The sequence below is a fragment of the Archocentrus centrarchus genome, chromosome 1 (assembly GCF_007364275.1).
Source record: "Archocentrus centrarchus isolate MPI-CPG fArcCen1 chromosome 1, fArcCen1, whole genome shotgun sequence".
Classification (NCBI taxonomy): Eukaryota; Metazoa; Chordata; class Actinopteri; order Cichliformes; family Cichlidae; genus Archocentrus; species Archocentrus centrarchus.
In genome coordinates, this window is record NC_044346.1 from 22,748,900 (window position 1) to 23,002,907 (window position 254,008).

At 40.0% G+C, this 254,008-nt stretch overlaps 17 protein-coding genes across 32 annotated transcripts; 8 read left to right on the plus strand and 9 right to left on the minus strand.

Annotated features, from left to right (window-relative positions):
* Positions 1 to 2,943: 2,943 nt before the first annotated feature.
* Positions 2,944 to 40,607, minus strand: kdm4c (lysine (K)-specific demethylase 4C). Of its 4 annotated transcripts, none has more exons than XM_030728000.1 (22): positions 40,484 to 40,607; positions 37,895 to 38,061; positions 37,561 to 37,736; positions 36,714 to 36,828; positions 34,276 to 34,469; positions 30,300 to 30,349; positions 28,115 to 28,218; positions 27,712 to 27,849; positions 27,135 to 27,328; positions 26,219 to 26,445; positions 23,994 to 26,026; positions 23,746 to 23,857; positions 22,407 to 22,588; positions 20,859 to 21,102; positions 19,328 to 19,404; positions 18,911 to 18,966; positions 18,554 to 18,662; positions 9,704 to 9,898; positions 6,564 to 6,734; positions 5,423 to 5,542; positions 4,188 to 4,280; positions 2,944 to 4,051 (listed from the first exon to the last, which is right to left on the minus strand). In XM_030728000.1, the coding sequence occupies exons 2-22, from the start codon at positions 38,036 to 38,038 to the stop codon at positions 3,884 to 3,886; spliced, it is 4,902 nt and encodes a 1,633-aa protein (XP_030583860.1). In that variant the 5' UTR covers positions 38,039 to 38,061; positions 40,484 to 40,607; the 3' UTR covers positions 2,944 to 3,883. The 4 variants fall into 4 exon arrangements, with proteins under 4 accessions (XP_030583860.1, XP_030583869.1, XP_030583852.1 ...); XM_030728009.1 differs by having other exon boundaries at positions 24,003 to 26,026; positions 26,219 to 26,448; XM_030727992.1 differs by having other exon boundaries at positions 26,219 to 26,448.
* A 2,965-nt stretch (positions 40,608 to 43,572) lies between these two features.
* On the plus strand, positions 43,573 to 61,245 carry ecpas (Ecm29 proteasome adaptor and scaffold). The gene is made up of 49 exons (XM_030729104.1): positions 43,573 to 43,594; positions 44,297 to 44,427; positions 44,698 to 44,814; positions 45,111 to 45,229; positions 45,387 to 45,536; positions 45,651 to 45,828; positions 46,680 to 46,819; positions 47,063 to 47,141; positions 47,240 to 47,359; positions 47,573 to 47,658; positions 47,747 to 47,822; positions 47,930 to 47,979; positions 48,080 to 48,146; positions 48,296 to 48,418; positions 48,517 to 48,620; positions 48,810 to 48,933; positions 49,024 to 49,104; positions 49,241 to 49,457; positions 49,823 to 49,914; positions 50,101 to 50,235; positions 50,325 to 50,496; positions 50,695 to 50,867; positions 51,001 to 51,102; positions 51,286 to 51,409; positions 51,771 to 51,916; positions 52,185 to 52,239; positions 52,350 to 52,464; positions 53,211 to 53,279; positions 53,454 to 53,571; positions 53,657 to 53,824; positions 55,059 to 55,138; positions 55,350 to 55,455; positions 55,700 to 55,747; positions 55,840 to 55,958; positions 56,395 to 56,545; positions 56,634 to 56,699; positions 56,836 to 56,925; positions 57,078 to 57,144; positions 57,246 to 57,337; positions 57,449 to 57,515; positions 57,655 to 57,852; positions 58,037 to 58,248; positions 58,347 to 58,390; positions 58,473 to 58,665; positions 58,772 to 58,925; positions 59,606 to 59,711; positions 59,829 to 59,917; positions 60,003 to 60,074; positions 60,394 to 61,245. Exons 1-49 carry the CDS (start codon positions 43,573 to 43,575, stop codon positions 60,531 to 60,533), a joined length of 5,547 nt encoding a protein of 1,848 aa, XP_030584964.1. The 3' UTR covers positions 60,534 to 61,245.
* Positions 61,246 to 61,372: 127 nt separating this feature from the next.
* smc2 (structural maintenance of chromosomes 2) lies at positions 61,373 to 70,880 on the minus strand. Its single transcript, XM_030729116.1, has 25 exons — positions 70,554 to 70,880; positions 69,884 to 70,033; positions 69,664 to 69,786; positions 69,518 to 69,556; positions 69,314 to 69,424; positions 69,178 to 69,222; positions 68,852 to 69,085; positions 68,465 to 68,614; positions 68,137 to 68,370; positions 67,796 to 67,955; positions 67,565 to 67,682; positions 66,503 to 66,641; positions 66,294 to 66,413; positions 65,957 to 66,161; positions 65,630 to 65,765; positions 65,082 to 65,206; positions 64,761 to 64,954; positions 64,399 to 64,542; positions 63,981 to 64,055; positions 63,549 to 63,668; positions 63,230 to 63,430; positions 63,020 to 63,136; positions 62,100 to 62,260; positions 61,867 to 62,014; positions 61,373 to 61,709 (listed from the first exon to the last, which is right to left on the minus strand). Exons 1-25 carry the CDS (start codon positions 70,719 to 70,721, stop codon positions 61,566 to 61,568), a joined length of 3,561 nt encoding a protein of 1,186 aa, XP_030584976.1. The 5' UTR covers positions 70,722 to 70,880; the 3' UTR covers positions 61,373 to 61,565.
* Positions 70,881 to 73,122: 2,242 nt separating this feature from the next.
* Positions 73,123 to 87,757, minus strand: exoc1l (exocyst complex component 1 like). Of its 3 annotated transcripts, none has more exons than XM_030727562.1 (4): positions 87,707 to 87,757; positions 75,391 to 75,513; positions 74,987 to 75,162; positions 73,123 to 73,650 (listed from the first exon to the last, which is right to left on the minus strand). In XM_030727562.1, the coding sequence occupies exons 2-4, from the start codon at positions 75,509 to 75,511 to the stop codon at positions 73,384 to 73,386; spliced, it is 564 nt and encodes a 187-aa protein (XP_030583422.1). In that variant the 5' UTR covers positions 75,512 to 75,513; positions 87,707 to 87,757; the 3' UTR covers positions 73,123 to 73,383. The 3 variants fall into 3 exon arrangements, with proteins under 3 accessions (XP_030583422.1, XP_030583404.1, XP_030583413.1); XM_030727544.1 differs by lacking the exon at positions 87,707 to 87,757 and adding an exon at positions 83,559 to 83,691; XM_030727553.1 differs by lacking the exon at positions 87,707 to 87,757 and adding an exon at positions 83,288 to 83,408.
* On the plus strand, positions 82,855 to 101,602 carry clockb (clock circadian regulator b). Of its 9 annotated transcripts, none has more exons than XM_030727464.1 (24): positions 82,855 to 82,993; positions 84,573 to 84,664; positions 85,276 to 85,419; positions 86,009 to 86,097; positions 86,686 to 86,745; positions 87,011 to 87,159; positions 87,793 to 87,884; positions 88,148 to 88,237; positions 88,440 to 88,560; positions 88,917 to 89,030; positions 89,289 to 89,407; positions 89,516 to 89,598; positions 90,304 to 90,410; positions 90,531 to 90,678; positions 90,838 to 90,913; positions 91,335 to 91,479; positions 91,659 to 91,762; positions 93,295 to 93,381; positions 93,697 to 93,855; positions 95,611 to 95,811; positions 96,486 to 96,679; positions 96,803 to 96,935; positions 97,880 to 98,014; positions 98,255 to 101,602. In XM_030727464.1, the coding sequence occupies exons 4-24, from the start codon at positions 86,081 to 86,083 to the stop codon at positions 98,510 to 98,512; spliced, it is 2,592 nt and encodes an 863-aa protein (XP_030583324.1). In that variant the 5' UTR covers positions 82,855 to 82,993; positions 84,573 to 84,664; positions 85,276 to 85,419; positions 86,009 to 86,080; the 3' UTR covers positions 98,513 to 101,602. The 9 variants fall into 9 exon arrangements, with proteins under 9 accessions (XP_030583324.1, XP_030583368.1, XP_030583333.1 ...); XM_030727508.1 differs by having other exon boundaries at positions 97,883 to 98,014; XM_030727473.1 differs by having other exon boundaries at positions 85,279 to 85,419.
* A 3,018-nt stretch (positions 101,603 to 104,620) lies between these two features.
* Positions 104,621 to 124,878, minus strand: kitb (KIT proto-oncogene, receptor tyrosine kinase b). 2 transcript variants are annotated; one of them, XM_030732542.1, is made up of 21 exons: positions 124,768 to 124,878; positions 121,621 to 121,896; positions 121,242 to 121,526; positions 119,342 to 119,481; positions 118,056 to 118,224; positions 117,718 to 117,907; positions 117,519 to 117,634; positions 116,142 to 116,256; positions 114,541 to 114,728; positions 113,937 to 114,043; positions 113,094 to 113,220; positions 112,875 to 112,979; positions 111,913 to 112,023; positions 111,115 to 111,253; positions 110,940 to 111,004; positions 110,524 to 110,615; positions 107,770 to 107,892; positions 107,244 to 107,355; positions 106,926 to 107,025; positions 105,855 to 105,960; positions 104,621 to 105,706 (listed from the first exon to the last, which is right to left on the minus strand). In XM_030732542.1, exons 1-21 carry the CDS (start codon positions 124,820 to 124,822, stop codon positions 105,563 to 105,565), a joined length of 2,865 nt encoding a protein of 954 aa, XP_030588402.1. In that variant the 5' UTR covers positions 124,823 to 124,878; the 3' UTR covers positions 104,621 to 105,562. The 2 variants fall into 2 exon arrangements, with proteins under 2 accessions (XP_030588402.1, XP_030588391.1); XM_030732531.1 differs by having other exon boundaries at positions 110,940 to 111,007.
* A 12,713-nt stretch (positions 124,879 to 137,591) lies between these two features.
* Positions 137,592 to 156,688, plus strand: fip1l1b (FIP1 like 1b (S. cerevisiae)). 2 transcript variants are annotated; one of them, XM_030735771.1, is made up of 16 exons: positions 137,592 to 137,856; positions 138,245 to 138,299; positions 139,909 to 139,975; positions 140,080 to 140,192; positions 140,891 to 140,955; positions 141,068 to 141,178; positions 142,284 to 142,414; positions 144,672 to 144,790; positions 145,239 to 145,292; positions 147,438 to 147,537; positions 148,070 to 148,226; positions 148,328 to 148,409; positions 148,922 to 148,977; positions 149,082 to 149,271; positions 153,632 to 153,778; positions 156,076 to 156,688. In XM_030735771.1, the coding sequence occupies exons 1-16, from the start codon at positions 137,778 to 137,780 to the stop codon at positions 156,218 to 156,220; spliced, it is 1,671 nt and encodes a 556-aa protein (XP_030591631.1). In that variant the 5' UTR covers positions 137,592 to 137,777; the 3' UTR covers positions 156,221 to 156,688. The 2 variants fall into 2 exon arrangements, with proteins under 2 accessions (XP_030591631.1, XP_030591639.1); XM_030735779.1 differs by having other exon boundaries at positions 156,079 to 156,688.
* Positions 156,689 to 160,156: 3,468 nt separating this feature from the next.
* LOC115787874 (uncharacterized) lies at positions 160,157 to 164,260 on the plus strand. The gene is made up of 6 exons (XM_030740645.1): positions 160,157 to 160,317; positions 160,437 to 160,582; positions 160,671 to 160,732; positions 160,851 to 160,964; positions 161,211 to 161,309; positions 163,988 to 164,260. The coding sequence occupies exons 1-6, from the start codon at positions 160,201 to 160,203 to the stop codon at positions 164,170 to 164,172; spliced, it is 723 nt and encodes a 240-aa protein (XP_030596505.1). The 5' UTR covers positions 160,157 to 160,200; the 3' UTR covers positions 164,173 to 164,260.
* A 7,625-nt stretch (positions 164,261 to 171,885) lies between these two features.
* On the plus strand, positions 171,886 to 175,249 carry LOC115789148 (uncharacterized). Its single transcript, XM_030742397.1, has 6 exons — positions 171,886 to 172,115; positions 173,796 to 173,938; positions 174,293 to 174,354; positions 174,465 to 174,578; positions 174,695 to 174,793; positions 174,883 to 175,249. The coding sequence occupies exons 1-6, from the start codon at positions 172,011 to 172,013 to the stop codon at positions 175,005 to 175,007; spliced, it is 648 nt and encodes a 215-aa protein (XP_030598257.1). The 5' UTR covers positions 171,886 to 172,010; the 3' UTR covers positions 175,008 to 175,249.
* A 4,889-nt stretch (positions 175,250 to 180,138) lies between these two features.
* On the minus strand, positions 180,139 to 187,247 carry chic2 (cysteine-rich hydrophobic domain 2). Its single transcript, XM_030735244.1, has 6 exons — positions 186,902 to 187,247; positions 185,444 to 185,498; positions 185,110 to 185,265; positions 184,905 to 184,961; positions 184,760 to 184,819; positions 180,139 to 183,214 (listed from the first exon to the last, which is right to left on the minus strand). Exons 1-6 carry the CDS (start codon positions 187,033 to 187,035, stop codon positions 183,164 to 183,166), a joined length of 513 nt encoding a protein of 170 aa, XP_030591104.1. The 5' UTR covers positions 187,036 to 187,247; the 3' UTR covers positions 180,139 to 183,163.
* A 2,338-nt stretch (positions 187,248 to 189,585) lies between these two features.
* rhbdd2 (rhomboid domain containing 2) lies at positions 189,586 to 191,101 on the plus strand. The gene has a single exon (XM_030738901.1). It carries the CDS (start codon positions 189,882 to 189,884, stop codon positions 190,866 to 190,868), a length of 987 nt encoding a protein of 328 aa, XP_030594761.1. The 5' UTR covers positions 189,586 to 189,881; the 3' UTR covers positions 190,869 to 191,101.
* Positions 191,102 to 191,844: 743 nt separating this feature from the next.
* Positions 191,845 to 195,432, minus strand: LOC115784060 (OCIA domain-containing protein 1). The gene is made up of 8 exons (XM_030735126.1): positions 195,262 to 195,432; positions 194,959 to 195,043; positions 194,795 to 194,848; positions 194,638 to 194,685; positions 194,228 to 194,357; positions 193,960 to 194,132; positions 192,494 to 192,655; positions 191,845 to 192,016 (listed from the first exon to the last, which is right to left on the minus strand). Exons 1-8 carry the CDS (start codon positions 195,313 to 195,315, stop codon positions 191,982 to 191,984), a joined length of 741 nt encoding a protein of 246 aa, XP_030590986.1. The 5' UTR covers positions 195,316 to 195,432; the 3' UTR covers positions 191,845 to 191,981.
* A 5,476-nt stretch (positions 195,433 to 200,908) lies between these two features.
* On the plus strand, positions 200,909 to 208,950 carry slc34a2a (solute carrier family 34 member 2a). Its single transcript, XM_030734966.1, has 14 exons — positions 200,909 to 201,017; positions 201,160 to 201,231; positions 202,330 to 202,393; positions 202,490 to 202,600; positions 203,557 to 203,685; positions 203,953 to 204,096; positions 204,201 to 204,312; positions 204,965 to 205,157; positions 205,502 to 205,597; positions 205,687 to 205,807; positions 207,261 to 207,428; positions 207,535 to 207,651; positions 207,740 to 207,864; positions 208,384 to 208,950. The coding sequence occupies exons 2-14, from the start codon at positions 201,208 to 201,210 to the stop codon at positions 208,948 to 208,950; spliced, it is 1,971 nt and encodes a 656-aa protein (XP_030590826.1). The 5' UTR covers positions 200,909 to 201,017; positions 201,160 to 201,207.
* Positions 208,951 to 216,110: 7,160 nt separating this feature from the next.
* bglapl (bone gamma-carboxyglutamate (gla) protein, like) lies at positions 216,111 to 217,671 on the minus strand. The gene is made up of 4 exons (XM_030740118.1): positions 217,538 to 217,671; positions 217,104 to 217,424; positions 216,886 to 216,982; positions 216,111 to 216,757 (listed from the first exon to the last, which is right to left on the minus strand). The coding sequence occupies exons 1-4, from the start codon at positions 217,596 to 217,598 to the stop codon at positions 216,655 to 216,657; spliced, it is 582 nt and encodes a 193-aa protein (XP_030595978.1). The 5' UTR covers positions 217,599 to 217,671; the 3' UTR covers positions 216,111 to 216,654.
* A 7,967-nt stretch (positions 217,672 to 225,638) lies between these two features.
* Positions 225,639 to 232,543, minus strand: erp27 (endoplasmic reticulum protein 27). Its single transcript, XM_030741672.1, has 7 exons — positions 232,328 to 232,543; positions 230,368 to 230,453; positions 229,352 to 229,489; positions 229,149 to 229,265; positions 228,772 to 228,897; positions 226,994 to 227,191; positions 225,639 to 225,736 (listed from the first exon to the last, which is right to left on the minus strand). The coding sequence occupies exons 1-7, from the start codon at positions 232,383 to 232,385 to the stop codon at positions 225,695 to 225,697; spliced, it is 765 nt and encodes a 254-aa protein (XP_030597532.1). The 5' UTR covers positions 232,386 to 232,543; the 3' UTR covers positions 225,639 to 225,694.
* An 11,595-nt stretch (positions 232,544 to 244,138) lies between these two features.
* LOC115786529 (retinal cone rhodopsin-sensitive cGMP 3',5'-cyclic phosphodiesterase subunit gamma-like) lies at positions 244,139 to 245,850 on the minus strand. Its single transcript, XM_030738718.1, has 3 exons — positions 245,718 to 245,850; positions 244,891 to 245,006; positions 244,139 to 244,775 (listed from the first exon to the last, which is right to left on the minus strand). The coding sequence occupies exons 2-3, from the start codon at positions 244,992 to 244,994 to the stop codon at positions 244,658 to 244,660; spliced, it is 222 nt and encodes a 73-aa protein (XP_030594578.1). The 5' UTR covers positions 244,995 to 245,006; positions 245,718 to 245,850; the 3' UTR covers positions 244,139 to 244,657.
* A 1,888-nt stretch (positions 245,851 to 247,738) lies between these two features.
* Positions 247,739 to 250,623, plus strand: LOC115788489 (retinal cone rhodopsin-sensitive cGMP 3',5'-cyclic phosphodiesterase subunit gamma-like). The gene is made up of 3 exons (XM_030741524.1): positions 247,739 to 247,859; positions 249,176 to 249,289; positions 249,929 to 250,623. The coding sequence occupies exons 2-3, from the start codon at positions 249,186 to 249,188 to the stop codon at positions 250,044 to 250,046; spliced, it is 222 nt and encodes a 73-aa protein (XP_030597384.1). The 5' UTR covers positions 247,739 to 247,859; positions 249,176 to 249,185; the 3' UTR covers positions 250,047 to 250,623.
* The last annotated feature ends 3,385 nt before the right edge of the window (positions 250,624 to 254,008 follow it).

Below are 254,008 nucleotides of genomic sequence, written 5' to 3' on the forward strand. Positions count from 1 at the left end.
AGTGAGGCTAACTGGCAAAAAAGGCTAGGGAGCATAAAGATTGGACTCTGGAGCAATGGAAGAAGGTCATGTGGTCTGATGAGTCCAGATTTACCCTGTTCCAGAGTGATGGGCGCATCAGGGTAAGAAGAGAGGCAGGTGAAGTGATGGGGGGGCAGTGCTATGATCTGCGGTTGCTGCAGTTGGTCAGGTCTAGGTTCAGCAACATTATATGCTCAAAGAATGAGGTCAGCTGACTACCTGAATATGACCAGGTTATTCCATCAATGGATTTTTTCTTCCCTGATGGCACGGGCATATTCCAAGATGATGCCAGGATGCCAGGATTCATCGGGTTCGAATTGTGAAAGAGTGGTTCTGAGAGCATGAGACATCATTTTCACACATGGATTGGCCACCACAGAGTCCAGACCTCAACCTCATTGAGAATCTTTGGGATGTGTTGGAGAAGGCTTTGCGCAGTGGTCAAAATCTGCCATCATCACTGCAAGATCTTGGTGAAAAATTAATGCAACACTGGATGGAAGTAAATCTTGTGACATTGCAGAAGCTTATCGAAACAATGCCACAGCGAATGCATGCCGTAATCAAAGCTAAAGGCGGTCCAACAAAATATTAGTGTGTGACCTTTTTTTTTGGTGGCGACTTTTTTTTTAGCCAGGCAGTGTGTGTGTGTGTGTATACATACTTTGTGGAAACAAAACAAGGATAACTGAAGTTGTTATGCAGTGGATACCTCAATATATGCACATAAGAAATACATATTTGATTTATATTTGTCTGTTCAAACCTTCAGTTAAATTTTTCCTCTTTACTCTCAAGAAGCATGGAAAATATCTAATATCAGTGCCAAAACATTTGATGTCTAACAGAGTTTGCCCTGGTAAAAGGAGTAAACCTGTTCAATAGCACAGCACCCAGTGCATAACTTTGAATATTTACCAGCCACTAAAAGGCCTGCATGGGTATGTTTCTGTCAAAGGTTTTTTTTTTTTGTTTTTTTTTTTTAAACCTTCAGGACTTGAAAGAACAGCAGGGGTAGCGTGATTGGGTATTATGGCTGCACAAAAGAATGGTGTTAAAAGGATGTTTAGCTCCCTCTTTTTTGGCATTTTTCATCAAAGCTGACTTGTCTTCTTGCTTTGGCTTAAGTATCACAAAAAGCCATCTGAAGCTGGCTGTGACGTGGTTTCCATGGGAGTACAAAGCTTTTTGATGCCAGTTAAGATACCGCCTGGATTTCACTTCTCGTTTGTTCTGCCAAGCTGCTGGGAACACTCTGCTCCTTATCGTTCAGCATGAGGCGGCCTTATACAGTATGTACCTGCAAGGGTTGGACCCATAGTTCACAGTATCACTGATTAAAACTGTCTAACCAGTACTTTTGTCTTGCATTTGAAGGAGATGTTTCGGTTTCTAAAAAAACATTTATGAAAACTTGAACATATCAGAAAAGTCTAATCTTTGTCTTTGAAAACCTAACAAATTTAAACCACTATGCAAAGAGGGTGTGAGCACATGAAAAAATACTTTCAATAGTTAAAAATCAGTTCAGTGATATCACTGAAGACAATACTCATTCAAAGACCATATGTTGTCAACTTCTTTTCATACCCTGTGCAGTCACGTGAAAAAGGTTGCACATGGTTCTATACAGTTATGTAGTTCCACAGGAATTAAGAGGTTAAGTAGCAGCCAGCTGCTGCTAATCCACTGCACTTGATTAATTGATCATCAGCAAGTGTGAGCACCTCTATAAAAGCTGAAGTTTGCAGGTCTGGAGAATTCAAGTATGTGTTAACACAATGTCAAGAAGGAAAGACATGAGAAAGGAACTTAGAGAAGCAATCATTGCTGCAGATCAATCTGGGAAGGGTTATAAGGCCACTTCCAAACAATTTCAAGTCCATCATTTTACAGTGAGAAAGATTATTCACAAGTGGAAAACATTCAAGACACTTGCCAGGCTTCACAGGAATGGGCCCCAAGGTCAGATTGTGCAATGCTCAGGAAAATTGCAAAAAAAAAAAAAAACAAGAGCTACATCTCAGACTCTACAGGCCTCAGTTAGCATGTTAAAGTTCACAACAGTACAAAAGTGGTTGCCTGGAAGGGTTGCCAGAAAAAAGCTTCTTTTCTCTGAAAAGAACATGATAGCATGGCTTAAGTTTGCAAAGTTGCATCTGAACAAACCGCAAGAATTCCAGAGGAATGGCCTTTGCATAGATGAGATCAAAGTGCAAACGGCGGTGGAGTGGTGACGATTTAAGCTTGGCCACAGGACCTGGCCACCTTGCAGTCATTGTGTCGACCATGAACTCCTCTGTATACCAAAGTACTCTAGAATCAAATGTGAGGCCATCTGTCTGACAGCTAAAGCTTGGCCAAAATTGGGTTGTGCAACAGGACAATGATACTCAAGCACAGCAGCAAATCTACAACAGAATGACTGAAAAAGAAAAGAATCAAGGTGCTGCAAGGGCCCAAAGTCCAGACCTTCACCCAACTGAAATGCTGTGGTGGGACCTTAAAAAAGAGTTGTGCATAAAGAAATGCCTGCAATCCTCAATGAACTGAAGCAACGTGTAAAGAAGAGTGGGTCAAAATTTCTCTACAACGAGACTAAAAGTCATTCAGAAAACAATTACTGCAAGTAATTGCTGCTAAAGGTGGTTCTACAAGCTACTGAATCATGGGGTCCACTTACACAACTGTAGATGATTTACTGTCAGTACCTACAGGCAATGTCCTATCATGTCACTCTCACAAGGCAAGAAACAATCCTTTTCTTTATTACAAAGTTGAAATATATATAGTCATAAACACCCAGGTATTGTTTCAGTATTTGTGTTCACATACCCATAACACCTTAAAGCTTTTCAGTGGCTCCTAAATAATACTTTTTGGGGGGGGCATTAAAATAACTGAAAACTGAATAGAAAAACATATGTAATGTTTTATTGTTTTCCTTACAGCAGTTAGCAATAGCTTAACTATAGCAAGCCAAAAATAAATACAAATTTTAAATAATTTCAACAATGTGTTTCATTCAAGAGGGCAACAGTAGCATTTCACGTTAATTGGACACATAATCCAACACAAAGCTATGGCTTCCTGTCTGTCTTTTCCCCTACAGGAAGTTATCCGTATGTGGTCGGTCATTTTTCTTAATGCTTTTAAACTTCAAATTACAGAATTCACATATTTTTGTCCATAAGGGAATTTAAAAAAAAAAAAAACAGGCAGAGAGGAAGCCATTATTGTGTAACTGGACTCGGCCCTGCAGAAGCAGTTAGGAGACGATGCTGAACATGCGAGGAGAAAACAGTAAGACATGAGGAAAAAATACTACAGGCAAAGAACATAAACATTCAAAATCAAAACTTAAAGATCACCCAAAAGGCTACTGTAGGTGGGCTAATTAGAAAAATCGCTTTTGAATTATTCATGTACAAAGAAAAAAAATGTTATTTCAAAAAGGGTGACGTGACCATTATAAGTCACATTAAATTTCCCTGACCGTTGTGAGAGCATTAGGCAACCGAGGCAACAATGCCCTCTGTTAACCCATTCTGTAAGAGTCCAATCAGAATTCCTCCCCTGCCTGTTACACCATCCAGTCACTGATGTAAAATGTAGAAGCACACGCAAGTCAACATCCATCTAATCCACATCACCACATTCACTGCCCTCATGTAATTTCCTTAGAACGTTTCACAGGAAACTTGTGTGGGCAACAGTTAAGATGTAAATAGCAATCCCCAAATCCCCGAAACTTGCAAACATACTCACACACACGCACGCACACACACACAGACAACCTCCCCTCTACGTCCACTGTTAACTCAGTGCATTCATTTGTCATTGATGCTTCTCCATGACTTCATTTCCCTTTGTGGCTGCGTTGCTCCCATGTGCTTTTGGCAGTTGTACGGAGGCCTGGCAGGGCCACATAGTCTTTCTGAAAGCGTGAATTTGGCGTTCTCTGTCGTTTTCTCTCCCCCTGCGTGGTGAAGAAAGCATCCTGGAAACGCATGCTCGAGGCCGTTGACTGGAAAACAAGGCATGAGAAAGCACCAATGAGTAATAGGAAAATGTTCCACATGGCAAGAGAATATTCTGTTTGTTTATTCCAGTGAAGTTTAAAACTTATGCTTTTAAAGTTTATGAGTAAATCTAATACTTACAAGTCTGCGCTTCACCTTGTTGGGCAGGTCTTCGTCTAAGGTATAGACATCTTCCCTTTTTGCCAGCACCTGAGACCCATCTTCAAACTCCACCTGAGATAAGGTGAAAATAGTTTTAAATAAATGTGCTGCTTTTATACAGTTTAGATACTACCATTTGCACATGCACACTCGAGAGCCACTGGGTGGCCAAGGACAGATGAGAGCTGATCTTGCTTTAGATGCTACTAACATGTGAAAAGTACCATCAAATTAGCTGCACATAAAAAAAAATACATAAATAAATAAAATCTTATTTACATTCTTCTACATTTTTTTATTGATCATCTCTGATCATCTCTGGCAGTTAGATATGGTGGTATTTGTAGGTCTGCTGCATTAATAATATAGAGGTTTATATAACTTTTTTTTAGGCTACCATTATTACAGATCATAAGAGACCAGAAAGACTTTTTTTCTCACTGTAACAACATTTTTACCAAAGTGCACAAGTGTACAACAGCTCTAACCATTAAGTATAATAAAACAGATAAAATAAGGACCATCTTCATCGTGTTACCTCTCCTCTTAAAACATTAACGTTGGAGTTCTTGGGGGAAAAAAAAGCACAGGCTTCATCTCTAGAACACACCTTGACAATGGAAAGTTCTTGTTCAGCCATTTTTTTTTCTTAATCTGACCTATATTAAACTGCGTTTGCGTCACAGGTGCATTTGTGCATAACTAATGGTTAACGCCCAGCTCGACTAAATAAAGCTTAAATGGAAGCCGCATGACTCTTAGCTTAGTGAATATTTCAGTGAGTTTGAATAATGCAGATTGTCACCTCCTTCTCTTCCTCCTCCTCCTTCTCACTTTCTCACTCTCCATCTTTTTTTTTTCCTCAACCCATTTTCTAGCACTCTGTGTCCGAACAGCTTTTGCTTCCTACATCTGTCTTTTATCCTCCCATCATCTTCAATCTCCTCTTGAGTCATCGTGACTTCAGCGCTCCCCTCAATCTCCCTGTCTTCCTGTCCACACACAGACCAGGGGACCTTGACAACGTCAGAGGAGTCATGTTGAGGGAGTTCAACAAGTTTACTGCTGTGCCGCTTTGACCAACAACTATGCCAACACACACACACGCAGATTATACCTGCACAACTTGGTAGTTTGTCTCTCCCACACACACACACACACACTGACTGCTGTCGTGACTGAGTATTTTGCAGATGCAAAGCATGTGTGTGTACCTGATACATGTAGGAGACATTGGATCCCAGGTATTTGGCACTGTAGAACAGCCCATCAGGCCATTTCACTTGAACAGCTTCCCCCACTTCAGGTGGGCCCAAATTCACACAATCTCGGCTCTGAAATACAGGAGAGTAATGGTTGGTCTAAGTGCCCGAGTGTTTCAAAATGTTTTCAAAGAGAAATAGAAGAAGTCATTCAAAGTAAGTGTAGTGTTAAAATAAGCTTTTTTACATTGAGGATAACTGCTGAAAAGAGTAATTCACTTTGATAGGTTTACCTGTCAAATAACTTAAGTGGACCGAGGACAACTTTTGGTGCAATACAGAATTTGATAGTTGAGTGCTGTTGAGTTCTAAACTCACTACAGTTGTGGTGAGAGGGTTATATACACACTCATCACAGGCATGAATGCCATGGTATTTTGGGGCTTTTAATGATTTATTTGGACTGTTCTTTTTCCAGGGTGCAATGATTGTACAGCATGCATCTTTAATGACTTTAAAAAACAGGAATTGGATGCAAAGGTTTGAATTTATTTTGGATTTTCTCTAATCCACACAACAGCATTAAGTATACATACAGGCTTAAGTATGCTGTTTCTATTAACAGAATCTGTGAACCTTATAAAAGTGATCAACGTGCTTGTTTGTTGTATGACTGAAGCCTAACCTCTCAGACTGTGTAAAGTGCTTCAACACCAGACAATCAACAAGCTTTTTCTTTTTTTTTGTTAACAAAACAACCATTTAAAATGGATTTTTACAATTATTTTGTTATAATATACAATATCTTAAGTAGTTAGTCGATGCTCAGGACTGAATGCAGTTTAGTACAATGCCTTCTTAAATATAGTAACACGCACATGAGTTTGGCTGTTTACAATTCATCCCCAAAAAATTTCTTGCCAGTTACTATACTCCCATGGTAACCCATGGTCTTTGATACTGTATATTTTCTCTGAAAGGCCTTTTCAGAAACCCACTTTGTTAAAAAAGATTTATAATGAGAGACACAGAGCATTTTCGAATGAGAAAAAAGAAGGTCCTTTCTAATGAGGGGGGTTTAAAACAACTGGTTTGACCTCACACAACTACGCAGTGACTTCTTGAGTGTGTGTCTAATTAAACATATCCTCACCACTATGTCCTCGGGGTATGTATCATTAGAAAAAGAGCCATCATCAAACATGACCTCGTAGAACATCTGGGAGGTGATCTCGGTGACCTTGGAGCTATAGTAGCGCAGGTTCTTGTGTTTGGAGATCACTGTCTGGCCAAGTGAGATGGAAGCTTGGCTTGCTTGCTGCTTCTAATGTAGACAGAGAGTAGCAATTAGACTAATGTATGACAATATAGAGCCAAGTCAGACTAAATTCCACTGAGATATGACATTGTTATATAGCTAAGTGACAACTGAAATACTGTTAGGTTTAGTTGCATTATAAAGGCTCTGGTTTTAATGTGTTCTGGCTTATAGCTCTGTCTCTGATGGCATATGGAGGAAAATGGAATTCAGCTTGAAAGCTTGTTGTACTCAGTTACAGCTGTTACTTTTAATTAAGCTGAGTTGGAAGAGAGTATGGCTGTTATCCTAAAATTTAGTAGGAAAACGTTGCACCATAGAAGTTGTAGCATAGTGAAGATAAACCTTAAGTTAGTCTAAGTGGAAGTTTGGCATCAGCTCTAACAAGAGCTCAAAGAAAACTTTTCTTCAATACCACCACAAAAAAAACACATTTGTGAAATTACATTCTTGACATTTAAGATACTGGCATTCACTCACACCATTGTACTCTTATGTGACCGGCACGGTGTTAATGTATGTGCTGCTCTCACTTAAACTGGGGGGGGGCATTTAGTCTTCTAAAAGCAGGAGTTAATATTGTACTGCACAGCTGTTTCAGCTAAATAATTGTTAAATAATTGAAATCAGTAACGAGGCAACAAAACTCTTCTGTCTTGAGCTAGTTTATCCATGAAAAAAAATACTGACTTCGTACGCACGTTCTCCCCTTTCTGGGTCTTCTTTCTCATTTTTTCATAATGTCCCACATATCTTCAGCTGGTAAAAGGTCTGGACTGCTGAAATGTGTAAGGCGTTCTCTGAAAAGGACGCCATCCAGATGGGAGCATGTGTTTCTCTAAAATCAGTATATACCTTTCAGCATTCAGCCAATTCCATAGGCACTAATGTACCCCGACACCACCAGAGATGCAGGCTTTTGAACTGAGCACTGATAACAAGCCGACGGGCCCTCTTTAGCCTGGAGGATGTGGTATCCAGCTTTTTAGAGACATATTGCTGTCATCAAATTTGAAAAGAGCAAATACTTTTCAGGAAATATTACAATATCAACACTGTATATGTTTTCTATATTTTACTGTGAATAAAATATTAATTTATGAGATTTATAAATCACTGTATTCTGGTTTGATTCACGTTTCCCAACTTTTTCGGGTTTGTAGATTCTACAAGCTCATGATTTTATTTGCGGGTGAACTAGAATGAGCTTGTGCACTTACATGTTTCTAACTTTGTTTCTGAGTGACAATTCTACATGTAAATCCCATCACAGCTTTAGTCTTTAACCTGTTGATTGACATTTTAACCAGACATCACAACTTAAGCAGTGCAGAGCAGCAGTTTGTAGAATGGCTTCAAAGTCCTGATGGGTTGCATTTGTGTCACTATTTTATGCTTGATCTGTTGTGTGACAACTGAAACAAAATATGTAAGGACTTTATTAAGACTTTATTGGCTGTTTTAAAATATAGTCCATGTGAGCAAAGGAGGAGGAAACCAATGATGGCATTGGTCATATTAGCCATGTACCGTGCTAAAACAGTATAAAATGTCAGAATTTTCCTGGTTTTGGGGGGACATTCACATCAGAAATAAAGGTAATCCATTGGATCTTCAGCTCCTCAGATGCCAAGAGTACATGAGCATAGTTGTGTTCACCCTTGCAGCCAACAACAGAACATTTGGTGTGCTTCATTAAAAGAATATACAGTTAGAGTTGGCAGAAGAGGCTTTAGCAAGGAAATAGTAGTTGTTCATTCTTTGTTTGAGGGAATGTAAACAAGCCACTGTGTTAGTGTGTTGTTACATAGTGGTTTATGTAAGTCATGGAAGAAAGACTGGACTACAAACAAGGCAATTCAGGCAGTTCGGCCGCAGTGTATATATACACTATATTGCCAAAAGTACTTGTTCATCTGCCTTAACATGCATATGAATTTGAGTGATATCCCATTCTTAATCCAGAGGGTTTAATATGACGTCGGCCCACCCTTTGCAGCTATAACAGCTTCAATTGGTCTGGGAAGACTTTCCACAAGGTTTAGGAATGTTTTTATGGGAATTTCTGACCATTCTTCCAGAAGCGCATTTGTGAGGTCGGACACTATTAGACGAGAAGGCCTGGATCCCAGTGTCCACTCTGTTAGGCCCACCCTAAATTTTTCCCATAAATTTGGGAGCATGAAATTGTCCAAAATGTCTTGGTATACTGAAGCATTAAGAGTTCCCTTCACTGGAACTAAGGGGCTGAGCTAAGCTGGAACTGAGCTGTAAAACAACCCCACACCATAATTCACCCTCCACCAAACTTTACACTTGGCACAGTGCAGACAAGTACCGTTCTTGGTGGTCCAGTGGTGGCGTGCTTTACACCACTGCATCCGACACTTTGCATTGCGATTAGGGGCGTAAGGCTTGGATGCAGCTACTCGGTCACGGAAACCCATTCCACGAAGCTCTCTACACACTGTTCTTGAGCTAATCTGAAGGCCACATGAAGTTTGGAGGTCTGTAGTGATTCACAGTCGCTAACAGTTGACTGTGGAATATTTAGTAATTAGTTGCACAGGTGGCATCCCACCACGATTCCGTGCTGAAATTCACTGAGCTCCTGAGAGCGCCACATTCTTTCACAAATGTTTATAGAAGCACTCTGCATGAGAGGTGCTTGGCTTTATACGCCTGTGGCCATGGAAGTGATTGGAACAGTGATTGGAACACCTGAATTGATTTGGATGAGTGAGTGAATACTTTTGGCAATACAGTGTATCAGGCAAAGCACAGCGACTCTGAAAAGTTATTTTCAATTATGTGGCTGCTAGTTATGTGTATTACTTTTCAATTGCATTAACACAAATCATCAGGTGGTTATAACTGAGTCAGTTGTTTCTATCCTTTCAAATACAGTAGCATGTCCATTGTTATTGGGCACTTGGTTCAGATCAGCTGTAGCAAACACCTGTCCTATAACTTACAGCTGACGAACTCCGCGACTGGTGTCTATGGCAGGTGATTGACACAACATACGGCCAATCATCGGGCTCCATGATAACACCGGCAGCATGGGCACAGGTCACATGAAAGGAGGTGGGACACCGGCCACATGAGCACTGGATACAAGCCCCTGAGTGCCGCTTTCCCGCACAGCGTTTACGACAATAGATGCACTTCTGTAAACACATACAGACCAGACCAAACTGTCAATGGCCAAACTTGACTGCTGGCCTGAATTAACTTAGGTTGCACACGAAAAACTGGGAAAATGTTAATACTGCAAAGGAATTATAAAAACAATTTAGTAAAAGCAAATTTAATTTTAACTTAAGTGAGAGATGCTGAGATCCAAAAATAGCCAACGGTCTACAACAATCAGCTGCTGCTTTTAGAAAAACAAGACTGTATGCAAAATGGATAAATGGATGGATTTAAAATGCTGTCAAAGTGTTCTTTAAAGTATTTTTCCATAAACAAAGTAGAGAAACAAAATGAAAACATAGTAGAAATACAAATAGGAATACACAAGATCTTACTTACACTCAATGATGAATGAGAGCAAAGTAGTTGCTGTGACTTACTAGTTGCCCATAGGGTCAAGCATGCAACACCCTCAACCTCTGGGCGACTACTTTTGATTACAAAGCGACTGCACGGATCACCTGGTGGGAGGCGACAATCACAATACAACTCGGACTGACTGCAATCACTCTCAGACAGACTGGCAAAGGGTTGCAAACAAGTGCCATTTAATTTATAAATGCAGATAGGAGATTCACCTCAACTGGCAACCAGCTGATTTAATTCTGGTTATATCCCTATATAAAAGCAAGACCACTGAGTGCCTGCAGCAACTACGTCACTAACAGACTGCATGTAACTGCCAATTTGACCCCATTCTATTGCAGACTGATATCAAACAGACTCCTTCCTACTGACATTTTATCGCCATACTGACGCACAAAAGTCGCTTTCAAGATGGCAACTGACCGCGAGCGGCCGAAGACCTGGTCACCATCTTTGAAGCAACCATTTCAAGGGCAATGAGACTGCAAGTTCATTGCGCAAGGTCTCAATAATTTTGGTCGTGCCTCGGTTTCAAATCACTGTTTTCTGTAGTGTGACTGTAGCATAAGCAAATGAAAGGACCAGAACGGCTTCACGTTGCTTTATATTAAGAAAGGTTGGTACATAAAACAGGATCTAATTTCCTCATCTATAAGCTAGTAATGTGACAGCCTTGCTCAGTACCCAAGACAAATGACTGTTACTTAACCAGCATATGGCACACCTCCAGGAGCAGCATATCATTGGCCACTTTTGGATCTTGGCACTGCTGACATCAGTTTTACAACAATAAATACTGGTCATACCTTTTCATTAATTAATAAATGAGTTTTCTTTTTTAGAAAAGCAAATACACACTAATAGAAAACATGAAATGCTCAGCTTTCAGAGAGGAAAGGAGTAACTTCTGCTTAAATGATAGATAGTAATATCATACACACAAGAGTGGCTGATTTGCTGTGCATATACATAAAGGGCAGACTGAGGATGTGATTTTTTTTTAAATCCTAAATGTTCTCCTTTTACACTTTCAAAGGAAAACTACTGCACAATACACCTACACCTCTCAGTGACTGTATTGCTGTGGAGGAAACTTGACCTTATTCACTAAAGCCTGTCTGAGGTAGAACATGAGCAATTTAACATTTGCATGTCCACTCCAGACATTAAATGTTGGCTAAGAAAAACAGCAAATTAGTGACAAAAGACTGCTAAGTGAATCACCGCTCAGCTACACTGTCAACCTCTAACATAATTTAAAAGCCATTATATGCTCTAAAAAAGAATATCTGGGAAATCTGCTGAATGTACTGTTATTGGACACAGTAGCGTAAACAAATCATTGATAGGAGAAAATAAAATGAGACCCCAGTTTAATAGTCAACAGAAACATGTTATTGGACTGTTCCAATACAAAGAAACCTTCAAATAAAGCCAATCAGATGACATCATTTAAGCTTTCCACAAATCTGTATGTTGTGGTATTTTTCTCCTCGTTTGAGCTCTGTGAGGAGTACAAAGCTGCACACTGGAGAGCATAATACACATACACATCCTACACACAAACACTGCCATGCATCCACGCACAAACACATTTGCACCTAAATTTTCGAAAAGAGTATCCCTTGGGTTTCTGCACTAAATAGCCCATCAAGTCAGTTCCCTCTCTACTGTAGCATCTCCCTTGTCCTTCTTCTCCCACTAAAGGGAAAATATGACGACATGCTCCCATTATAACCCTGCTCGCTTCCTATTCCTCTTTCACCCCCTGTGCATGTCTTCTATCTTGCTCCATTTTCTCTAGTCTGCTCTTAATAAAACACCCATCTACACTCTCATCTTCGCTTCACTTCCCTGGCTTCTGTCTTTGCAGTGTGGTTTCATATCTTACTGAAGGTAATTTATTCATTCATCTAATTCCCTGGAAATCCATGCTATAAAATCAACGTGAAATACGTCTCTATGTAGATACATTCCAGTGTCTCAGCGAGTCTAAGTGGGGAATTAGCTGGTTTTTAAATATCTATTTCAATAAAAGTTTCTAAATTGCCATATCACTGTTAAATCATGTGCATAGCAGTACATGATGTGCTGGAGTATTCGAGAAACTAGAATATTAAAAGCACCTTATAACTGTTTAATTCCCTTGCGTACATGCTGTATAATAGGAGGTGCCGATGAGCCCAGAAATCAACGAATGACATTTGAAAGGTGAATAAGGCGGTGACGCTGCGTGAGAACAAAACTTTTCTTAAATTTTCTGTCCTTATCAGCTAAAGCCACTGAAATGAATGCCTTTTGTTCATTTATTTGAATAAATCAATAACTGATATAATTAGTTAGCTCAGCATTAATTAAATTTGACCTCTCCGGCAGGGCTGGCTTCGTCTTTACAGTTATCAGCTTATCCATCTTAATCCAGATATCAGTTGGGGATCAGGAGGTATTGTGTATAGAGAGACTATCATCTTTTCTCCTTGTAAGGAAAATCAAAAGGCAATGTAAACGCTGAATTTAAAAAGGGAAAAATGAAAATCCTAACGTATCCTTTTTTCCTATTAATGAAGGTTCTTGGCTCCTCTGTTGCTGAGCTGTGGGAGACACAGTCAGTGCTTTTCTTGGTGACTAACTTGGCCTACATTTCATAAAGCCTTTTCCCATACCTCCTACATTATGGACAACACTGCACAGATGAACTGGCCCAACTGTCTAGTCCACTTATTGAGGCCAGCATAACAAGATGCCAACTGGCATGCACTGCACACTGTGTGCAAAATCTGTGTCTGTGTGTGTGTCTGTGTTTGTGTAAATAAGGATGTATGTACATATACTGGCTGAAAAGAGCACAAAAAAAAAAACAATTCCCATTAGATCACAAAGTAATGTAAACATGTCAACATAATTTTATGTTTTAATGTGTGTGTGAACTTAAACGATTCTACCCTCATAACTTCTGCAGGGTGTATTCGGGTCCCTGTGTTGAGCCATGCGTTAAGAACATTCCCATGGTAAATTATAAATGTGTATGTGTGCGCACCAGTGTGCGTGTGTTGTATGATAGTAAATTATGAATGTATTGAGCTGCTGGAGGGGCAATGGGTCCAAGGCGAACTTCAGAACACGTGGCTCGGGGAGTGGCTCTACAAATGATAAAGCTGACAAAACAGAAAGGTACTCTATACACTATCCTAAAAAACTTTAAGAGGAAGTCAGTTAAGAGAAAGTCTGCATCATGAAGAGGACACTTTTACTGATATATGTTTGAAGGGCGTATTATTGATCCAAACATACTCTGCAATTTTTCATGTTTACCCTATTTATAACTCAAAGAACTTGCTGTAAAAGTAGCCCATCTGTTTTGTCATCAAATAAAGCATGGGTACTTGTGTGACTACATTAATAAGTGGAAACTTGAAAACAAAAACTAAAGATTTTGTGTCATTGTGTTAAGTAGGAAATGCTCTAACATAACAGATTCTCAAAGAATCCACTTTAAGCATTACAGCTACAAAGACCCATGGGGGATATCAAACACTGATTGGCACTGTGACAAACAAAGCACTTAACATCTAAAGCCAGGAAGTACCGCTTTCTCTTAAAGGAATTTATGTCCTTCCCATCCTTACATTTTGGCCACCACATAGGTCATGTCAGAGGCTTTTATGAGAACCCTGCCTCTTCCCGTCTGGACTATAATTTTCATTTTGCTCAGATTTCAGCCCATGGACATGGAAACTGACTTTGTGGTTTGTGCTTTCATATCCAAATGAGCTTAATTTCAATGTGGTGTGAGAAGATATGAACCATATCCCTGTAAATACCCTATGGGTAATGTCACTGTGTCCACAGAGTTAGCATCCCGTTCAGTGTCAGTACAGCAATATTCCGTGCACTATTTTTGGGTAAGCATTCATGTATGAACCTAAATTGGCTGGTTCCCTGTGGTGAAGTATGACATTTTAGTTGTAACTGAAGTCTCTATTCACTCAGATGCCATTTGCTCAGCGACTGATAACTAAACTCAAACTTGATATCACTGTGTTACACGAAAAATTCTTCTTACTATTCCTTTTATTTGGAAAGAAAGAAAGAGCAGATGACAAGAGCTGAAGGACTTCATCTGAAATTTAGCTGCAGAAGTTACAGTTGAGTCTTGGCTAATTAGCCCCTGGGCCACCAGGGTTTCTGATGAGGGTAAGGCCTCAGTTACACAGGCCTGGTGAGTGACCCCCTGGCAACCTCCGGTCGTTAGGGGAAAATGTGTATTCCCCAGCCAGTTGGTAAGTGGTTGCTGGCTGTTTCAAGGTAAAACTAGTTACAAAGAGGGTGCTGCGCTGAAAAGCCCCTTGTGATTCCTTTGGTAGCTAGCAGATTCCCGTGGTCACCCAGGGTTTGCATGAAAGACAACGACTTGTCCACAACCATTCACCATTTACTTTCCAAGCAATGCAAAGATTTCACTGCCAATGCAAAGTAGAATTCTACAGATGCAAACTGGAATCCTTTAAGTAAAAGCGGCACCTTACCACTACAACCAAGACATTTCAAAAGGTGCAACATTTACTTTGAAGGTGATGTTCTTCGTTTCCAGCTTGCGTTGCACTTTTTATAGTTTAATTAAGGCTTAGCAAGTAGCTTGCAAGTGTTTGCAGGCAAGTCAGCATTTTCCATCCAAACTACGGGCAACCATGGCAACCTTCTAGCACCCAAAGCAATCACAAAGCAGTTTTCAATGCAGCACTGTATACCTCTTTATGACCAACAACTGCCAGAAAGTTCCAGCAGACACACATCAGCTGGTTGTGGAATACACACTTTTCCCTAGAACTTGTCCCTGGTGGTCAGGCAGGGGGCCACTAACCAGTCTCTAGACCTGCATGACTTGTGCTTTAGGAATTGATTTCACAGTGACTCCCAGCAAACACTTGCAACCTGTCAGAGAATACATATTTTTCCCTCATGACTGGACATTCCCAGATGGTCGCCGGCGTGTATCTAGACCTGTGTGACTGAGCCCTAAACTAAATTATAGAAATAACTTTTGGATTTAAGCAATTAAGTTGAATAACACAAACTAAAGCCTCTAAAATGCAACATTAACATGTTGTTAAAGGGGACCTAATAGACTGAAATATCTTTAACATATCTGTAAAAAAAATAATAATAAAATATTTGATTTCAGTTTCAATTTAGCCAGTCTCCCCTTCAAGGATGTCTCCTTGTGCACCTCTGAACTGCTTCCAGCAAGGCTGCCTTTTTTACAACCCTTCCTAGAAGTCCAGTTCATCTGTGCATTTGCAATTTCACCAAGCACATCCTGAGGCAGTGTACAAGAAGAGGCAAAGCAGATTATACTTCCTGAGAAGGCTAAAATCCTTCAATATCTGCAGACCTCTCCTGCTTACCTTCTACCAGACTGTGGTGGCGAGTGCACTGTTCTTTGGTGTGGTGTGCGGGGGGGAAGGGGCTCGTTCTAGAGACAGGAACAGAGTGGATAAGCTCATGAAGAGAGCGAGCTCCACAATCGGGGCTGAACTGGACTCTGTTCTGCAGATGGCTGGAGTGAGGATATTAAGGAAACTGAACAACATACTGAACAACAGCTCACACCCACTGCATGACCTGGAGGTGCTTCAGGAAAGCACCTTCAGCCACAGACTGATAACACCACAGCGCAGAACGCAGCAGGAAGTCCTTCCTACCAGCAGCAATCAGACTCTTTAACACAAACCACTAACCTCAACGCACAGTTGTACATCCATCCATCCTCTTCCCCTTATCCGGGGCCGGGTCACAGGGGCAGGAGCCTAAGCAGAGAAGCCCAGGCTTCCCTCTCCACAGCCACCTCTTCCAGCTCATCCGGAGGGACCCCAAGGCATTCCCAGGCCAGCCGAGAGATATAATCTCCCCAGCGTGTCCTGGGTCTAACCACGGGGCCTCCTCCCGGTGGGACATGCCTGGAACACCTCACCCAAGAGGCAGCCAGGAGGCATCCTAATCAGATGCCCGAGCCACCTCAACTGGCTCCTTTCGATGTGGAGGAGCAGCGGCTCTACTCTGAGCCCCTCCCGGATGGCCGCACTCCTCACCTTATCTCTAAGGGAGAGGCCAGCCACCCTTCGAAGGAAACTAATTTCTGCCGCTTGTATTCACAATCTTATTCTTTCGGTCACTACCAAAAGCTCGTGACCATAGGTGAGGGTAGGAACGTAGATCAACCGGTAAATCGAGAGCTTCGCTTTTACACTAAGCTCCCTCTTGACCACGACAGACCAGTGCAGCATCCGCATCACTGCAGAAACAGCCCCGATCCGTCTGTCGATCTCCCGCTCCCTTCTCCCGTCACTCATGAACAAGACCCTGAGATACTTGAACTCGTCCACTTGGGGCAAGAACTCGTCCCTGAGCCGGAGAGGGCACTCCACCCTTTTCCGGCTGAGGACCATGGCCTCAGACTTAGAGGTGCTGATTCTCATGCCAGCCGCTTCACACTCGGTTGCGAACTGTTCCACTGCGAGCTGGAGGCCACCCCCCGATGAAGCCAACAGAACCGCATCATCTGCAAAGAGCAGAGATGAGACTCTGACGCCACCAGGGAAGAAGCCTTCCGCCATCTGGCTACGCCTAGAAATTCTGTCTATAAAAATTATGAACAGAATCGGTGACAAAGGGCAGCCCTGACGGAGTCCAACACCCATAGGAAACAAATCCGACTTATTACCGGCTATACGGACCAAGCTCTCTCTGCTTTTGTACAGAGACTGAATGGCCCGCAACAGGCCAGACACCCCATACTCCCACAGGACCTCCTACAGGATACCCTGAGGGACACGGTCGAATGCCTTCTCCAAGTCCACAAAGCACATGTACACTGGTTGGGCAAACTCCCACACCCACTCAAATATCCTTGAGAGGATAAAGAGCTGGTCCAGCGTTCCACGACCAGGACGAAAACCGCACAGTTGTATATAGTATTTATATATATATTGTGTATATAGCATTTATATTGTGTTCTTATAGCATTGTATTTTTTTTTATTAGTGTTAACTGCTACTGCTGCTGTAACAAAGCAGTTTCCTGCAAGGGATCAATAAAGTTCTATTCTATTAACTACTTTTTATGTTTAGAGACATCAAAGGTAACGACAGCTGGTTTTCTGGCTATGAGCCACAGACCCAGAAATCTGCCAGGTTTTTTTTAAACATCATGGGGTTGTGCACCATATTTTCCAACCTCTTTGACTGTCCAGACATAGACTTTTACTGTAACATCCTGAGGACCCTGAAGGAAAATATTTGCCACCAAACAACCTGTTCCACTGTGCATCACAGCACTGCAGTTGCACACTGCAGAAACAAGTACAAGTGCTCAAAACAAGACTTCCAAGGAGCATTCTAAAAATGGCAGCAGGGCTGGAGGTGGTGCATCGTGCCATACAAAGACAACTTTGAAAGGGACAATGGCCAAAGTTAAATTGGGCACAGCTTTTTATTTTTTGTTGTATAACTTTGTCATTAGCTCATATATATTAATGATATATTTATGTCATTTTTCTGCTCAACCTATGTAATCCATTTTGAACTTTAAACTGATTTACTAATGTAACTTTTGTCATAATGCGTTTTAAGGACTCCTAAACTGTAATTACCACATATGCTTCTAAGAAAAATAGAACTTATCACATCTCTGTGATCCATTTTGTGTTAGGATGTGCTTCTCCAACACTTTGCTTTCTGCTGAGTTATCATGGTGCCTGCAGCAGGGAGCTAACTATAGTGGCAGCATGTCAGGTCTGCTGAGACACGCTGCAGCTCCCTCATTAAGCAAACACACACACGCACTTACTAAATGCATGCACATGCACTCAGGGAGGCAGACATACACCTGCACACATATAGACAAACATCAGCACACAGGCAGTCTTAGACACAGAAACCCTCCATTCCCACCCACCAGTGGTTAATTATCTAGCTTTGATTGCGGGCATGTTCGTCTCACATTGTTAATTAGAACTGTGAACACTTCATTAATTAGACCAGGACAGTCCTCAAGGAGTCTGTGTGTGTGTGTGTGTGTGTGTATGTGGGGGGGGGGTGCGAGTGAGTGTGTGTGTGTATGTGGGGGGGGTGCGAGTGAGTGTGTGTGTGTATGTGGGGGGGGTGCGAGTGAGTGTGTGTGTGTGTGTGTGTGTGTATGTGGGGGGGGTGCGAGTGAGTGTGTGTGTGTGTGTGTGTGTGTGTGTGCGCGCGCACGTGTGTTCTCACCAGTTTATATCGCTGCATGGGGATCCTGCTGGTGTCAATGGGACTCCTCTTGGCTTCATTGCTGAACTTTGCTTCTGGCAGTGCTACTGCACACATCACGTGAGCCCATCTATCGACACGCGCGCGCGCACACACACACACACACACACACGCACACACGCACACACGCACACACGCACACACGCGCACACACACACACGCGCACACACACACACACACACACACACACACACACACACACACACACGCAAATTAATACATTATGATGATTAAAATACACAGACAATTCCTTTGGCTGAGCTCTGGAGATCGGGGATAAGTATGCAGAGCTAATCGCAGAACAAAAGCTTGTCTCACTTGTCGTTTTGGGTTTTCTTTAGAGCTCCACCTCTGAGGTTACAGAGACAGCATTCCTAAGAAAATAGAAAATGAGTGAGAAAGAAAAAACACACACATTCTTCGAGTCATCAAAATCCTTGCTCATGTCACAGACAGTATAATTAGTGCATAGTGTGTAGCACAGGGTGAGACTTGTGGAATACTATATGTGCATTGTAGTCAACTCCCAAATTTGAATTTTGAGCCAGGTAAAACCCCAGAATAGTCCAGTCAGATTGGGGTCAGATCTTTAGAAGATCAACTTCATCGAGTTATAAAACCTGATTATTTCAATATTTTTTCACAGTCATTTTCCAGGATAGCATTGCACTTCAAAGCAAATCCCTTCTTCTGATCCACGAGTCACACTTGAATCAAAGGTGTAAATTGTCTTACTGCCGTAAAGCTTTCCTCCATACAGCGATCACATGTCCAACGTTCACTGATGTCATCTGCAGCAACACCGTAGCAACCTAAAGTAGGAAGGGAAGGATCAAAAATTTGTGGCAAAAATACTCACTTGCTGCTAAAATGCTAATAAACTGCTGCAGGCCTACAGATAATAGCAGACTTGACAGTCAATGGTGAGACTATTCTACGTTACAAAGAAAAAAATGTCACAACAAAAGGAAGAATTTGTTTCCATTTATTCATCATGGTTTATAAAAGCATCTGTCTGTGTGGGTTTCCCTCATATTAACGTGTGTCTTAGCACGCTGTCATTTCAGACATTTCTCAACAGCCACTCAGTGTAAATATTGTTGCAATCCCAATTGCTTTCTGGTCTGCGTCCTCGGTGCAGCAGAACAGCACAAATGTTTAAAAAAAAAAGATGGCCTTGAACAGAAAAACGTTGGAATTTCATTCAGTAAGACAAATGTGATCCTATTCAAAACTGGCAGCTGATTACAATCAACGAGCTAAAGGCTTCAGACACAAAGGTTAAGAGGAATTTTTATTTAAAAAAAAAATTTAAAAAAACATGAAGTCTGTATATGTGTGCATGTCACTATTCTTTTCCTCCTTTATCCATCAGAAAAACCAAAAATAAAATCTAAGCCCACCTCTGTTTCCTTTCCAGAGTTCAAATAACAGTACAGAGAGAAAACTACATCGTGTACTTAATGTTGGACCTCAAAACCAAACTTGTGGCTTTTTCATCAGTGTCAAATAGCATACACTTCATCTCTAACTCCCACCCCACCAGACACACACACACACACACACACACACACACACACACACACACACACACACACACACACACACACACACACACACACACAGTAAATACATAACATACAAGACCTAGCAGACTCAAAATGTAGTGAAGTGAACATTGGTAAGAGTGACTGAAACTGACTGAAAGCTGTGGATACTGCTAAGTCTTTTAAAAGTAGACGTCTATGTGTGTTTAAGGCTGGCTGGAGGCTTAAGATATCGAAATGTGCATGATTCGGATGGAGATCCGTGTGAATGAGGGATTACGACAATGCACAATGTATCGTGTCTGAGTAGACTGGAAAAGAAAGGCTCCAGAGATATTTTTTTAAAGAGAATGTGTGAGGGCTTGTTCCTGACTTGGGGATTTTGAACAGGAACTGTGTGTGGCAAAAACAGAGGATTCACCCTCATTCTGACGAGGGAAATAAAACACTCCAAACCACAAAGAGTAGGGGAGAAAGCGAAGCAGAGAGAGGGCGGAACATAGAGAAGAAATGAGTCAGGATTTAAACCCATTGACCCTCTAACAATGACATCAGTAACACAAGCATAACATGTGGAAACAAAGAATGTTGCCCGATCGGAGGTGGTAAACAGATGCCATGAAGTTTAAAAATTATAAGTATCAGTTTTATTTTATAACCCTCTCTCTCTCATACACAAACTCAAATGTACGTGCTACTGTTGCCTTGTGCATACGTACTTGCGTGGACTTGCAAGCAACAGCCCTGGCAGTAGAGCAGAGGGGAGGTGCCGTCTTCCTGCAGCAGAGGGTTAGTGGGAGTTGGGGGGCAATTCTCCTCTCGAAAAGAAAAGCAGATCTCTGGGATCAGGGGCTTGGTTCTCCTAAACCCTCCACCATGAGGCGAGGGACCCTCCATTGGAGATGAAGATTGGGAGGGGTCTTTAGCAATCACAGGTTTATTGTCTTCTGCTTTGTCTTCCGCCTAGGGGAGGAATAGACTCATTTCATGTATAAAAACTTTGGCATCCTTAATAGAGCAAAGTTGTGATACATATACACATATACAACACACAAGCCTGTCTCAAATGGCACAATTTATACAGATGTTTGAAAGGTGCCTTCTCCAGACTGCATGCTTCCGCTCCTTCCATATATATTAATAGGATTTAGATGGGGGCTCATTGAAGGCCACTTCAGAATAGTCCAAAGTTTTGTTCTTAGCCATTCCTGGGTGTTTCTAGCTGTGTGTTTTGGGTCATTATCCTTTTTCAAGGAGCCATAACCTGCGACTGAGACAAAGCTTTCTGACACTGAGCAGCCCATTTCGATCCAGAATCCTTTGATAGTCTTTAGATTTCATTGTACCCTACACAGATTCAAGACATCCTGTGCCAGATGCAGCAAAGCAGCCCCAGAACATAACTGAGCCTCCTCCGTGTTTCACAGAAGGTACAGTGTTCTTTTTTTTGTATGCTTCATTTGTGAGTCTGTGAACACAGAGCTGATGTGACTTGCCAAAAAGCTCCCGTTATGTCTCATCTGTCCAAAGGACATTCTCCCAGCAGCTTTGTGGCTTGTCAATACACATCTTGGCAAATTCCAGTCTCGCTTTTTTTGTGGTTTGTTTTCGTCTTCCATTAGTGCACTTTGGTTCAAACAGCAATGGATGGTACAATCTGATACTGATGTAACTTGACCTTGGAGTTCACCTCTAATCTCTTTGGAAGTTGTTCTGGCCTCTTTGGTTACCATTCGTATTATCAGTCTCTTCAATTTGTCATCAATTTTCCTCTTGCAGCCACATCCAGGGAGGCTGGCTATAGTCCCGTGGACCTTAAACATCTGAACAATATGTGCAACTGTAGTCACAGGAACATCAAACTGCTTGGAGATGTTCTTGTACCCTTCACCTTTAACATGCTTGTCAATAATTGTCTCTCCCATCTCCTGAGACAGCTCTCTCCTTCAGTGTGGTACACACCATGATACCAAACAGCAGTAAACTGCTTTTCACCCTTTAAATACATAAATTGACTGATTACAAGTTAGAAGACACCTGTTAAGCTAATAACAGGACACAACTTAGTTTAACGTCCCTATGGTCAACTTATTTTCGATCTTTTCTAGTGGTACCGTCATATTTGTCCAGGCCACTTTCATTAATTTGTTTTTTAAATTAATTCCGTTGAACCACAATTCAAAAGCAATGTCTGATTTTCATTAACAGAAGGGTACCAACAATTTTGTCCATATCTGTACATGCACTTGTGTTGACCTCCCCTTTACCTGATAATAGGGCATGAAGAGTGTGCACACTGCACAGTACGGCTGCATGGTGGCTGCATGAGCATTGTATTCCCTCTCTGCTGAGAAGCAGCTCTTTTTGTTCTGCCACAGGTAGACGAGCGGCTTTGCCCATGCTTCCATTTCCTGCCCCTCTTCTTCTGCCAAGCTTGCTTCAGGTGGCTCTAAACGGAGAAAAATAAACTCTTACAACATTGCAATCACTTATCTATTGAAACAGTGCTTGTTTCATCGTGGCGCAGATGATGATTCATGCAATTCAAAGTGGAAATCTCATGCCTGGTAGTTTGTTAATTAAGCTTATTCTGAATCTGAAATAATCATGTGGCCAGAGTATCAAAAAACACAGCATCACTCTCACAAGTGACTTCTGCAACATTTAATGCATTTTTCTGCACAGAATTGCTGCAAAGTCAGATATAATCCAGCCGCTGTGGTGACAATTTCCTCCAGTGACTTGAAAAAACATTTTTACTGAATAGACGCCTGTCAGTTTGCAAAATTGCTCGAAAATAATTAAGCGCTCTCATCATCATAAAACAGGCTTCTCACAGCTATGGTCATTTCTTACTTGGGGATAAACAACTACAATGGCTGCTGAATTATTCATCCTTTTTTTTTGCAACTGTGGAGATGATGAATGTGATCGTGTGTGTATATGCACATTAGTGGTTGTTAATGGAGCCCCCCACCGCACCCCACCCCACCCTGTTAAAACCATGAAAGCAAATGGAGTATCTATCACTAGATCATTTTACTGTGGTAGGCCTGAGAATTAAATGTGTTTGGTTTATGTGTGCATTGACGTCAAAAGAGTCATTTGGGGGGTGGGGGGGTGGGGGGATAAAATTTGAAAAATGAGGAGGGGAAGTGTGAACCACAGGGTGGAATGGTTCACTGTGGGAAAACACAAATGTTACCTGAGTGTGCTTAATGACTGTTGTTAATGGTCTTAAATAGAGTCAGTTCTATTACCTCTGAGTATATTATGTTATGTATACAAACTTTTTCAAAGAATATGTTTTGGTTTTTTTTTAGTCTACAAACCGGATTCATCGTTAAATGTGGTGATTGCATTCTGGTTCGCTCCAATGCAACCCAAAGAAGTCAAACGATCATGGTTCCTGGCCTGGTGCCACCCACCATGCAGTACTAACCACAACAGGAAATGTCCCTGGGTTTTTACTGAAATGAGCTTGACTCTTGGCTTACACTATGTGTATGTGTCACTGTCTAAATGTCTTTTTAAGGCTAAACCATAGCAATACCTTTCAATGAATTGTGTGAACTGTGTGTATGTGTCTTTTTTCAGTGCGCCCACCATCGTCACTGGTGACCTGTTGTTTGACAGCAGTTGGTACAGCCCTTGCAGTGGGTTTCCTGAGTGGGTGACGCCAGCTCTTAGTGGTCCTCCTCATTGACACCGCAGGGTACTGGCATAGACAGGCATTGATTGAAGGTGTTAAAAGTTTAAATTATTTGTATTTGTATAAACATTTAAAGTGTGAACAACAATATTGGACTGTAAAAAAACAAAAAAAACAAACAAAAAAAAAAAACAACACTCACAGCACACACCTCCCCAGGTTCCAGGCCTGATTCATTGCACTCATAATTACTTGTATCATTTAGCTCTTCTTCTTCATCATCATCATCATCATCATCATCAGATGACTCACTACTGCTCTCTCCCTTGGCACTTTGCTGATCTGCTTCTTCACCATCGGATCCTCCTTCTTCCATATCAGACAACCTATCCCGTTCTCCACCTCCTGTCCTGAGAGGTGAAACAGCAGTATCCGAGTGGAGGCTCTCCTCAGCTTCCCTTTGTCTCCCCAGCTCCCTGCACAAGGACAGAGCATCAGCCCCATCTGCTTCGTCTCTTTGCAACTCATATTCTCCACAAAGCCCCAGAGGCTCAATAGCACCGACTGAAACTAGAGAAGTAGGCTCGAGTTGAGCCCAGGTGAGAGGCCCACTTTCTTCTTCCTGGTTTTCTGACTCACGTAGGTCTTGCTCAGGGTTTTCCAGGTCTGTGACCTCTTTGCACTGAGGTTCAGTCCACATGGTATAAGGTAGAGGGTCATGGGTAAAGTCAGAGGGCAGCTCAGGGTGTAAACTTTGGATAAGGACTGCAGGATTCTGGGAATTGAAGCTTTTCCAGATGCTACTGGAGAACGTTTTAGGCTCCATGTATGGCTGCTGGGGTGTACAATAGGAAGAGGAATATGTAGTGTGATGCTGTAGTTGTAATGCTGAGTGGCTGACAGTTTGAGTGCATAATGGAGGAGCAGGGGTTGGGATATTTTTGTTCGAGGTACTGAATCCACCATCTCTTTGAACTGGGTCTTTGGAGTTATCTTTATTAGCAAACTCTGGTAAGTTGAGTTTTTGCTCTCTTTGAGGTGCAGTGCTCTGAACAAGCTGCCCAGGGGAGACATCGGTCAGTCCAGTAAGATTTTCCAGCTTTGCGTGATCCTTGTCAGCAGCAACTGGAGGCATTAGCATCATTTCATGGACACCACCAGATGTTATTTTGTGCATACCACTGGCAGCCAAATGAGCCGTTTTTCCTTCTAAACCAGACACTGCTGCCCCTTCACAATTATATGGGGAATTTAAATGCCAGTTGTTGGCATGATCTCCTGTATGAAGTTCTGTTGACATCATCAAATCAGTCCCTTTCTCTTCCTGTCTTGTTCCATCTGAGGATAAAGAGCCAGTTGGTGTCTCCCTCTGAAGCACAGGTGCAATCTGGTGACTACATGATCTAGATTTTGAAAAGTCAGTCAGGCCATCATCAGCAGGAGTAAGAGAGGGCATCTCTTGGGTCAGTACAGGTGGCAAAGGGCAAATTCCAACCTTATCATCTGGCTCTGGAGTGAGTTGTGGCATATCCACTGCATTCCTCTGCAGAAGAGGGGGGAAAAGATTTTCCTCACTGCTGCTTTTTAAACTGCGATTGTGTTTAGAAGGGGAGCTACATGATGTGTAACTACCCCCCTCTACTGGCTCACTTTTCAGATCATAAAGTGCTTCTGTAGTGGAGTGTGAATTGATGTGTTTCGGATCAACAACTACGTCCATTCCCTCTGATTTAACACTGTTGTTAGAGTAATTCTCTGTACCTGTGTCCATGCTGCAGTCAGTGTTGAATATTAAAGTGTCTTCTCTACATAGGGAACCAGACGTGTGAGCTTTAGAGTCAGGGGTGCACAAGCTCGCCACAGTCTCATCAGAAGTACTTGTGTGGGAAGGTGAGTTGTGTTCACAGGCTTCCACAGGAGGCATCCTGATTGAGCAGTCTTTACAAGATGAGAGGTCTCGTGGTTCAGAAGAGAGATGCCTTGACTCATTAATTGCTGGATCCACCTGAGTAGCCTCAGGCCTTTGTCTGAGACTTTTTGGAGTCCTGCTTGTGAGACCTGGCTCTGAGAGGTATTGCGGGTCAATATGAGTGTCTGTTTCTGCCTTTAGGTCATTCTTCAAAGGTGAAGCAGGAGGGCAGTCGTGAGAGTTATGAGACTGCTCTTTATCAGAAACCCCCAAACTTTTACTCTCTACACGATTGACCTTGACCACACACATCTGTCTGCAAGGACCTGTTGAGAATAAAAGGATGGATAAGATATGAAACCTACATAAAAACAAGCACTGCCAAAAGTTTTTTTACAGACCTCGCATGAAGGAGTTTAAAATATAAGAAAGCAGGCACACAGACAGCTGTCTAGATCAAAGATCAAAGTAATGTGTTAAGTTTCAAATATCTTCTTTATCATCAGTCATTTTCTTACCAGAGAGCTGAACAGAGTTTTGACTCTGGTTGTGCTTTGACTCGACTTCCTTTTTCTTCTCTTTCTGTTCTCTTTTGCTGGTTGTCCCAGCTACAGACCTTCGCACCTTCGGCCCAGGGGGACCTCCCGAACTTTTCCTCTTGCTGCTTTTAAGCGCTGAGGTGCCATCCAGGCCAACGGGCTCTTCTGTAGTCCTGAGGCGCTTGGAGCGCATACGAGAGTGGCTACTGCTGTCAGAAGTTAGAGATAAAAGAAGATTAAAACTCAAAACCCTGATTGAAACTGAAAGCAAAGAAAGCATTGAAAGCAAATGCAGAATTATGTGAGTTAGGAGGACAAGGGTATTTGGATTTTGCTGTCAAATACTTCGGGCCACATACGTTAGGTCACCAGTGACTGTACCAAAGCCTCCAGTCATCAAATGATCACAATCTGATGCATATACACATTTTGCTTTTCTTTCACCCACTGTTCAGCGGCACTCCTACTCCAAATTAAATGCCCACTGGTGCGATTAACAGCAGCACAATACCCTATGTAATAATATGGCATAAGCTGTTTTCACAGCTCAGGACAATGTTGGGAGAAGCAAGTTGGGACATTGTCTGAAGTTGTCAGACACATTCTCACTACTGGAAATAGTCTATTTGATTAAGGCAAGGGTGGTGCCTGAATAGCATTTGCAGCATGCATGACACATGCCACTGACTTTCTCACTGTGAACGCTATTTGAGATTGGTGAAATCAGACATTACACAGACTTTCTACCAGGGAGCTGGAAGGTTCTGATCTAACTCATTTGTATTTTCACATGTACCTCCTTTGGTTCATGTCTAGAAAGGTTTGTGGCTGTAGTAAAGGTGTGAAAATGACTAAAGAAAACAGAAGAAACATTGTGTGAATATAAACAAAGTACCCTTTATTTGCAGAATCGGTCTTGCGGCGCCTCTGCAACCAGCTCTGCAGCTCTGGTGTTGTACTGGGAGTTGCAAGTGTGTGGTCAATATATGTCGAATCTTTGCCCAGCATCCAGTTAGCATATCTGTCAGGTTGAAAACGCTTCACGAAAGGTTCCATGGATATCTTTACCATGTCTTTGCTACACGTGCACTAAAGGAGGAGAAAAAAAAAAAGATCTCTACTTAACAACAACATTAAGAGACCTTGCTTTCAGCATGAGACTCCACAATAATGTGTTCAAGTCTAAATTACAATAATCTTCATTTAATGCTCTTTGACCCAAAAATCTTTGAACTGGCCTGCCTGCAGTCCAGACTTTTCACCAAATATTTGAACTGCTGAGCACCTAGAATCCTATATCAGACAAGAATGGGACAACATCCCTCTCCCAAAAGTCCAGCAGTATCCCAATTTTTCTGGAATTGAGGTTGTACCTTAAATTAATTTCTTCCTTGTCAGCCATTATCAAATATGCATACTGGTGTACTACTTTAATAGAAATTCTCATTAGCTTGAGCTAAGTGCAATGTTACCTGTGTAGCCACCTTTCCATAGTCTATCCAACGCAAAGTGGCAAAGTTGGTGGACTCTGCACAGTTGAAGCCATGATTGAATCCAGCATGGTAACCATAAGGGAAGGTGATCATAAACTCTCCAGCTTCCTGAGTAATCTGGCAATTTATCATACAAGAAGTAAAGAAAGGGATGCAAAGATGGCTTTATAAGTGTGTTATGTCAGTGAATAAACTTTAAATTTGTGGTTTTTAAAAATAATACCAACAAGAAGAGACACATTTAAAATAAACCACTTAAAATTTCTGCAGCCAATAAAAATTAACACTGCCTATTTTAGAGGCAGGAAAAGCTGTTTCCACACAGGTGGTAAATAAAGGAAGTAAGAGTGAGAGTAATTCTTCAAAGGGCTTGAGAACCTACCTTATCAAAGGGAATACCATACTTCTTCAGTACGGAAGGGGAGATTAGAGTCATCTTATGACGAAGAAAAGCTTCACACCCCTTGATGCTACTGGGGAAAAAACCTGACAGAAACACACACACACACACACACACACACACACACACACACACACACACACACACACACACACACACACACACACACACAAAGAAATACACCCCCCATTAGAAAGACTTAATCTGTCAGAGAAATTGAGAAAAAAAAAACTGATGAGTAAAAAACCTAACCGAAGAGCTATGTGGCCTATTACCAATTGCTATATTTGTAATATTTATAAAGTAGAGTGACATTTTTCCCATTATGGCAACTAATGATTATTTTAATTGTTAGTTTATCTTAAACATAATTACTTCATCTGATAAATGCTAAAGGAAATCCAGCTGTATTCAGTTCATAATTAATGCGAGTATAACCAGGAAAAACATTGTACATAACAACTTAGCAGTCAGCAATTCATTTTATATCTGTCAATTTTTTGAATAATTATGCAATCACGTCAGTATTATCTATCCTACAGAAAGAACTGTAATTATTATTATTTTTTTTTTTTTTTATAATTCAGCTTAGTGGAACTAGATAGATGAGAAATTATTTATCTCGCATTTGAGAAATTGGAAATAGCTGTCTGTAACAAAATTCTTTTGTGTCAGAAACCACTTTTGGATTTGCAGCATCATGTGCAAGCAATGTAGAAATACTAACTGACAGTTTCTCTGAGTAAAGCTGTTCCACCTGCAAACCAATCAAATGCCCCGAGAGTTTCAGTTCCTAAAAGATGCAATGTTTAGCACCAGTTTTACTAAAGTCCACTGCAATGTTATAAGGAAGTTTCTTGGTGATACCAGAATCAAATAGAACAAGCTAAAAAAAAACACAAAAAAGTACCTCTCTCTGTTTCCTCAGTTAAAGAGGACAGCCATTGTGACAACCAATGCGTTGTTTAATTCTCTTCATCTATGGCAAGATGGTAAAGTAGACAATGACCTCAAGTTTATTGACTCACTAACTATTCCATTAAGAGAAAAAAATACTGTTGGCCACCAGCACTGCCCCTCAGCCACCAGTATAATAGAATAGAATAGAAGTAGAATATTTAGGTGGCACAAATCCCCTGGAAGCACAAGTTCTAAAAAACATAATTACCAGTAGATCTTAATGGGGTGCATATGAGCCTTAGTGGCTTTATTCACCATATCAATTCACAAGCAAATGGCTAACTAAGAACCAGGAATGAGAAATGCTAAAATCACAATAAATATAAGGCACTGAGAATGCTGTCACTTTCTGTGATTGGCATTATTGTGCTAAGAACTAACTTGTCTGAGATTTTTAGCAGCTGCATCTATGGTATGAATTTGAAAATCCCAGGTGACATCGTCCTCGAGTTATCATGCTCACAAAATTGAAAGCTGGCCGCCCGCCTGCCTGGCAGGATGAGAGTGGATACAACTCCAGCTCACACCTCACTGATGACCCCAAGCCGCACAAGTCATGTGAATGATTTGTGAAGTAGGTAATGTGTTACACGCTCGATATGTGCACAAAGAAAAAGTAATAAAGCAAATAATAAGGATTAATTTAAGTGCCATGCTGAAACAAACGTATAGAAACAGACATACAACTAAACCCAATGTGGAAGGCTTTGGAGTGCTGATATCTGATTTAACTGTTAGGCAAAAAAATACGCTTAGTCGGCTGGATTGGTTCAGAGATTAGTTTCAGTGTCTTGATATGAAATATGAAGACATGCAAAAATAAATGTAAGACATGAGTATCTGTCAGCAGCTTTGTAATATAGCGTTCAGTTGAAAAGCAGTTGGAGATCCCTGATCTATATGTATTTGACTTATTTCTCAAATTAGTTGTTTTTCCCTTGCTGAGAGAAGCAATCGACATTTCAAGTTTAAACCGAATAACTGCATTTTACGTTTAATTTACATGGGCTTATGTATTTATGGATTCGTCAGGTTACATCTCTTTGCAGCCAGAGTTCATTAGCATGCTGCGCCTAGGGTTTTCTCAAGCGCACTCAGATTAATTATGAGCTGGATCTTGTTGTTTAATGCAGACCTGCCTCTGTATACTGCGATCACGATTCAATATTTGTTAAATTACCTAACCCAACTCCTTTTAATCTTTTACCTGTAGCCAGGCGCTCCAGTCTCTTCCCATGCTCGGGGGGGATGGCATACCTGTTAAAGACAGAGATATGGAGCAGAGAGTTATTTTTGACTGTGTATGTGAAATTCTGAACATGCTCTGTTAATTATGCCTACGGGGCAGCATGTGCTGACAGTTGCAAACAAACTTTCAACGAGCTTGTTACAGTTTCAAGACTGCCATCAAGTGGTGGATAAGTGAAAAACTTCAGGAAGGCAGATCAACCTTTTAATACACTGCAGTGTTAATTTATACTTGATCTTAACATACACCAAAATGCCATCATTAATCCCCTAGATGTGCTCATATTTCTTTCCCATAACCTATATTTTTCAGGAAGATGCTGACCATTTAAAATTTAGACTTCCTACTGTATTAAATGTTAGCCACTAAAATATCTCAAGATTTAAGCCTAGTTGCATCTCTGATAAGGACAAAGTAACCATCCCTGATTGCTTTTGAGTTATGAGTTCACAGAATTTTAAGTTGACCTTATTCTATCTTCTTGCGCATGCCGCTGATGCAACCTGAATAAATAATCTTCCCAAACTTCCCAGAAAGAAACCCATGGAGCGTGACAGGATTCCCTCAAGGTTTGACTAGGCATTCCATTTGACTAGTACCATCCACCCTCAGGTGTGTGGAATTTCTATCATCATACCACCTGTCAGTTTAACAGAGCAGTGAGAGACAGGGTGAGAAGAGGAGGCAACCTCAGGTAGAGGTGACACAGGGAGTTGGGGCAACGGGGTGTATGGGATTGAGAAGAGGTGAGAGAAGTGCATCTTTTAAGCTGCTCCCCTCCAGGGACGAGATGTCAACACATCAGCAAGATGAAAGTGAGTGTGTGTGAGTGTGTGTGTGTGTACTAGATGATAAGAGTATGCATGTGTGTGGGTATTTGGTACACCAGGATGCTCTTTGTGAGTGTGTATGGCTGTTTCTGTGTGTCTGGCTGTCTGGCTGTGACACTGATCCCTGTGGGGTTGCAGGGCTCACTGCTCTAATGAGCAGAACTCCCTCCAGGGCAAGAGAGAGAAATGGAACAACCAAGCTGATAAAGAAATAAAAAGCAAACTTCCTTTTGATCTACCTGCATTTTCACTTCTTCTTTACCTTTATTACATTCAGTCCTAACCTCCTAATGACTAAGTGTCGATAATTCCTTTGAGGGCAGCACAGTGGCGTGGTGGTTAGCACTGGTGCCTCACAGCAAGAAGGGCCTGGGTTTGAATCTGGCCAGGTCCTTTTTGTGTGGAGTTTGCATGTGCTCTCCATGTCTGCGTGGGCTCTCTTCAGGTACTCCAACTTCCTCCCACATTCCAAATACATGCAGTTAGTGGGGTTCAGTTAATTGGTGATTCTAAATTGCCCATAGCTTTGAATGTAAGTGTGAATGGTTGTCTGTCTCTCTGTGTTAGCCCTGTGACTGACTGGCAACCTGTCCAGGGTGTACCCCACCTCTCACCCTAAAGCGGCTGGGATAGGCTCCAGCCACCACCACCACCACCACCCTGAATTGGATAAACGGAAGAAAATGGATGGATGGAAATACCAATTAAAGATTTTTTTTTTTGTCCTTTTTTGATAGTTTGACAGTGGAGATAGACAGGAAAGCAGGGAGGAGAAACGGGGGAAGACACACAGCAAAAGGCAACAGGCTGGGACTCGAACTTGCGCCGGCCGCATAGCCAAGCAGCATACATGGTCGCCCACTCACACCCTGAGCCATCCTGGCGCCCGGAAATACCAATTACACCTGTGCAATAGGCATTCCGTGATTGATCAGGATACCATGCACTGTAGTCAATAAAGTAAGTTCTATAAAATGCAAGAAGATAGTTTAACGAATTGAAAAAAGAAAAATCTGGACAATTAAGCTGTTGTCATCCTGGCTCAGTGAAAGAGTAACAACAGAAAAAATTCCAGTAATTATGTCCCCAGACCCCAATTAATCTGTAAGAAAGAAATCAATGATGTTTTCTAGGATGCCGCACTTTCAGCGTATGAGACAACCCCGCACCCCCACCACATGATCAGTGTGGACAATTTGGAGCTCTAATTGCCCATACTAATTCAGTTCCATTCAATTCAAAGACAAGGAGAAGGCTCAGATTTAACAAACTACTACTACTAAGAGTTTATGGTTTTGATCGGTGTTAAGTGTTTGTGCTAGCTGTGCACAATATTGACTGACTTCCTGAAATACTGAATTTCTCCTTGTTCCATTGTATATATAAGAAAGACAACTTCCAAGAAGTCAATTTAAATGCTTGCACCCGTGGAGAATAGCACAGCTGCCGTACACTCACTGCCTGAACATGTAGCCTAATTGCTTCATCTGTTGTGCCTTTACAGCTCTCACCACTACTTAGAGACTCCTAACAGTCATTTATTTTTCTGTGTGCCAAAAACCACCACAGGAAGAAGACTCTGGGGGTTATATGCATTTGAATTGGCATGCGAATCAAATTAAACCTGTAACATTGTAAATACTCACTATTTAAAACCACTTTAGTCGCAAAAAAAAATAAGTTTTTTGCATCCCTAATACAAATATAAAAAATGTGTATCTCCACTGAACTTTCCCACTGTATATATACTGTACACTACGCCCTGTATTTTCCTAACATGTCACATGAGATTGTATTTGTGATTAATTCATGATTTTAGTTTAATGATCCCACAAATACAAGTTAAATCGTTACCTTGCAATGAAAAAAAAAAACATTTATAAAATTATCTGCAAACACAGCCACCTTCTCCGGGCCCAAGCTCATTTAAAATGAATTAAGGCTAAGAGGAAAACTGTCTTATTTTTTGTGAATAGTAGACACTGTGTCCTGTAGGCTAGAAGAGTGAAGAAAATCCATTTTGTTAACAAAACAATGCCTTTGTAAAAACCATTGTCTCAAATTCTGTTGTAAAATAAAATTACTGCAGTGTTTACTGTGTGGTATTATTACACTGCAAAATGATTTCTTCTCTGTGCATTTACTTCCTCTACCTAAAATTAGGGATGGGTTTTCAAGCCATCCAGCAATCCATCTTCTGCCACTTATCCAGGTTCAGGTCATGGGGGCAACAGTCTAAGCAGAGAAGCCCAGGTCTCCCTCTCGAGCTCATCCAGTGGGACACCAAGGTGCCCCTAAGCCAGTTGAGAGATGTAGTCTCTCCAACCTGCCATGGGTCTGCCCAAGAGGCATCCTTCCTGTAGGATACGACCAAAACACCTCTTCTTCCTTCTTCCAATTTTTATCCCGCCAACAACTAATTGATGATTAGGGAAAAAGGCCAGGTCATGTTTGTAAATGAGAACTGGTTCTCAAACATTTTACCTGGTAAAATAAAGGTTAAAAAAATAAAAAATAAAAAATAAATCTCAGGAGGCATCCAAGAGGTATCCTGGTGAGATGCACGAACCACCTCCTTTTGGATGTGGAAGAGTAGAGGCTCTATTCTTCTATGAGTTCCTTCTGAATGACCAATGGTCCTCATCCTATCTCAAAAGCAGAGCCAAGCCACCCCTCAAAGGAAGCTCACTGTCACCACTTGTAACTGTTATCTCATTGTTTTGGTCACTACCCACAGCTTGTGGCCATAGGTGAGGGTAGGAAGGCCTAGAAAAACTGCTTTTCAAACAAAAATAGGAACAATTCAACTATACTTCAAAAGATCACCCCGTTCTGATCTGGACCTTGTTTCCATTTGTTATTTAAAGGACTTCCGTATAAAACTTTTTGAGGGCTGTAGTCCTCTTACGCTCACATGTTTCTCCTCTCTGCAGAGTTCCATCTAATCTGTCTGACAGTTAGTAGAAAACAGAAGCAGAATGACCGATAAAATGTGTGAAATCGAGTTAGATTACATCTTCTTGCTGCAGGACCAATTATGACTCAATGACTAGAATATTCAAAAGTCATGTCCATCCCTACCCAAAACACTGTCCCACACTCACCAAGATTTGGGCTCTCCAAAATGAAGGTAGTTGATGCTATAAAGGTCCATATCCTCAGTGTGCCAGGAGAAGGTGGTCTTCCACATACCAAAGTATAGATATGGAGTGTTGACACCCTGTATGGACACACCACAGTCCTCCTCAATAACATCCAGGATGGAGTTCAGGTGGGCAATATTCCACTCGTCCACATCCTAGGAAATGAGAAATAGGGTTTAGACCTGGGTTACAGATTGGATTTAAAATACCATTGTCAACTGCAATACCAATCACGATTAGTTCAGCTCTATAAAAAGACAAGCACGCCGTGCCTCTAAGGTGTTGCTCGACATGTTTTGACCTTCAGTTGTTCAAGCCAGGAAAGAAGAAATGTTACTCAGGCTTCCAACTACTCTATATGAACAGAAACGGTACAATTTACTGATTTTACCGTGAGTCAACTATGCAGTGTAAAACTAGGACTTTATGACTATTTAAGTCCCCATGTATACATTTTTTATGATTATTTTAATTATTCTGGTGTATTGTTTGCAGAAATGTTATAATATTGATATACAGGTTATGGACCGTGACATTTTTTTGTAATTTTGCCTTTGTACACTAACACAATGAAGTTTAAATCAAATCATCATGATCTGATTAAAGTGCAGACTTTCAGCTCTAACTTAACAAAATTAATTGCAATAACTGTTTAGAGGCTCAAAAGTAATTGAGGGAAAGAAAAAAAATTCTTTTTCAATTTTTTTAGCACTTGACCAAAAAGCTTTTGCAGTCAATGACTTCCTAAGTCTAGAACCCATGGACATGACAAAATGCTGCACTTGCTGTGCCAGGCCTTTACTGCAACCAACTTCAGTTGCAGCTTGCTTGTGAGTATTTCTGCATTCAGTTGTGTATTTAATAACTGAAAAACTGCTCTATTGCATTGGGATCAGGTGACTGTCTTGGGGATTGAATAACATCCCATTTCTTTGCACTGCGTTTGCTTTGGGTCATTTTCCATTTGCACTGTGAAGCGCTGTCGGATTAGGTTTGCTGAATCTGAGCACAGAGCACGGACCTGTACACTTCACAATTCATCCTGCTCCTTCTATCAGCAGTCACACGATCAATAAATACTAGTGACCTGGTTTCACTGGTAGCCATACATGCCGTAACACTGTTTATTTGTCAGCTAATGTGGTAGCCTTCAGATCATGGGTCATTTCTCTCTTCCATACACTTCTCTTCCCATCATTCTGGAACAAGTTAATCTTCTCATGTGTCCAAAGAATTTTTTCCAGGATTGTGCAGGCTATTTTAGAGGTTTTCTGGAAAAGTTGAATCTGGGCTTCTTGTTCTTGAGTGTAGTTTTCACCTTGTTATAAATCCTCTGTATTTCCATTCATGAAGGCAGCTCTTGATTGTAGACTCTGAGAATGACACACTGACCTCCTTGATGGTGTTTTTTATTTTTTGCATTTTTGGCCACAGCGGCTTTTTTCAGCAGTGGAGAGAGACAGGAAATGGGGGAAAGATACAGGGGAAGACACGCAGGCAAATTGGCAATGGGCCGGGACTCGAACCTGCACCGCCCACACCGCAACGCGGCATATGTATGTGGTCGCCGGCTTCACCACTAAGCCACCCAGGCGTCCCTCGATGGTGTTCTTGACAAGTGTTGTGAAGTTGTTTTTCCTCAACCATAGTTTTCCAGCCCTTTTGGTGCTGCTGAGCTGGGCAGCGCATTCATTATTTTTAAGAATGTATCAGATTGTTGATCTGGACGCAAAGTTTTTTCCTGTCTCTGGTTTATTTGGGGTTTTCAGTCTAAAGATGGGCTCTTTCACTTGCATCAAAACATCTGTGAACCACATACTGACACTTCCAGTGAAAGTTCAACACTTGGAATCAACTCCAAATATTTTACTCACTTCATTTGCCATGAAATAAAGGAACAGGCTTCACCTAGCCATGGAAATGCTTGTCAGTCAACTGTCCAATTACCTTGAGCCTCTGAAAATGGGGACTATGTATAAAATGTCTGTAATTCCTAAACCGTTAATACGATACATTTGGTGAACCTCTTGATTTAAAGCTGAAAGTCTGCAATTCAATCACATCTTGACTGTTTGATTTAAAATCCACAGTATGAAGAGCAAAATTACAAAAGTTGTATCACTGTCCAAAAATCTATGGACCTAACTACAGTCTCTCTTGTTTCCAGCCTATTTCATCTCATTGTTCCCATATTTAATGGTTTAAGATGGTGTTAGGGTTTGAGCCAATGCAAAATACCAACCTAAAGCTAACTGGCAAGCTCCAAGTGAAATAAATGTGTGCAAAGTCATTCAAATTATTATTTTATGAAAGACAAAACCAACTGCAAAAATGGAACCAGTAATGTAATAAGAGAAAGCTAAACTAGAAAGGTTGCCTATAGCATGCTATGCATTTACCTCATCGTAGAGGCTGCCACTGACATCAGCACCATATATGGGCGAGACAAAAGTGAGGTTCTTCCAATATTTCCTCTCTAGGTCTTCATAATTCAGGTAGCGAGGTGTACAGTACCTGTGAAAGAAGAAAGAAATTTAATTTAACATTAGACAACAATCCCTGAATTTGTACAAGTACTTTGCTATGGTCTGCTCTCACCAAAATTATTTATTTCAACTCTGCACTACACTTTACACTCTGGTCATTTTATTGCCATCTGATATTTGCTGTGCTTGTCTTTTTTTTTTTTTTTTTAACCCTTTTTATTAAACTCTGCTTGCGTTTTTTTTTTTTTTTTTTTTAATATTTTTATTTACTGAGCTGGTTTTGTTTTATACTGAGCTTTTTACATCACTTTTTTATGGTATTTATTTAGCCTTTTACATACTGAGCTCCTTTATTTAATTCATATTTATTTAGTTTAATCTTTGTTTACTTGAGCTCCATTTTTTTTAGCTATTCTGTAAAACAAAATATTGTTTTAGGTCATGTTTAATGCTGTTGCTGCTGTAGCCCAGCAACTTTGCAACTTTTGGAATAAATAAATAAAGCATGTCCTCTCTTTATTATCTTATAATACAATGTTTTCTATTAAAAATACACATATTGCTGCTGGTGGTTAGTTTCTCTTTATTACTGAGACAAGCCTTTTATAAAGTTTTGTAAATACTCGTAAACCCATAAAGAAAATCATAACTGGATTCTTGCTCTGGCAACACCAGAGTGTAACATTTACATGAATTTAAGAACTTTCCCTCCTCGTTATTAGAATCAACAAAGCACACAAACCAATTTGTTAAAACTCACATGTCACTGTTGGCTAATCGTCTGAACTCCTGCACTGTCAGAGGCTTCTTCTGGATGTTGTACTGAATGAAGAGCCCTGATTGGCCGGCCACCATCTGCTGAATTGGCGCATCGATCACCAAATCATCTATGTCATCATAGGTACGACGGGGCTTCCAGCCTTTAGGAGGAATTACCTGAAGGACAAAGAAAGAAGAAACAAATAAATAATAATGCGTATAATAATGCATCATCAGCCATTGCAACACTCATTCAAATGTACACTCACGCAGGCAAACTAATTATATGATGGTTAAAAAAAATTGTCCAAGGCACAATTCAAATCACTTTTTACCTTAGCCAGGCCTGCCCGATGTGCACCCTGAGACTCCATATAAACCAAGTACTTGTTGAAGTCCTTGAACTCTTCCATAGTGGGCCTGAAGGTCATAATCTTGCAGGTGGGGTTTGCAGGGGTATGCACCTCTGCCCCCGCCATCCTGCCACTTTACCAGCTATAACCTGGGGAGAAAGAAAAGCATCAAATATTGACAATGTTCCAATATCATCTTCAATTTTGTAGGAATTTTAAAATTTACATAAAAGTATCTGTATGTGTCAAGATATATTACCCATATGCTGTCTGTGGTTAGTGAAAACGCTGACTATTGTCAGTTACTTTGGGTGAACATCAGGAGTGAAGCAACCAAGATGACAGAGGGGGTAGCTCCCCCCCCGAGCACCCTCTTTTAATAGGGGCTACTGAGCTACTGTTTAGCTGAATCACTGAATATAAAGTAACACACCAGTGGCCAGCCAAGTGGCGTGTAATGCAAGGTCAAAGTTAACTGGTGTTTTGTGCTGTCTCTTCCCTAAGCATGTTCTCCTCTTGCTCGTCCTTTTTGATTACAGCAAGCTGCAGTCACCCAGAATGTTACAAATCTTCTTAACTATGTCGCTGCTTGCACTGCATATAAACCAGCCTTCTGGTGTTTTACCCAGAAGTTGTCTATCAATGTACAGCTGTGTCTACTCGATGATGTTTTGCTCTTGTGAGAAAGACTGCGACACACCTTTGGCACATGCCTGTAACCGTCTTGACACATGTAGAGCGCTGCATGTTTTCCTCATTGTGGAAAGAGTTGAAGTTGACTGAAAGCTTGTTTTGTTTTTCATTCTTCCTGATCATATTTACCTGACAAAAGTGCCTGGCTCAATAACTGATGGTTTCTGTTTATGGGTAGAATAAGAAAGGTGGCATCAATGGTGCAATGTAACCAAGCAACCTACTTAAATTTTGCACCAAATGACAAAACTGGGGTATTTATTTACTTGAGTGTGAGAGTTCTACTTTATTCCACAGGCATCCAGCTTCATCTGTTACAAGAACCAAATGATGTTATATTAATGCATGAGCAAAAATAATATAATGATATGACTCACAGGTGCCATTTATACGCAGTGAGTACTGTAGTACTTTTGGTTTTCTGTTTATATTTTCTACATTTATACATACTTTTACTTAACTTTAATCCAGCAAAGAATCGTGACACTGTAACATAAAAATAACAACTTTCCACAGTATTTAAATAATATATCATTTGAGTTTATTTGAATTTTTATTGCATTTGAAACCATCTTCCACATCCACAAGTACCTGCCTTTTTCTTCTTTTGATTTTTGTACAATGTCTAACATAATTATTTTCATTTGCGCACTTTTCACTGTTTTAACCAGGTTCAGCAGGTCCAGCAGCTACACGCCACGGGGCAACTGACTTCTGTGTAACTGGCAGGTTCGCCACTAGATGGCGGTACAGAGTCGACAAGTGTGGATGTGATCTATTGATCCTTGCTCATGCCAACAACCCTTTTCAGATTTTTGTCCCATCCACCCATCCCACTCCCAACTCTGAGTTTCCTGTGTATACAGACAAAGGATGAACGGGTGAAGCTGTTGTGTTTGTGGACCTCATAGTTTTTTTATAAGGCTACTTCACTGCAATCTACATTATATGCGACCCAATTAGTGACTTGCGACCTGATTATGCAATGGGCAATCACAAGCTGGAACTAGTTTTTTTAGGGGGGGAGGGGGGAAACAAACAAACAAAACTGCTTAAACATAATGTGTTTACATCCTTTGTCCTTTGTCCAAAGGTTAGAGCAATCCTTTCAAAAACGTGGATAACCTCTGTCTGGCATAATGTTCATTGGAATAAATAAATACCTCCATTAAGCAGAATTGCACTTACGCGTAGCTAATACTGCGTGAATGCCTGTGGCTTTGCTGATCTTTGTTGTCTGTCAACAAGCTAACTAGCCAACTAGCCTACGTTTTGTTAGGATGCCAAATAATGGCTGAACAAACAGCGCAGCTTGCTAGCTCCGCTGACTAGCTCACTTATATTTAGATAGTGGGCACCCGGTGAGCCTACCGACTTAATTTAATGCGTGTCCGTGGGGCTTTACGGCTCTACAGTATTTGGTGTTAACAGTTAGAGAGAGTTGAGCATTTCTAACTATTCAGTTAAGCCACCTATCACGTTAGCTAACTTCTTACTGCACGAGTCAATGGGATTTAAATGCCCCTCGCAAGGTGGCTTCACACAGGCCTATAGCTACCCCTTTCACCACTTTGTGTAGTGCAAAGTATTTCATATAGCACTTCTATAATGTTATTTTTTTACTAGTTTAGCAACAGACCAACAAACAAAGACAAAGCATACAGCGTGAGATGACCAGTAGCATGAGAGTGTGCCAACTTATGGTTGTGGCAGTGCTAACGCTTAGCTGTTGATAGCTCGGCTAATTCTGCACAGGAGTCACGAAAATGCACCCCGCTTCCACATAAACTAGCGCAAACCTAGCTTCCTGTGCATAGTTTTCGCCGGTATATCGCACGTTGTTCGCACTAAGGTATACAGGATATTTATTATTTTTACCTTGATTTAGAAAGACGGGGTCGTGTTGTTGTTTATCCCCTTCCTTGTTCGCACAGCTGATTCACATGACAGCTGCTGGTGATTCGTGCCGTGAAGCACGGCTGCGCTCCACACCGCCTCTACAGGCACAGCCGTGGTGCCGTGACCTATCCAGGCGCTGTGAGATCTGCGAATTGGCTGGCGACTCGACAAACTGAAACGCTGACAGATATGTTGATAGAAAGCGTACATGCATTTCCATCATTAATCGCGTCAAAAGTGCTGGACTAATATTTTGTCACTTCTTTAGCTGAACAAAAGATCCAAAAGTGAAAGTTTTTAAAGATATAAATAAATGTAAAAAATCCGTGGAGTTTACTGTGCAGTTTACTGACTAAAAGAGCCAAACGGATCTGCTTCAATAATATCAAGGACTAAAACAAAACCTTAAATCCCCAAAGGATTTGTTTAATAGTAGCTTAACATTGCTAAATCTTTTGTAGGTCTGATGAGAACAACTTTTGGGTTGTGAGATTGTGAAGTCTCTTAATACTTCAGATTATCAGAAGAAGATTATTATTATTTGATTTTCTTTCTCAAATTTAAAGCTCTACAACGTCCCATTAATCATATTGTGGGACTGTTTTATTTCAGTGTCCTGTTAAGTCATAATGAGTGAGCACTGAATCAGTTACATTGAAGTATTAATTTGTGTATAATTGTTTAAAGGTTTTTAGTGTATCCTCTGAACAACGGAAAGAAAACTGGAGACTAAAGTAGTTGGCAAAGAAAAAGGGGGAAAGTCAGGGAGATGAAAAAAGTTGACAGGAGTACTAAGTCAGTGGCAAAGGCAAGGCTTATAGTGAGTTATATGTGAGGCTGGACACTAAGGAAGGAGAAGATGATTTGTATCAACTGGCTAGACAGAGATTTTTACCTGGAAAGGATGTGTAACAGGTTAGTAATTAAGGATAGAGATGGAAATGTACTAATAATAAGTGAAGAGAGGGTGCCAAGAAGATGGAAGGAGTACTTTGAGGAACTGATAAGTGAAGAAAATGAGAAGAGAGGCAGACGAATGGAGGAAAGTTAGCAAATCGGGAATTGCAGAGGATTAGTAAGGAGGAAGTGAAGGCAAGTAGGAAGAGGATGATTCCAGATGACATACCTGTGGAGGTATGGAGATGTCTAGGAGAGATGGCAGTGGACTTTTTAACCAGATTGTTTAACACAATGTTGGAGAGTAAGAGGATGCCTGAAGAATGGAGAAGAAGTGCATTGGTACCAATATTCAAAAAGGGTAGAGCTGTATTAACTTAAGAGGGCTAAAACTGATGAGTCATACCATGAGATGTGGGAAAGAGTTGTTGAAGCTAGGTTAAGAGAATTGATGTTGCAGTAGGACTTCATGCCAAGGAAGAGCACTGCATATGTGATATTTGCTTTGAGCATGTTAATGGAGAAGTACAGAGAGGGTCAGAAGGAGCTGCATTGTGCCTTTGTGGATCTAGAGATAGTAAATGATAGAGTACCAGGAGAGGAACTGTGATACTGAATGAGAAAGCCAGGAGTGGCCAAGAAGCATGTGAGGATGGTGTAGGACATGTATGAGGACTGCTAGTTTGTGTGTTTTTACTTCTAGGCTGGACTATTATGATTCATTAGTATCAGGTTGTCCTAAGAATTCCCTGAAAATCCTTTAGTTGATCCAAAATGTTGCAGTACTGACAGGGACTAGAAAGAGAGAGCCTATTTCTCCCATTCTGGCTTTACTTCATTGGGTCCCTGTTAAATCCAGAGTCACATTTAAAATCCTTCACATCACGTACTGAATAGTCAGGCACCATCTTATATTGAAGACCTAATAGTCACCCTGTAGTTACCCCATCAGAGCATTTTCTTTACAGACTGCTGGCTTACTTGAAGTTCCTAGGGTATTTAAATGTAGAATGGGAGGCAGAGTCTTCAGCTTTCAGATGCCTCTTTTGTGGAATCAGCTCCCAGTTTGGATTTGAGAGACAGACACCCTCTCTACTTTTAAGATTAGGCTTAAAACTTTCCTTTTTGATCAAGCTTATAGTTAGGGCTGGATCAGGTGACCCTGAACCCTCCCTTAGTTACGCTGCAATAGGCCTAGGCTGCTAGGGGCTTCCCATGAATGACTCTCCAACGTGCCCTTCTTCACTCACCTATTTTCACTCCCTGTGTGTTTATACACCCCTGAGTCTCCATGGACTTTGATGTTTGCAGATGACATTGTGATCTGTAGGAACAGGTTGAAGAGAGCCAAGGTATGCTTTGGAGAGAAGATGAATTTAAGTTAGCAGAAGCAAGACTGAGCACGTGGTTGAATGAGAGGGAGACAGGTGGAAAGGTTAAGCTGCAAGGAGCAGAGATAATGCAGATGGATAAGTTTAAATACCTGGGGTCAACCATCTAAAGTGGTGCATAGTGCATACAAGAAGTGACAAAGAGAGTCCAGATAGGGTGGAGTGGGAGTATTGGGGTGAGTTGTGACAGAAGGATAGCAGCAAGAGTGAAAGGAAAGATTTACAAAATGGTAGGGAGAACTGCAATTATGTATGGTGTGGAGAAGGTAGCACTGACAAAAAGAAATGAGGTGGCACTGGAGGTGACAGAAGAGGATGCTAGGGGTAGGGTGAGATGGTGGCAGATGATCTGCTGTGTTGACCCCTAAAGGGAGCATCCAAAAGAAGAAGATTCAGGTGCTACCTGTCCATATGCATAATAAATCTAATCAATCAAAGCTGGGAAATTTATACACATATAGCTTGAATAATACATGTAAGTCTCATATTAATATAGACATGAAAATATTGCAGATAACCATATGTGTCAATGCATAGTTTTAAAACGATTCTATCTATCTATCTATCCACTTGTCGTGAAGAGCGGTACATATCAGTTGTAAGCATGCAGAAATGGACTCTGTAGTGCATAATTTATATGTACAAAACATAATTGTGACTTGTGGTGTTTTATGTAATCATTTGTGATGTCTGGGTAATGAAGCAGCAGCTTAGGAGTGGCACCGGTGAATGCAGTAACACTGTCTGAACTGGGAGGGTCGCTGATGACTTTCTGCAAACATGGCTGCCCAGGATGAACTCAGTAAGTTTCTTTTTGGGTTATTGGCGATTAATATCTTGTCAAATGTCGCGCTCGTGGTTTCCAAAAACGCATCTAGGAACATGCCTTATCCGTCCTAACAGTCGGGATGTTTTTGGTGTAACGCTAAAGCGTCTTTTAGTTAAAAACCAGGGGCAGGAGCGATAGTTAGCTACTAAGCTAACTAGAATGCTACCGTCAGGAGGCCGTTTGCCCAGTCATGGTCAAAATGAAACCATCACGCAGGCTATTAATATATATCCATTTATCAAACTTTGAAAGTGTAGAGTTATATCTAGAATATTTGGGACATTGAGGATGTGATGTGCAGGATGTCACTTGAAGTGAAAAGCTATTTGTATAATAGAGAAAGGATCAAATGCGTGGATAGTCTTGGCAGTTGTTGTAGCTAGCTGGTTGGTTGGCTGGTGAGCCATGCCAGGAGAAGCAAAGCAGGGTTGGGTGATGGTTGCACCAACACAGCAGCTGACGGGACGAACGGATCAGCCGAACCGGAGCAACAAGCCTGCGAGACCGTTTTAAGCTTGCATGTTGCTCTCCCTCTGTATTAAACTGAAGGGCGCACTGTCTGCGTTGGAGACACCTTATTATAGAAAGATATTTTAAAATTAATAATGAATGGTGTCGGTGTGACAAATACCGCCCAGAAAATGAGTTAATCAGGGTGTTATGTGTTTTTGACAGATCAACTGGAACGTGTGTTCCTTCGCCTGGGCCATGCAGAGACAGATGAACAGCTACAGGACATTATCTCCAAGTTCCTGCCCCCTGTTCTCCTCAAGCTCTCCAGCGTTCAGGAAGGGGTGCGAAAGAAAGTAAGAAGGGTGTTGGCCGTCTCTGTTACTAAAGAGATTATTATGACTGTGTTGTAACGGCTAGACTTTGAGAAGTGTTTATAAACTGCAGTATCATCACCTCAAATATCAGTCTAGAAAAAGCAATTTAAAGGTATAACATTGATACAGACTCACTTCTTCTTGATGCAGAAATTCTTGAAAGGAATTTATTTTCCCCCTCATCGTTGTTTATGTGTCTGTTTCATGTAACTACACTATAAAATGTGTAAACTGTGCATCTTCTGCTAGGTAATGGAGTTGTTGGTCCACCTGAACAAGAGGATAAAAAGCCGACCGAAGATTCAGCTGCCCGTAGAAACTTTGCTGGTGCAGTACCAAGACCCTGCAGCTGCCTCTTTCGTTACGGTAAGAATCTCATATTATGATGTCTGCCTTATGGTGGAGGATACGATGTTTGCCTTATGGGTGTGATCTTTTGCCAATGTGAGGAATCACACCCAAATATCAGACAGTAACAACCTAGCATTAGTCATATCAGTGTTTTTGTCTTTATTTTGTTTTGTTTTTTTAAATGCCATATAATATACATGATTGCTTTGAAGTTGACATGGTCATTTAATCATGTTAGTGATCGACTTAGGTTGACTTGGCATTTTAAAAATTGGGCTGTTAATTGAAAGCATCATCACTTTCATGTGCAGAATTTCACCATCATCTACATTAAAATGGGCTACCCTCGTCTGGAGGTCATAAAACAGTGTGAGCTTGCCCCTACCCTTCTCACTGCCATGGAAGGAAAGCCACAGCCACAGCAAGACAGGTGAGGGGGACGCATCCACACATACATTTTAGATATGCTTGAGTGACTTGTGTTAAGCTATACAGAGATGTCAGCTTATTACTGTGTATTTGACCTCACCTTATTGTTTTTTTAATTATTATTTTTCCTCCTCTCCATGCTCTATTTTGTCTGTTAGCCTGATGCACCTACTGATCCCTACTCTTTACCATATAAAGTATCCTACTGACTCCACCAAGAATGCTTCTCTATTTAACCTAACTGAGCGGCCAAAGACAGTGCACCTGCTGCTGGAGTTTATGTTAGATGTTTTGCTGATGCCTTATGGGTGAGTTCCTAATGATTAAATGAGTAAGCATTGCAGAATGACCAACTGCCAGTGAAATTAGCTGCTCTTGAAGTTTTTCAACACAAATTTTGACCTGTAGCGTTCTTCTCTTAGGTTTGTGCTGAATGAATCTCCAACTCGTCCTGCTCCCTCCTCCTCCCAGAGTGCTTCTGGAGATGGGACAGTGGGTGGAAGTAGTCAGGGTCTCCCACAGCCTCCCCCAGGGATGAGTGTGTATGCTGCCAAGAGGGTGATTGGAGAAGCCCAGTGGAACGCTGAGCAGCTGGAGCAGGTATAAAAACTGAACTGGGAGGATGAGTACTGGCTGTATGTCTATGTCTGTTTGGGCAGATAATATGGTCAGGATTTCCCACACACTGACTGTTTTGGGATGTCAGCCAGGTATATTTATGCCCATCCACATATATGTGGTGACATGTTTTTGCATTTAAACTTTTTTTTTGTCTTTTTTTTTTTTTTTGAGAAAATACCTTGATCCCCAGTTGATTTGGTAGACAACCCCCCTCGCCCTTATTGTGAAAGTTCAGTTGTTTACCAGCTAACGTAGACCATTCTTGTCTTCTGTTTTTGGCTGGCTTGCTAGTCAGGTCGCTGTAGTGGCATTCCTGTATCATTTGCCTGCCTCACTGGTGTGTTTTCTCCCATTTGACTGGAGTCCAACTGTACCATTGTGAGCTGCAGTCGGCAAAGATAGTCCCTCTTCTCCTCTGGAGAGCCGGTGCAAACTGGAGTTCACTCTAACCAGAATCTGCAGCAGGCGCACTTGTTCACGTGCCATTATGCTGAGATCACAGATACACATGACAAGAACTACCAGCTGCAGGTCAAAACAGTCCATCCACAGGCCTGAAGAATCACTGAAGAGGCAGATGATTATTTCTATGTTATTTATCTGAATGAAAAAAAAAAGCACTGGCCTATTAAAACAGCTTCAGAGGATTGTAAATTATAAGCTTAATCCATAGTTTGACCGTTAAGTATAATTTATTCATTACAATTTAAAATGTATCTCATAGCTCCTCTGTAATGTGTCATTTTGGAATATAAATGTGGAAGAAGAAGTACAATGTGTTATGTTTACTATGAGTAAATGGTTCCTTGTTGTGTACTTGGTTTTAACAGTGTAAGCTGGGCATAGTGAAGTTCATTGAGGCAAAGCAAGTCCCAGAAGTGGAAACGGTGGTGCACCTGGTGGTGGCGTCAAGCGACACTAGACACAGTGTGGCCACTGCAGCTGATCTGGAGCTGAAGAGCAAACAAAGGTAGGCAGTGAAGCTTGATTTAGCTTTTGTTTGTATCTGCATCACTAAGTCATCCATTCTGAAGTGCTCTTTTTGCCTGGTAATTCATACAACTTAACAGTTCATTAGGTACACCTCTGATGCTTACTTTGTTTTAAAAAAAAAAAAAAATCAACTTTTTCAAAGTATATCAGGCTGAGGAGCTGGATCTGCAGATATCAGAATATATATCATTTGTAATGCACTTATTTTCTTATATTGCAGCATCATTGACTGGAACAATCCTCTAATTATCAACAAGATGTTCAAAGTGTATTTGGGGGATGTTCCTCTTAAAACAAAGGTTTGTAAACTCTTTTTTTTTTTTTAAAACATAACCTGTGCATGTAAGGATTTTCTCTACATGTAGAAATGTAAAATACCATTATGTGTTTCCTATAGGGGGGCAGTGTGAAGCAAGAGTTGAAACATGAGCCAGTAAGCACAAGAGTTAAGCTGAAGATCCTGCCACATCTTCTACGCTCGCGTCTGGCTGCAGAGTGCTTTCCAGCTAATATCCAGGTACGATCTGTGGGGCTTCTGGGTACATTTTCATATTCTCCGTTTACACGATGGGTTACAGCAATTCTTGTTGCAGTAAATGCTTCCTGTACTAAGTTTGTTTTAGTTCATCCATATAACTCAGACATATAGATATTTTTGTGATACTACTGTGCAACACCTTTCGAGTAAGTTTTGCAGTTTTTTTTCTCAATAGTTTGCTGTCCTCTTTAGGTTGTGTACGATGGTCTGTTTGGGGCCAACACAAACAACAAACTGCTGTCTCTCACCTTACAGTTTGTCCATCACATCTGCATGGTGTAAGTTTTGTCTTTCTATCCCTACAGATAGATCTGTCTTCATAAATGTGTAATTAAAATATTTTTTCTACGCCTGATTTTTGATCAGATGCCCTGACACTAATAAGCCTTTGGGACTAATGTTGCTTAATGGTCTTACCAAGCTCATCAACGAATACAAGGAGGTAAACTGCAAATGGCACCAGAAATATATAATGTGAACTTCATACAGTTTTGTACAGTTAAGATTGATTTATACTTACTGAAGACTTTATACTTACTGTCTTTGCAGGATCCTAAGTTACTATGTGTTGCTTACTCTGCTGTTGGAAAGCTGTCAAGGTATAAGGAAATAATAACTTAAAAAAAACATTGCCAGTTTTGCATGGTATTTTAAAAATATGTAGTACAAAGCATAAAATATTTGTAATCTCTGTTCTAGCCGTATGCCACAGCTCTTCACAAAGGATATTGCGCTTGTGCAGCAGTTCTTTGAGTCCATGTGTAAGGTAGGTGAAAGATGTGTGGGAGAAATCTCGTTGCTTGCACTGAAAACTAAGGTATTACACAGTATTAGTAATCACAGTTGACATATCATTTTTGCCTTAAGTTTTATTCTTGTGCATCTGGTATTGATATTTCTAAAATTCCTCTTCAGGAGGAACCTGATGTCCGTCTTGCCATTCAGGAGGCTTTGTCTATGATGGTTGGAGCTTATGCTAACCTCCAAGGAGCGCTGCTCAACCTAATGGAGGCACTGGTGGCCGCATACATTGGAAAGGTGAGAGACAGAATGGGTACAATAAACATTCATTTTGGTTGGTTTAGTTATAAAAAATCAAATCGAGTACTGTTATTTTTTTTGTCTTTTTGCAACAGCCGGAGGTGCAGGTTCGCCAGGTCGCCATGAAGTTTGCCAGCACGGTCTTTGCTCCTGATCATGTGCCATCAAGATACCTACTGCTGCTGGCAGCTGGAGACCCGTAAGTTTGAAAAACAGTGGAATCTTCTACATGGTGGTAAATAAATGGCAAGAAGACACAGTCAGCATTTTACTGGGTCATGAAATTGACAGTTTAAACAAGAAGAGTGGTGGTTAAACTAAAAAGAATGTGTCAAAGGTGTACTTACCTGCAGAAAAAGATGAAGTGTCTTGTTTTTCTGTGTTGTAGAAGAGAAGAGGTGTCTGGGGAGGCCCAGAGGGTCCTGAGGACATTTCATACCAAGAGATCAGAGAAGGAAGGACCAAAATCTATGCCCTCCTTTCCTGACATGGTGGCTTATGTCCAGGAGAAAGTGAGGCTCTGAGCATGTTCTCCAAGTTTCAGATGTTGTTGCTAAAAATTTTTAATCTCAAATCTTGGTACTTTTTAAAATTTTTATTAGGCCACACAGAGAATCAAGACTCCAGCTAAGTACATTGTGGGAACTTCCACAATTCCTTTCAACCCATCTGCATTTGGCGAGGTAAATATGAATTGATTATGACCTCACTGCATCTATTAATCCCGACATTGGTCCATTATTCAAATTCATCCTGTCTCCCATCTGTGCTAAATGCTTGTCTCAGAATCCACCTCATTTCCTTTTCCTGTTGTCACAGATCATGCTCTACCTGAGGATGTGTTTAGCCCACAGTGCTGGGGCCATGTCCATGTCCACACGCTTGTCAGACATGCAGGATGATGCCCCTGCCATTGGCCGCTATGTCCACACACTGCTTTCTTCTGACCCTCAGCCCTCGGGGTCAAAGGGTTCTGAAGCAAATCCTGTACATGTCTACATGGATCTTCTGCAGCAGCTGCTTTCTGCTGTAGGAGGTGAGGGAAGTTAGCCTGCTTTTCTGGAGGATGTCCTTATTGTTATTACATGTTAAGCACTGAAGTGATTTTTGGAAACATATTTTTATTGCTCTGTAGCAGTGCAGTGCAGTGCAGTGAGTATTTTAAGTGACAAAAAGTATTTTTGAACTGACAAAAAATGCCAAGAACATACCTAGAAAGGTAAAATCCTAGACACAGAGATTATCTTAGACTGACTCTGTGATAAAGGACTGTGAAATGGAATTTGTACTTGATGTGAATAAGTTTTGCTAGAAGAAATGTTCCTTTAACAATCAACGTGTGCCTTTCCAGGTATTTGTCTATGTCAGGAAGTTGTACTTAATGTCACAATCTCTTAATAGGAATCCCTGTTATGTACTGTTTACTGGAAGTTGTGTCTGTATGCCCGGAGAAACTGGCTCCCAGATTTGCTGATAAAATCGACTGGATTAAAGTGAGTATCATAAACATGTGGGATGACAGTGCCCATATTGACATTTACGCTTTTACAAGTGAGACAAATACCAGTTAATCCAGCTGCTCAGCTGCGCTGTGATATTGTAAAACCATGAGCCTAATGTACGTTTTACAGTTATCATTGCTGTCAAAGCTGGCTGTAATAGCTGATGTCTTCCTCCAGAGTCTGATGAACACAAACAAGGAGGACATGAGGGAACTGGCAGCTCAACTGTATGCTGTTGTGGTTTCCACTATGACTGGCAACGAGTTGCAGAAGGCCGTGCAGAACCTCGTCAAAATCACCAAAGACAACCATGTATGCCACTTTGTCTCTGTGCAGCTGTTCATTTTATGGATGTACATATTTAGCCTGCAAAAATGTTTATTGACTTTATTGAATCATAGAGCCCTGAAACTCAGCATGGTGCCATCTTGGCTCTTGGCTATATGGTGGGAAGGAACATGAGCAGGAAGAAAGCTGCCACAGCTATTGATTCTACAGAAAACATGGGGCAGCAGATGAACATCACTTCCCAGGAAGATGATGAACTTGCTTCCATGGCCACAAAGACAATTGGTATGTAATTATTTTACATTAGTTTCATTCATTTTAGACTTCATATATTGACCTAGTAACTGTTGGCCTACCATAAATTGATGTTAAGTTGTATTTATTTGCCTAGATTATGATAGTTATATGTTTTTTTTTTTGATCTCCTTGTTTTTAGTTGGCTGTTTTAAACTGTTTGACCCATTTCTGTTCATCTTCATCAAGGTTCCTTCCTGGATAACAGCAGTGCAATGCTGGCCATAGCAGCCTGTACAGCTCTGGGGGAAATTGGGCGTAATGGCCTCCTGCTGATCCCTGCAGAGGGTGAGGGCTTGACTAAACTCTCTGTTGTAGAAAACCTGCTGGCCCGCATCCCCTCTGGCAAGGAGAGTACAAAGGTAACCTAGACATTTAGTCGAAGAAATTGCTGCTGAGAGACTCTATTCAGTGATCGTTACTGACGCCTCCTTCTTGCCTCCTTTTTTTATCTTGATTATCATGTTTGTGTCTTTTTTCGTGTATTTGTTCCAGATGAAAGAACGAGCCATCGTGACCTTGGGTTACCTGCCAGTGGGAGATGAAGACTTCCCTCATCAGAAGAAGCTACTGCAGGGACTTATGGATTCTGTAGAGGTATGAAACATACTGATGGGCAGTACCTTTTTAAAAGACTAGGTTGAAATGAACAGATATAATTAGAAGCTTAAGTTTTTTTTTTGGTGTTTTTTGACTTGACATTGTGTGATTTAGATAAGCATGCATATGAACCTATTGCTGACATCAGGAGTCACTTTCTTGCTGGTTAATCTTTCCAAGGCCAAGCAGGTGGAGCTGCAATTCACAGTAGGAGAGGCCATAACAAGTGCTGCAATAGGGACCAGTTCTGGAGCTGCCAGAGACCCATGGACCTGCACTGAGGACCATTACACTCCACCACAGAGTACGTGATTAAAAATGTAGTCCCGGTTTGTGTTCTGCTTTTAGTTTTTCTGCACCCCAGAAACAAAGCTGAACTAACTGAAGTACATACAAATATTTGGTTCTCCACTATAATGTCAGGCTAACTGCCCACACTGCTTTTTTAAATAATTTGTCAGACCATGTTTAGCTGTGTGCCAGCAGTGAAATGCATGGTGATCCTTTCTGTCTAGTAGCTCTGAAGTGATCAGGATCAACATTAAAAATATTATTTTGATTATTCTGAGCATACATTCACACACAACAGTCCAGTCAAGTTGAACGCTTCCTCTACAAAATTAAAAATAGTCATTTTATTTTCCACTTTCTTTCATTGCTGTCAGATGTAAAAAACAATGATGTGGTTCCTTGGGTCCTCAACGCCATCCTGACCAAGTATATAACCAGCCAAAACCCCCACGTCAGGCAGGCAGCCTGCATCTGGCTGCTCTCCCTTGTTAAGAAACTCAATCAGCACAAGGAAATTACGGTGTGTATTTATAACCCCAATTCTGGAAAAGTTGGGATGCTGTGTAAGATATAAATGAAAACACAATGATTTGCAAATCTCACAAGCCTGTATTTTATTCAGAATAGAACACAGAAAAAATATCAAATGTTTAACTGAGAAAATGTAGCTTTTTAGGAAAAATATTAGTGTGCAAATTTCTTCAGTGCACATTTCTGTATGCTCATATGTTATATGCCAAATCATTGTAAATGCCTATAATTTTTTTCCCCTTCCTTTACTCTTACAGTCACATTTGAAAGAGATTCAGGGGGCATTTATCTCTGTTCTCTCAGACCCTGACGGTAAGATTAGAGTCCAATCTAACTGGACTGTTTGATCCGCTCATTACTTAGACCAGCTTGTGCTCGTCAAATGTACCGGTGCACTTCTTCACTCTTTTTCTCTCACGTAGAGCTGAGTCAGGATGTGGCATCTAAAGGTCTTGGTCTAGTCTATGAGATGGGGGGAGAGGGTGACCAGCAGGAACTGGTGTCCACCCTTGTAGAAACGCTCATGACTGGTAAAAGGTGAGTGCATGGTTGAGTTGAGTCACAAACTTCAAGCTTGTGCATGGAAGAGGGAAAAAGTCTGAAGAGTTCAAAACTCCAGAAACATGTTTGGTATTTTAGAACAAATGTATTGTTAGATCATAGCACATGTTGGCCGGGGTCCTCCACACACCCTGTTGAAAGCCATAAGCTAAAACATGTTATTCTAAAAACACAGTTGTTCTTTATACTGCAGCTCTGGAGTAAAGGAAAAGGAAATTAAATGAGACAGAATTTAAAAAACAAAAAAGAGAGAAGAAATGAAAATTGAATGTTTTGGACTTATGAAGATACTTTTCAGTTTCTTGGCTCAAAACCTCTGAATGTATCCATTCCACAGAGCTGACTGACTCAGCTGGCCTCATAAAGCAGTGGATTTGTAAAATAATAAAAAAAAAGGGGAAAAAAGAAAATAAATTAAGTGGTCCAATAAGCACCACAGGAGGACTAATGATCGGCATCATGGTTTGGATGAACACATGTATCGAGCTGTTGTCAAATTGTGCCACTTCACTGTACTTTTGAAAATACAGCAAAAGCAGGATGTTGGTATTGCTGTCTTTCAATGTCTGCTTGAAGTTGTGTTAGAGCCGGGCAGATATGTTGGTCTCAAGTGGCTTGTCAGGAAAAATTTAATGGAAATTGATTTGTGATTTAAGCCCATGTTAATCCATCATGATAATTGTATGCAGCTAATTGTTAAATCATTATTTTTTTGCAAACAGAGTGAAACATGCAGTCTCAGGGGATACAGAGGTGTTCCAAGGAGAAGGTTTGGGGAAAACACCTGAGGGGTAAGACGTGTCATCTCTACTGGCCTTTTGTGTTCTTATTTTAGTGAAAGTGTAATTTAATATATTAGAATTTTTTTTTCTTTAATTCTGTGAATATATTTTTGTGCTTAGTTTGCATGCATTACCCTTCTTGTCCTACTGCTATACATAATATATGTTCATGGTTCCTGGCAGTCATGGTTTGTCCACATACAAGGAGCTCTGTTCATTGGCCAGTGACCTGAACCAACCAGATCTTGTGTACAAATTTATGAACCTAGCCAATCATCATGCCATGTGGAACTCGCGCAAGGTATCGTGTTTGTATTCACCACTTTTTGTTTTACATCCATGAAATCCATGCCGCTTCCACCTGACTATACCTATCCTCCTTTCAGGGAGCAGCTTTTGGTTTCCACATTATTGCAGCTAAGGCCGGAGAACAGCTGGCTCCATTCCTGCCCCAGATAATTCCTCGTCTGTACCGCTACCAGTTTGATCCCAACCTGAGCATTCGCCAGGCCATGACGAGCATCTGGGATGCCTTGGTCACTGATAAGACCCTGGTAAGAGCTGATTCTTGTACATATGCATCCATAAAAAACATGTGCATGTCGAAATAAATGGCTGTAGACATAAATTTTAAAAAATTATATACGGTATATTGCCATGAATATTCACTCACCTATCCAAATCATTGAATTCAGATGTTCCAATCACTTCCATGGCAACAGGTGTATAAAACTAAGCACCTAGGCATGCAGACTGCTTCTACAAACATTTCTGAAAGAGTGAGTCGCTCTCAGGAGCTCAGTGAATTCTAGCGTGGTACCGTGATAGGACACCACCTGTGCAACAAATCCAGTCATGAAATTTCCTCACTACTAAATATTCCAGTCAGCAGTTAGTGATATTATAACAAAGTGGGAGCGATTGGGAATGACAGTGACTCAGCTGCAAAGTGGTAGACCACATAAAATGACAGAGTGAGGTCAGTGGATGCTGGGGCACGTAGTGTGCAGAGGTCTTTCTGCAGAGTCAATTGCTACAGACCTCCAAACTTCATGTGGCCTTCAGATTAGCTCAAGAACAGTGTATAGAGAGCTTCATGGAATGGGTTTCCATGGCTGAGCAGCTGCATCCAAGCCTTACATCACCAAGTGCAAAGTGTCGAATGCAGTGGTGCAAAGCACACCGCCACAGGACTCTAGAGCAGTGGACGTGTTCTCTGCTGTGAAGAATCACACATCTCTATCTGGCAATTTGATGGGTGGCTGGGTTTATGGTTGCCAGGAGAACGGTACTTGTCTGACTGTATTGTGCCAAGTGTAAAGTTTGGTGAGGGGGGGGGTTATGGTGTGGGGTTGTTTTTCAGGAGTTGGGCTCGGCCCCTTTGTTCCAGTGAAAGGAACTCTTAATGCTTCAGCATACCAAGACATTTTGGACTTTGTGGGAACAGTTTGGGGATAGTCCAATGATGGCCCAACAGAGCAGAGACTGTGAGCCAGGCCTACTCAATTCAACTTCAGTGTCTGACCTCACAAATGGACTTCTGGACGAATGGTCAAAATTTCCCATAAATAGACTTCTAAACCTTGTGGAAAGCCTTCCCAGAAGAGTTGAAGCTGTTAAAGCTGCAAAGTGTGGACTGATATTATATTAAACCCTGTGGACTAAGAATGGGATGTAACTGAAATTCATATCCGTATGAAGGCAGATGAGCGAATACTTCTGGCAATATAGCGCACATCATCATTAGAAGTAAGTGTGTGTATGTTTGCTGGTTGTGATTCATTCCAGGTGGACAAGTATCTTAAGGAGATCCTGCAGGATGTAATTTCTAATTTGACCAATAACACCTGGAGAGTGAGAGAGTCCAGGTACAGTAACAGTATGCACACTTAAATTAAAAATGATTAATAATAAAATTATCTGGTCTGATCATTCACTTTGTGAGAGGCTACTTCAGTTAGTACAGATATGTTAATTAAACGAATACTCTGATAATATGTCTGCCGTTTATTTAGAATAACAGTTTGAGCTAAAGGCTTACATTGTAATGTAAAAGTAAAAAATAGATTTTTCTTTCAGCTGCCTGGCCTTAAATGACCTGATTCGAGGCCGTCAGGCCGATGACCTTATTGATCACCTTGCAGAAATGTGGGAGACCCTGTTTAGAGTCCTTGATGACATCAAGGTAGGAAGGAAATGATCAGAACTCAGTGCTGCTTTCATTCACATGGCATAAAAGTTTGACTTGGTTTACTGTGACTGTTACTCTGACACATTAACAAAGACGTATTTAAAAAACAAAACAAACGTAGATTACATGCAGTTGAGTTTTTATAGTAGAATCACTATACATTTGTTACAACCAGGTGTTATCCCCAAGATTTTTTAGTATGAGTTGGACTTTTTTTGTTTTGTTTTGTTTGTTTTAGGAGTCTGTGAGGAAGGCTGCAGACCTAACACTGAAAACACTCAGTAAGGTAAAGCTGTTTCCCACAACTCTGGCCTTTGTGTATATGTTTGTGTGCTTGTCGTAAGTACTTGTTCTAAAGCACAGTCTCTCTCTGTCCAGGTGTGCACTCGTATGTGCGAGTCTACAGGCTCTGGAGCCCAGAAAACTGTGGCAGTGATTTTGCCTACCCTGCTGGAAAAAGGAATCGTTAGCAATGTTGCAGAGGTTCGCTCTCTCAGGTATGATCTCCTTCTGCAACTTAGTATTTTTCTTCTGTGGTAGTTACTCTTGAAGCAGCTTATGCTTTAATTCTAGTTAAAAGCAAAATATTTTAGTAGTAAGAGATTTATTGCATAACACTTTTCATAGCTTATGTTTGAATTAAACCAGAAATTAAGCAGCTTGCAGCATACCAATATAAGATCCTGCAAAGATTACACATAGGTTATAGGTCAGTATTAGTGGTTAGCTACTAGTTTGTTTTTCTTTTTTCTTGCTCATTAAACCTCTTACTCATAAAAATCACTAAACCAACATAAATTTATCTTTGCAGCTGTCTAACATGACATGATGTTGACTCTTGTTCATTATTCGGTTATTACATTACCAGGTTGGAATTTTTTGCTGTATAATTGTCTGCCCTGCTCTCGCAAAACTCTCCTTTTCCCCCACTAGTATCCAGACTCTGGTAAAGATCAGTAAGACTGCCGGTGCCAGACTAAAGCCCCATGCTTCCCGGTTAATCCCAGCTCTTTTGGAGGCTCTCAGCACCCTGGAGCCTCAGGTCCTCAACTACCTCAGTCTCCGTGCCACAGAGCAGGAAAAGGTAATCAAAGTGCTCATCTGTATCCAAACTGAACCCTATAAGTTTTTTAAAAGGTTCACATTGTCATGAGTTATTACTCTCTGTCTAGAGTGCCATGGATGCTGCCAGGCTGAGTGCTGCCAAGTCCTCTCCAATGATGGAGACTGTTAACATGGTAAAAAAAAAAAATTACTAATTTATTTATTACTTATTAGGTGTTTGTGTCACAAAAAAGGGTATTATTTTTATAAAGTGTTATAAAAGCATATGACATCTATTTCATAAGGATGTGTTGCCATCTTTGTGTTCAGTGTCTGCAGCACCTGGATGTTGCTGTTCTGGGAGAACTGGTTCCTAGACTCTGTGAGCTGCTTAAGAGTGGAGTAGGTTTGGGCACCAAGGTAAAACACCGTTCTTTAGCTTTCTTTGTATTGTCATACCAGTCTTTCCATTTACCTTGTGGCTCTTTCCTTTCTAATTGTTTTGGGTTTTTTTGTTTTTTTTTAACCAAGGTGTGCCAAGTCAGCCTGCTAATCTTTGACTCTCTTTACAGGGTGGCTGTGCTAGTGTAATTGTTTCCCTCACAGTGCAGTGTCCCCAGGATCTGACCCCACACTCAGGTACATCATATGTTTGAATCTGTTCTATTTAGTTTTTTTGTCCCCGCATGGTGCAAGTGGGATAATAATCATAATGATATATATATTTTTTGTATCTCCAGGTAAACTGATGATTGCCCTGCTAAATGGCATCCATGACAGAAGCACTGTAGTACAGAAGGCTTATGCCTTTGCTTTGGGACACCTAGTCAGGGTGAGCAGCAATTGTGATCAATAATCTTCTAGCAGTAAATCCATCACCATGAAAAAAAATGGTTTGTTAACGTCTTCAGGAATCATAAGGGCATTTGTTTTCCCCCTTCAGACAGCAAAAGACAGCAGTGTAGAAAAACTACTACTGAAACTCAACACCTGGTACTTGGAGAAAGAGGGTGAGAACGTGTAAAATATTCCTGTATTTCTTCCAGCCCAACCCTAGATTTAAAATAGTTTGTCATCTAAACTAAATGCTAACTTTCAGAGTTAACTTAAGTCCCTCTGCTCTTTGTTTTCTCTCTCTCTGTCTCCCAGAGCCTGTGTACAAGTCATCGTGTGCACTGACAGTACATGCCATCAGCCACTACAGTCCAGATGTGCTGAAAGGCCATGCGGGAGTGGCCCTGCCACTGGCCTTCCTGGGAATGCATCAGGCACCAGGTCCCGATGAGGAGAAAGGAGAGAGCCATGATGCCACACTGTGGAGTGAAGTGTGGCAGGAGAACGTTCCAGGTGAGGAGAACCAACACAGCAATGATGCATTACTGATTAATCTGCTGCAATATACTTACAATATGTGGGACAAAATCCTTATATTTGACAAGGTGGAATCAGCAAGTTTTTTAAATATGTTATTACTGTCTTATAGCATAAAGATTTATTTCTGTTCCAAATTCTTTAAACTTTTTTTAATCAGGAAGCTTTGGAGGCATCAGACTCTATATGACCGAGCTGATCGCCATCACACAGAAAGCGCTGCAGTCCCAGTCCTGGAAGATGAAGGCTCAGGGTGCAGCTGCTATGGCAACTGTTGCCAAAGAACAGACAGGCTCACTGGTGGCACCACACCTTGGCTTGGTGCTGACAGCTTTAATGCAGGGTCTGTCTGGACGCACATGGGCTGGCAAGGTAATATAACTGAAGCCCCGTTCCCCACCCCAAAAACATGTTATAAAAAAAAAAAAAGAAGATTTAATTTCATACCATTATATTTCTGTTTGTTCTAGGAGGAGCTTTTGAAAGCCATTGGATCTGTAGTGTCTAAATGCAGGTAGAAGGTCTTTCACAGCCTTTTCCTTTTGGGTTTTCTGGAAAGTGCAGCATGACATTTCTTTCTACGCCTTCCTTTTCAGCGCGGAGCTACAGAAGCCTTGCAGCGGCCAACCAACCATCTCTGAGGTGTTGGAGGTTGTGATGAAGGAATGCCGCAAGGAGAGTCTTGTGTACAAAATGGCTGCTCTGCGTTGTGCTGGAGACGTACTCCACAGCAGCCAGGAGGACCATTTCACCAACATGGCAGGGATCCTTTTCCCTCTAATCAAGAAGGTTAAAACCTGCCTGTTGCCTCTCAAATATGAATATGAAAATATGAATGCCGTATTTTCAAAAGTCTTTTAATGGCACTCAACCCATCTTCCTAATTTCATAACAGAGCAGTCCAGAGAGTGGTGCTGCATCCCCAAGGTCACTGGAGGAAGATGATGATGATGATAAAGATGTGAAGGAGAAAGCGCTGCAGACCGAAGCTCTTATTTGTGCTTTTGAGACTCTGGGAAAGAGTTGGCCCACAAAGCCCGAGACTCAGAGTAAGTTTATTCTCAGATACTGAGAAATACTGACCCAGTGAACAAATATCCAAATATTTGGGTGCGGCCTTTTCTCGGACACTAATTAACATTCTCATTCACACGTTATGCACAAAGGTGTAAGTTAGGAAGTCATTTCAAGTTCAAGTTGAACAACCTCTGCTCGACTCTGTTCCAGTTGCTGCTTGTGTGGCAGACCAGACGTATTCCTTTGAAGCTGCACTGAAAAGCTTTGTCAGCACTCAGTATTGATGGTGGAGCCAGTGATGAAATATAAATGGGCTTTTAAAATTTGCATTCAGAGCTAGTGTGCATTTTGCATATTTAACCTGTAGACAGTATAAATCGGTTATCACACGGGCTCTGGACAGTTTCAGGAGAACGAGGTTAGGATGCAGTTGCAGTCTCACATACATTTCTGTCAGGTAATGTCAGGAAAAGGTGCTGCTGTGCATACGTGAAAGTGGGAGAAGTATTTGGTAGTTAAATGTTGGTGGTTTGTCAGAAAGCCCATCTTGGTTCCCGTTTGTCTCCTTTTTTAGATGTGTTTTAAACTTCTACTTGTTGCTTGAATGTTAAGTTCTCAGGCAGAACTATCACCAAATTCATCTGTGCTCACCGCAGGATGGGCTCTTAGAACGATTATCAAGTAATGTTCTCAACATTGTGTGCATCTATAGCACGTTTCCAGATGGAGGTGTGCAGCCTAATGTGCGAGAAGCTCAAACTGAGCACTTGGAAAGTGCAGCTGGCTGTTCTACATTCTATGAAGGCATACTTCCAGGGGTAAGGAGCAAATAAAGGACAGCCTTTGTAACATGTTGATTGTAATGAATTCTTTGTGATTCACTCAGAGGGGTTCAACTGATTTGTTAAAGGTTATTGAGCTGTTTTTCCTTGCAGGTTACTGCTGCTAGAGAAGGGTAATGAGGACCTGAATTCATTGTCACAGATCCTCACAGAGACCTGTGCTGCTCTCACATACCCTTTAGGTAAGCCCGTCACTGTCTCGGAGTACTTTGCTCAATAGTTAATATGTACGCATTTCATCCCCAACTGTGCTGCTTTTCTATCCAGAAAATAAGAGTTACTCCTCTGTGAGGACGGAGGCCTTATCAGTTGTGGATCTGATCGTTAAGAGAACTGGAGGTAAATATTCTTCTTCTAGCATCTCCATTTGATCATAAAGGTTTACAGTAGTGATGTTTGCTCTGAATTAAGATTCAGAGTTGAACAACCACTATAAACGTACACTTAGGAACGACACAGAGACACAAAAAACAACTCCGTTTTCCTCATCTTGTTCCTACCCTTCCTTTTTTTTTTCCTTTTGAACCCCTCTTGAATTGAAATACAATAGTTAGTTTTATTTCATAGCGTGTTGGTGAATACATGTATATTTGTGCTTTACACGCACACATTATCCATGACTATGTTACTGATATCTTTGTGCATGTCCTGATAACAGAGAGTGAACAGTGGGATTGTGTGTCTGTGAAGAGCCGGGAGCAGCTGCAGCGTTCCCTGTCGACGCTGCAGTCCGACAGCAGACCTGACCTGCGGGATAAAGCCCAGGAGCTGCGCAGACACATCCAAAGCCAACCTTGAGCGCACAGCAAGAAAATACAGCATCGACATCTCATTTTTCCTCCTTTATCAGCAACACCAACCATACATTAATGCACATCTCCGACCTCTTTGATACTTGGAGATTCACAATTTCTGTCATTACATTAAGTATCCATATTACCTGTGAGCTGTGGTGCTGGCTTGTGCAAGACTCCCCTCCCCAATTTATGCAGACTGATTCATATCTGTGGCTGGCAAAGCTTGAAGAGACTAACAAAACTTGCTCTACATCTGCACTCAGCGATGCGTTGAAGGGCGAGGCCGTCATCATAACGTGCTGAGATTTATTTGGTACGTTTAAATGGACAGTGAGCTGATAACAAATGCTATATAAACCAGTGTGTTGGGTTTGTGGACGCTATTCTTTTAGCCTCAATTTGGGGAGTTTTACCACTGTTGGGGGCTTGTCTAAAATTGGAAACTACAGCAGGCAGCACACTTTAGCCAACAGAGGGGTGATTTCAGGGGTGTGGACACCCCATCGCTGCTGAGTAGTGGTGAAAGGATGGGATTATTGGAGAACTGCTGTGACCTAAAAAAAAAATTAAGGCGTTATTTGCCTGATAAGTGAGTAAAAAGATGTAAGGCTATTTTGTTAAGTCTTGGAGAGAAGAAAAACCTGCTGTTAACTTCAAAGATGCTATAGTTGTTTGAATTTGTCCCCAAATAAATAAAATTCCCTTGATTTGGACCAGTGGCTTTTTTTTTTTTTTTTACTTAATATGCAATAAGTTGTACATTTAAACTACACATACAAGTACTTTAAGCCCCAGTGGAAAGCAACAGGAAATAATGAGACCAAACAATACATTTATATCACTTTATTTACTAAACAATAAACCGCACATAAAACTGGTGATGACACAAACTTAGACCACAAAAAGAGTCAGGATAAATAAGGAGTAAAGCTTGTTATTGTTTGAAATGCAAAGATGTAAACAAAGAAAGAACACGTGGGATGAAAGACAACGCTCCAACAACTTATTAACTGATACCACCTCAGGTATCTTTCTAAGACGGTTTATCCTGGGCTTTCTTGGGATCACTCTGGCTGAGCGCAGTCCGCGTCACTGTGGACATGCCGTCGACAAACTTTGTCTTGAACAGGACGTTGGCGTTTGTAAACATGCCATCCTTTAATGACACGACCACAAACTGCGAATAAAAAAAAAAAAAAAAAAAAGGAATTTATAAGTTGTGGTAAAACTTTACAAATTCATATAAAATGCACACAAGGATCAAAAATACGTTTATTTCATGGCAGGAAGTGACTTCTGCATAATAAAGTGAATACCCTCATGCTTTAACTCACCTGAGAGTGTCTAAAATGTGTCCGCAGCATCTGTCCGATATTCTGTGTGTGAGACAAATCCAGAGCAGCATCCACCTCATCTAAGATGTAGATGGGAGCAGGTTTGAAAAGCAGCATGGCCAGGATAAGAGACAAGGCCACCAGTGATCTGAAAACACACACAAAACATATTTACATTATTGTTTAGGTACAATTTAAGTGACACTAGAGAGGTCATACTGAATGTTACTCACCTTTGACCACCACTAAGCTCAGTGAGGTTCTCCTTCCAGGTGTTACCCAAGGCCACTTTGAACTCAAGGCCCTCCAGGACACCACAGCCCTGTGGAGGAGCCAGCTTTGCTGTGGCTCCCGGCAGCAGGGTGGAGAAAATCGAGCCAAAGTCCTTGTTTACCTACAGAGAGAGTTAAAGGTCAATAAATTAATGGTAATATTTGCAGGATGCCATGAGTTCAACAACGCAGAGAGAATTAAAGATTTAAATAGATGCCACAGCTCAACAACAGCAGCAATATGTTGGTTATTTTGTTTAAATCAATTATCCTAAAGTAAGAATAAGGAATACAATCAACATCAAGCATCTGACATAGAACTTAAGCATAGGTACTTAAAAAAAAACCCCCAAAAAACAGGGAGGAGGTGTGATTCATATATCATATGGAGGCCAGAAAAGAGAAACTAATAAGCACATGTGGGACTACTCTATCATAACCATAGGCAGTATAAAAAAATAGACCTAGCTTCCAGGTCTGAAAAGTAAAGCAAACACAGGTGTTGAACCTACTTTCTTCTTAATGGCCACCAGGGGGCGAAACCTGAGGTTTCAAACAGTTTTTCCTACAGAAGCCTCCAAGAAAACGGCCATTGGATAAGTCTGTAGCTCAGTCACCAGTTTTGGATCATACTAAATAAAAGGTTAAGTACAATTTGCAAATTTTAGTCATCCTAAGTTTAAGAACAGAGGATTATCTGGCATATGCACACGTTTAATGATTTACTGTCTACTGATGTTACAGTGCAGCTAGCCTTGTGTAAATGTATGGGAAATCCTGTTTACATCGTCCCAAAGCACACATTTCCATGGTGCCCAGTGAAAGATGACAGTAAAATAAATAAGAGTGGGTGGGGTGGGGGTAGGTGCTCAGCTGCATACCTTCTGCCATGCCAAGTTAAGAGCTTCATTTTTCTTCTGGTCCAGCTCCTCAATGGTCTGCAAGATTTTTGCTTTGTCGTTCTCCACAATCCTCTTCTTCTTCATCAGGTCATTGTACTGCAGAAAGGATTGAAATGGGAATGAAGGGAATGAAAGGAAAAGATAGTAACTGGGGAATCTGAGTTAAAAATGTAGTTTTTCCCTCCTCACCCTTTCCTCTGCCTCATTCAACATGTTCATGGCCCTCTTGTTAACATTCCTCTCCAGCTTACTGGTGGTCTCCTCCAGCTTCTTCAGCCGCTGGCCGGCTTCACGCGGATTGTTGGTCTTGAAATCATAAGAAGTGTTTGCCTGACCAAACAAGTGGCGCTCTGAATTGATCCAGTCATGTTCCTCCAGCATCCGAGTCACCTGACAGATGGAAGCAAGTCATACCGGATAAGATGAAACGCGCACCAACTTTGTGGATTAAGAAAACACTGTGTTGCTACAGTGGGAGGAGTGGAGGCCAATGGATGCATGTGTGTACCTTGTCAGCAGTGTCCTGGCTGTCTTTGCGGTGTTTATTGATGTTATGTTCCAGCTCCTTGATCTTCAGCTGGACCTCATTGTTCTGTTCCCTGAGTTTATTGGCGTCTGTGTTCTTCGTCTGGCGCGTTCAGATATTTTAATTAGTCAATCAATCTTATTTTTAAATTGTTAGCAGTGAAGATATTAAGCTCTCAGTATTGACGACTGTGAAATGCTCTAAAATGTTACAGTTAAACTGAAACTGTTGCAGGTACAGATCAGCTACACGTCAAGGAGCCTCCTGGGCATGCTTTGTAACATTATTACAACTTAAAAAGTCAAGTCTAATAACACTCAAATTAACTACTCCCCCTTCTCAAGAGACTGTTTAAAAAAAAAAAAAAAAAAAAAAAAAAAAGCTATAAAGGCAAAACTGTACAAAAGCGTTTACCCTGAGCTCTTTGTCTTGTGCCATGATCACTTCCTTCTGTTTGGCGAGCTCCTCCTGGGCTTTGCGCACTGCCTCCTACATTACAACAGAAAAAAATGAGGAAAGTATTTGGACACTTAAATTTATAAACATCATTACATTAGATGGCAAAATGTATATTAATTTTTAAAAGAAAGACGGCACAAGCACATATCAAAAATAATCCACAAGAAAAGTGAACAATAATATTCACAAGGAGGACCATACAGAAAAGAAAAGATTCCACTGGGATCAATCGTAACACATTTTAAGTTCCACCCCGTTTTCCAAACAGGACCTGTTCAAACGTATTTTGCCATTTAGGGCCTTTTTAACTCATCCAAATTTATTTGTCTAAATACTTCTGGAGGACACTGTACATTCAAAATGGCCCAAATACCTTGTTTTGGGATACAGTGCAGGCCACGCTGTCTATCTGCTCCTGGATGGCCTTCATCGCCTCGTCTACAGCCTGAATCTGCTGCTCGTAGCCGGCCTGCTCCCTCTGCAGCTCCTCCAGCTCCAGGGCCACAGCATCAGCCTCCTGCAAACATGAACGAGGACCAAAAAAGGGAAAGAGTTAAAAAATAAATACGTCAAAAGATTCTGATAATTTAAAAAAAAAAACAAACAAAAAGCTAAAAACTAAAAATATACAACATGAAGGATAAGCAGAAGAAAATGGATAGATGAACAAACACATTATTAAATAGTATTCAGAGCAGTCTGTTACAACATTTCAACTACAAAAGTTCAATTGACCTGCTGCTTCTGCTTTAACTTCTTATTGAAGGCATCAGTTTTGGCCTTGGCTGTATTGAGTTTCTGCTGGGCAGCTTTCAGCTCCTTCTCCCTCTCAGCTTCAGCATTCTTCATCTTGTTCTCCAGCACCTTGTATTTCTCTTCAGCTCGCTTTTGCACCTCCTTAGTAACACGCAACGTCTCCTCACTCTCCTCTGGTTTAACAAACACGGCACATTTAAATCAAGTTAGAAAACAAAGAAGAAGAAGAAAAAAAAAAAAAGCAAACTGGGGAGTTTTTTCTGGGGATTTTAAGAATTTAGGTCTTTTAATCGTTCTGACCAATTGCCTTGCGCAGCCTCTCCAGCTCCTCTTGCTGTTGGTGGAAGGAGCTCTGCTGCACCTTGGCCTGCAGAATCTGTTCTTCCTCCACTTTCAGTTCATACTGCTGCTTCAGCTGACGGTACCTGTGAGGGGTTAAAAGAAGAAGGAAATGTACCAGGGCAGATGGGAAAAGGTGCGAGACAATGAAAGCTAGAATATGGATAAAAAATGTGAAAGTAAGTTGTGAGTTTCTGATGACACTGGTGGGATTCAAACAATCTCTAAATGACATCATCTCCAATTACAGCACATAATGCTGCAATTTCAGGTCATAAAACAGCCTCCACGGCATATTTTACAGTTGTTGGCACTAATAAATGTTTATACACACTGGCAGCTATGTTACAGTGCATTTCAGTTCAATGTTTATATACTGCTTTTAAATACTAAAGGGGGTTGGAGTGTATTAAGTCTTAAAGACAAGGCATTTAAGAGTTTTACTGTAAATATACACGTGAATCATTAAAATTTGTGCAGGGATTTTGTGTGCGTTTGCATCTGCGTACTTCTCGGCGGTTCCTTTCAGGCCGGCCAGCTGTCGTTCAGTATCCTGAAGTTGGGCCTCCTTTTCATTCAGGTTGCCCTGAACTTCCTTTACCTCCTTCAGGCTGGACAGAACTGATGCTGACTGGGAGCGGGCACCTGAGACGGAAAAAGCAGGGTGGTTTTTTTTGTGCTTTTGAGTTCAAATAAGACCATCGCTGCAGGTATAATGTTCAAAATCAACATAAAACAGTGACAACAAAATCTAATAAGTAAAATTTTTCACTCTCCTCACAAATGTTGATGCATTGATCAGCACATAACAGAGCACGTGTCCTCCTCGCTCTCACCTCCACTCAGAGTTCCCTGTGGGTCAAAGATGTCCCCACCTAGAGTGACTGTCTTGGTCATGACTTGCTTATCAAAAGCCACTTTTTTGGCATTGTCCAGGGTGTCACACACTAGTGTGGCGCCGAACACATACTCCATGGCTTTACGCACGTCAGACTCATAGCCAACCAAAGACAGAGCTGTGTGAACATTGTCCTTTCCAACCTGAATGAAGTTAAGACAGAAATAAGACACACAATTGTCAACAGTGAGTTTCAGCAAGGGGGTGGACTTTTATAACTTTTCTCCAAACAAGGATTTTAAAGCCAAACCACTCAGAAGACGACGTTCTCTCACCAAGCTCTTAGCAGCATTGATCACTTTGTCACTAAGCATCTTGGCAGAAATCTTGTTCAGGGGAATGATGGTGTACCTTCGCTGCAGCTCTCCCTTCTCCAACAACTTTTTCCCTGTCACCTAGAAAAAAGAACAAAATCAGTAACTCAGGTTATGCTGCCCCACTGGTCTGCAAATGAAATAAAAAAATAAATAAATAGCGCACCTACCTCTGTGTCAACAACAATGTTATAAAGCCGGCCTCCTGCCACGACCTCCAGTGCTGTCGAGTAGGAGATATCACTGACTGTGATCAGGTTAGCTAGAAGCCCCTTCACTTTGCTGTGGTCCCATCCTCGCTCAGGGTCCCTAAAAAAAAAAAAAAAAAACACATGTTAAACACCTGAGTTTATTACAAGTTCATTAACTGCTATTCACTCCCTCTGAAAGTGCATAAAGCCTGTCAATAGTGGGATTACCAATTAAACAAAGAAAGCACTGGTCATACAAAATATAACAACATCAAAAGCTTTAAGACAAGTTTTACAATGAATTCTGATGAGGAAATAATCAATTAACAGGGATGACTCTTGGATTAATTAAAAATTACAATTACCAAAGACTGCAGCCAATCACAGGCTACTGACAGATTATTGAAACACACATTTCTTATCATTTTTGATTTGCCAAAAAAAATTTGTTTTTCAAAAAAAAAAATTAAAAAAAGGATGTGATTGATTTGTTTGTTCATGCTCGTAAATGGAATAATGCTGGGCTTTGGACTGTGGCTCTACTAAAACAAGCTGTCTGAATCCGGCGAAAATCATAAGCGGCATTTTTACTACTTCCTTACATACTGCAGTATATTTAAAAATAACTGAGAAAAGAAATAATTAACTTCATATAAAATAAGAAAATTGTCATTTCTGACATTATACCAATACACTGACAAATAGCCAATATCAGCAGATACTCTGGTTGGGCTCTAAACAGGTACAACAAAACTAACAAAGCTAAGAACGAGGGACCTGTCAGTCAAGCAAAGCAAAGCAATACAAACGTGGTGTTTGTGGGCTTATTTGTGCTCTTGGAAACAGAGCAGGTCATGTTTTATTTGTGTGGTCATCATATTCACATTAATTTCTACACATTAGTGTAGAAACTCGCAGTGCTTCCTTTTGTTTTATACATGTAGGTGTTATCAGACAGAAGCATTATAAAAAATAGGAAAACAAAGAAATATTTAAATGTCTAACATTATACATGTAATGTGATTAGATCAAAATTCTTACTTGTAATCAAAGCGCAGGTTGGGGAACCGTGACATGAGACGCTCATAGGTCTCTTTAAGTTTAGCGACCTCTCTGGAAAGCTGCGTTCTTTTTTCCAGCAGACTTTCTTCCTTCCCGTCTGCAGGAGGACATAAAACAACCCTCCTGTTAGTACGCAGGTCTACGCAGACAAGACATCTCACATGTGAGTGCAAGTCACTGCCATTTAAATAAACAAACATATATTAGTACCTTCGTAGTTGAGCTTGGCTAGCTCGGCCTCTAGTTTCTCCCTGCTGTTTTTGACAGCTTTCAGAGTGTCTTGGTCTTTCTTGTAGCCACTGTCCATCTTTTTCACCTCTGCTTGTTTGGTCTTCAGCTCGGCCTGGGCATGCTTAAGAGTCATTTGGGCCTGAACAGAAACAAGGAAGAAAAAAAAAATCTGTTGGAAATGTGTGACAAAATATTGACCAAGGAAATAATGTTAAAAAACAAACCACAGGGAAATATGCCATTAACCTATAACCAACATTCTACATGAATTTTCATTCTTCTTCTGATTCTAAGGACATCTGTTTAAGTGCTTTCATCACCTGCTTGGCCTCTGTATCTGCCTTGCTCATGTCATTCTTGCAGGCCATCATCTGCCCAGCAAGTGTGGCTTCTTCTCCATCCTCATTGGTAGAAAGACCTGCAGACACAGCTTTAAAATGCTGCTCAGCAGCCTCGAGGGCAGCGTTGTCATTCTTTCCCTCCTCCTGTAGAGCCTGAAGCTGCTCAGTCAATTTGGAAACTTCTTTTTCCTTTACCACAAGCATTTTCTTGTCCTATGGATGAAGGAAAACAACAGTTTTAATAAATGATTCAGATGTGCAGATTGCACATCTTTTACAAGAATAGCAAGATTTATTGACCCATTACCTCCTCCATGTTCTTTACGAGCTCCTTCCTCTTCTTGGTTTCATCTTTGAGATTCTGTTTTTTTAAGTCGAGTGCACTCTGAGCTTTGGCATCCACACGCTGAACATCAGCTAGAGCCTCCTCTAGGGACTTTAATACTCCATTCACCTCCTACAGAGGAGCAGATTGATATGGATTACTTTGCTGTCATTTGATTAAAACATACACAATGTGAACCTACAGTCTGCTAATTATTTTAAAGATTTACTGCAAAACCTGATTATTACGTAACAATTAAAATTCAAAAAAAAAAAAAATCACTCTTATCCCTCTCTTGTTTTCTTTTTTCCTGGAGGATTCTCACACCTGTCAGGTGAGATTAAACAAAGAGCGATACAAGTACAGCACCTGGTCTTTTTTCTTTTGCAGCTCCTGAATCTGGGCTGTGAGCTCCTGGACTTTGCTCTCATTCTCTGCCATGCTGGCTTGCATCTTGGCGATGTTATCTTGCATCACCTTTAGATTCTCTGCTGACTTCAGCTTGGTCTCCTCTGCGCACACAAACAGCCAGGCCACATACAGCCGAGACAAGTGCTGGATCTCACGCATCAGCTTCTGGTACTCCAGGTATGATGATCGTTCCTGTGAATAGAGGAAGGTTCAGAAAAAAATATTAACATAATACAGGAAGAGCCATCACAGCTTGAACCTATTCAATTTTAATGTCAACCTACCTCCTGCAGTTTCTGCATGGTTGGAGTGATTTCCTCATCCAAAATCTGAAAGAGCAAACAAATTAAATGGCTTGCTTCTGCAACGGTTCACCGAAGAACAAGTATAGATACAGATAGTCAAAATGATTTAACGTACGGTCTGAATCTCCTTCAGCTTGGCTTCTTTCTTCTCTATGGTCTTCTGAGCACTAATCTTTTTACATTCATACATCCTGGTCCCCGCTGCCTCCTCAATCATGGCAAGTATCTGAAAGAAGAGAGGTCAATACTAGAAGACCTAAAAAGCAATGAAAATAAACATTCTGCTATTGAGATACTGGACAACACGTTTACGTCGTACCTCTGGTGGTTTCATATTCAGAACCTTGGTGATCCTCCCCTAATGTATTGAAAAGAAAAGTACAAAGAAAAAAAAATTATCTAAGAATGGAGCGACAGATCATATTCATTTACAGCAACATACACCGCTGAAGACACAAGACTGACCTGCATGATGAGGAAATGTGGGTTGTTGACATTAAGACCAACAGAGCAGAATAAGTCCTGCACCCGGGTGTTGTTGGCATTGACTCCATTGATGAGATACTTGTTCCTGCCACCAATTACCACCTTAAAGGAAAAAAAGAGGTATATATATATATATGTTTTCATACAAGGACTGAATAATAACCCTAAATCAAGTTTCTTCCTTTATTTCTCTCCCCACCTGTCTGGTGACAGTGATCTCATCATGTGTTTCAAACCCCAGAGGACTCTGGCTTTTGTTGGAGTTGTCAAAGGTAATGGACACAGTGGCCTTTGTGATTCCACCCTGTCCGTTCTTGTACACCAAATCCTGGAGGTTGGAGGCTCGCACCTGTCAGGTGAGATGAAACAAAAGGGGACACAAGTTTCACTTATAGGTGCTTCTTATTTATTTAATCCAATTCAGTTACTATAGTTTTGTAATTTTCAACAGCTTTTGTTCATATTTTATTCCTCACTTATGTTTAGTCTGAGACAGTTTCTATGTGTTTATTTTTACTTTATTTTTCCCAACTTAACACGGGGAATTTTATTTAATACAATAACAACTAAAAACAATATGTGAAGGCAATTTACTCCCAGCCATGATGAGCTCCCAGTCTCAAAGCATCAGTGTTGACAAATTTCACAAAACTAAAACTAAATACATTTCTTGTATAACGTCATTTTCTTTACATTAGTTTTGCCAGCACACAATATCGTTTTAAGTACTATAATATTCTGTTTTTTAAATCAATTTTTCTAGTTACGGACAGAAAAACACTGCCGCCATCATCAAAGGTAAACAACTGGGTAACGTAACACTGAAATTAATAGTTTTTAAGCGACCTTATAAACAATAACGCACTTACGTGGCTGAGATTTGAAATTCCCAAAAGGAAACATATCGAGTCCAAAATATTGGACTTTCCGCTGCCGTTCAGTCCCGTGATGGCGTTGAAGAGTGGGTCAAAGCCGTTAATCTCCGTCCTCTGCGCGTAGGACTTGAATCCTTCGATAATAATTGACGTGATATACATTTTTAGGCTGTCTTCTCTCCGCTGATTCCGGAGGCAAGATTTGTGACACCCAAGTGACAAACCAGCAACTTACATAGGAAGCACCAGCCACTTGTTTACAACCGACAACTGAGAAATCGCTTTTTCTCTCCTCTAACTTGAATTTTGGCGGCATGCATGCAGACATGGAGCCGAGAGTGCGTCCGTTGGGTGCCGGAAACAAAACAAAGAAAATTTGGTGATATTAAAAATACACAGACACATAATTAGCATATCATGAATAATTACATTTAAGAAATGTTAAACTCAAATCTAAAATCTATTTTTCTATAAATCTATATTATATATTTATTGCCACAAAGATTTATTTTCGTCAGGCAACTATTGAAGCGACTAAAAGTAAGACTTCTCGCTTCTACATGTCTTGGCGCCACCTGTGGATACAATGCCTAACTACAGGTGTATTAAAAAAACTGGTCCCGAGTATCCCTGGGAAGTGGGAACATACCGGATATTAATAATGAAGGGTCCTGAGAAGCTGTTATTAAGTAACAACGATGATTGATAAACTTAAAAATAGTTATAAGTACTACAGATATTTTAATAATAGCCCATATTAAGCATTTCTTTATATGAAATATTAAATAAGATGGAAAAAATATGAGGCCATTCTTCATGCCAGGAACCACAGAAATCACTGGATAATAGCTGCTCCTCCTAAAAGCTTTGTCTAGAAGTTATAAGAACTTTTTATGCAAAGACTACTTATACGCACACTGTGTTAGTATTCAATTATGCCATTATTGTAAGGGTTACAGTGCTGTGCAAAATTCTTGAGCCACCCCTAGTTTATTTGTATTTTGATTCCAAGGAGCCAGACTTTTTTGTATTTTTTAATGATCTTGATTATTAGCTCTCCAGCATTTCTGAAGGTCTTTCAAAGTTTTTATTAGGACATTGGTTGCTTTTTCACTCATTTTAAGTCCAGTCCTTGTAACTTGCCATATTCAGGGGAACATTTTGTTAAACCACTTAACACTGACCTATGAATCATTCAAACATAAAGTCTGACAGTTTGACAGGCATAAAATTATATTTTTATACCAACAAGGGGATTCCCAAAGAGTTATTAGCTGAAAACTTGGCATATCTTGCCATGGTGCATCCTTAGAAAAACTGAGGAAACTGGACAAATGGAGGACAAAAGAGGCCTAAAAAAAAAAAAAAAAACCTATCTACAGCAGATGAACAGTATCTGAAAGCATTTCCTTAAGAAAAGCAAAGACAGTCCAGCAAAGACCTGATACAGGACCTGAGAAATGCATCTGGCTCTTCAGTTGATCCATCTACTGTTCATTGAAGCCTCATCAGAAATGGTCTCAGTTTAAGGGTGGCTGTCAAAGCCATTCTTAAGGAAGGGAAACAGGAAGAAAAGGCTGAGGCATCCAAAATTGCACAAGACCTGGACTGAAAATCAGTGGCAACAGGTCTTATGGTGTGATGACTCCAAATTTGAAAATTTTGGTTCAAATCATTGTCAACATGTACAGAGGAGGTCAGCAGAGAGGTGCAATAATGAATGTCTACAGCCGTCTTTAAAACACAGTGAAGCCTCCGTCATGATTTTGGGCTGCTTTTCAGTTGGGAATTTTGTCAAAATTTCTCAGCATGACAATGATCCCAAACACACTGCCAAAGCAGTAAAAGCTGCCTGGATAGAAAAAAAACACCCAATGGAACGCTATCAGTAATGGATTGGCCTCCCCAGAGCCCGGACATCAACATTATTGAAGAAGTGTGGGATCATCTTGCAACTAAAGAAAGGCAGCAAACTTCCAAAGAAGAGTTTTGAATGTCTTTCAAGAAGCCTGGAGAACTATTCCTGAAGACTACTTTAAGAAATGGCAAGAAAGTTGCCTAAGGGAGTTCAGGCTGTGTTGAAAAATAAAGCCATTCATACCAAATGTTGACTTTCAAGCTTGCTAGAATTGTACAATCTCTGTTTTTACCTTTTGCACAGTTTCAATAAATCGGTGCACCTATTTCCCATTTTCCAAACAAAATATAAAGAAATGAGGGGTAGCTGCACGTATGTAAATGTTGCTTCTCATCATTGGAGTAATAAATCTGGTGAGGAAATACCTAATCATTTATTTATCTAGAAATGATCTGAAGTATACTGGAAATATCCACCAAATGGATTTTAAGTTTCATTAAAATTAATGAAGCTGCGCCCCTGCTCACTATGACATACATAGTTAACAGTGCAGTGCATACAAAGATAGGAATGCATTATTCCTAGCCTATGTATAAGAGGGTAAAGGGAGAAAGAGGGGCAAAGAATTTGCATTTGCTTTATTTGTTTTCTTACACTTATTTTGAAATTCACAGTAGCACACAGACTATAATATTTTCATGGATATGTAATTAAAAGATCACAAAATTAGATGGCAGTTATGGCAAATAGTGAGCATTTGCCATGAAGATACATTCAGCACAGCATTAATGCAAAACACTTTGTGAATAGTACTTCATCTAAGCCCAACTAACCTAAGCTATAACCTTACATTTGCTTCATACCTTCTAACTGACATAAGCAATATGCGCGTACAGTATTTGCTACAACTTCTTAACATAAACACACCTTAACTGGCACACTCATAACAACTGTGTAATTTTATTATCAATCCAGAGGCACATGACACATGGACAGACAAAGCAAATTGACCGCATAGAAGCATATCTGTGACAGAACAGCACAGTCCCCTTTGTTTGAGTAGAAAGCGGTGGGTGTGATGTAAGCCCAGTCAAAGTTCCTCAGATTCAGTGACCTCTGACAGTACCGCTCGCTGAGAGTAACCAGGGCACGCACGATAGCGTATTTGGCCGAGCAGCTGATCGCTGTCACTGCACGCACCTGGTCAAAGTGGAGCAGGAAACAGGGGTCATCCTGAAACCAAAGAAATGTATATTTGTGGAGCACCTTTAAGAATCAAAGTTTATTAAGGTTTTCCAGCAGTGCTGGGGTTTTAGAAAGTTTACATTATTCTAGGGCACCTAAAGCTAAGTGATCTGCTTTGACCTGCTGTGATTTTAATCGTTTTCCTTTACACTGTCCCTTGTCAAGCCACCATCCATTTGATGAATTAAAATTTGAAAAATAAATAGTACTGTCAGTTATTTTGCTGACAAGTCACGAGAGGTGGCTAGAGCAGGAATTAAGTTTTTCTACCTATGAAACAGACATTAAAAACAGATTGGCTAATAAGAATTAAATTAATTAACCTTAATTCATCAGACATCAAATGTTCAAAGTAGCTTCTGAGATTGGCTGGCTGACACAGTGATGATAACTGATCATAGAAAAACATTGGTATTTGTTTTGTTTTTTTATGTAATTGCATTCCTGTGTGTATATAGGATAAATACGGTGCTTAACAAATGTATTAGATCACCTGTCATAAAAACAAATATTTTAGAAATCGGTCAAAAACTTGTGATATTATTATTTATTAAGCAAATAACAAACTGAATTCACATCTGTATTGTACTGACACTGGACTGTTGAGCGAAATCAGAAATTAATCAAGCATAAAATTCAACCATTAAAACTATTTTTTTCTGTTCAGAAATACAAGGAAATAACTGTAATTTGGCATCTTAATCACAAAAACAACAAAGTGCTTTACTATTTTTTCTGCTTTTTGTAAAAAAAAAAAAAAAAATCACGAATAACAACAATAATTATATTTTAGCATGAAAAATATAATTTTGATCAAAGTGCTTGTACATGCTGGTGGATTATCCATTACAGAAACATAAAAAATGATTTTGGTAATTACCAGTACTGTTAATTTAGGGTAGCTGTGGCATAAACCTTGGTGGTGGGCTAATAGATTTATTAAGCACTGTACTCTGGTCAGTGAAATATGTGTTTAAATATGCTTTATTAATACATTTTTCTTATTTGCATACTTACTAGAGCATACTTACTAGTTATTTTGCTGTTTTAATAACTAGTAAGTATGCTTTATTAATACATTTTTCTTATTTGCATACTTACTAGTTATTAAAACAGCAAAATGTTTTTTTTCTATTACATGTTCTATGTAGTGATCAAGAATGCCATCCACATGAACTAAATAACAGACATTACTTGATTTGATGTTTCACATTAAAGATGACACAAACATTTTAAGTGTGACTCATACAGACACAGATTTTCTCTATTTGTTGCAAATGTCAGTGAAGAACAATGGAAGTTGCAGAAGAATTTGGTTAATTACCACATCAGGATCTCTTCCATCAATAAGAGTCAGGTCTTTCAGGGACCAGATCTCTGCCTTCTGGTAGCATTCCTGTATGCTGGAGCGTTTGGTGTAGGATCTCTTGGATGCAGTCTTTAGGGACAGAGACATCTGACATTGCACTATACATATCTGGACTTCTTTGTTTTTTGCAACTGCAGAAAAATGGGAAGCAACATCACAAACAGGTGTACTGCAGCACCAGACATTTCATCTGCAAATGAGCCTTATAGATTTAACACGTCCTGTAGTGTCGGTACGTGCAGCTTTTATAGGAGTGAGTTATTGAAAACATTGAAAATGTTAGTCTCAAAGAAGAACATGCAGATTTGCTCCTGTACGAATGAAACGTGTATTTCTCGGCCAACAATAAAGCTGCTTACCTGAAGCACAGAGAAAATGTCTTCCATGCGATGGCTCTTCAATTTCAATAAACTCCACTAGTCTCTGCTTTGCAGGTCGAAACAAAACTCTCTGCATCTCCTCCCTCAGAAGAGACGACATCACTGGAGAGAGGGGGAGAGGAATCAAAGCTTCCCAAAAACCAGCAACGGCAAGAAAGGAGAACAAAGAGAGCGAGAGAAACTCAAAGGAATGAGATATCAAAAAATACTGTGACACTGGAGAAACCCTGAAATCTGGCAGTGGTGGGAGGGGAGGGAGGTGGTGATGTTTTCCCCTGCTCAGACCTTATGAAAGCATGTGGGGTTTGTGGGTTGGTTCTGTGTGAAATAAGCGCTTACTCTACTGGCAAATACACTCAAGCACACATACACAGACACACACAGTCCACTTTGTATTGGTGTGGTTTGATGATGTATGTTAATCTTTGATTGAAGTGCTGTGTTGATACCAACATGTCCAGGAGTGAGAGAGCAGCAAGGGGGCAATAAAAGGCCAAACTCTAAATCATTTGTGTTTTTATTGCTTCAATTAAGATCCATTATGTTATGAAGGTTTCCTGCAAATATGGATTTCACTCTTGCATTTGTAGCTGACAAAAATATCTTAGACACTATTTGTATTTCATAGTTGGATTTGCATTTGAATTTAATATTTATTATTATTGTCTATCTGCCCAGCGTAGAGGCAGTAACTACTGAAAAAAAAAAAGGCACGAAGTAGCTCTTCTCATATGAAGATTACAGTTTTTGTGTGCGTTCCCTGGCAGGTGAAATATTAAACTAAAAGCTAAATTAACTGTGGTTCCGTGTGGTCGTATGTTCCATTACGCCACGAATCTAACAGACAGTCTCGCTTTTTTCTTTTTGTGGTCTTTCGGCCTCTCCTCCACTCACTCGCATATAGACACTGATTGTGGCAAAGAGCCCAGTGTTTGTCCGTGATTAAACGGTTGTTGTGTGGGAAACGGATGTCCCACAGCACTCTGCATGGTTTCCATTACCGTGTAGTAATTCAATCTCTGACAATATGTACAAGTACAGTGAAGCACTTATATGGAGAGATGGGTGGAGGGGGGTGACTTTTATAAACATACAAAGGAAGCTGCTCTAGTGATCATGGCTCCACAAGATAATTTGCTAGACATGCTGGTGGGGTGCAGAGAACATCATTTTTACACCTATGAACATGTTTCTCTCCTCTCTTAGAGAGGGGAGCTGTTGATAGATTTTTCAAAACATTGTGGGAAGACTTGTCTATGGGCAAAACCACCCCAGGATGAACCAGACTGAAGAGCTGATTCGATTTGTTAGCAGGAAAAAGTGTGGCTCCATTGGATTTGTCACATTTGTGAAAACAAAAATGGGTCACTCCTCTGCTAAGTGCTTTATTGTTGTTGTTGTTGATGGTTTTTGTGGGTGTTCGCTTGAAAGGCTTTTTGCCTCTGAGATGGAAAAATGAGCGGAGAGGCAGGAAGTATAGGGAGGAAAGGAAATATATATATGCAAGTGTTGAATCTTATGAATAACACATGAGGTTTGTTGTACTTACTTATCATTGATTTCTCCCAGTATATGTGAGACATGCATTGAAAATTCATATTTGCACATTTATTGGGGTAATCCAAGAATTTCGAGTTTTTTTTTTTGTTAGTTTGTTTTTTTTGTGGTGTATGCTGGAATGCACAAGCACAAAGACTGCAGTGATTTCCTATTTTTGTTTAATAGAAATACAATGTTATTGTTTTCTGCATTTAAAACATGCAGGTAAGTAATGGAAATCATTAGGATTAAACAAATACTGTTAAAAGGCAAGATGGGAGGTGTTTGGAAATGCAGGGATGGCTAATTGAAGAGGACAAATAGATAATGAATAGAGTGGAGCATGCAGCAGCAAGGATGAGGAGATCAATTATGTGGTGCTAGAAACCTAAATAATGATTGTTAGGGAAAATGAAAAGGAGAAGGAGGGTGCTGAAGGAGAAAGGAATGATTTGTAATAAAGTTACGGAAAGAGAGTGACATGAATGGTGCAGAACAAGTGGGAAAATGGAACGATGGAGAAAGCAGGAAGCAAGGGGGAAGAAAGCAAAGAAAGAAAGAAGCAACAGAACATCTCATGTAAAGGAAGCCCTGAATGTGATATGACAAAAAGAGATTAATTACAGAATGACTCAACGGTACATATGCAGGGGTGCTCTGAAAATAATAGGTAGGAAAATGGGGATAATCCTTTAAAAAACAGATAAGGACTCATTTGAACATACTGCAAGAAAACTGAAAGTGATGACAGAGAGGAAAGTGGAGGAGAAAATGGAGTTCACACAGAGGAAGGAGGCTGACAATGGGAATAAGAAGCTGAAAGACTGAGAAAAAAGCCCAGACAGGAGGAATGAATTAATGAGATACAGTATATTGCCAAAAGTATTCCCCCATCTACCGTCACACGCATATGAACTTGATGAAATACCATTCTTAATCCATAGGGTTTAATATGATATTGACCCTTTGCAGCTATAACAGCTTCAACTCTTCTGGGAAGGCTTTCCACAAGGTTTAGGAGTGTGATTATGGGAATTTTTGACCATTCTTTCAGAAGTGCATTTGTGAGGTCAGACACTGATGTTGGATGAGAAGGCCTGGCTCACAGTCTCTACTCTAATTCATCCTAAAGGTGTTCTATCAGGTGCAGGCCAGTCAAGTTCTGCCCCACCAAACTCGCTCATCAATGTCATAATGGACCTTGTTTTGTGCACTGATCCATAGTTATGTTGGAACAGGAAGTGATCATTCCCAAACTGTTTCCACAAAGTTGGGAGCATAAAAATGTCTTGGTATGCTGAAGCATTGCGAGTTCCTTTCACTGGAACTAAGGGGCTGAGCCCAACTCCCGAAAAACAACCCCATAACAAAATCCCCCCTTCACCAAACTTTACACTTGGCGCAGTGCAGTCAGACTAGTAGTGTTCTACTGGTAGCTGCCAAACACAGACACATCCATCGGCTTGCCAGATGGAGAAGCGTGACTCATCACTCCAGAGAACACGTCTCCACTGCTCTAGAGCCCAGTGGCGGTGTGCTTTACACCAATGCATCTGATGGTTTGCTTTATGCTTGGTGATGTCAGGCTTGGATTCAGCAGCTTGGCTATAGAAATCCATTCAATGAAGCTCTCTACGCACTGTTCTTGACCTAATAGAGTGACCTAATGGAGTTCTTGACCTTGTAGAGTATATATTGTATAGTAATACATAGTATATTGTTATTTCCTGTAGTTATAATGCTGTACAGTATATATTATTTTATTATTATTAGTAGTAGTATTGTTAATATTGTCCTGTTGTGTTTTGACATTTTTGCTGCTGTTACACCTAAATTTCCCCTTTGCGGGACAATAAAGGCTGCTTCTTCTTCTTCTTCTTCTTCTTCTTCTTCTTCTTCTTCTTCTTCTTCTTCTTCTTCTTCTAATCTGAATGCCACATGACATTTGGTGGTTTTCAGTGATTGATTCTGCAGAAAGTTGGTGACCTTTGCACACTTTGCACCTCAGCATCCGTTCTGTCATTTTACATGGCCTACTACTTCGTGGCTGAGTTACTGATGTTTCCAATTGCTTCCACTTTGTTATAATGCCACTAACATTTGACTGTGGAATATTTAGTAGTGAGGAAATTTCACAACTGGACTTGTTGCATAGGTGGCATGCTATCACGGTACCATGCTGGAATTCACTGAGCTCCTGAGAGTGACCCATTCTTTCAGAAATGTTTGTAAAAGCAGTCTCCTTACCTCGGTGCTTGGTTTAATACACTGCTCAAAAAAATAAAGGGAACACTCAAATAACACATCCTAGATCTGAATGAATGAAATATTCTCATTGAATACTTTGTTCTGTACAAAGTTGAATGTGCTGACAACAAAATCACACAAAAATCATCAATGGAAATCCAATTTATTAACCAATGGAGGCCTGGATTTGGAGTCACACACAAAATTAAAGTGGAAAAACACACTACAGGCTGATCCAACTTTGATGTAATGTCCTTAAAACAAGTCAAAATGAGGTTCAGTATTGTGTGTGGCCTCCACGTGCCTGTATGACCTCCCTACAATGCCTGGGCATGCTCCTGATGAGGTGGCGGATGGTCTCCTGAGGGATCTCCTCCCAGACCTGGACTAAAGCATCCGCCAACTCCTGGACAGTCTGTGGTGCAACATGACGTTCGTGGATGGAGCAAGACATGATGTCCCAGATGTGCACAATCGGGATTTAGGTCTGGGAAACGGGCGGGCCAGTCCATAGCTTCAATGCCTTCATCTTGCAGGAACTGCTGACACACTCCAGCCACATGAGGTCTAGCCTTGTCCTGCATTAGGAGGACCCCAGGGCCAACCGCACCAGCATATGGTCTCACAAGGGGTCTGAGGATCTCATCTCTGTACCTAATGGCAGTCATGCTACCTCTGGCGAGCGCATGGAGGGCTGTGCGGTCCTCCAAAGAAATGCCACCCCACACCATTTCTGACCCACTGCCAAACTGGTCATGCTGAAGGATGTTGCAGGCAGCAGATCGCTCTCCAGGGCGTCTCCAGACTCTGTCACGTCTGTCACGTGTGCTCAGTGTGAAGCTGCTTTCATCTGTGAAGAGCACAGGGTGCCAGTGGCGAATTTGCCAATCCTGGTGTTCTCTGGCAAATGCCAAGTGTCCTGCACGGTGTTGGGCTGTGAGCACAACCCCCATCTGTGGACGTCGGGCCCTCATACCATCCTCATGGAGTCGTTTTCTAACCGTTTGTACAGACACATGCACATTTGTGGCTTGCTGGAGGGCATTTTGCAGGGCTCTGGCAGTGCTCCTCCTGTTCCTCCTTGCACAAAGGCGGAGGTAGCGGTCCTGCTGCTGGGTTGCTGCCCTCCTACGGCCTCCTCCACATCTCCTGGTGTACTGGCCTGTCTCCTGGTAGCGCCTCCAGCATCTGGACACTACGCTGACAGACACAGCAAACCTTCTTGCCACAGCTTGCATTGATGTGCCATCCTGGATGAGCTGCACTACCTAAGCCACTTGTGTGGGTTGTAGAGTCTGTCTCATGCTACCACGAGTGTGAAAGCACATTCAAAAGTGACCAACACATCAGCCAGAAAGCATAGGTACTGAGAAGTGGTCTGTGGTCCCCACCTGCAGAACCACTCCTTTATTGAGTGTGTCTTGCTAATTGCCAATAATTTCCACCTGTTGTCTATTTCATTTCCACAACAGCATGTGAAACTGATTGTCAATCAGTGTTGCTTCCTAAGTGGACAGTTTGATTTCACAGAAGTTTGATTTACTTGGAGTTATATTGTGTTGTTTAAGTGTTCCCTTTATTTTTTTGAGCAGTGTACAACCGTGGCCATGGAAGTGATTGGAACACATATATTCAATTATTTGAATGGGTGAGTGAATACTTTTGACAATATAGTGTGTATGCTGTATAAGAGAGCTAAAGAAATAGTACAATATAACAAAAATTAAATTATTATTATTATTGTTATTATTACTCTTTTAACTGTTGTAACAAAATAATTTCCCAGTATCCATCTGTTCAATTTCACATCATCATTGTCAAATGTGAAATTGATTTTATGATTGTTTGCACTGTGAAAACCATTACTGGATGATTGTTTTGATGTTATGTCTTATTATACCATGTTATTTTCACCCAGAGACATTAGTGAGGAATGAGTAATGGACACAGGCAGTTATACAAAATGAAGTCAGCGTGATCAAGAGACTATTAAGCTGGTGGAAGAACAGGGCAGATGTTTTAACAGAGACTTGCAGTAAGGAAAACAAGGCTAATTCATGGGAAACTTTTTTATGACATAACACAAAAAAAGAAGTCATTTTGTCTCAGACATGTAAAATTAAAACATTATAATAAAAAGTTTATTATATATTTAAAACCTACCAGGATTTTCACAAGTCTACTTAAAAAATTATTTTGTGTTTGTTTTTTTTTAGCTTTAAAATAGCAGTGTGTGTTTTATAGGTGGCATGGTGATGGAGTGGTTAGCACTGTCACCTCAGCCAGGTTCAAACCCTGGGTGGGGCCTTTCTGTGTGGAATTTGCATGCTCTCCCTGCGTCTGTGTGGGCTTCCTCTGGGCACTCCTCTGACTTCTTGCCACAGTCCAAAGACATGCATGTTAGGCTAATTGGGGATAAAGTGCTTGTAGAGGTAGTGAAGGTGGATGAGTTTAAATACCTGGGGTCAACCATCCAAAGCAACGGACAGTGCACAAGAGAGGCAAGGCTGAGATGGTTTGGACATGCGCAGAGGAGGGATAGTGCATGTAAAATACAGAGCTGTCACACAGGAGGAAAAGAGAAAGACCACAGAGAAGGTTTATGGATGTAGTAAGGAGGACATGCAGAGAGTTCATGTGACAGAGGAGGGTGCTTTTGGCTGAGATGATTTGCTGTGGTGACCCCTAAAGAGAGCAGCCGAAAGAAGAAGAAGTGTATGGAATAAAGCACTGTATGAAAGTATGGTTAAATGTGAGTGCATTCCATTATAAAATCAGTAATTATCTGGAGTAGATATGATCAGCATGTATCCCTGAATGATTTTAACTAATAGCTCTAATAGCTTGTTAATAAGCTGCGGCTTGTGATATTGTTGGATTAATGGTGTAACACTTTATCTGACCAAAGATACTTTGATATGATTTGAAGTATGTCTTGATAGCATCTTGTTCCTAAAGACCAGATATCTATCATTGCAAACACATAAAACGGATACAGAACTCCAGATTATGCGTCATAAAAATGTTTCAAACGCCAAAAAGCAACTCAATAAAAAGTTAGGGGAACCTCGACACAAAATACGAACAACGTCATGGCCTTTAGAGCCTGCGATTGGATGTCGATAAAAGGGGAAACCCCATGTCATGAGGAGGGTCATCCCTGCCCTGCTCTGCACCCCTCTGGCGGTCATCCAATGTCACATTCACAGTCCATACCCTGCAACCCAAACTAGATTTTCACGAACATAATAGTGACATTATTAGATTATGTAAATATATTATTTAAATAGATTTAAATGGGGTCACGCTTATGGAGCTCAGTGTTATCGAAGTGCTTTTAAAACACAACTCAGTGTGTGTGTGTGTGTGTGTGTGTGTGTGTGTGTGTGTGTGTGTGTGTGTATATATATATATATATATATATATATATATATATATATATATATATATAAAATCCTGGACGGTGTCCGTCATTTTTTATTTTAACTACATTCATTTTTATTTTTCATTTCGCTACCTCGGTCGCTCGGACACTGGAGTAGTTTGTCTGCAAAAACCACAAAAACGCGGAGTCATTTCCCCTTCGAAGATCACTCAGCGATTCCCTCAGTTTTCCTTCGGCTACTGTACTTGCAAAATAGTGCGCCCTGCTGTCTCTATTGCGCATGACTGTACGTCGTAATATGAAGTAGGCCTCCTGTTTTTCTCCCCAACCCGAAGTCCTCCTGGCCCCCACCACCTCGCTGCAACGCTCAAGTAAGCAAAACACGGAGGCTGCTCTCGATTATTCGTGAAGGTAAGGGTTTTTTTTAATGCATACGCGAAGCTGGCGGTGGTTACCGATTATGAAATAACACGGCAGCCGTGGGTTGTAGACGGTGTTTTCGGCGTGCGGAAGCGGTCAGACTACAGAGCAGGCTTCGGGACTGTTTCCGCACGCTTGAGGGAGAGCAAGGCCCAGTGACCCACATTTGGAGCAGCCAGTGTCTATGTGTACGAGTGGGCGAGCGCGCGCGCGTATCCTTGCCAGTGTGTGTGTACGCGTGTGCCCGGGCACCGTGTATGTGTATGTGTGTGTGTGTGTACGTACATCTGCCGCGAAAATGTTTCCACCGTCGTTGGTTTTAGATGAGTCTCCGCCAAGGATAAGCATGTTTTTGTCGGCTTAAACGAGGACCTTGCCCCGCGCGGATGTTTAGGCTCAGCTTTCTTGCGGCGTTTGAGGACCCGACGGTAATATTTTAGAGATTATTTCGTCTTCAATGTCAGTTGTTGCGTGACAGCTTCGGGCTCGGCGCCAGCTTGGTATAATAGATTTTTTCCCCCGCTCTTGTTTATTTTACAAACGTGAAATGCTTTACCTGTGAGTGTCATTCAATGTTTTCCGTGTGTGAGCAGGAGGAAAAGGGCAGTTAGAGCATTACGTCTGAGTTAAATTTGTCAGTTTTCGGTAGAAAGCTTACTTAGCCTGCTAGCTAGCTATATGGGTTGCTCTCTTTTGGTTGTATAACTAACACCTGTAGCATTAAAAGGTATATTAATAATAAACGCTAGCTTGTCTTATCTTATGGTTCATTGCTGCTTTGCGAGACGGAACAACATTCGGCCATGTTGCTTATATGAGAGTTAATTCATTGGGAACGGTGTACAGCGTCTTCGTCCAATGAAGAAGCTCAGTTTAACGAGGCTTCACTTATTGGCCATCAGGAAAACACCAACTGTAGGTCAGCATCCCAAACTACAGGGACCAGCAGTGCGATCTGCTTATGATGGTTTCATGCACTTACAATGATAAGAGAGCATGTCGCTGAATGGTATGCTATCCATAGGTGTTAGTGCAGTCTCTATGACCTCCCTGCCTACGCTCATATACAGCAAAATCCTCTTAGATGGCGCTGATTGAGTGGTGGTCTGTTGTCCCTGTGATGGTGGGACTACTTGACGAGTTTAAGGGCAACTCCTTCAGACTAATCTCTTAAGAGATTACAAATGCTGAAATGAATATTAGATTCATGTGCACGATTTTGCTTGCAAAAAAAGTACCATTTACTAGTTATTGCTCTTCAATTGTAATGATTGGCTGGTTTTAATGTAAAGAGTACATTTTATTCTGTATTCTATAAAACCAACAAAAAGACTATAATAAATTGGTAATAATAATGGTTTGGTTCCTGGAAAGTCTGAATGAGGTTTTTTTCAGCATTTTGTAGTGGTATGACAAATATATTAATACAAAAATGGTTAATTGTAGCCCAGATTTCCTGTTTTGTACCTTGGAGCAACTAACATTTGTATTCCTGGGTCGCCTTTAGAATTTGAATGCATGGTAAACAGTGAGTGCATGTCTGTGAATAAGTGTACACTTTTTGTTGCAGGTGATCCGTGGCTTACACATACAAGGTTTGCCAGCAGCTCCAAGGCTACAATCTCAGACAGTTAATTATACCCACAAGAGACATTCCGGAAAGTAAGTTAGATGATGTAAAAATATCGTAAGCACAAATGTATTTCATTAGAGGGTATTCTTTCTGTATTGGCGTACAATGTTCACACTTAAAAGATGTTGTTCCATATTAAACTGGAATTTAAGGACCTTAAGTCATAACATGTATTTTTTTTAAATCTGCAACTTATGTAGAATTAATATTGTACCAAAAATTAAAAGTATTAAAAGGAAGAAACTGCAATTTAAAAAAAAAAAAATCAAGGTTCAAGAAATGACAGGTAATACCCTAGGAGATTATTAAAAATGAAACTGAAATACAAAATAAATGTTCATAATAGTTTTTATCAATCACAAGGGGTGATTGCTATACTGACTGGTGAAAAAAATAGCTATTATATATATTGCTTTGTTACTAAGGTCTGTGTCTCATTGCAAAATACAGACATGTAAGAAAATATTTCATTTTTTGAGAATAATAATTTGTATGATCCAGTTGCAAGTAGTTTTTTTTCAAATAGCATATTGTCCCCTATCCCTATGGCAGCGCTGAAGATGTAAAATTACTAAAAGATGTTTCCAAACTGACTGGTTGATCCCCTCATGACCCTTAATTTGTGCTCTGATTTATCCAGCAGGTTTGCTTGACCACCATGACTTTCCTGTGGTCTAGTGGCCTTTCGTGACCTCAATGACCTCAACACCTCTTTTGACCCCAAACCCCTTCTACAACCCCTGAGAAAATACGTTAACTGAGCACGTGCATAAGCTGCAGTGAGGTGAGAAGTGATTACAGAGGTTCAGTGTGATACACTTATTCTGGTTCATTAAAAAAAAATTAAAGGTTTGCCAGTGCAGACTGTTCTCTTTAACTGAGTACATTTTGTTACTGAGTACATTTCTGTATATTCTCCAGGATTATTTACAATGTATGTAACATGTTCAGGCTTGCAGATGTTACATACATTGTAAATAATACTGGAGAATAAACAGAAACACATCCTCAAATGCGGAGACGAATGCTTCTTTCTTTTCTTCTTTTTTTTAAAGAAATGTCAACTTTCAAATTAAGTTTTATAATTGCATAGAAGTGTCCTATTTAGATTTGAGACATTATTATTCATTAATGTGTTTGTCCAAATAAGTGTGGGGTTTGTGTTTGCATGTATACAACTGTAAATGTGTTTAAAAAGAAAGGAACTAATTGAGGATGGGAAGCTTGAAAGGACAATGATCTGCAAATTAAATGGATACAAAAGGGACACCCTTTAAAGGTTCTTATTTAAAGCTCTTTTTAGTGCCCTGAAAAGCAATATGAAATATAACTGCAAGGGAAGCTACTACAGTACCTGTTCATTGTCTCAACAGGTGGACTTCCAAATGCCTACCTCACGCCTAAAGAACAAATCACTGCAGCCACAGCCCTGATCAGCAGCCACCATGACATCAAGCATAGGGTATAATGCCACACACAATACCTCAATATGTTGGGCATGCTGTATACTATATATATGTACAAAATCTCAAGATATGTCTGTAAACATTAGGCTAGTAATACTGTTTAATTAATTAAAAGTTGAAAATATATTTTTTAAAATTTCTTTTAAATTAACATCTTACTTCAGTAAATTTATTTTAGTTCTTTTGCAGGAATTTTTTTCCCCCCGATTTAAAAAAAAAAAAAAAAAAAAAAAAAAAAAAAGTTATTGATAGCATCTATGAGTCCTCATCAAAGTAATTTGACCCACATTAATTGAAACGTAGGCAAGAAGCAGACCCTATTACACAAATGTGCTTAATCTTCTTGGCAAGCAAAACACATTCCTTCTACCTCTCTCGCTGTCTCACTCACTTTCTGCGTGACCCAAAAATAAACCTGCTGCTGGCATGTACAGTAGGAATTCACTCATTAGCCAACATCCGTCACTAACAATGCATACCTGCTTTCAAAGGGCCAACGCACATGCCCATGCAGGAAAATATAAACAAATGAGTCTGAAAAACTGTGACTGTCTGTAAATATGTTTTCCTTCTTCCTTCATTAGGGATGATTGTAGCATCTTTGATGGGTTGATGGAAGAAGATGAAAAGGACAAAGCAAAACGGTACGATAGACAAACATACATATCATATTAATTAAACATGCATACGAGTATATTTTTTGCTCCTCTGGAGAATACACAGTGTCAAAATTGACCTTGTCTTAATGCCATTCACACAACAGCCATGCCGCCTTGACTTTAACATGTCCAGGGTCACGCACATTAATTATTCTTTTTTTTTTTTTGTTTTTTTTTTTAACTTGTGGTGAAAACGTGAAACATATGAAATGTCTTAAACTATCTAATTCAAATCTGGTTTGGTTTACAGCGTGTCCCGTAACAAGTCTGAGAAGAGACGAAGAGACCAGTTCAATGTCCTCATCAAGGAACTCGGCACAATGTTGCCTGGCAACACTAGGAAGATGGACAAGTCCACCATCCTGCAGAAAAGCATCGACTTCCTGTGTAAACACAAAGGTCAGGGCTTTCTACCATGCTTGTCTCACTTCCTGTGTTTTTGCTGAACACCTCACAGGGTGGGTGTTATTTAATTTTTAGGTTGATCATTCAGTTTTGTGTACACTGATCAGGGTTTGTTTCCCCTCATCATTAGAGCTTGGTGAAAACATGTTTTTATTGCATTTTTTATGGTTTTATGACATTGGTACTATAATTATACAGTATCAAATGTTATTTTAACAAACTGTGTATTGTTGACCTAATTATTTCCATATTTGAATTCTGCCTTTAAAATATTTTAATACTTTTACCTTTTTATTAAGATTCTGTTTCTGCTGAAATATTTAATCACTGTATATAGGTCAATTATTTTTTTGTTTTTAATCTGGTATTGTTGCCTTGCAAGATAATGAATATCAACTTCCGCTTCACTGGTGCTCTCTTATCTAGTTTCTGTTTAACTGCCTTGTTTTCATTGTGGACATAGTGGTCTAAAAATATTTTTCCAGCCAGGTGTTTACTGTTAACTTTATGCTGTTTTTGTTGTCTTTTCACGTGCGCTCACCTCACGTGCTCTTAGTCCTCCTCGATGTTTTCCATGAAGTCCTTTCATTTCTTGAAATTCTAACCAAAGTGTCTCTCCTTCTCCAGAAATCGCAGCTCAGTCTGAGTCAAGCGAGATCAGGCAGGACTGGAAGCCTCCATTTCTTAGCAATGAGGAATTCACCCAGCTCATGCTGGAGGTCAGAAATCTTAGAATTTGTTCTGTAATCCTGCCTGTTGTGTAAAAACACAGGCTCTTTATTCATAGTTATTTTAATGCTGTGGTCAAAGTCACCTCAACTTATGCAGTAAAGGTATATTTTAAATAAAACTTTGTGATAAAGATGCGGTCATAAAATTAGACCTTTTTTCCTTGTTAAATTACGAGTTTAAGTATTTTCTCATTGAGGCCAATTCATGGGATTTCACACTGTTCTATCTACCCATTTTTTTTTTTTATCAGGCTCTGGATGGGTTCTTTATAGCAATAATGACTGATGGCAACATCCTTTACGTGTCCGAGAGTGTCACCTCACTATTAGAACACCTCCCGGTAAATAACGCTTTTTTTTTTTTTCTTTCCACTCGTCTGTATTAGTCACACATTAGTTACACTTAATTATAACAGAGGCTTTAATAGAATCTTTTGTGTGGTTCAGATTAAACATGTCACGGTGACCAGTGTGTACTGAAAAGGGTTTGTCTTCATTTGTGTGTGTGTGTGTGTGTGTATGTGTGTGTGTTTGTTTTATTAGGCGGACTTGGTGGACCAGAACCTGTTAAACTTCCTGCCAGTTGGGGAACACTCCGAAGTGTACAAGGCTCTGTCCACACACCCCCCTGACCCAGAGAGCCTTAGCACTGATTACCTGAAGAGTGAGTAACACCCCCCATCCTGTACCATAGATCCTGCTTGTTTCAAATGATTCAGTCTACATTTTTGTATGTCTGGTAGTTAAAACAGGATTGTAGTTATTGTCGGATTTAAAAATCAGACAAGCAGAACTCGGATTTCTCAGTGAATAAATACATCATTTTAAAAAGTAAATACCTCTCTGGGAGGAATTCACATTTTCAAAATCTTTACCATAGCGTGAAGGAGCAGTTTGTCAGACTGGAGCAGCTAGACTGGACTGGACAGGACATGAATGTTGTGGAACACATGAACAACACAGTTGTAATTGTTTTTCCCCCTAGGTAATGATAATTTTTATTTATTTTTTTGTCTCCAGCTAAAAATCACATGGAGTTCTGCTGTCATATGCTGCGAGGGGCCATTGACCCCAAAGAATCCCGTGTTTACGAATATGTTAAGTTCATCGGCAATTTCAAGTCTCTCAATAACGGTATGTGCCTTTCATTGCATGTTGCATTTAAACAAGTGTTTCTTTTTTAATTTACTATTTTGCATAACAAGCTTGCCCATTCAGCTACAAATGTAAAACTTTGTGCTTTAAGCCCATTATGTGTAGAAGTCATAAAGTGAAAATGAACATGTTTTTGAGCCGTCAATCATTTACTAGTCTAGAAAGATATTGTTCTGTGTACTGCTTTGAGAACCACACTTCACATTCTTTGACGTGCTGAGTAATTCTGTTGCGCAGTTCCCAACGTGACGAGGAATGGTCTGGCAGGGGTGTTACAGCGGTCACTACAACCTGCCTTCGATGACCAGGTGTGCTTTGTAGCCACGGTCCGGCTGGCAAAGCCTCAGTTTATCAAGGTATTATCCAGACATTAACTTACTTGATTCATTAATTTGTCATTTATTTATTAGTTATTTACCTCTCAAAACATCTTTTTAAAAATTTTTTTATTTAAATTTCCATAGGAAATGTGTACAGTAGAGGAGCCCAATGAAGAATTCACATCCAGGCACAGTCTAGAATGGAAATTCCTCTTCTTAGACCATCGGTAAGCACACAGATACACACATCTAGTTCTCCTTACTGCAGGGATACACTATCAGAGTGGGTTGTTGGGTGGTTAAGTTGCTCAGACACACACATTGCTGATAAGGATAGTTGAAACACACATTCACACACACTTTATGATGTGAAGGGATCCAGGGATCTAAGCTAGTAGAGTGTTTGCCTCCCTTCCGTGCTATATAAAAAATAAAATACAATCATGTGGAATAAGATGATTTACACTTAAAATATAAATCCTATTCTTGAGTCTGTGGTCTGGGATCTCTTCAGGTTTGAGACTTCTACAGAGGGGATTCTGTCAATCACGTTTCACATATTTCCAAACATTTGTTATTTTACTGCATTTTAGAACACAGTGGCATAATAATCATGCTCTGTATAGGTGTCTGGTATATTATTGTAAAAATATTATTTTAGTGGTGCCAGTAGAGCCAGTTATATTTCAGTTCTTCAGTCCTTGAATTTATTTCCTCATTCAGACCTTCCTCCATGCTTCTAGTTTCACTTTTCAGGACACCAGAAGTTAAGAAATCATAGAAAAATCACAGAAAATAAAATAAATGTGTATGAAAATTTGTTGAATTCTTGACTTTAAGCCTGAGACTATAAAGCATCTTTCTACCAGAAGTATCTGTTCAGCAGTCTCACATCAGCAGCAGAGTGAGGATATGCTTTTTACTCTTTACAGAGCTCCACCAATTATAGGCTACCTGCCTTTTGAGGTTTTGGGGACATCAGGGTATGACTATTACCATGTGGACGACCTGGAGACGCTAGCCAAATGTCATGAACACTGTGAGCACTTGCTTTTAGTCAAATTCTCTCAAGAGTTTTTGTAAAAGCCTTTCTCGTTTGACTGGTTGTGTGTGTGTTATTAGTAACGTATTTGGCTGCTTCTGCCCCTCTCCTGTTCAGTAATGCAGTATGGTAAAGGAAAGTCATGTTACTACCGTTTCCTGACGAAAGGTCAACAGTGGATCTGGCTGCAGACACACTACTACATCACCTACCATCAGTGGAACTCTCGACCTGAGTTTATTGTCTGCACGCACACAGTAGTCAGGTACAACTAGTTTTTTACTTGAAAATGTTACTGAAGATTTTTGAACATTGGTCTTTTTCCAGAACATGTGATAAGAAAAGGCTTTTCATGTATCTATTTTATTTAAATAATGTATTTTTCAGTGAAACAGAGTCTCACTCTTTTTTGTCTAAAATGCAGCTATGCAGAGGTGAGAGCAGAACAGCGCAGAGAGTTGGGCATTGAGGAGGCTAATCCAGAAGTCACTGCAGATAAGGTGAGAAATAAGCCACATAGATGCACAGTTACTATAATTAAAAATATGTCAAACATAGGAGTGAAATTATTCAGGCGAAACACCATCATAGAAGTTGTTGCTTAAGACAAAGTCAAACTGAATTTGGATGAACTGAAAACAATCACAAGACCAAAAATACTTTACTTGCAGGGTCTTAATCTAACTCATGGCCACCAATATATATATATATATATACACAGAGAAATACAATTTTCAGCCCCTGGAGCCTTTATATTATTGGATACGATGTGTGAAAGCATGTATATTTACTGTCAGATTTATGTGCTCAAAGCTCCTTTGCCCGATTACCTTTCAGGCCTGTAATTTTCTCTTGTATGCACTCTGTTACAATGGAAAGACTAGCTATTTTTACTTTTTTGAATAAACATATTTTTTTCAGAGTCAGGACTCCGGCTCAGAGTCACAGCTCAATACGTCCAGCCTGAAGGAGGCACTGGAGCGATTTGACCACAGCCGAACACCTTCAACATCCTCGCGGAGTTCCCGCAAGTCCTCATCGCATGTCTCTGACAACACCTGCACTTGTAAGGACACAGACAGTTGCATGAATACTGTAACATTATACACTGACCTACTGTAAAGAGGAGGCAGTGACACATCCTTACTGTAGTTAAATACGACGACTAATCCCTGTAGCAAGATGAAATGATATGGTGTGCAGGGTTTGAATATAACTGTTGGCCACAAATAACTTTCTCTGCAGCAACAGCTCCTAAGTTACACATGGACACGGCCACACCCCCTCGACAGTCGCTGGCATCCACCATAGAGATGGCATCACAGCGTCGGTCATCCATCAGCAGCCAGGTGAGATGATACTTGCCAAAAACAGATGCATAGAAAATCCAATAACTTAGAAAAACTATTTCTGGCTATGACTAACACAGAAATACTTGGAATTCAAATCATGGAAAGTTCAACAAAGTTGGAACAAAATCACCCTCTGTTACTGTCACTCAAAGTTCATCTGTAAAGTGAACTTGGGGGGGGGGGGGGGGCTTTTTTTTTTTCTTTGAGCATGTGTGGTTCTCAGTGGAATTCTCAGATTTGTATTTATTAACTTTTTCACTGGGGCAGCACGGTGGTGCAGTGGTTAGCACTGCTGCCTCACAGTTAGAATACCATCTGGAAGGCCTGGGTTCGATTCCACCTTGGCCCAGGCCTCTCCCTCTCTCTGTGTGGAGTTTGCATGTTCTCCCCGTGCTTGCGTGGGTTTCCTCTGGGTACTCCGGTTTCCTCCCACATTCCAAAGACATGCACTTACTGGGGTTAGGTTCATTGGCTACACTAAATTGCCCATAGGTATGAATGTGTGAAAGGTTGTCTGTCTCTCTGTGTTGGCCCTGCGACAGGCTGGTGACCTGTTCAGGGTGTGCCCTGCCTCTCGCCCTATGACAGGGATAGGCTCCAGCCCCCCCCCCCCCCCCCCCCGTGACCCTGAATAGGATGAGCGGAAGCGAATGGATAGATGGATGGATGGAACTTTTTCACTGCTGATGGGAGAAACAGGATGAAAACAGACACATACAGGAACATGTGTTGCACAATCTGACCAGCAGGTTTAGACAAAGAAATCTCGGTTTAAGACATAGAGCTAAACCTGGGTTACAGTGAAGGGCTTATAGAACGTCACTGGGAAAGTTACAAAGCATCTGTTCAGCTGCTTAAAGTCTGGGCTGGCTGTACATAAAATTGTATGAGTTTATATTCCCAGTTGCCTGTGACATAATTTTACCACCTAAAAACATGCAATAAAATCAGTAGGCTGTATTCTTGATTTCAAACTTTATTTCAACAGGCAAGATTGATATGCTGACAAGGTTTCAGTAGGCCAGAGGTTAACATCAGGACAGCACTGCAGTGTCAGTGTCAGGGATGGTGACAGGTTCACTGTCGAAGTGAAGATATACAAAGATCTATATGTTTTGCCAAATAACACTAAAAATGCATAATTACCATGAAATCTGTGTGTTTTTCAACTGATTAAAGATTCTCCTCTTTGAGTAGGCATTAAATTAAAGGTGAAATGCTTAGCACTGTTGCCTCACGGCAGGAAGTTTCCTTGTTTGAATCTCAGTTGGGGACTTTTTGCATATTTTCTCTGTTCCTGTGTGGGTTTCCTCCGGGTACTCTAGTTTCTTATCACAGTCCAAAGACATGCATACTAGGTTAACTGGTGATTCTGAATTGCTTTGTGTAAATGTATGGCTTGTGGTCTAAAGTGCTTTAAGTGATCTGGGTAATTAGAAAACACTATATAAATGCATGTGAAGTGGTGTAGGAGTGAAGAAAATTCATGCACGTAATCATAGTTTTGTTTATTTTGTATATATTCACAGTCTCTGAGCTCTCAGACCACAGGACAGAGTGTAGCTCCAGGCATGATCAATCAGCAGCAACCACAGCAGCTTCAGACAAATGTACAGGTGAGAATGTGGTCATTTCACCACATAATAATAAGGAGAAGAACGCAAATGATTTGTTGACAATAGATTAATCAGATTTGCAAAAGGTTTTCAAATGTTTATGTAATGTGTGCTCTAAGGTCTTGGATCTTGTGGTATTTAATTAACTAAATGATGAAACTATTACCGAAAAATACCAAACCCATTAAAACTATGAGCTCTGCAGCCTAACTATGGAGTTAGATGTGTATGTGCCAGTGTGTTCTAATTATATACACATTGCACTACTTGTTTTTTTTTTGTGTGTTTTTTTTTTTTCCCCCCCTCCTTCTGCAGCCGGTGATGGAGTTCTCAGCGCAGGTGAATGCCATGCAGCACCTAAAGGAGCAGCTGGAGCAGAGGACCAGAATGATCCAGGCTAACATTCAGCGGCAACAGGAGGAGCTCAGACACATCCAAGAGCAGCTGCAGAGAGTCCAGGGACAGGGTATACAGGTAAGCTGTAGATCAGGGGTCCTCAACTACATTTGTCCAACGGCCAGAATTTTTCTTGGCAGACGCTGTGAGGGCCAGATGCGCTCATAAAGTAAAATAAAATGAATGTTGTATCCTAAGTAATGTAGGAGTATATTAATTTTCCTTTCAAATTTATACTATGTTTAAGATGAGATGTGCAAATTTTGCGCTTACATGTTCTTCTGTTATGTTGACAGTTGTTATGAGACATCGCAATTGTTCTCATTATGGATATAATGAGAACAGAAACAATAAAATGTTACATGGGAGCAACAAGTTTATCTATGCACAGTCTACTTTTCACAAGTTATTTTTGTTGTAGATTTTTTTTTTAAATGAATATAGAAACATGAAGAGTTCAGATGCAAAAGCTTATAAATCTGCCTGGACACTTTTCTTTTAAAAGAGCTTCTTTTTCCTATGGTAAATTTTAGAAACTTTATTTCACAGGTAATGGAGTGATGCCTTTTTTTTTTTTTTTTTTTAATGTAAATATAGTAATTTACCTACTTTTTAACAAATAATATTTTGTTTTGAGGCAAAACCCGTAAAACCTTCAGTTCATCCTCTGCCCAGTGTGAATGAAGGCAAAAGATGCAAATATCAGACTATGATAAAAAAAGATTTCTACATAGATTCACACAGTACAGCTGCACAAAATGGCAGCACATTTATTTTAACAATAACAGAATAGTAGATACTAAGCCGCAGGGTTTGTGACAACCGAGGGACGGATGCATACAGGGGCTGTGACCGCATGCAGGTACACACCGAGCCACCTACCTGTCCGGTCCACCTGCAAGCAGACCGTGAGAGACCCTTACAGGAAAGGAGACTCACCTTCCACTGTGTTCACAATCTGATCGCCACCAGCAAAAGCCGGCTCCTCAGTGCAGCCAAAAAAATGCTTGAAGTCACAGGGTCTGATCTTGCATTCTGATTGCTTGTAGGTACACGGAGGCATTTACGGGCAGTGGGAAGAGGTGTTTGACTAGTCAGAGACGAGTATTTAACGGGTTATGATGCGACATGATTGAATGGCATAATACCTGTGGCAGTACTATTCAGGGGGCTGGATGGAACGCTCTGGTCCAAGGGGCGCCCGGGGAGCAACCTGGGGGGGTGGGCTTGCTCAGGGACCCACAGTGATGCCAGCCCGGGGATTTGAACCAGGGTCCTCTCAGTGATGAACCCTCTTCTTCTCCCCTAGGCCACCACTCCCCCTTTAACATAAAATCTAACTTTTTCTTACAATAGGTGTTTAAATCAAGTTTGCTTAATGTGTCTTTGTTAATCCTCTATTCTTTTGTTTTATTTCTCTCTATTCATAACTCTTCCTCTGTCTTGATATTCAAAGTTAATGTCTGTGTTTGACAAACTGGTGTATACAACTGCAGCTAGTGTTTACAGCTAAATAAAATTAATTACATCAATAATAATAAGATTTTCCAAATCTGAAAAAAATCACTTAATTAAACAAACAAACAAAAAAAATGCAACGTCTATTCTTTTTCAAAGCCCAGTAGGTGGATTGTGCTTTCCCTGCTGTGCTGTACCTGGTTTTGCATGACCTAGACTGTCATCTCCTGCTTGTCCTGATTGTATAAAGATAATTTCTCTGTGTAGATTATTCTGTTACACATATTACAGATTGGGTAAAAGTAATTGCACGCATTGTAAATCTAGATACCCAGACCACTGTGGCCTGACATTTAATGTCGCCCATCCTAACAGATGTTGCTGCAGCAGCAGGGTGGACCGATGAATGTACAGCTTCCTCAAGTGGGATCAGTCCAGCAAACAGCTACTTTGACCAGTCAAGTCCAGCAAACAACACTTAACCCCATCCATTCGGGAACTCAGCAGCTCACCATCCAGCAGCAAGCTCCTCCCCCTCAGCAGAACTTACAACAGCAGACCAACACCCTTACACAGGTGTGGACACGCACGCACACAGCCAGACTATGGAAATGCTATGAAAATGTTTAATGGGTGTGAAAGTTCAGATCAGGTGAAAATGTGTGCCTATTGCCTTGCATGTCCATGACTTTGTCATTTCTTTTTAATCTTAGAGAAATTACCTGTGTGTGTATGTACTCTACATTTATCTTAGTCTTATGTAAATTTATGACACTATTAGTCCCATTTATGTGGCGAATTTCAGTGCTACACTGTGAGGATAAAATGTTTAAATCTCATGCAGTTTGAATTTTTAATAATATGAAACTTTAGAGGTTCGACAGTGATAGTGGAGTCTCGTTAAACGCCGTCTTTCCTTTAGTTAGAGACAGTATAAATGTCCGTATTGTGAATTGTTATCTTATGTAACTTTAAAGTCCATTCAAAACAGCAAGGGTAACAAAAGCAAGACACTTTGCTTTCTGTTTTCTTTTTTATGTCTCAAATGTAAAGCAGACAGAAAGCTTGGAGTTGCTTACAGACAACTATTTTTCACATACATGCTGATGCATTTTGTATTATGTTTAAATTTGACAAAAACATTGAGAGAAAGTGGAAGAAACTGGAGCAATAATCCACAGAAAAAGAGATCTCATGAACACTAATTAAAAGTACTTAATGTCATTCCCTTTCCCATTGCTCCTTTGTAGCCCCAACGTCAGACCCAGCAACCTTCCCAGGCTCAGCCCCAGACCCAGGGCTCTGTATCCGCTCCACTATACAACACAATGATGATTTCCCAGCCAGGACAGCCAAATGTGCTGCAGATCAGCACCAGCCTGCCACAGAACAACGCACAGCAAGGCACAGCTGTGGCAACTTTCACACAGGACCGACAGATCCGGTTAGTACATGACAATTAAACCTGATTCTTATTATAATTACCATCTGACCTTATTAAGCACGTTTGAAAAACACATACTTACTCTGATAGATAATTTTTTTTTTCTTGCCTTACTCTGTCCAGATTCCCAGCAGGGCAGCAGCTTGTGACCAAGCTTGTGACTGCTCCAATGCATGCATGTGGTGCAGTCATGGTTCCCACCTCTATGTTCATGGGGCAGGTGGTTACTGCATACAACCCCTTTGGGAGCCAGCAGGTAAACACAATTTCATTTAAGTCAAGGAGGAAAACAAAAGAACCACTCTAAGATCCAGACTATTTGGTGTAGAGCTCATTTATAAGTGATTATGTCTGACCATTCAGGGCTGACAAACTGCTCCTGGGAGGGCGTGTTAAAGAACACACATTTTACTGTTTGGTGTATAGTCGTCCCTCGCTATATTGCGGTTCACTTATTGTGGCTTCACTGTATCGCATTAAAAAAAAAAAAAATCTAATTCTGTTTTGCGGCGTTCTCACTATATTGCGGGATTTTGCAGTATATAGGTATTTATGTAACTATGTTCATCACTTGGAGGAAGAGACAATTTACGCCTTTAGCGGAAAAAGAAGTTACGGCTGAGGCAAAGATACTGCAGCAACTTCATCCCCATCAGTACTGCACAGCTACATAATTCACCATCTTCATCATTCAAGTTGTAGTAAGAGAGTGGGAAAGGTTTATAAAGCCTTGAAATGTATATAAATAATAAAATAAATATATAATAAATATAATGCCCCTACTTTGCGGATTTGCACCTATCTTGGGGGTCTGTGGAACATAATCCCTGCGATAGGTGAGGGGGATCACTGTAATGTTTCTGGCATAATAGCCTTGTAAATGCACCTTCCAAATAATTTTCTAGATATTAATAATTGGAGGAAAAAATGCTAGTTAACACTACAACAATCTGGATCTGGAAATGGTTAAGAGATAATTCAGGTTGATAGCAAAATTATTTAGGATAAAAAAAAAAAGAAAGCTTAACCCTTTTAATAATTAATTATTTGTTATTAAAGATATAACTAAGAGTAACTACTCATTCACTCTGAAAGCAGTGAATGAGTTTTATGAGAAAACCCTGTGTTGAAAAAAGCTTATTTCCTTTTTATTCCTTTACCTGACCATATTCTCTTTGTTGACCCTTTGTACCACTTCAGCAGGGGGGGCAGACCCAGACCCTGACACTGCAACCAGCCCAACCACCCCAAGGACAGCCTGATGGCCAAAACCAGACAGCTGTAGTGGCACAGAGCAACCAGCAGGGGCAGCAGCAACAACAGCAATTCCTACAGGTATCAGTAGAGGGCGGAAGATGTCACTGATTTAGAAGGGGGACTTGGTATATGTTTTACTATACAGATTTTTCTTCATCTTTACGATATTGTGAATAGTTATGAAATTATATAACTACAGTTAACAGTGTGTCTTATCAGTATCATTTACACTTTAAGATGTTCAGTGACACTAGAGAATAAGCAGGACGAGCGCTAACACCTTCATTGTCTAATATCAGTGCATTCTTTTGCTGCCAGGGCCCTCGTCTTCTCCACAGTAACCAGTCTACGCAGCTGATCCTGCAGGCAGCTTTCCCACTCCAACAACAGGGAACCTTCACCCAGGCAACACATCCACAGCAGCAGCAACAACAGCAGCAGCAGCAACAACAGCAACAGCAGCAACCACAATCTCACCACCAGAGGCACCAGCAGCAGCTTAAACCGCAGCCCCAGAAACAGCAGAAAGCCCCGTCATCGCACAGGACTGACAGTGTCAGCAGCCAACAGCAGTGAAGTGAGGAGGAGTGCGTGTACAGTGAGAACATCTGGGTAATTGAAAATCTTAAGGGATGGCTGCGTACGTTTGCTCCCAACCCCCCAAATCATTGCCCGCCCTTCCTCCATCTGAAAGGAACAAATCATAGGAAAGAGGAAAGTGAGTCCACGAGGGACTCGCCAAAGACTGTCACCATGGCAACAGGATGGATTCAAATCCCCATTTCCCCTCACGAGAAGCGGCGTTGTGTGGGGAGCTCCAGCCTCTGTGAAAATCTGAATAATTACTTTATGGCCACGGTAATGACAGATGCTTTTTTTTTTTTTTTTTTTTTTTTAAAGGCGTGTCAAAGTGGACTGACCTTGTACAGATTTGCTGTATGATAAAAACAAAAACTTGTAAATATCCACCATAGCCTAACAAAACAGAAATGTAGTATTTTATATGATTGCATGGAAAAAAAATAACAGTGTAAGCTTTTATTAGTTGCTTTAAAAAAAACAAAAAACTTTTTACTTTGTTCAAGTGTGGTCAAAAACGGAGCACTGACTGCTCTCTTAGACGCCCCACCCCCACCCCTCCCAGGAAAAAAAAACAAGTACAGAACAAGGTTCTGTCTGAGTGTTGAAAAAAATTGGTTGGGCTTGGGTGTGTTTTGTGGAAGTTGTTTTTTTTTTTTTTTTTTTTGATCACTGTGTCTCTGAGACAAAAATGGCTCTCTTAACTTTCTAATTACAAATCATATTTGGCAAGAAACTAGATTGCAGTTTAACTGTATTATTTACAGGATAATTACTGTATATATGACGGGTTTAGTGATTCCAAGTGCCAATAACATAGTCAAATTTTTTTTTTATTTTGAATTTCAAGCAGACTATTCAAAGGCATATATTTTCCCACAAGATATTACCCCTATTAAAGTTCATGCGTGTGTATATAGTAGGGATTATTTTTTAAAAATAAAAGAGCCCTATACGTAACAAACAGTATATCCTCAAGCTCCTCAACTTTAGCACTTAACGTGGTTGTGTACGATAAATCACTGTCGACCCTGTTGTTTGTAATCTGTGGTGTGATTCTGTGAGCTAATGAGTGTTTCTGAGAAAACAATCCTTGTGTCCATGAGGTGAGCATGAGTGTCTGACTGGTGTGTGTGTGTGTGTGTGCGCGCGTGTTGCCCCTTGTGTCTTACAATAATTGACTTAGTAAAGGGTTTGAAGTTGCTGGATGGTACTTGTATTCTCAGGAATGTGGAAAGTTTTTGCTTCTGCCTCAGTCTGAAACCAGACCAGGAAGGATTAGACAGTGATGCTGCAAAGACCATAGGAAGAAGATTTTTAAAGGATGTGGTGATTGAATCAAATTTGACCCAGATTTCTTAGCGCCTTCGTTGTTTATTTATCAAAGCAGAAATGGTGGGGTAAGTCTCCAAAGAGAGGTAACAAAATATATGCTTTTTGTTCTTTTCTTTTTCTTTTTTTAAAAATTTGTTTGATTTGATTTTGATTTTTTTTTTTCTTTTTTGGGTAGTTGTTGAGATACAGTTAAGAATTATAAAGAAACCCTTCAGTTGTCACTTATTGGAATAGGCTGACTCCATTCTACCTGAATATCTGGATTTCAGCTGTCTTAAGGTCTCCTGTATCATCAGTGTTTCATCCTTCTTTATCTTCCTAGGCCTCAGAAAACCTCATGCAGTTCAGTTCACTTGACTTTCGGTTCTCAAATAGCAGTCAAAAGCCAGGACTGGGTCCTGCTCCATTTTAAATGGATTTGGGCTCAGCCTGTGTACTTCAGTGATAAGCCATATCAAACAGAAAAGCCTTGGATGGGAGGAAGTGAAATGTTGGCAAAGGAGCATTTAGAATGTGTTGTTTTGTCTCAAAGTGTAGTAAAGTGTGCGCGTGTGTTTGTGTGACTATAACATCTCCCTTCCTTAATCCTACTTCTTGTATCACTTTGGGGTCAGTATTGGTGTCCCCTGGCGATAGCCAATCAGTTCTTGCGTTGCAGTATAAAGGAATTGTAATTTTCAAGGAACGTCCGCTCTCGTTGGGCCCAGTATTGCGTGAGCCCGTGTGTGGGACAGCTCAACTTGAATATGTTTGTGTGAGTGAGTCTGTATGCATGTTAACTGTTGCTGTAACCCAGTTTATTTTCATACAGAAAGAGATGTATGATTAGAAAATGATTCATATTAGGCAATGCAGAGCATTGGTCACCTGTCAGGCTATAAAGAACATGTGTACTGTTATTGTTTTGCAGTGACAGACTAACCCTTGGAGATAAGCTTAATTTAGAATAAACTGCAGATTAGCAGTGACAAATCCTCGACTTTTTTTAATCCCACAAATAAGGGATAGAGAAATTTCAGAGTGAGGGTTTTAATATTTGAATCAGGTCTTCCACTCGTCACAGATTAAATGTTGGTCCTGTGTGTGTGTGCATGCATGTTAAGGCATCTCTAAAAGGTAATATTGAAATGTTTATAGTTTGTGTCACTGATACCCAGCCCAAAGAATGTAAAGGTGTTTTAAAGAGACTAATGTATGTTGTAACTGTGTGCTTGTTTGACAGGCTTTATGATGAAGGAAAAGGAGGGGTGTGATTATTACTGCAAGAATCCACATTTTAGAATCTGGAATTAAGTCTTTTGGAAAAGAACCTCTGAATGTTTCACCATTACAGACTTTATTGGTTTGCAACAATATGTTTCTGACAACATCTGGTTGGGAAAAGGGTTCAAAAGCTCTTGAAAGCTAAGGTCTAGGATATTTTATACAGGACACCAAGATGGTGAGGTCCCCCTTCCACACAGATACACAGGCCACCTTTCCACTACACCGTTTGGTTCTGAAGAGTTCTAGATCTAGTATAATACTGTACACATACACAAAGCTAAAAACACCAGTATTCAGTGTAAAACGGTGCTATGCTTACCTGTACTGTATGTATTTCTACCCCTTCTTCTGCTCTTGAACTGTGCTCCTTTATCTACCCCAAAGTCAGATGTAATAATCAATATTTTGAAGCAAAATGTTTGCTAATATTATTATTATTATAACCCCCATTCTCCCCTCTTGGTCAATTTGAAAATAAAAACAGTTGCAAATATTAAACGTGACACGGCTGTGGGAATTCTGTTGTGAAAACTGCTATTATTACGATAGCTACTGCCATTAAAATTCATACAGGCATGCACGTCTTTTCATCAAACAGCGGCATCTGCAAAGCAAGTTATTACAGAAAGCTACCATCTTAAACTAATATGATAAATGTGCTAGACGAAGCATGCGAAGTGACATTTTGTCCTCAGGAGATTCTTGAATGACCCCACCTTTGTTTCACAGAAAATAACAGAAGACTCACTGCAGTTAGTTTTACCATCACAGGTACAGTCTTTATTATTACAAGTCAACCAACTGTATCAAAACTGCAAGAACTGCACAACCAGAGTGCAGAATCTGGTGAATCTGCTCTCACCAATAACTGTCAAAAACAAATGCATCCACCTAAAAAAAACAAAACAAAAAAAAAACAGTCTAAAGGCACATCTCTAATATATTTACATTGCATACAGGTTTGACATACAGTAAAAAGCACACAATCAGTCCTAAACCCTTGGCCACAGAGACTTTGCTAAAGACACTAAAGTTATTCATAAAAACAGTAATTGTTGTTTATAAGTCACAGTTTTCAAAGCTACAATGCACAGGTGGAAATGTGTGTTTATGTAACTTTTATGGCTTTATCTTTTTCATTAGGATTTATCGCTTGCATGCCACTCTGCTATGGCTCGTCATTTATTTTCCTCTGCAAAGACACTTTGTACCTCTCAGAGAAACATTTTCATTTAAAGGCCTACTGTATTAGGAGTTGACGTTTTGGGAAAATAGTTTTTGCTGAGTGAGAGAAGAAAAATGAACTGTCCAGCATCCAGCTGACCAGACCTTCAGCAGAATGTTTTAAGCAAAATGTCAGGACTGAAAGTTTGTACCTCCTAAACTGTGATCCTGAACGCAGCAGCGACACAGGGCCGTGTCCTCGCACTCCCCTTTTACTTCCTCTTTATGAAATGTTCTCCAATTCACCCCTCCAACACCACCAAAGTATGACTTTGTGACTTCAAGAAGGAAAGGAGATGGGTCAGATGAGTTCAGGGTGTGCGCAGCAAGCAGATGGGGCAGGATCTGATTGATGAAAGCTATGGTAGTGTCCTGGTTTCTTAGTCATATGATTCCTACATTTAGAGTGATGTAATGTGAAGGTATTTCAGACAGTCAGGCGGTATGTAGAAACTTAAGCGAGTATGCAAGTGACGCTAACACTCCAGTGTGTCCATACAACAGCAAAAACTCCTGGAGGCTCTGAATGACCTCATCTCCCTCTCAGTGAGCTCAATGCCAGGAAAAAAAAAACTTTCTCTAGAACAACAAGAATCTTTGTCTCACTAAAGTCCAGCAGGAATTTGGCCAAAATCATCTTCATCTTGTTGCTAAGATGAAGAATCTCACCATTCCTCCAAAGGCGCAAGCTCTTCAATCACCTTCCTGCTATCACAGTGCAGCTACAATGTGATCTCCCCCAAGTCACCGCTGAATACCAACTAGAAGCCACCAAACAGCTTCTGTACAATCTGGTGTCTCTAATGTGCAAAAATCCATTACTAAGGCTTCATTAACTACCATGGCAACTTCTAATGAGTGCCGCAGTGCCATCACCTTCATCACATTCCATTGGACTCACTGAGAATGAGAAGGCACTTTTCTTCTAATGGCAGCCTTGACTATAAGCCGTATCGAAAAGGAACACTTTAATGTTAATGGCAGAGGTGGCGTCAGCCTGCCGAACCCAAACTGGGAGCTGGTTCCACAGATCTTGTTTTTAGTGCCTTTCAGTTCTCTTGCTGCAGGATTTTGGATGAACTGGATCCTTTCATGTATGTATTGGGATTTTATATATACAAATTAGTTCAGCCTAGAATTAACAAATTCAATACAATTTTATTTATATAGTGCAAAACAGTCACCTCAAGTCCAAATGCATGGACTAATTTTTCAGCATCCCAATAAGGGGGGGTGGGGGTGTATTCTTAACTTTGACAATCTTGTGCAGATGAATGAAGGCACTCCGAAATATATGTATGTTGGTTGAAACTGACTCCAAAAATCTTCACAATAATACTGGAGGCCAAGGTAATGCCATCCCAAGTGAGTATCTGGTTGGACACCATGCTTCTTGGGCCAAATTCATATAGGCCTTAAAATCTTTAAGACATGCTTGTGGTTCAGCTGATCTGTTTTATCTGATGCCACTGGTAAAAAGGGATAGACAGCTATAAACAAAACCATGGAGCTTGATTAAAGACTGCACAGACTGATGATTTCTATGAGCCACATCATTCAACAACAATAACAGCAGCATGGAGACAGTTGTGTAAGAACAACTCAAGGATGTACAGTCTAAACAGGCTACAACTACAACAGCATGCAGCTCAGGGGTTGCTCTACTATCTTACATATCTTTTACTCAGTGTTTAGCAACTGCACAGATGTCCAGGCTTTAGAAATGCTGGTGTGCATGTTTTGTTACCATTGGACTAAGCCAGGCAAGCTGTTTACCCCTGTTTCATGTTCCCAAATAAAAGCTTTTAGCTTTATCTCCTTATTTGCACGCAGAGAGATGAGCATGGTATAATTCTTCTCATCTAACTCTCAACAAGAAGGTCCCAAAATGTCAAAAATATTCCTATAAAATGGGAGACAACTACACTGCTCAAAAAATTAAAGGAACAGTTTGAAAATGCATCAGATCTCAGTGGGGAAAAAAAAATCACGGTGGACATCTATGCTGATATGGACTGGGTAATGTGTTAGGAACGAAATGTCACATCGTTTGATGGAAATGAAAATTATCAATCTACAGAGGGCTGAATTCAAAGACACCCCGAAAATTAAAAAAAAAAAAAAAAAAAAAAATGCAGCAGGCTAGTCAGTGGTATCAATTCCTTCATCCTCCAGGAGCTGCCTGCATACTCTCGCCACATGAGGCTCGGCATTGTCATGCACCAGGAGGAACCCAGGGCCCACTGAACCAGCATAGGGTCTGAAAATGGGTCCAAGGATTTCACCCGGATACCTAATGGCAGTCATGGTGCCTAGCCTGTAGAGGTCTGTGTATCCCTCCATGGACATGCCTCCCCAGACCATCACTGACCCGCCACCAAACTGGTCATGCTGAACAGTGTTACAGGCTGCATAACGTTCTCTACAGCTTCTCCAGGCCCTTTCACATCTGTCACATGTGCTCAGGGTGAACCTGCTCTCATCTGTCTCATCTCTCAGGACACCAGTGGTACACCTGCCAATTCTGATATTCTATGGCAAATGCCAATTAGGCTGCAGGGCACCGAGCAGTGAGCTCAGGGCCCACTAGAGGGCATTGGGTCCTCAGGCCACTCTCATGAAGTCTGTTTGGTCAGATCCCAGTCAATATCCCAGAGGTTTAGTTGACTTGATGCTATACTCTGATTAAAAAGTGTTCCTTTCATTTTTTTGAGCAGCGTATAACACAAAAACATCTTCTAATCACAGCATCAATTCTGCTTATTTATTTATCAGTCCAGTATCATCTCCCCTGTGCAGATATGTACATGTATTGGTAGCCTTTGTTTTCCCCAAAGCATCCTAAGATGTAATCTAAGGCTGAATGTGAGCCAAGACTCTTCCCACTGCTGATGGGTGATGTATCTGATGGCCTGTTAGTGCTGAGGTCTGCTTTATTTAGATGTGCACCTGAAATACCTACCACAGTAATCGATATGCCAAGGGGAAGAGTAGATAGAGGCTGAGAGCCAAGTGCAGGCCTGAATATGTACAACATCTATATGTGTGTATGATGTGTGTGTATGTTTGGAAGATGCAGGAAGGCCAGCATTTGAGACTTAGTTTAAACTGATCAGCTGTTAGTAGTAGTAGAGTGGAGTGTAGTTTGTGTGGTAGAAGGTAACAATGATCAGGAAGGTGGTGGGTTATGTATGTGTCCATAGCAGTGTTTTAATTAGTGTGTTAGACATAGTCAAGGAAGACGTCAGCTGTGTTCTGCAGTAAAGGTTGGTTGGGGGCTGTTGTGCTGCAGACTGAGCTCAGCCTCCGTGATGGCACCCTCTGCTGCTCTGGAGGACCTGAAGTATTACTCAGTGTCAGGTACACCTGAGGAGTAACACAGACTTGTGTTTTAGGAAAGAAAGAAAGAAAAAAAAAATGATATCACATAGTTTTTGTGCCTTGGAGACAAAAATGCAAGGAAATTAATAAAACAAAAAGACAAAATAAAAATAAAGATTGTTCTTATGCTTACATTCTTGGTATTTTCTGACAGCAACAGTTCGGTTCTCTCCACCAATTTTTTGAAGGATGGCCTTTTCAGAGGGTCATGGTTCCAGCAGGACAGCATCATGTCATACCTACACAGGTCACACTGGGATTAGTTTAGACATCCTTGGGATGTAATTATGTACTGAATGTTTCTGCCACTGAAATTTTGACTTATGGATGAACCCTTTTTTTTTTTTTTTTTTTTTTCAGTGGCGGAAACAAGCTTTCATAGAATACACAGTAAAACAGCCATCAGAACAAGAAAATAATCTAGCTAGTAAGTATGAATTTTAACCATCTTGAGCTCATAGCCTTGACTTCATTATTACATCATTCATGCTGTACAGAATTGGTTTAGTCTTGGGTATAAGGCTGCAATAAACAATTATTTTCATATCAGGTCACCTATAAAATATCAGAGAATTACAGCTATTATAAAAATTGTTTGTTTTAGTGCCCTGTGAAAGCAGCTGCTGTTGCTTTAACCACATTTTGTTACATCGACAGTATATAATTGCTCTAAAAAGGAATCCAACTGGTGCACATCCAAAGCACCCACTGATGGAAAACAGAACATATAAAATGAGATTAAAATAATTTATTTATATAGCCAATCATGTAGAAATAAAAAATGTATACTAAAGGAGGTACAGGTTAAAAATTAAAAAACATTTTTCAGTTGATCACCACATTAAAAAAGAAAATCAGCATCTATTTTGATAATTGTTTTTTACTGGTTTTACCTTTTTCAGTGTGTCATTGGTTTTGTCCGATGTTTGTATGAAGTGATTGTGTCTCTGATTTTGATAAATCAAGTAACTTTTTGTTTGGTTTAATAACAATAATGATCAAAAATAATCACTACTTACACCCCATGCTCTTGTATCATATATGCAACAATGTGTATTTTAGGTCTTTGTGCTGTTTTTCTTTTTTTTTTTTACTTTGACCAAACAAATTTAAAAAAAAAATGCAAACTTGGGATTAATTGAAAAAAAAAAAAAGATCTGTAGCAGCATATTAAAGAGACTCACTCTCACAAACATACACTTACATCTCAATGGGGGCAAACTCAGGCCTGCTCATCCTGTGGCCTTCCTGAATCATCCTATAAAATGCGGATCCCACCTGCATCCCAGGGTACGGGCTGTTACCTGCAACACCAACTTTGTGTCATTTTTAAAGGAAAAACAAATCATGGATTTGCACAGCGCTGCTGGAGTCTCAATCAATACCACTTTGCATGATTAACTGCCCTAAGCCATGTTGCTGCTTATGAGCATTACTAGAGCCTCTAGTCAGGCCCCAGTCAAATGGATGATGATAACAAAGGTTCAAACAGAAAACGCACAGCATAAAACGGAAATGTTACCAAGAGAGAAGATTTCCCAGAGCAGGATGCCGTAGGACCACACGTCACTCTCAATCGTATAGACACAGTCAAAAATACTCTCAGGTGACATCCACTTGACCGGCAGACGAGCCTGCAGGAGGGAAAGCGATGACTGCTTATCCTCATTTATTAGAATACACAAAATTGTCTGTCTAAAGCATCTAAAATGTGTAAAAGTGTATCAAATTTCTTGAAATGCAATGCAATAATTGCTCATCAAACATGCCAAACACTGCCTTCACGTTACCTCCATGTACAGAATTAAGAGAACTTGCTGCTTCTTTGTCTAATGTAACTGGGAACTTTTTATCTTTTGCTTTTTGGTTGGTCGTCCCACATTCTTCACAAAAAAAGTCTGCATGCATTGTTTCATTGAGCAGTTCAGACTCGGTAAAGAGAGGCAAGCGTGGGAGTTTTCCTGCCTTGATATGCAGAGACAGAGCAGGAACAAAGAGAAGGAGAGGAGAAGTGAAAGACTGACAGGCAGGCAGAAGGACAGACTTACGTTACCGCGGAGCACATAACTGGCGTCAGTGGTGATGTCTCGAGCCAAGCCAAAGTCACAGATCTTTGCCACCCTGCCGTGAGTCAGCAGAATGTTTCTAGCTGCAAGATCCCTGTGGATGCACTGCACACACAAACGCACCAGCAGAAACAAACAGAGCAATGAGTATTGACACGGTAACTGTTCTTTGCAGTGAATGACAGGACATACTTACAAAAGAGGCGAGGCCAGTAAAGCTTGTTACAAACACAAAAGGCAAACTGACATTTTTACAAAAGAAGATGAAGGAAAAAAGAAACCAAAACAATGAATCAAACAAATAAAATTCAATAAAGCCTGTGTGGGAGTGGGTAAATGGGTGCCACATATTCTTATATTTAGGAGTTTAACTGGTTAATAAAACAGCTTTAAAAGGGGAAATAAAGCATTTTATTTAGAAATTAAGTTACAAAAGTTACAATTTTTATCTGGCAATAAAAGACTATGACTGGAGATGGCTCTTATAGTTATCTAAGACAAAATGTCACCAGCTTGGTCTCTCTGTTGGCCTGCCACCTGCTCATGTCTGCGAGAAACAAATCAGCTATGGTGAAAGAGACTGTTAAAACTGTGTTTCAGTACAGCTTCATTACAAAAAAAAAAAAAGGATCATGTTATTGTAACGGTAATTCAAAAAAAAAGGGTAAAATGTGTGTAAAATGTATATAAAAATAGAATGCAGTGATTTGAAAATCTCATAATATCATATTTCATTTACAACAGTTAGGTAACAGGTCAGTAACATGGCTGGGTATAAAAAAGCTCATCTTAGAGAGATCTCAGTGGTAAATATTGGCAGAGGTTCACTAATCTGTAAAAACCTAAAACTACAAATGTGAAGACTTTGAATATGTTATCATCTACAATAATAACATCATCAAAAGGTTCTGCAGAATTTGGAGAAATCTCTGTGTGCAAGGGACTTGCTCCAAAATCAATGTTATTTGATCTTCGGGCCCTCAGGCATGGAAATCACTGCGTGGGCTCAGGACCACTTCCAGAAATCATAGTCTGTGAACACAGTTTTCTGTGCCATCCGCAAAAGAGCAGGTTAGAGCTCTATCATGAAAAGAAGAAGCCATGTTTGAACATGGTCCAGAAATGCTGCTGCTGCTGGCAAAGCGGAAAACCGAAATTATTCTGGAAAACATGAATCCCGCGTCATTCTGAACTAAGGAGGAAAGGGAGCATCTGGCTTGTTATCAGAGCTCAGATAAAAAGCCTTTATCTCTGATGGCATGGGGGTGCATTAGTACCTATGGAATTGGTGCCTTGCACATTCCTCTCCAAAAAGTCCAACTGGTTCTCGGTTCCCAACATTTATGAACTGGATCCTAAATAATGGCAAAAATCTAATTCAAAAATGTTCTTAAAATTGTACAGTTTAAGCATTTAATATACTTTCTATCTTCTGTTGTTATTAAAATATGGGTTCATCTTTACATCTTAAACAGCGTCCCAACTTTTTTTTGGAAGTTGTAATTTATGTCATACTATCTTTTAACTCTTCAGGTAACTCGGGCACAGAAGCCATGGTTTGCAAGCCTAACTGACACAGGGGTCAGATTAAGATGTAAAAAGGTTATACTTAATAGCATATACATCAACCTTGTGGTTACATTGTTACGTAGAGAGAAAACACAGGCACACATTTCCTGCCACTGAAATCATGGAAAAATGTGCTGAGGAATGAGAGTCAAACAGATAAAAAAATAGAAATAAGTAGAAAAACTGTGCCTGAAATAATAAAATAAATAAATGTACAGTTTGAACAAGTGAATCAGTCCAAAGCTGACAATTTCTGTGCAACTAAGGGGGAGCTTCTTTAAATTTTAATTGATTTTCATTCGAGATGGTGCCATCCTTTGGAGTCATGTTCCTGTCTACCTGATCGCTTTTGTAGGCCTCCTTTCTGTTCTGTCTCTTTATACTGTGTTAGTATAATCCTCCAACTAGCATGTGTGCCTCCCTGTTTTTTGTTAACCAGTAGTAAGAAGAAGGTAAAGGAAGATCAATGACAGGTGTTGCTGATCTAAGAGAAACCATGCCATTTTTTTTTTCTTTTAACAATGCTGCAGGTTTTTGTTTCTACTTGATTATTTGATTGTGAAAATAGTTTCTGTGAAATAGTTTGTGTACAGCGTTGAAAACCCGCAAGCTCTATTGCAGTGTGCTAAACATCAGTATCTGGATTGTGCAGCTTGCAGCCTGAGTGTTTCATGGCTGAATGGGTGTGTCAGCAACTACAGCAATAGAGCAGTTTGCAGAGACAACACTGGTCCTGAGATACAATCCAGATATATGATAGTATCCTGATTTGATTTATATGCATAGGCTACTTTGTGCAGTGGATCTAAATATGGTGTTGTGCCTTAATGGCTAAAATGCTCCACACAGCCTGAAGGAAGATGCAGAGTTATGCGATAACTGTACTAATTCTCTCTAGCTTCATCATTGCATTTGACATTTCTTTCACTGCCAAAATAACTAGATTAAACACTGCAGCGTAATCCTTCAATCCTTTTGTGTGCAGTATAGGATTTAAATGCAACAATACTGTTTTCCTACTATAATGATGCCATTAGCTCAAAGCAAACATTCTACATGAATATTGGCGCTGAGCCATAGCATGATTTATGAACTAGCAACAGCACTTTTAAATCTCTCAAGTAACTACTCTCTATGCTGTTTGTTAACAGTCTGTAAAAGCCTTACATTCCTGGAAGTAATGTACTCCATTCCTTTGGCCACCTGGTAGGAAAAGCTGAGGAGATCTTCAGCGTCCAAGGACAGGTCATCGATGTCATCTAGGCACACATTGCATCGTCAGTTTTAAGGAATCAGAGTTTAAAAAGACTTGGCTACTACCTCCACCAAGGAGGTTATGCGATTCATTTGATTTGCCTGTTTGTTTGTTGGCAGAATTACTCAAAAAATTATTGCATGAAAATGTAACCATACACATACACTTTCCTAAGAAAATATCACAGATTCAGAGATCCTTCTGGACCCAGCAATTCACACTGGGATTAATCTGGAGGGAATTTCCAGCCTTGGTGGAGGTATGCTCTTGATTATGCAGTGTACTGTCATTAGAAATGTGACAAGAGTGAGAGAGACAGCTGCTGTACCTGACTCAGAGGATCTTTCTTTCTCAGAGGGACGCATGGGCATATATCCTGTACCAGTAGCTTCACTGCTACATGCATACACACGCAGACAGGAATACACACAAACACACAAGTAAGTACTGAAATTAAGCACTTTCAGCTGTAACCACTGTAAAGAATTCATACACATACACACCTTGTGGACTCTGTTGGGTTCGAGACGTTGCGATAGTAACCATCCTCAACTCGGGAGTTTAGGAAGGACTCTTTTTTTCTTCGCAGGAAGTTGAGGAGGTCCCCATAGCAACAGTATTCTGTGATTACCAAAATTGGTCCTGGCAGGATGCAGGGATTAAAAAAAAAAAAGAAGAAAGAAAACAACCATCAGTCGCTGATTTTTAAACCATGACAGCACAGTGAAAATGAGACAAAAAAGACAGTGGTACTGTATTTACAAAGCCATGTAAGTCAGGTTGAAAAAATTTAAGCTTTAATGAGTAAATTTGACACAGTGAAAGATGTGTTAGTTTGACAATAAGGGTGTTTGAAAAGCTGCTCAATATTTTATGTTTAAACACAAAAAACAATGTCAATATTCACAGTGTTTCTCTCATAACACATACTCATGCACACTTTTGTGGAAAAAATGCTAAATTACAATCAATACCGAGGTCTAGACAGCTAAATAATATTGAACACGTGCACAGCAGATTTGTTGCAAAGTAAAATGAATCACGTCTTGGTATCAGAGGCAGATGTTGACTGTTCAATAACTGATAATAGTCGGGCAAAGCAGTGAATCACCACGTGAGAAGACTGCAAATCTGTCTCCTAATATTCATGATCATAAAAGCAGTCAATAATAAAAACCAGATGCAAAAGGTTTATACGGTCAACAAGAGCCAGAACAAATTCAAAAATATGAATCCAAAAATATCTCACATGTAAATTCGACTCTGAGTGAACTAAACTTGCTAATGGTGACTCCTCTCACCTCCGACGGTGCAGGCTCCCAGCAGGTTAACGATGTTAACGTGGTTTCCAAGGTAAATGAGGACCTTCAGCTCAGACATCAGCGCCTCCTTCTCCGTGGAATGAGCGTTGGCTGAGATGACATCATCACAACATTACAATACAAACACTTAGCAGTAGAAGAGGTATAAGTACAAAGTCAAAGGCTGGAAAGTGAAAGTATTCCCTTGTGACTGACATATTCCCATATTTAACAGTCTAGTAGCAATTAAAAATATTGATGCATAAATATTAAACAATATCACTGGTGCTGATAGGGGTAGTGTAGCATTTATTAAGTTTTCAGCCCAGTGTTTTCCAGTTTGAGAAGATTAAAGACTAAAAGAACTGTAAAAAGAGGGAAAAAAAAAAAATTTGTATTCACAAACAAAAAACCTAAACAAAAAATTTTACCCAATGTAACTGAAACTGTCCATAGAGACCAAAGCCATTTTTTGTACCAAGCTGTAAATACACTTTTAATCGCTGCTGCATATTTGAACCCAGTCTATGTGCACTGACTTGCTTTCTGAGCCAACCTCAAGTGGCCACTTAGAGAACTGCACTTTTTTGGCACTTCCACATTAGATACATTTTTCAGTCCAGGCTGCCACTGCATTAGGCTTGGAAACTGAAACCAAGGAGGGCAGCAAAACACTGATGTTTTAATTTTTTTAAGTACGGTACTCAAAAGCACATTGTTACTTTGTATCACATCATATAAGGAGTTTTTCCTTCCCACTGTCGCCAAGTGCTTGTTCATAGGGGGTCATTTTGACTGTTGGGTTTTCTCTGTATTATTGTAGGGTTTTTACCAGCAATACAAACTGCCTTGAGGCGACTGTTTGTTGTGATTTGGCGCTATATAAAAAAAATTGAATTGAATTGAACTGAATAATATTGTTATAACACAGAATAACAGAGAAGGAATAAAGACAGACTTACGCTTCAGCATCTTAACAGCGACGGTTGTGACAGCGTCTGCAGAACACAGTCCATATGCTGTGGCCCTCACTACCTTTCCAAATGCCCCAGAGCCCAGGGTTTTACCTTCAAGTACACAAAAACCAATCCTTTAACATTTCATACTCACTTTAAAAATGATAATAATGTCATACCTGCACATTTGCACTCTCACACACATAGCTACACACGTTTTCCTACCAAAGCGTAGCTTCTGCCTGGGGAACTCCCATTTGGAGTCATATGGCAGCTGGGTGGGGTCAATATATATGTGGTTGTTTCCATGAATACTCTCAATGACCTTCCACTGAATTTGGAACTTTGGTTTCTGTTAAAGTTTGGAAAGGGGAGAAAAAGTGACGTTAGATCAGCTTCCCAGGATTGTTTTTTGTGTTCGACTGCATAGCTCATATCCCCTTTCACATTGCTCTTTTACAAAGATGCACTTTAGTTGTCAGCCCGTGTCTAGACTTTCCCCCTGACGATCCCACTGCAGATGCGTGAACTACTTCTCAAGGAGTCTGACTCATCTGAGCGCAATAAGAGCAGCATGCTCAGGGGGGTAAATTAATGGCTAGAGGCGTGATCGCAGTGTCAAAAAATCCTTTAACTACAGCATGTCTGCACTTTAAATGGTTGATTGATTCAGCTGAAATTCATTAGTACACATTCATGTTGATTAAAAGAACATACTGTCACTCTTGTGTGCAAAACGTCACTACCAAATGCAGATAGAAAGATGCTTCTAACTTTAACGTACTCTAAACAGGATGGAGGTGTGAGTCATTAGTAAATGAAAATGGGCCCTTTGCCAGAAACTACCGAAGCCATTTACTTTCCTGGGATGCAAACTGTATATCAATGGTGCTTGATGAACTTAATTTAACACTGATGTTTATAATCTTTGAAACAGATTCATGGCTTTGAAAGGGACTGATGGCCAAAGAGTTTTGTGAGTTATCTCAAATTTATGACCCTACTGAAACTCGGGTTAAAATCATAATTATCATATGCCGTGTGAACTTTATTTCCTTTTTCCCTTACCTGCATGTACTTATAGAGCAGCACCACTAAAACAAGGCTGAGTAAGACCCCAGTAGCCACCATGCCAGTTAGAAGAGGCGTGAAGAGTTTATGGGGGATGACACGCTCTGAGAATGCACACAGTGAGAAATCACATGCAGCATTGAAGTAAACAAGTTTTGGTAGTTTTACACACACACACACACACACACACACACACACACACACACACACACACACACACACACACACACACACACACACACACACACACACACAGAGGGTGACATCCTCATCCGTTAAAACAGGCAGCTGCAGCAGTGGTGTTTGTTTGTGTGACAAGGATTAGTGAGTCTGCGCCATATAATCCCAGCTTGCATAGTCAGCATACACTAATCTCATTCAATCTGTACCCAGTAACCACACACCTGGCCTGTGCAGACAAAGGGTCAATGGGTTTGTGTGTCTGTTTGAATTCTTACACAATGTATTTATGGCACACTATAAGACAACCCCACCACCACCACCACCACCACCCAGACAGTGACGCTCCACCTGTGTTACGCTCCTTGTACGCATGTGCCAGCGGCTGTATATAATCTATACAGTGTATGGTGTGTCATACCACTGATGGAGAACAGCGTGTAGGCCTCTGCTTCCTCTGTAGAAGCAACACACTCCAGGGTGTGGTACTGAGAGAACTCTTTGGTGACGTTCAGTCGGCTTTCCACCTCACTCCTACCAAAGGTTGACTCTGAAAGGATAGTGACCTCAGGGGTCTCCAATTGGGTAGCATTGGGCAGTTGTGAGCACCTGTTGAGAGATCAAGGTTGCTTAAGATCACTCTTTCAGGTTCTCTGTGTTCTGTTCAACAGCAGGTTTCATAAGAAGAAGAACCCAAAAAGAAAAAAGTTAATATATATTTTATTTACTTTATTGACCGTTTTATTGCCTTTGTTTCATTTCAGCACAGTATAAGAGCCTCTACTGCATTTTGCAGCATTTATGGTTGAGCTAGATTCTCACATAGTTTTTCTTCCTCTAGTAGGAGAGTTAGGAAAGGTGAGACAGGGATGGCAACTCCTTAGCCTACTGTAAGCGCATTAAAAGCTTTCCATTTCAATTGTTAGATTGTCTAAAACAAATTTAAAAAGATGGAAACATACTGACCAAACCAAAATGATTTTAAGCCTAATAGTGGGGAAATTAGAGCACAGTAGAAGTTCTGCATCTGAATTAAAACTGAACCACCTAATAAACCCATCAAGAGTGGTGTCCCTGCAGCAGATCACCCAGTGGAAACACAGTGCTCTTTCTGCTTTCCCTTCCAGTTATCCTCTCCATCACTTCTGCTCTAACATGCTAAAATGACCAATTCTTGTCTTACAATCTTACAATAAAACTTGAATATTACATCTGGCAAGCTATATTTGTAGTCAATTGTTGCTGTATTCTTCTTCTTCTGTCTTACATATACATATGTTCATATGGATTGTTAATACAGCTGCTTCTCAGCTGCTAACCTCAAAACTGGTCTCTCTTGATTGAAATGGGTGAAATATATTATCTATATATCTTTATGTTTAAGGCATAAAGGCATAGAACTGAGAAACACAATATACTCAGAAGCTTGGATAGTTATTTTGTTAATTTTATTAATAAATCAAATTTCAAAGCCAAATGATATCCTATTTTACCAGTGCTCAAAAAGTTTTGTAAGTTTCAGTTTGTTTGTCTGGATGCAAAAGATGTGTCGATTTGACTTAATAAACGTGTTCAGCTGCCTTGAATGTTTCGTGCTCTCAGAGGATTTGCCAGACAAAGATGAGAAAAACTGATTACTGATCATTGTTTACATGGTGTGACTAATATGAACACGAAGGGAAAAAACTAAACAAAGTACTGATAACCAGTCAGAACTGACTTTGAAATAATAATGGTAAACAATTTGGAAAATCAGGCAAATGAAAAAAAATTCTAAGTGAAATATTTCTGGATGAAACCCGTGCTTTAATTCAAAGGAAAATGTTAAATATGATCAAATTCACTTCAGTGATGACAAACATTATGCTGTAGGGAAAAAATACAAAGGGGGGCATACAGAGAGTTTTAATTTATATTAAACTTATAAAACATGAACATTTACTATTGGAGAAATCTGGAAATCTTTGTGGAAAATGGGGAAATGTTTTTTAGACTTCTTTTCTATTTATATTGTTGGAATACCTTGTGTGGGGCAGCTCACAGAAGTACCAGCTGATCTTAGGGACTGGGTAACCTGCAGCAATGCACCGTACCTGTCCATCAACAGGCCCTTCCTGAGCAGTAATGACAGGCTTACCTTACAGAGAAAAAAGAAAGCCACATATTTAGCATACAGCACATGTATAAAGGATCTCCTGTATAAAGGATCTCCTCCTTGTCAGTCAGAACTCCAGATCTCTCACTTTCCTTTATACTGTTCAGTATTACATTATTGTTTTCAATCAAATTACTTCAAAATATGTTTGGTGCAGTCTCCTGCCCAGGTGGTGATGTTCCCACACAAGATGCTCTCGATGGTGCAGGTGTAAAAGTCTCCACCTGAGGAGGCACAGATGCTGTCTGGCCTTCTTCACTGTGGTGTTAATGTGATGAGACCATAACAGGTATCATGTGATGGTCACTTCTGGGTATTTGAAAGTGTCCACTTTTTCCACCTCAGTATCATTGATGAGAAGTGGATGGTAGTCACTCTGTTGCTTCCTGCTGAAGTCCACAATCAGTTCCTTTGTTTTGCTGATGTTCAGCAGGAGGTGGTTCTCCCGGTACCATTCCTCCAGGTGGGAGACGTGGAGGCCTTTCAGAGTTGTTCTTCTGCATACTTTGTTTGTAACGAGTGGTTGATTCAATTATCGTTGCCTTCCTATCAGCTCGAATTAGTCTGGCCATTCTCCTCTGACATCGACAAGGTATTTTCACCCAGGGAACTGCCGCTCACTGGATATTTTCTCTTTTTTGGACCATTCTCTGTAAAATCGAGAGATGGTTGTGTGGGAGAATCCCAGTAGGTCATCAGTTTCTGAAACCACTTTCACTCACCTTTCTTCCTGATACTCAGTTTGAACTTCTTGACCATCTCTACATGCCTAAATGCTTTGAGTTGCTGATCCATGATTGGTTGATTAGATATTTGCATTAACAAGCGGTTGAACAGGTGGACCTAATAAAGTTGCTGCTGAATGTATGTAACATGACTTTACTGGCCTATACAGTAATTGGTGCTATGGTCTCAGATTGTATATATTTTTTTTGTCTGTTTTCTGATGCACGTATGATTTTGCTTTTCTCTATTTCAACAATTTTGTAAAGTTTCCAATAAATCTTTCACATTTCATTAGGCCCACATTTCTGTAGTACTCTTTCCAAAGTCAGTAAGGTTTTATAAAAGTAACAATTTAATGTCTCAGTCTTAAGATGGTGGTGAAAGGCCTGTTTTATTTAAAAAAAAAAGCCTTAACTAATTTATCCACTGCTCTGCTGTACACATCTATTATTTTAGCTTTAACCAACTAACTGGCTTCTAAATCTGAACACAAAGGAACAAGTGTGAGAGCTACTTACTGTTGACGTAGACATGAAATGAATGATGAACAGATGCATCTTCATGACTGGCTGAGAAGTTATAGATCCCACCCTCGGAGCCAAGAACCCTCACTAGTTTCAACTCACTGCTGTATCTGATAAAACAAGCATACTTGTAAAATCTGTTCACACACACAGTCACATACCAGAAAACTGGTACACTTTTAACTAACTGTACCTGTATTTCTGTTGATGGATGGTGATTACGTGCTCTGTGGTGTTGTGGAGAAGCTTGCCATTGTAAGACCAGGACACAAAGCTCGGTGCAGGATAGGCATCAAATTCAATTCTTAGGCTCAGGCTCTCCCCCTCTTTAACCTCTTCCTGGACTGGACTTTGACTTACAAACATTTTAATGAAACCTTGATCTGAAGAGCAGAAATAAGTTAGTTTGATGCTTTTTATGAACAAAAGATGGGTTTTATTTGGGATAATTTCTAGACTTCTTATTCTGCACATTTGTGCAGTCTTGGAAATGACTATAACCTAACTGTATGAGTGCTGTTTTACTCTTACCATAAACTTTCAGCTGAACTGCTTCATCACTGTGGCCTTTTTCGTTGTTAGCATGGCAGCGGTAAATGCCTGAGTCTGACTGGTTGACAGCTGGGATCAAGAGTGAGGTGGCACGCTCATAACCATAACCCGTAGACAGGATGTGTGAGGTTTGGGTTTCATAAGGATGCTGCAAAGTGGGAAAGGGGAGGCATGCTGAGTTTACAAGTGTAACATGACACAGATGGAGTGTTTTCTACATCATGTGCCTTGATCCAGCGGGTGTAATCATACTAATATACATGAAATCTGTCTGTTAAAGCTTCCCGCACAATCAGGAGTTGAGCAACCAAATGTGGCACATCTTAGGCCCTTAGGTTCTTATCTGTATCTGTATCCTTATGTGTATTATGACATCATCATGTCTACAACTACCTACAAACCTACTAAAATGACATAGTGTTATGCACCTTATAAAAGTACATTATCATTTTAATGACAGTAACATCTAATTTCTATCCACAAAATTTGAATTATGCATTATGCATATTATGACGTCTTCATATTGCTTATCAAGTACTTAACAATGGAAATCACAGATCAAACAATGCAAGTACAATGCAACAATTTGCAAATCATAAGCTGCCACCCCAATCCCCCCTCTGGATACACCCCTGCTTTTTTTAAAAGGCTGAAGCTCCAGCAACTCTTGTAGTATGAAGAACAACTTTATTGCTTGACCAACGTGTTTCAGCAGCTTGTACCTTTCGACACTGACAAAGAGTACAGGCTGAAAGATGTTGGTCAAGCAATAAAGCTGTTCTTCATGCTGCAGGTGTGGCTAATGCTTCAACCTCTTTGGATGTTTGCACTTCTCCGTGCACCTTGGAAGTAGGTGAAGTTGCGCCAGAAATCCTGTTTCTAAGTTTTTTTTCTTGGTGAAACAAATTCAAAACATGAATGTACATTTTCAAAAATCACCAAAATTTCTTAATTTCAACATTTCCTTTCTTTTTTTGTCTTTATTCAAATTAAAATTAAAATACTGGGTTTAAATTGTTCACATGTAATCTAATTCTGCTTTTGTTTCAATTTTACACAGCATCTCAACTTTTTTGGAAACATGGTTACAGGATGGAAAGCCAATAAAATCTCTAAAGCATTACTTGGGATATGAGCTCACGTTTCTTCACGTTAGCCCGGTGAAAAGTGAAAATATTCCTAAAGGGCATTACAAAGTGTTTGAGAAGTGGGCAGCCAACTATCCCTGACAAAGAACTGCAAATAAATCCCTTAATCATTCTCACCGCTGTTGATGGGAAATCCCACTTGAGAGTGACGTCTGCGTTGACATTGGAGGAGCTGCAGGTAAGCTCAAACTGTTCCCCTGTCCTCAAGATGACGGTGTCTTTCTGGGACACTGTGATCACTGGGCGTAACTCTGGCACTGAATCAAGGGATTCAAAAGCAACTTTGTCATAAATGCTGTATTTATGAGATCATCTAAACCAGCATCATAAACACTCTTCTGTTTTGCTCCATTATCATTTTCTGCCTGTGTAGTGTCACACAGCCTGCAGTGTAATCACTCTGGATTAGTATGATCTAAAATCATGACTTTCATCATAAACTGCATGAAAATGTGGTGATTTTACACTAAAATGGAAAATATGACAAATAAATAGCTTATTTAAACACCACAATAAAATACCCTAAAGGGTGTGTGCCTGTGGTTTGTACTGTGCAGATTTATACTGACATGAGCAGTATGTCCATTTGCAGACACTTGTCCCCACGTAGGCAGCACGATTAATTTCCAGCATTAAATGTCTGCAGACGCCACTTCGGTTGCTGTGTTTGCGTTGCACTAATTCTATTTAATGCAAACACAGCCTTCACGCTCCGTTTCAAAGCTTTGTTCACTAAGGGACTAAAATCCCTTGACTGCTCCCTTCCTCTCTCTCTCTCTCTTTCTTCCCATCAGTCAAAAGGACACCATGCCATTGTGCCCCTCAGCTTGTCTACATTTAGACTTCCACTGCAGAGTGGACTGAAAGTGCTGATGTAATGCAGAGGACAGAAACGCAAACAGTTTCCTGACATCGACTTAAATTGTTTTTATGGCATATTTTGTTTTAATAAAATGCACGTAGCTCATAAAAATTGAATATCTCTTTGTGTCTAAAAAAAAAAGTGAACAGAAGGCTTTTGGACCATCTATTATTAGCACTGCTAGCTGCTCTGCATTTGCCAGTGTTGGTCCACCATCATGCTCCAGTCTCAACCAAGGCTGGATGGATTTCCCATAGGATCAATGTTTATAGTGTCTGCTGATCCTTTGATTTTTTACAGTGTTAAAATTTCTCTTATTTGTTGAATGAAATGTCAATAGTTACCGATATGTAGGAAGCTATTGACATTTCATGGAATAAAATCCTTCAGTTTCCATCAAACCAAATTCCTGCAGAACTAATGACATGCTATTATGCTTTCAGAGGCATTAGTGAATGTCTTAGTGAATGCCTTGGTTTTAACTTCCACTTAATAATTATGGGTAAAGTATGGGTGTTTTTTTCCACTTTACCATTATTTGCTACTGACTTTGCAGTCTTCTCTTTTCCTAATTCAAATGTGTCCTCTAAAGATGCATTTGAAGGTTACAGAAGGAGGTTTATATATTTCAGACATGTTAAAAGTCAACACATGAAGAGAAATACATACAAAAGCGGTACTAAGCCCACTCCTTTCTTCCACCACATATACCTTCATTAACACCAGTGAAAAAACTTGAACAAGGTGTTCATTTAAACAGGCCACAAAAGTCAAGCTTAGATCACAATCCCGAGAGATCACCTGATAAGAAATCATCTCAGTGCCAGCCTACATCAGCTGATGGCTCAGCTGATACCCTGCCATGCATCAGAGAGTTGCTGCACATCTTTGACCAGCTTTGAAACCCGCTTCCTTCCTAGCTCCTCTTGTTCAAGCTGTGCCTGATTTAATTAGGGTCTGTTGTCACTGATGCCTGCTCTGTTCTGTAACAGAGCCTTATACTTTCCACATATGCGCATGGAAGAGGAGGTGCCAGAACAGAGCTATACCATCAATTATTAATTACTCTAGACAGAAATGACTGATCTCTCACTAACATGAATGGCAGTTTCTGGAAACAAGAATATTACATAATGCATATTGACTCTTCCTCACCAAGTCGTACTTCCAGAGTATATTTGCTTGACATCACTTTGACTCCACGAAGAAGACCCACACATATGTAGCAGCCATCGTATTCCCTCTGAATGTTGTTGATGGTGATGCCTTCCTGGATGTCACTCTGATAACTCATACCAGAGGGCAGAGGTTGTGTATCACAGGTCTCCAAGCCCAGGTGGGTGACCTCGGGGTCAGTAACAAGGCAAGGAATGGTGCAGCTATCACCTTCTCGCACCAGTTTGTTGTTTACCATAATATGCAGGAAAGCATTATCAGGGTCTAGGGAGATGACAGACAAAGGAAGGTTTGGATTAATGTTGCTGTGAAGACAAACACCCAGTCGCCATTCCCTTCCCCCATCTTAAACACCCACCTTTCACAAATACGTAGATGGAGCTCTGTTCCAGTGTGACGTTGTTCACACATATATAACGACCCATGTGGTTTAGCTGCACTGCTGACAGCTTGATGAAAGCCACATTGCCCTCCTGCACCTCTCCATCCAGCTTGCGAGATTTGTCCCTGTACCACCTTAACCTGGGCGGGGTGCTAGATGTTGTGGCATTGTCATAGCAGCGCAGCTCTAGCTTCCCCCTCTTGGGAACTATGATATGAGGCCCACTGGGGGAGATGAGTGGCTCTGACCACACTGGAAGAGAGGAAGAACATTAAGGTGATGGATGGTGGGCCTGATGCTAATTCTGAATGGGTTCAGTTTGCGTAAATGTCCGTGCCAGAAGGACAGAAAAATGCTGCTGTTTTCAGGAATATTAATGTACATTAATTACAACCTCTGGAAAAACAAAACAAAACATGAAGAGATTAAAAAACAATAACAAAGACAGAGCAGAGATGCACCTTACTAGTACCAGGTCAGTACCTCATTTAACCTTCAGAACTTCTTTAATTCTTCATGGAAAAGATTCAACGAGGTCCTGGAAACATTCCTCAGAGATTTTGGTCCACACTGGAGTAACAGTTGCTGCAGATTTGTTGGCTGCACATTCATGATATGAATCTGGCGTTCCACCAGATCCCAAAGGTGCTTTGTTTGGTTGAGATCTGGTGGCTGTGAGTACAGTGACATTGCTGGCATATTCAAAAAAACAGTTTGAGGTACTTTGAGCTTTGTGGCACTGTGTGCTAACCTCCTGAAAGTTGTCATCAGAAGATGGACACACTGAGGTCATAAAGGCAAGGACACGGTCAGCAACAATACTCAGGTAGACTGTGGAGTTTAAATGATGCTCATTCGGTAGTGAGGGACCCAAGATGTGCCAAAAAAAGTATCCCCCACAACATTAAATAATCAGACTGAACCACTGACACAAGGCAGGAGGGACCAATACTTTCATGTTGTAATTACAAATTCTGACTCTACCATCTGAATGTCAAAACTGAAATAAGACTCATCAGACCAGGAACTAATTTTTCCAGTCTGCTATTATCCAATTTTGGTGAGCCTCTGTGACCACTAGCCTCAAGTTTCTGCTCTTAGGTGACAAAAATGGCCTCCAGGGTGGTCTTATGCTGCTGCAGCCCATCTCCCTCAAGGTCCAATGTGATGTGTCTTCAGAGATACTTTGGTTGTAACCAGTGGTTATTTGAGTTACTGTTGCTTTCCTATCAGCTCGAAGCAGTCTAGCCATTCTCCTCTGAACTCTGACATCATCAAGGCATTTCCAGAGAAAATCCCAGGAGATCAGCAGTTTCTGAAACACTCAGACCAGACCACCTGGCACCAACAGCCACGCCACGTTCAAAATCACTGTTGTTCCCCTGTTCTCATACTTTTTCAATCTCAGCAGGTCGTCTTGACCATGCTACATGCCTAAATGCATTAAGTCGCTGCCATGTGACTGGTTGATTAGATATTTGCATTAGGAAGCAGCTGAACAGATTCACCTAGTAAAGAAGATGTCGATTTTAATTTAGATTATTTAATTGATTATTCCATTAACTGTTTGGTTAATGCCAGATAATAGTGAAAATAGCCATCAATCATCAGCAATCCTGAGGTGTATGTGATAACAGAAAAATGTATTTCTCATTTGTTTTGTTAGCAGACCATCACTCCAGAAACCTAAAAATATTACAAGACAAAAAAACAAAACAACCCCCCCCCCCAAAAAAAAAAAAATTGTTGAAATGCTGTAAGAAAGCAGCACTGTCTTGACAAAGACTCAAAATATCAAATATTATTGCTGTTATTTTTCTTTTGATTGATTATTTAAAACCTACAGAGTGCCCAGTGTGGTGGTTAAACAGGACGGCATGATTGGCAGAGACTCCCTAAAGAGAGCGTACTATCTAACACCACAGCTCAATTGAAGAATCAATAATTATGAGTTATCCAGCCGCTGAGTAATCATGCATCAAGGTCCCTAAACCTATTCCCTTAAGATCCTTAAGATGAGTAAACCCAACTGACATTTTAGTTTTTGCCCCCCCCCCCCCCCCCTTTTTTTTTTTTTTGTTGTTTTAGATTTCCACATGATAAACGCCATTTCAAGAACAGGATTTTCATGTGACTGTTGTGCCTTCAGGCTCAAGTCGAGCTCAGAAAGCAAGAAGGAGAAGGTTGTGGTTGCCCCCCTTCCAAAATATCCACATCTGTGCTTGTGCAGGGTGTTAGGGCATGTTTTTAATGCTGGATCTCTAGGAATATGAGTTTGGCAGCGAGTGCTATGTGAACAAGAGAACGGTTTCAATAAAAACCCGAGGCAGTTATGTGACTAAACACAAAGCTTTGATCTTAACATTGAGAGCTGCTAGATGTCAAGATGCTGCGGGTGCTTTGTGGAAGAAGATGCGCATCTTTTTTTGGGGGGGGGGGGGGGGGGGGGGGGCTGTCTTCTGCTGCTTTGGTAGGATGCACAACCTTATCCCTTTCGTTTGGGTCGGATAAATAATTAATCGTCTTCAAACAACACACACACACACACACACACACACACACTTGTTGCCCGCCAGGATAGGCGACGCAAAGGCATTTTCAGCGTCCCAAGCAGTTATGCAAATTATGCAGACTTCACCTGCCAGGTTGACAAGACCGTTACGTTAACATTTACTATGAAGTCACTCACTTGAAAGAGCGCGGAAACAGTACAATCTTCGGACAAGCGGTTGCGCTAAACATGCGCAATGATACACGTTGTTTTTCTCTGCTGTTTACATCTATACTTTAAAATGAAGGCAAACACTGTTTCACGGTGACAGCAACAACATCTGAAAAAGTCTCTTGACATAAATTCAAGAAAAAGTACAGAATTGTAGTTTTTGCATTATTATTATTAGTAGTAGTAGTATTACAAGGTGACAGGCATTATGTAGCATACCATCAAAAAAAAAAAATTCCACCACTATAACAACAATAAAATATAAGAATATCTGAAACCGATGACCCAAAGAGTTGAAAAATAAAAACCCAAAAAACAAAACAATAAAGTCAACAGTGAGAACACAAACATACACACGATGCTTTATACGAAACAAACAATATTGCAAGTGGTTTTCTTACCGGTTAGAGGCAGCAAAATTAAATATGAGGCACAAAGAGCCCAGCGGAACCTCATTGTTGGGTGATTTTGAAGCCTTTCACTCTACTCCATGCGTTTCCAGCGCAGTCAGGACCATCCTATGCCTAAAAACAACAGAGCTCGTACACCGTGATAACACAGCACAGGTCCCTCCAACGTAATGAGCGCACGGACACAATGATCCAGCAGCCTGGCTCCCCCTGATGGATTTCAATGGAGCTTAAAGACACAGTGCTGCGCCTCTCTCTCTCCCCTGCTCTGGCTCCCTGCCACTCCTTTCTGTCCCGCATTGGCTGGAGTCTGGCCAAGGTGATGAGTCTGTTATTACTGGAAAAAAACCCCGGCATTTTCCAAGCCATCTTCCCCATTTCTTCACCCAGTCGTTTAGAAAAATAAGTAAATTCTCCATCAATACAAGTCCTGACTGGTATAAGAATACAGAGGATCAATTGTTCTGTCAAATAAAATTTTAAAAATTATATCACAGACATTGTAAAAAAGTATTATTATAGCAGCAGCCTGTCCTCACACTTCGACTGGGCCAACGTGTCTTGTTGTATTGATGACAGTTCTCTCTTGGCAGGAGTTTCCCTGCCGGAGCGCTTTCAGTTTGTGATGCACTGCATAGTCTCACATTTCCCAAGTCTAATTAGCATTATGGTGGTCTCACTTTCCCCAGATTTAATCAACTTTGTAGCCTAGAAAGAGCCAATAAATGATCTTAATTTGGCCACGTGCAAGGTCAGGCAAACATTTTTAAGCTGAATATGATGAAGGTTGATAGGGTCACTTTTCCACATTAAATCATTAGGCAGATTCCCCCTATGAACATAGATACAGGTCTGAGTTAACGGGTTAGACCTGCTGTAATTATCCCCGCTGTTTAGACACCAACATCATTAGAAACAGGAACTCATCTTTTAATGCCCGTGAACAGCAGGAAGGATTACAGCAAGCAAAAATTGCTTCAGGGCTCATATGGTCTCCTGGCTATTCTAACACAGATTTTCAAAAAAAAAAAAAAAGTGACCTTATTCTTAAAAATTCTATTTAAGTTTTTAGTCATTATCGGGCGTATTGACTTTGATATGTTGTAATCTTAAATTTGTGTAATGCACCTTCAAATGCACCTTTCTTGTGCATGAGAAGTCTTGACAGATGTTCATGTGATGGTCGTGGTTTTGGGTTTTGGTGTAGTTTCTGCTCCTGTTTTTGCTCCCTCTTAAGCCTCACTTCTAGTCACCGCCTCTCTTGTTTTGGTATAAGCTTCTCCCTGTGTGTCTTCCCCCCACCTTTACACATGATTTCTCCAGTTTTATTATGCTCACCTGTATTCTGTGTATTTATAATTTTTCCTTGCTCCTTATGTTTTGCCAATCTGGACTCTTGTGCATTTGACACCTCCCTAAACCCAAAATGCATCATCTAAAACCTGCTCCTTTTATACTCTTACATTTGGTCAAGAAGTGCATCTAAACTGGCAGAGCATCATCATAAATAAAGTGCAAATGCAACAATGGGGAGGATTTCTGCAAGAACAAAGCCTCAAAGGCCAAATGAGGCTCCTTTATTTGATGCTATCACAAAACATTTACCAGTGAAAGCTGAAAAGAAATGTGCACTTCTAATTTGTTTTTAGGGCCTCCTGGTGGCAGAGAGACCATAAAAAGGTGCTTAATTTGCTTTACGCCTTTGGGTTGGCTCTGCATGTTTAAGTATGTGTGGTTATGTGTTGGTTTCATGTGTCTTTTTATGTTTTGTTCTGTGTGTGTGTGCATTTCCTGTTACTCAAGAGTAATATTTGAGAAGACACTAGGATTGTTTGTGTTAAATTCTTATACACATGATTATCTCTAACCTTGCTGTTTCTCCCTGCAGCTGTTTGTGGCTTTTATAGCACATGATGGCAGAATGAGGCTAAACAAACTGGAACAGAAGCACAACATTGCTTTTTATAGACTTCTTTTTAATAAAACGATTTATCTGTTTGTGTTATTTTTTTTCTGGAAAATGTGACTAGTGATGGTGATATCGGTTAAATGTTATTAAGGCAGAAAAATCACTGCAGGGAAAATCCATAACTGGTCGAACAGCTGTTCCCGACATGTATGAAGAGGGGCCAGAGCATAACACCAGTAGCAGTCATCCATTCCTTGTGTCAGATGGGATTAGTCGGTAGTTTGAATCTGGGAGGATGAATGATCAATCTGAGACCTGTAGCCTTTGGGGAGTGGGGATGGTAGAGGAGAATGGGAGGTTTTGACTGAACAGAAGGAAGGCAGTAGACCAGCAACAGTCGGAAATGGATATTGCTGGTTGATGCATTTGATTATCTTACAGGCATTGCTGGGCTAGTCCTGTTAATTCTAGGCTCTGAGAGAAACTAAGCCATCCAACTGTTGGCTGCAACTTTCAATTGATTGAACAGACACTGAAGACGCATTCACTTTCTAAATTCAAACTCTCCACCAGAAAAATGAATAAGCACCCCCCTTCCCCCCCAAAATAAAATAAATAAATAAATAAATAAACTGACAAAACCTTTGTTATGATACCTCCATCCAGCTGCCACTGGCGACCTTCTGTTCAATGTTCTCCACATTTGGACAAACCTCAAGGTGTCGGTGTGCAATCCACCTGTTCACCTGCCCGTTGTCCAGCTGCTCATGTGCTCTGTGAAGATGTCACTGTGCGTTTGTGCGTGTGCATTCATCAGGATCATCCATATGTCTACTGTCCACTGAGTTCACATGTTATTTGAGCAGTTTATATGCCTTTCCCTATTTCATTATTCATTATTGAGGTGAGCATCTATAGCAGATCTGGGCTGACTCACTGTGACTTGGCGTGTGTATGTGTGTGTGTGTGTGTGTACCCCCACAGCATGACTCACTCACTGCTTTTAGACAGATGAGGACAGCGGTCTCATTGAGGGCAGCCCAGGTTTTATACAAGAAAAATAGCCACTTAGATTAGATTACGTGATACATTCCTCTCTCTCTCTCCTCCTTTTTTCTCTTTCACCTTCGCCGTCTCCCCACCTCTCTCTCTCTCTGTCTGTCTTTCCCCTTTTTAGTGACGCACACAGACACACAAACACACCCCCTAACTCAATCACCTACAAATTGAGCTATCTTCACACCCTCAGGCAGGTGTCTATGTACACCTTTGCCTGTTGGCACAAAACCACACACACACACACACACACACACACATTTAAACCCAACAAATACCTCATCATTTTGCCTTCTGATGATGGACTAAAAGCTCAGCATAATCTTTTTTTTCCAATGCAATCCAACACTCTTCTCTGTCTGCTGACTGGGCATTATAAACCTGATATCTCTGTCCATTTTGTTTTTACCCCTCTGTGTGGTTGTTAAGTGTCCATCCATGGTTCAGTTGTGGTGTTTTGCATATCAATTATGACCACTGAACAGATCGAACTAAGAACTAAGTCAAAAAGTAAAAAAAACAAAAAAACATCTGTAGTTTTTTTTAATTATTATTTTGAGAAGCAAGTTTTGCCTGAGATTCATTTTTCATATACCTGATTAAATATAATGATGTATATTAGAGTTTACATAATTTTCCTTGACTTCAACATTGAATAAATTCCATAACTTAGAATAAAAAGTATCATGTTTTGAAAAAATAATCAAGTGGTGAATTAAGCCATTGTTAAGCTTTCTGCGTATAAATAAAATTTGTCTTCAGAGGTTGTTCATGAGACTGTAAGGATGTTTGTGCCCCCTAAAATTTATTGTGACCATATATTTGTCTGCACAACCCCTGTACTAAAATTATGCCTGAGTCCTCCAAGGAGAAAGTAGCACAAGACCAGGATTATACTCACTTGTTTTTGTTATACTACTTTCTAGTTCACATGGAGACAGCTTGGAGGAAGCATGCTCAGTTGGTGCCCTTGTAGTCAAGTGGCTGCATGAAGAAATATGCACTCAAACACTCATGGACCCCTGCGTACTCACTGATACAGAAAGCATACTGCTGGTGTAATGTGAAGATCCACTCATCCTTGGTATCTGCAGCTGTCAGTGAGCATCTCCACATGGGAGTGTAATCCTTAAATCCTTGAATGCAATTGATATCATGGCCTTAACTGTTTGTTTTTTACAATCTGTACAAAAACTGCTCGGAAAAATGAGATGTTCATGTGCTGGGCTGTGGACAAAATCACTCAACCAATTTGCTGCACTGCATCAAGTGTCTTTGTTTGAATTTTCAGTGTGTAAATTTGTTCATAATGTACCAACTGCTGTATACAGTGCCCTCCATAATAATGTTTGGAACAAAGACAGAATTTTTGCGGTTTTGTCTCTGGACACCACCACGGTGGATTGTAAATCAAGAAATTAATGTGTGATTGATGCGCAGACTTTCAGCTTTAATTCAAGGGGTTCAACAAAAAATATGCATGAACTCTTTAAGAATAACAGCCATTTTTATACGCAGTCCCCCATTTTCAGAGGTTCAAAACTAACTGACTGGCAAGTTTCATGGCCAGGTGAGGCCTGTTCCTTTATTATTTCATAACAAATGAAGCAGGCATAATATCTGAAGTTGACTCACAGTGTTAAATTGATATTTTATAGATTTTCATTGTAATTTTAATGCAATTTTAAATATGAGGCGCAAAGATGTTAGTGCAAGTGAGGAGACCATCATTAGGCTGAAACCACATTATCTGTCTAACATAGTGGAGGCAGCATTATGGCATGGGCATGTGTGGAGGGCAGTGAAACCAGGTCACTGGTTTTTATTGATGATGTGACTGCTGATACAAACAGTGGCATGAACTGTGAAGTGTAAAGGGCTATACTCTCTGCTCAGATTCAGACAAATGCTGCAAAACTGATCAGACAACACTTCACAATGCAAATTGATAATGACCCAACGCATAGTGCAACAGCAACCCAAGAGTTTCTCAAAGCAAAGAAATGGGATGTCATTCAATGGCCAAGTCAGTCACTTAATCTTCTCCCAACAGAGCAGCTTTTCAGTTACTGAAGACAAAGCTGAAGGCAGAAAGACCCACAAACAAGCAGCAACCAAATGTGGCTGCAGTAAAGGTCTAGCAGAGCAACTCAAGGAAGGACACACACCATTTTGTGATGTCCATGGGTTTTTTGAGTTCATGCAGACATTGGCTACAAAGTATTTCCACCCAAGTATTAAAAAGGGTCTTTATATTTAAATTTATGTTAGTTAAGCCCATTATTTTTTAACCTCTGAAAATGGGAGGCTGTGTATGAAAATGGCTGTAATTATTAAACAGTTAAGGCAATTTTTTTGTCTCTACTTCATTCACTTATTGATCAAGGTGGGAATAATTAAACCATTACTTAAAAACTCATCATTTGACCCAGCTCCATCCATCCATTCACTTCCGCACATCCTGTTAAGGGTCGCGGGGGGGCTGGAGCCTATCCCAGCTGTCATAGGGCGAGAGGCAGGGTACACCCTGAACAGGTCGCCAGCCTGTTGCAGGGCCAACACAGAGGGACAGACAACCTTTCACACTCACATTCATGCTCTCATTCACACCTATGGGCAATTTAGATTAGCCAATTAACCTAACCCCAGTAAGTGCATGTCTTTGGAAAGTGGGAGGAAACCCACGCAAGCACGGGGAGAACATGCAAACTCCACACAGAGAGGGAGAGGCCTGGGCCAAGATGGAATCGAACCCAGGCCTTCCAGATGGTATTCTAACTGTGAGGCAGCAGTGCTAACCACTACGCCACCGTGCTGTCCATTTGACCCAGCTGTCTTAGCTAATTATAGGCCAATCTCCAACCTTCCTTTTATTCCTTTTATTTAGAGTAGTTGTAAAACAGCTAACTGATCATCTGCAGAGGAATAGTTCATTTGAAGAGTTTCAGTCAGGTTTCAGAATACATCACAGTACAGAAACAGCATTAGTGAAGGTTACAAATGATCTTCTTACAGTGGACTCATCTCTGTGCTGCATTCCATACTGCTGACCATAATATTTTATTACAGATATCAGAGCATGCCATAGGTATTAAAGGTAGTGCGCTGTAGTGGTTTGAATCTTATCTATGTAATAGATTCAAATTGGTTCATGTAAAACACACTAAGGTTAATTATGGAGTTCCACAGGGTTCTGTGCTAGGACCAATTCTGCGGACACTATACATGCTTCCCCTAGGTAGTATTATTAGAAAACATTGCAAACATTTTCATTGCTATGCAGATGATACCCAGCTTTATCTATCCATTAAACCAGATGACACACGCCAATTAGTTAAACTGCAGGAATATCTTAAAGACATAAAGGCCTGGATGACCTTACAATATAAAGCGCCTTGAGGCGACTTTTGTGATTTGGAGCTATATAAATAAAACTGAATTTAAATGAATTTACAATCCATTGTGGTGGTGTACAGTGGCAAAACAACAAAAATTGTGCCTTTGCCCCAAATATTATGGAGGGCACTGTAGCTCAGGAGGTAGAGTGGGAAGATTGGTGGTTTGATCCCTGGTACCCCCTTGGGCTTGGGGATGATAGTGAAGCCTGCAATGCAGCCATTGTAGTGTATGTGTTCTGTTTGTTAGAAAGCACTTCTGAATGTGGCTTGTAGTTAAAAAGTACTTTTACTACTTAGAGTAGCAACGATCTCTATCAGTGCACTGTCTAAAATATAGATCATGACACCATTTTAAAGCAACTATTTCAGCATTTTGTCATATTCAACTGTTTTTAGAGCCTGGAGTGATACCTAAGGTTGCTTAGCAAACTGCATCCACAGACTGTGTGGGTGCATGGCACAGATGCATATATCTGCTAATTAGTGCTAAATAACATACAAATAAATAATAAAATACTCGCCAAAAGTGAGTATATATAGGGCATAGACTTGTTAGTACATTAACCACATGACAAACCACAGTTTTTGATTAATTATGGTAGTAAAATTCTCCATAAACCACCAACACCACAAACAACGTGTAGAGGTCCAGTTCAGTAACCTGTATTAGCTGCAACCTGTTACTTAATGGGGCCATGCCCCTAATATTGCAGACCTTCAGCCATGATAAAATGTAAGTTCGGTTCAACTCAGTTTTATTTATATAGCACCAATTCACAACAACAGTTGCACTTTATATTGTAAGACAAAGATCCCACAACAGAGAGAAAACCCAACAATCACACAACCCCTCTATAAGTAATCACTTGGTGACAGTGGGAAGGAAAAATTCCCTTTTAGCAGAAAGAAACCTCTGGCAGAGCTTGGTTTGGGGAGGGGCAGTCATCCCCCGCTGCCTGTTGGGGGTGAGGCTAAAGAGAAGAAAGCAGAGAGAGACAGGACAAAAGGCAAAGAGAGAGAGCCAGACTTCAATTATTGCTAATGATTAAATACAGTAGTGGTGTATAAAAAAACAGTTATATACAGAACATAAAAACAAGTTGTGATGATGGGTGAAATTAACTATGGAGACCAAAACATTAATGTACCATTTTTTAGAGGAAATGCATTTCCTCTAAAAAAAATAGGTATTTAAACATAGGTGTCAGTCTAGCCTATCTGGCCATTAGAGGAGCTACATTTTTTGGCCCATCAGCACTAGTTTATATATTTTTAGCCCTGGAGGTTGCAGACTATTGTGTCTAACTCAGATACAGCAGTCTGCCTTCCTTCAAAGAGCCAAGAAAGAGTCAGGTTAACTGCCTGCTATCTTGAGCTTCATATTCAACAGACAAAAAAAGCCTAAAATGTCAAACTTTTGCTTCAGACTGTCATGTGAGCTGTGCGGTAAGCTAGGCTGGACCACAAAATGCAGGACTCTTGACACTGAACTGAACTTAAAAGGTGATTCATTTAGAAGAATGACAAAGAATACAGAATACAAATAAACTGGGCTGGACGGGTGCCAGAACTAAACAGAACTAAAGGGCAGGGCAACACAGCCAGGAAACATAGACGATAACACGACAAAGAACTGACACAGACTGAGGACTTAAAGGGGACATATCATGCAAAATCCACTTTTTTAGTCCTTAAATACATTTTTTTTTTTTTTTGGTGTACTTTGAGTGTCTAGGAGTGCAGAAAATTTTAAATTTATAAAATTTATTCTCATACATATCTTTATATTCTTTTTTGAGTCATATTTTTCTGTTTTCTGTTCTGTTCAGTTTTCTCTATTCCTATTACTTTTTCTTGTCTATTACATCACAGTATTTGCTGTGGAGCTCCTAAACAAGGTCATGGACTTCCAGCTAACCAATTTCGTGAATCCGCCATTTTTTTTCTCATAGCGATTTTGTAGTCCAAGTTCAGTCATGCCGAAATTACAAATAGACAGGTCAAAAATTTTGATTGTACAGTGTATTAACTCACACAATTCCTTAAATCACCCCCCAGCATCAGAGCGTCTTCGAAGTTCCTGGTTAAATTAAAAGTCCTGCTTGTTTCTCTGCCAGTAGCTAATCGTATTGCTGCTATTAAACTACAAAAATGGCCGAACGGGGTGGAGCGGAACGCTCTGTGACCTGGAGGGGGACGGGGTGTGAATGTCTCACTCACATTTAAAAAGACCACACCAAAACGAGCTGCGCCTCAGAACAGAGGTAAATGAGGGGTCTGTGGAGCTACAGTGACGAGGAATTCAGACCAAAGCATTGCAGTTGTACTTTATATAGAGCAAAAGTGAATGATTTAGATAAGAAAAGGAAGGATTTAAAAGCATGATATGTCCCCTTAAAATACAAACACAGGATAATGAGGGGATTGGGCACAGGTGGAGACACAGCTGGGAATAATTAAAAGGATGAGACCAGGAAGTAAACTAAATACAAAACAGACAAGGGACTTTGGGTCCGTTCACACTGCAGCCTGAAGTGACCCAAATCCGTTTTTTCTCGCCCTCATGCGACCTGTATCCGATCTTTTTGTGCCAGTCTGAACAACACAGATCGGATTTTTTCAAATGCGACCCAGGCCACTTGGATATGTGGTCCTAAATCCGATACGTATCCGATCTTTTCAAATGCAACCTAAGTGTGTACGGCCAGGTCGCATTTATCTGACCTGCACGTCATTGATACTCAACTAATGTCACTATTCTGCGTCCCGTTACGCGGACGTGTGTGTGACTTCCGCAAACATTGAGCGCGCTCGCTACATGTGACGTTTTCGCGTCCTCTACTGCGCATGCGGGACACTTTCAGGTTCATCTGCTGTTCACACACAGATCACATCCAAATCGCATATATTTGGAAATGTGAACGACCACGCAAAAAAAATCGGATTTCACGAAAAATCGGAATTGGGTCACTTTGGGCTGCAGTGTGAACGTAGCCTTAGACACAGAGGGACAGACACAGAGGGAAAGACACTAGAACACAGAGACGAAGGGGAGACAGGAACCAGGAAATCAATATGTAAATAACAATAACAGGACAAGAAACTATAATGAACAAAGAATCAAAACCAAATGCAAACAGGGAAACATAACAGAAGAAACTAAAGAAACTAGAAGAACCTAAAAGAACTAAACACAAAATTTCTGGGCACACGGCCCAGGACCATGACACAGACAACAGCAGAGAAATTTTAAGCTTTCTATTCAGAATTTCTTTCTTTCCTTCTTTATCGCAGATCGTTTATATTCAGAGGCCTTAGCTTGAATTAAATGTGTTTATTTTAACAACAGATGGATCTTTGTGTTGCAAAACAAAGAACTAGAAACAGCCATGTTAAGCTGTCGTTGCGTCATACCATTGACATAACCATATGTTTGATCCAAAGAGATGATGTGGATTGAAAATGTGCCAGGGCACATATCTGGGGAAGCTAATATCAACGTGTGTAATTACTGATAGCCCAACGATCGCCCTCTGCTTGGATAAACCTGATTAGCATCGACTAGGCTGTAAGCCTCCCTAATCCACCGTAAGGAGAGAGGGATGGACGCAGGAGGGGGGAAACGCAGAGCCAACAGGAGGCAGAGAGAGACAGGGTGGCACAGAGGGTGAGAGGAAAATAAAGATAAAGAAGTTGCAAGAGGATAAAAAGCAGAGAGGTAAAAGAGAGCGAGAGACGCAAGAGAAGGCAGAGGAATAGTCAGGGAAAAACAGGCGAAGCTGTACCGTATGTCAAAGTGGATCACTGCCTGGAGGAAAAACAGAGACAACAACACAGCAAACTGAACTCCCTCAAATCCTCTTTTATCTCCTTCCACTGTGGTTTTGACCTTTGACACTGCATCCAAGAGTGAAAGCACAGTTTCTTTTAAATCATGTTTCGTTTGCAAAATGTATTTTCTTTCATTTTCATTATATACTGCAGTTGTCTGTGGTAATGTTTATGAGTGTTGTATGCATAGACTGTAGATTAAAAATGAATGAAGCTATTGCAAAAGTGCCTCCACGCTGACTCCTGTGACTGCATAAAAAAAGTCCAGTTTGTAAGTTACAGATGTGTCTTTGATGGCATCTGTGACCTTATTTAGTTTCAAATCTTACTGAATACATTATGAGGTTAATTTTGTAAATTTTGAAGCAGTCAGGTTTTCAGTCAGCGAGTGGCAGTGTCGCTTGTTTTCACAGTCAGATTCACCCTGCGCTCTTGGCATCTAGTTTCAAAAAAGCTAAAATGATGGCTATGTCCATCCTTTATATACAGACTGTGATTGTGCAGTGCATGGTGCTGATGTATCTTTCCCTAAACAAGAAGAAATTCATCTTGGACATAGCTGATTCTTCTGATGATTGGTTTTATGTTGCGTATTTTGCTTAATAGATAAGTTAATGCTTTTATTTATCTGCCAAGGTGAGAGCTAAGTTGGGTGGCAAATGATTAACATTATTTGTTTGTCTATCAGCAAGATTACACAAAAAACTACTAAGCCAAATTTAATGAAATTTGAATGAATGAAGCTCCAGGTAGAACTGGCAGGGAAAAAAAGATTTGGATCATTTTCTCAAGAAATAGAACCCTGGCATTGAATCTCAGGGAGGATGTGCTTCGTGTTCATCTAGTTTGAATGCTGCTTTGTTTTCTTTTTGTCTCAAAAGGTGCTTTTTAAAACTTATCTAATTATGACAATCTCAGTTAAGTAGATTGAAATAGCTCTCAAGTACATGGAAGGGAAGAAAGAACAGGAGAAAGAAGCATAAAAAAGGGGGGGATATAAAGGAAAAAAGGGGAGGGAATGTGATCAGAAAATACAGAGGAGTAACAGCCTGGAAGAGAGATGAGTTTGAGGGAGAGAGAGTGAATGAAATAAATGCAATTTCCATGATCGGTTTAACTTTGAGACCATTAGCATCCCTCTACCTCGTCCCTGTTTGTGTAAGAGAGCGTATGTGCATGTGTGTGTGTGTGTGTGTGTGTGTGTGTGTGTGTGCGCTGTGAATTTAAGGGGGCGCCACACAATAACTCACACATATGATGTGATACAGTAGATTCCCGTGATATGAACCCCTGTGTGGTTCTCACATACGGTACGGGGGGAAAGAAATCAATATAATCACAACTATAATGTTACCATCCCATTTTTCACTCTCTCCGTGAGAGAGAGCACGCACCACATAAAAATTAATTTCATTTCAGCCTCAGATAAATCAGAGTGTGAGAACGCAGGCCACGCCTCTGTGTAATTTTCACTGTAAAAACTGACATCGAAAGTGGTGGGGAAAAGGGAGAGTGAGAGAATCCACAGATTTCCTTGTCTTTTACTGACAAAGCTAAAGTGGCTCCACTTAACTGGTCAAAGGCCATAAATGCATTAAGAGTCTTCTTTGCATTAGCAGGCAACTTCTTGTGCAAACAACCACAACAGCAATCATGAGAAGTCATTTCACTGATGATGAGGCTGCAGCTGCTTCTTGAGGTTATAAACTTATAAAAGGATGATGCCGAGCTCTTCAAGAGTGGAAAAGTTTAAATCTTTATTTGTCTGCCAAGGCAAGACGGCCGAGGCAGAGGTACGTCTTTTGTGCCACTCAGACGACTTTCATGAATCCTAGTGGGAAAGTGGATCACGGCCAGAGGAAGAACCCAATAAAATTTAGTGTGAACTTTTCTTAAAATTGCATTGGCATTGGTGAAGGATACTCTTTCTAAGAGTGCTTCCTCTGGCTTACATCATCATAACTGATCGATTATTTATTACTTATAATGCATACTGATAACAACACTACAAATTAATAATTAAAGATGGATAAAATAATGGAAAATTAAGACATATAACCTCAAATTTGTACTTTATTACAGTAGCCTACTTTAGTTACTTCTACTGCTGATACAGAAATGGCTTAGCTGTAAAACCTGCATTGTCCTTGGGAATGCTGCAACTTTGCCCTCACAACCTTTCTAACACTTTGTTTGTGTTTTTATGATTTTTGTGTACAATGCAGTTTGAATTCTATCAGAGCTAGATGGAGGAAGGGAAATGCATAAACAATTTATTGTCTAAAATAAAAACAGGTTGCCAGTCTGGGCTCAGCAACTCACATCCTCTGGCTACTACTTGACTTTTTACAATGTCGTACCACAAGACAAAAAAAAAAAAGAGAGCAAAAAAAGAAAATTAATCATTTTGATTTCATTGCTAACTGTATTTATTTTTGCAGCGTATCAGAGTTCCATAAAGCGAACAATCAGAGCTGGATTTGAGCTGAGTTCATTTTAATTCTGCTGGTCTCATCCCTCTTACAATGTCTTTAACTGCGCGGAGAGAGGGAGGTTTCATTATCTTGACCGCTGGGGGCGCTGTGTCTTCTGCCACGATACCTTGACCTTAGCGGGATGCCAGCAATCTCTTCCGGGTTCACTCCGGCGTGCTGATGTTGGTTATGAACCTATGAAGACGTAATTTATGTATACATCCACATTTCCCCGATAAAGGGAGAAGTTGCACTGGTATTTTAGCACCTGTAAGCTTTATTGGAGCCCGTAGTTGAAGCCGCAGTCGGTTTAGCTCTCCGTGTTAGCTGAACATGTCTGCGGAAGAAGCGGACAAAACAACCACCACTGATGTCAGCGCCGGAGACGAGGAGGAGGAATGGCTGTACGGAGGTAAAAACAACCACCTAACGTCTGCAGGAACGGCGCCTCCTAACCGACAGAGATGTGAAACACGATATCTGTTACTGTACTTCTAATTAACTGCTAACCAACAGATATTACTGGCAAGATGGTGCGTTAATTATTAGCGTTGGCCTGGAAGCTAAGCTAGCAGCGCGTCTTTGGTCTGCTTTGGTCGGCCTTTTGCAGCAGCACCACTTGAGTCAAATCATTTGAAAATTACTCCGGCTTTTGGTGACGTTTAACTGAACCATAACTTGGATTACTGTGCTTTATGTCGCCCAGCTGATTCGTGTTTTGAACTTGGGTTAAATATTAAAAACTCGAGTACTGAATAAACTGGCTAAAAGAAATGAGTTGCTTTTAATTTTTGTTCCAGATGAGTCAGAGAGCAAAGACGAGGACGAAGAAGCCAAGCTGAACGCTGCTGTCAGGTAACTACGATTCAGTCAAACCTGAATAATAATTAAAAAAAAAAAAAACCTCTGTGTGTAACACATTTATACTCATAAAACGACTTTCATAGTGGAAATTGTGGTTGCATGTCAGTATCAGAGCATGATAGCACAATCTCCCGTTCCACCACATCCCAAAGGTGCTCTATTGGATTGAGATCTGGTGACTGTGGAGCCCATTTGAGTACAGTAAACTCGCTGTTATGTTCAAAGAACCAGTTTTAGCTTTGTGATATGGTGTGTTATCCTGCTGGAAGCCGCCATCAGAAGATGAGTACAATGCAGTCTTAAAGGGATGAACATGATCGGCAACAATAGGTAGGCTGTGGAGTTTAAATGATACTCAGCTGGTACTAAGAGAGCCAGTGTGCCAAGAAGCTATCCCCCACTTCATTACACCACCACCAACCTGAACAGTTGCAACAAGGCAGACTGGATCCTCCTTGCTGTGATAATGTTTATGCCAAATTTTGACCATCCAAATGTTGTAGCAGTAATAGATTCTTAGCTGACTGGAGTCACACCTGGTGTGGTCTGCTACTGTTGGCCGCTCACTAACCCTAACCGCTCACTGGATATTTTTTCTTTTCTTCAGACCAGTCTCTGTAAACCCTAGAGGTGGTCATGCAGGAAAATCCCAATAGATTCCTGAAATCAGCCACACCATATTCAGTCGCCTTCCTCACTATTCTGCTCGGTTTGAACTTCAGCAGCTTATTTTGACCATGTTTACGTGCCTAAATGCACGAGCAGTGGGTACCATGTGATTGGCTGATTAAGTACGTGTGTTATTGAGCAGTTTTAACAAAGTGACTGGTGAGTGGCCAATGTTTGTTTTACATGCAGTATGTTAGTTATATTGAAAAGGGAAAATGTTGTTCACCAACCTTTGCTTGATGCACGACATCTGTTCATTTATTCTCTGCAACATGTGCTGCAGACATTGTTGACACTATTGCTGCTGTCATAGATAGATAGATATATACTTTATTGATCCTGCAAGGAAAATTACTATGTTACAGCAGCAACATAAAAAATAAAAATAGTATAATCTGCAATAAAAACAACAATGTTAAAAGTAAGAATACCTCAGGCCCATAGTGAATGCTCTATATTGACATCATTTGTAAACTACCCCAAGCCTTAGACAGATTCATCCAACATATCTGTTTCAGGCCAAAAATAATTATGGTCAACTGATATCACTTGGGCTCTACCTGACAGGCAGGCATCATAAAGCTTAGTATATGAGTCATTACTCATGCTAATGAGTAATTACTCCTGATTAAAATTGCATTATGTCGGGGCCTGGGTGGCTTAGTGGTGAAGCCGGCGACCACATACACACGCCGCGTAGCGGTGCGGGCGGCGCGGGTTCGCGTCCCGGCCCGGCGCCGATTTGCCCGCGTGTCTTCCCCTGTATCTTTTCCCCCATTTCCTGTCTCTCTCCACTGTCACAAAAAGCCGCTGTGGCCAAAAATGAAAAGAAAAAAAAAAAAAATTGTGTTATGTCGACCCGAGGGAGAAGGGGACTGAGAAGAAACTTTATATTTGGTCTGTCATGTCTAATGTTTTATCAAATCTGCAGTGCCCCTGCTGATGCTGCAACAGATGATGCTGCTGCACACGCTACAGGAAATGGAGTTGCCTCTGAGGTGGATAGTTTACATACACACAGTTTTAATAATGTTTTTTTTCTTAGAAACCTGCTTTCAAGTCACATAATGTTTATGGTTGTGTTATTTTTCTGGATTTTCAGGCCACAGGTGAAGCTGCGGGTGAGGATGTGGAGAGCGACAGTGACAGTGATGATGATGACGATGATGTCCGTGTCACGATTGGAGACATTAAAACTGGAGCACCACAGTACACGTAGGTTTGAGTTAAATTGTGGTGTTGTACAGATTTTTTTTTTAACTGTTTTTGGCTGTTTAAATTTAAGCTACTACTGGGTGAGTTTTTTGGGGTGTTGGCTTTATCATTCCTATGATGAAACATGGTAGTGTCAGCATACTATGGAGGTACTTCTCAGCAGAAACTGGTTAGAATTTAAGGAAGAATGAATACAGCCAAATACAGAAAGAGCCTTGAAGAAAACCCCAGAGTACAGTAACCTCAGATTAGGACATCAGTATCACAGTAAGTGGAAGGAAACAACCAAGATGCTGGAGTGGCTTCAGGAAAATTGTGACTATCCTCGAGTCTCCAAAATGAAGCTTAGACATCCACATTGAACATTTGTGGAGAGCTTTTCAAGCCCCACCAGCTTGAGAGGATCTGCTAGGAAAAATCTCAAATATCTTATTGTTAATATGAGACATCATGATATGGAATCATAATGAGTGAGTCAACACTAGCTGTTTCTTAATGCTTTGACATGATGCAGTTAATTGCTTTTCTCATCCACTTATATGTTCACTGAGGCATCCTGTTTTAAGTTCAAGTGAGTTATCAGCAGCTAAATAAATTGACTTACTGAAAAACTGAAAGGGTAATTTGAATATAGTAATTTGGAGTTTATGTTGGGATGTTGCGTTCAGGGTCTTAATGCTCTTGTGCTTTTCTCCCAGAGCTTATGGAGCGCCACCAGTCAACCTCAACATCAAATCAACAGGTTCCAGACCTTATGGACAAGGTGTCTTTCTCTGTTGGATAAATGTTCCTTACTAAAAACATACAATAAAGACAACTTAGCCTTTTCCTTGCTTTAATAACTTCTAGTAACTTGTTGTATTGTTTATTTTCAGTTGCTACAAAGCTGAAGGGAGTGGATCTCGATGCACCTGGAAACATTAATGGTGTTCCAGTGCTGGAGGTGGACATGGAGTCCTTTGAAGAGAAACCATGGAGAAAGCCAGGTGTGTGTTTATTTGCTTTCATAGCCAAAATATACAGTACTAGTAAAAAGTTTGAACACACTTTGTCCAAACCGTGATGTTAAAACTATAGAGCCAAAATAAATGGGTTTACAGCTTCTTTTTTTTTTTTAAACTGCCAAGTTCTCATTTTTTATTGCATTATAACTCAAGCACACCCTGTTTCTTTACTGCAGTTTAACCTTCCCTAAGATCTCAATCTATAGTAAACTTGCTCACTGGTTTGAGCTTCAGCTAAATGTCTAAAAGAGAACCTTCGGTTTACAGGATCTGTCTAGCAGAAATAAAACTCACAAGGTTTCTGTAGGTGAAGCTGTAGAGGGATTGTTAACAGTAGCCTCCTATGGCCTTTGTCTATGCAGCCATTATCTCTCCAATTTTGGTGGCGGTATGGCTCTCAGTTGCTTGCCCTGCAGCTGATGTGTCAATGTTCCAAGTTGGCTATTGCCAACTTCAACAAAAGGCCACATAAGCGCTTTGAGTGCTCATATCTGAGTAGAAAAGCGCTATATAAGAACTAGTCCATTTACCATAAGGTGGAGACATGCCAGCAGGTACTGTTGGTTGCTCTTGCAAAATAGGCTTTATGGTCAGAAACACCTCCGAATCAGAGCCTAAAGGGATCAACATGGTTGTGCATTGGTCCTATGCACAGTTCTGCAGACCACTGTCTACATTTTGTAGCTGTTTATCGTCACCACCTTCTCACTAGTTGTGACGAGTCTATAATAGAGATATGTCACTAATATTTTAGGAACCACAGTGTGCATTTGCAGGATGTTTGCTCACATCGATAAGGAAATGTCATGTTTAGTAAACAAATATGAACATGTAATATCTAGTAACAGTCCATAATTTGCCTCCAACAGAAATATGGTAGTAGTTTATTAAAATGGCTGCTGTCCCTTACTTTCTTTTTGAGAATTGCATCTGTATAAAAAAAATCAATTCCAATAAACAAACCTCCAGAGAACGAGGTTGCCTTAGCCGTGCCTGTAAATCCATATTTGCTTCTTAGTAAAAAAGAAAAATCAGATGACCTTTGTACAGAATTTCATAAAATGTGTGCATGTTTTTCTGTGTGTAGGAGCCGATCTGTCAGACTACTTCAACTATGGCTTCAATGAAGACACATGGAAGGCTTACTGTGAAAAACAGAAAAGGCTGCGTATGGGCCTGGAGGTCTCTACAGTTGGCTCAGTGACAAGCAAGATCACTGTAAGATATCACTGCAGCACTGCGGGCTCTGTCTTTGTTTTTGTACTTCAGCTCCTGGTTCCACCAATCAGCCTTTTTAAGCATTTTTATTTCACTTTATACAACCTGCAAATGCTTAAACATTAGCAAAGCAAACAGTCACAGAAATGCTTCACAGAATTACCTGCTGTTCCATACATGGTGCCCACAGGGCCACTTTCTTTAAGGGGTAAAGCTGTGTCGCCCTGCTACGTGTCTTAGCTTTGCACTTCAGTTAACCACCAATCTAGCGCAGGTGGTAATGTGCTCGAATCAGAATATTCTAAGTTGAATATGAGGTCTTGCATTTTTAGGAGGCAGCACTTATAGGGTGTCCACACAGGAAGCGATCAGCAGCGATGTAGCCACCATAGACTACAAAGGCAGTGACGTTCTGTGATGTCAGGTGACAATGGGCGAAATAACTTATTTCGCCCATTGTCACCTGACATCACAGAGTTAAACATTTTTCAGCGGTGAGGTGAGAGATTGAAGCGGCTACTGATGAGGGGAAAGGATAACTTCAAGTAACATAGGGATGGACGTACATTACAGGATTCAGGATTACTTGGGTAACCAGAGCTTTCTGATGTCCACTGTCAGCAACAAAGCAATGCCTGACAAGCCAGTCAATTCCTGTGTGGATGACCCTTTTGGAGAAGCTCTTCAGCACTCCTGAAGAAGCCCCCCCCCCCCCCCCCAATTTTCTGGCTTGCTTTAGTATGAAGTTTCACATTAAAGAAAAATGATCAGTGCATTTTAAGCCAGAGAAATATTAAGATAAGTATTATGCTTTCAGTTCATATAACGCTATCACCAATATGTGTACTTAGATTTTTTTTTTTTTCCATTTTTGGCCACAGCAGCTTTTTGTTACAGTGGAGAGAGACAGGAAATGGGGGAAAGATACAGGGGAAGACACGCGGGCAAATCGGCGCCGGGACGCGAACCCGGGCCGCCCGCACCGCAACGCGGCGTGTGTATGTGGTCGCCGGCTTCACCACTAAGCAACCCAGGCGCCCATGTGTACTCAGATTTAAAGAGACTTCTTCACTTTAAGCATGTGTGTGACTGTGTTGTGCAATGTGACCAAAATTTCATATCGTAATCTAAATGAATCATTATTTTCTCCTTTTATTTAGAACTTCTGGGCAAATATTTAAGAATCTAAAGCTATAAAATATTAATATATAAAATACAAAGCTAAAACGAGCCTAACCTAAAATATTGCTACATAAAATGCCAAATGTAAACATTGTACTTAAACTGTATCAGCAACTACAATGTTTGACTCTGGGGCTTGTTTTGAGCACCTGACGGTTCTTTTGTGTTTTTCATTCCTAAACTCTCTCCATCACGTTTCTTGTGTTGCTGAGATTTTTGGTATTTAAGCCTGTTGTGGGGGCTAGCATGTGGCATAATTTGCAAAATACAGTTTTCTGGTCTGTAACCGAACCATGTCCGTGTTACAGAGGTAGCGCCTAGATTTGTCTCGGCTGGTTCCTCTGGTCCTTTCCCATTCTGTCTCACCTTCGCTCGCCATGCTAGTATTCATGTTTCTACATCCATGTGGTGCTGTGTAAGATTTCAAACTTGCATCCAATTACTCAGAAAAGATGAGTTTATTCATGTCAACATACCTGCACTTTGTTAGCAGAAAGTCTGGATTGGAAGGTTTTGTCACCAGATGAGTTAAATTCTAAGGATGCTTGTTGGGATGCTCTTCAGAGCTTGGCAGACACTGCAGTTTTTATTCATTAATCTTGCACAGTATCTTAAACCATAACAGATCTTCCTGTAAGCCAGAACATGTGTTGTGTCTGATCAGCCTGCACTTTTCAAACAACCCTACACTGGCTGTGTCTGCTGACAATCCCAATAAAATTTGTACAAATAGGTTATATTCTCAGTATTGGCAATGCCAGAAATTGCACTGCTAGGTTTGACCATTCAAGATGATATATTTCAGCAAACATGGCATGTATTTTTGTGTATCTATGTTTTTATGACAACATACCAGCATCTGATCCCCTTTACTGTAAGAAATACGGCCAGTGTGACCTTTGTATCCAAACACATGCTACGACACTCCAAAACAAAACCATGGCAGCCAAACATGAATTTTGTGCACTGTTACGCCCCCATTGCTTGACCATACCAACTTTAAAATCAGCACCCTCTGTCTCCTGCAGCAAACACATACAATATACTAACAGGCTGATTTTTGGCTCTTTTCTAGGTTCAGCAGGGCAGAACTGGTAATGAAAAAGACATACCCAGTTTGCCTGTTCACACCTCGAAGCCAGACTTCACATCTCCTGTCAACTTGTATAAATCTGCCGTCAGTCAGGTCACCAGGTAACACTCCTGCCTCTTGATTGACATGTTAAATATCTGGTTAGAGAAACACACAGTTTTCAGTAGAGACTAAGTACACAGTAAAGTAGATAATCAAGTTATGAGATGGGGCTGGGGAAGGATGAATGAAGATGCTTAAAACATGGAAGGATGAGGAATAAATTGTAGTCATTGGTAATTTTGGTACAAGCAAGTTTAAGTTTCATCAGTTTATTTTGTTTACTTTTTGAAATCCAACTTGCTCAGACCCTTTCTTGACTCATAAGGAGACACACACACACACACACACACACACACACACACACACACACACACACACACACTCACACACACACTGGGCCACTTCCAGATAATCACCAGAGTACCTATGGTTAAAATGGGGTTCCTTCCCATGGTTTTTATGTGTGTGTTACTCTCATTACGCCTGTCCTTTGTCTCAAAATGGTAGGATCTCTCCCCCTCAGTGGACTGGCCCGCCTCCTCAGGACATGTCTTATTATACGTAAGTGGGCATGGCCTTGTCCCTTCAAGGTTTAGGGGGCCTGTTGGGAAATGCATAGATGTTTAAGGATGGGGTCCTCTGGGTGCTTTTGAAGCATCAAAGACAGTTTTGTACTTTTGCTTATGTTTCTTTCTTTTTCGGTAGTTGACTTGCATGTGTCTTTGCAGCTTTACAGCTTTAGCAAAAGAAAAGAAATACTAACAGCAGGCCAGTTAACCTATGTGAGATTCTTGGTCATATTAAAAGGTTATTCTGAACTGACAAGACATTCAGTCTTTTTTATATTTCATAAAGTTATGACCTTAACAGAAAATGTGTCTTAAAATATTTGTAAAGAAAGAAAAACATCGGAGTCCATGCTCCTTTAATGATATTTATTTTGGTTGAGTTGTAAAGCTATCAGTACGATTTTGGCTTCCACCAATTATCAAAGCAAGAAAACTGAAATAAAACAATTGCTCTGGCACATTCTGTTTTGCAATGAAACTCTAAAAAGTCTTTATTCACTTCCTGCCAGGCTGTGGCAGATTCAGTTCAGTTCAAATTTATTTAATTTTTAACTGGATTTATACACAGCTCAAAAAACAAAAATTGGAACACTTTGAAAATACATCAGATTTCAATGGGAAAAACATTCATGCTGGATATCTATACTGATATGGACTGTGTATTGCATTAAGAAGGAAAGGATGTCACATTGTTTGATGGAAATGAACCCACAGAGGGCTGAATTCAAAGAAACCCTAAAACTCAAAAATGATGCAGCAGGCTACCCCATTTTGCCGAAATTTAATTGGAGCAACGCAAAATGTTACTCGGTAGTTTGTATGGCCCCCACGTGCTTGTATTCATGCCTGACAGTGTTGGGGCATGCTCCTAATGAGATGACAGATGTGTTCTGGGGGACTTCTCCCAGATCTGGACCAGAGCATCACTGAGCTCCTGGACAGTCTGACGTGGACTTGGATGGACTGAACCATAATGTCCCAGAGGTGTTCTATTGGATTTAGGTCAGGTGAGTGTGGGGGCCAGTGATTGCAATCCATTCCTTCATTCTCCAGGAACTGCCTCGATGCTCTTGCCACATGAGGCCGGGCATTGATGTGCTCCAGGAGGAACCCACGGCCCACTCCACCAGTGCGGGGTCTGACAGTGGGTCCAAGGATTTCATCTTGGTACCTAATGTAAGACGGGGTGCCGTGCCTACCCTTTAGAGGTCTGTGTGTCCGTGGATATGCCTCCTGTTCAGAGACCGGTCCTGCTGATGGGTTAAGGACCTTCTATGGCCCTGTTGAGGTCTCCTAGAGTTACTGCCTGTCTCCTGGAATCTCCTCCATGCTCTTGAGACTGTACTGAGAGACACAGCAAACCTTCTGGCAGTTAATGTATTAATGTGCCATCCTGGAGGAGTTGGGCTAATTTCATTAACGCCAAAGTAGCTGAAACTGATTAATAACCCCCTCTGCTACTTAACTGACCAAATCAGTATCCCAGAAGTTTAATTGACTTGATGTTCTACTCTGATTAAAAAGTGTTTCTTTAATTTTTTTGAGCAGTGTAAAGTTCAAGGAAATACTCTGAATTTATAAACAAAAAAAACTTTTCACTGTTTTTTTTTTTCCACTCTGAGAATATTCATGGTAATAACCATGATCTCAATATTGAACAAAACATTTGATTATTATTTTGCCATAATCAGTCAGCCCTATTGGTGTGTATGTAAAACAATCAGTAAAACAAAAATCTGGCAGACAGTAGGTATTTATGGCCGTTTGTCGCCATCGCACTGACAAGTTGACTTCTACACTGTAAAATTCTTTAGAAAACAAAGCTACAGGACCCAGCAATCAATATTGTTTATGTTGAAATAAATTAATTGATCAGCCTCAAAATATCTTTAAACAGGTGGTCATTCATATGTGAAACACTGCAGCATGCGGCAAAGATTTAGGACTGCAGTGTTGGACGCTTTTATATGAATTTGGCTTGTAGCTTGCCTCACTGATTATTTTTGCTTATAGTGCATTTGAAAGTAGCTGGAGTCCATTTGTTTTGGATGCTGTTCAGTACCTTGATGTCCCTTTTTTCCTCTTTTTTTTTTTGTTTTTTTTTTTTTGTTTGTTTTTTGTTTTTTCCCCCCTCTAGGAAGTCAAGCGGTATCATTGATGTGATTGGTGGACAGACAGCCACTATCAGCAGAGTTGAGGGGCGACGTCGACATAATCTAGATGGCAACAATATTCAGGTACAACAAGCAACAGAAACAGTCAAGAAAAACTTCAAGTTATAGTTTAGTTATGCATCTTTTGCAATGAACAAAACACCGACTAACTCAGTAACATCTGGATTTTCTCCTCAGAAAGGAAAGGGTACAAACGGCAATCATATTAGTTCAAATGACTACAGTAGTCACAGGTATTCAACATGAAAGCGTGATACCTGACTGGACACTCATTTTTGCTGCATTCCTGTCACCGTGCTATGACGTACATTGAGGTCATTCCCTCTTTAGCGAACTTCTGCAAGTTTTTGTCATGTGTGCCACGGATTAAATGAGCAGAGCTAAAGCTTATTGCTTTCAGAGTTGAGGTTGAAACGACTGAAATAAAAGAGAAAAGTAACTGTAGTAGCTGTAATATTCAGTATATAATATTATAATATTCAGTTTACTAACCCTGTTACCAACCTGTTCTTGACATTGAAAAAAAGCTAACAGTGGAAAAGCATTATTCGATCATTTTAGTATGTTTACCGACCTGTGTGTGTCTGGCGTGCAGGTAATCTCTGAGCACTCGACATCAGAGGCTGAGCCAACTCCTGCTAAGATCCCCACATTCTTCCCCCCCGGACCACTTCCTCCAAACATTCCCCCACCGCCATTTCTCCCTCCGCCACCAAACGTCAGTACTGCACCCCCGCTCATTCCCCCACCCAGTAAGTTCAGTTTCCTGTCTTACTCTGTATTTTTATTATTCTGCATTTTTTTTCAGTATTTATTGTTTACTGTCTTTGCTTCCTCTTGTTCTCTCTTATAGGGTTGCCCATTACTGTCCCTCCTCCTAGTTTTCCTCCCCCAACTAGTGGGCCTCCTCCTTCTATCATCCCAACTATGGACGGGTAACTCACCTGTACACACACAATACATAATGTAGGCGCAGTCATGCGACTGACAGTCTGTGGAGACATTTTATAAAATATTTACTCTAGCCATTGAGACACGTGCTTTTTCTGACCAAAGTTTAAAGTCACCCCCCCCCACTTACATAGTTACATAATATGCAATATGTGCACCCTAAGGTTAAACTGTAAGCAAACACACCATCATGTTTTGGAATGTGTGTTTTTCACTCTGATCCAAAACTTGACAAAAGTTAGACAAATTACTGTTGTAACTTTAAAGAAAAGCTTTTAACATCACACATACTGGTTACAACCATATCCAGCATTTTTCACACAGCTCTCTCTTTGGAGGCTGTGGTTATGAAGACGAGGCAAATCGTAGCATAACAACGCTGCTCGGTGCTACACGTTACCAAGACTGTTTGAACATGTGGTCATTGCTTCATTGAAAGCAGTACATGTGCACGCACACACTAAAGTAACATGTTGCCCTTCCTGTGTTTTCACAGCAGCCATGGTGGAGGTTATGATGGACGCTCTGTTCCTCCATACCCGTTTCCTCAAGGTGAAGAGTAACACAATCTGGTTTTGTCAGTAATGTATCAAATGCCACACATTCATTAATAAGAAACTGCTTAATCTCCAACTTTCCCTCTTATTTGTGTTCAGGTGCTTATCCTCCACCCATGGTTGGAGGTGTGCCTCCTCCTTGGCCTCCAATGATAGATAACTCCAAACCCTGGGAGTACTATTCCCGCCGAGATGACAAGAGAGACAAGGAGAGAGAGAGACCCAGAGAGAGGACACATGAGCGGGAGCGGGAGAGGGAGCACAGCCCATCAGCTATAAGCTACACCAGGTACACCAGAGGGACAGAAACACACAGACATATTAAATGGGCTGCAGGGTGATTTATTTATTAATTTATTTATTAATATTTTATTATTTTGGGCAGCACGGTGGCGCAGTGGTTAGCACTGCTGCCTCACAGTTAGAATACCATCTGGAAGGCCTGGGTTTGATTCCACCTTTGCCCAGGCCTTTCCCTCTCTGTGTGTGGAGTTTGCATGTTCTCCCCGTGCTTGCGTGGGTTTCCTCTGGGTACTCCGGTTTCCTCCCACATTCCAAAGACATGCACTTACTGGGGTTAGGTTAATTGTCTGTGTAGATTCTCAGTTATCCAGGTCATAGTAGTCTCTGGAGCTTGAAAAAGGCGACTGGACTTCTTTTTGTTTCTTGAAGACGTTTCACCTCTCATCCGAAAGGCTTCTTCAGTTCTCAACCAAATGGTGGAGAGACCCAGGTATTTAAACCCCTGTGGGTGTAGTCCCCTGGAGGTGGTTATGACCCTCTATTGATCATGTGCTTGAACACATGTGCCCAGGTGTGAAGGGGGCGTGGGTCATATTTAATCAGTGGTTTCAGTTGAAACCAATTTAGGACTCCGCTCCATTGTTTCCTGTGGCCTATTGAGGTCACTGGAACAAAGGTGTGAATGGGGGTTGAGACGTCTGGGAAGGGAGCTCAGGACAGCACTGTAAGCGGGGGAAAGTTGGTGACGTAATCCACCTCCTCTGTTCAATGATGGTTGTTCACAGTGGACATAGATGGCTTCTTTCACTCCTCTTTCAAACCATCTGTTTTCCCTGTCCAAAATGTGGACATTGGCATCCTCAAAAGAGTGCCCTTTTTCCTTCAGATGCAGATGTACTGCTGAATCTTGTCCTGTCGAGGTGGCTCTTCTATGTTGTGCCATTCGTTTGTGAAGAGGCTGTTTGGTTTCACCAATGTAGAGGTCCGAGCACTCTTCACTGCACTGAACAGCATACACTACATCGCTGATCTTGTGTTTGGCGGGTTTGTCCTTGGGATGAACCAGTTTTTGTCTTAGGGTGTGACTTGGTTTGAAGTATACTGAGATGTCATGCTTGGAGAAAATTCTTCTGAGTTTCTCTGACAAGCCTGACACATATGGGATGACAATGTTGTTCCTCTTGTCCTTCCCATTCTCTGTAGTTTGTGTTTGGCCTTCATTCCTGTGCATCTTAGCTGATTTGATGAAGGCCCAGTTGGGGTAACCGCATGTTTTGAGGGCTTTCTTAATGTGTGTGTGTTCCTTATGCTTCCCTTCTGCCTTAGAGGGAACACTTTCCGCACGGTGTTGTAGGGTCCTGATCACCCCAAGTTTGTGTTCCAGAGGGTGGTGGGAGTCAAAGAGGAGATACTGGTCTGTGTGTGTGGGCTTCCGGTAAACTTCAATGTTGAGGCTTCCATCTTCCTCGATAAGCACCGCACAGTCCAGGAATGGTAACTTGTTATCTCTGGTGTCCTCCCTGGTAAAACGTATGTATTTATCCACTGAGTTAATGTGACGAGTGAAGGCTTCTACTTCTTGGGTTTTGATTTTGACCCAGGTGTCATCTACATATCTGTACCAGTGGCTAGGTGCCATCCCTTTGAAAGAACCAAGAGCTTTACTTTCCACTTCCTCCATGTAAAGGTTGGCTACAATGGGAGACACTGGGGAGCCCATGGCACATCCATGCTTCTGTCTGTAGAATCCATCATTGTATTTAAAATATGTTGTGGTAAGGCAGAGATCTAAAAGTGCACAAATCTGGTCTGGGGTGAAGCTGGTTCTGTTCAGTAAGGAATCGTCTTCCTGTAGTCGTCTTCTGACGGTCTCCACTGCCTCAGTTGTAGGTATGCAAGTGAAAAGTGAAACCACATCAAAGGACACCATGGTTTCATCTGGATCCAGTACAAGATTCTGGACCTTGTTAGTAAAATCTGTAGAGTTTTCAATGTGGTGGGGTGTGATGCCAACAAGCGGTGATAAGATGGTGGCGAGGTGTTTGGAAATGTTGTAGGTGACCGAGTTTATACTGCTGATAATGGGTCGAAGTGGGACTCCTTCTTTGTGGATCTTTGGGAGTCCATAAATGCATGGAGTGGCTTCTCCAGGGTACAGGCGGTAGTAAGTGGGGCGGTCAATGGCTTTTTCCTTTTCAAGTTGTTGCAGGCAGCAAACAACTTTTTTCTTGTAGTTGCTTGTGGGATCACGTCTCAAGACCTCATAAGTATTGTTGTCACTGAGGAGTGTAGTAATTTTGTTGTGGTAATCCGATGAATTCAGCACAACCGTGCACCTCCCCTTGTCGGCTGGCAGTATGGTGATGTTTTGATCCTTGCTTAGGGCTGTGATGGCCTTCTTCTCCTGAATGGTGAGGTTGGATGGAGGAAGTCTTGCACTGGAGAGAGTGGCTGAAACTTTCATCCTGATCTGTTCTGCTACAGGATGAGAAAGTTTATTTCTTATAGCGGTTTCTGTTGCTGTGATGAGGTCTACTATAGGAAGCTGTTGTGGGGCTATGGCAAAGTTGAGTCCTTTGGCTAGCACATTTTCTTCTGGTTTGGTGAGGACCCTGTCTGATAGGTTCTTCACCCACTTTCCTTGGTTTCCATTGCTTATCGTGTCGTCCTGTTTGTTAACAGATGAATGGTATGCCTTGGTTTGCAGAGTTTGAAATTTACGTAGTTGTCTTTCCTTGCCTTTGATGTGTTGTGCGAGCTGGGCTTTGTCCACAAATGTAGAAACTTCTTCTGCGATGGTGTGAGGTAAGAGTGATGAGAGTTTCTGCTGCGTCTGGTGGATTTTGTTCTGGAGTGCATCTATGGTGAAATGGACCTGTCTTATCCTTTCACTTAAAAGGTGGTTCTGTGCTCTCCATAGAATTTGGTCAGCTCTATGTCCTTTTACTGTGGACCCAAGGTGCAAACTCTTGGGAACCAGTCTGGACTGTCTGCATCTCAAGTTGAAACGAAGGTGGTTCCTGTAGTCCGCTAGCTTTCTTGAGTCCCTTTCATACTCCCGCACCAATTGAAGGGTGTTCCTCCCAAAGTGCAAGGCAATATGTCTGTGTAGATTCTCAGTTGTCCAGGTCATAGTAGTCTCTGGAGCTTGAAAAAGGCGACTGGACTTCTTTTTGTTTCTTGAAGACGTTTCACCTCTCATCCGAAAGGCTTCTTCAGTTCTCAACCAAATGGTGGAGAGACCCAGGTATTTAAACCCCTGTGGGCGTAGTCCCCTGGAGGTGGTTATGACCCTCTATTGATCATGTGCTTGAACACAGTATACAAGATTCAGCAGTACATCTGCATCTGAAGGAAAAAGGGCACTCTTTTGAGGATGCCAATGTCCACATTTTGGACAGGGAAAACAGATGGTTTGAAAGAGGAGTGAAAGAAGCCATCTATGTCCACTGTGAACAACCATCATTGAACAGAGGAGGTGGATTACGTCACCAACTTTCCCCCGCTTACAGTGCTGTCCTGAGCTCCCTTCCCAGACGTCTCAACCCCCATTCACACCTTTGTTCCAGTGACCTCAATAGGCCACAGGAAACAATGGAGCGGAGTCCTAAATTGGTTTCAACTGAAACCACTGATTAAATATGACCCACGCCCCCTTCACACCTGGGCACATGTGTTCAAGCACATGATCAATAGAGGGTCATAACCACCTCCAGGGGACTACACCCACAGGGGTTTAAATACCTGGGTCTCTCCACCATTTGGTTGAGAACTGAAGAAGCCTTTCGGATGAGAGGTGAAACGTCTTCAAGAAACAAAAAGAAGTCCAGTCGCCTTTTTCAAGCTCCAGAGGTTAGGTTAATTGGTTACTCTAAATTGCCCATAGGTGTGAATGAGAGCGTGAATGTGAAAGGTTGTTTGTCTCTCTGTGTTAGCCCTGTGACAGGCTGGCGACCTGTTCAGGGTGTACCCTGCCTCTTGCCCTATGACAGCTGGGATAGGCTTCAGCCCCCCCAGGACCCTGAACAGGATGAGTGGAAGCGGATGGATTTTTTTTTTTTTTTTAATTGCATCTATAAAGGCACTAAAAAGTGATATGCTTTTAATTTGAACAGTTTGTTTTCAGCTGTTGATGGGTATTGGTGCTGATCTTAAGTGGATCAGATATTAGCAATGAAGTCAGAGTCATACAAATAACTGTCATCATGTGTTTGCCAAACTCACCACAAATGAATCTGTAATGCCATGAATGTGCATTCATGGACCTTTGCAAGAGCTAATACGCGGCATCTAGAACAGTAACTAAATGCAATTTTAAAAAATTCATTAATATTAATCAGAGGTTGGGTTGTTTTACTTGCATGTTAAAATAAAGTAAACGCTCCTTTCTTTTTCATCTTCTAAAGTGATGAGGAGCGGTATCGTTACCGTGATTATCAGGAGCGCGGTTATGGAGAGCGCCACCGTGACCGGTCGAGCCGAGAGAAAGAGGAAAGGCACAGAGAGAGGCGGCACAGAGAGAAGGAGGAGGGGCGCCACAAGTCCTCTCGCAGGTAAATGAACACACGCTCAAGCATCAAACTTTTCTGCTAGCCTTGTGTTTCCTGCTGTGTAGCTAGTTTACTCCAAACTGTAGTATTCAAGCGTTACTTCTCAGAATAATTTAGTGTTAGTTTTCTAATTTTTTTTTTTCAAAGTAAAGGCTTCTTTATAATTTTCACATTCTTATAGTTTACTCTGATGACAGTTACTCCCTGTTTTATTTATTGGGCTTAATCTAATCTCTGTAAACGGGTATCTACATATGAATTTGCATCTATTTCTGTAGACAAAGACTTTTGGTACTGGGCATGTTATAATTTCTTATTCTGGCCTGTCAGAAAACTTTAGTCTAATCATCTGAGAAGGGAACAAAACATTGGAGACAAAACAGGGTTGCATTTAATGATATGCATTAACTAACCGTTGGGTATTGTAGTTTTTTATTATTTATTTCTTATATCTGTATTCTTAAACAATGATCAGCAGGAGGAACAGGAGGTCTTGCTCCTGATGATGATGATGATACTTTATTGATCCCACAATGGGGAAATTACAGTTAACAGAACACCCATCCAAGAGGACAAACAAACATGGGGAGATAGGTGAACTGTGGCCATGTTGCCCCCCTTCTGGAGGCGCTGCCATTAAAAGACAGAAACAATAGTGAAAACATTTAGAGATGAGTGAGGAAAAAAATCATCTCGTACTTTGTATACATACGCACATACACCGTATCAGGTTACAGCAGAAACATATAGCATGGGAGCACTAGGGTGGGGAGGGATGGAAAGGGAAGCCAGTGGAGGGGGGGGGGGGGGTCAGGCTACTGTGGGGCTGACTCAAACTCCCTCCCCAGCGAACAGTTCTGATAAGATGTAGAGTTCATCAGTGGCTAGGTCAGGGAGATCAGTCCAACACAGGTCAGAAGAAGACAGGACAGCGGGGGGGTAGAGCATCTATTTACAAAACATCCAGGAGACAATTTGATAAGCAGCAGTCCAAGGCCGCCAGGGAGCCAAATTCCTGATTCTGCGACTTGTTTTGGTACAGACTGTACTGATTAATTTGTTGACAGCCTTCAGTCTTACTGGCACCTCTCTGTGGCGAAAAAAATCCAATTCATCCGAATCTTCTTGGTTCGTTCCTTCGCCGTGCAGAAACAGACACATACATCTCCAAGATCTTACCCTCAGAATCAGCTGCAGATATACAGAGTCTGAGTTTGAGTCTGTACCTTCCTGCGTTCTTGTCATAAGCAGCCTTACCAAGGCCAGACAGCTGCCCACACTTCCTGAATTGCAACGACAAGCCAGGTATCTCCAGGTCCAATTCGGAGAAATCCCAGTGTCAATAAGCCAAATGTGTGTGTTTTCCACTGACAACACGGCCAGGCACGTCATCTTCCACACCACCCAGGAACCATAATGTAGCCACCTGGAATGTCAATTAATAAGAGGGAATAGGGTTCTCCTTCCCCCAACTCCTCATGGTGAAAATTTGATCAAAACAATGGCGTTGAGAGACCAGCTGACCAGATCCATAATTATAAATTCCAGTTTAGAAGTTGTGTGAAGAGAGGCTCTAAAGCAGCAAAGCATGGCAAAAAGGAAGGGCTGGGGAGAGAAGAAAAGTGTGACAGTCTCCGCTGAGAGCTGAAGAGAAAAAAAAAAAAATTCACTGGCTTAACCAGAAGCCCCAAATTATTGTCTATTGTCCCCAGAAACTTAGACAGCAGACAAGCCAATGGGTTCCAAGAGTGGTGCAGGAGGTAGAGGTTTAGGAACATGTAGCTTTAGTTGTGACGTAGCCTTCAAATGCATTTCTAAAAACTTGTCATGAGATTCTCGATTTAAAACAAAACGTAAACTGGAAACTAGAATTTTCAGACATTAATCTGCTGACTTTAAAAATTGCAAATATACAGTGTGAGAATGGGAATATTGACATGCACTACATGGAAAGAAAGAAATGCTCGGCTGACAAGCCCTGAAAATATATCAGAAAGTTTTTAATACTTTTTATATCCTTCCATCTTCTTTCCACATTCAAACCCACCCTTCCTCCCTTCATTCTCCCTTTTCCAACTTGCCGTCACGCTGCCTCACTGTCATTGTCTTTGCCCTCTTGTCTCTTCTCCATTTCTCTTCCTCTCACCTTTCATCTCCATTGATCTCTCCTTTCTTTGTCCATCTCTTCTTTCTCACCTTCTACATTCTCTTCCTTCCTGTCTCCCCGTGCCTGCCCTTTACTTCTCTATCTATCTCTTTCCTTTCCTGTCACCTTCACTGTCCACTTTACCTTTCTTTAGCAGCAGTAGCAGGAGGAGGCACGACAGTGAGGAGGGTGACAGCCATCGGCGGCACAAACACAAGAAGAGCAAGAGGAGCAAGGAGGGCAAAGAGGCCAGTGAGGAGATCAGCGCAGACCAAGAGAATCAGGAAGCCATGGAGTAGTGATGACCAGCTGCCATCTTTCATCCTTCCATTTGTCTCCATGCTGACCAGAAAGAGAACAAGAGACCAACAAAACCATAAAGTGGCTGAGTGACAGATACCACTGTCACTCTCCTCTCCATCAGTCTCCATTCTCCACCACCCTGCTGTCGTTCTCCCTCAGTCACTTCAGAATAAATGGAGCAGAGGAGGAGGAGGTGAAGGAGATATGGTCATCCCCATAACCATCTTTTCTATCAGATCAGGCAAAATATCAATCGGTCTTTAACCACCTAATTTTTCTCAGCCCTGTCTTTCAGAGCACTGCTGTAATTTAGGTCATGCTCAGAGATTTCACTGTATAGTCAGTATGATCAGCAGAATTTGCTCTTTTTCTCTTGTTTGTATGTTGTCCTTTTGTTCTTGTTCCCAGTGATGACATCTCTAGAAAGCTGTCAGTTAAATTCAATTAAACACTTTTTGATAAGATGTCTTTTTGTGACTTTTCTTGGAATAAATAGTCCATTCATAGTTCATTTCTACATAGTGAGCATAACCTTTGTCATTGTATAGTCTGCCCATTATGTATCTTTAGTTTACAAATTTATAAAGTCCTCTCCTGATCAAAAATGTTTTGGTTTTTTTTTTCTTTTCAGATTAATTAAAGAGGACTTGATATACTAATTTCCGTATTTTTACTCTTGGACTTGAAAAGCTTTGCATAATTCACAATTCAAAATAATTCTTTTTTTGTTTTTTATGTTACGCTGTGGCTCGGATTAGCCCCTCAGTTCATCCAGCACCTGAAACATACCGTTAGGCACACTTGGCCCTTGCTTCAAGGCAGCTTTCTTTTGAGTGACTGTTCCTTGTAAACTAAAGACAGACATCAGGCAGGTGGGTTTTTCATCTCTCACACTGTAACTTAAAGAAAAAAAAAATGTGAGAATCCACAATTGGAAATGTATTTGACATAAAAGTCAAAATAGGCTCCCTTTAACTTGAATATTTGAATTTGTGCATAATGTATGTGCAGGGTTTGACACCAGAAAACTTAAATTAAAAAAAAAACTTAAATATCAATTAAAGGCATGTAATTAAGACTGGGCATGGCAGTTAAGTTGGAAACAGCTTGTATCCAGGAGTTAAAACATTTTAAATTAAAACATCTCTGTGCTATTCATAGAATGCATCCAAACATTTTATGTCTTAAAATAGCTCTTAATTGATATTTTCTTTGAATTATCCTTCACTGTTGGTGTAACCCTTCTTACAGTGCTCAGTGGAAAAGCATTGAAGAGTGCCTGACCCCAATTCCCATACAAGAATTTACAGCTGATGGCAATCTTCCAAACTTCATAAAAAAAACATAGAAAACCCATGGATCAAATTAACCCTTAAAGTATGGAGGACAGTAATAAAATACAAATTAGAAAAGGATAGAGTGATCCTTAAGTGGTGTGCATATGATACACAATTTGCCCCAAATAAAATTGACACCATATTTAAGGAATGGACGTATAAAGGACTAACGGCCTTATGTAAGATAATGAATGGAAACACACTATCAAGTTTTGAAATAATCAAAGAAAAATACTCACTAGAAGCACAGGATTTCTACCGATATTTGCAGATGAGACATTATGTAGAGGATAAAATAAAACATGTCTCAGAATCAAGCAAACAGCTGTCGGACCTGTTTAAAAGGGCGTATGGTTCAAACAAAGACAGGTATTATTTCAGGTCTATACAAGGGGCTTATGAACATGAAAGGACATTCAACCCTTTATTTAAAAACAAAATGGGAATTGTAGGGGGAATTTGACATATTGGAGGAGGAGTGGACAACAATCTAGAAGTACCAGTGTACCAATGGAAATGTAGCAGCTCCGTAAGATGGAGGGAGTTTGGCTGGAAAAGCCTGATTAGATACTTTTACACCTTATCAGAAATCTCATTATGAAGGAAATTCTCCGGCTTGCTGGAGAAACTGTGGGAGCATGAATGCTAATCACTACCATGTATTCTAGGACTGTCATTATTAAGCTATTAAACTATTAAAATGTACTTGAAGGAAATACATAATGCAATACAAGATATATTTGGCAGTCATCTGCCTTTGGAGTGTAAAGCTCTATTTTTTGGACTTTTACCTGAAGGATGGCCAAAAAAAGACAAATATCTATTTAATATCTTGTTGGTGGCAAGTAAGAAGACCCTCACAAAAAATAGCTTTCACAGGAAAGCCCAACTCTGGACATGTGAATGGACATTACAATGGACATATATAAGATGGAGAAAATAACTGCAGATATAAATCACAAGATGGACCTGTTTGTTTCACGGTGGAAGAAATGGATGGACTATATAATACCACGCAGGCCTGACATTGGACCTGTCAACTCTAGCTAAGGCACCACTCACAGAATAACCACCCTCACTCCCTATGTGCTCATGTTCTTTGTGTGTATATATGCATATATATAGGAAGCGTTTAGAGGCTGTTATTTCTGCAAAAGGAGGATCTACTAAATATTGATGTAATTTTTCTGTTGGGGTGCCCAAACTTATGCACCTGCCTAATTTTGTTTAAATAATTATTGCACACTTTGTGTAAATCCTATAAACTTCATTTCACTTCTCAAATATCACTGTGTTCGTCTGCTATATGATATATTTAACTGAAATTGCTGAGCCGAACAACCAATGATTTATAAAGGAAAATCATGAAAATTATCAGGGGTGCCCAAATATTTGCATAACACTGTACCTCTGGCTTCTGCGAGGCATTGTTGCAGTGACAACAGATTGTCAGGGTGTCCTAAAAACTCCCTGAAAAGCCCTAAACTGATCCAGAATGCTGCAGTAAGAGTACTGACAGGGACTAGAAAGAAAGCCCACATTTCTCCCATATTAGGCTTTTTTTCTTTGGCTCCCTCTAAAATTCAGAATTGCATTTAAAATGCCTCACATCACATAAAATCTTGAATACTAAAGGCCCCGTTATATTCAAAGACCTCATAGTACTTACTTGCGGTTCCTAGAGTTCTCAAAAGTCGAATGGGAGGCAGAGCCTTCAGCTTTCAGGCCCCTCTCCTATGGAACCAGCTCCCAGTTTGAATTCATAACACAGACACCCTTTCTACTTTTGAGATTAGGCCTAAAACTTTCCTTTATAATAAAGCTTATAGTTATGGCTGGATTAGGTGACCCTGCACCATTTTTTAGTTATACAGGAATAAATTTATGGGCAGACTTAGAGCGTTTGATCTTCACTCATCTCTTTTCACTCCCTGTGTGTTTCTACACCACTACTGTATTTAATCTTTTGTAATTACTAAACTCACCCCAAACTGGTCATGGTGGATGGCTGCCCCTCCCTGAGCCTGGCTCTGCTGGAGGTTTTTTCCTGTAAAAAGGAAGTTTTTCCTTCCTAGTGTCACCAAGTGCCTGTTCATAGGTGGTCATCTGATTGTTGGGGTTCTTGTCTTTTTTATACTGTAGGATCTTAACCTTGCAGTATAAAGTATCTTTAGGCAACTGTTGTTCTGAATCAAATCAAATTCAGTCAAACTGAATCGAACAGAATTGAGGTGAGGACATGCAGAGGGTTGGTGTGACAGGATATATGGAGATGGAGGCAGATGATCTGCTGTGGGAACCCCTAAAGGGAGCAGTTGAAAGAAGAAGATTGACATTATGGGTTACTGTCCTGGGAGTGCCTTGGTGTTCCCCTGAGACAGCTGGAGGAGGTGGCTGGGCCATGAAAGACAGTGACATTATGGGTTGCTGGCACAATATTTCAGTACTTTTTTTTCATTTCAAAGTTTAATGCAGGACTTTCTGAGTAAATGTCCAAAAAGGTTTTTCCGTTACCTTCCTTTAAGTCAGATTACAACACATAAGCAAACAATCGAGGAATACGCCTCTTAAAGTGGGCTGAGCCTCATAACTATAAAACACACTTTAAAGTCTGAAGCTGCACAATCAGCAGATGAGCCATGATGGAGTTTCTTCACGTCGCTGTGGCTGTGTTCAGCCTTCTGTCTCTTGGACGCTCAGTTCCTGTGACAAGCTGTGAAAATCTCATCCAGTCTCGTGAAATCCACGGAAATCAGGTCAGACCCTCTCTTATCTCAACTCTCACCTGTCTCTCACTTTCTTTTTTGTTTGTTTTTAAATAAAAAATAAATCAAACTTTTTTTTCATCTTATTCACCTAACACCGTCTGTTTCAGCTGCTGGGGAAATGGACACTTATAGGAGAGAGCACAAACATGACTGAAGCTAAAATGCTGACAAAGATGTTTGTGGACAGCGCCTGGGTGAACGTCACTGCTGCCGACAGGACTGATACATTCAACAGTCTCCATAGTCAAAAAATGTAATAAACATGATAAAGTCTTACTGGAACTGATACTCTTTTCAAATAATACTAATTTTAAAAATTCCTTAATTTTGTCTTCTGAAAGGTTGGGCATCTGCTTCGCAGTGAAAATTAGCATGACTTTGGCTAACAACACTCTCACTGTGGGTGAGTATTACTGAGGGAACAAATATTTGGATGATCAGAGTTGGACTTTGTTGTCTCTAACATTGCAACAACACTTTCTGTAATATATTGACTGATGTGTATGTACACATGCCCACAGAGTCCCCTTATCAAGCATCTAGTGTCCTACTGAATACTGGCTGCCCTGACTGCCTTGTTATCTACTCAAACACCAGCTATGGAAGCTTAACATTCAAAGGTCTCCAGCTCTTGAGTAAGAAACAAAGACCTAATACTGTAATGTCAAAGTACCATTCTTTTATGGTCCAAGTTCATGCTTCTACTTTACTAAAGATGAAAGAGATGCTGGCCATGGTTTTCCAAATTAGAACAACCTTAAAAATATGATTTATGTTTGATCAGTGGTTTCGACTTTTGTGTGCCTTTAAATAAATTCCAAATGCTGCTGTACTTGGTGATGCTGCATGGGCCCTGTGCTAATACTTGTTCTGTCTTTCAGGTAGGAGAGTTAAGGTGTCTGCTGCTGAGCTTGCTGAGTTTAGAAAGCAGGCAGAGTGTCTGAACTTACCATCACCTGCTATCTTGGATTCAGAAAAGGGTATGAATTTTCATTTAATATGAATTCAAGGATTCTTTATTGTCATTCATACTGCATTTGCATGCAGTGGAATGAAATTCTGTTCTCAGGTCCCAGTGTTGCCCATGTAACAGTTATGACATTCAAGTAATTAAAAAATAAATATAAATATAAGTAACAATAATATAAAGAAAATATATACAATATATAACGCATCATGTCATAAATCACTTGGGCACTCTACCTCCACTGCCATCACTTTATGCATACAGTACATATACATTTTTATTTCTAACACCCTCAGCCATATAATGCATACTGTGTATGCTGTATACTTTACTGGCTACATATGTATATAGTGTTTTGATATTTGTATATAGGGTTCTGATATCGATATGTGTATTGATATATATTTCATGTATATAGTGTCTTTGTACTCTATTTCATTTCATTATTTCATTCATCCTTCTTCTCTGCACTGAGCTGCTGTAATGCACAAATTTCCCCATCGTGGGATCATTAAAGTTTTATCTTTATATATATATATATATATATACACACACACACACACACACACACAGTTGTGTTCAAAATAATAGCAGTACATTTAAAAGCATGGAATCCTTAAATTGTTTTTATTTCCAGGCATTGGGAGCACTGCACATTATATTCTAAATCAAAACATGAAGAAAAATATATAAATTTTCCAATTACTTAACAGGAAATGAAGAAAAATGAATGTTGGGCTATTCAAAAAAAATAGCAGTGTCTGCATTTTTCTTTATAAACTCAAATATTCACTTTATGAACTGAAAAATCTTTAGAAATTAGCATTCCTGTGAATCACTAAACTAATATTTAGTTGTATAACTGCTGTTTTTTAAAAACTGCTGTGATGCATGTAGTCAACCAACTTCTGGCATTAGTGAACAGGTATTCCAGCCCAGGATGATTTGACAACTTTCCACAGATCCTCTGCATTTCTTGGTTTTGCCTCAATAACAGCAATTTTGATTTCACCCCACAAGTTTTCTATCGGATTAAGGTCCGGGAATTGGGCTGACCACTCCTTAACTTTAATTTTGTTGGTCTGGAACCAAGACGCTGCACGCTTACTGGTGTGTTTGGGGTCGTTGTCTTGTTGAAACACCCATTTCAAGGGCATTTCCTCTTCAGCATAAGGCAACATGACCTCTTCAAGGATTTTGATATATGCAAACTGATCCATGATCCCTGGTATGCAATAAATAGGCTCATGTTGGACTGCTATTATTTTAAACACAACTGTGTATAAAAGCCCAGCTCGCCCTTATGGGCGGTCTATTTTGCCCTCCAAGCTCGGGTGCTCTACCAGAGGCCTGGGAGCTTGAGGGTCCTCCGCAGTATCTTAGCTGTTGCCAGTATTGCGCTCTTCTGGACAGAGATCTCAGATGTTGTTCCAGGAATCTGCTGGAGCCACTCTCCCAGTTTGGGGGTTACTGCCCCAAGTGTTCCAATTACCACGGGGACCACTGTAACCTACCACACCAGGCAAGACCCCAGGTGCAGGCTGTGCAAAGATGCCCCTGAGACAGTCCAGAACATAACAGCAGGGTGCAAGATGCTAGCAGGCAGGGCATACATGGAACACCATAACCAAGTGGCCGGCATAGTATACAGGAACATCTGTGCCGAGTATGACCTGTAAGTCCCAAGGTCAAAATGGGACATGCCCCAAGGGTGGTTGAGAACAACAGAGCTAAGATCCTGTGGGTCTTCCAGATACAGACAGACAAATTTGTGGTGGCTAACCAACCGGACATTGTAGTGGTGGACAAACAAAGGAAGAAGGTCGTGGTGATAGACTTGGCAATACCAAGTGACTGCAGCATCAAGAAGAAGGAACACGAGAAGCTTGACAATTACCAAGGCTCAGAGAGGAGCTCGAAAGGATGTGGAACATAAAGGTTACAGTGGTCCCTGTGGTAATTGGAACACTTGGGGCAGTAACCCCCAAACTGGGAGAGTGGCTCCAGCAGATTCCTGGAACAACATCTGAGATCTCTTTTCAGAAGAGCGCAATACTGGGAACAGCTAAGATACTGTGCAGGACCCTCAAGCTCCCAGGCCTCTGGTAGAGGACCTGAGCTTGGAGGGCAAAATAGACCGCCCGTAGGGGCGAGCTGGGATTTTTCATATATATATATAGGTGTGTGTGTGTGTGTGTGTGTGTGTGTGTGTGTGTGTGTGTGCGCACACACACACACACACACACACACACACACACCTATATATATATATAGGTGTGTGTGTGTGTGTGTGTGTGTGTGTGTGTGTGTGTGCGCACATAAGCATAAACAGAAACACAATATGTTCTGAAAAGACCTAAAAGCTATGACTGTATATACACTTATGTTTTCAATATGCAACAATAAAGGTTAAAGTGTTTATTGTTTTTGCAGCTAAACACAATAAAGCTGAATTTATACCAAATCATAAACAGAAAATTTAGATTGCTGCAGCAAAATCCTACTTATGCTGTTCTAAAAACTAACAAAGCCCAGCAGCAGAATACGATGCACCAAACTGCAGCTAAACTGAATGTTACTCTTTCTGTCTAATGTATATTTTTTTATGACCATAGTTGATGAGGCTGTGCATTCATCAAATTCATTTCCCCTCAAATAAATAAAGTGCATTCACAAATGTCTCCCTCACAGGTTTTTGCCCAGATCCAGCTCTCACTCCAGAAACCATGACCATTGATTTAACCAGTTCCCTAGGCAGCCTAAATTCTGGGGATTTCAGCCAAATAGAAAAGCTTTTCAGGGATAATGATGGAATAAAGACACTTTCTGACTCCATCCAAAGCATTTTGGATCAAATGAAGCAACAAGCAAACTGACATGGTCAGAAATGCCATTAAGTGTTTACATGGCAAAGAAGCCACGTCTGTGAAGATTTCCACTAAAAATAAAGATGCTAAAAGAACACGAAGTATGACTTTTATTTCTCCATGTTTTATGTCATCTCTACTAAAAAATTATCTAGATGTAGCTTTATTCAATGGCCATAAAACTGAAAACATTACTATTAATTAATTAATTTGCTTAATTAATTTGCTTTCTGAAAAAATAAATTACTACAGTTTGTCACTTTAATGCACCATGCACTAAAGACCCAATCCTCAAACCACGGTGGAGTTTGTTCATGGATGAACAGTCAGATCCTTTGATCAGCTGAACAAAAGTCCACTCAAACCTTTTTTTAAATATATTGTTTGTTTTAATATCAACCTATTTGTTTGTACATGATTTATTTTAATGACTTTTTGGGGCTTCTGTATTCTTGCATTCACACCTATGGCTGTGAAAAACAACACTCCTCAGCTGAGAGGACTAGCTTACTAACATTTATAAAACTGGCTTATTCAAATATTTTTCCTGGCTACCTTCCTGGACAAACAGATCTTTAATCCAGCACACAACTTCATTAACCTCATAGGTTGTTTTGCTCCTTTTGATCTCCACTATACATGCCTATTTTTTTTTATTATTATTATTATTATTATTATAAGATAGTGACATTGTGGGTTGCTTGTACAATATTTCCATATTTTTTTTTCATTTCATAGTTTAATGCAGGACTTTGACTTTTTGACTAAATGTCCAAAAAGGTTTTTCCATTACCTTCCTTTAAGTCAGATTACAACACATCTTCACTCATCTCTTTTCACTCCCTGTGTGTTTCTACACCACTACTGTATTTAATCTTTTGTAATTACTAAACTCACCCCAAACTGGTCATGGTGGATGGCTGCCCCTCCCTGAGCCTGGCTCTGCTGGAGGTTTTTTCCTGTAAAAAGGAAGTTTTTCCTTCCTAGTGTCACCAAGTGCCTGTTCATAGGTGGTCATCTGATTGTTGGGGTTCTTGTCTTTTTTATACTGTAGGATCTTAACCTTGCAGTATAAAGTATCTTTAGGCAACTGTTGTTCTGAATCAAATCAAATTCAGTCAAACTGAATCGAACAGAATTGAGGTGAGGACATGCAGAGGGTTGGTGTGACAGGATATATGGAGATGGAGGCAGATGATCTGCTGTGGGAACCCCTAAAGGGAGCAGTTGAAAGAAGAAGATTAACATTATGGGTTACTGTCCTGGGAGTGCCTTGGTGTTCCCCTGAAACAGCTGGAGGAGGTGGCTGGGCCATGAAAGACAGTGACATTATGGGTTGCTGGCACAATATTTCAGTACTTTTTTTCATTTCAAAGTTTAATGCAGGACTTTCTGAGTAAATGTCCAAAAAGGTTTTTCCGTTACCTTCCTTTAAGTCAGATTACAACACATAAGCAAACAATCGAGGAATACGCCTCTTAAAGTGGGCTGAGCCTCATAACTATAAAACACACTTTAAAGTCTGAAGCTGCACAATCAGCAGATGAGCCATGATGGAGTTTCTTCACGTCGCTGTGGCTGTGTTCAGCCTTCTGTCTCTTGGACGCTCAGTTCCTGTGACAAGCTGTGAAAATCTCATCCAGTCTCGTGAAATCCACGGAAATCAGGTCAGACCCTCTCTTATCTCAACTCTCACCTGTCTCTCACTTTCTTTTTTGTTTGTTTTTAAATAAAAAATAAATTAAACTTTTTTTCATCTTATTCACCTAACACCGTCTGTTTCAGCTGCTGGGGAAATGGACACTTATAGGAGAGAGCACAAACATAACTGAAGTTATATCGCTGACAAAGATGTTTGGGGACAGCGCCTGGGTGAACATCACTGCTGCCGACGGGACTGATACATTCAACAGTCTCCATAGTCAAAAAATGTAATAAACATGATAAAGTCTTACTGGAACTGATACTCTTTTCAAATAACACAAATTTTAAAAAATCCTAATTTTTTCTTCTGAAAGGTTGGGCATCTGCACCAAAACGAAAACTAACATAACTTTGGTTAACAACACTCTGACTATAGGTGAGTATTACTGAGGGAACAAATATTTGGATGATCAGAGTTGGACTTTGTTGTCTCTAACATTGCAACAACACTTTCTGTAATATATTGACTGATGTGTATGTACACATGCCCACAGAGTCCCCTTATCAAGCATCTGGTGTTCTACTGAATACTGGCTGCCCTGACTGCCTTGTTATCTACTCAAACACCAGCTATGGAAGATTAACATTCAAAGCTCTCCAGCTCTTGAGTAAGAAACAAAGACCTAATACTGTAATGTCAAAGTACCATTCTTTTATGGTCCAAGTTCATGCTTCTACTTTACTAAAGATGAAAGAGATGCTGGCCATGGTTTTCCAAATTAGAACAACATTAAAAATATGGTTAATGGTTGATCATTAGTTTCCACTTTTCTGTGCCTTTGAATAAATTCGAAATTGTTAGCCTAATAGCATAATTGCCTAAGTCATATTTTGGCCAAAATTGAGATATCTATCTAAATGAATCTACACTGTTAGCAGAGTAGAATTAGGTAGGTATCTCAAAATATGCCAAAATATGACTTAGGCAATTATGCTATTAGGCTAACGAAATGCTGCCGTGTGGATCAGGACCAGTTAAACACATAAGAATAGAACAAAACATCAGAAGAAATGCAATGCCATGAGAATTTACCCCCTTCTTGATTTAACTCTCTCTTTTTTTTTTTGCATATTTGTCACACTTAAATGTTTCAGATCAAACAAATTTTAAAATTAGACAAAGATAATCTTATTAATACAAAATGCTGTTTTGAAATGATGATTCATTTATTAAGGGAAAAAGTTATCTAAACCTTCCTTGCCCTATGTGAGGTATTTTGTGTTTATTCACATTTGTTTGATTATCTGAAACATTTAAACATGACAAATATGCAAAAAAGCTAAGAAATCAGAAAGGGGACAAAAAACAAAACTAAACACTGCTTCTTACAAATGGATGCAATCCACTAAAGTTTGGAAATGAGAAAAGTCCCAGAGGTACTTTTATTTTCATACTTTAAATGCTTCTGTACTATCATAAGTGTCTGCAGCCAGCAGCTTAGCAGTCTACTTAGTGAAAGAGACAGCAATGGATACCCAAACAAATTTTCATAGGTGCAGTTGCGGTATTAGTGTTCTCCTTGTGTTTCAGTCTCTTTATTTTCTTGGTGATGCTACATTGGCCCTGTGCTAACACTTGTTCTGTCTTTTAGGTAGGGGGGTTAAGGTGTCTGCTGCTGAGCTTGCTGAGTTTACAAAGCAGGCAGCGTGTCTGAACCTACCATCACCTGTTATCATGGATTCGGAAAAGCAGCCCTGATCCGTCTGACAGCCCTGATCCATCTGACAGCCCTGATCCGTCTGACAATCTTTTGCTCCCTTCTCCCATCACTCGTGAACAAGTCCCCAAGATACTTAAACTCCTCCACCTGGGGCAGGAACTCGTCCCTGAGCCGGACCTGGTTGAGGACCATGGCCTCAGACTTAGGGGTGCTGATTCTCATGCCAGCAGCTTCACACTTGGTGGTGCAAAACGTTCCACTGTGAGCTGGAGGCCACCACCTGATGAAGCATCTTGAATATTAAATCATCTGCAATAGCAGAGATGAGATTCTGAGGCCACCAAGGTGGAAGCCTAGAAAATTCTGTCCATAAAAATTATGAACAAAATCTGTGACAAAGGGCAGCCCTGGCGAAGTCCAACACCCACAGGAAACAAGTCTGACTTATTGCCAGCTATACGGACCAAGCTCTCACTGCGGTTGTATAGGGACTGAATTGCCCGCAACAATGGGCCAGACACCCCATACTCCCACAGGACCTCCCACAGGATACTGTGAGGGATGTGGTTGAATGCCTTCTCCAAGTTCATAAAGCACATGCATCCAAGCAAACTCCCACGGACACTCGAATATCCTCGAGAGGATAAAGAGCTGGTCCAGCATTCCACAACAGGATGAAAACTGCATTGTTCATCTTGGATCTGGGATTCTACTAACAGACGGACCCTCCTTTCCGGCATCCTGGCATAGACCTTACTGGGAAGGCTGAGGAGTGTTATCCCCCGAAAGTTGGAGCACACCCTTTGGTCTCCCTTCTTAAAGATGGGGACCTCCAGCCCGGTCTGCCAATCCAGTGGCACCGCCCCAGATCTCCACGCGATGTTGCAGAGGCGTGTCAACCAAGACAGCCCTACAACATCCAGAGCTTTCAGGAACTCAGTGTGAATCCTGTTCACCCCAGGGGCCCTGCCACCAAGGAGTTGTTTAACTGCCTCAGTGACCTCACCCCCAGTGATGGTCAAGTCATCTCCCTCGTCCTCAGACTCTGCTTCCACTACAGAAGGCGTGTTAGTGGGATTCAGGAGGTCCTCGAAGTATTCCTTCCACCGTCCGACTATAGCCTCAGTTGAAGTCAGCAGCACCCCACCTGCACTATAAACCGTTTGAGTAGAGCACCACTTTCCCCTCTGAGTCGCCTGATGCTTTGCCAGTATTGCTTTGATGCCATCTGAAAGTCTTTTTCCATGGCCTCACCGAACTCCTCCCACACCCGAACTGCTTTCCGCTTGGCCTGCCGGTACCCGTCAACTGCCTCCAGAGTCCCACAGACTAACCAAGCCCAATAAGACTCCTTCTTCAGCTTGATGGCTACCTTCACCTCCGGTGACCACCATCTGGTTCGGGGGTTACCACCACGACAGGCACCAACCACCTTGCAGCCACAGCTCTGAGCAGCAGCCTCAACAATGGAGGTGTGGATCATGGTCTATTCGGACTAAGTGTCCTCAGCCTCCCTTGTGCCACATGCACTTATAGACCCAGAATACACTGAACAATGATCAATCATTTGTCGTGTTGTAAAAGGTCACACTGAAAAATGCCTGGATCTTTAAGACTTGAAAACTGAACTAAATATATTCAAAGTGACTTAAATGTGGCTTAAATGCTGCCAACATTTTGAAAGCTATGGTGTCTGTAATTCAGAGTATAAATCTTGACATAATTTTCACTGAAAATCACATAAATCAGTCTCAGTGAGCCTACCCAGAACCGGATCGGCCCAAAGGGACAGGCTCCGTAATAAATCCACAAACTGTGTCCGAGTGCAGTTGCACAGCAGGAGGATCCAAAATGGATCTGGATCACAGATTCAGACCAGATAAGGCCCAGATTCAGTTCAGGCTCCAGTCATTTTCCAGCTCATCTGGTCCAGATTGATTCAAAATGGCTTAATTTTTCCTGCCACGATCTGCGCTCTTAATTTAAATGGCTCAGCCTCCCAAAACTATAATGAAATATTTAAAATCTATAAAAACTTTGGCATTTCTTATAACATTTTTGTCTTTATTAATAAAATTTACATTCATTAAACACTTGGAAAGCTGCCCTGTAATTATTTTTCTTTTGTTGTTAAATGTTTAAATTTACTGAACTCTATTAACAGTATCTCAGTAAGACAACTCTGCTATGGCTGTCAGAGAGTCATCATCCATCAATAAAGATGAGATTAGATCAGATTAGAAATGTTTAAACTGGGAACATTAAAGCATTTTAATCCAGTAATGGCAGAAATGATGAAGCGCTCTATATAAAAAAGTGAGGTTTCTACATTCCATCAATAGAATAAAAATTTTACTACATAATTATTCAAACAATCTAATGGTCATAAACTGTAGCAAAAATAGTGTTTATTTTACAAAAAAATATAAATAAATAAATAAAAAACTGACCTGATGGCAGATCCGCCCTGGGGCCTGTTGCTATCTGGGTCACTAATCTCACAGGTCTGTCAGTAAACTGTGCCTGATCTGTTTCTCCAGATATTTGTCTTTCTATCTTATTTCTGTCTCCTGCATTTTGACAGCTGAATAATTAGATTTAAAAATCAAATATAAAATTAAGATTCAGCTTCTTCCACATACACACGCCGCGTTGCGGTGCGGGCGGCCCGGGTTCGCGTCCCGGCCCGGCGCCGATTTGCCCGCGTGTCTTCCCCTGTATCTTTCCCCCATTTCCTGTCTCTCTCCACTGTCACAAAAAGCCGCTGTGGCCAAAAATGGGAAGAAAAAAACCAAAACAAACAAAAAAAAAGATTCAGCTTCTTCTGATGAAAATTCAAGTTGGGTAAATAATGGCAGCAGACAAAAAGCAGGTCAAAATGACTCCAAGATTCTTCACAATTTGTAGGTTTAAAGGGCCAAATACAATAACTTCAGTTTTATCTGCATTTAGAAGCAGGAAATCTGGGTCATCCAGGCCTTTATGTCTTTAAGAAATTCCTGCAGTTTAACTAATGGGTGTGTTTCATCTGGCTTAATGGATAGATGAAGCTGGATATCATTTGCATAGCAATGAATATGGACGCAATGCTTTCTAATAATACTCCCTAAGGGAAGCATGTATAGTGTCAATAGAATTGGTCCTCGCACAGAACCCTGTGGAACTCTGTAATTAACCTTAGTGTATTTTACATGAACAAATTGGAGTCTATTAGATAGATAAGATTCAAACCACTGCAGCACAGTACCTTTAATACCGAATATCTGTGTAGTTTATTAGTTTCGTTTTGTGTGTAATCCCAGAGAATAGTGTGACTTGAGGGTTAATTAACAGCAGTCTATAAAAGGCTGCCAGTTAACATTAGCGGCTGTTTGCTGGAACCCTGCTCCACCATTGGGCTACATTGTTTTATTTTGTGCTTTTTTGTGTTTCTCAATGTTAGTGAATAAACACCTGTTGAGTCGACACCTCGTCTCCGCTTCAAGCCTCCTATTTTAATCCAGAGTCTATGGGCCATCCTAACAACCTGCTAAGGACCAGATTACTTTTATTTTGTCCTGATATGTAAAACCTTAGAATGACTGTAAATGTTCATCATAGGATAAAGTTTGGGTGACAGACTCAGTTTTTTTCCCTTTAATTTGTCACCCACACCTGCATGTTTAATACATGAAAAAGTGTTCTTCTTTAACACCTCACACGATGGCTGATAATTTCCTCCATGTGAACACGTGAAGTGAATTTGGACTCACACTCTCAGTCTTCCCTTTGGGTAACTCAGCTTGTTCAGTCAGCAGCTAATGATGCAGCATCACATTGAGTTTTTAAAAGTGTGCATTATAAAGCAGTTTAAACGAGCTCCACTCTATGTGCTACATAAAAATACTGTTTATATGGTGTGTTATTAGATCAGTGATCCAATCCATCCTCATTATTCTATAAGTTTAACACTAATATAACCTCTTGTTTTGCATTCACATGATGGTAAAATACTAAGATACAAAATGCTACAACACATTTGATTGCATCTATATCAGTCTCCAGTTATGGATGATCACAGGATGAGTTACGATTATTAATGGAGAACAATAATAAACATATCTGTTTCTACTTGTAATATTGTTAATTTTACTAAAATAAAAGGATAAGCTTGTGGCTCCAAGCATTTGTGGGTATCAGTAACTGATCAGAGAGGATTACCACAGTGAATACAGAAAACATAAAACATATTTTATTACAACACACACAAGGCTCCCGGCTGCATGTGACTGGATCAATATTCCCCAAAGAGGTCAAAGTCTTCCCTCTGTCTCCCCCCTGCTGTTTGCCTTTGTTACATAAGTTCACAGCATAAAAGAGTGTATGCTGCATCCAGAGAAGTCTGTGAGGCAGTGAAGACAAAATAGAGCTTGGAGACAGTGAGGCGCTAACAAAAAATCATAAGGAAATCTTGAGGAAAGAGAGAAAAGAGCCTTTTAAAAGATGAAATGTGTTGTTCTATTGCTGAGCCTTCTCTCGATGGGACACTCGGCTCCTCTGAGCAGCTGTGACACTTTGCTAAAACCAATACCCATCAGCACGCAAGAGGTAAGTTCTCAGCTGATTTGCACTGAACTTGTCCTGATATGGGCTCCTGATGGGGAAAAAAAATCAGACCAAACAAATGCTTTGTCAGATACAATTAAAGACTACATACTGAAATTTAGGCAGAGTGAAGCCCTGGGTTAGGATCCATGACTTCACTGGGGTCTTTCCATGTGGAGTTTGCATGTTCTCCCTGTTCTTACATGAGTTCTCTCTGAGTACTCTAGTTTCCTCCCACAGTCCATAGCTTGTCCCAGCTGTCATAGGGCGTGAGGTAGGGTACACCTTGTACAGATTGGCAGTCTGTCGCAGGGCTAACACAGAGAGATAGACAACCATTCACACCTATGGGCAATTTAGAATAACCAACTAACCTAACCCCAGTAAAATGGTCCAAAGACATTATATACAATAGAAAACAGAAACACATCAAATTCTTAAATTGAGAAAATGCACCATTTTAAGAAAAATGTTAGAACATTTTGAATTTGATGGTATTTGTTTGTCTAGAAAAAAGTTGGGACAGGGCCATGTTTACCACTGTGTAGCACCCCTTCTTCTTTCAACAACAGTCCATAAATATCTGGGAACTGAGGAGACCAGCTGCTAGACTTTGAGGAGAGAAATGCCACCTCATTTTTGTCTGATAAAGGATTCTAGCTGCTCAACAGTCCTGTTGTAGTTTTCCCTTTGTGATATGCCAAATGTTTTCAGTTTGTGAAAGGTCTGGACCACAGACAGGCCAGTTTGGCAACATAGAGCCATATTGTTGTAATAGACACAGTATGCATCGTCTTGGTGAAATATGCAAGGCATTCTCTGAAAAAGACATTGTTTGGATGGGAGTGCAGGTTGCTCTATAAACTGTATATATCTTTCAGCACTGATGGTGCCTTTCGAGATGTACAAGCCCCCAAATCTATAGACAACTTGTGCATCTGCACCCCAATACCATCAGTGATGCAGGTTTTTAAACTGAGGGCTGAAAACAAACTGGATGGTCTCTCTCTCCCCATTAGTCTGGAGGATGCAGCATTCATGTTTCCAAAAAGAATTTCAGATTTCAAGTAATCTGACCACAGTTTTTAACTTTGCCTCAATCCGTTTTAAATGAGCTTTGGCCCAGAGAAGACAGCAGCATTTCTGAATCATATCTGGATCAGTGCCCATGCAGTGATTTTCGGGACAGAATCATATCTGTTTTTAATGCAGTACCGCCTGAAGGACTGAAGATCAAATTTACAGATTGGTGAGCCTCTGCCCATTTTTGCTTCTGAGAAACTCTGCCTCTCTAAGATGCCCTTTTTATTCCCAGTCATGTCACTGACCTGTTTCCAGTGAACCTAATTAATTACAAAATGTTCCTCCTCTTGTTTTTTTTTTTTTTAGTACCACTTACTTTTACAGCCTTTTATTGTCCCAATCCCAAGTTTCTGAGATATGTTCCTGCCATCAAATTCAAAATGAGCTCATATTTTCCATGAAATAGTAAAATGTCTCAGTTTAAACATGTGATTTTTTTTATTTTTTAAATTGTTGTATTGTGAATGAAATATTGGGTTTGTGATATTTGCAAATTTTTGCATTCTGTTTTTATTTACATTTTACAGAACATTCCAGCTTTTTCAGAATTGTGCTTGTATTTCAAACATACTTAATTCAATAAGTGCCTGTATTCTCCAGATACTGGGAAAATGGCTGTACGTTGGGGGGAGCTCCCATCTCCCAGGAAGCCGTTCCCTGATCCGCTTAATGACCAGTGTGTGGATCAATGTTACTACAACTGCCAGGAGTAACGTCCTGAATCTCTTTCAGACTCAGAGAATGTAAATGCTCTCCCACACTCACACAAAATTCATTTGAACCTGCAGTCACCCATTTTATAAGGGCAGTAGACAATTAAAACATAACATATTAACATAATATATTTAGCATATGTATTCATAAAGTAGTACATTAGGACACATGTAATACTTTATTGTCAACCTGCTACTGCAGCAAAACAACAGCCTGAAAGATGCTAAAAGTGAATCCTGTACACTCTGATGCAATGATAATATAAATATGTAGTTTATGGCACATTTAAGCAGTTTTAACACAAAGGTTGCAGGCATTAATGCATATTTGCTTTATTGTGCTGTATTTATCTTGATGTCATGCTTTTATTTTCTTCCTCACAGATATGGTGAGTGTTCAAGCTGGATGTACGATGTGATCTTTGAAAACAGCACAATGTTGATTGGTGAGTAAAGAAGAGCCACAGAGGGGTTATATGCAAAGGAAACCTGCAATCATGTTTCTTGTGATTTCCAATGTGTGTGTGTGTGTGTGTGTGTGTGTGTGTTTGTACAGAAGAGCCTTTCTACCTCAAGGAAGTCTACCTGCCAACTGGCTGCTCTGACTGTCTGCTTGCTTATGAAGAAATTATCTCTGGGAAAGATACTTTTATCACTCTCTTACTAATGAGTAAGAAACACACTATATATGACTCCAGAGCACTTATTATTATTATTGGGTTTTTTTAAGCACGACAGTCTGTGGACAAACTTTTAGCTACCTGTTTTTTTACCTTTTATCTCCAGGCAGGAAAAAGAGTGTCTCTCCTGATGTTGTGGAGACCTTAAAGAAGCAAGCAGAATGTCTCCAGCTGCCACCGCCCATTATGATAGACCCAAACTATGGTGAGAGTTTCAATGCATTTCTCAACATATTGTACCCCTATTATGCCATACAGAGATATTTGTTTTATTTGTACTGTTTGCATACACAGAAATCTGCCCTGATAACATCCCGCCCTCTGAGGGCCTCAGTGCCATCAACAAGTTACTAGAAGCCAAGACGGGACATCGACTTGCAAGAGTTCTGGATGTTCTTTTTGACCTGTTTGTAAACTGATCTTTTATCAGTTTTTACCTGTACTGAAATTCCCTTTAGTTTAGGTAGAGTTTATCCGATACACAACCTAAACGTATATTGTACATAAATGCAATATGATGAAACTGCATTATTGTTTTTATATTTTTGATGAACACAGTGGTAGAAGGAATAATTATCACATTTTTGTTGTTTTGTTTTGTTATGCTGTTGATGCATGATATTGCCAAGATGTTCTAAAACATTTTTTCTTCTTGCTTATTTCACATCTTTAAAAAAAAAAAAAAAAAAAAAAAAAAAAAAAAAAAAAAATATATATATATATATATATATATATATATATATATATATATATATATATATATATATATATATATATATATATATATAGCCATAGTTATACATATTAGAACATGAAATAGAAAACATACTATGTCAAAATATCAATTGTATGTGGAGAAATTATATAATTTTGTCAAAATCTATGTTGTAATCCTTAATTCTTTTCTTTATTTGTTTTCCCCCCTGTAGATTCCTTATACCCCTGCCTGCATCTTATTCTGTTTTTATTCCTGGTCTCTATTTCAGTTGCTCCCAGTTTGTGTTTTAAAGGTTTTTCATTATGTGGCTTTTGGTGATTTTACTTCTCTGATTTACCTTTACTTTTTGTCTAGAGTGAGTTCTCCTGTGTGTTGTTATCTCCCAGGTGTGTACTTAATCTGGAGGCTTTCTTCCCAGTCTTTGTGAGGTGGTTATTGTTCATCTCTCCTGTTCCTGTTTCTTCCTTCTATTTTTTTTTTCTACTTGATTGTTTTATTTGGAGAAAAAATCTCATTTATATGTTCTTCCATTTCAGCTACTGGATGAATATCAATTCAATTCAATTCAATTCAATTTTATTTATATAGCGCCAAATCACAACAAACTGTCGCCTCAAGGCGCTTTGTATTGTGGGTAAAGACCCTACAATAATACAGAGAAAACCCAACAGTCAAAAACGACCCCCTATGAGCAAGCACTTGGCGACAGTGGAAAGGAAAAACTCCCTTTTAACAGGAAGAAACCTCCAGCAGAACCAGGCTCAGGGAGGGGCAGTCATCTGCCGCGACCGGTTGGGCTGAGGGGAGAGAAAGACATCACTGATGCACTAATATCTAAACAGCACTTAAAAGCTGTTTTACTAGGAGGAATTATCAGTGGCTGAAATTAGCTTCTTCCAAAGGGTGGCTAGTCTCAGTGATAGGGTGAGGAGCCCGGTCACTTGGGAGGGACTCAGAGCTGAGCCACTATTCCTAAACATCGAAAGGAGTTTAGTTCTACTTCCATTGTCTCTTAATTTGCTCTCCCGCCTGTTGCCTGTTTCCTCATCACACTGTGTGTGTACGTATTGTCTCAGTCTCCCCTCACCCTTTATTGTGTGCTCCCTCATGATTGTGTATTTCCTTGTAATGTATTACCTAGAGGAGACTTAGTTTAGAAATATTTGCTCCTGATCAGCTTTATTTTGCATTTAGTAAGTGCTCAGTAATAAAGCCATTTTTTTTGAGTCTTGTCTTCTGACTTCTGCATTTTGTGTCCACCTCCTGCCTGCCACACAACTGACCTTGACAATATCTATCTGATAGATTTATGCATGTAAACAGGGAGTCTTCTTCACACACAAAAGTTAGTCGTGGAGTTCCAGGTAGGTAATTAGGTAATTATAATTAGAAAACACTGCATACAATTTCAGTGCTATGCAGATGATACCCAGCTTTATTTATCCATGAAGCTAGATGATACAAATCAACTAGTTAAACTACAGGTATGTCTTAAAAATATTTACTTTACATGGCATTACCTTAGCTTCCAGTAACACTGTGAGGAATCTTGGAGTCAGTTTCAGGATATGTCTCTTAATGCACATATTAAGGAAACATGAAGGACTGCTTTTTTGCATTTGTGCAGTGTCTCTAAAATTAGAAACATCCTGTCCCAGACTGGTGCTGAAAAGCTAATTTATGCATTTATTACTTCTAGGCTGGATTATTGTAATTCATCAGCTTGTCCTAAAAGCTCCCTTAAAAAAGCCTTCAGCTGATCCAAAATGTTACAGCTAGAGTAGGGACTAGACAGGGACTAGAAAGAGAGAGCAAATTTCTCCCACATTGGCCTCTCTTCTCTGGCTCCCTGTTAAATCCAGAACTTAATCTAAAATCCTTCTCCTCACATACAAGGTCTTGGATAATCAGGCTTCATCTTATTGTAGCCCTTTAAGCCCTATAATAGAAAAGTCCACCAGACAATATCTGTACATTTTCTACATGCTGTAGTACCATCTTGTGGAACTCACTATACATCAATAGAATCTTCAGAACTGTAATTATAATAATATGTATGAAAGTAATCCATAGTAACTGCAAAAAGTAGCTAACAAGTGCACTAACTCACAAAGAAATTGAAAACCTTTTTTTGTATCTACATACTATGCTAGATACAGAAATCTAGCATAGTATGTAGATGATAATAAAAATGGTAAAGCACATGGAGTACATTTTGTTGTTAGCGCTTCTTATGTGTTTTCTGTGAACCCGTTAGAGGAAGGATACAGCGCTCTGGGACACGTTGAATGCAAGGTTATTATATTTAATGAAAACGAAAGAAATAACAAAAACTGAAATTGAAAAACAGTTTCGTAAACTGAAATAAATAAAAATGATGCTTAAAAGGAAAAACTGATAACTAAAACTGTATTGTGAGTTTACAAAACTAAGTAAAACTAACTAAAATTACAGATAAAATTACCTTCGTTTCCGTGTTTGTCATTTTATTTAAAAGCCTTGTGGATTAATATGAAATCAATTTTTCCGCTCTACAGGTTTATGCTGGGAGCATCATCAGGCAACTGTCTGCCTGAGCAGAAAGAGCCAGGACCAAAAAAAAAGTACCAGCTGGTACCGCATATAAAACACCAGCATGCAACCACAAAGTAATTAACACACATAATCCAACTACACAAGCATAAATGCGGACATGAGGTTGGCCACTTCCGTTGGTTGTGTACAGAGGCCGCAAAGACCCTGCAAGTCTAATTAGCGAGCAGCTAATCAAGCTAGCTCTCTGAGCAGCTCCAAACCAGAACCAGCTTCATGTGATGGATAACATCAGGATGCAGCTGGATTTGAGCTTTGATTCCTTCAAAGAGTTCAGTTTGTTTTTGTTGAACATTCGCTGGGTTCTGTTATGCATCACATGTAGGTGTTGTTAATCTACTTCACTCACACTGAAGTTTACTGTAGAGTTTATTGTAGAGTTTATAGGATTTTCAAGTTTTCTTAGTATTTTTCTCCCTGTTGATGTTCACGTGTGTCCTTAATATTACACGCATTTAGCACATTTAGCTGCTGTCTTGTGAACAGTTGGTTGTTGAACACATTTTTTTAAACGGTGTCTTTTGTCGAGTTTTTATTACACAATAGTCACTCTTGCACCTTGAATCTCGCACCTGAAAAAGTATGAAAAACTAAAACTAATATGAAAACTAAACTAAAACTAAGCATTAAACCAAAAATAAAAACTAATAAAAATGAGCAAAACCACTCTGAAAACTAACTAAAACTGAATTAGAGAAACAAAAGGTAAAAACGAACTAAAACTAAACTATAATGTAAAATCCCAAACTATAATAACCCTGGTTGAATGCATGATATGTAAGTGTAGAACAGTGGTGACCAACACCAGGCCTCGAGAGCCGGTGTCCTGCAGGTTTTAAATGTGTTCCTGATCCAACACACCTGAATCACATATAGAAGTCATTAGCAGGACTTGACTGCATACTGAGGAGGTAATTCATTGTTGGATCAGGGACACATCTAAACCCTGCAGGACACCGGCTCTCGAGGCTTGGAGTTGGCCACCCCTGGTGTAGATCCTCTGGTTTTAAATGCAAAAATAATTATTGCTCTATTGTATGTGGTTGCAATTCTACTGCTATTAAAAGCAGTTACGCAATTGGGACAGAGAAAAGTAATTAACCTGATAATATTAATATACTCTATGTTTGAATAGAGTAAGATTAGTTTTTTGGCAAAAAAAACTAAAAATTAATATGATGTAAACAAAAAATTAATATGATGTATATATGAATGTTGTGTTTTTCTGTGGTTTGCAGAAATGTCCCGCAGCACCTTTTCTCCACTTTGGGACTGATCAGCAATCGATATTTAAGGTCATGTAAATATTGCTGAAACCGCAACTTGTGTGACGGACAAATGAAGCTCGACATGGCAGCATCACAGTTGCTGCAGATTTGTCAGCTGCACATCAATGACCTGTGGGAGGTCCTTTCATGCTGTTTAATCAAATTCCGACCCTACCATGTAGATCAGCAGTTTCTGAAACACTCAGACCAGCCTATCTGGCACCAGCAGCCATGCTACGATCACTGTCACTTAAATCAACTTTCTTCCCCATTCTGATGCTCAGTTTGAACTCCAGCAGGTTGTCTTGACCATGTCTACATGCACTGAGCTGCTGCCATGTGATTGACACAAATAACTAATCAGCCAAAGAGCAGTTGAACAGGTGTACCTAGAAAAAATGCCCGAGAGTATATCAACTAGCAAATAACAGCAGGCAAGAAAACAGGTAATGGAAAAATCACTGCGATGAAGAGAAGGATGTCCATACCCTTGTTTATTGGTAAGTTTATTACTGTACATACATCTGCTCATGAGTCATGTATATATATATTTTCTCTCTCTCTGACAGACACACACTCACACACACGACCACTCAAGATTATATAAAAAAGACTCATTTTTTGTGCAGGATTCCATCACAGTCAAATCTACACCAGAACATTTGCATCTGCATACATCGTGCACACACACCACAAATATGCATACGGTCTTATGCCTTGATTTACACAGAACAGACAACAGTTCAAAATATAGAAAACTGACAGATGAACAAATAGGCAAACCAGCATTAATCAAGTGAATTTGGGTCTTTTAACATTTAAACACTACATCTGTTTTTGTGAGTGTGTGCGCCTCGCTATCTGATTAGGCAGACCACAGAAATATTACAAAGGTTAGTTGTCTTTTTCTCAGGGATATTTTCAAATCTCCAAACGTCTTATTTTGCAATTACTTAAGCAATGTGTGATCTGTGTACTATACGTGACACCCTGGTGAAACTTTGGAACATACCTGACCTTTTTTTTTTTTTTATAAATCTAATATAATCCCCTGAGTGCGACCCATTCAATCACCAGAGATGAACAAAAACTAAAGTCTTGACATAAACAATCTCAGTCTCCTTATCAGGATGCTTTCACAAAGGTGTGCAGAGCAGGGAAAGATCATTATGCAATGTACTCAGAAAGGGCTTCCTTTTGTTCATCTACTTGATAGCAAACAAACATTTTTAAGATGTGATGTGTTTCACATTGTGATCTGTGACATGGCTACATTTGTTAAAGTAACCATCATGAAGCAGGATTGTTAGCTAAATGAATAACTCAGGAACAAGTTTTCATAAGTATCATTTTAATCACATTGTGGCATCCTCTGGTGCTGAAAAACGTTGCTAATTTTGAACTACCAATGACGGCAGTTCCTCAAATGACCACCTGGCTCCAAAAGTAAATCAGTCCTCATAGACCCCTGCGTTAAAACAATCAACTTTACAGCAGAAATTTAACAAGTTTACAGACTGGTGTGTTTTCCTTTTTATGTTTTTAATGGATTTATATGACAAATGATACTGCCTCGTGCAATTAATTGTACAAACATGCCTTCCAACAAGTCTGTCCTCCAGTTAGGGTGAGTGAAACTTAGGTTTCTCTCTCTGTGTTAAGCACTCGTATGGCCTGTGGATACCCCTTGCTTGTTAAGCTAGCTTATAACTATAGACAGGATCAAAGATCAATGTACCTTCCAGGTCTGAAAAGTGAAGCCAATGCGCAAGTGCCTTAAACCTGCACTTTATTTAACGACCCCTATGGGACAACAGCTGTGGTTTCAGAAAGAGTTCGGGTCCTATAGAAGTCTTGGGGGGGGGGGGGGGGGGGGGGGTCAGATCAGGCCTGTGTAAACTCACTGCAGCTTAATTTCTTATTCAGCTTATTTCATGAATTTTGGTTATTCTGGCCATTAGAAAGGAAGATTATCCAGGATATGGTCGTTGTGAACAATGTGCTCGTCAGCCAATGAGCGTGCACTTTTAGTCAAATCCGGTTTCCTGACACAAAGACAGCGATGGTGAAACTGCTCTCGAGGCCTCTGAGCAGGACTTTATTATATCAATGGGTGATGTCACATTAGCTACATCCATCTCTTTTACTGTCTATGCTGAGAAGTTTTCACTCCACCTTCTTTTCACAAATCAGGGGGTCACATTACAGTGGCTACCCCCATCTTTTACATACAGTCTATGATGACCATATAAACTTGGTACTGGAACATTTTTAATTTGCTGCCCTTTGAGGTCTATTACAGGTGTCCACTAACTTCTGCTGGAAAGATCTCCATGTTCACTAGTTTGCAGGCTATGTACACTAGAACAATCAGAGCTTTTTCTCAGAAAACAGCTGGTTGAATCCAGACCAATGAGACCAATGACAGTGAACCTAAGGAGTAAAGCTTCGGGACAGAAAACCAAAACAATGGGCTGAAAGACACTAAGGCTTCACAGAACAGAGTGGGATTGATAACGTCTTTACACACTGCAGTGCAGCTTCATCTCCATGTTGATGGTTTCAGTGACTGAGCTCTAGTGAAAGCCAAAATCCTGCTTCATGATACAAGACCATTTGTATCACATAACACCTAATAAAATGGAACTCTTAGTTGAGATGAATGTAAAGAGCAAGATTACATCAAAAACAGAGAAGCTGTCTTGTGCACATCCATATCCTTTACTTAGACAATCATGAGTGAGCCAAGGTCAGCAGGCAAGTAAAAGACGCCACGTATAGGGGTCAACGACAAAGCGATTGTGTGCTTTAGTGTTGACACAAGACTCCAGAGAGAAATAAAATAACCATTGCATTCCTTTGCAATAGCACAAAAGAGGCCTATTTCACCAGTGCACATACTATTTCCACACTCACACGCTTATAAATTACTTCAGCAAAAAAATTGGTTATGGCAAAAAAATACTTCAAAGAAGAGTATCTCACGCTCGATTTGTCTAATTTTTCTTTGTTTTGCTTGTGTTTGACACACACAAAAAAGGTTTGCAAGCATCGACCTGCTCTCTTTCACCAAAACAGTAAACAACCCTTCAGATGCTAAGAAACAAACAAACAAAAAAAAACCCCAACATGACCGTCTCTTCAAGAGCCAGCCCACCACTGGGACACGCATAACGTTTAAAACAAACTGTTCCACGTAAACTGTGTATCATTAAGACCCATTCATACAGTACAGTCAGTGTGTGATTGTCACTGGGTTAGATTTATGCACAGTGAAGTGACATGAAAGGAGGCCAGAGGATGTCTGGTAGTTGAATAGTGATATTACTGAGTTCAGGTGTTTTAGCCACTGGCACAACACATTCCCGCAGGACCCCCACATTCCGCTACAGCGTTGATTTGGATGAAGGCCCTTCTGGAGTTCCATATAGCCTTCCTTCCACTGCCTTTAGTACGGCTCTAAAGCACCAAACCAACTGTTACGAAAGCACTGGTGTGTATTTTTTGCAGGTGAAGTTGGTGGTGTAACACATAAAAGTGTTTTATTTTTTTAATCATGGTCTGACTGTGCCATGTGCTTCGGTTAGGGAACATAAATGTGACAAAATTCCAGTCATGGCTCCCAGAACTCAATTTGAGAGTCCAGTCTCAAGGTCTAGTTCCAAAGATCAATAAGGCTGCCCATGGTTGATTCTTCTCTGACATCCCATAGGCTAATGCCAGTTTGCCTGGCTTGTCAAGGTTCAATGGTGAATTCACTCCCCAGGAAAAAAACAAACAAAAAAAAAAAACATGTACGGGGCTGCTGGATTTGTAAACAAGGCCGTAGAGATAAGATGTGTTATGGGGACTGGGTCGGTGAAAAAATAGGTAGGAAAAATGTAAACACAAATACTGGAGTATTTCAGGAAGGGTGGGTATTTGGGAGCTTTACAGCCATCGTGATTCTGTAACAGAGGTGGGCAGCAGAGGAACTTTCAGATCAGCTGTAGTTGGGTTAGTCCGGTCTGAAGATGGGGATCTTAGGTAGGAATTCTATTAGAATTACCTGCAGGCGATAAAAGAAAAGGCTCTTAGTAGAGAGTCATAGACGGATGTTTCAACAGTATTTAGTGAGAAACACTTTCACATCAAGGACTTTCACTACAATGTTTTTTATCAAAGCAGCAATCAGGTCAGGTCATACTGGGTCACTGATGCAAATTTATGAACTAGACTGTCAATGGCAATATTAAAATTCAGTAACTATTTGCAGTATTATCAAATTCCTTTTCCTGGATCATCCACACAGACGCTTTTCCATCTAAAAGTTAAAGATGCACCGGTGCAATTTTCCCTGTCTGACCTGCCGATCATCCAATACTGAATGACTGAGTTTTTCTCAACTCAAATTAATGACATAGAAAATAAATTTGTAAGTTTTCTTTAATAAAAACAGACCATTTAATAAATTTTATACTTTCTAGAAATTTGCACCAGATTGCAGGACCTTATTTCACCCTTAAACCTCAAAGTGTGCCAAAATCCACCTGAAAATGCAATACATCCATCTTTATCTGACACATTTAACATGCCTGTACAGCTCTGTGATCACACCTCGAGACCTGTAGTTGGTTACTCTGTCACAGTGTTAAGCCTTTTTGTGTACTTGTGTGTACAAACAGGGCTGAGCAGATCATGTTGCAGTTACCCTATCAGAAATGACTGAAATACAAAAATTAAAGAGATTATCTGTGAATTCACAGAGCTGTGAAAAAGAAGGAAATGGCAGATGGCTACACTACACAGATAACTGGCTACTGTGTTAGCATTACGAGGAAGCCAGATATAATCACAGCATTTTTGTATATCTTTGCAAGAATCAATATACTGCGTTTATATTTAGAGGAGCACATCAGCATCTTCTGAACACAAACAGGCACAGAATCAGATGAAGCAGCTGAAAGCTGTCTGTATTAAACAGGGTCTGTATATAAAAGCCCAGACACCTTGATACAAAGTTGCTGCTTTCACTAATAAGCACCACTAATACTAGTGGATTAAAGTAAACTGTAATATTTTATTAATGCACAAGACAACTGTTGGTTCTAAGATGGTACACAGCCACTAGCCAGGGCTGTGGATGGCAGGACCCCTCGTCTCTCTGTAATATTATGTATGACACAAACAGCCACACATTTCAAAAGGAAGAATTTCAATACATTTGCAACAACTAACCATGTAGATTAAAATTTCCTCAATTTTGAAGTTTTTTCCCCTTACTGTTGGACTGAGTAACAATGTGTTACACTAACCAATCAAAGACATGCAAACACACATTGCAGCTAGAATAATAACAAAAAGTAGGATCATTTCTAGTTGTAAAAATGTTTTTTCATGTTACATTGATACCAGATAATCCTGTGACCTCATCTGGATGGCATTACCTTGGCCTCCAGTTATAGTGTGAGAAATCTTGGAGTCATTTTTGACCAGGATATGTCCTTCAATGCACATATTAAACAAATATGTAGAACTGCTTTTTTGCATTTATGCAATATTTCTAAAATCAGAAACATCCTGTCTCAGACTGATGACCACAGCAAATACTTACATATTCCATCATGTTGTTGGTTTCACACTTCCTTTTGCTTAGTCTCCAATGCAAACACAGCTAGACAGAAACAAAGTTCAACAGTGATCAGAGAAAATTCATAACTATCCATCCGCTCGTATCAATTGATGCCTTCACTGCTCACCTTGTGGTAAAGTCTGCTGTTCTCCCACTCCAAAAGCTTCTCTATAGATCTTCTTGTCTGGAATGAGACATCAGATGATACTGTCACATATCAGCCTCGTACAGTGTGGGGTTTTTTATTTTGTTTATTGTGATGCTGCTACAAATGTGGTAGATTCTCTGTGTGACATTTTAAGACTGGGAGATGAAGTGAATGGGCATCTCACTCTCTTGCTGAGGCAGATGACGGGCCACAAACTGAAACCCAGTGTGCAACAGCAGCAGAGACAGCCACACAGGAGCCACCGAACATTCACGGGGAGCGTCTTTCTCAGGCAGCTGTTCACACGATTGATACTGGCTTTGAATTCCTCTGGCGCCACCTAAGGGAAGTACACAATATTATAAGAGTGAGTATATTTGCATTTTTAGCACCATTAAAAGCAAAATACATATCTGTATTTTGCACTGGTGATGAAGGGGAAAAAGAAATCATTTAAATGATGTACTATGTGTTGGCCATCATTGTTAGTTTGCGCTCAATAAAAGCAACACACTCACCTTTCCTGTAAGTGCTGAGGGAAATTCTGACTCGAATTTGTTACTGAGCCCAAACCTGAAGGTGGAGGGGGAAGAAATAAACTTTTCACTTATTGAGTCGAGCGATGTCAGGAGTGAACAACTATTATAAGATTTAATATATTTCTAGGACAGACCTTTTAAAAACAAAAAATATCACATTATCTACCTCAGAACCAGCTGTTATATTATTATCAGAACAGGAAGAACCATTTTATATTTCATCTAAAACATTTAAGGATGTCACGGGTGATACACAGTTCAAACACCCAATACATCTATGTATTATCACGCAGATCTGCCTATTGAGCTGGCGTAACTCCTTTTACTGTTTGTTTTGAATCACATTGCCACATCTAATGTGCAACCATTAAGGTCAGTGCAGTATTAAACATTTTGAGAATAAAGGTGAGGTGTATCACTGTCAAATTTAGGGAACAGTACCTGTAGGTTAAACTCCCAAAAATAGTTAGGACAATGCTTTAATTGTGAAGGTAACTCTCTGCAAGCTCCTTTCCACCTTGCGTTTAAAAAAAGCCTTCAAACCACTTTTAAAACCCTACGAATATGATCTTAAGTTTTATCCATTTTGTAATACTACCACAGAAAACATTTTTTTGCATTTACTATAAATGCTTTTATCTTTAATTCTTTCAGATTTACATTGTGTAGTTTATGTTTTGGGGGACTAAGATTAATTTACAGAAAACAAATCGTTTAATATTTAAGTAATGTTGATATTGAGAAACTGAAATCAATGAAAGTCGTGCTTGTATTTCCAAATATTATTTTGTATGGCAACTTTTAAATTCACAAATGCAAATGGGCTAAAATGCAGCTCTATATTCACCTGTTCATGACACAAAACTTTGACAAACTACAACCCCTTCACTTTTAACTTCTTAGTATTTGTACTCCTGATACTGTATCTTTCAGATACGATTTGAGGGGGGAACAAAAACTTTAGCATAGACTTGTTTGGAAAAAGTTGCACTCTCAGTACAATTAACTTCTTAAAAGTCTAATTTATTGACTTAAGACATGGCAGTTTAATTATTACTAGGTTTAACTGCGAGAATACCCATTTATTGCTACAGTTTACAAATGCATTGTCTTATGTTGCAATGATCGGTATAAACAGCTCAGGGAGTCTGTGTTAAAGTCCTGAAAAGTGAAAACACTGACGGGGACACGCTGTCTTAACTCGACAAAAGCTACTATACTAACAAAATCACAGAGAAAGGGCAAACATGTCTGAGGCCAAATCAGTCACTCCTCGCTAAGTTAGCTTGCAGCTAAGTTAGCAGCTAGCTGGCTAGGCTAGGCTAGGCCACCAGCGGCAGTTAGCCACCAGTTAGCCACGGAAAACGCGGCCGTTCAGCGTTTCACGGTAACGTTAAACTCTTTTCTCGACCCCCGTGAGCTCGGCCAGTTTCTTACACAGTTACGTGGCCGGACCCCCGCACGACCACGGGGTCCGGAGCGTACTTAAGGAGCTGTTCCTCCGCGGCCCTGTCCTCGTCCTCCTCTTCCTCCTCCTCTTCTTCATAGATCTCATCAAAGTCCTCCATCATCGCACGACTCGGCCTCGCGCTTCCCGGAAAAGACCCCGGGAGAGACACGATGCCGACAAACAGCAAAACCTTACAGAGAAATAGCACAAAAAGTATCGAGAAGACGGCCACAAAAATATCAAGCCGTCCCGTAGACGATACAGTTTCACATCGTTCAGCGAGATCCGAAACAAAACATCAACATCCGCCGCAGTAACCGTACGACACCGGAAGGGGGACAGACTTTTTTTTTTTAATTATTATTACTATTAATTAATTTTAACCAGTCGATTCACAAAACAAGTCTTGTTTTGTGAATCGACTGTGTTTAAAGAGAAACAAGAGAGAAAGAGAGAAGTTTTTAAATTACATAAAATATGTTGCTAAAGTATGTTGTTTGGAAGCACTTTTCATACAGAGATGTAGATTGAAGGTGGGGTAGGTACAGTAAACCCCCTAGAACAGCACGATTAAAACAACGCAGGGGACATGGAGCCTATGCAAGGTTACAAGTGTACAACTAATTCAAAAAACATTTTAGATAGATAGAGCGATAGATAGATAGATAGAATTGGCTGACGAGTCAGGGTGATTTGTGACAGAAGGCTAAAAGCTAGAGTGAAAAGAGTGAAAGGGAAGGTTTACTAGATGGTAGTGGGAGCTGCTATGATCTATGGTTTGGAGATGGTGGCACTAAAAAAAAAAGACAGGAGTCAGAGCTGGAGGTGGAAGAGCTGAAGATGCTGAGATTTTCACTGGAAGTGACCAGGATGGACAGATTAGAAATGAATATGTCAGAGGGACAGCTCGGGCTGAGCGCTTTGGAGACAAGGTTTGAAAGACAAGGTTGAAATGGTTTGGACATGTGCAGAGATGAGATAGTGGATACATTAGACAAAGGATTTTGAGTATGGAGCTGCCAGACTGGAGGAAAAGAAAAAGAGCACAGAGGAGGTTCGTAGATATAGTGAAGGAGGACATGAAGAGGGCTGGTGTGACAGAGGAAGCTGCTAGGGATAGGATGACATGGCAGCAGATGATTCACTGCAGCAATGCCTAAAGGGAGCAGCCAGAAGAAGAAGAAGAGTGTATGGGTTAAATGTGGCTTGTAGTCTTAAGTGCTTTATGTGGTCGATAAGTCTAGAAAAACGATTCCATAAATACATACCTTCAAAAACACCTCCAAATGTATTCGCTTTCTTTTATTGTACAGAAGTACATTTCGAAAATGATCAAATTGAATTAACCATCCATTTACAAAACAGATCATCTGAGTCTGAGGTGTTTTATGAACATCAATTTCATTTCCAACAAAATGTTTTTTCCACATTCTGGCAACCTACTATTACATATTAAAATGTATCAGTCGCAGTGGCTCTACAAAAGCAAAAAACAACTTTGTAGCTACACAACAATAGTACTTTTCTTCTTTATGATCACAAAAACATCTGATAATGAGAAATATTTTTAAATTTTATTTATTTTTACTCCTGTGTATTAATGCTGGTACCCCACAGCAGGAATAGCAGGACATCGATCATGACATTTTTTGCACTTTTCAAAGGCATCCAATGGTCCAGATTGGTCTCTTCAGTGGGCTGGCTTTGGCCTCTGAGCTGCATGTTTGATGTGTTTGTATTACTCAGGTATATTAGTAGTATATTCAGGGCCAGCTACACAGATCTGTATTTTAGTGAATACAGAAATAATAATCTCTATATTGCCATGTCTAGTGCAACTAAGTGAAACTAAAACGGCCCCCAGTCTCTACTTGTCTGTCTGCGTTTCTTCACATGCAGCATGGTTTCCAAAAATAATTCTTTATTCAAAATATAGCAAGCAAAACATTAAAAAAGGATGGGGGAGATATAGAAAAAGCAGAAGATAAAAAAAAAGTATATTTGAATATGCACCTTGAGATCTGGTGAACAAACTCAAGCTGTTGTAAAAGGAAATTCTGATATATGTGCATGTGAGTGGTTGAAGTTACAAAATATATAAGTCCTGCAGTCTTACTTCCATAAAATCACAGAAGACTTAAGCATTAAGTATTCTTCGAACTGAGTATTCAATTATTTTTTATAATTAGTGATAGATTACTGTGTAGGAGGCATTTTAACATTGTCTGTTTTAAAAGCTTTATAAACTTTCAGGTCTTTCAGTCAGTGTACCATAGTCTAATAAATTATTATATGAAGACTGTTGATGCATAAAGTCTCTTAAAGCTTTACAAATACGTGTGATAAAGAAAAAAGCGGAGCTTTTCACTGTGAATCATCAGGGGACTAAAAGTTTAAGGACAGTTAAAAATAAACTGAAGAGGATGCGCAGTCAAAACTGGAAGTTGAGCAAAGTCTTTTTCAAAATATGACTTGAATGTCGGTAAAAGTTAGGCCTGGTCTTCCCGTCATTCCCACAGCGTATGGATAGCTGAGTTTTACATTTTTAAACACTATAAACCTTATATGTGTAGTCGTTTTCATTTGCCACACAGTTAAATAAGCATTTTCTAACCAACTAAATTAGGTAAAACCTTTTATTTTGAAAGATTTGCCGAGAAGTCGCCTTCTTTTAACACCCAAGCGAGTCTTCCTGATTCATCCCTGGCTAGACGATTGTACAATAACTAGCTTTAGTGTATGTGTGTTTTTTAAATCAACGTATTATTATCCCAGTCTACAACCCGATTTTTATCCACCAAGAACTGAAACGTTCTGAGGGGTTTACCGAAGCTTTCGGCTCGAAACAGCACGGAAACGGCGCTGCTTTCTATTTAGGAAGTGAAGAGACTGATGAAGCATTTTGGCAAACCTTGCGAAACTTTCATTTAGCTCATTAATCGTGGATGACCTGAGTTGGATGGCAAGATGGCTCTGAGTGAGCACTTCAAGATGATGGTCGAAGTTATCAAAGATGTTGTTCCTGTTCTCACCAGCGGGGTTCTCACAGTGATCATCCTGTCGTGTGTTTTATTTGGTATCCAAACATATTTGAACTTAACACAAGGCATCTTCAGCATCGGCGCGAGTGTTTTTCAGAATGGACACCTATACAGCATCTTGATGTATCCCTTTTACCACCAAACCTTTGCTCAGCTTCTTCTCAACATCACACCCCTGGTGTTTCTTAGCGGGAGCTTGGAGAAAGGTGTGGGCACGGTCCGTTTCCTCTTCCTTTTCGTCCTGCTGTCCTCGACCATAGGTTTGTTTTACAGTTTCTTGGATCTCCTGCAGGAGGACGGCTTCCAGGGTCACACTGAGGGTTTGGTTCCTGTCACTCTGGCCTCTGTGTCTTTAACTACCATGCACACAAAAATGACTAAAGCCTTTCTGTGTGGAGTCAGTTTCCCCACCATGGCCCTCCCGTGGGTGTTCCTCATCATCACCACTGCCCTTGTTCCTCACTGCGTGCTGCCCTGCAATGTTATCGCCATCCTGGTTGGGGTGATGTATGGTAAAGGATGGGTCTCTTTTCTGGATGTGTCTGAGGCCAAGGCTGGAGTTCTGGAGAAGATGCTGCCCTTCAGGTTGTTTAGGAGCCTCAGCGGCAATATGTTTGTTCCTGCTTCCACAGAGGACAGGAGAAAGACCCTGCTTCCACAAATCAATCCCACACCTGGGTCTTACCCAGTCCAAGCTTACGCGCCATTACCCACTGTCAACACTGCTGCCGTGAACTATGAAGGCTGGCCACACCAGATGAGTGCCATGTCCAGTCCCACACCACCTTCCAACCTTCACGGACATGTTGCAGGGCACAGCTTTGGACACTTTTCACAGCAGAGTTTGGGCCACAGCTGCAACCACAGTCACGGTCACGGCCGGAAGACTGAAGGACTGCTGCTACAACAGTAGTAGTTTTTTTTTTTTTTTTATGAAAACTTATGCTTACAAAAACCTCTTATATAAAAGCTACTCAGATTTTAACATCTATGAGGTCCTGCAATGTCTCAGCATTGGAATGTGTCTCTCCCTGCTTGTATAATCAAATGCAGTTTTTGTGAAAGCTTAAATATTGCTGGTGACTTTTGTAAATTTTATTAATTCTCATTTTGTTTTTTTAATTTCTGCCAATAAATGTGTTTAAAAAAAAATCCTCTGATCTCTTTCTTACACTTGGGTGAAATGATGTACAGAAGTAACACACACATGCTGCCCTGTAGTTTGACCTGGTGGTATGTGACACTATTATCAACCTAGAAAACAAACAAACCAAATAAAACAATATAGCAATAATTTAATAACCCTAGTAGGTCTATATTAACCACATGATCAAGTAATTCAAGAAAAACTTCAACCAAATACAACTAGTCAACTAGTGTAGTCATGCTTTTCCTAAAAACAAAAAACAAAAGTAAAATAGTTAAACTATTTTTATGGTTGTACCAATCAGAAACATCTGCCAAATACTTGAATACTTTGTCTACATTGCCTAACAAATGTATTACACCACCTGCCATAAAAATATTTTAGAAATAGCACAAGATTCAACCTCTAAAACACATTTTTATGTTGAGGAATCCAATAACTGTAATTTGGCATTTTAAATGCTGTGTGTGCCCCTAATTTAAAGACCTCCAAGACTGGCAAAACTCAAGATTCTTTTCCAGCAATAAACTCACTGTTGCACTTATATTACACATGATTTAAGTACAACAGTGCTTATATCATGTGTAGTCAGCAAACCATGTTAAAATCTGTATGCAACTTATGCTCAAACAGAAATTAAATGCAGCTCCAGTGTTTGTTTTGAAACTTTACTTTTACACCAGTTAACAGAAAATAGGCATATTAAATTCACACTAGTGTCAAAGCACAGAGGGGCAGGACCTGAAACTGTTTGGTTTTATTAATACTTGAAATACATTATCAGAATCTTGTACATCATGAAAAGGGACCACTGAGAAGTCCGTCCTGTAGAATCAGTGACACCTGAATACTCATCACACCTAAATTTCACATAAGGACTCATTCCTCCCAGGTGTCTCCATAGATGTTCTTCACTGTATAGATAGAAGGAGAAAAGGTTAATCAGTTCTTTTACAAGGAATTTTAAAAAGAGGCAGTACTTGAAAATCTCAGTTCTCCTATAAAGTGCAATCCACACTGTGAGATGAAGTCGGGTACGACATCATATTCCTCTGCTGTTTCCATGCTGGTTTCTCCTTCGCTCAGTCATGATATCAGAACGAGGTCACATCACAGAAATAAGTTTCTGGTTCCACAACTCAAGATTTTCTTCTTTGGTGGATTGCCAAACATTTGGTTATGAACATTTTATTTCCATCTATTATGTAAGACAACAGTTAACTTTTCAACCTCTCCATTTGCAATGTAGGATCACCTACTTTAGCAAAACAAAGATATTGCCACTATTCTTTAATGTTGATCATCTTCTATCTGGTTTAGCTGAAGCAGAAAAAAAAAATTAAACTGTACATATCCAGCTCTATACTCATCTTTGCAGTAATATAGCTTACTCTCTTTCTTGGGCCTTTCTGGCTCCTTCGTAGGTGGTGTTTTGAGCAATGCATCAGCTTTCTGAGTAAGCGTGACCTCATAGTTCTCTCTGTTTTTGAGCCTCAGGTCCTCATAGAGGATAGCCTTCCGCTTGGGCTCCTCTTCTTCCACATATGACTGGACTGAAATTCACAGGGTAAAGACAGGAGATAAAAAGGTTCATCTCTAAGGGAAAGTTTTGCTGAAGTGTGTGAATGCTTAAATTAGCTCAGTCTGTCAATTTAGTAAACGTCTTGACTAACTTGCAACTGAGTTAAGTATTAGCTTACATGTTTCACTAAGAATCAAAGTTACACATAACTGTTGCTTTATACACTGATTACTTTTAGCATTAAAAGTAAAATAGCATTGGGCCACAATGACAAAAGGTATATTTGGAGGAGTAAGGTGAGGCTTTCAAACCTAAGATCACTGTACTAACTATCAAGCATGGTGGTAGTAGCATCATGCTCTGGGGCTTTTTTGCTACCAGTGGTACTGGTACATTGCACAAAGTAGATGGACTATTGAAGGAGGAGGACCACCTCCAAATTCTTAAGCTTCACCTTAAATCAACAGCTAAACGGTTGAAACTTGGATACAATCAGGGTTCTAGGCAAAAGAAATAAATAAAAATCACAGCCTGGCATTATTGCAGGACTGGGGGTCCCCCGGGTACCGGACGACTCCTAACTAGTGCTAATAGCCAGGTACACTTGCTAACTGTGGTGATAGTGATTGGTTCATGTGCCATGAAACCAACCAATTTAAATGAGCTCTACCAAGATGAGGTCAATTATCCAGCTGTAATTACACCAGATTAGATTAGAGAAAAATGTAGATTAGAGAAAATCCACAATTTAAACTTGTGCACCCAGTTCTTGTTTTTTAAAGTCATTGAAGATATATGCTGTACAATCATTTCACTCTGGAAAAAGAACCGTTCAAAGAAGTCACTAAAAGCCTCAAATTACCATGATGAGCATATGTAAACTTCTGACCAAAACTGTAGCAAAAAAAAAAAAAAAAAGAAAAAACTGTAGTGCTGCTGGCTCAAAACAAAAACTGTTGTCTATCCAACTAGAAATCATTAGTCTTTGCCTCCCTGTTTGCTTTGTGGAGGTTTTAAATTAGTAAGGGCTCAATTTTGATGACACACCTAACTGTAACAAGTGAAAGGAAAGGCCTTGTATTCATATAGCACTTTCTTAGTCTTGCTGAACACTCAAAGCACTACAAACAACATTCACCAATTCAGACATTTGTGAAAAATTAACCCAACATGGACTGTGGGAGCAGAGCACTCAAAGAAAACCCATCAGACTCAGACAACATGCAAACTCCTCACGTAAAGAGAACAGGAAGTTTTGGACGTAGGACCTTTTTGTGGTGAGCTACTGTCAACAACTCATTAGTGAATAACCCACATAATGTCCCTTTGTATTACCTGGAGCACTGAAGTCATCTCCTCTGTCCATTTGCGCTGGTGGCTCTGGACTGTAGCCATATCCATAATCTTTGCTGTAAGTGGACATGTGGGTCGGGGATTCTGCAGGCTGGAATATGGGTTCAAAAGACTGAGTGTCTGGGTCAGTCAACTCTGACTGAGGACCCTGGGATCTGTGAAGGAGGCCAACAATTGGTAAAGCAACTGCTGCTGATAGTTATAGAAAGCATAGTAGGCCAGCATTTAATCCAGTGTGTGTAATACTCACTTAAGTGGAGGCAGCCCTGACCTTTGCCTGATAATCTCGCCAAGAGGAGAGTTCTCCAGCCTCTTGAACTTTTCCTGACAGGTTTTCATGTATGACATTTTTCCAGCCAGGTAGCCACAGAAGCCAGCAACTGAAGGATCAAACAGTCAAAAAGCACAACTAAATAAACATACAAATGATAATATTTACTGGATTTATGAGAACATAAACAACTTAGAAAACAATTAAAAACATTTTTTGTTTGTTTTGAGAAAGATTTGTTTTGTTTGCAACAAGTTTGTAATGTGTGGTTTTGTTAAACACTGGTGCTGAACAGAGGTGTTTCTTATTCATTAAATACAGATACTCATTCGGTAAATAACGGGCAAGTTTGTGTGTACTTCCTGCTTATTTGACACTCATTAACTTACAGGCCACTTTGGGTAACGATCCAAATCTTGGAGATGCCGACAGAGTCCCTGCAATTTTAAGTTAATTCAAGTTATGTCAACTTGAAAATCAACATGTGCCAATATTCATGTTACAAGTATTCTGTTGAGTCCTCTATAGTACTATAAAAAGTATTACCTCTGGCAACGAGGGCTTGGGTGATAGCCATACTGACTACAGAGAAGGGAACCGCTGGGGAGAAAGCATGTTCATATCAGTCTAAACACAAAGGAGTCACAAAAAACACAAAACAAAACATTTTCATATCCTAAACATGAAGCCGGCGTGCACGTGGAACTTACACCTATAAAAAAAGCTCTCCTGGTTACACTCTCTCAACACTCTCCTCTCTTCTTCTGTGGGGATGTAGTCAATGTTCAGCGGCGTCTGCAGATTAACACAAATACCTTTCCATTAGTCGACAGCCGCAAACAGTCCCACAGATGGTCCAACCTTAAAATGATTAAAATTAAAACAGCGGGTAACAACGCACGCCCCCCTCTTCATAAAACTATGCGTGCAGTTCTTCATCCAAAGACACTGCAAGCTAACGTTAGCTAACACGTTAGTATCTCAATTATTGTATGTTTATCGGCATGTTTTACCTGCGCCGGTTGGCGCTGCCGCTCCTCCGTGAACCCTGCAGTGGTGGATGACATACTGACGACAACGTCAAAACTTTCTCACACCTCAAAGCATGTAAATTAACAAAGTGTAAGCCACTCGGCACACTGACTTATCTAGTGTTCGGTACAATGTCATTGCTACAGATAACGTTGACATTACCCGGAAGTTGAAGGAAAGTTGCATTTGTTTGTTATCTAACCAAAAAAAATAAGGAAAACGTGTTAAATTCCGTGTTACTGCTCGAGAGTAAAATATCGTAAACATGATTTAAAATAATAACAAAATAAAGAAATATCGCTACCGTTATATTCATTTACAAAAACAGAGATGTAAACTGGGTCTTTTATTTTGAAAAAAGTAAAGCTCGTTGTTAAAGCATTTAAATGTCGACCAGCTCCCTCTAGTGGGGGTGAAGTTAACATAATCATACTTGCCTTGTATTGGATTTTGGTTTGTTGTTATTTTACGTTCTGATAATAAAAATAGCAATGAAACCCCATCAGCATGCAATGTTCAAAAGTCAAAAGTTGAGTCACCCCTCATATTTTCTTAGAAAAAAGGGACATAGGTGCAGTGATTTCTTTATACTTCGAAATATTAATTTGAAATTTAGTCAAAGTCAAAGTGAACTTTATTGTCAATCAAACCATGTAATAATACATTACACAGAAGACTGAAATTCCGTTTCTCCAAACCCCAAAATGTGCAGTATTAAGAACAAAAATGACACACAACTAAGCGTAAAAACCGAAGCATAGATTAAATATAAAACAATACTAAGCATAAAATGTAAAAAATAAATAAATATCAACAAATCACACAACATAAGACAGGCAGTGGGGATACAGTTTCTAGTCTAACACAGTGTACCAGAATGTAGTCAGGTTGAGGTATGCTACTCGAGTGCAGTGGTAATAGTCTGACATGGTTTGAGTACCTTTTGTCTTCAACACAGCCTGAACTTTCCAAGGCAGCTTTCATTTCTTTAAGTAGTCTTCATGAATTTTTCTCCAGGCATCTTGAAGGACATTCAAAGTTCTTCTTTGGACGTTGGCTGCTTTTTACTCTATTCTCTGTCAGGGTGATCCCAGTTCAATAATACTACTTTAGTAATACTACTTCAATAATATTGAGGTCCAAGTTTTGGCCATGACTGATACTGTTCCACTGTGTGTTTTTCAGTTTGTATGACAAGAAAGTCTGGCTGTTTGGAAGCAAAATCTCATTCTTTCTTGCTGTGTTTGACACCTGTGCATCGTGCACTCGATGGCCATTGTTGCTCCAGTCATCCAGTCTGAACAGCCGGCACATTAAAGGCCGTGACAATGTGGCTGAGGAGGTATTGGCTCGAGCTCCAAATTTTTAATGAATATTACCTTGTTACTAGAAGTGAAATTAAATGTAATGTATTTGAATTGTTCCTTCATATTATGCTTCATTTTAGGGAACGGGGATCCTATGGAGGACTCTGGTTTTATGGAGGGGAGTGTGACGACCCACTCTGCCCTGCCTTCATTTTGGTCTGCTTGTGTAGCAGGTCTCCTGCAAGCATTAGAGGGCTGGAGTGGCTCATTTGCCAATCAGTGACACTGGCAACACCTGGGCTCAATGTGTGCCAGTGCTCTATGTAAGTTTTCACAGAGCAGTTGCTGTGGGGCTCTCCTTGAGACGCTTCATTGGTTTTTTTGCACTTGATGACATTGTATACACTAGTCTCTGGAGCTTGAAAAAGGCGACTGGACTTCTTTTTGTTTCTTGAAGACGTTTCACCTCTCATCCGAAAGGCTTCTTCAGTTCTCAACCAAATGGTGGAGAGACCCAGGTCTTTAAACCCCTGTGGGCGTAGTCCCCTGGAGGTGGTTATGACCCTCTATTGATCATGTGCTTGAACAAATGTGCCCAGGTGTGAAGGGGGCGTGGGTCATATTTAATCAGTGGTTTCAGTTGAAACCAATTGACTCCCACCACCCTCTGGAACACAAACTTGGGGTGATCAGGACCCTACAACACCGTGCGGAAAGTGTTCCCTCTAAGGCAGAAGGGAAGCATAAGGAACACACACACATTAAGAAAGCCCTCAAAACATGCGGTTACCCCAACTGGGCCTTCATCAAATCAGCTAAGATGCACAGGAATGAAGGCCAAACACAAACTACAGAGAATGGGAAGGACAAGAGGAACAACATTGTCATCCCATATGTGTCAGGCTTGTCAGAGAAACTCAGAAGAATTTTCTCCAAGCATGACATCTCAGTATACTTCAAACCAAGTCACACCCTAAGACAAAAACTGGTTCATCCCAAGGACAAACCCGCCAAACACAAGATCAGCGATGTAGTGTATGCTGTTCAGTGCAGTGAAGAGTGCTCGGACCTCTACATTGGTGAAACCAAACAGCCTCTTCACAAACGAATGGCACAACATAGAAGAGCCACCTCAACAGGACAAGATTCAGCAGTACATCTGCATCTGAAGGAAAAAGGGCACTCTTTTGAGGATGCCAATGTCCACATTTTGGACAGGGAAAACAGATGGTTTGAAAGAGGAGTGAAAGAAGCCATCTATGTCCACTGTGAACAACCATCATTGAACAGAGGAGGTGGATTACGTCACCAACTTTCCCCCGCTTACAGTGCTGTCCTGAGCTCCCTTCCCAGACGTCTCAACCCCCATTCACACCTTTGTTCCAGTGACCTCAATAGGCCACAGGAAACAATGGAGCGGAGTCCTAAATTGGTTTCAACTGAAACCACTGATTAAATATGACCCACGCCCCCTTCACACCTGGGCACATGTGTTCAAGCACATGATCAATAGAGGGTCATAACCACCTCCAGGGGACTACGCCCACAGGGGTTTAAATACCTGGGTCTCTCCACCATTTGGTTGAGAACTGAAGAAGCCTTTCGGATGAGAGGTGAAACGTCTTCAAGAAACAAAAAGAAGTCCAGTCGCCTTTTTCAAGCTCCAGAGACTACTATGACCTGGATAACTGAGAATCTACACAGACACATTGTATACACTATTTCGTCACTACTGACTGCACTGACTACACATATCATTAGTTCTGCTTCTGTTCCTTTAATTTAAAATAAACATCCTTTTTTTGTCACAGCCGTGCGGCTCAGTTTGTGACATCCATCCATCCATCCATCCATTCCATCGCTTCCGCTCATCCTGTTCAGGGTCGCGCGGGGGGGGGGGGGGGGGGGCTGGAGCCTATCCCAGCTGTCATAGGGCGAGAGGCAGAGTACACCCTGAATTATGAATAGAGCAAGACAATATACATTACCCCAAAATACTCAGAATTTGTTTCAAGTTAGACAAAAACACCATGCACTGAGAGGAAACTAAATGTTTAATAAATCAGCTGAGAGAGAACTAATATTAATTATTACAGTATTACATTCAAGGGACTAAAACTTTGGGATAACTGCACAGAAGAAATAAAAACCTGTTTGTCTTTGCATAAGTTTACACAGCTGTATAAAAACAAAAATAAACTATGAATATGAGGATGATTTGATTTGGTAAATAAGTCAGTTGGCTTTTCTGTTCTATTGAGTTCTCTCTCAGTTCATCTGGATATTACTAGTGTCCATTATTATTATTATTATTATTGATATGTGCACATATCTATAGCTAATGAGAATGTAGGCAGCTTGTACTAAGTTTATTTTGTATCTTTTGTTTGTTTGTTTTGTTTTTACATAAGGGGTAGATTTTAATAAGTGTTAAACTTCTCCTGCCTCTAACTATCTAAATTAGTACAACATATAGTGCATGTCATATAATATTTCACATGCATAACATGTTACACTTTAATTTGAAACTTATGATTATTCACACTATATATACAGCAAAATGCTTTCCAGAGTTGCACAGCTAAATTTTCTGTATTCCCTGCACAATTTATCAGGCGAGGAACCATTTATGGTAACTCGATTTGCAACAAAACAATGAAAAATCTTGAAAATAGTCACAACAATAAAAACATTCCGCAACGTCCTCCACTAACACTGGGGTTGAAATATACCTGAAAATGTATTTGATCAGTTTCACCCTACTTACTTCTTGTACTAATTACCTGAGTATAAACAAGGCACAAAACATGAAATACAAGTTAATAAAGTATAAGGGTAAATGAAAGTGATTATTTACAACAGCAGATTAAACTAATACCACTTAAAAACATAGTCTTACAAGGGAATCCTTTGGTGCATGATATGCATACACCTCCACACTATTATGCTCAGCGCAATAATCAAAGATTGCTCTGTGTAAACACAGTAAATTGGGCCACCCAACGTGTAATGATCAACATGAAGACATTGCCCATAGGAGCAGAAAAGTGCAGTGCTGTAATAACATTGTATAGTGCCTAGGTGATGCTGTTGCACTTGCAAACCGTTTGAAAAAAAAAAAAAGACTTTGCCTCATGTAACATGTGCAGGCATATGTACAGCATTTGCATCAAAGCTCTTCTATTTAAGATGAGGTAACGCCTGTGAATCATTTTATCCTAAGCAGGTTCAAACACAACAGAGAAGAGCAAAACTTGATCATAATCAATAGTGTAAAAAGTAAAAGAAGAGGTGAATCTTTTTTTTTTTTGCCCTATTATCATCCATTTGGTTTTATTGTATGACACGAGAAGTCAGACTAAAAGTTATAAAAGATAAAGCTCAAAGTGCCTTATTTGTGCTGGTGTGTGGAGGAGGTGCTCCTGTGCAGGGTTCAGGCCAAACTGGAGTGGGCCAATCAGAGCTGTGGCTGGGAAGTTGTAATCTGTAGGCTTTTGGGACAGCCCAATGGGCACCTCAGTGCACTGGGTTGGAGAGGGGCAGAAAGTGGCTTCTGGGCCAATCAATAGTGGCACTGGTTTCATTAGGTCACCATAGTTGTACTTGAGTTAACCACACTGTTATATAACTGGGCCACTCAAGAAGCTCTCTGCTGTGATATGGGTACAAATTATATTTCACTTGCATCAGCAGAACCTAATAAATTAGCAACTGAGTGTGTGTTCAAATAGGAAGCATACATGGAAACGTCTCACTGGGGCTCTTTGTGCAGTAGAGCAGTGGATCCTGGGTTCCCATCCTGGCACAACTACTACAGAGAGTCAGAGCATCACTGTGGCCTGGAGTGACTTTTCTTTTTTTAGTTACTATTACTAGTATAGGGGGCTAAACTTAGTTCACTGATATTTGAAATATTGACAAATCAATCATTTTTCTCCAAAAATACTCCAAAAATAAACTCGAGTTGGCCTTGTATGACACTATTGCTACCCTGCCACCCACCACGTGCACAATACAGTCACTGATCCCACCCCACCTCCCGAGGTGGTATAGATAAATCTTTGTCAGGGTATCTGTTTTGTCAGCCACCTCTCTCCTATGTTAAATTCAGGGTTCGCCAGCTGGAGTTACCATCACTCTGACAGCTGTGCATGAAACATGCAACTGAGATTTTTATTTTTTAAACAGTTACAGGAACAGCTACAGGAGCAACTACTTATGTTTCAAATGGATGAACAGACTTACAAATGGGACAAAGAAACAACTGGTTATGAGTTCTGTGTCCAAAGCGTGGGAAGTATTTAGGTAAGGTAAGCTTAACAGCAAATGTAGAGGGGAAGGTGAAGGCTGACCCCATCAGCTCAAGACTTATCAGGTACAATGTGAGTTGGATTGCAACACAACCAGCAGAGAGATTAAAGCAGAGTCAGGTAAGACTAATCAAACTTTGGAAGGTGTGTTCTTCTTATCACTGAGATGGAAGTGTTCCTGGTGATGTGAACACTGCACATCACACTTTCTTTTGTCCTACGCTTACCCCTCTCTGACCTTTTCCACTCTATCTTCATGAAGGCAGCATTTTAAAACCAGAGGCCAAAGATACCTAAGTACACGAGAAGGATGGACTCACTACGCCTGCCACAGGTGAGGACAAACTCTGATCTTCTATCAATTATTGCTGCATTTAACTGAAAACTGAATGTAACTTTAGAGCTATTTAAGTAAATAAAAACAAGCAAAATAACATATAGAGACACTTAAAACCTTAACAAAAGCAGTATGGCTCAAGAGTACATGAAACATAACATTTGTATGGTAGCATGGAGATTTCAGTGTTTATTGATATTCTTAAACTATTTTTTAAAAATATCAAACATCAGACTGAGAAGCCCATGAAGTGTGCACGTGGCTCTTAATTCAAGTGACAGTTAGCAAGTCTATTAATACTAAGCTGAAGAAAATGCTTAAAGTAAGTCTGAAAATGATTGCATGTGGTCTGCTGAAACGCAGCAATAAAACATAGAATTAATGTGCAATAATAACTGTGAAGTTATCCTCTTATGAACAAGTAATTGTAGAAACCAGGGCTTAGCTTAGCTAGATTGTACACTGATAAAAATGTGCAAATTCTTAATGAATTATAAATATTAGCAAAATTGTGACAAATAACATGAAAGTGTAAACTTTTGGGGGGGAAATATTGATGTTTTCATTCTGTCATACTGTTGTGTGAATGGAATTTTACTGGAATTGCATGTGATGCTGAGATCAATAGCCTGGCATGTGAGCAAAGTGTGTGTGTGTGCGTGTGTGTGCGCGTGTGTGTGTGCGCGCACGTGTGTGTGTGCGTGTGTGTGTGTGTGTGTGTGTGTGTGTGTGTGTGTGTGTGTGTGTGCGCGCACGTGTGTGTGTGTGTGTGTGTGCGCGCGTGCGTGCAACAGTGTATGGCAACCAAACAAATGCCAGTATTATACTGTAAATCTTATATTCTATACAGCATAATAATGTAAAAAAAATTTACAGCAAAAAAAAAATGTTGTCGAGTGCTCTAGGTACACTGTAAGCTTTAATGCTAGATCTTCTTGCCAGTACTCTACTGTAATTTAACAGTGAATGTACAGTATAGGAAATTATTATTGGAACCTAATGATAGTCATCCTCAGACTTTTATTTACTAATAGTCTCTTGAAATTTGTCATATTTAAATACTGACAAAGAAAATGTGTTTTGTTTTTCTTTCAGCAAATGGATCCTAAAAACAAATGTAAGGAAGACAATGATGAGAAATATGGATCTAAAAGCAAAGGTATGTAAGAAAGGGCTACTAATTTCTATCCTATTTAATCAGAATCACATGTATGTATGCAGCCGCACAAAATTGGTGTTGTTCTCATGTCTATAGAAATCAAAGCGAGTCCTGCGCATTCCACTGCAGCTCTGATCATAGATGAGCCGGAGGAGACAGATCCATGGCACCTGCCAGAACTGAAGGACACGGGGGTCCCGTGGTCAGGTGAAGACTCACCATTTCTAACAGTGCAAGTACTGTATTATCAAGGAACAAGGAACTGTCTTATCTTAAGCACTGTCTTATCAAATTTCTTGATTAGGCAGTGCGGAGTATATGTGCACATAGTCAGTAACTAATGCCTTTAAAAATCAAGATTAGTGATTCAGACCAGTAGTGGTACATTACACCTATTATGAGATGCAGTAAAACACAAAGTCCTGCAGCATAACAGTTAAGGAGTCACTGTTGTTACAGTGATAATTAAAGTATCCTCTGAGAAGCCTTTACATTCAATTGTCAGGCAAACTTAAAAAAAAAAAAACCCACAATACCATATTAACTTAACACAGTACAGTCACACAGGTGACCACAGTGTGTCTCATCAAAAGTGGTGAATGCTTCTGTAAACATTTAAAAACATATTTCAGGTTTGTTTTTCATTTTGATGATTCGCTAAATATTTATTTCAACACTGTTTTAACTGTGGTTCAGTATAAAGTGTAAAACAATAAGACATGAAGATCCTGCCTGAAGATCCATGGCTGAAGACACTCTAGTTTGCATCCAGATCATCATTACATCATTTTAAAATGTCCAGTCATTGATGTGATTAATTGGACAGTGTAGCGGTCATAAATGACAGTGGAGATGATAGCAGCTAACAAACATCCTGTTAAGATAAGATAAGTGATGCCCATTTGCTTTTGAGTGAACACAGCGTACTGCAACAGAGGTTAAGATCAACACTAAAAGCATAAACATTGTACTACTGATATATGAAATTATGCCTCCTCTTTGAATCCCCATTGGTCTCTAGTGTTTACAATAATGAAGAGGGAAAAAATTGTCCATGAAATGTAAACAGGCATTTCTTTTGTCTTTTTGGTTTCTGCCATTTATGTATAATTTCACACACAAGTATCTCATCTGATCTCACGTATTTTTTTCATTTGTTTCAGCTCTGGATACCAAAGGGAAGGCGCTGAGAGTGTTGGTATCAGTGGGGAAGCTGATCCTGCTTTTGGGTTTGCTCTACATGTTCGTCTGTTCTCTCGATATCCTGAGCTCAGCTTTCCAGCTTGTGGGAGGTACTCACAGGCTTATCAGAACCTATGAGTTAACGTAATGTTAAGTAATAAGCTTGCATGTTATAGGCCTTTTACTACAGCAGACATCTTGTTTTCAAGACACTGTGCACAATAACATTGTGACCGCAAGTAAGCTCAAACAATACTCAGTTTTATTACTGTTTATAATGTACTTGGTCACTATCCTAAGCACAATATCTGTGTGTTCAGGAAAAAAAATTGATATGAATGTGAAAAGATTCATGCTCTAATGTTCACTTTGTCCAGGCAAAACAGCAGGTGACATTTTTCAGGACAACAAAGTTTTGTCTAATCCTCTGGCTGGTCTGGTCATCGGTGTTTTGGTCACTCTGCTGGTCCAGAGCTCGTCCACTTCCTCCTCCATAGTCGTCAGCATGGTCTCTTCTGGTTGTGAGTATGAGCCTCTACCCTCTGCCAGCACACACAGAGACACATTCATGCACAGAAAACACATCATGAATGGGGACGATGCTGGGGTCCGTGTGCTTCCACAGTGCTAACAGTCCAGGTGGCTATTCCTATCATCATGGGCACCAACATCGGCACCTCTGTCACCAACACACTAGTCGCCATGACGCAGGCCGGTGAACGGAACACCTTTCGCAGGTAACGAGTGTGTGTTTCATGAAAGCTTCCTTTCCTTCTTCTAATCAGAAACCAGTAACCCAGAGGAAAATATGTATGAGTTCTGTGCTGTCCAAAAACAGTGGCTTTTCTTACTGCAGCAGCCATGTACAAGACATTATTATTTCATTTTATGTTTTTGTCTTCTTAAGCTGTTTTGCTTAGCCGCAAAACTATTAATAAATGGTCCATTTTAATTGTTCTGTCTTATTATCGGCTTATCGCTCAACTCTGAGCACTTTGAACTGCAATAATGTTCACTATACAAATAAAGTTTGACTGATGAGCGGAAGAAAATGGATGGATGGATGTTTCATTAAGACCAGAAATATGTCAACTGTTGAACTGAAAAACAGCCATTTTTTTTTTACTTGAAATTTTATGAGCCCCAGGAAATAAAACTTATATACAAATATACAATCAACCATGCAATATTTAACAAATAAATAAATCTCTGGATGCTATGATTTCATATTTATGGTATGATTCTCAGGTTCACAGAAAAGATAATTATCACTACATAAATGGTACATATTTCCTAGAATTCTTTCCCTGGAAAGCAGTGATAGTAAGCTTTCGTTAAAAAGATCAAAGGTCATTTTTGTCTTGCTTTTATCTTTCATGATGCACTTAGAGCTTTCGCCGGGGCCACGGTGCACGACTTCTTTAACTGGCTCTCAGTGTTGGTGCTTCTGCCTCTGGAGGTCGCCAGTGGTTATTTGTATGTGGTCACCAAGCTCATCACAGATTCATTCGAAATCCAGAGTGGAGAGGCCCCAGATCTGTTAAATGTGATCACTGACGTCCTCACTGAGTCAATTATACAGGTAAGATGTCATCGAGATGGCCTGATTGAATAATTTTAATTTCTCAAGCATGAAATAAATAAATAAATAAAAAAACAAACAAACCATGCAGCAGCCTTATTCAGTTTTTGGTCGTCGTCTAGAGGATGATATAATAAGATACATCAGCACTGGTTTAATCAAATATTAAGCAGCATGAGACATTTCCTGAAAGATGAATGCTGACATGAATGTTTGCAGTCTATTCATTTACATGTCTTTACACGCTTAACTTTATCAGAGAGATAAGATGCTCATATATAAGCCTGTTATCTTCTCATGGTTTATATTTCACAGTTTTTTTCCCCCCTTTCCTTCTGACTCAGCTGGACGAGTCTGTGATTAGTGGGATTGCCACCAACGATCCAGAAGCTATGAATAAGAGTCTCATAAAGAAATGGTGCCAAACATTCACCAACACAGTAAGACCAACACATGTCAAATATATGTAAATATATTCCTCAGTATTAAGAATAAAATGCTGAAGCTCAATTTTTCCACTGTGTTTCAGACCTTAATGAATGTCACAGTTCCTGGTCCAGAAAACTGTACCTCTCCGTCTCTGTGCTGGGTTGATGGGAACTATACCTTCACACTGAAGAATGTTTCTGAAACATACAACATAAAGAAATGTAAGACCAGCATTTCAAAAAAATTATGTACACAAGAAAACCCATTGCTTTATAATACATGGTTTCCTTGCAGAGACATTTGGATTGAACTGGATAGTTTTTATTGTCCGTGAGGGACAGTAGTCTACGCAACTTAAGCAGTTCATGAGATAAATATAGAACATACACATATATAAAACTTACATTAGATGTTATCATAATAAAGGCCACAGTGAGCTGTGAAAGTGCTACAATTCTACCAGTAAATTGCATGCGAAAGTTACCATGCCTGCTGCAAGCTGAGGGACCAAATACACACACACACACACACACACACACACTTTTGGAGTGCAGGGGACACTCCTGAAGACCTTCTATGACTCTGTGGTGGCATCAGCCATCTTCTATGCAGCAGTATGTTGGAGCAGCAGCTTGTCTACAGCTGAGAGGAAGAGGATAGACAAGCTCATCAGGAAAGCCAGCTCTGTCCTAGGATGTCCTCTCGACTCAGTGCAGGTGGTGGGAGACAGAAGGACTCTGACCAAAATAACATCACTGATGGACAAGGTCTCCCATCCCATGCATGAAACTGTTGCTGAGCTGGAGAGCTCCTTCAGTGACAGACTGCTGCATCCTAAATGCACAAAGGAGCGTTACCGCAGATCCTTCCTCCCAGCAGCTGTAAGACTTTATAACCATCACTGCTCCCAACAAAAACCACAATAACCTACACAATGTAGGATAATATATAATATACTGTAAATAGTCCGGCCTGTTAAGGTTCAACACACAGGCACATCATGTACATTGTATATAGTGTTATTATTAGTAGTATTAAGGTTAATCTTGTTTGTTGATTTTATATATATTCTTTTCTTAATAGTGTAAATTATTATATCTTTATTTATATTTATAATAACTGCGGCTGCTGTTACACCCAAATTTCCCCTCTGTGGGACAATAAAGGCTGTTTCTTCTTCTTCTTCTTCTTCACACACACACACACACACACACACACACACACACACATTACACTTTTTGTGATGATGTTAATGCCAGATGAGCTTTGAGCGCTAAAGATATGGAGCCAGAAGCGTGTTTATGACTTTTACTCGCCATGCACCGCAGCACCTAGTAGACCCAGTCTGTGACGTGGTCTTCCACTTCAGGCTGGTTCCTAACTACTTCCAATTTGCAATAATACCACTAAGAGTTGATCATGGAATATCCAGGCAGGAGGAAATTTCCCAGACTGGCTTGTTACATTGTATTGCAGTACCTCAGTGAGCTCTTTAGAACAACCCATTCTTTCACAAACGCTTGGTCGGGCAGACTGCATGACTAGGTGCTTGATTTTACACACCTGTGGCAATGGGACAGAATAAAACAATGATTAAGCCATATGGCCCAATAGTTTTGTCCATATAGTGTATTTCTCTTTTGTAATTAATTGTGTGTGTTTCTGTGTTGTCAGGTACACACCTCTTTGTGGATGTGAATCTGCCCGACATGGCGGTGGGTCTGATTCTGCTGGCTCTCTCTCTGCTCGTGCTCTGCTCCTGTCTGGTCCTCATAGTCAAGCTGCTCAACTCTATGTTAAAGGGACAGGTGGCTGCTGTCATCAAGAAAATCCTCAACACAAGTGAGCAGCACTGCTCACTGTAAAAAAAAAAACAAAAAAAAACTGCATGCAACATGTTGGTAACACATGAATGCTTGCATGTGTGTGTTTGTGTGTCTGTGCACAGATTTGCCATTTCCATTCGGCTGGGTCACAGGCTACATTGCCATTTTAGTCGGAGCTGGAATGACCTTCATTGTGCAGAGCAGTTCAGTGTTCACTTCTGCCATTACTCCACTTGTTGGTGAGGTTAATCACACATACCTCCATTCCTTCCATCACGTTAGGGTGTGAAACGTGAGGAAAATGTTTTAACTATTGTAATTGAACAGGTATTGGTGTCATCAGTATAGAGAGAGCATACCCACTGTGCCTGGGATCAAATATTGGCACCACCACCACAGCTATTCTGGCAGCCATGGCGAGTCCTGGAGACACTCTGGCTAACGCTCTGCAGGTCAGTCATTCACACAAAAAAAATCTAGCGTGGCTATTCCACATGCCAATTCAAGGTTTACTGTATGTATTTCTTATTATTTTTATCTTTCTTTTTTCTAAATTTATAATAATGTAAATATCATTGCAGATACATGTTCTCACGAGAAATTGTGTCACATTCATCATTTAACAGAACAACAGTGTTTCCTTCCACATTAAAGCCTGCAGAAATTGAAATGACCAATTTTACCAATTATTAAATTGTGACATTTCTCTTAACTTTACATTCGTGTTTGGAAAAAGAAATCGGGCACCTTATTATCTTTTCTTGAAAATTTGGGACAATTTACTGGGGAACCAGTTGGCATGTTAAATGTAAATATATCAGTATTTTATTTATATATTTATATTTATTAATTTTCAATAAAATTAAGAGAACCTTACCAGGAAATTAACAACCTGTAAAAGGTAGAAAATGTAAATCTGATAGCTACTTCGTTACGCTTACATTGATGCTTATTGTTTGTCAACAATTCAGATTGCCCTTGTGCACTTCCTGTTCAACATCTCTGGCATCGTTCTGTGGTATCCCATCCCCTTCACCCGCTTCCCTATCCGGTTGGCTAAGGGTCTGGGCAACATCACAGCCAAATACCGCTGGTTTGCTGTTGTCTACATCATCTGCTGTTTCTTCTTTTTACCACTTCTCATATTTGGCCTGTCACTGGCTGGCTGGGAGGTACTGGCGGGTGTGAGTATTCCTCTACTCATCATGTTGATCATAATCATTGCGATCAACGTGCTGCAAAAGCGGAAACCTGGGTGGCTGCCTGCAGTGCTGCGATCCTGGGACTTCCTCCCTCTATGGGCACACTCCTTGGCTCCCTGGGACAAAGCAGTTGGTGTAATTATTGCAAAATGCTGTTGCTGCTGCAAATGTTGCCAAGTTGCATCTGATGCCCAAGAAGACAGAGCACAAGAACTGGTGGAAAATAGCAAGACAGCACACACAGCGGTATATGACAATCCTGCAATGAGTACAGAGAATGAAGTGGAAGATGAGATGAAAATAGAGCTAAATATCCTGAAAATGACCATGCTTTGAGATTTTACATTTTAAGTATGTGTGGGATTGTGTGTGTGTGATGCAAAGAAACACTAATTCACATGTTTTTGTGTAACAAAGGAAATGGCTGCATAGACAAATGCAGTAAAGTTTTACATTGTTAACTGAAGTGACCTTGAAATGCAGCTGGAAGTCTATAATTATGTTAATGTCAGAAAATCCCATCAAAGGATCAAAACCAACCAGTTAAGTTTCTCTTTTAACCATTGGAGGGCTAAGCCATCACATGATGACCCAACCCTAGCCATAACTTTAACCCTGTGTTTATGAATATGTAATTTTTAAAAATTTTAACTGACATACACAAAAGACTATTCCACCCCCCCAAAAAAGTCATTTTTGATTTTTCTTTTCCAAAACACAGCATCCGAGGAGGGTTAGGGTTAGTATTTTTGATGACTTCGACCCCAGAGGGTTAATACTTTATCATTTCACATATTTATCGATTTCAACGTCAGATCAATTTGCTCTTGCGGAAGACATAAAGGCAGCAAACAACAATATAATCTTATAAACAGCTTAATTTCTTAAAACATCTTGGTACTGTGACTGGTTTTGCCATTGTTATTTAAATGAAAGGAAACAGTATTTTTTTATTGGTGGCTATTTCCAGCTGCAGGTTGATATGCATTTGGTGCTGACAGAACAGGGAACTGTGACAGTGCTGGTAGGTCCGACTTGAAGATCTTAGCTATTTGACACTCTGCTGTGAATTTTTCTAAAAACATTTATAAACCCTACTCAGTTGGAGGTTGAATTTCAATTTTAATAGTTATCTGCTTTATGAGTAAATGCTTACGAAACCAATGATATTCCTGAAAACCTCAACCAAACTTTGTGTTGAGTCCTAACTGTCAGTATGCCATCCTGGTAAACATGGTTTTCTACCTGCTCATTGTTTGTTGGTGAGACTCTTTTAGCTCATGTGTACAGCCTCAGAGCTGCTAGCATGGCTATAAAGAGGTGAGGAATAATCAGTGCTTGGCTGCACAGACAAAGCTAAAATGAATTAGTGCTGGCTTTGTTCTTTTAATGGGATTTGCAAGCAGATACAATACAGAATATCACCAATCTTGTCCTTTGGCAATTGAGTAGCTAATATAGGATCTTATCATATATCTGAATATCTAACTTTATTTCTAATACAATGTCTAAATTGCCATTTAGGCAACTCTCCTAAAAATGACAATGTGACAATGTTTCTTTAAACACGGTTCTTGGGTTTTATTTAATAATACAAATACAGTATATACAAGGAGCGTATGTGGAGCTAATTCTAAACAAAGTCACCCTCTGTTATTGATAATGAGCACTTATTGACTACAGTATAACAATTGGTGCATATATTTGGCCAACACAGCCTGTTGTCTTGCCTTATTCCGGCCTGCTGCACAGAGACAGACAACCATTCACACTCACATTCACACCTACGGGCAATTTACAATCTCCAGTTAACCGAACTCCACTAACTGCATGTGTTTGGACTGTGAGAGGAAACCTGAGTACCCAGAGAGAACCCTCACAAACACGGGGAGAAAATTACAAACTCCACACAGAAAGGCAAGGTTAAAAATAAATAAATAAATCAATTTAAGACCTACATTTTTTAAAAAATTATGTCCTGATATGTAAAACTAGAAAATTGAAAGAGGGTGTCCTTTCTTTTTCATGATGAGAACCTCACATAACCATGCCGGCCAGAAGGCAGGCACACAAACCTGTCATGTTTCGATATTTTCATCATGTTCCCTCTGTTGCAAAATATTCACTGTGCATAAAACACATTAAAATCGTTAAAACATCGTTTTAAGGTGTAATATTACTTCGCATTATTGTATTAAGGTGTAATTGAAGAGGTAATTGTATTCAAGGAATATGTAGTCTGAAATAAGATGAATGAGCATCTAACAAGTTGTTTTGGTTTGTTTAACTGTGAGTTGTCCCCAAAAAAACCTTTGTTAGAAAGCAAAATAATAAAATAATTATAATAATTTCCTGACCCTGTCTATGTGCTGATCCTTTCTATAGTGCCCTGTTATCAGTGTTATTTGTTTCTGAGGTAATCAAATCATATTTATTGTTCTATTTTGATATAAATATTTCAAAATGAAACATGTTCTACCCACTGGGTTTTCCTCATTGTGTTTTGAGTAATCCTGTGATAACTCAGACTGAAAAATTCATTAAGACTCTCTGATAGGACAGAAGGAGACTGACAGGTGACTGTCAATGGTGTCATCTGACAGCATAATGGTTTAGTGTGCTAGTATGAAGTGTGTTTGTTTACGTAACACAGTGCTCACTTAATATTTAAACGTGAAATATTCAAATTCACAACAACAAAAATTGTCATCAGGCATGTTTATAACAGGCATTGTAACAACTTGCTGTTATGATACACTTTAGTGATATGAATATATATTTATATGTTTAACTCATTTGTTTTTTCACATACAAGTTTTTGTTTAATGTATGTTCTGTCTTCACCTTGGATTTAATTACCACAATGAATTGATTACATAAGTTTTTGTGTCTTTTCCCCTCTGTTATCCTTGTAAACAGTACACAAATATGCTGCTGTGTGCTGCATGGAGATTCTCCACTCACTCGATGACAATAGTATATATATATATATATATATATATATATATATATATATATATATATATATATATATATATATATATATATATATATGTACAGTTATCCCACTGACAACAGGAAAAAATGGCTGGCTTAATTTAGAAAGAACAATCTTAGCTTATAGGTTAAAACAGTAACAAATATGTAAATGAATCATATTTAATGCCAACTTTTTTTTTTTCTTCTTTCAAACAAACACCGGAGCACTGGGACGTGCGATGTTTGGTTTATTAAAAATAAGAAGCGGGTAAAGCTTGAAAACCTCAGGGAGATGAATCTGCCAGTCTGGGTGCTGTGTCACTGCAGGGAGTCTTCAGGCTGAATCCTCTCATGGTTCCTGTGCTGAGGGAGAGTTAGGAGAGGCAAAAAAAAAATGTTGGACAACTGTGTAGGTCTGGACAGGTGCGTGCATTAGGAGCTGAGGTATGTGTTGTTTTGTTTTTTTTTTGTTACCCAACTTAAACTGTGGAACTTCATTAATTGTTGACGTTACACAAAGTGTGACAAGTTGCTTCAGTTACTATGAATTTGTGTAAACACTATACTGTAATACAGGATTAGTGTGATTACATACATACAGTTTTTTTGAAAGCTGGTGTCATATTTTACACTTAAATTGTGTTTTCTGTCTGATTTGAACCCTCAGCCTTCCCTGTTTCCTTGCTTCTGCCATCAGCCGAGCTGCAACACAGACAACTGGACCACAAAACCGAACAACATGAGACTTCTCAGATGCTCTGCCTCTTTTGTTATAGTCATATATCACAAAAATAGCCAGCTGTTTCACTAACAGTTGTGTAATTATCATCTTATAAACTAGGTCAAACTCACAGCGGATAAATTTGTTTCATAAAGAAGCAAAAAGTCATGTTTTGAAGTTTTTCTTTAGGATTTCATAATGTCGGATGAAATAAGATTAAAAAAAACAAAACAACTTTACAATGACTTGGTTGTTCCTGGTTACATTTGTCACGGTGCGTGACCGGGCTGCATGGCTGTGTATGGAGGTGAGGACCCAATAGCAGGACGCAGGAGACGGCAGGTAAGAGTGATGAGAGGTGAATCTTTATTTGAGTAGGAGTGCAATGGCAACAGGAACCAAAAGAAGAGGCAAACAGATGAGATAACCTAAACTGGGAACAAACTAGAAATATCCTGGAAACAGGGAGCCAGAGAGCCCGAACAGCCGTAGAACAACAACAACAATCCGACAAAGGACAATGGGAAGACTGAGACTTTAAATACACAAGGTAATTAGGGAATGGGCGACAGGTGAGGGCACAGCTGAAACTAATTACACAAACGACAAGGGGAAGTAAAACTAAACACATAGTACAAGGGACAATAACTGACAAAATAAAACAGGAAACAACTAGGCGAAGACAGAAATGCAGACTTGACACTACACAGGAAGTAAACACCACAATACACAGAAGACCAGAGACATGAAAAGGAACAAAACAAACACAGGGGTACCACAAAGGGAACACAATGAATAACAATTAAGGACCACAAAACAACTGAGACACTAAATGAATAAACTAAGAAACACCATAACACCAAATCATGAGAAGGAAAACACAAAATGCTGGGCATAAGGCCCAGGATCATGACACATTACAGTATGTGCTTGGCAGCCTAATTTGGCATCAGTTAACATATCCAAAATCTCCAACTAACTAACATGTTTTAAAACATAAGCACATTTGATTTATGTGTGCTTATAACGTAAAGTTTTTTTTTTTAAATATTACCTTTTAAAAATGCATCTCAAACTTCTGTGCTGCTACATCTCTGTGAGCCACCATTGCTGTAAAAAAGATGGTCCATTGGAGTGAATGGAAATAAAGTGACTCTTACCATTCGAGGGCTTGGATAAACCTGCCATATAGAGTATAGTGTATATAGAGTATAGTGTATAGTGTGAATTACTTTTTTTAATTTTATTCTTCTTATTTATATGTGTGTGTATATATGGTTGCAGGTACAAAATACATTTCACTGTGCATTGTACTGTGTATAACTGTGCATGTGACAAATAAACACTATCTTAATCTCTTAATCTCATATATCTAAAAAGATCCCAACCTTTGTCAATATATTGTTCTTATTATCAAATTATTCTTTTACACTTTTCTTACTGACTGTCAAAAGGTCTTCAAAGAGAAAGGTTCTTGCTGTGCTTCATCACTGTATAGTCAGATCTGTGTATTTTTATGTATTTATTTTTATTAATTAATATTTTTTTCCTGGAACATCACAGCCAGTATCCAGGAAACTTTCACTGTCACATGCCAGCGAGCCATGAGCAGAGAACATGAGAGAGACCATCAATATATCAATAAAGAGGGTGTGCAAGTGTGTCAGAGCACAACCCAAAAACCACGAGTTTCCACATGGTCAACTGACATCCATGACATGGAAATACATCATTCATACACACTCACGTGCGCGCACGCGCACACACACACGCACACACACAGTGATCTTTTGTCTCCATTTCAGTAGGTCCCAGTATAGCTGATCAGTTTCATTTTGACAGACTTACATTATGACATCTGTGCGACTATCAGTATTTGCTGCGTTTTTTTCCACATCAAATGAAAACATTATAGACGTCTTGAACATAATTTCCTCCCAAATTTAGAATCACATATTTGTTGTCTTTGGAAACATTAAAATTACCCGTAAAAATGAAATAAAGTTAAGCAGATTTGTTAGGAAGTGCTTTGAGTTTGGAGTGACTCACCCACCAATCTCCATAAAACTGTCATGGAAACTTCTCAACATAAATATCCAGGTCATGTCCAGCTCACATTCTTCAGTCAGACTGCCAATGTGTTCATGTTAGTACCAAATTACACTCACCAGCCACTTTATTAGGTACACAGTGCCAGTTCTGGGTTGGCCCCCTTATTGTCTTCAGACCTGCCTCACTTGTGATATAACACATTATCCTGCTGAAAGCAGCTCTCCCAGCAACAGATGGTGTTCAGTTGGTACTAAAGGGCTCTAAGTGCACCAAGAAAATATCCCCCACACCATTAGACCACTACCACCAGCCTAAACCATTGATATAAGGTTGAATGGATCCATGCTTTCGTGTTGTTTACACCAAATTCTGACCCTACCATCTGAATGTTGCAGCAGAAATCGGGACTCATAAGAACAGGTAATGTTTTTACAACCTTCTATTGTCCAATATGGTGAACTGTAACCCCAGTTTCCTGTTTTTAGCTCACAGGAGTGGCACCTGCTCTGGTCTTCTGCTGCTGTAGCCCATCTGCTTCAAGGCTAGGAATGTTGTGTGTTCAGAGATGCTCTTCTGTGTGCTTTGCTTGTCGCAAGTGTTTACAGGGGTTACTGTTCATCTGTCTTCTTCATTCTGATGCTCGGTTTGAACTTTAGCAGCTCGACTTGACCATGTCTACATGCCTAAAAGCTTTGAGTTGCTGCCATGTGATTGGCTGATTAGATATTTGCATTATTGACCGGTTGAACAGGTGTACCTAAAGAAGTGGCCAGTGAGTGTAAAGGTCCTTACTTCTGCACGTTTATGTGACTGAGCAACACCGCCATCTAATGGTAATTATGGGAACAGTAAACTGCATGTAAGGACAGCTAGAAGAAGAGGGAGGGATTGTGGATGAAGACATCCATCTGAATCAGAATTACTGATGTGATTTTAATCTTTGCATGTAAATGATTATTATGTGTGGAAGGTGTCACTGTTGGAGATGGAGAAAATTTTATCACCCTGGTCTGCATCTTTCCTCAGGTTTAAATTAATATTTGGCTCATTCATTTCATGCTTGTTTTGGTGTCATTCATTTCTCTCGTGGCCATTTACAGAAGCAGCAGTGGCAAAACAGCTTAAAAACCTCTGCATAATAAGCACGACAGTGATGCTGTGTCGGTTACGACTGTCTCTAATTTGAACTGAAGTCGCAGTCATTTCCAAACCAGCAGCTCACCACCAAGGTGGATACACAATAAATGGAAAAAAGAGATTATTGAGGATTCTGGGAGCATCCTAAAAATTAGTGATGACTGATTTAAATGACATTCTGGACTTTCAAACTCTTTTTATTATCTAAATTTACATTCATTACAGTCACTGGAAGCATATATCAGCGCAGGATTGAGTGACATGTCTCTGTCTTGTGTTTCTTAACCACCTCTGATCTAGATGGTTTTCAGACCACTCACAGTTGATTATAATGTTTATTTTGGCCTCTCATCTTTGAGATCAAGCTGGGATCTTTCAGTGCTCAGCTTTACCTGGCCGCTACCATTTGCTCACATTAGTATATTAATAAAGACAGCTGTTTCCAGTGCCCTCTGGTGCCAAACCTTGAGTATTTCATATTTATGGAGGTAATGTAAAAAAAACAGTTTTTTTTTCTTTTTTCTTTTCTTACATCAGGAGCTTTAATTGAAAATTCATGAGGACAACACAACAATTTGACAAAACAAATAATTTATTATTTTCAAACCCAGAGGCAATTTGTGGTTACAGTCAAAACAGATAACTGATGTGCATTTTACACATAGTGTACACTACCACTATCAATACAATGGAATAAAACTACAACTACCTCTAAGAATTCATTACTAAATCCACTACTCACTAGAACTACCAGTTAAAGTAAGTAATATTAAAAACATCAGTACAAAAAAAAAAGAAACAATACAAATTGCACTTGTAGCACCATTCATTGTATTACACCACAGATGAAAAGAATAATTTACACTTAATGTGGGCTACTATAACGTACTTCACAGGCTCGTGTTTCCATGTGCCTCTCTCTGAAAGCCTGGAAGAGGCAGTTTCATTCAGGACCACCGAAGATGGTCACTTGTGCAATAATTTATGCCTAAAAAAAAAAATTCTCCTTGTAGCATCATAACATGGTTCTGAACCATGGTTTTTGTGTTCTGCCTTTGATTTACGTAGGGGAGCTGTTGCACTGTTGTATTAAAAAAAGAAGAAAAAAAAGAAAAAACAAAACAGTACACATGTTAAGAGGTCTCTTTCACTTAGAAGGGGACGGGTCCGTAGTAGGCGTTGTACGCGGCCACGATGCCGGCAGTGTCAGCCATCTCATCGCAGGCAACGTTCAGCTCGCACACCTCTCTGAGGCTGGATGGTTGCGGAGAGAAATGGCGTTAGATGCATGTGTTTGCAGACTTCGAATAAATTCTGTTTTTTTTTTTACTTATGAATATTGACTTTGTCAACAGGTTGAAAATTTGTAGCAGTAACTGTACCTTTCCAGCTGCAGAGGGGTGAGATCACCAGCTGTAGCAGCTCTTCTGCTCCTCAGAATAACAGCAGCCAGATCTCTCTTCACAACCACTGGAGCAGCTGAAGGGTCAAACATCACAAACTTAGATTTTTCTTTAGTTTTAGTTTTATTTTGTTTTGTTTTACGCTTAAATTCTAAAACAGTGCAGACGTTCTCTCTTGAAACAAAGCTGATGCCCACCTTCAGTGCTGGCTGACTCTGAGGAAGATGAAGATGATGATGATGAAGAGTCAGAAGCAGAATCTGATGCTGATGAGTCTGAGGCAGAGGAGTCGGACTCAGAGGACTCTGAAGACTCTGAGGATTCAGAGGACTCTGAGGAGGAGGAGGAGGAATCAGATGCTGAAGAGTCTGAGGAAGAGTCAGATGAGGCTGAATCGGACTCAGAGGAGGAAGAAGAGTCAGAAGCAGAGGATGAATCAGCAGCAGCAGCGGGGTCAGCAGGTGCAACATCAGCAGCTGCGTCGGCATCAGGATCCACGACAACATCGGGTTCCACAGCTGATGAAAGCAGACAATAACATACGTTAAATGTACTATAGGTGCTCTTATTGCCCCAGATAAGATAGAGAACGATACTGGGCCTCACAACATTGACAAGAGTTTGTTCTTACCTCCCATGGACCAGCACACTGAGAGAAGAGTGCAGATGGAGATGAGAGTCAGAGTCTTCATGATGTCTTGTAGTTAGTGTGTCTCTGTAGACAGCTCGGTTCCTTTATTGCTTGTGCTTCTTCGCTTTCCTGCGATGGCTTGTTCTGTTTCTTTCTCCCAAGTCGAGGTCAATATATACCGTAGTCCACCTCTCTTGTCAGACCAGACCCACACAATGAGATAATCCTCTGATTGGCTGAGGAATCAAATGTCACCGTTTCCGCTTCCATTTGTCATGAAAGCTCACATAAACATCCAAACAGCTCCTGGCACTGAGTCCAAAAACTAATCCAACAACCACAGCCACAAACATTTCTGGCATTTGACATTACATAAAGCACGTAGTAATACATGTAAACCTATGCTGGTGTGTGTGTGTATGTTAACAGAACGGTGGAAGAATTATTACCTTCACTCTTTGTGGAATTGTTGTTTTCTCCACAATGTGTGTATATCCAAATATGCATTTACACACACACATAGAAAAAAACTCATCAGAAATAGTTACAGATAACTTTTGAAAAACTTTTAAATCTATTTCAAATAAAATTTCTGAATTGAAATCCCAAAATAGTTCCTTTCTCTTGCTTTACATTATTTTTGTTATATTTTTTTTTAAAGAAAAAAAAAACAATCATTTTCCCGTCAATCATTTTTTGAGGTTAAACCAATAATTTTTTATACTTGTCTTGTTTACCAGTCCTGTGCATCCCCTTCAAATTCCTTTCAGTCCTGACCCTTCATCATTGAAGTATAAATAATACAACAAACCTCGAAAGTCCATAATGGTGGCGTTACAAGATTTCTATAAAATACCCTTGAAATTTAATTGGATTTTAATCCAAAGGATCCACTGCAGGGTTGCCTCTTTAACATCATGGTTGCCAGGTCTGCCATTGCTGTTATGTTTCTATACTCCTTGCCCCAGATGTGCTCTCCCACCCACACAAACCCCAAACTATAGCCTGAGCCAACCACAACCTACTAATCGAGTGACACGGAGCAGCAGTGAGCCTCATTATGCGACAGAGCTTAATTAGAGTGTAGCAGAGTCCCACTGGAACCGCAGTCAGACGCTATTTACAGATCCATCTCGTCCCAGGTCCTGGAGAGATCCAGTGCATGGCCATGGCTTACCAACACCAACCAGTGGTCCAATGCACAGTCGCATTCAATGTATTTCAGCATGTACAGAGCTAAATATAGTTAACCCCCATGTGTTGGATGCACTGTGTTATGCATGCGGGTTTGGATGCAGCTTTCTGTTGGTACGATATATTTGAGTGTGGCTTTGGTAGGTTTTAGATTTTAAATAAAGGTATTGGAGATAGCAGCTTTGACCTAAACCATGTTGCAGCTTAAATACTGTCTAGATAACCAAACATTTACACATACATATCACTTGACTTATATATATCTCAAACGGCCCCTAAATGGCTTCATTTGTCATTCATTGTTTTTGTAGTGTATCATTTGTAGTGAGACAGATTCAGTGGAGCTGCAGAGTGACCTTGTTGTCCTTTGTGCTTCATAGTCCAGCGTTATTCCTGGTGTCGTGGATTTGTTTTGGACTTCATGCCATGTAATTTCAATGTCTCGTCCAGTGTCCATTTTTGTGGATTTTTGTGGATTTTTGTGGATTTAGTGCTCGGGAGGGGGACGCAGTTTGAGAAAACAATTGCGATAACATCCCTGAAAAGGCAGGAAATGCAGCAGACGTTCCTGCCTGGGATGAGTTTCTTGTTGCTCCTGCATGCTGGCTTTTAAATATTTGATCTAGACATTAAGTAATGCTCAGTTTTCCTCATTTACAACAGCTCTTGTGCATCTAGATAAAAGTTAAACATATGATACATGAACACAATGAACGTGACGAACATCCTATCTTTATCTGAGGCCGATGACGTGATATCCTAATGAGTCAAATGGCTTTATTAAGATGGCCCTTTTTTTGGCCATTTCTATTCTTCTTTTTTTTTAATAATTTCAGAACTCTTTAAAAATAGATTTTTGAATCTCATTCCCTGCGATCCTTCATGTTTTATGGCATGGGTCTTTTAGTCACTCCAACAAGTTATAGTCTTCATTCAGTTTTCATGCTCTGAGCTCTCAGATCAAATTTTCTAAAAGAAGCCCAATTATTCCTAAGCATGGCTTTTTGTTTGTTGTAATGTCTTCAGTCCAATTAGTTATTTTCTGTTTTGTTGTATTTTTATTATTCTGGTGTACATTAGTCTCACATTATTGTATTTTATTTTATTTTATTTCAAGCCTGTTTTGGATGGCAGATTTTGCGAGCAGAATTGTGATCTTTATGCACTGTTGTGCCCAGTGATGTCAGCAACGCGTTACTCTAATCTGACCACTTTTTTCAGTAACTGGTAATCTAACGAGTTACTATTCCCAATCCATTAATCAGATTAAAGTTACTTATCCAAGTCACTGTGCGTTACTATTTTTGTCATTTTCCTTAGTAAAAAGATATATTTTTACTTTCTTCTTGTGTCTCGGGGAGTGACGTCTGGCCGATGCAACAATTAAGTCTTGTTTTCAGCATGAGGACAATAATTTAGTTTAATTTATTAGCACACAGCAACACAAATGTAAACAATGGAGGGAGGAGAGAGATGCGCGTTTTCTAGCTGGGAATACAGGCACTATTTTGAGTTTATGTCAGCAACAATGTCAATATTGAAACTCAGTTTAGGGAAAGATGAAGAGTTAACCTCCATGGAAACAATTTTTGGTCTTTGGTAGACTTTGAAGAATAAATCATGTGGCCAGAATTTAACAAATTTCATAACTACTAATTACAATAAAACAATGTAAGTAAAGTAAAAAATAAGAAAATTGTTTGTTTGTTTGCCAAGCAAAGGTCTGTGAAGGGAGATAAAGTTCATAAAACAGCAACAGTGGGAAAATGACCTTAAAATCTGATTGCAACACATTATGTGTATGTGAAGAAAGTAATTTCTTAGAAGTTAGCATTGTCTTTTGTTTTAACAGGGACAATGATATCAATATATATAACAATGATATCAGCTTGATGCAGATACCATTTCACTGGAATTCAGATCTGGGTTTTTTTTTTTCTTAAACTTTTAACAATACTAGGGCCCGTATCTGGGCCCAAAGAAATTGTCCAAAAAAATCCAGGATTGTTAAAGGGTTAATTAACCCTTCTTTTTGAGTCTTTCCTTAAAGAAATACTCAAATTGAGTCATTATCTATTGAAGAGATCTGCATCCAGTCCTACTTCAGCCCTCAGACAGATGGCCTCATAGATGATGGATAAACAGAGCCATTCTTATTGGAACTTTTGTCCTTTTGTCAATACCAGCTTTGTTCCACTTGCATGATGGACATGCATCACATAATTGCAATAAACAACTTTCAAATGACCAGTTAGAAGAGCGTATTCAGCAGTTTTTTAAAAAACCATTACCTCAGTCTGCGTGTGGCAGCTCAGAGAAAGACATAACATTTCCTGTTTTTTCATGTTGTGTCTGCTGTAAGGCACCTAAAATACCCAGGATAAACATTACCAACATTTAAATATTATGAAACATAAAATATAACATCAGAAAAGAATCAGAAACTGGTGGGCAAAGTGCTGTGACACGGGGTCCTCAAGGAGACCACTGTTAACTGCTGGTGTTCAGCTTCTTTGGTATATTAAACAAAAACAAACATGCAAAAATAATAAAAACAACAATTAAAATGGTCTAAAATAAAATAACAACACAAGTTGATCTGATGTTTAGCAGTTATAATTAATTTCAGGGTATATGTTTTTGTTTCTCATATATTTTGCTCTAGAAGAAAAAACAAGGTGTAAAAACAGGCACTAGGGAGAGCAAAAAGGAAAAAAGTAGCTCTGCTTAATTAGGTTGATATCTCCTTCAGGAAGCGCTAATCCATTAGTCATCAGTTAGAGAGCGATGACTGATAGATTAGAACTAAACTATACATATATTTTTGCATGCTTAGGTACTATCTTGGAAAATAAAGGCTATTTTTGCAAAACTCTTCACACTTATCGCAAAACCTTTTATCAAGCCAGCAAAACATCACACAATTCCTGAATAACCCATCAAACTGTTGCCTTCCCCATAGAAAAAAAAAACTACACTATATCACACACCAACTATCATTTTAATAAGCATACAATGCTACAACTTCAGACTGATAATTAAAATGAAAAACACTTGCGGCTTTTGCTTTTTTCTGTGCACAGTGCAAAGCGAGTGAGCAATAAAAGTTTTGTTATACATGCAGTAAACACACATACACACAGTAACCTAAATCTGTAAAGTACATGGATGTGGTTTCAGAGTATTGCACACTATAAATACATGAGGGGAAAAGTTTTTTTTTCTTCAAAACGTCCTGTCTTAAAGAACAGAAAGAGACACCAACGGTGCAAAAGAAGAGCACAAAAATATTTGTCGTCAATTAAAGAACGGAAGAAACAGACTTACGGTCTTCTATATTTTATTCACATTATATGCAGTGCTGTTTTAAGCTATAGGCAGCACTGTCTCCAGGCCTGACATGATGTCTCCACGTGCCCGTAGGAAGGAGTCTGCGATTATAGCCCTTCCAGCACCTCGCAGAGAAGGATTAGGACTCATGTATGGAGGGAGCCGCAGTGTAATGAAAAGTGTGCCATCTGTGAATCAATTGGAGACCATAGCAGCTCAATACTCAAACTATCTGGATGATGCCTGCATTAGTGGCTCAATGTGTTGTGGAACTCTGAGGCATGAGTTTTATATACCTTTGCAAAGGGATCAAACAACAACACAAAGTACAGCAGTGCAGTAGTCTGCAGGTTTTTACAAAGAGCCTAGAATATTTATAGAGACAAGTCATCTATCTGCTTTGGTCACAGAATGCTGTTAGAAGACTGTGTAATAAAAGACAACTTTACATCAACATGTGGCATATCTGAAAGAATACATGGAGACAGAATAAGGCAGTATGGAGCTTTCCATTCAGAAAGGTCAGCTTGACACAAAGAAGAGCAGAATCTTAAACATTTTCCATCATAATTGAACCGTTTAAACAGCCTCACATATGCTCATCTGACCCCTGATAACAAGGCAAGCCACAGTTGTTGTTTATCTGCTTTCTGTCCCCCTTTTCTCTCCTGTCCTCTTCACAGCTTCCTCCGTCTCGTGCCTTTTTCTCTTTGTCTGATATTGCCCTAAAGCTGTTTTTCCATATGTCAGGGTGGAAAGGTCCTTCAGAAAATTATGTAGACCCATGTTTACAATTTTGTTAGAACTGTAATATAAAATGAAAACTGCAGTGTAAAATATAAAAGTAGGTTCACTTTGGCACGCTTTGTGAATGCATCTGCTATGAGTGTTAATTGTTTCAGAAAGTGCTACAATAATCCCAGTAATCTAAAATGGACATGCAGTAAAGATGTTTTTGTTTTCTGTCAAATACATTACCACTACTATATGAAAGAATAAACAAAAAGCATCATATGACATTGATTTTTTTTTTCTTTGAAAACCTGGGGAATACCAGTTACACACTTGGCTAGAGACTGCTACCTACAGTATACTTATCGCTTACTTATTAGAGACTTGTCTTACTGAGAGGCCAGTTTTAGATCCAGATTTATGAGGTTTGCTTTGGGCTGTATGAGCCAAGTTACTGCTTAGTTTAGCCCAACAGGACCGTGAGATCCAGAGAACAGAGAGTTTCATGTTTGCTTTCAGCAGGAAGAGAGTGGCTTCTCATGTCACATGCCATGAGAGATGGCTCTGAGGCTTATTTTCTCACCATCACCCCCACAAGCACAGTTCACTCATAAATCTAACACCTACAGTAGTGCAATTTGTAGAAATTAGCTGAAGCTGTGACCTTACTATGGTGTTGATCACCAGCGTTAAGCTACAGTAATATAAGTGCCATCTTATATTACTGTAGCTTATTATTTATATTGCACCAATTCACAGCAATAGTCACCTCAAAGCTTACAGCCTTAACTGTAGGCTTAATCAAAAAGGAAGGTTTTGAGTCTAATCTTAAAAGTAGAGAGAGTTTCTGTATCTTGAATCCAAACTGGGAGCTGGTTCCAGGAGAGAGGCCTGATAGCTGAAGGCTCTGCCTCCCATTCTACTGCACTCTGAGAGTGAAGTGCTCTATTGGGTTAATATGGTACTATGAGGTCTTTAAGGTATAATGGTAGTGCCTGATTATTGAAGACATTGTATGTGAGGAGATGGATCTTAAATTCAATACCAGATTTAACAGGGAGCCAATGAAGAGAAGCCAATATGGGAGAAATATGGTCTCTCTTTCTAGTCTCTCTCAGTACTCTCACTGTAGCATTTTCTGTTTTTGTTTTTGTTTGGATCAACTGAAGATTTTTCGGGTGGCCTGAAGAACAGCCTGATAATAATGAACTACAGTATTCCAGTGTCAAAGTAACAAATGCATGGACCAGTCTTGCAGCATCATGGATATTTCTAAATTTACAAAAATAAACACTATACAGATGAAAGAAAGCATTCCTGCATATTTGTTCAATGTGACACATCTGTGTCAAAAATGACTCCAAGACTTAAACACTATGGAGTAAAATCAGTGCCCTGAGTAGCTACAGCTTTGTAATAATAGATACAAACCTGTAAAGCTAGTGTGGTCACATTATTGCAGGAAGCATGGCTGCAGTCTGCAGCAGGTAAGGAGCAGCAGAAAGTACATTTATTTAAACTCTAAACTCTGAGGAAAACAAAGCAGATACATCTTATTGTTTGTTTTTTGAGAAGTAGTGATTGAATTAATTATTTTATAGTTTGTGTCTCTCACACTCCAGATGTTCGTCAACCTGTCCCACCTGCATCCAGAACTAAACTACCAAATTATTAAAAATAATAGTCTCCAAAGTTTCAATTTAAAAAGAGTCGGAGCAGTTTGAATTTCACAGCAAATTAAGCAAATCATCTGTAAACCACAGAAGGCTGTGTGATTCTTAATTTTAGAGCAGGTGTTCTTTGTATTTATGATGTGAAGACAGAAGGAGCCTCGGTTAGAAATGACAGCAACACAAATATAATAAACAAGACAGATGCAAATAAAATCACAGTGATGGAAGATTTTACTGTTGAACTAAGAGGGGCATGAGAGGGGCAGTAATATTTAAACTCAGACATAAGGAAATATGAACTATACGGAGGCACTTATAATTTCCCCTTTGATGAACATGTTGTCATGTCTGTCCGCCCTCAGCACTTTATGTAACACTGCCTCATCTGTCAGCCGTCTCACTTGTAGCCGTAAACAAACTCAGATGGCAGGGGACACATACTGTATATTCCATCTGGTCTTGGAGAAATGTTCACCTGCCAGGCTTTCCCAGTTCCGCCGGATGTATCTGCTTGGCAGCGCAGCACCACTAATTATACTGATCCCAGTCTGGGCCTTGAAATTCCCTTCTTGCTTGAGAGAATATTTTTGGGACGAGCCCAAACTTTTTTCACTCTTGATGTCTACGGCCCATCTGTTGTTCTTTTATAGAACTTTCACAGCCTTTGTAGCTAAATATGCTCCCTTTTTTTAGATCCTGATATGTCTCCGAGTCAAACACTATGTTAATCTTGAATTAGATGGCCGGCTTTAGGACTGTGTGTGAGTTTCATGTTAGTTTATATTGTACAGATGGTGTTTTTAACTTCATTTGCACACTTTTCTCCCAAGAATGAAGCATGTGAGAAACTACCACTTACTACAGTGCCTCGATCCACATCTTCCCAGCCTGCTTTCTGTCAGTCTTTCTGAGGTTGGTGTGTTGTGGTTCTGACAATAACATTAGTGGACAAGACTAACAAACTCCGCCAGATCGCTGCGACTTGCGGCCTGTGACTTGTGGCTGACTAACCAGACTGCAGACGGACTCACACTCATGTAAACAGGCAAAACATAACAAACACTGGTAAATAAATAAGGACACATGATAGATACATGCACACATGTGAACTTTGCAGAATTCCTTGTTTGCTGAAAGGATATAAATTAAATCAGAAAACAGAACTCGTTCTATTTTTTTTTCTCATTTTATTTTGTACATAAGAAGTTAATTTTTAGTTGTTTGAGTCCTACAGCTCTGTTTTGGCCTCTGCTCCGGCCTGCTTCACCTCCTAAAAAAGTAAAAGTGCAATAAGTGAAATACAGCAGAAAGCTCATCAATTTAGCATTATGCAGAATTTTATTCAGAGGAAACCTTAAAGTCTTGCAATTTATGAATAAGATACATTCGCGTCAGCTACACAGATGCTTTATGAGGGCTTTCATTTATGTTGGTTATATATGTTTTTTAAATGATTTAATTCCAAACAATATAATATTATTCATCTTTTAGCATTTAAGAGGAAAGTAGCAGGAGAAGCAAAGAATTTATTAGCAATGCGCTCTTATTAAATAAACATGTGGTTCAAGGCCTAAAATTTATAAGAGGAAGATGAGAGTCAAAGCTTTTCCTTTTCAAGTGATGTACTGTGAAGCAAATAGCAGTAGCAGGTTGTAGAACTGATACGGCTGCTGTGATCGTGACGGTCGGGAAGTTTATCAGCAGCAAGTCGAGGTGACTGAAGAAGGAGAAGCAGCTGTGAGGGACACTGAGGTGCATTTTAGGGACGTGCAACAATCAGTTCAGCAACAATGGTGTTTGTTTTCTGTTTATTTTGGCAGTGTGTGTGAGAAACAGTGGTTTATAATCATGTTTTTGAATTCAGCTTTAATGATACTTTGTTCTGGATTAAATTACACTGCTGGAATTGAAAAAGAAGCTCAGTTTCAACCAGCTAAACATTAAACTCCTTGATAGGTTCATCGCTAATCTGATGCTCTAAAAGGTTGTTACTACTAAACCTTTAAACGCATGACTTTTATTTGTGTTACTGTCACTCAAGTTAGATCTGATTATTCACTTAATATGACATAAGTTGAATTCAAACTTTTTAATGTCTCAGTTTTGTGCTGTAGAAACTCTAATTCTGGTCTTTCTGTCAGACTGTCTTACAGCCAGTTGGAGCTCTGTGTGGTGTAACAGAGCAAACTGGTGCACAGAGGGAGGTCTCCTGTCTTTTGTGTGGCTCATATATGGATGATGGTTTGTAGTACATTACTAGTGTGGCCTAATCTAATTTCAGTTTTTCTTTCTTTTTCCATTTGGAGGACACTCATCCTGTACTGTTCCTGTTGCTTATTGTGTTTTATTCATTTACCGTTATTGTGCTGTAACTAATGTGTAATTTTTTTTTTTTTAGTGCTTCCAGTCAAGAGAATTGCTCTTTTTATATAATAAGCTGTAATCTTTTAAACTGGATTTGCATACACTATAATCATGAATATATTCAGCCATCAGCACTGACTAATTTTAGGTAACAGCTGCTCACCTTCAGTTCTCCTCGTAGGAAAGACTCACAGAACTCCCGCACGCGCTCTGTAGAAATTTCTCCTTCCGGTAGAAGCCACTTCATGTCAGAGTCACCATCATAGATGCCAACTCGTGGGAGGTCCTGTGGCTTGAGGCCAAAGTAGTTGAGCGACTTTAAGTTGGACTTCACTGCTCCATTAATCAGCACGAACAAGAACTGGAACACAGGCGGTTCATTTTATGTAATTAGATTAGATCAAGTTATTTCACTTTTGGCAGAATATGATTAAAGCATTTTTAAAGCCTGCCTTTACTTTCGTTTGCCAGAAACAATAATTTCTACTCAGTCCAAAGACGTGCATGTTAGCTTAATTGGTTATTCTAAAACTGTCTGTAAGTGTGGCTGTGAGATAGATAAAAGGGTGTCAAATAAAGTGTCGTATGAATGGTGAATGTGGTGTGCTGTGTAAAGCACTTTTAGTGATCAAGAAGACTGGAAACATACCACAGAGTTAAGTCTGTAAGTGTTGCGTTGACTATTTAGGATTTACAACCATCTTCATACACAGTCCTCCATTTTCAGAGGCTCAGCAGTAATTGGACAGACTAACATCATTTTAAATATAAGGATTATTTGCAAACAATTTTAAAAATCCTTTCCAGTCAATGACCGCCTTAAATCTAGAACCCATCAGCAAATGCTGTGTTTCCTTGCTTGAGATTCTCTGCCAGGCATTTACTGCAGCCGCCTTCAGTTGCTGCTTGTTTGTGGGTTTCTCTGCATTCACTTCAATCTTCAGTAAGTGAAAAGCTTGCTCTGTTAGGTTGGTATGAGGTGACTGAGAAGAATATTCAATTTTTGCCTTGTGAAACTCTTGGGTTGATTTTGCTTTGTGTTATGATCCATTTACACTGTGCTGTCTAATCAGTTTTGCAGAGAGTACAGCCCTGTACATTTCACAGTTCATCTTGCTGCTTAATCAGCAGTCGTCAATAATCTTGGCTTCATTTTTTTTTTTCAGAACTGTGCCAGCTCATTTAGATGTTTCCTGGCAAAGTCTATTCTGACTTTCCTGGTCTTGATTGCAACCAGCAGTTTGCACCTTCTTGTAAACTCTCTCTATTTATATTCATGAAGGTGTCGCCTGATTGTAGACTGTAACAGTGATACACCTACTGTATCTCCTCAGGTGTTCTTGATTTGGCTAGATGATGTGAAGAGGTTTTTCTTAACCATGGAAATAATTCTGCAACCATTCATTTTACTGCTCTGTGGTCTTTCAGGCCTTTTAGTGTTGCTGAGCTGTTCAGTGCAGTCCTTCTTTGTAAGAATGGACCAGATTACTGATTTGGCCACTTCTAAAGTTTTTGCACTCTCTGATTTATTTTAGTTTTTAACCAAATGATGGCCTCCTTCACCTGCATCAACATCTCTTTGGACCTCAGAATGATAGTTCCAGTGAAAAACCACCAAATGCAATTCATCACAATCTGGAATCAGCTCTAAACAGTCAACTGTACAGTTACTGTGTATAAAAATGTCTGTAATCCCCCCAAACATTAATGCACATTTTTTGATTAATCCCTTAAATTAAAGCTGAATGTCTGCACTTCAATCACATGTTGATTTAAAATCCACTGTGGTGGTGCACAGAGGCAAAACAAGAGTTCATTTTCTAAAAGCATATGGACCCAACTGTTATTCCCATGACCCATTTCCATTTCCACATATTCCAACATTCATATTAATTTAAAACTGTTCTTCTGTAAGCGTATTACTCTTCTGAATATTCTCACTTTGCCTGTGTACTCTGGGGCCAGAGCTCCCAGTCGCTCCTTGAGCTCAAGATATTCTTTACTCCCCCTGTTGGCAAAAAACAGGAGATGTGTCTTCACCTCTGAATTGAACAGACCCACTGCTGTCTGAGAGAAACAGAAGAGAAAAGAGAGTGATAACAGCATATAAAGAGTGACGTTTAAAACAGAAGAAGTAATATTCCCACTATCCACCTTTTTCAGACATTTCACCTGACAGGCTCTAACAGCAAGAGACTGTTCAGTATCTGTGAACCTCCTAATGCATCTTTGCTTTTTACTTATTTATATTCAGTGACAAAAGTAAACTTAACATTTAATAATAGAGGAAGAGGACTGTGATGAAAACATGGACCTACCACTTGGTTGTACTCTGTGATGTATCTGAGCTCGTTGATAGAAATGAAGTTTACAAGACCATCGGTTTCTAACTTCTTGATCTTAGAAAGAACAATGTTCTCCTGGTGGTTATCAGCCTGGAAGCACAACACGCAACATCACCATCACCGTCATTAAAACAGACAGCACATTCATCATTTATTACTGAAAATATGTGGAGTACTTTTCTGAAGAGGGCAATGCTGTCTGAGGCGATGTTGTAGTCAGCCCACACCTCCTTCACAGTACAAATGGCTGCAGGGACAGAGCTGACTCGCTTTGCAGCCGCCACAAGTTCCTTGTAGCCATGACTTTCCTCTCCCTGGAACAAAGAAGGACACGGTTTCAAACATCTCTCATAACCTACCAAGTAAATTTATTATCCCCCCCCCCCATTATTTGTTTGTTACAATTTATTCTGTCTTATGTAAAATTTGAGCGAGAACACCAGATTCTGCAGGGGGACACTAGAAACTCTCAACAATTTGGAAAGTGCAGCTGCCAGGGAGAAAAGACAGATGAGTCTGACTCAAAGGAAGGTGAATCATGTCTATTTCTGAGACTCTGTTGCATGAGCTCTGGCAATCCGTTTTCTCATTTTGCAGCCTGTAATATGTGTTCATTCTCGGTGAGTCACAGCACCAATATTTTTGTCTCTTATTGCCTTCAGCATCACGGTCCAACTATGAACTACCCTTATGTGCCCTCTGTCTCTCTCTTCCACTCTCCTCTCATGAACCTTCCCCTTGTCTCTGCACTTGTTTATGAGAGGAGCAATGGAGCCAATCCCACAAATCTTCAGATACGTATGTATTTCCTGTCAAGTCTGCCATCTTCCCCCGCACACAGAGTCTGGCCAAAGAGCTCGCCACTGTGGGACAGCCAGCCACCCTCTGTCCTCACAGCACCAGCGCTGCCAAAGGTGTGGCCACAGGAAACATATCCTTTTTCGAAATGCATTCGTGACAGCAGCATCACCGAGGCCAGGGTGCAAACAAATGCTGTATTTCTGGAGACCTCACAGTCTCGCTCTTAGCTACTTTGTCTGATTGTGTCTGGTTTTCCACATGCATGTTAACATAATAAGCTAAGCCATAAAACAGCTACTGTGGGCCTTTCCAAAAAAAAAAAAAGTTCAGAAACTTATCTGAGCCTATGATTGAGACCTTTTTTTATTCGCATGCAATTTTTGTGTCTGACCTCCAGGAATCCGATGACCACCACTTCAGCAGAATCGATGAAGGCTTCAACATCTTTGGTGTTATTCAGCTTGGGAAGGGCACTGTCTGGTGAGGAAAGAGAGGAGACAGTCTACACTAAACACACAGCTGTGCAGAGGTTGTACTTCCTTCTTCAGTGTCTCAACAAGACCAAGTCTACAGCAGCATATCACCAAGTTTTAATGCTCACACTGACAATGCTGAATCCTGCTCCTGTCCACACACACATGCAGTATATAGGATGCCAGTGCTTATCATGTATACCATAAATTCCTTCTTTTAGTACGATGTGAAATTGTTCTAAATAGGAAAAGTTTTATAGGCTGGTGTCTTTACAGAAGGGAATCACTAGTAGGAATTATCCTCTGAATTTCTGTTGTCACTTACCCAGTAAATATTTCAATTCAGGCCATAGTGATTGACCTTTAACCTGCTAACTGTTCAACCTTGATTACCACTCTCGAAGACACTAGCACATAAGTGTGAAAGTCTTGGGCGTATTTCCATCTCTTAGTTAAGCCACCAACCTTCAGAAACAGGAAGTCCTGTGTTTGCATTAGGATCAATAAGAACTGAAGCACTTAAAGGGAGTCATGGGAACTGATTTTGCTTTGTGCTGAATTTTAGCAGGTATGTAAGAAATAACTGCAGTTCAGCTTTGTGAGGTAGTCATCTGGAATGGCTTTTGGTTAACAGCTGTGCCTGTCAAGAGTTAATTTATTGAATTTCTTGCCCTATTAATGTGTTTGAGACCATCATTTGTGTTGTGAAGAGGTAGAGTTAGTATACAGTGAATAGCCCTATTTGAGTAATGTGGACTTTATGGTCAAATTGCTGCAAAAAAGCCACTTCTAAGGAAGAACAACAAGATGAAGAGAATGGCTTGGGACAAGGAGCACAAGGGATGGACATTAGACCAGTGGAAATCTGCCCTTTGGTCTGATGAATCCAAATTGGAGATTTTTGGTTCCAAACACCATGTCTTTGTAAGATGCAGAAAAAGTAAGTGGATGGTTCCTACATGTGTAGTTCCCACCATGAAGTATGGAGGAGGAAGTGTGATGGTATGGGGGTGCTTTGCAGGAGACACTGTTGCCAATTTATTCAAAATCCAAGGCACACTTACCCAGCATGACTACCACAGCATTCTGCAGTGACATGCCATCCCATCTGGTTTGGTCTTAGTGGGATCATCATTTGTTTTTCAACAGGACAATGACCCAAACATACCTCCAGGCTATGTAAGGGCTATTTGATCAAGAAGTGTGGTGTCAGATGACCTGGCCTCTACAATCACCTGATCTAAACCCAACTGAGATGGTTTGGGACGAGTTGGACTGCAGAGTGAAGGCAAAGCAGCCAACACCTCTGGGAACTCCTTTTAAATTACAGTTAAAAAAGTAAAAACATGTGTGGTCCAAACTTTTGACTGGTACTGTATGTATAATCAAAACGACCCATTTGTGAGATCTTTTCAGCAGTGTCTTGGTTAGGGCCTGGATGACCCAGAAGATGGTATAATAATAATATAATAATTATGGAGAAGTGGCATGAGGCCCAGTGGCCCAACTGTTTTCATATATTTTTAAATATATGTATATTATTTGGAAAATCACAGGTTTCCTGACTTTCACCCTATGAAAGGCTTTCACTCCGTATTACAATTGAGAATCCCATTACTGAGCAAAGTCAGGCAATCACCAAAATGATCTGGACTGTCCTCTAGGGACCGTGAATATATTTTTTAGAAATGGGCAAGCCATTCATTAGTCATATTTAAGTTTGAACCAGTTGTTGTGAAAGAGTTGCTGAAACTGTACAGGATATCACTGGAACCACAGCACTTTTATGAACATGGGAAGAAATTCACATTACAATATTTCACACTTAGAGCAGTAACAAGAGATAAAGAGAGATAAAATAATACTTAAAGAATTTACCTTTTTCAGTAGCAATTACAGAAGACACTAGGAGGCAGAGAAACAGGGTGGTCAGCATATTTTTCAATGGATTCAGCTTACACACAGGCAGGTAATCAAAGAGTAAACCAAGGCAGAAGAACCCGTAGCTGTTTGACTCTTTAAAAAGAGCCTTGTCACCTCTGCTCTGTCTCTGATGGTCACCACATGGCAGCCTGTGGTGGTGACTGTGAGTTCTCTGGGTTGTGATTGGAAGCTTTATGGGAATCAGCCAGGTGCTCTTGATAAGTTTGGTGCACGGCTGTTGAATTACGTGTCATTCAGTGACAGGGGCGTGTGTGTGTGTGTGTGTGTGTGTGTGTGTGTGTGTTTGCGTGCTGCATCACTCACCCACGTCACCCTTTCTTGTGTTTTGACCTGCGTTTAGAGCATCCTCGTAACCACTCTGCTCTTTGTACGTCTTCTGTTGTGAAGTATTACCTATGCCTGCTGTATGTATGGAATCATATCAGTTTGGTTAATACTCATAATTTAACCAGGTAGGCTGCAAATAGCCTGTGTGAGCAGTAGAGGATAAGAGAATAACTGGCTGCACTTTGGAAGGTTCACCACATGAGGGACACAACTCCTACTTGTTAATGAATCATGAAGACGAAGCAGCTTTGCCTCATACCTTTTTGGCATTTTAAGACACTGAAATCAGAATTTTGCTTTTTTTAATGTTAAAGTTAATTTGAAAAAACTGAAAATTGCCATTTTAAAAAATCTGAAAAATAAGCTAAATAAAAGAAAGTAATGTTTATAGTTTGTAAAACTCACATGGCATTAGAAAGTTAAAAAAAAATACTACAAGGGTACTCCTTCTGCTGCGGGTGTGCATTTTTTTTTTTTTTTGCAATTCAAAGCAACATGTCACAAGACCACCAGAGAGGTCTCCAGCCTGGAGAACCACCTCCTGCTGAATGTCAGTAAAACAAAGGAACTGATCGTGGACTTCAGCAGGAAGCAGCAGAGGGACTACCATCCATTCAAATACCTGGGAGTGACCATCTCACGGGACCTTTTCTGGACTCATCACATTAACATCACTGTGAAGAAGGCCAGACAGCGTCTCTACCTCCTCAGGCGGCTGAGAGACTTCAAGCTCCCACTCAAGGTGCTCAGGAACTTTTACACCTGTACCATCGAGAGCATCATGTGTGGGAGCATCACCACCTGGATGGGAAACTGCATTAAACAGGACTTCATGGCCCTTAAAAGGGTGGTTCGTTCAGCTGAACGGACCATCAGAACCACCCTGCCCAACCTGCCCAACCTGCAGCACATTTACACCAAGCAGTGCAGGTTGAGGGCTATGAAGATCCAAAACAGCCCAGCCACCCTGGACACTCTCTCCTCTCCCTGCCCCCATCAGGCTGGTGTTACCGCTGCCTGAGGACTAAGACTGAACGGTTGAAGAAGAGTTTTTATCCACAAGCCATCCGTCTGTTCAACTCTGAGCCCTAACTGGACTATTATTGTACAGTGTAAATTATTCTATTATGTATAGTGTATAGTATGAATTACTTATTTTTCTTCTTCTTTTTTATATATTTTTTACTACTTATTATCGGCTGCAGGTACAAAATATATTTCACTGTGCATTGTACTGTGTATAACTGTGCATGTGACAAATAAACCTTATCTTACTGCAGCTATATTAAATAAAATAGGTATACTCTGCAATTGTCATTAAATTTCAAACTCTAAAACCTAAAATTAAAATGTAAAATGCATAAAAGCACATGAAACATTTTGTCACATGTAAGAAAGAGAAAAAAAAAAAAAAGCCCACAATCGCAGAGCAGCTCAAACAAGCGCAGAAACGCTGCTTTATGTTTGATGTTTAACCAAAATCTAAATACTTCTGACATGCAGATTTATTCATAACAGCCCCGTAGCAATAATCAAACAAAACAAAGAAAGTATGATTTATATGATGCTTGACATTTCAATAAGTGACTTTGTTCCTCTAAAGAGAAATCTGCCAAAAATTGCATGAATGTTACAGTTTGGTTGACCGTGGGGGGAAAACAGCACAAAGCACAAAAATAATCTCTACATAATCTACATAATCAACAATCTCTTGAGGATCACACAGGTTTGGGCTGAACCCTATAAACTTCCTCTTTTGCATCAATAAAACTCAAACACATTTAAGTCTAAAAATATTAAATATAAAAAGTTTATTCTAACTGGGAACCCAGAACATTCCTGCTGTAACTTTACATTCTTCTAAAACCAGTTCTAAAAATTCGGAGTTCTACAACTGTTTAAAGCAGCAAATGATCATCTTAAAAGGGCACAAAAGTAGCAGGACGAGCCTCTATTACGTCCACACGCACGACCAAACAGATCAGACAATCAGAAAAACAAAACTTTCACCAAAAAAGCACAAGCTGTGGCAGCTTTGTGAAGCCCCATCCCAACACGTCTCCGTCTCATCATCTTGTTTCTAATTGATTAATAGCAAATGTGATTCTCTGCTTAGTGTTTTGTTGAGATGTTTCATAAGACACATGAAAATTTGACCTGCTGGTGCATCAGAGGTCAAAATAAATAAATAAATAGGAGCTCACAAATGCTGTAAACAAAAATTGTGTGACTGTTGAAATGTTTCAGTCTGAACCAGATTGGCGGGTGGGCTTCCATTATACTGCTAAAAATCTTTTAAAACAACATACAGTCTTGACGACTGACGTGTTTATTGAATTTGGTGTGTGTGATGTATGTTCACATGTGGGCACGACACGTGGGACAGACTGAAACTGCAAATCAGAGCAGCAGCTGCTGGTAAAGATGGATGAATAACGTAGCGTCAGAGCTAACGTCATGTTTGCAGCATGAGCATGCGACGCTGATGAGGGAAAGTGAGAGCAAAGCTTCTTACAAATACTTATACTGTCACTTCAGAGCTAAAGGTAACACCTCAGATTACAGCCCACAAATCACTGTGCGATTATTTAGTGTGCCAACGTGTCACAAGGTTGTCCTCACAGCACAGGGGGGAAATAGAGAAATGGGTACCTCTTTAATTATAACACCTTTGTGCCTTGCAGTAAAGTTTCAGATAACCAGAATTTAACCTCTTGTTTTCTGTCCTTCTTCACTTGTTGTTATAAGCATTTTCTCACACCCTGTACTTAAAAACCATTTACACTCTAACTTGTGTCCTGTAGCCTGTTGTGTCAGAGCCTGATTGTTGTGCAGCTCTGAGAGATTTAATGTAAAAGCTGTGACATAAAAAAATGTAATCAGTTCACTTGTCACCATCTGATTTATTGTACATATTTCACTTTTGATTTGATCGCATCCTTATATCTGCAGAAATTTAGTTCTCTGTGATCCTCCAAGTCTTCATAAGTCACGCAGCATTTTCAAAAACGTTCTTTAAGTTTTTATAGCAGGGACTCGTATGCTTGGCGGTATAGTTGGTGTTTACAGCATTCCTGACAGAAAAGCATGCCAGGGAAAAGACGGAATATGAAACGGGAAGACAGACGGTGTAAAAAAGAGGTTTAGAAAAAGGAAGGACTGGAATAAAGAAAGCATTTTTGACTCCTTGTGGTGTTAAATGTTCAACAGGCTCTAAGAGGATGCTGTCTAGGTTAAAATTACAGACCCCAGGGCTCATATAGTTGGTGCTACAAATAAACAAAGCAGAAGTAACGATTACAGTACAAACAGAGGCAGAAATTAAAACATGAGACTTGCTTCACAGACACTGTGTTTTCCTTTAAGGATTGTGGTAAGAGCTGAGCTATTTCATGATACCTTTGCTGCAAAAACAGGATAAAAACTGCTCGGGAGGTTTGCAAATGCATGAAACTAACTCAAAATTTTAAAAAATGAATTGATGTCACTGAATATAAAACAGACTCCCTTGTACTATGGTTAAATCAAAGAAGTTAATCACATTTTAGACAATAAGGGAGACGATAAACTCATGTAGAGATTAAAGGCTGTTGCTATCATGACACTTGGCAAGAGCCCCTTGCCCTCAATCTATCATCACTCCTTTATAGAGATATAATAAAATGATCACATGATCAACAGATGATCACAACAGAGCCTTAAACATGCATTGTGTGAAAATGGTCTTTTGCTTCATTATCAGATTTTCAGAAAAATCTGAAAATGAAGCAAACATAACAATTATGATGAGAATATGATAAATACCTAAAAATACAGAAATGCATACAAATCCTCAGACAAAAAGAGTAAAAAATAAATATAAATAAATACACAGCAGTGTATGTTATACTGCAACTGTGCAGTTTTTCTTTTTCTTTCTTTTTCTTTCTTTCTTTCTTTCTTTCTTTCTTTCTTTCTTTCTTTCTTTCTTTCTTTCTTTCTTTCTTTCTTTCTTTCTTTCTTTCTTTCTTTCTTTCTTTCTTTCTTTCTTTCTTTCTTTCTTTCATCAGTAAATGGAAATTCAGAAATAATTTGCTTTGCAAACTCTGAGTTTACATGCAGACAGAGATGAAAGTTAAGCGATGAGGACAGTGATGTAATGCACATGCACCTGAGGCAGATGGCTTTCAGGTATTTAGACTGCGGTTAGATAAAAGCTGCCATTTAATCTCAATCATCAGTTACACAACCTGTAAACCTGTTAGGCTTTCATACATCCTCGGTGTATGCGGAGGTCTGACTAATCCCCAGACCATGCTGCTGAGCTTCTTCTGACTTCTGCTGGTGGCTCACTTATGCAATTTGCACATGTTTGTCATGAGGAAGAAGAAACATCAAGGAGGGAAAAAAAGGAAAGATTTAAAACTATGAAAGAGGAGCTTCTCCTCAACATAATTATGAGAATTAAGTATGAATGAAGTAGTCACTGCTTTGCATGAAAAAGATGCAGAAGGGGCAAATCACAATATGCAACATACAAGTCTCTTAAAATCTCTATATGAAATATAAATATTTACTGTTGGGGGCGATCAGAAAATCTTATGAGTTCATTCCCCCTCTCAGCATATAGTAGAAGGCCAGAAAATAGCTGCAACAACAAACCAAAGAAAAAATAACCCCATAAACAAACCACTGAAAAAAAAACTTTAGTGAAAAGAACTATATTTGCAACATATAAAACAGTAGCATACTAGTAAAATATTTGCTTTATTTTAAATCATCCCGATCTAAATTATTTGAAATGTTGCAGGTTTTTTTTCTTAGTGTCATGTTTGGTCAAGTCATGGCTGATTGTGCGTGGTCATGGTGGCTGTGTGAGCTGTTACGCAGTGCTTGAAGTGTGGATTTCTTGGGTGGGTTGTAAACAACTTAGAAAATGCCTGATCTGCTCATCTGTTCCTCGTTCTCCAGCCATCCCCTCAGTACTTATACCGCTCACTTCCACCTGCTCTCTGTCAGACTGTCCCTGTCATCCTGTCTGTTACCTTCCTATCTTCATTGCCTTTACCTGTATATAAATCTGAACCTGAACCTGCCTGTAAGCCTCATTATTATTTTTTCCTGCCTGCCTACCTACACACATCTCTGACTCGCACTTCCATCAAACACCAGCATAGAAGATGCATAGGAAGGCCAACAACTTGGCATCTATTTATAGATCATGTTTTTCAAATTCTCATAAATAACTGTTCAAAAAATATCAGTGGGACATATCCAGATTGACATTTTTGACATCATAACATTAACATGCAAGCATCAACATGAAATAAGACAAAATAAAGAGTAAAATTTATTATGGTGTTTGGAACATGCACATTTACCTAACTTAGTATGGGAAATGGATAATATCAAACCATGAGGGGGGAAAAAAACATTTATGAAGGTAGTGATTAGTTTCGTGCAGTTCAGCTAAAGTGCTGTGAAACTGATAAACTGTGACCAAGCAACAACACTGTAAAGGCAAAATACAAAATGCAGCTTAAGTGCTGGAGAGAAACACTCAATGCATCAAAGTCGGGTAAAACAAGCTAAACAAGGCAAAGCAAAGCAAAGTATGGCTGGAATAGCAGCAGTCTGCTCGCTGATCAGGATTAAAGAAAGGAATAATATCACGGTTGATATAATAAACTATAAAAGTAAGCCATTACCTCAGATGATGTACCTTTAGTACCTGCACAGGCTGTTGGTTCACTGCAGTGTGTACAGATTAAATACACAGTCATTACTACAACAAACAAACAAACAAACAAAGAAAAAATGCAAGCTGCAAATTTGTTTCTTGTCCTTCTCATAGTGTTCACTATATAATAAAGGCAAAATGTTAAAATTAAACAATATCATGTCATAATTGGCTATATTAATTTAACAACGTATGGGTGCACATTTCCTGTAGACATCTCAGCTTTGTTGTGTTATTATTGACATTAATATTGTTCATTGCATTAGTTGCAAATCATTTCAAACATGCATTCTTCACGTTCAGAAAATTGAAGGGAAGTTTTAAAAAAAAAAGGTATATTGGCATACATCCAGAATATTCATACATGAAAACTATAAAAAATATGAATGCATGCATGTCACGCTCGTAAGATGCATTTGTGAACTACTTAAGGTGATGATTGACTTGGCCAAAAACCTCTGACCCACATGGAATAGTCCCAATCCCATTACAGCCTTTAAGCTGCCAGCATGTCTGGCCTCAGAGTGAAGAGTCACGCCTTCGTGCCAGACCAAAGAACAAACTGACAAATGAGGATCTGCTGTATAAAAAAGGCATCACCTGAGGGTTTCCAGGTTTTGCACTGCACTTGTTCTTGTTTTCTGCATTATGGGCCTGCAGATCGACTTTGGGAACAAACATAGTGTGTTTGAGATAACTGCAAAAAAAGAAAACCACCAGAGAAATGTACACAGTCTAAATGTGGATATGTTCATCTGCTGTCTCATTTTAAGAAGAAAGTACTTTCAGTTGCTCCCTAATGCCCTGAGGCAGAGTTGGCCAATTAATTTTCCCAAGGAGCCACATGAGAAATTGGGAAGGTTGTGGAGGGGGCTTGACGGAGGGGGCCATCCCAGCTGTCATGGGGCGACAGGCAGGGTACACGCTGGACAGGTTGGCAATCTGTCACAGGTCTAACACATAGAGACAGACAACTATTCACAATGACATTATGCGTGTGTATATATATATATATATATATATATATATATATATATATATATATATATATATATATTGCGGACCTTCCTGTATACAACACTTGAAGACATATTTTTTTCCAGAGTGAAACTTCCCTTCATCTTTAATATAATTGCAATTTACAGAAAGGACAAGGCCCATACTCCCACACTACCACACTGTCATGTTAAATTATGTAGAAAATTCTGAAAGTAAATTCAGGTTTTGGAAGCAGTAGGCAGCAGTTTGAGTGACAGGGTTGTGACTCAGGTGTGAGTTTTTTGAATTCCAAATATGATTTTGCAGCAGTGAGACTACATTGTGTTTGTGTACCATATCTCAAAGCAAATAATACAGCAGATACTTTCAGATTTACCTGTACCAGTGCAAAATGCATTATGCTGCATATACTGGCCTCTGTCCATGCTTCAGGGCATTTGGAGGCTAAATTGTGTTGGCGGGTTCAAATAGGCTACAGCAGGTAGCAAAGTATATCTGTAGATTTGATAATAGATTCTTAATGAGAATATGAAGCAAAGTGTACTGTGAGTAATCCAGATAGATTACTGTGCATATGTTGTCTGTGACTTTTCAAAGAGTAATCCTGCAGCCTGGAAGTAAAAATAGACTGTAGAGGATATTTTTGCTCCAGGCAACTATAAATGCAGTCTGAGCTTAGCTGAGCTTAACAAATACCAAACCACAATCCGTAATATGAAAATATAATTCAGAAGCTTCCTTTGGAGTGGCCACCTCTTGTTGATAATGCAAGATAAAATGTCATACAACTTATGCTCCTCTGGCTGCAGCAACCCCCCTCTGAGCTGCAACTGGCAAATCAACTGCAATTTAAAAGGAACTCTAAAAAGCAACTTAAGGTAAACTGGCAGCTGCACTGACAAAGCTTAAGCCAATTAACACAATCAAGACTTAATTATCTTACATGGCAGTCTTTAAACAGCTCACATTTGCATTTTGGGCTGGAGCCTATCCCAGCTGTCAGAGGGTAAGAGGCAGGGTACACCCTGTACAGGTCACCAGCCTGTCACAGAGAGACAAACAGTCATTCACATTCACACCGATGGGCAATTTAGAATCACCAGTTAGCCTAACCCCACTAACTGCATGTCTTTGGACTGTGGGAGGAAACTGGAGTACCTGGAGAAAACCCACACAAACATGGGGAGAACATGCAAACTCCACACAAAAGGCCTGAACCCAGACCTTCTAGCTGTATTTGTTTATTTTAGCAAAATATATTGATTTTGTGTTTTAGTTTTATTTTAACTACTTCTCTTTGAATGAATGAATTTTCAAAATATTCTGCATGTTAGAGAAGTGAGAAGTTTTTCCAGCAGACTTTCTGCTAAAGCTAATGTGATTTCATGGATTATTTTATTTCATCAATACTGGTTGACTCAATTGGTTGCCACCTGTTTTCTGGTTATATTCCTGTATCAAAGCAAGGCTGCTGTGCACCTATGTAATTGAGGCTGAAGTGGCGTCCTGCAACAACTAGGTCGCTGTTCATGGAGGAATTTCTGTTTCAGATCTGTGAGAGCATGAATGTGAGTGTGGATGGTTGTCTGTCTTTCCGTGTTGGCCCTGCGACAGGCTGGCGACCTGTACAGGGTGTACCCTGCCTCTCGCCCTATGTCAGCTGGGATAGGCTCCAGCCCCCTCGCGACCCTGAACAGGATAAGTGGAAGTGAATGGATGGAGATCTGTGAGGTTCTTGCTGGACATTGAAGTAGTTAATGTGAAGTTCTCCATTTGTAGTCAGCACTAGATTTACAATTTTTGCGGTTAATTGCTGTATTATCACAAACAGATTGCATGTAATTGCCAACTTTTTTTTTTTTTAGCTGAATGATTCATTTTATTGCCATCTTGATGCATCAAAGTCACTGAAGATGGCAACTGGCTGTGAGTGGTCGCAGACCTGTTCTCCATCTTTGAAGAAACTATTTCAAAGCCAATTTAAGTTCATTGCAAATGGTCACAATAATAATGGTCTCCAATCACTGTTTTCCCCGCTGTGACTGCAGCATCATTTGACCTGGTCACAAATTAAAGCCAAAAATACTTCACAGAAATATGTTGCACGGGCTTTGATGTTAATAACTCAGTTCACACAGATTACAAAAATTTGTAAAAAAGTTGTATTGACTAATTTCATCCAGGTACAGTTAGCAGTTTTACCTTCTGAGGTTTGGTTCCTGGTATTTCCACTACTTTAATTAATACATTCATTCATTCATATTCACACTAACCCATACCTTGCTTCTGATGAGATCAGTTTTGTTGTATACAAAACCTCGAGTGAAATGTCTTCCTTTATTTCATTTAGCCATGTCTCCTTAATGAAATGGCCAAAGGGTTTGAACTGATGTTTGTTATGTTTATGCCTCATTGCGTGAGGCAGTGTCCCTTTTGTCTGCTCACAGTTCAGAGGCTCGAACAGTTAATTGATGCAGTGACACAAAAGCACATTGATATCCGGAGGCCTCACACATACTGTCACTGGCACCAACAAAGAGCACCAGACACATGCAAGAAGCAAAATATTACACTGCAAAGTTGCACTGAGAAGCTTAAATGAGACTCAGAATGCACTCAGTGCTGGAGTGTAATTAAGTACTTTTACCCAAGTAGACACACTTGTTTTATCTCTTTTTGTCACTCCATGAGCACAGATAAAATCCTGACTCTAAATCCTATCAGCATAGTTTCTAATGTGTGAAATACACCAGCCACTTTATTGATAACCCTTGTTTAACTGCTCATTAACACAAATATCTGATTGCCTAAATGCAGGAATTGATTGCATTTAGACATGTAGACATGGTCAAGATGACTTGCAGAACTTCCCACACAATCCCCCCCAACATCCAGTGAGCGGCAAGTTCTCTGTATGAAAAAGCTTTGTTGATGTCAGAGGAGAATGGCCAGACTGATTTGAGCTCATAGGAAAGCAACAGTAAATCACAGAACCACTCGTTCCAACCAAGGTATGCAGAAGAGCGAGTTTGAGCACACAGCACGTCAAATGGGCCACAGCAACAGAAGACCGGGGCTCCCACTCCTGTCAGCTAGAAACAGGAAACTGAGGCTACAATTCACATGGTCAAATTAAAATTGGATAACAGAAAACGGGGAAAATGTTGCCTGGTCTGATGATTCTCGATCTTTGCTGCAACACTTGGATGGTAGAGTCAGAATTTGGTGCAAACAATATGAATGCATGGATCCATCCTGCCTTCTATCAGCAGTTCAGGCTGGTAATGGTGTAATGGTGTGAGACATATTTTCTTGGCACACTTTGGGCCACTTGAGTGCAAATTGAGCATCATTTAAACACCACAGCTGACCATATCCATCCCTTTATGACCACAGTGTGTCCATCTTCTGATGGCTGCTTCCAGCAGCATAACATGCCATGTCACAAAGTGAGTTCACTAACCCTACTCAAATGGCCTCCACAGTCATCAATAGAGCACCTCTGGGATGTGGTAGAACGGGAGATTCACATCATGGATGTGCAACCAACAAATCTGCAGCAACTGTGTGATGCTGTCATGCCAATATGGACCCAAATCACAGAGGAATGTATCCAGCACCTTGTTGATTCTCTACCACAAAGAATTGAGACAGTGTAGGCAGGAGTGTATGTAACACACATACTGATTAAAAGGAAACTGAAAACGCTTAAATTCCAGGGAGTCCATTAAGTTAATTCTTTTTAATCACCAAAAATGATTTAAGTGCTTATTATCTTCACAAAATACCATCATAGGCATTTGGTGGATTCATATTAATTTTGCATTATGACAATAACTTCAAATTTAATGGCAGAATCATAAACAGATGTCATCAGTGCGAGGAAAGACAATGAGTCCCGTAACATGGTGGTGAGGTATGGACCCCTATAAGGTCTAATAACGGACATGATCTTTTAATTGGTTTAAAAAAAAATACAGTAATAATAGCAAAAAATAATTATTTTGTATGTGTGCATCTCAATTTCTTTCTGCATAAAAAATAAACATAATTTTTTTGTTTTTCAAAAAAACCCAAACATGTTAATAATAACTCATAACTATCAGTTAACCTGACATGACCTCTGCTGCAGTGTTCATTAGTCAAACCTTTCTCTGCACTGCTGGAGAAAAACAAAAGACTGTTTCTGTGAATAAGTAGGTCTGGTTGCCATGGAAACAGTATATTCAGTTATGCTGCTCGCCTTCAGTTTTTTTGCTCGCACTTTGTCCCTGAAGCCATGTTCATTTATTTATTTTTTTTTCAAACAATCCGAGTGAATAATTACGCATTTTACAGTATCATGCAAATGAGAGTGTTTGTAGTTATTGTACTGCTGAGCGCAAAATGTTAAATTAAACTTTACCATCGGTGTAACGTTCTGTGTTAATAAGAGGATGGAAACAAAGCCGGATAGTCAGTGGAAAACATTCTCATTTATTGAGCTCATAAAAATATTTCTCTCTACTGAGAAAATATAGGATTCCTCTAATTCACTCAAGCTTGAAGTGAATTATAGACTTTCTCATTAAAAAAAAAATAAAAAATTTAAAAAACCACAAGGGGAATTTGCTAATACACAAAAATAGACTCTGCATGGTTTATCAGCAGCTTGTGGGAACAGAGGTGGAAGATGAGTTAAGAAGAACAGTCCAAAGATATCACAGATGTCAAACTGTCTTTTATTCCTTTTGATATTTTTTTCTCTGCATGGGTTATTAGAGATCAAAGAGAGGGGTTCAGGAGCTGAAGAGAAGCGAGGGATTAGGAAAAGTAGGAAAGGACGATGGAGTATTGGTGGGAAAGGGGGTGGGAGCGCGTGAGACAACAAAGAGTGCAAGATGGTTTGTTTTCAGGTCAAAACTCTAAAACATCAAAAGCTGCCTCCTCTGTGCAGGTTCTAATGATCTGCTGCTTAATTAATAGTAGGACCACATGATACGCAACAGGGAGGAAAGGCAGAGGAAATAATTAATTCCGTAGTTTTGCCAGATCCGTGTCACTGAAGGGATAGAAACTGATCAGTTTTTGTGCAATTTTCCCCAAAATACATGTGGGGCTAATAACCACAATAAACTTCAGGTCAGGTAACTGAGCTGTGAGGTGAGAGATAGGAAGAAGCTGTGAAGGAAAAGTAGTGCAGGAAGGTAAAACAGGTGAGGTAAGGTCATGAGAAGTTTCTAGACAATTCCAAATTTCGCCAGATCGCTGAGCTCCATGTCCCCAAAGGCTTCCCATGGGCAGACCACTGTGAAATCTGTGCCGAGACCCTCCATGCCGGGGATGTCGTCTCCAAATCTAAATGGGAAAAAATGCAGCTTTGATGAGTACATACCAAGAAACAGAAGGGGAAATGTTATGGAAGAAAAGTTGTGTGTGGTCTTAAAAAAAAAAAATCAAAAAAACACCTCACCCCTTCTGTCCTGGTTTAGGCGCCTTGCTCTTGAAGGTGCGTGTGGTCCTCTGCTTGAATTTGGGAGGTGCTCTCTTGTCAGCAGGAGTTGCAACATCTGCCATTATGTTTGGTAACTGAAAGAGAAAAAGGAAAAATGACAGCAATATGTAAATTTCCTGCCAAAATACTATTTACAGTTTTCATTTATTGGATGAGATTTGTGGTTCCTTTTTCATCACTAGCACTGAGCTTGGCGTGTTCTTCCATCTCTGCAAATCACTTTCTGTGGGTTCCTTTTTTGTTTGGTTTCTTCGTGCCTTTTTATGTCTTACATAAACCAGCTTTGCTGCTGAAGGTTGCTATAGAAATAAAACCGCAATGCCTTTTTTTCTTTGTTCTGCTACATCAATCAATAATCTCCTCTTTACAGAGGAGTCATTGCATGTCCCCACTGGGAACATTTAACGCCCTCACTTGTATTTTGCATCCAAGCTTGCAAACAACCAAACAAACCTCCGAATTATGAGTGCGTTAACCATTGAAAATAAAATTCACAACCAGCGTTCAAGTGAAAAAAAAAAGAAAGAAATAGAAATACCGACAGGGCCTTGAACAGTATCTACAAGAAGGCCATCACAAAGAACCACTTCTTATGAAGTGTCTCATTTCAGCTCCATTTCAGGCATGATACTCAAGAAAGAAAAAAAAAACTGTAAAGCCAATACTCCGTCTTTCTCTGCTTTAACGACATAGTAACAAAAGCAGAAAAGAATCTGAGGTAATACAAAGCAATAATAGCCTAAACTCCCCGTACAAGAGCTGACAAAATTGCAGTTTCATCTCACCTTTTGTTCAAAGTCTCAAAGAGTTTTTCTGATGCCGTCTGATGAGTCTGTCGTTTTCTCACTTGTGGTGTCTCTCTCAGACTGACGACCCATTTTTAAAGTCCTCCGAGCTGCTAATCCACTCAGATGTTCACTCTCTGATGTGCCAGCTCTACCCTATTCTGAACTCAGCTCAGCCACAAATAGAGATAAAGGATAGTGAGATATAAATACAAGGTGTATTTCAGGTTAGACACACCTGCAAATGTGCAAACTGAGGTAAACTACAGAGGATCCAGTTTTGGGCAGTAGTGGGCGACAGTGATTAACATAATAAAATTATGAATACTTCGTCTATCTAACCATTATGGCTGCATCATCAATCAGTCACTCATCAATCACTACATACATCCATTTCTATCCGAATCATAAAGATGTTTATAATTACAGAGATTTTAAATCAATGTTATTTAAAGTAAAAGCAGTTCATGTTGGTAATTTCTTTTGATTTACTGTATACTTACCGGCCACTTCATTAGGCATGCCTGTTTAACCGCTCGTTAACACAAATATCTAATTATCCAATCACATGGCAGCGACTCAGTGCATTTAGGCATGTAGACACGGTAAAGACGACCTGCTGAAGTTCAAACTGAGCATCAGAATGAGGAAGAAAGGGGATTTAAGCGACTTTGAATTTGGCATGGTTGTTATTGCCAGACGGGCTGGTCTGAGCGTTTCAGAAACTCATCTACGGGGATTTTCCTGACACAACCATCTCTAGGGTTTATTCATAATGGTCCAAAAAAAGAGAAAATATTCCATTAAAATATATTCCATTATAATAATATTCCATATTCCAAGGACTACGGTAGCAGAAGATCACACCAGTGTATCCATCTTCTGATGGCTTTAGATTTGGCTTTAGATTTTGACACTTAGGAATGCATGTGAATTTGAATTGGTTGCTTTTTTTTTTTTTTTTTTTTTTCTTTCCTGAAAATTTAAAGTTGTTATCGCATGTACTTTTGAGGGCTGGAAAATGCTGGAAAGAAAGGTGACTAATTTTATGCAAAATTTCAACTCACCATTTTATTGGTCTTGGAAAATATTCATAGTATGAGGATAAAATTAGGCCTTCACTGAATCAGCTGATTCTGAGAGGGGTAACTATCACATTTGACTGATTTTAAATAGAGCAACCTGCAAGCGGTCTCACAGTACCTGTACCCCTCATCTATGCTTACGTATTGGAAATATTTTACACGTCTTCATGCATGGAAGTGTGAGTGCTGTGACTGGGATGTAATATTTGTAAACAAATGTCCTGACATGGCTTCAAGGAGCTCTGGAGCACGTGATGTGAGAACAGAGGCGTCCTGAACTCCTTTCAGGTGATGAATCAGAAGCTATTCAGCTCTTAATCCTTCAACACATGGCATGAACTGTGGCTAGGTACAGAATGTACATTTTTACATGAACAGTTACTAGTGTGACATGTAGAGTCTGCAGGTAGTAAAACACTAATAATCCCCCTGAGTAATTTTGCCCTGCTGTCTTCACATTTAATGCAAGTCAAAAAAAGAACATCTGAGCTCTAAAACCACAGTACAGCTTTTCTAAATGTAATTATCTGATTAATACTTTAGGAAGCGACTAAATAATCCACAGTGTGGATGCTGAGATATGATTTTTTTTTTTATGCCATATTTTTTGTTTTCAAGGTCAAGAATGATCATGATCAGCTGGTTATGTTTTCAAGCTTAACTCTAATGTAGAATCCCAAAAATATAGATATTATTTTAGAAAATGTCTCTCTCATAAAATATTTCTATATTTTTATATTCTATATTAGCCCCAAACTGACTAATATTATTGAATGAACCTTTTTTAGTTTTTCTCTGTTATGTTTAATTATGTAAGGCACATATGTCTTCACATGGCAAAACACATCAAGGTGGACATCTGAGGCCACTCCCTAAGCTAATGCAGGGCAAAATAAAGGCTGTTGTGTAAAAAGAATAGGACAGAAAAGCTATGGATAAGCATGTTAGAGGGATTAGAGGGGACAGTATAAAAGCAGGGAGCAAGCCATAGACCAGAACAACACCAGCTGACCAGAGAGGCATCATCCAGAATCCAGACGTGCTACTGCAACAACAGGTAAGATCAAACTGTGACTTTCACTCAGCTGTGAGCTTTGGTCTGCAGATTACAAAGAGAGAAAAAGACTTGATATTAAGAACTTTTTTTTTTTGTAGATAAATTTTATTTTATTTTAACTTTTATACCTTTATACTTTGTACTTTGTGCACTGTGCATCTAAACTTGTACGTCTCCTTTACTTGATCTTTTTCTTTTCTTCTTTATGCTTAAGATTTTGTAAAAGCTGTTTGGAAAAGTATTACAAAACAGATTAATTACAAAAAGGCTGTGAACTGCTAGAAGCCTTTTGATTCTAAATGTGTAGGACACAACAGGGAAACTAACAGAAACCTACAAAAAATATTTATCCTTGACATGATTAAAAAAAAAACCCTTTAGCTACAAGAGGAAAAATGAGCTTATGTTGGTGTACTTTGAACCTTTTTCTTTCTTTTTTTTAAATCTGGTTTTGTTAGTGTAACATAATTATATTGCTATTATGGTCAGGATTTTCTTAAATATGAGACGCAGTTCTCAAATTACCAACCATCCATCAGAACGGGTCACCAGTCTATTGCAAGGTTAACACACAAAATCTCAAGAAAAAGTGATGGCCTTTGTTGGTGAATGTTTAAAAATAACTCAGGCAGTTTTGGTTGATCCTGTGTGTGTGTGTGTGTGTGTGTGTGTGTGTGTGTGTGTGTGTGTGTGTGTGTGTGTGTGTGTGTATATGTGTGTGTGTGTGTGTATATGTGTGTGCATATTATTGCTTCCATTATGATCTGTGGCCATCCAAAAGCAGGAAGATGTTGTAACTCTATTGAGAATGATATGTTTTTTAAAAAGTAGAAGGAAGGTGTGATATTTAGGAGCTAATCTGTTTGGTGCTACATCAGTGTGGACAAAATAGATGTGAAATTCGAGAGCACTGATGAGAATTATTATGAAACAGCTGACTGAGGTAAGAAAAGACCAGATTAAAATAGAGTGAAAATTAGATGTTCAGGGCAAAATCTCTTTATACCTGAGGTTATTTACATCACACAGTGAGTTGGCTAACTTCAGTCTCAGAGGGGAATTAGGTGAAATGCTGGTCTCAAAATACACCGTCTTAACTTGACCAAGCATGGACTTGAAAGTCAAGGTGTAAAAATAGCTGCTGTTGGTGTAACAGGGCTTAACGAGCTACGGCAGGTTTGCTTTATAATTTGCTCTAAGCTGCGAGTGTTATATCGTTAAAGATTGGGGCAGTGGCAGCTTAGAGAAGGAGGAGGAGGAGGAAGGCTCTTAAACACCGAGATTAAGTGATTAACTGTTAATTCTTTTTCTCTCAGATCATAAAAGATGGCAGACGCACCCGCACCTGCTGACAAGAAGGCACCTCCTAAGTTCAAGCAGAGGACAACCCGTACCTTCAAGAGCAAGGCCCCGAAACCAGGCCAGAAGGGGTGAGATGAAGACACTGCACAATATGTCAAAATCAACAGTCCTTTAGTTGAGCACCAAATATTAAAGTGAATGCTTGAAAATTAGGAGATATTAGTCCATTTTAGCTTGAGATCTGACTTTTTAAAAGTGCATTATAATATCCTAGAAAGACTAAACCAGTGATTGTTCTATAATTTTGGGCCCTTGATTCCTAATCAAAAGAAAAGGAAAAAAAAGAAAGAAAAGAAAAGAATCTGTGTCCAATTGAGGCTCTCTGCTACTCTCCAGATATCTTTGAGGTTCAACTGCAGACAAATGTTCTTATAAATGAAAGGAAATTTGTGCATAGAGACGCTTTATAATTCTTTCCCATCTCATAAATGTTTAACTTCACGGCTATTCAGATTAAACTTGTAATCCACTTGATGAATCTGCTGAACTGGGTTCAAAATCAGCTACATTCACTGTTCAATTAACCTTTAATGTAACACAACAATAAAGCAATCGCAGGGGGTGTGCTTTGACTCACAAAACCTTTGTACTTAGTAAAAGCCTTGCTCAAGCAGTATTCACACAGTATAGAGTATTCACGTATCAGTACTGTGAGTGGAGGTCAAGATTCCCAGGTTGTTAAGATGTGCTTTTGTTGCTTCTTTTAGATTTGGAGACGACATCCCCGGCATGGAGGGTCTCGGCACAGACTTCACAGTGGTCTGCCCATGGGAAGCCTTTGGGGACATGGAGCTCAGCGACCTGGCGAAATTTGGAATTGTCTAAAAACGCTCCTGTGTCCTTACCTCAATTATATTACCTCCCTGCACTACTTTTCCTACACCGAGTCCTCGTATCTCTCACCTCACAGCTCAGTTCTTCCTCTCTCCGATTACCTGATTACCTGACCTTTATTGTGGTTATTAGCCCACATGTATTTTGGGGAAAATTGCACAAAGACTGATCAGCTTATATCCCCAGAGCTGATCCAATTATGTGTCAAAGCAATTAGATACTATTTTAAACAGTTGTTTATACAATATATATATATACATGCTTCACTGAGGCGTCCTTGAGCCAATCCGTTCCCTCCCTTGTACTTTGCACTTGGTTTGTTCTGTTCTCACTGTCGATTCAGATCTGCTGAATTCACTGAACCTTCTGTTCTCTCTTCTGCCTTTGCCACTCCATCCCCCTCCACCTCTATGGAGCTATTTTTTCTTAATGTAATGTACAGATGTTGATGAATATATACATATATATTTTTATTTTTATGAAATATGAATGTAAAGTTGTGCACACTACCAATGTAGGAATGGAAGTTATGGTTGAGTAGAACTGTCAATAAATATTTTCCCCTATATTTTTTGTGTCTTTTTGAACACCTGCTATCACCCTGAAGAAAATAATAACATAACACATGCATATCAGAGTCATTAAAGCTGCCATAATTAGGCATGATATTTGCATGGCTTGGTTGATGGTTATGTTAGAAAGTATTTTAATGAATGACCCCTTTATAGTCATGCCAAAGCATCTCACTTTAAATCTGGACTTTGACTTGATCTAAAATATTTAAGTGTGACAAATATGCAAAAAAAAACCTAAGAGACCTTCCTGCCTACCTACTTACAGACTGAAACTTGTCAACAGTTACATATGTTACCAGCACGTGCCCATGCTACAGTTCTCAATTTTCAATTTTCTCCAACTAAATGAGGATAAAACGGAAATACTTATCTGTGCCCCAGATAGATTTGTGCCCAATATAATGGAAGCCTTAGGTCCCCTCGCAAAATTTGTTAAGTCCTCCATTAGGAACCTTGGGGTCACATTTGATTCTGCCTTCACTTTGGACACTCACGTCAAGTCTTTGGTTCATTCTTGTTTCTACCACCTAAGGAACATTGCCAAATTGAGTCCCATTGTGTCACACTCGGAACTTGAGATTGTCATTCATGCATTCATATCTTCCCGTCTGGACTATTGTAATGCCTTGTTTAACTGTCTTAGCAAAAGCTCTTTAGAACGTTTACAAGTTGTTCAAAATGCAGCGGCAAGGCTTCTTATGAAATCCTCTAAGTATTCTCATATTACCCCGCTTCTGATCAAGCTTCATTGGCTCCCCGTGAAATTCAGAATCCAGTTTAAAATTTTAGTTCTTACTTTTAGAGCACTCCATGGACAAGCACCTTCTTACATCAGTGAACTCCTGCATCCATATACTCCCATCAGATCATTGAGATCATGTGACCAGGGTCTCCTGGCTATACATCCCTCAAGACTCTCCCTGAGAGCGGTGGATTCGGTGGCATCTTTTAAAGGACAGTTAAAAACTCATCTTTTTAATATTGCATTTGCTTAATGTTTTCTTTGTACTTTGTTTTACTGTTGTGAAGCACTTCGTGGCAGCTGCCTCAAGAGGTGCTATATAAATAAAGTTTTACTTACTTACTTACTTTCTTACTTCTCTATGACCTGTTGCTAGGTAAAATGATGAAATTATATTATATCATGCATAATTCAGCTTTTGTGGATATAAATTTGATGCTACTGTCATGAAATAAAAATGTTTTTATAAGGTGTTATAGTAAATAGATAATAAAAATAGGTTATATTTCAACCTGTTGATAGGTAGTTGCTAGGCATCACGGTGGCATATCTCTATTGCATATAGATAAGAACCTTCAGGAATCGAAGATGGACCCGTGTGCCACATTTGTTTGCTCAGCTCGTGATCGTGTGGGAGGAGTCAGCGGACAAAGAAACACACAGAAAGAGATTTTTGTGCATTATTTTGTGGATAAATGTTCATCATAAAGGCAGATTTCTATGGATGTCTTTAATCCTCTTTTTTTTCCCCCTAGGGCCAACACCAGATTAAAGTTTTCAGTCAACATTGTTTATAGATTTTTAATAATCCCCAGGTAATATCCTAATGACTGCATGGTCTTAAGTAATGAGCTAAATATTTCACAAATACACTGTCAGACAAGTATCTGGGCACAACCACAAGCTGTTCTGATTGTGATTAAAAAAAACAAACAAATTTAAAAAAAAAATACCCTTCCTCGCTTTTTTTTTTTTTAACTAAATCACTCCAAGTGGTCACATGACACATTTTCAACATACTTAAAAAATAGGTGCCAAATACATTCAACAGTTTTTTGTTTTGGGTTTTTTGTTTGTTTGTTTTGTCTGTACACAAAACAGTAAAGACCTCACCTACTCTTTGACACTTAAACTGCAAATTGGCTGGGGTGTTATCTGAAGATAAAGTTCTGCCAGTTAAGGTTGTGCATGGGAAAAAAAAGGGGGGGGGCGGGGGCTGTAGAAAGAAAATCATAAATCCAATACAGCTGAAACTGAGCTGATTGATATTCCAAAGGATCCAAAGGATCAAACGCTACATTGCTCTTAAAAGTTGAGCATATAGCTTTAAAGACATTTTCATCTTCAACAGAGGGCTTGAGAGGGCTGAAGTGTCAGACAGTGTCTCAGATTTTAAAACTCTAACTACATGGTTTGCCTTAGACTGTAAAGGCAGAAGGAGAAGAAAAGAAAAATGTGTATGAAAACATAAAAGATCAAATGGATGCCTACCCAGCTGAGCTCCTTGGTCCCCAGTTATCGGATGGGTTGAAATGACTCTGAAATGCTTGTTAAAATCGGTCAGACCTTCATTTTACTTCTAACACAATCATCCAGTCTAAAATTCGTAGCAGTACACTAAACACTGGTCACTTGACTTTGTCAGCAAAAGGAGGTCTGAATGATTTGTGTGCTTCTGTTTCATCATTTCATTCAAAGCCAGCGACAAAGCTAGAAACTACAGAGGAGCTTTCCGAGACAGAAAGAGCCTGATACAGCAACCGGACACTTTATTAGTTACACTTTGCTAGGACTGGGTTGGCGCCCCTTTTGCCTTCAGAACTGCCATAATTCTTCATGGCATATATTCATCAAGATGCTGGAAACATTCCTCAGAGATTTTGGTCCATATTGACATGATGGCATCACAGTTACTGCAGAGTTGTTGGCCACACACCCATGCTGTGAATCTCCTGCATCACCACTTCCTAAATTCCTCTACTGAATTGAGATCTGGTGACTGTGGAGGTTATTTTTGTACTATGAACTTATTGTCATGCTCAAGAAACCAGTTTGAGATGATTTGAGCTTTTGTGACATGGTGTGTTATCCTGCTGGAAGCGGGCATCGTGAGACGGGTACACTGTTGTCATAAAGGGATGGATGTGGTCAGCAATAAAACTCAGGTAGGTGATGTTTAAATGCTCAATTGGTATTAAGGGGCCCAAACCATGCCAGGAAAATATCCCCCACACACATTACACCAGCATGACCAGCCTGAACAAAGGACGGATGGATCCATGCTTTCATGCCAAATTCTGAGCGTCGCAGCAGAAATTGAGTAGGCAACATTTTTCTGATCTCCTGTTGACTGATTTTGGTCAGCCTGTGCAAACAGTAACTTCAGTTTCCTGTTCTGAGCCAGTGGCACGTGGTGTGGTCATCTGCTCCTTTAACCCATCTGCTTAAAGGCTTGATGCGATGTTCATCCAGAGATGGTCTTCTGCATATACTGGTTATGAAAAGTGGTTATCTGAGTGACCACTGCCTTCCTCTCAGCTCAAAAGGTTGATTAGATATTTGCATTAAGGAGCAGTTGAACAGGTGTACCTAACAAAGTGGCAGTGACTGTATATTTCACAGGATTTATTTGCAAC

Bases quoted from the DNA above. Each gene is read 5' to 3' on its own strand.
- LOC115784060 (XM_030735126.1), bottom strand. From the start codon at position 195,315: ATGTCATCCACCACTGCAGGGTTCACGGAGGAGCGGCAGCGCCAACCG. The intron at 195,044-195,261 runs GTAAAACATGCC...GTTAATCTGCAG, and splicing joins GGCAGCGCCAACCGGCGCAG to ACGCCGCTGAACATTGACTA. The intron at 192,656-193,959 runs GTAATACAAAGG...TGTGAATTTCAG, and splicing joins AGATGACTTCAGTGCTCCAG to TCCAGTCATATGTGGAAGAA.
- LOC115789148 (XM_030742397.1), top strand. From the start codon at position 172,011: ATGAAATGTGTTGTTCTATTGCTGAGCCTTCTCTCGATGGGACACTCG. The intron at 174,355-174,464 runs GTGAGTAAAGAA...GTGTTTGTACAG, and splicing joins AAACAGCACAATGTTGATTG to AAGAGCCTTTCTACCTCAAG. The intron at 174,579-174,694 runs GTAAGAAACACA...TTTTATCTCCAG, and splicing joins TATCACTCTCTTACTAATGA to GCAGGAAAAAGAGTGTCTCT.
- kdm4c (XM_030727992.1), bottom strand. From the start codon at position 38,038: ATGGCGGGGGCAGAGGTGCATACCCCTGCAAACCCCACCTGCAAGATT. The intron at 37,737-37,894 runs GTAAAAAGTGAT...TTTGTCCTTCAG, and splicing joins ATCGGGCAGGCCTGGCTAAG to GTAATTCCTCCTAAAGGCTG. The intron at 23,858-23,993 runs GTGAGTGTTGTT...TGTCTATGCCAG, and splicing joins AACCTGGGGAGGTGTGTGCT to TACCCTGCGGTGTCAATGAG.
- slc34a2a (XM_030734966.1), top strand. From the start codon at position 201,208: ATGGACTCACTACGCCTGCCACAG. The intron at 207,652-207,739 runs GTGAGGTTAATC...GTAATTGAACAG, and splicing joins TGCCATTACTCCACTTGTTG to GTATTGGTGTCATCAGTATA. The intron at 207,865-208,383 runs GTCAGTCATTCA...TCAACAATTCAG, and splicing joins CTCTGGCTAACGCTCTGCAG to ATTGCCCTTGTGCACTTCCT.
- clockb (XM_030727464.1), top strand. The intron at 89,031-89,288 runs GTATGTGCCTTT...TCTGTTGCGCAG, and splicing joins TTTCAAGTCTCTCAATAACG to TTCCCAACGTGACGAGGAAT. The intron at 90,914-91,334 runs GTGAGAAATAAG...TATTTTTTTCAG, and splicing joins CAGAAGTCACTGCAGATAAG to AGTCAGGACTCCGGCTCAGA.
- smc2 (XM_030729116.1), bottom strand. From the start codon at position 70,721: ATGTATATCACGTCAATTATTATCGAAGGATTCAAGTCCTACGCGCAG. The intron at 70,034-70,553 runs GTAAGTGCGTTA...CTCACCTGACAG, and splicing joins GAATTTCAAATCTCAGCCAC to GTGCGAGCCTCCAACCTCCA. The intron at 62,261-63,019 runs GTATGCAGCTGA...CTCTCTCTGTAG, and splicing joins TTAACTTGGCATGGCAGAAG to GTAAACAAGGACTTTGGCTC.
- ecpas (XM_030729104.1), top strand. From the start codon at position 43,573: ATGGCTGCCCAGGATGAACTCA. The intron at 47,980-48,079 runs GTATAAGGAAAT...TCTCTGTTCTAG, and splicing joins GCTGTTGGAAAGCTGTCAAG to CCGTATGCCACAGCTCTTCA. The intron at 56,700-56,835 runs GTAAAAAAAAAA...CTTTGTGTTCAG, and splicing joins TGATGGAGACTGTTAACATG to TGTCTGCAGCACCTGGATGT.
- kitb (XM_030732531.1), bottom strand. From the start codon at position 124,822: ATGAGGTTCCGCTGGGCTCTTTGTGCCTCATATTTAATTTTGCTGCCT. The intron at 114,729-116,141 runs GTATTCCAACAA...ATCTCTCAACAG, and splicing joins TGTGAGCTGCCCCACACAAG to GTGCTCACAACTGCCCAATG. The intron at 107,026-107,243 runs GTAACATTTCCG...TTGGTGTTGCAG, and splicing joins CTGGGAAATCTTCTCTCTTG to GTAACAGCCCGTACCCTGGG.
- chic2 (XM_030735244.1), bottom strand. From the start codon at position 187,035: ATGATGGAGGACTTTGATGAGATCTATGAAGAAGAGGAGGAGGAAGAG. The intron at 184,962-185,109 runs GTGAGATGCCCA...GTCTCATTCCAG, and splicing joins TCATCTGCCTCAGCAAGAGA to ACAAGAAGATCTATAGAGAA. The intron at 184,820-184,904 runs GTGAGCAGTGAA...GTTTCTGTCTAG, and splicing joins ACAGCAGACTTTACCACAAG to CTGTGTTTGCATTGGAGACT.
- erp27 (XM_030741672.1), bottom strand. From the start codon at position 232,385: ATGCTGACCACCCTGTTTCTCTGCCTCCTAGTGTCTTCTGTAATTGCT. The intron at 229,490-230,367 runs GTCAGACACAAA...TCTTTGTTCCAG, and splicing joins TGGTCATCGGATTCCTGGAG to GGAGAGGAAAGTCATGGCTA. The intron at 228,898-229,148 runs GTAGGTCCATGT...TGTTTCTCTCAG, and splicing joins TCACAGAGTACAACCAAGTG to ACAGCAGTGGGTCTGTTCAA.
- rhbdd2 (XM_030738901.1), top strand. From the start codon at position 189,882: ATGGCTCTGAGTGAGCACTTCAAGATGATGGTCGAAGTTATCAAAGAT.
- exoc1l (XM_030727544.1), bottom strand. The intron at 75,163-75,390 runs GTAAGCAGCTTT...ATTTTTCTGCAG, and splicing joins ACATTTTCTCTGTGCTTCAG to TTGCAAAAAACAAAGAAGTC. The intron at 73,651-74,986 runs GTAATTAACCAA...CTTTGGTTTCAG, and splicing joins ATGGAAGAGATCCTGATGTG to GATGACCCCTGTTTCCTGCT.
- bglapl (XM_030740118.1), bottom strand. From the start codon at position 217,598: ATGAAGACTCTGACTCTCATCTCCATCTGCACTCTTCTCTCAGTGTGC. The intron at 216,983-217,103 runs GTGGGCATCAGC...TTGACCCTTCAG, and splicing joins AGAGTCAGCCAGCACTGAAG to CTGCTCCAGTGGTTGTGAAG. The intron at 216,758-216,885 runs GTACAGTTACTG...GCAACCATCCAG, and splicing joins ACCCCTCTGCAGCTGGAAAG to CCTCAGAGAGGTGTGCGAGC.
- LOC115786529 (XM_030738718.1), bottom strand. From the start codon at position 244,994: ATGGCAGATGTTGCAACTCCTGCTGACAAGAGAGCACCTCCCAAATTC. The intron at 244,776-244,890 runs GTGAGGTGTTTT...TTTCCCATTTAG, and splicing joins CCTAAACCAGGACAGAAGGG to ATTTGGAGACGACATCCCCG.
- LOC115787874 (XM_030740645.1), top strand. From the start codon at position 160,201: ATGATGGAGTTTCTTCACGTCGCTGTGGCTGTGTTCAGCCTTCTGTCT. The intron at 160,318-160,436 runs GTCAGACCCTCT...CGTCTGTTTCAG, and splicing joins GTGAAATCCACGGAAATCAG to CTGCTGGGGAAATGGACACT. The intron at 161,310-163,987 runs GTATGAATTTTC...TCTCCCTCACAG, and splicing joins TATCTTGGATTCAGAAAAGG to GTTTTTGCCCAGATCCAGCT.
- fip1l1b (XM_030735771.1), top strand. From the start codon at position 137,778: ATGTCTGCGGAAGAAGCGGACAAAACAACCACCACTGATGTCAGCGCC. The intron at 142,415-144,671 runs GTAAGATATCAC...GCTCTTTTCTAG, and splicing joins CAGTGACAAGCAAGATCACT to GTTCAGCAGGGCAGAACTGG. The intron at 147,538-148,069 runs GTACAACAAGCA...TCTGGCGTGCAG, and splicing joins TAGATGGCAACAATATTCAG to GTAATCTCTGAGCACTCGAC.
- LOC115788489 (XM_030741524.1), top strand. From the start codon at position 249,186: ATGGCAGACGCACCCGCACCTGCTGACAAGAAGGCACCTCCTAAGTTC. The intron at 249,290-249,928 runs GTGAGATGAAGA...TGCTTCTTTTAG, and splicing joins CCGAAACCAGGCCAGAAGGG to ATTTGGAGACGACATCCCCG.